Source organism: Felis catus, chromosome A3 (assembly GCF_018350175.1).
Source record: "Felis catus isolate Fca126 chromosome A3, F.catus_Fca126_mat1.0, whole genome shotgun sequence".
Taxonomy (NCBI): Eukaryota; Metazoa; Chordata; class Mammalia; order Carnivora; family Felidae; genus Felis; species Felis catus.
In genome coordinates, this window is record NC_058370.1 from 53965114 (window position 1) to 54253471 (window position 288358).

Consider the following 288358-nt stretch of genomic DNA (forward strand, 5'->3'; position numbering starts at 1 on the left):
TGTTCTCTCTTTTTGGGGAGAGAATCCCACCCTGGGATTGTTTCAATACCCTGACCTTGGAGTCAGCCTAGGGTGGGGAGAGCGGGGGAAATGGCTCCTAGTTCTGGGCCACCAGTGTCTCCTTCTCTTGGTTCCACTCTAGATTTTTCTCCCACCTACAGTTTGGAGAACCTTTAGCCAGCCTGGATATAGATGAAACTAGCTCTTCATAATGGCACAGTCTTCCAAATTTTCTGTCTTAAAACCCACTGTAGCTAAAGAAAATCAGAAGCTAAATATCTGACTCTTTATTTCTCTTTATTTTACAGATACATCCCTTATTTGAGGATTGATGGCAACATGCCTTCACCCCCTGAGCTGGAGAAAGAGCCAGGAGTACTAGGGATTACCAGGAAAGAACCTTAAATTACTGTTTCATGCTATTATCGCCATATACCAAAGTTGCAAAATGGCAAAATTCTGAATGAAACACAAATCAGAAACAGTCATGGTTCAGGGATGTGGTCCCTATTCATGGCGTGCTTTAACTGAATGATTCTACAACACCTGAAGATGTTCGTGAAACTTTCAAATATCAATATGCTGCATTCGTCTTATACACTAGAAATAGTATATATTGATATACTAGAAATAGCTTTCTTTCTGCGAAATATCTGTCTCTCCTATGTGGTCAATACAAAATTATAACCGTGGACATACCTGAAGAACAATAAAACAAATTGCTGAGCTACAAATTAAAATGTATTCCTTAAGTTTACAATGTATCTTCCTTTGCTACTTGTTTGTTTGCTTATCTGCTGGCGTCATTAGCTGATAAGCAATGCTCCGTGCCAAAGATTCAAGAGAAGAATGTGGATGACGCAATTTTGTACAGGAAAGTACCAACAATGATAGTTTCCCCTTGTAAATTAGGGATGACTGCTGTATTTGGTGCTGAAATCAATCCCAATATCAGATGTGAATTTTGCTTAGGTGGCAGTTCAATAGGGTGTTTGGCTGACACCCTTCCTTGTGGTGAAAGGGACACAGGCTCCTCTGACCTGAGGCTCTTCCAATCCCCTGACGGCTTTGGAGCCCTCCACACATTCTCTCCATGTCCCCACAGGGTGAGAGAAGAGAGGGTTGGCAGGATGCCATGGGACATTTTAGGGGCCTTGATGCAGTATGTACTACTTCTGCCCACAGTCCCCATGTCTGAATCAGTCACGTACCCCTTGCCTGACTGTCATTGGGATGTAGTCTAGCCATGGGCCAGCAGGAAGAGAGCAACCTTGTAATATTGCTGGCTCAACAGCTGTTAATTTAAATTGGTATCAGTATTTGGGGGAATGTTACTCGAGAAACTATGTATACCAAAAATGCTAACCAGACCAGACAGAAAAGAAACTATGAAGACTCATTGGACCTATGGGAGCCAGCTAAATGGACACCAAATAGGAACTTCTGAATCAAAGGAAGATTCTGGAAACACCTTAAGTGGAGATACTGTATACTGGCATTGAAAATGCAGCAACATGAGCTAGCCAAACACAGGTCAATGAATGGTTGTCATGGTGACCAACACCATGGCTGTGGGGGCCTAAGGGCAGTATTTCTTACATTTTTCACACAGAGAAGGTACAAAGCACTCATAAGAAAAAAATTTCTCCTGGTCCCCCACAGTCGACTCAATTTATCTTTAGTATAATAATGCTGTGATGTGTTTCAATATAAAACTAGGTAAAAGTTCTGTATGTTTGTAGTTTTCACACAACTATACATCAAAAACATTTTCAAATTAAACAGGAATTAGCAACCAAATAAATTAAATCTCTATTAGCAACACGGATGTGACCCAATATTGCTTTGTTAAAGCTGAATCGCACAAATTGGGTATGGACTGCAATAGGGCAACTCCCTTTAAATTCCTTTATCTATCCTATCATAGACCAAGTCTCCTGACACTTTCTCTTATGTAAAATGTATTTACAGAGTGTGTTTTTACATCATTCAGCATTAAATTTGCATTCCTGTCTCAATAACCCACATTTAAAGTAGTACTACATGAAGCCAACTTGAATATTAAAAGGAAAAAAAAAAGCAAATACCAAAATATGACAGTGCTTGGCCAGCAAACCATCTTCTGCAGCTAAATCCAGCTTGCTGTCCATTTTTGTAAATAAAGTTTTATTGATAATAGCCAGGCTCATTCATTACACATTGTCTATGGCTGCTTTAATGATACAACAGCAGAATTGAATAATTGTGTCAGATGCTGTCTCTATGTCTCTCAAAGTCTAAAATATTTACTATCTTGTTGCTTACCAAAAACGTTTGTAGATCCAGATTGAGATGTTTTGGAATAGATGTACATTATTGGACTAGTTGTCTATCGCCGCCTAAGAATTAACTTTCAGAGAGCTAAATAGCAGCCATTTTATTAAATCTTGTAATTGCATCATTCACATATTCATGCAGCACTTGGCTGATGATTCTTCTGCCCTGTGTACTCAGCTTGTGGATGGGCTGCTCCAAGGGCTCCAAGGTGGCTTCATTCACACATCGGGCATTTTGCAGGGATGGTTAGAAGGCTTAGCACAGCAGGGACCATTGGCCGGAGGTGTCTCCAGTATAGCAGTCTCAGGATTGTCAGACTTCATCAGAGGCCGCCTATAGTCCCCAGCGAGAATACACCAAGATGGCAGGGTTAGAAGGTGGAGACCTCTTATGCTCTATCTTCAGAAGACTTTTAATGTCATTTCTACTACATTCTACTGGTCAAGCAAGTCACCGAAGTCAGCCCAGGTTCAAGGGGAGGAGAAATAGACACCACCTCTTAAAGGCAGGAACAGTAAAGGATTTGCAACCACTTTCTATCTACCCCACCTGTTTCTTGACTATACAACTTAAAATACACATACAGCAAACACAAAACCCTGAAAATACATCTGAGGAGGCTGATGGATCTGTGATCCCAGTGTGAGAAAAACTGCACAAGAAAGTTACAGGCAAGAGACAAGAACATAAGCAATTGCTTTAATTTTCAATCCAGGGGGTCTGTACATGCATTATGTGTATATCTGTATATACGTATGTATAGGTATACATATGTATGCATATATATATATATATATATATATATATATATTACATTACACTGTGTGTGTGTTTGTGTGTGTGTGTATGTTCTAGCAGAAAGAGCATAGGTTTTGATGCTATGGGTAGTCAGAGAGGAAAATCTACATCCTGCTTTTTGCTTATTCATTTATATGATCCAACTGTGATGGAAATCAGAGCCCCCAAATATCCTCAGCCATACAGGCTAGGATAGTACCCAGCTCTGCAGCAATGTAACCAGCAACAACAACCATGCCTTATGGCAAGCACCTGGAATCACATGATTGATTAGAAAGGCAAGGTTCAGTCCCTGCCTCTTACACTAGGTAGATGACCTTGTGTAAATTACTTACTCTCTTTCAAGTTCAGTTCCCTCACATGTAAAATAAAGTTAATAACAGTACCTACTCATTGAATTATTGCTGTTATTAATTTAGACAGTGCATGTAAATTATTTAGCACAGAGCCTAACACCTAGTGAATATGAATTGTTGGTGGTGGTATTATTATTATCATATTTTGATCTCTTCAGTCTAATACATCTAAATAATTAATAGAAGAGAACACTGATGGATGCTAGACTTTGAAGATGGATGCTTTTTCAGAGAGGTTTCATCTGTTTACATTTGAAAAGTAAAATAAAACTAGGTCTTTGTGATGATGATTTGTTTTCAAGGTGATCTAAACAAAACTCTGCAGGAATACTCTTTCACAAAATGAGAAAACACAGAGAAATATGTTTTTGAACTGTTTTCATTGTTTCTGTCTTCTTGGTGGCCAACTAGCCACCTGGTTGGATGCATTGGACCCCACCTTCATCATGTAGAAGAAAGGGATGTAGAATTCTTCATTGAGATCCTCACTTACACTGAATATGGATTTGGATTCCCTATTGCCATAGTTCTGCCACAGCCTCTGTCAGTGAACTTTTAAAGACCTCATCTGCTGTCATACTGATATAGGCTTACTGGGTGTGAGAACCCAGAAGGGTATCCCAAAGGACGAGCCAAGAGTGTTCTTGGCTTCTTGCAGGATAGAAATCAAACACTAGTGGGGAAGAAGTGAAAGCAGAATTTATAAAAGATACAGAGAAGAGTGTAGGTATGGACTGAGCATCACAAGAAGACTCGGAAAGGAAAGGAGAGTGAGTCTCCTCTTTGGGGCCTGGGTTTTTACTGAGGATGATGGTTTGGTGCACATGTCTTCTAAGTAATCTGCGAACAAAGATGAGTTTTTAGGTGTTCTCTGTAAGTCCCTTCTGCCGCGGAACCAGGGGTCTTGATGAGTCAGCAGTCTTGAAAAATATTCATGATGACCCCACCCGATCACTCCTGAGATGTTATCTATTGTGCTGGAAGACTCCAAAGAAATCATTAAATCCACCTTTACAAGGAGGACATACATTATCCATTCTATAAGGTGTGTGTAAGGCAGGGATGCGGATTCTAGCAAGAACAGAAGCAAGGAAAGGAGCAAAAAAGTTTTTCATGGGTCCTTTTAGTTTCCCTGTCTCAATACCACTTCACAGGGCAAGGCTTCTGACCAGGTAACAAATTTTATGTGCAGAAAGTGTGGTGACAGCTTATGCTCAGAATCTACTGGTTTCGCTGGATTCCCTGTGGCTACAGAAGGCAGCATCAGCAAGGTAACAACAACATGGCATATCTGACCCATAACTACCACACATGGGTCGAGGAACCTTTCGTAAACTACTACAAAATACTGGTTCCCCTTTCCATCTCATTAACTGTGGGCTTTGGTCATGCAACTCAGATCAATGGAACATGAATGAATGTATACGCACCTGCCCAAGATATGCATTTTCCCAACCTCATTTCTTTGGTGATGAAAGCAATTCTGCTTTTAAAGGACAGGCCAGAATTTAAATTCTTATTACTGAAAAGTAACTCTTCTATCTAAAAGAAGCCTACATGTTTTACCAGCATGCATTTGGATTTGATGTTCTCTCCTTAGATTAGGCTCTTGGCAGTGGTCCTAGCACATCACTGAGGAATGTCTGCAAATCCTTCAAGGCTGGTGACCACAACCTTTGCCTTGTCCATGTTCCTTCCCTTCCCAGATGTCTTCCAGGAGTCCCCGAGTGCATAGTCTGCCCTGATTCAGTGCTAAAACATTTATTGTACTCCATTAAATGCTTATCAAGAATGATGGAGATGTTAATGAGATATGCATGCAGGATAAAACCTTGACATTTTGATTTATCTCTTGCTGGCTTGGGGCAGTGGAGGAGAACTCTAGAGAAGTTTAAGAGTTCACTGTGCTACCACAGCACCCAGTGAGGTCAATGGGACAGTGACATTCCAACTGATCAAGAAGTTTCTAAAAGGCAGCACTTGGGATTTAAGGAGTTTTGAACCCAAATGTCAAGTGTATCATTCCTTTCCCAATGGAGAGGGTCGATAGTTTATGAAGTCCCCCCAGGTGGGGTGCAGGTAGGGCAGAGGCATGTGAGGAACTTTTGGCAGGGAAAAAAAAACAACTCCTCTTCCTAGCCCTCATCCTACAAGACCAAAACCAATAACAACACCAAAACTCTAGGGAGATGAATCATGTCGATCTGATGACTTGAAGCCTGTCTAAAGGTGGTGAGAACAAGCTTCTTTTTCAGAGTTGTAGCAGACTTCGTTAGATGTTTTCCAAAAGCCACATTCTTCTCTTCTTCAGGCATTTAGGAAATGTACTCTGAGATGAAAACATGAGTTTCAGTCTTCATTTGTCAGGTGCTGCATCCTAGAGACAGGAGCTACTCTCGTCTCTGCAGTGCAGAGGGGAATACACAGAACCCAGGCACTCAGGGCTGGGGAAGGCAGAGCCAGCAGGCAGTTTCCCACGTCTGTGGCCACCACTCCATCATACACCCATTAGGGAGAGGCAACGTTGGCCGGACTTCTGCACCAGAACATAGATGTGCTCCTGAGGCTAAAAGGTGGCCAGAGTCAGACTTTAGTGGAGTGAGTGGGAAGTCACTGGCCATGAGTCATTTTCCAGGGGACTTGATACAGAGTGCTCGGCTACCCTTCATCATCCAGCCTCCCTGGCAGTTGTGTGTGGCCACAGGAATGAGTGTAACCAACAGCCAATGGGGTGTGAGTGGTGGCAGTGCTCACCACATCACAGCCTCCTCCCCTCTTTACAACTAGATGGAGAAGGCCTGTGATCTTGGGAAGCTACATGTTGAAAACAGCTCCACAATGATACAGATCCTGTTAGGTCAAAACAAAACATGTGGTAAAATTATTGCCTAGCATGACTTGGTAAGCTGGCTGAGGACTTCTAGAGCCTGTGACCTTATAGAAAGTGGCGGAAGAGAGCTAGAAACACTTGTATATGCTGCTTGCCCTTCACTGCATTTAGCAATGTGTTGTAAGAAAGAGAATAATTTAGAAAAGTTTGACCAGTTTGCAAGCAAAAATAAAAGAGAGCAGAAAATGTGACTAAATATAGGGTCTCACAGGGTTAAAAACAGCAGATAACATCTAGACTCCAAACTTTTAGAAGAAGGACTGAGGAAAGGTTTGAGCAGTAAGAATTCATCAGGCCTTAGTTAAATAAAGTGGCCCATCCCTGTGGCAAATATCAGATCAAGGATGTGGCCTTGCCCCAAGCAATTGCTTCAATGGCCTTGCCATTACATGAAGGAAGCATGCCATTACATGAAGGAGTCCAGGAAGAAAACAGAAACAATGCAGTCTTGAGAGTTAATCTAGAAAATGTCCTTGGGTTCCTGACATGTGGCATAGAGAGTGGGCTCACACAGATCATAAGAATTGGAGGAATTACCCTGCCAGCGAGAATAGACAGAATAACAAAACTCCCTAGCCAAAAGCCTTTGAATCTTAAAGAAACCTTAGCCTTCCAACCTGTAGAAAGTGGCCATGGAAGCTCACAGCCCTACTGAAAGGGACCAGAACATGTCACCCCAAGATATGCCATTGTGACATAAGAAACATTCGAGCTGAAGGCAATTAAGAAGCAGTCAAAGCAGGGGCATCTGGGTGACCCTCAGACCCGTTGAGTGTCTGACTTTTGAGTTTGGCTCAGGTCATGATTCCAGGGTGGTGGCAGCAAGCCCTGTGTCGTGCTCTGCGCTGAATGTGGAGCCTGCTTCAGATTCTCTTTCTTAAATAAATAAATAAATAAATAAATAAATATTAAAAAAAAAAAAAACCCAGCTTATACAGAAAAAAAGCCTCTGTCTTCTGTCTGCTTAAAAGCAGGGCATAAGTTTTCATTCCTGAAGGGGTTTCCCCTCCCCTCTCCCATGCCAGGAGGCAAATAACCACCATTCCAGAAAAATGGGCACCAAGTTGGATCTGCATAGCAAACTTTCCTAAAATAATCTTCATCTTCCATTAGTTTTACCCATGTATCCACCTTCCCACAGTTTTAAGCCCAAACCTCTTCCTTTTGTCTTGTCACTTTTCCAGAATTTGTTAGAATGGCATATAAACCCCTGGGTCTAACCGCTTCTTTGAGTCTACACTCTTTTTCTACGAAGGCCTCCATATGCGTGCATAATATACCCTTTCTCCTGTTAATCTGGCTCTTGTCGGTTTAATTTGTGGGCCCCAGTCACTGGTAGATAAGAGAGGAGAGGAGAAATGGTTGTTTTCCTCCCCTTCACTGTCAAATGTCCTGCAGTTCCCTTCCATAGTGAACACAGAAAGAACCTTCCAGAGGCAGACTCACAGGACTCAGTGGGCAGGGCACTTCCTTCTATATTGGAGAGGAGAAATGGCGTTGAATCAAGGAACTTGGCCCCATGCGAGGGCAGAGGGACGTTGCAAATTCTGTCTGACAGGATTTATGTCCTCATTGCAGCAATTGCTGTGTGTGTCACATTCTTCCCTTTTCCACATGGGACGTTTTTATTGTGGTTATCTTCTCCCTCCTTCAGAGTTAGGAATGAGTGTGGTGGCAGTGAGGAGGGGTAGAAAAACAACTTTTAACTTGTCTTTAAGTTTGTTAAAGCGCATGGAACTACATTCAGATCAGCCAGAGGGGCTGCATACACCCTGAGAACTTGGACTTTAAGCTTGACACACTGGCAGGATAAGACATAGATTGTCTCCATCAGAGAAGGGAGCTGGTGCATTCTATAGAAGGATGAGCCATGTATGAATGCTCTCTGGAGGGTAGGAAGAGGCACCAAGCCAGGGACGGCTGGCTTCACACCAACCGGTTCTGTCCTGCCTTTTGGATATTTGGTCAGACAACCTTGGCCAGTTTCCTTTACAATTAGGTAGGGCAACTTGCTGAGTTCCAGCCAATGAAAGGGGACCACAGGTGGTGGACCCACTTCCTGGCCAGGCCCAACACTTCTCTTGTGTGATGCTCCAGATTATCTCCTCTTCCCACAACTGGATAGAGGCGACCAGAGCAATTGTGAAAGTTGAGGGCAGCAGAACCTCGCTCAGCCTGGGCCTCTGAGAGGCTGCTTAGAGCCAAACTCTCCGGTGACCAGAACTACTTAGAACTGGAGCATGAGCAAGAAATAAACACAAGTTGTTATGTATCTGGGGGGTTGACTTTTTATCCCAGCTAATGCTACCTGAAATAATACACTGATTGTCTCCTTACATTTTCCTGATGTCCTGGGCCACTTGATCAAGGTTGTACTTACGGTTATGAGTGAGCTGTCAGTGACAGTTTTGTAGACACTTGGAAAGTTTCCTCTGCCTCTGGATAGTGCCCTTGTGTTCCAGCGCCTAAAACTGCTCTGCTGGAGATACTTTCTTCAGTTGGCTCCCTCCTTGACGTTGGACAAAGCAACAAAAATCTCTGAGCCCCAGAGCCCTCAACTGTAATGTGGGGCCTACTTCACGTGGCCGTGTGAAGAAGGAACAAGGTGACGTCACAGTGCCTAACACATAGTGCATCTTCAGTAAATGCTCACACTAATGTTGTTATATATTTGTGGTATTAGATGGTGATGATGATGATTATCTTAAAGAGACCCATGTTCATGTGAAAATCTTTTTGATCTGAATTCTTCAAATACCTTCCAAAGGAGAAACGAGAGTGTCATCCCCCTGGCCTGAATGGAGTGGCTTAGTACTACCTGAGACGCTGGGTGGGTTGGGAGCTTTGGGTGAGGGAATAGGCCAGGAGCCGAAACTGTGACCCCCAAGGGGGCCAGGGGACACATTAAATGAGGGCATCTGTGTCAGGAATCCGGGCCAGCTGTGAGGCTGTGGTCACTCCCGACAGCTTGGTTTCACATAATGCCAACTGCTGGCAGCTGAGGGAATGAGGAAACTAGGTTTTGAAATAAAAGGAGTCTTACAGGAGTAGGGAAGAAGCACCAGTTTGAGAAGTAGAAATCGAAAGCTGAGGGCACCTCAAGAATCAGGAGCCAGTCTCTTGGGACAAAGCCAGAGTCAGTTCAGTTAATGGCTGTAGAGGGACAAAGTGTTTTTCATAATGTTTTAAGGGCACTCAATCTCAGCCCAGCTTTCTGGGCCTCCTGAGTCACAATCTCTGGTGGCAGAGCCCAAGAATATGCATTGTTTAAAAGTCTGTGTGTGATCCTTATCACTAACATTTGTGAGCTAGTAGTTCCTCAATAAATGTTGGTTTTCTTTCTCTATGCTGATAAAGGGTGTTGAAAAGATCCTTGCATCTGAAAAATTATCTCCAATCCAACAAAGCTGCACATCAGAAAGAAATTAAAATTGATTCTTTTATTTGCATAGAAATACTTCTGCACTGGTTGTGTTTCAAAAGATCAAACAGTTCAAACAATACGTTCAAACAGTTACTTCTTTTCTTTTATGTAACCCTGATTATAGATAATTTTGGAAAGTGTCAGGTCTAGGCATCTTGAGGGTTTTAGTCATGTATGTGTATTATTGACCAGATCTTCAGTGCCCAGCATACAAAAGGTCTATAATGAGTACTTATTATGGTGTATTGAGTTTTAAAATAAGACTCAAACCAGAATCTCAGCTTCGTTTATTGGTAAAATTCTATACACATCATTTATCAGAAATTCCATAGAGAAAGTTAAGCAGATTTATTCTCTATTATGAAATGGTATTGTTCTTGGTGTTCTTTCCATGAATTTCATTAATCATGATGACTCAGTAATATGTAATTATAAGGCCAAGCTTTGCATTCATAAAAGCACTAACTACATATATGCATACCTATTAAGAAATGCTACAATTTATAACAATAAGTGATAAAATATTAAAATCATTGGGGAGACATTACTGTTGTTTATGAAATGTGTCCCAATTAAAACCACTGGTCTTGAGTTCATTTTTGATCTTTTTACTCTTATTACATTCTTTAAAAAATTTCTTGAATAGAATACTGGCTTTCATGACTCCCCATGGAGAGGGAACATACCAGAAAAGAAAAAGAAAAGAATCATCAGCATTGAACAGACCAAAACATTTCAAGTGCATTTTTGTGTGATGTATTCGTACAAAAAAAAAAGTATTAAGCAGGTACTGGGGACTAGGTATTATTCTAGCTGATGGGGCATTCAAAGAAGAAAAACATAAAGTCTTGTTTGGAGATCTTACAGGAGAGGTATACATGTGTGTACACAAAAAGTTATTCAGCAGACGCCATCTCTCATTTTCTCACCCTCTCCAGTGAACCCTGCATTAGTCAATAAGTGAATCCAGGATGGGTAAGAGGACGTTGTACATACAGCACTCTGCAGAGTGACTTACTCTGTTAGCTACCCTGGGCAGTTAGGAGAAGAGGCATGCTGGTAGATAGAAAGCTATATAGATCCTGTTCTCGGGGAACATACTCTCTAGAAGGGCAGGGATAGCAGCACCATAAAAGTTTCCATAGGAAAGTAGAGTCCATGCATGTTGCAATGCCAAGAGGCCACAGGGCAGGATGCCTGGCCAATGCCTGCTCAACATCCTGCTGTCTGGCTCAGCTTTCACAGAGGTGGCTTCCCCCAACCCCAGGAACGAGTGCTGTGAAGGGGTCCCTGACCTCTAGAAGCTTACCGTCCAATTGAACAACAAAACAAATAAAATATCCAATTAGAGAGCATGAGGGCACCAACCTGCTGTGATTCTGAGTTTATGTCTGGATCCTGCAGCCCTGTCTTCTCCCGCACTAGCACTAGCAGCCCATCAGCTGGCAAATTGCTTAAGCCCTCTCCCTCTCTTTTTCTGCAGTCAGGCTATACCATAGTAATGACTTTTCGGCTTGCTGTGTTCAATGATCGCCTCTGGGTAGGGTGCTCAGAAGGTGCTCAGCACACAGTACATGCTCAACAAGCAAGAGCTGTCCTGGCCAGAGCCCGTGGCGAATCTGCCCTGGCCAACATGAAGCAAAAAGTTTTCTGAACAGTGTTCACTTCACATTGCATAAGAGAGATGATGGTTTTCGGGAGGAAACAGAAGTGAGTGGTGACTGTACACAGAAGCATCCTCACCTTTCTCCTGGAAGCAGGGTGGTAAGGTGGGAGGGCTGTCCCCCCACCCCCTGACAGGTGCAGGCTGGCCGACACTATGCCATCCTTGTTGAGATCAGTGACAAAGCTATAACCCCCAAGAAGGTTTATTTTTTCTCAGATGAAAGACTCCCATTTCATTCCCCTGAAGGCTGCACTTTAGGAGCAGCCCAGTTGAATTAAGGGCATTGCAGGGCTTGATTTAAAGAGAAAATAAGGTTTGCCACAGTAATTAACCAAAAAAGAGACAAGACATCTTAGAAGGAGATTCAAATTATTCCACTGCTGAAGTTAATAGGAATGCTTTTTTGCTTTTCTCCCTAGAGGTTATGTTGATCTGGCAATTAGCAGCATGCCTCAGCTCATTGGTATTCCTCGCCGTGAACTGCGGCTGCAAAATAAAAGGTGACTATAGAAATAAGAGCCTACAGTGCTGCTTCCCCAGAGCTGTTCTGGGGGTTCTCTGACTTATTCACCCTTCTCTCTCTCTCTCAGCCTGGTGATTCCTGAGCGTTCATCGATGAGTTCCTATTATGAGAGGAAAGAAGACAGTAGGGTTAATTTTCACACCATGAATTAGACAGGGATTTCACATCCTAAGACTTGGTCGTAAATAGCTAAGAAAAAAGGCAGTAGGGAAGTGTGAGGCACCTGAAACTAATATAACATTGTATGTCAACTATACTTCAATAATAAAATAAAATTAAATTAAATTAAATTAAATTAAATTAAAAAGTGTAAGACCCAGGGACACCCAAGCCCTACAATCATGGTTCCCTGTCTCTGGGAAGCCTGACTGCCTCTCCATCAAGCTTCATTCATTGATCCATCCATTCACTTATCAGATATTGAATGGGTTTCATCTATATTTTAGGTGCTCTGTGACACTTTGGGGAAAGGCATAAATGATACAATCACTGTGTGTCTTTGGGGTTACGTAGTTTTCAGATCCAGTCTTCTACGGATCTGTCCACCTCTCTCAGGAGACCAATTATAAGTTCTATCTTTATGATTCCTTGGATAATGATTTTTTAAGTTAATATGTCCTTTCATTTTAATTGGATCTACTTAACAGCTATTTCAAATACTAAGCTGAGTAACTTTTTAGGGCATCTTATCCAGTCTCACAGCTTGAAATACTATTTAAATAACAACAACCCCCAAAGTGATCCTTCAGCACTTGGGTTCTAGACTTGTATCCCCAAATGCTTTCTTGACATCTCTATTTAGACGTCTAATGGAGTTGTCAAAGTTCACGTGTTCAAAATGAGCTCTCCATTTTTTCCCCAGTACCTCCCACAGACCCTCCATCTTGATAAATACAATCTCCTTTCTTCTATTTGCCCACCATAAGAACAGCAGGTTCCTCCTTGACTCCTCTCCTCCCATACGCCATATCCATTCCATGAGCAAATGCTGAAGTTCTCCCTTTGTGAGACACTGAACGTCATCCTCTCTTCTGAGGAATATTTCGGGAGACTTCTACCTGGTCTTCCTGCTGCTTGCTTTCTTGCCTCCCTTCTGTTTAACAACTTGGACAAAAAAAATCCTAAATCTGGCACAAGATAAGTATGCAATCAATGTTGGTTTATGGAATAAAGAATGTTGGAAATCTCTCATAATTCAGCAGGGAAGATGCACTTCACGTGGCTTGCATACGCTAGTGCTACATCAACTGGGTGGTTTCTTCCCTGGACTTCAATATATGATAGTTCAGCAACAAACATCACACCATGGTTTGTACTTAAATTTTGCAGAGGTCCACTATGACATCTATTAACTCTATCTACAGTGTTCCTTCCTTAAATGAGTGGGACCACTCCCTCAAAAGGAGACTGTACCAAGTAGTGACAGCACCCACTTCCCAGAATGGAGGCTGCTCCATCCTGTCTCATCTGTCACTCACTCACTCTGGCACAGACATCTGCCCAGCTGAGACCCCTACTCTGTGGATGCTCATTCCTGCTGCTGCTACAGACTGTCAAGCAGCCTCCCCTGTTTTCTGGCTCATTGGTTCCATCTAATTTTAAATCCCAATTGAACGTCTTGTATGTCTTTCCTGGGATTCTCTTGCCCCCTGCCTGCATGCGGTATGTTTTTGATTGCTATCATCATCAGCTGATCCAGTGGAGGAACTTCAGAAGAGACTGAAGACAAAACAAACAATTCCTAATGATGCTATAATGTGTATTTTTATTGCTACCATTACCTTCAGATCAAGAGGGAACTGTTTTTAAGGGATTAGCAAGCGATGTTAAGAATTCAGGAAAGTTAGGGGCGCCTGGGTGGCTCAGTAGGTTGCGCGGCCAACGACAGCTCAGGTCACGATCTCGTGGTCTGTGAGTTCAAGCCCCACATCGGACTCTGTCCTGAGTGCTCAGAGCCTGGAGCCTGCTTCCGATTCTGTGTCTCCCTCTCTCTCTGCCCCTTCCCTGCTTGCTTTCTGTCTCTCTCTCTCTCTCTCTCTCTCTCAAAAATAATAAACAGTAAAAAAGCTAAAAAAAAAAAAAAAGAATTCCAGAAAGTTAATAAATACATGTGATTTGCCTTCTGTTAGAATTGATAGCTTATAGGAATAATGCTTGGCTACTTTATGGAAGGACACAAAAGAAAAAGAAAGAAGGAAATTGTTTACAAACTTCCCAGGAGCCAGTCCACAAGATTTTTTTTTTTACAACATTCTTTCTTCAACTAAGGGATTGAAGTTTAGTAAAGGCTTTGGTACCTTTGGTAAAATGTATATCCTTAAAATCTACTGCATTCCATTGTTTTTTTGATGAGGCTTCTAGAGTGAGAAAAAGCATTATAGATCTCTAAGAAGGCATATTTTCAATATATGCATAAGTTACTGCTCATCCATATTTATTCACATTCAGATTAGCGGCTCGTGGATGTGGAAAATAGCATTTTTTTTTATTTTTGCAACTATAAGAGCATTCAAAGTCATTTAATAAATACACTCCCAATATGTTCCAAGAGCAATATTAAGAATTGGGAATCAATGACCACCAAACCAGAGTGGCAAAGAATTTTGGCAGCCAAAAACTCAGTGGACTGATTCATGCCATGTGGTCAACTGTGAGCTAAGTGCTTGCCCCCCAGTTCTGCAACTGTGGGAGCCGACTTCTGGAAGCCTGATGGATGCTTGCATTGACTACCTAACTTTGATCATCCTCAACCCTGCTTGATGCCTCTTCTCAGGAAGACTAAGTTAGGGCCCTTGCTTTACATTTTCATAGCATCCGAACTATTCTTGCATACCTTCTTGCTCACTTAAAATCAATCAATCAAGATTTACTTAGGCAGGGACCATATCTGTCTTATTCACCAGTTCCATAATACGTTAATCATAGGAGGCCCATGATAAGTAACCATTAACTGATTGCCATATTAATTAAAAGCACGACAAAACTTTAGCAAATCTGAAATATGTCCATTCTGAAAGATGGAAGCTGAGACAGGATAATGGACCTACATCACACATATAGCTTGGGAGGGTTTGGGCAAAGTATATTTCCAGTTTGAGAATATTAGATGAAGGGGCAGCTTTTGAAAAAGTTCTACTCAGTGTAGAGGGTATCAAGCTTCTGACATGATATAAAGATATGATAAAAATTGAAATACATAGATTAAAGAAGTATTACAGTATGTTTATGGTTGATGAATTTTTAAGTATGTCCTCAACAGGAATATATGATGTTTGGGTATTCTTATATTTTATGTACCTTTTGAAGTGAGATTATTGAGGACACAGATATTTCTTAGAACTGTACAGCACAAAACCTCTTCTCTCAGGTTCTGTGGCTGGCCTAAGAATCACAGTGACAAAAGACAGGTAAGCAGGAGAAAAGCACACAGTTCATATTTGATGTTAATATTTTTACAGGAACATGGAGGCCTCCATATATAAAAAACAAAAAACCAAAAACCAAAAAGAGCAGGTAGTCTTGAGAGTTCATATACCTTTTCACAAAGAGTGAGAACTTATGCAAACGTGCCAGGACAGAGGGAAAAAAGGTCTGAGGTAGGGGTGGCTACTTACGGGAAAGGGACTAGGAAGTATACAGAGAAACAATGGAAGATACTGTTATTTTTAGTAAGTTTGTTTGTATAGATTCCCCTCCATGTCGACTTCTAGTACCCAGTGTTAAGGATGTTCTCCTTTACCTAGTGTGGGGAGGGCACCTTTTTCCGGGTAAAACGTATGCTCTGCTTTTAGATCAAAAGGAGAAGTTCTGAGGGCTATCCCTGTAATCTGCTTTTTCTTAATTTCCTTCAGCTTAAATTAGTATTATGCCAAAGTAGTGTATTTTGGGGTTTAGCTACTATTATCAACATCAGGAGCATAATATTGGATGTGAAGGACTATGGTGATGTCCATGTCTTTATGTTAAATTCCAGAGTGTATGCTTAGTCTGGTAGAAATAAAATTGTTTGGGCTCATCTTAGAGTGACAGAAGATGCTTTAGAATGTTGTGTTTAATAACAATATGGAAGAATGTCAAAAAAAAATTGCTGGGTAAAAGAAGTCTTACCCAAATAGTATGCACTGTATGATTCCATTTACAAGAAGTCCCAGAAAGGACAAAACTAATCTATGGTCAGGAAAAATCTGAAAGGTAGTTGCTTCTAGCGGATGGAGGTGAGGATTGAGGGAAAGGGCATAAGGGACATTCTGGGGGGATGAAATTTGCCATATATTGACAGGGCTTTGTGTTACACAGGTATATACTTTCATCAAAACTACACACCCATTGTACGTAAGTTTTACCTTATATATTGAACTCCAATTAATGATATTTGTGAAGGAGGAAAAACTTTTCTTCTACCTTCTTATGTTTGAAGACTGGAGCCAGAAAATTAAACTGACAAAAGACACATTAACAGGGGGAAAAAATACACATTTTATTAACACGTTACACATAAGAGCTCACAAAAAATAAGTGAAACTCGAAGAAGCACTTAGACTCCGGGACATCTATACCTTTTTAAAAAAGAAAGAGAGTTTAGGTTTGAGAGATCATAGATTGTAAGAAAGTGATTAGGAAATGCTTGGAGGAAACTAATGAAAATTAAGGAATTTTTTTAGTAAGGTCTGTTTACACAGATTCATCTCCGTGCTGACTCTTCATCTCCAATGATAAACATTATTCTTTTCTTCTTGGTATAGAAGAGAGGGTCACCTTGCAAAAAGGAAATTTATGCCCTGCTTTTAGGCAGAAAAATTCTTCACACATTTCTTGATTCTCAATTGCCTTCCGCTCAAAATAATCCTTATTCCAAAGTGGCTGGGGTGCCTGGGTGGCTCAGTGGGTTGACTGATCATGACTTCGGCTCAGGTCATGATCTCACGGTTTGTGAGTTCGAGCCCCATGTCAGGCTCTGTGCTGACAGCTCAGAGCCTGGAGCCTGCTTCAGATTCTGTGTCTCCCTCTCTCTCTGCCCCTCACCCCACTCATGCTCTGTCTCTCACTGTCCCAGAAATAACCATTAAAGAAAGTTAAAACAAACAAACAAAAAACCAAAGTGGCATATTTGGGGATGGCATATCCTGATGCTAAAGTTTATAAAGGGAAGTATACCGATAAGTGAAATTTACTTTGAAATGCATCAAAAATGAGATGGATTGATAAATATATGGAGCATTAGATAGTCAGATGGATATGTAATTTTTTTAAAGTATAATAAAATGTTAATGGTAGCATCTAAGCAGGGGGATATATATAGGTGTTCATTTGTACAATTATTTCAACTTTGCCAAATATCTGCAGACTTCCATAATAAAGTGTCAGAAACCATGCTGTGTCCACTAGTAGAGCCTGCACTATTCAGAAAGTGGCATCTGACTGGGCCCCCTTTGTAAGGATGCACTGCTGGTGAGACCCACAAGCCCATCCCATGACTTCTCCGAGTCCAGTCGTCTCTCCAGGCATTATGCATTTTTCTGGACACTCACATGGTCCTTGGTGCTCTCCGACTTGGATTTGCTGCTTCTCGGTTCCCATCTCTATTTTATAACCTGTGGCTTTGTACCTTCACGTCACACCCACGGATTGCCCTTGATTTTCCTTGAAAACACTCTGAGCGGAAACTTTACCGAAAGTCAGGAGGGTCAGAGAAAGTTTGCATCGCTAACTTGCAAACAGCATCACTGAATATTCGGAATTCCTGCTCTTAAAATTTTCCTCTGCTCTTTCTGCCCTGTCAGTCCCCTGTGCCCAGCCCTGCTGTTTGCTCACCCTGTCCCTCTTCAGACCTGTCATCTCACTGCCATGGGTCATCAAAATAATTTGATTAATAAAAAACCTGTTCATTCCCCAGAGTAGCTCTGTCCAGTGGAAAGAGTATGTGAGCCACATCTGTAATTCTAAATTTTCTGTTGGCCACATGCCAAAACGTAAAGGGAAACTCTGCCATTTGTGACAACATGGATGAAGTTGGAGGACATTGTGCTGAGTGAGATACGCAGACACAGAAGAACCAGTACTACCTGATCCCACCTGCTTGAGGAAAGGAACGTGAGTAGAAGCAGAGTACGAAGGCAGTTATCAGAGGCTGGGGAAGGGGGAAATGGGGCAGTGCTGTCAAAGGGTACCAAGTTCCGGTTATGGAAGACGAACAAGTCCTGGAATCCACTGTTGAGTGCTGTGCCTGGATTTATAGTAACCCCCCTTAGCAGTCATCTTGCTTCCCACGTTACCTGCAGTCAGCTGCCGTCTGGAAGCAAACGATCCTCTTTCTGGGGTGTTGACAGGTCAGTAGTAGCCTAATACTACATCACAATGCCTACATCATTCACCTCACTTCATCTCATCACGTGGGCATCTTATCACTCATCATCACAATAAGAAAGATGAAAACAGCACAATAAAGTATTTTGTGAGAGAGAGACCATATTCGCATAACGTCGACTACAGGGTAATGTTAAAATTGCTCTACTTTATTCTTAGTTATTGTTGTGAATCTCTTACTGTGGATAATTTGAAAATTAAACCTTATTACATGTATGTATGTCTTAGAAAAAAACAAAGTATGTATAAGGTTTGGTATTATCCATGGTTTCTGTCACCCACTGGGGGGCTTGGAACGTATCCCAGAAAAGGGGTGGCTGATGCATACTTAAAAATTTGCTAGAAGGTAGTTCTTATGTTAAGTGTTATCATCATTACATAAATAAATAAATAAAATAGGAAGAAACTTTTGGAGCTGAAGGGTATGTTTATGACATTGATTATGGTAATGGTTTCACGGGTGTATACTTGTCTACAAATTCATCAAATTGTGCATATAATATATGTACAGCTTTTTTCATGTTGATCAAATGTCACCTCAATAAAGTAGTTTTATTTTTTAAACTTAAAAAAAAGTTTTAATGTTTATTTGTTTTTGAGAGAGAGTTGTGAGTAGGGGAGGGGCAGAGAGCGAGGGAGACACAGAATCCAAAGCAGGCTCCAGACTCCCAGCTGTCAGCACAGAGCCCAATGCAGGGCTCAAACTCGTGAACTGCAAGATCATGACCTAAGCTGAAGTCAGATGCTTAACCAACTGAGCCACCCAGGTGCCCCTATTTTTTTAATATTTATTCATTTTGAAAGAGAGAGAGAGAAAGGGAGAGAAAGTGCGTGAGTGGAAGGAGGGGCAGAGAGAGAGAGAGAGAGAGAGAGAGAGAATCCCGGGCAGGCTTCATGCTGTCAGCAGAGAGCCCCACGAGGGGCTCAGTCCCATGAACTGTGAGATCATGACCTGAGCCGAGATAAAGAGGCAAACACTTAACTGACAGAGCCACCCAGGTACCTCAATAAAGTGGTTTTAAATTTAAAAATAGAGAAATAGGGGAAATAATATTTCATAATATTTTATTTAACCTGAAGTATCAGAAATTTCCACATGTAAACAATAAATAATATAAACATTATTAATAAGGTATTCCACAATGTTTTAAAAATTCTTTTTACTGTCTTAATAAGTCTTTAAACCGGCATGGATTTTACAGTTACAGTTCATCTCAATTCCAAGTGGCCACATTTCAAGTGCTTGTTAGCACGTGACAGCGGCTACCGAATTATACAACACAAATCTAGGGGAATTCTGCCTCTGGCTCTTAGAGAGAGAGACAGAAAGAAAGCATCTGCTTCCTGTGACATTACTTATAGAATAAGTTGACACCTATTGTCTGGGGGAAAAAGTAATCAGGCTTCCTTTCAGTTTTAGGAAGGATTCCGTTCTTCATGCTTCAGTTCACAGCCTCCTGGGAGGGGCAGACAAATCCACACAGAAGCCTCCTTGAGGGGGACCAATATTTAAGGTTCAAGATTATCATCAGGCATCTGATGAATTGAGATGAATTGGTGTAAGAAATCTGGCCTACAAGGGCACCAGGAACCCTCAAAGTCTCCTATAGCACAGGAGAAAGAAAAATCTAGAATGAAGGACGGACAGAATAGAGAGTGAAGAGTGGAAGGAGGTAAAGCATGGAGGTGAAGAGAGGAAAGACCGAAGGCCCTGGGTTACAGAGAGGACCTTCAGCTGACTGCAGCCACCTGCCCCGAGGACTCTGTGTCTGTCCCTATGGACACCCTGGAACCTGTACCTGCTGAAGGATGAGCTGTCGGGGGCAAAGGAAGCATCAGGCATTGGTTCACACAAAAGGGAAATAGAAATGCCTCCACTCAGTTCTCCATTCAAAACACGTGTTTTCAGGACCTACTGTGAGCAGAGAGCAGGGAGGGGCGTTGGCTGGGCGAGCAGGAGCTGGTAAGTGCTAGACCCCATCTGTCCTGTGTGAGCTTGCAACCAAGTGCTGAGGTCAAACTACAGGAAAAGCAACACTGAAACAAGTGTGAAAGGGCCCGCATCCGTGATGGAGGTACTGCCCCGGTACTCCGAAATGTTTCTGGAGAGATCCACAAGGCACATCATTAGAATCGAGACCCACCTTCTATATCCAAGAGAAAAAGAAATGTAATCGTCTTTATTCATATATTCAGTGTTTCTTCCTCAGGCATGCCATTACCCATGCTAGCAGATGCGTGATTATCATTGCTATCAACACCGAGCACATATTAAATGTCAAGTGCAGATTGATTAAGAAAAAGGATCACAAGGCTGTCAAACTGTGTCTCTCTCAAAAGACAGAAATGAAAGCAATCTCTCCCTTTTGGTTCTCTTTCCTTGAGAAGCCTGTCACCAGCAGTGCGGCTTGGCAGTTTGACCCAGAGGGGACTCTAAAACTGGCATGGTCATCCTAAGCCCGGGTTCCAGGTCAAGCCCACATACCATGTTTAGGAAGAAAGGTTTATCAGTAGCACACTACCAAGTGGTGTCATTTTGTCTAATATCCTGTCAAAGTTTCCACCTTAAGTGATTTCAGTGACCAGTAGTTTAGATACCAAAACCCTCAGAAGGGAGCTGGTGACCAGAGATGATTCTCAGGTCAGAGTTCTCTCTTTTAGCTTAACATGTCTCTGGACATGGGACAAGTCTGCACTCTCCATAGGCAAGGGGACATTTTCATTGTCGCCCACCCAAGCTTGGGAGCCCCTATCCTCCCAGGAAGGGAGACTAAGCCCCTCAGTCACAGGACCAGTGCAGCTCTGCCCAAGTTACTTTGTGCTGTTCTGTGCGTGTGTGGAAGCATCATATCTACCCATACTTCCTCTCACCTCCCCGCCAGCCACATCCCAAGGAAGTTCTTGTGCTTCCTTCCGCCCACAGAAATCACATGAGCTCAGGATGCAGACAGGGGTCGCCACTACCCAAATGTGCTGCTATTTTTTTAATATAATTTATTGTCAAGTTAGCTAACACACAGTGTATACAGTGTGCTCTTGGTTTCGGGGGTAGATTCCCATGATTCATGACTTACATACAACACCCAGTGCTCATCCCAACAACTGCCGTCCTCAATGCCCATCAGCCATTTTCCCCTCCCTCCCCCCATCAACCTTCAGTTTGTTCTTTGTATTTAAGAGTCTCTTATAGGTTTACCTCCCTCTCTGTTTGAAACTATTTTTTCCCCTTCCCTTCCCCCATGGTCTACAAGATTTGCTTTATACCCAAGAAGCAAATCTATGTGAAATGTTATGTTTTTATAAATACAACTATAAAAACCCATGTATGCTTTTGATCATGCCACCATAGACACCCCCCAATTGTCTAAAGGTTTAATGCTCCTTAAGTGAGGACCATTCCTTTGTATTCTTTTGGGCCATGGGATTACAAACAAATCAGAGATAACATTTAAATCAGGCCAGAATGATGATGGCAGAGGGATGGATATTTAAGAAGGGGCAGAATAAAGTTAAAAGAGAAACATGGCAGTACCTAGGTGATGGCCATATGGTTTGTCTGAATTTCCTAGGGCTGCCATCACTAAGTACCACAAACTGGGTGGCTTTAAAAGAACAGAAATTTGTTCTCTCACAGTTCTGGAGACTAAAAGTCCAAGATGAAGGTGTCAGGAGGGTTTACTGCCTCTAAGGGCTGGGAAAAGAAGAATCCATTCCAGACCTCTTTCCTTGGCTTATAAATAGCTGTCTTCTCCTGAATCTTCCCTCTGTCCCCACCTATGTCCAGACTTCCTCTTCTTATAAGGACCTCAGTCAGACTGGATTAGGGCCCACGCTCATGACCTCATTTTAATGTTGTTAACATTTCACTCTTTAAAGACCCTCTTTCCAAATATAGCCACATTCTGTGGTTACTGAGGGTTATATGTTCATCATACGAATTTCGTGGAGACACATTCAGTCCATAACATGGGTGTTCACTCTAAAATTCTTCCAACTTCACTATGTATTTCCACTTTTTCATAATAAAATGTTGAAAAACATTTACATCGGGCAAATATATTTCTTGTTTACAACTCTTCTGAGCATTCTGGCTGAGGAGGAGACCATAATCCTTAAGTCAAGAGAAGTTTGCCATTCATAGATTAACACACTGCATGTCAACCCTTCTTTCTCCTGCCAGGCTCCATGGGCAGAGCTAAGAAGATAGGCTGCAACATTTCATTTACAATGGCTGCTAAAGATTTCATAACGCTTGTCTAAGTGTCTTAATATCTCTAGATGGTAGACACAGGCAATAGCAATTGTCATCATAGTTTAGGACCTCAGTGCCTTAATCCATAGTGAAAATTCTTCAGTATGAGCTCCCTCTCTAACCTCCAGCAATATCTTCCAAGAGTCCATGGACAGGAAGAAGGTTGCAAATGGGAAAAACTGCAGGGAGGAGTGCTCTGCTAAGGGATAACAATTCATCTGCAGCACCCACTGAGGCATATGAGGGGTGGGGAGAGCATACATCTCCTGAGGATCAGCTGGTGGGACTTCTGTCCTGCATCGCCTCTGCAGAAACAGAAGCAAGCCTCAAGTCATCCCAAGGACTAGAGATAAACAGGTTTTAGCAAAATTACATAGGTACAGGTTAGGATCCAATTAGTATGCAGAACAATTTACAAGTAATGAAATTGGCACTTATGAATTTTAAGTGGAAATTTTACATTTACAGAAATTCTACAATTATGGTGGGGATAGAGAAGGTGGGGCAGGGGAGAGAAGAGCTGCCTGAAATGTCTCAGCAGGCTGTTCAGTGCTCCCACCGACTTTCAACATTTGCATGTACAGTAAGCACGGAGTTAGGTCTCCTTTGATCTGTTTCCACTCCTCAATAAAGAGTGATGGAAATGGAATTGTAATTGTTTTCCTTTTCCATATAGCTCATCCCAAAGACTAATCACACTGGGCACAGAATGGACACACCCCATAGTTACTGCAGAAATCTCAGAAAGTGATGGGGAATGCAGAGAATCAGAGCTTGACTGTCACCCTGGTCATCAACTGGTAGTGACCTTGAGAAAGTAGCTCTTTCTGCTGTAGCTGGCTTCTCTGCTAATTGAAGATGACAGTTTTAATCTACATTCCAGGAGAGCTGAGAGGGAGGAAGAGCTCCAAACATTCTGCATGTCACTGTTTATGACCTCCCGGGCAACGAGGGCCATGTGCTATACAGGGCATGGGCAACCTTTTTAAACAAACATAGGGGGAGAGCTTTTAACACATGGCAGTTTAGCATACCATCTGGAGGACTTTGAGACAATATGGCATTGCTTTAGTCCCACACTCAGCCATTTGATTTGATTTGGATAAAGTTCATTGAAAACATACACAGGGGCACCCGGGTGGTTCAGTTGGTTAAGCAGCCTATTCTTGATTTAGGCTCAGGTCATGACCTTACAGCTCGTGAGACTGAACCCCGTGTCAGGATCTGTGCTGATAGCACAGAGCCTGCTTGGGATTCTCTCTTTCCCTCTCTCTCTGGCCTCCCCCACTTGTTCTTTCTCTCTCTCCAAAAAAAAAAAAAATAATAATAATAATTAATTAAATGCACGCACATACACACACACACACACACACACACACACACACACAAGCACCTCTGGATGATGGGTGTGCAGACTTTTTCCCATCGGGTCCTAGCAGGAAACAGATGTCACACTCAAATTGTGTCATTGAGGAAGTTTAATAAAATGATTACTTGTAAAGATGTGTCACAGTGTTGAGAATCATAAGGGATAGAACGGCACTTGGGGGCATCTCTGGGACTGAAGGAACAAGAAAAGAGAGGGTGGCTCATAGCAGGGGCCACCAGAGAGAAATTGTGGCATGGTCCCAGGTCACAGTCCAGCCAGAGGTGACACCAGATGGAGGGAGCAGGAAGAACAAATGTCCCAACCTCCTCTGTCTCTTATCCTATCTCCTACTGCTGATCCACAGTGGCCCAAATCTATAGAAGGTCAGGAAACCCAAGGACATCATCTGTGCAGGCCAGCCTCATGGGCAAGGAGGGAGGGCTCCACGATCATCACCAACTGTGAAGTCCACTGTGTGGTTAAACACACAAGCTCTGCAGTCAGACTGTGTATGACTGACTAATCCTGGCTCCTCCACTTATATGAGTTTTGTAAGTTATAAGAGTTACTCAAGCATTCTGTAAACTGCCGATCATAACATTACAGAGGGAGCCAAAAATAATTGAACATTTCCAAAAATTGTTCTCGGCAAGTAGGAGAGAGGAAGAAGTTGAAGGTCCTGGACTGGGATCCATTCACTCATTTTACTGAGAGATTCCCTGGCCAAGCTTCTTGTCAGCTAAACAAATGGGTGAAAAGACTAATGGTATCTGCTAGAAGGGAGGGACTTTATTTAGTGAATGCCATTAGCAGGCTGTCCTGACTAATGAATAACTCTTAGTCAATAAACCCAGAATCTATGAAGCAAGGCTTCCTGGAGAGAATGTCACATAAGCTCAACTCTCGGGGGCACAGCACAGGATGTTTCTACATTGAGACCCTCCCTGCTGTGTGGATCTCCACAGAACTTCACTTTGAGCCCATCTATTATTCTCCACCAGACAGTGTGGGTCTGACAAGAGAAGAAAGCCCCTGGGAGTTACGTGGGATGTCCCAGATTTCTCTCTGCTTCATCTGAAATGCTGGATTGTCTGTAGCCAAGAAATTACTGGTAAACTTGGCACTAGGGTAAGATATCTCATTCAGGTATGTGGCTGATCTGATAAGAAAATCAGAGCCAGGGATGAGAGGGAAAGAGGTTAAGCAAGGTGACAGGGGAGGGCTGAAGGAGGCACTCACCCATAACATCATGCAAAATGTAGGTCAGCACCTGGAGCAAGGACCTTTTTCAGTTTTGAATCCTGGCACCAGTCCTGTCTCTACCTCATGCTGCCCTAGTCCAGCTTCAAGGTAGTCCATCAGTCCTGCAATCCTGCAAATGCTCATAGATGTCTCTCGTGAGCAGGGCTCACATCAAGCCTGTTGTCTGGTTCCATGATGGTAAATGTGTGCTTGAAGGAAGAGCAGGTCCAGCCCTACTTGCAAATTCCCAGGCTCCACCTCAGACCCACTGACTCATTATCTGCATTTTAACAACATCACCAGGTGAGTTGGATGGATATTAAAGTCTGAGACTCTCTGCTCTGATACCCTGATACTTTCATGACATATAACACTTTGTGGTTGAAATGGCAGCCACATCTTGGTTCCTTGTCTGAATGCTGGGCGGGAGGTGACATACAGTGCAAGGTACATATTCAGTGACTTTTGACAATTTTCATATATGAGATGGTTTCCAGGAACCATGGTTTTTAAAGTACTCAATTTCTTTTGTATTTTTGTGCACCTAACTCATTGGACTGTTAAGGGTATCTGAGAGAACAGATGTAGAACACCTGGAATGGTACCTGGTGCTTGGAAAACAGTCAATAAGTGTCAGCCCTTAATATCCAATGTTAGTTCTGCACAGAAAGAAAGAAAGAAGAGAAAAGAGAAGAAAAGAAAAGAAAAAAGAAAAGAAAAGAAAGAAAAGAAAAGAAAAGAAAAGAAAAGAAAAGAAAAGAAAAGAAAAGAAAAGAAAAGAAAAGAAACCCCTGGGTTACATGTTCCATTTATTTCAGGGAATGAATGGAGTAAATTTAACTACTGAGTGTTCCTGACCTTAGACTCCAAACTCCAAAGCTTCTGGTCCTATTTCCAAATTGACGTGCAGATCAGTATACTTCAAGAACCATGAGGGAGGCAAATAAACCAAACACAGTTAAGGAAGATGGACCACAAATGGGCACGCCTCATATTTGTTTACACTGGATTTGAGGATTATTGATCCACAAAGGGGATCATTTGCCCATCAGTATGTACCAGAATGAAAATTGACAAGGGGTGATTTCATGCCGGTTCTTGGTTTATGAAAGTTCTTCTAGGCAGTAAAAGAGAGAATTTTCTGGCTCTTTCTAGAGAAAAGACATCTACGACCCATGAAAAGACAGAATTCTCCAAGTCTGGCCAAAGCCAAGCAAAATAAAGTAGACTTTTAAAATTAAAGTCTACATGTGTGTATTTTACTGTGAATGTGTTGCATCTGGTCTTTTATGACTGTGGAGTTAACAGAAGGTTATAGCTGTCATGTCTAATTCATTTATAATTGTGTTCAACAAGTTGAGTCAGGGTAGAGAGAATGTTGGTGAGCACAATATCTTACAGTTCTTCACAAACTTTTAACCCAAGTCCCTGGCAACTCAGATGAATTCTGCTGCTGATGTTTTAGAAGGTCCTCCTCAAAGAATTCTGAGGTTCAGTTGAGATGATGTGTGTGTTTAGTGCCTTGTGATTAGAAGACCCACTGGGTCCTCAAACCATGTCAGCAGCTTCATAATGTCAATGTTGAAGCTGATAAATACTCTTCAAACTGTGAATTGCTGGGAGAATGAGGAATACCTCAAATACCAGTTGGTGACCTTTAACCTTGATGTTAATTGCATGTGAAAACAAGAAAACCCTTGATTTTCAAGGAAACTGGCTTGAAAAATCACACAGTAGATTTCCATTTAATTCTTTTCCCTTCTTCAAGGGGCCACAGGGCTGCTGGCAACCAAGGACTCCCTCTCTGCATAAGAAAAGGGGTAACTGACGTGACTAAGGGGCATTTTAGACAGGAAGGCCTTTGCAAGGAAGGGGACTCTGATATCAACTGAGATCTGTTAGTCTAGCATGTTAATGTGATATTATGAAGAAGATTTTCTGAGAAAGGCATGGGAGAGTCTCAATAACTGAAAAAGAGGAGCCCAGAGAGACATTGGGGAAAGGTGCAAGACCAGAGCCAGTTTCTGGGAAAATTTCACTAGTTTACACAAACTTAAAAAAAAAAAAAGATTGGGAATTAATCTCCCTGTTGTTCAGGTCTGGCATTCCATAAGAGGAGAGGAGAGGAGAGGAGAGGAGAGGAGAGGAGAGGAGAGGAGAGGAGAGGATGTGGAAGCTCTGAGGGCTAAGATGGAATGAAGAAATCATCTCAAGCTTCAATCCTCTACCTAAGGCTGTGGGTGCCTTCAGAGCACTACAGGAATCTTCGCCTAAGCTCTACCTGCCCCAACCAAAGGGACAAGTGATGCTAGCCCTTGCCTTTCTTGGTTGCCTCTTTTCTATAAATTTTTTTAATTATTTATTTATTTAGAGAGAGAGTGAGCATGACAAGGGAGGGGAATAGAGAAAGGGAGGGAGAATCAGAAGTAGGCTCTGTGCACTGACAGCACAGAGCCCAATGCGGGGCTTGATTTCACAAACCGCAAGATCATGACTTGGCTGAAATCAAGAGTCTACCACTCAACTGACTGAGCCACTCAGGCACCCTCTTAGTTCTCTTTTATCTGCGTATGCTCATTTGACTTTCACATCAGTGCCAAGGGTCAGCTGTTACATCTTCAGTTTCCAGAGAAGAAAACAAGCCCAGAGCTGTTCAATACCCTAGACAAAGTTGTGTGACTGACCAGTAGCCAGTATGAGGAGCTACTGCATTCCTTTGACCCCGGAGACCACACTTCTCCCATGATGCCATCTTGGTTGGGGGCCAGGGGATAAACTGCAGAGTTCAGTAACCATGGCAAATTAAATACATCACCTGGAGTCAAAAAAGGATTCCATTATTCACAAATTAAAACCAGTTTAGTGGAAAACTTCTCCCTTCGTGCAGAGATTGATGTGACCACTGTAGTATCAATATTTTTCCTATTTGTAAGTTAGATGGAAGTCAAGAATTACATCTAAGACAGTTCACAGGAGGCCATGTAACACACTCTTGGACTTTTCCAGAAGAATGTGCCAATGAGGTGGCTGTTTGGCCATCTATGGTCCTTGCCCATTATTTAATAGTGATGCATACATACACACATAGGCATTGACCTTCCTCTCTACTGCTCACTCATTCAGCCATTTCTTCTCATTGCGGTGACTGCCGCCATGTCAACTTCATATACAAACAAAGCAAAGCAGCATGAGGAAGCCCAGCTTTACATAACATACCAAACGTACCAAAGTGTTCCGACGGAGTCCTGGGCAAGGATACTCTAGAGGAGCATGAACTTCAAGTTGTTTCACTTCTAACCCAACAATGGGCTCAATTTGGAACTGAGTTGCAAAGTTGCTAACTCTTGTACCAGTGATTTTCCCACTTCCCAAGGTTTTACTTCCAAAGAAGTGAGCGCTCAGAATCTTTCATAAATAAAATCTGTCTCTCCTGTACTACATTGAGATTTTATACCACCTGGAAAACGAGCTTGGGTCTGGTATTACTGGTGCCAGAGCTAAGGGCTTTCAGGATTTAATGCAAAATAAGATTTCATTTTCTTCAATTAAGATGTCAGTCCACCAGCATTTTTTCTCATCAGTGAGCAGTGAGTGTTATGTTCAGCACTTACTTATTTCCCTGGTTCATCTAAAGGATACACATGTCATTTCAACACTAAAGATTTAATAAAAATGCATCTTTTGAGGGGGATATTACTCTTTTGAACATCACCAGTAAAAGTAGACATAGTTTCAAGAATATGATTTTCATTTCCAAAAGCAATATGTATTACTTTGCACAGATAAAAAAAAGTAATCATTCCAAAATAAATGGACACTTTATTTCTATTTTTAAAATTCTTTCAGTTATTTAAAAATTTTCCTATTACTTATCTCATCTGTCCCCCCCCCCCTTTTTTTTTTGTGAGTGAGAACTATTTTTCCCTCAAATGTCAGACTTGGTCTTTGAATTATATTAAGCATTCTATAAGATCTTGTCTCCATAATATCAATTCAATCATTATTGTCCTTTCCTTGAGGGCCAATTCATTTATTCTCACTTTTCTCAATAACAAATGTGGAGAAAAAAAATCAGGGAATAAATTGGCTTGTCCTCAATTTTTTCCCGTTCTCTTAGGTTGTTGGCATTATGTGATTTTCTCCAAATCTTCGTTCATAATTTGTCCTATTAACCACACAGTTCTATGGTGGTTGTTGTAGACAGAGGCAACATATACACAAGCGATTCCTCCTCCAGCAACCACCCTGTGGTGCTCTCATACCTTCTCCCTCCCAGAAGTCTGTGCTTCCTGATCCAATCTCTTCTGGATTCTTTGGTGACAACCCCCTCAACCTTAGGGCTTTGACGTCCTCAATTCCACACACCCAACAGGGCTCTGCCTATTCTCTCCCCATGCAGGTATTATGTTCAAGTGTTCATGGGATTTTTGTTTTGTTTTGTTTTGTTTTGTTTTGTTTTGTTTTTTAAGTAGGCTCCATACCCACCATGGAGCCCAACACGGGGCCAGAACTCACGACCCTGAGATCAAGATCTGAGCTGAGATCAAGAGTTGGACACTTAATCGACTGAGCCATACAGGTGCTCCAAGAGCTAGTCATTTTATATTTAATGTCCACACATGTGATCTTTTCCATTAGTGTAAAATAATAAAGACTTGTCAAAATGGGTAAAAAAACTTTGACCAGCTCTCTTTCTCCAAAATGTCACTGAAAATTCTCTCATTGTTGCAACCAGTCAGAGAACACTTATTCACGTCAGGAATGGTCTTCCAGCTCAGTGCTTTGTTACAAAATCCTCCATTAGGCCCTGGATTCTTATTCTGAATGACACCAGCTACATTCTATGAGGGGAAGAAACTCTAACTTTCTTTGCTTCTTGTTCATCTCAGATAAACTCTCTCTAAATTCTAACGCTTCTTCTTGCTGTTTTCATTAATTTATTTCTTTTTTAACTAGGGCCTCCATTTTTTGCTACATTTCTGGATCCTTTGGCACTTTTTCTGCCCATAGACAAAGAGAAGGGCTCCAAACTTCAGAAGGGGAGACTGTCCAGGAGAGCCTGTAAGACCATTTCCAACTGCTGGAGACCATGAACCTCAAGTCTGTTTGGCGTCTATGGTAGGTAGACTGGTGATCCCCCAATGATTCAATGATGTCCACATCCTAAACCCTAGAACCAGTGAATATGTCACTTTACATGGCAAAGGGGATTTTGCAGATGGATTAAGTTACAGACCATGAGATGGAGAGACTATTCTGGATTATCTGGGTGAGCCCAATGTAATCATAAGGTTCTTATAAGAGGGAGGCAGGGGAGTCAGAGTCAGAGGAGATGTGAAGACAGAAGGAGAGGTGGAAGTGATACAGAGCCACAGCCAAGAATGGCTGCTTCTAGAAGATGAAAAGGAAGGGAAAAGATCCTCCTCCAGAGCCTCCGAAGGAATATAAGCCTGCTGACACCTTGATTTCAGCCCAATGAGACCCTTTTGGACTTCTGACTCCAGAAATGTAAGATTGTATATTTGTGTTATGTTAAGCCACCAAGTTACAGCAGCCATAGGAAATGAATGCAGGGTCTTTAATTTCTTCACATACCCCCTAAATTCTTTTCATACTATTATCATTTGCCCTTTAATGTCTGGTATTTGTTAACATTCTTTCTCCCCTCTGTTTTCTGCCTACAATTCAACAAAAATCTCTAAGTTCTGTGCCATGACATCATCCCCTAAGTGGCTTAGCCTGGCCTCCTCTCTTAACAGACCTTCCCTGTGTCTTTGTCCCCACACCCTCTTCTGCCTGCAATATACACTCTGGAGGCAGCCGCCTGCTGTTATACAGGGGCTCAACATCACCTTTGCCTCCTTGTCCTCTCTAGGACTCCCTCTCAAGACATGTTCTGTCCTGTTGAAGTTAATCAATCCTTTTTTTTCCAAGGGCATCTAACAAAAGTGTATCCCTACCTTACATCCCACTTTTCATATTAGTGCCACTAATAGATCTTGTCTCTCCTTAGCTTTCTTAAAATCGATCTCTTTGGTATATGTTTCCTTAGTTCTAAAGGGTGTGTGTGTGTGTATAATATAAACCTGTTATCTTTTATTCTAAGAATAAATCTTTATCTGATTAACTTCAAATAAGAAACACTCCATCTTGGGGTGCCTGAGTAGCTCAGTTGGTTAAGTGTCTGACTCTTGGTTTTGGCTCAGGTCATGATCTCATGGTTTGTGAGTTTGAGCCCCATATCAGGCTCAGCACTAACAATGTGGAGGCTGCTCGGGATTCTCTCTCCTTCGCTCTCTTCCCCTCCCCCACTCATGTACATGCATGCTCTCTCTCTCTCTGTCTCTCAAAATAAATAAACTTTAAAAAAAAAGAAAAGAAAAAGGAACACTCTGTCTTCTATGTCTGAACACCTCTGCCTCCCAAATTTATTTCTCCTGAATTAGCTCTAACTCAGTTGATCCACTTTTTACTCTCAGAAAAATATTAACTGATTCTGTCTTCTCTGTTCCCCCAATCAGTCATGCTTTCATTTAAAATGTTAAGGCATGCACATTTTCTCAGACAATACTTCTAAAAGCCCATTTTTTTTTCTCCAAGATTCCAATTCCCCTGAGACTGAGTATCTATCTTCTGTTTAGAAAGTTTGATCTCCCATAAGTGGGCAGGGAGTTTCCCCTCAAACTGTCTGTAGTGTGAACATAAGTTGATAACTTTTTCAGGAAAGCAATGTGGCAACAAATTTCAAGGCTCTTAAAATCACAGATCTTCCTTTGACACAGAAATCCATGGAATAAGTTTCATAAAATTAAAATTTTATAGAAATTCATGACAAATTTGTTTGTGAAATAACTGGAGACACAAAAATATTTATACAAATATATTTATGATGGAATAATTTATAGAAAAATATAGAAAACCAAATAACTACTCAATAATTTATCATGTTATTTATTTTTTAATCTTGGTATATATGTTAAAAACTACATGAGTTCAGCCTGATGCCCCTTGGTATCATAGGGTTTATTTTAGTTTTTAATTTCCTTATTCGTGTTGATCCTTTATTAACAACAAGTAAGTATAACCTTGTAAAATCAAACATTCTATAGGTTCTGGAAAAAAGTTTATTTAGTGACATAGGAAAGTTCTCATAATACAAATATAAACAAAACAAACCCCCCCCAAAACAAGTTATAAGGTGAATATATAAAATGGACTCAACTGTGGAAAACACACACAAAAATAGAAAATACTGAAAAGGAAATACTCAAATACATTAACAGTATTTATCTCTGTATAACAATGCTACAGGTGTTTTATTGTATTCTTTGTGTTTTCTATATTTTCCAATTTCTTCAGAATAAACATCTATAACTTTATAATCAGAAAAAAAATAGTTCTTTAACAGATGGACAACATAGCTAGTGATTAGCGTGCAAACTGGAATGACAATGTGTGGGGTCATCATCATGACTCTAAATGACACAGACAAGTACAGTGCTTATAACAGTGCCTGCCCTATAGTCAGTCCTGTATGAGAGAAGGTCCTCAATACATGCTATGGTACATGGATTGTCAAGCCAGCTCTTCCACATACATAGGTAACAGTTACAGGAGCTGCAGTGACCGTGTGGCCAAAGTTGACCAGTCCAGGCAGCAGCAAACATCTGAGCCAAGCTGACCAATCACCACTTTTTCCTAGGAATCATGGAAGAGACCTAAGAAAAGAATCAGTCTCTCTGTAATGCCTGGTCTGTAATATGTAAAAGTAGGAAATATTAGATTTTTTCCCTATTAGCTCTTAACTCACCCACTGCCTCAATCATATGACCTAGGTAAGTCATTTTACCCAGTCTTCTTATGTAGGGTGGTCATAGTGTCTGGAAACATAGATGTCATTATTTTGGTGCACATTGTAATGTAATATTAATAAATCATTTATTTTCTATTATAAAAGATACATACCATAAAAGCGTATATATTACATAAATATGCATGAGTTCATATTTCTAGACTTGGTAGCCAATCTGTAGAATAAACTAGAGAAAAGCAGAGACAGGAACTCACAATAGCATTTGAGTTCCTGGATCCACATGGTACAGATGGTCAACTATCCTTCTTGCCTTTGTGTTACCCTGTCCTTCTTGTAAACTGATTTAGGATTTTGCAGTCATAAGAATCCTAACCAGTGTAAACCTTTTTAAAACCACTGCTTTTAGCATCCATCAGTGGTTCTTGCCCACAGCAGTTATTGCAATGTTCTAATGGTAATTATTGATTTCCCTCATTCCTGTGACATGTATTAACTGGAATTGTTCTGTAATGAAGAGTTTGTCTCTTCTCCTTTTATTCAATAATTTCTATAATGTGGCCTCATGGATATTTATTGTATTCATTGGATGATAATTCAGTGATATCATTTTTTATTTTGTTGTTAAATTGTTCCAGTTTTACCTACTAGGAGATCAAATCATGTGTCTTCTTGACATTTTCTCTGTTTCTTTCTTTCTTTCTTTCTTTCTTTCTTTCTTTCTTTCTTTCCTTCTTTCTTTCTCTTTCTCTCCCTCTCTCTCTCTCTCTCTCCCCTTCCTTCCTTCCTTCCTTCCTTCCTTCCTTCCTTCCTTCCTTCCTTCCTTTATTTTTAATAATTCCTTACTTTCTGGCATTGAGCTCCAGGCTCATTTTGTATCATACCTGCCCCAGCCCTAGAATCAACCTCTTCTCCAAGGAGTCCTGGCTTATTTGATTAGAGAATGGCATTTAGAAACCATGATCTGGGCATTAGGTGTGCTTATTGTGTTCAGGGTGTCATTGGTCTATGCTCTATCAGCAGTCAGAGCTAGGAAATATATGCATGCATACTAATCCATGTGTATACACATCTTTCTTTTTAATAATAATTTAAAATGATTTAGCATGTTATTTTTTTAAATCTTGGTATATATACTAAAAACTGCATGAGTTCAGACTGATGCCCCCTGATATCATAGGGTTTATTCTAGCCTTTAATTTGTTTATTTGTGTTGATCCTTTATTAAAAAGCAATAGGAAGCCAGTGGACCCTTAGGCCCAGAACCTCAGTGAAGTCCAAGGAGGTCAGTCTACAGAACACGGTGATGTCAGGTGTGGTGCTGGGGACTGAATTCCCCAGACCTTCAGAAGTAGCCTGGGTAAAACCACATCAGACCTGTTTTGACCCAGAAAATCCATGAAAGTCCTTTAAAGTCCTAGAAAAGCAAATACTGTTGTTTCCCCTCTTCTATCAGAAGAGAGTAAACCAAGGCCCTTATACAATAGTGAAAACTGAATGGAATCATTCAACACTGCGAATTTGTTGCCATGAGTGCAAAACCATTTACTGTCTTGTTCTGAATTTGCTAGAATATAGAAAAGCATGGGAAAAGTGCCTATTGAAATAATAAATGTCATTTAAAATTTCTTTTGCTATGGATTTGTTTCTTTCACCTTGAAGATTTATCAAAGCTATCCACTTGAGGGTGGTGGTGGGAAACTGTTGTGAACTGAGGGTCTGAAATTCAGCCTTGGTGTTTCCTTGACTCACAGTGAGAAGCTGAAGTGTGTTTTCCCAGCTTTACTAATGTGAGGGCCCTGATGAGTGATGAATGTCATCACAGAGTGCCTCTGCTGGCCCAGGTATGTCCAGGTTGCTCTCAAAGCAGCTCTGGTTAGAGTCCCTCCAGGCTTGTCTTCTAAAAATAGAATACTAGACACACAAAAAAAGTAAAGAAAGAAATCAAAGCTGCCCATTCTGGCCCAGACTTTAGATCCTTTATGCGGCTTTTTGCTTTAACATTTTAGGAACATTCAGGTGTTAAATTTTTAACAGGCAGTTTCTAAGGAATTGAGTTCCTGGCAGCAGAGGAACTGGCGCAGAGGGAAGCTCCCCAAACTGCCTGGCATATGCTTTAGGGCCTATGGGGATAGACTGCCCCTTCTTCATCACAGTAGGTGTTGGCTATCTTCAAAAATAATTGTTCTCCTGTCATTTTTTGCCAACCACAGAGTTGGAAAAAGCCCTTCCATGGTGTTTATCCTTCATTCAGACTGTTATAGTTTTTGTAATTTTTGGATGCTCATTGCTTAAAAACATCAATGCCCACGAATCCCACTTTTAGAAATCCATCCTAGGTGTATATTAAGAAATGTACACACATATTTGCAGATTGTGATGTTCATTATATCGTTGTGTATGTCATCACAAAATGTTAAGAATCTAAATGTTAAGCATGGTTTAATAAGTGATGGTCATTCATCAACAAGATAGAATATATTGCAATTGTTTTAAAACATTTTCAAAGTCTATTTGATGATGTTTTCATCACTCCGGTAAGATCTCTCTTCCCTGTGTGCCAGAGAGACGTTACAGGGGTGATGAAAATGTTCTAAAGCTGATTTATGGTGATGGTTGTACAACTTGGCAAATTTACTAAAAGTCACTGAATAGTACTCTTGAAATGTGTGAATTATATGATGCATAAAATATGTCTCAATAAAGTGAAAAAACTGCCAGTTCCCCAGGAACCTAGAACATCACTGTCATCTGTTGGTCAGAGCGAGGCATCATGGAGGATATAAGTAAATGGAGGGTAGATCTGAGTTCCTTTTGCAGCTGTCATAATGGGTCCCCAGCCCTCCTATGATTATTCTCCTAGTTCCTCAGGAGAATATGTGTCCTTGGAGAGTTATCCTCAGTACCTGAAATGATTCCCATACTCGCATATTGGCTCCTGGACCAATTGAACAAGTTATGGTAATAAAATCACATTCTGGACCTGCCAATGGGAAGCAGCAGATACTCTAAAAGACCTGGGGAAACAGCTATGCCAGAGGGTGGGAGACAATTGCCACAAACATACACAGTGTTGCCCCAGTAAAGCACTAGAGTCTAGTGTTCTGGGGCATGCTGAGATACACCTCCCTGGTGAAAGGCAAGCGGCCAGACCTAGCTTCCCCGCCCCCTCTGCCACCACCACAAAGTAGGCACATTTGAACTTTGGAGGCAACATATTCCATAATTTTGAGCAGCCCACTCTGACTCATTTACTGTTCTCCCTAATTGCTTCCAATTTTGAGAGGTGCCCAGAGGAAAAGACAAGTTTTCAAGTGATCAGCTGCAGTGCAAGCAGCTGGGTCAATCAACATCTACAAACTGGCAGAGCCCATATGAGGGCAAAGTATCTGCAGCAGATTGGGCAGCTTTCTGAAGCCCGAGGCGAGTCCCAGTGGAAAAAGAGAGGCTCTGAGTCCTCGTCACTAGTAATTACTTTCCTTCTGAGAAATAGCTCTTGGTTTGTTATGAGGCCCTGTGGAAACGGAATGCCTGATTGTCATCACCAAGTGCACTAAACACTTGGCTGCCAAACCAATCCCCATGCTCACAACTCATACTCCCATCTCTGTGCCATTACCAAGACTGAAAAAGCTACATTTTCAAATTCCCAGTCACTTTTACTACTAAGAATGGGGGTATGTGTGGTCTCTGTCACAGTTCTAGCCGGTGAGGCCAAAGCAGAAGTCTTTGGAGGCATCTGGTGGAGATTTTCCTCTCCTGACACAATAGAACTAGGGACAAAAAGTTTGGAAAGAAGAATGTGGATTGTCTTTACAGAATAGTTCAAGAGCGTCAGAATACCTGTACTGTATGTGGTTGCTCACCAGCTGGATGAGATGTCTTAATGTCTATTGGTCAGCGCCCTTCTCCAGCCACTCCATTGCTTACTCAATGTGACCCTAGTGAGTGACCAAAGTGCCAGGAAGGGAGGTTATGCACTGATTCAAAGACAGTTCACCATGCAAAGTGCCAAGTTGTTGACATTATTAACCAAATTGAGGTTCTAATAGTTATGATGCCTTGGGGAACAGCCAGCTTCCCAGCGACAAACTGACTACTTGAAACACCTTCCATCATGGAACACGGCCATTTTTCTGCACTGGAATTATTACTTATTTTGTGTTTTAGTTTTCTTTCATGATTCTTTTAGCATCTCCATCCCTGGGCTTTAGAAATACCTTTTACGTTGTCATACTGATTCATCTTGTATTGCTTCTGACAAATAAACTAATTTTATAAACAAAAGATAGTAAGGTAATACATTGATGTTCATGTGATTCCCTTGTTTTTACCAGGTGTCTTATTGTCCAGATATAGACATTATATATACATTAGTAAAATACATATTAAAGACTAGTTTTGACCCCAGCTGGGAGAAAACATTTTGCAAGTTTGGGATGCTGTCCTGTGGGTATAATATATGCACTGAACCAGAATTCAATATGTGGTGCTTTGTTAACTTTGGCCAAAAAACATAGATTTCAGGGTGAGAATATGGGTGGCCCATCTCATGATGATTTAAAGTCTGAAGGGTGGGGAATAGGCCACTCAAAATATGCCACTTTGGCATAAGGATTATTTTGAGCTAAACGCATTTGAAAACAGCAGGTGCAAGAAGAATGCTCTGATCTGTTTTCTTCCTGAAAGCAGGAGATGTACTCCCATGTGATAGACGTTCTCCCTGTGCCAGGAGGAAAGCAACATTCCCATCACCAGATGGGGAGCTGAGGCCATGGGAAATCTATTCAAACAGACTTTGTTAAAATACCTCTTATCTTCCTTTAGGGTCCCCATATATCTTTACTTTTCCACAGTTGCTTCTCTTTGTTCAGTATAGTACAGAAATACTTAGGCCCAGCACCCCTCTGGGTCTTCATTTTCCTATGGAGGCTCCCACAAATGTGCAAGAAATCTGCATGCTTTTCTCCTGTTAATCTACCTTATGTCAATTTAATCCTCAGCTGGAGACCCTGAGAAGGTAGAGGTAAAATTTTTTTCCTCCCCTATAGTCCCAATGAAATATTTGTATTTCTGGTTGCTGCGATATAGTGCTCCTCTTGCTTGGAGGCTTACTAACTTACTAACTTACAACCTTGGGTGAACTGACCTACGTGCAGGTCGAGCATGCAGGAATGCTTCTGGCAGGGGACACAGCAATGTCCCCAAGTTCTTGGCCATTTCTGCATCTCATGCCATTCGGCAGAAACAGGAAAGACAGCAGAGGAGGAAACGTTGTAGTGTTGGCTGGGAGAAATATTGGGATGCTGTTACACAATGGGAATAAGGAGGGGGCTGAACTGAACCCAGATGATCCCCCAGGGCCTCATACAACCATGCCCTATGCTCTGCCTGCATGTAGTCCAGCCCACCAAGGGTCGAGGTTCCTTGATGATGAAAAGTTGATTTATCCCAATGAGTGAACAGTAAATAGCTGAGGTACCGGTTGAAGACAGACAAAGCATGGAATAGGTTGCGGAGAATGTAGTTACTTCTATTTCCTTCCCCGCATGGTCATGCTTATGTTTATACTTTTTAAAATGATCTCCTTTACTGCCATATTGTAAGTAAAGTGTTCTGGTGATAGTAATGTTGAAACTGAGACCACAGTTGTAGAATATTGAGAGTGCATTACAGTGGACATAGAAGACTATCACACAAGAAACTTGGTGTTGTAAAGGAAATGATAATTTAGATTATATCCCAACAGAAACTGCTATTTTAGTTATATAAGGAATGGCTGTATTATTTTAGGTGGGACAACTTACTTCAAAAGAGCAAGGATAGAAGAAAGCTATATATGGTTGAGTACTCAAAGGCATGGGTTGTAGTAAATATTTCTTTTCTGTGTGAGGGGAGTGCTACCCTGATTCAAAGACTCTTCCATTCTTGAAACAATGCTTCATTATGAGTCTTTAAGGAAGACAGAGCCCTCTCTTCTGTCTCTCTCCAGACAGAAGCTGGAAATACCAGAATCTTCTTCTCATCACTGGTTCCCTGCAACTTGGAGCATGAATGCATGGCCTATGTTTGCCCAATTGTACATTCTCCCCAGACTCTGACCCTGCATGTGTGGCACAAGGTCTCTGAGATCTTTAAGATACGGGTCCCGATGGCATCCTAGCCAGACTTGCCTTGGAAGTGAGCTTGGCTTTGTTTGGTTTCCCAGATTCTGCTTCTCTTAAGACAGGTTCTTCAGTCTTCTTGCTGTTGCTTTATTATTTTTTTAATATGAAATGTATTGACAAATTAGTTTCCATACAACACCCAATGCTCATCCCAACATGTGCCCTCCTCAATGCCCATCACCCACCCTCCCCTCCCTCCCACCCCCCATCAACCCTCAGTTTATTCTCAGTTTTTAAGAGTCTCTTATGGTTTGTCTCTCTCCCTCTCCAACTTTTGTTTTTCCTTCCCCTCCCCCATGGTCTTCTGTTAAGTTTCTCAGGATCCACATAAGAGTGAAAACATATGGTATCTGTCTTTCCCTGTATGACTTATTTCACTTAGCATAACACTCTCCAGTTCCATCCACGTTGCTACAAAAGGCCATATCTCATTCTTGTTGCTTTAAATCACTCAACATCCTTCCTCTTCTCCTTACCTTATCTAACTCAGTTTCTCTCTCTTGCACCTAAGAATCCCTGGCAATACACCATGAAATTTGTCTTTATACAGAGTACTTTCCAAAAACAACACATTTTTTCTAGTAACAATTTGGTTTTGTTTAACCACAACTATTTGAGGTAGCTTGATAACATCATTGGGGCTTATGATTGAATGAATAGTTGATACTTTTTCTCAAATGCAATCAAATGAGTCCTGACTTAAGGATTTTAGAAAAATTGGCAAAAAAACAAAATGTAAGTTTTTTTTCACAATCTATGTACTATGCATGTAATACTACAAACATTTATTAATCATTGCATAGATTTCAAGAACAGAAGTGTTGAATAGAACACACTAGTTGTTTTTTAAGAGTCCATGCTTCAAAATTATTAAAGCACTATGTGTACATGCAAGGTTTAAGGATAGTTCAGAAGAAAAAGTTATCAACACCACACTGGGGCCACAGGGAACCCCCACAGAATGGTGAATGCAGCCTGAATTGCATCTAGAAAAACAAATAAAAGTATTTCTTCAAGCTGAGGGGACAGCATATACAAAGGCTTAGGGGTACTTCACATACTGCATCAGGAACTAGAAGGTGTTTGAAGCAGCTGGAGTACAGGTTAAGAGAAAGGCAATAAAGGAAAATAAAACCAGAGCATTGAGCAAAATCTAACTCATGGATAACCCTATATATTTTGTGAATAGCTAACATTTTTTCCTAAAGGTAAGAGGACTGTATGAGTTCACTGGGACCACCATAACAAAGTACTACTTTGTTCCTGGTTGGCTTAAACAACAGAAGTTTATTTTCTCACAGTCCTGGAGGCTGAAAGCCATCGAGAATGTCAGCATGTTGGGTTCCTCTTGAGGCCTCTCTCCTTGGCTTGTAAATGGCTGCCATCTTGCTGTGTCCTCATGTGGTCTTCCTTCCATGCATGTCTGTGCCCTACCCTTTTATAAGAACACCAGTCATATTGGATTAGATAGAGCCCACCCCAATGACCTCATTTTACCTTGTTATTTCTTTAAAGTTTCTACAACAAATACGGTCACATTCTGAGGTACTGGAGGTGAGGACTTCAACATATGGATTTAGGGGGGAAGGGTGAACAATGGTTCAGATCACATCATTGACAGAAGGGAGAAGTTAAGGGAGAAAATACACCAAGAGCTAATTTTAAAAATCTTTAGTCAGTCTCAGGGAGGCTGTGCTTTATGATCAGTAAATTCTTGCTGAATTTCTCTTTATTTTCACTCTCATATATATAAAATCTAGAATTATCAAATAGTTTCTTGAGGTCTATAAGTTCTTTTTTGTTAATTTTTTTAATGTTTATTTATTTTTGAGAGAGAGTGAGAGACAGAGCAAAGTGGGGGAGGGGAAAGAGGGAGGAGACACAGAATTTGAAGCAGGTTCCAGGCTCCAAGCTGTCAGCACAGAGCCCGACGTGAGACTCAAACTTACGAACTGTGAGATCATGATCTGAGGTGCAGATGGACACTTAACTAACTGAGCCACCCAGATGCCCAAGGTCTATAAATTCTAACAATTTATATTCCCCAGAGCCTACCATAGTATTCTGGGTGTGATATTTTGCTCAATTATATTTTGATTATTAAAATAAGGCTTATTGACTTGAATTTTTAGCTAAATAAATAAAATATTATGTGAATATATAGCAACATACACATGGCAAGATTTATTTCAAAGCATTTTGAAAACTATAAATAGTTACATCAACAGAAAACATAGCAACAGAATATTTGACTCAGAGTTGCCCTCTGATAACATCAAACCATAATTATACTCCAGCAACTCAAAAGACGTCTTTTGGAAATTTTCATATGGAAAGAAGGAACTTGAGAAATCACTTACAAAGACATCACAGTTTAACTAAATGTCATAATTTAAACTGAGTAGAGGTGATAAATCTGATTCTGGAGCTCAAGAGAAAGTATAAGGAAATCTGTGTTTGGAAGGAAACAATACACACACACACACACACACAAACACACACACACACACACATATTTGTATACATACACACATGTATGTATAGTCTATCTTATCCCATTTCTCCTTTTACAACATTCCAGAAATTTCAGTTGTCTATCAGTCTATCCTAAAATTTTGGAGCAAATTGTATGTTATGTTTTCAATACTAACTTTAATAACGTTTCTAAATACCCCATTTAAGTTAATTGCTAACTTGTAAAAACTTCTTTAATGAACATTTTTAAAACATATATACTTTATGAGACAATATTTTCTGCATCTATTGGAAAGTTTTGAGAGAGTTGATTTTTCCCTATAACTTATGTTGACAGTAATCTTATGAGGCTTCTTACATGTGCTTGACATATTGACAGTGTTATTGAACAGGCTGGTTGGCAGGTGAAGATTTGTCATCAGTGTGGTGCTGTATTTATAGAAATATGAAATTAAAAACTCAACTCATTCAATAATTCACACCTTGAAAAAACTAGTTCCAGAGGCAAATTCCAAGTCCTCCATAAGGGCATGTGGGCCTTGGGAAGCCCAAGCCCCTCAGAGAAATGAAGGCAACTGCATCCTTGTCCTCATTCTTCATGTCTTAAACCATTTCCGTTTAATGGAGGCTTTCTTGTTTTTTCTTGGTAAGGTGTTATTTAAATTCCAGTTAGTTAAGATACAATGTAATTAGTTTCAGGTGTGCAATATAGTGATTCAGCACTTCCATGCATCACCTGGTGCTCATCACAAGTGCACAACTTAATCCCCATCACCTATTTCATCCATTCCCCCACCCGCTTCCCCTCTGGTAACCATCAGTTTATTCTCTATAATTAAGAGCCTGTTTCTTGGTTTGCCTCTCTGTTTCTTTTTTTTTTTTTATTTGCTCATTTGTTGTTTCTTAAATTCTACTATGAGTGAATTCATATAGTATTTGTCTTTCTCTGACTGACTTATTTCGCTTGGCATTATACTCTCTAGCTCCATCCATGCCATTGCAAATGGTAAGATTTCATTCTTTTTTATGGCTGAGTAATATTCTTCAATGGAAGCTTTCTTGACACATGTGCTCCCATAACCACCAAAGAAGGAAATGGGGAATGTGGCAAATTCTCTGTTAAAGCTTTCATCCAAAAGTGGCACACTTTATATTTTATTGGACAAAGCAAGTTACCTGGTAACACCTAACTTTTAGGAGGAAGAAAAGTTTAATCCTTCTATGTTCCCATAAGCAGGAAAATAGGAAAATTATTAGTGAACATGACCTTAGATTTGCTGCTGAATTCTTAAATATGACACTAAAAGCATGAGCAACAAAAGAAAAAGTGGATAAATGTGACTGCATCAAAATTAAAAACTTTTGTACATCAAAGGACATTATCAAGGAAGTAAAAATGACAACCTACAGAATGAGATCAAATATTTGCAAAAATCTGGTAAGGGTCCAGTATCCAAAATACATAAAGAATACAGACCCCTCAGGAACAAAAGGGCAAACAGCCCTATTAGAAAACAGTGAAAGAATTTAAACAAGCATCTCTCCAAAGATATGCAAATGCCCAACAAGCACATGAAAAGATGCTCAGTATCATTAATCATTAGGGAAATGTAAATCAGAATACCACTTTGCATGTACTGGGATAGCTATAATGAAAGAAAGAAAGAAAGAAAGAAAGAAAGAAAGAAAGAAAGAAAGAAAGAAAGAAAGAAAGAAAGAAAGAAGGGAGGGAGGGAGGGAGGAAGGAATAAGGAAAGAAAGAAATCAGGGAAGGAGAAAGAAAATAACAAATGAGAGTAAAGACATGGAAAAACTGAACTGGGGCCTTCATACATTCTCATACATTGCTGGTGGGAATACAAAATGGTGCACCTGCTGTGAGATAGTCTGGAAGTTCTTCAAAAAGTTGGTCATAGAATTACCCAGCAATTCCACTCCTAGATATATACACCCCCAAAATGAAATTTATATATATATATGTATATATATATATATATATATATATGTAAACACTTGTACATCAGTGTTCACAGCAGCACTATTCACAACAGCTAAAAGGTGAAAACAACCCAAAGTTGATTGACAGGTGAATGGGCAAACAAAATGTGTTATAGAGCGGCTTAATAAGGTTTTCCTTCAGGGTAATGAAAACATTTGGGAACGTGACACAGGTGGTGGTTTCACAATATTGTGAATACACTAAACGCCACAGATTATACACTTCAGTTGTACATTCCAATGGTTCATTTTATGTGAATTTCACCTCAAGTTTTATTTTTTTAATTTTTTAAATGTTTATTTTTTTTAGTTTATTTATTTTGAGAGGGAGAGAGCACAAATGGGGAGGAACAGAGAGAAAGGGAGAGAGAGAGAGAGAGAATCTCAAGCAGGCTCCACACTGTTGCAGAGCCCGATGTGGGGCTCCAACTCCCAAACCATGAGGTCATGACCTGAGCTGAAATTGAGTCTGATGCTTAACTGACTGAGACACTCAGGCACCCATAAATGCTTATTTTTTGAAAAAGAGAGAGCACTCATGTGTGTGCACAAGCGGGGGATGCGTAGAAAGAGAGAGAGAGAGAGAATCCCAAGCAGACTCTGAACTGTCAGCGCAGAGCCTGACATGGGGCTCAAACCCATGAACTGTGAGATCATGACCTGAGTCAAATTCAGATGCTTAACTGACTGAGCCACCCAGGCACCCCACCTCAATTAAAAAAAAAAAAAACTAAGAAAATTGAAAATAAGTTAAATGCAATTTGAGAATATCTCACAATTGTATCCCTCTCAATCACTTGAATTTTGGTAGAAGTTTTTGTTTTGCAGAGTGAATTGACAGCTGGCAGTTTTGAGTTGCCCAAGGGAGGGTGTCACACAGGAGTCTGTCATTTGTCCTCTCTGTGGTTAAGAAGGATGAAACCTTCATCCAAGACTATAGAAACTTGAAAGCCTTCCAGACTCCAATGATGATGGTGGTCTTTTCTCTGGGATGATCTGATTTGCTTACATAATCAAGAAATTCCTCAACCCAAAAGCTTCTAGTAAAGGGGCAATATTATTATAATCTCTATGTTTCCATGTGCACATAAGGAAAAGATTAATGTGTCATTATAGATTCTGAAAAATTCCTTATTTGAGCCTCAAGTTTTAGGGTTTTGCCTCTTAACTACTGTATTTCTTATCAACAATAATTGATACCTCACACACAAAATGGGATGACCATAAATCAATCATCCTATAACACTGTTCCAGCATTTAGACCTGAGTAAAATGATGTCCCTCATTGTTTAGATACACATTAAATTCCCTAGTGAATCCATGGAATGAAAGGATGATAAAACAAGAGTGCCCATGGAAGGAAGCATTTAATCATACTCCACGAGCTGTTATGGGGAGCTGGGGCGGGGGATGGTCTCCAAGCAGACCACATAATGTTGTCTCATCATTTTGGATAAACACTGCAAATATCTAATGTGTAATCTCTTCAGGATGATGGCACTTTACAGGGAAACTGTAATGGGTGTGAAGAATTCATAGGCATCTGCCACGCACAATTTAACTAAACAATTTGCCAGTCCTGTCTTCTAAAGTGGCATTTTTAACACTTGCATAAAGCAACAACATAAAAGACAGAACAATCTTACATCTATTCAAAAGGACAACCAGTTCTTCTAATAAAAGCACAGCAAGGCATATAGATTCCGTGGAGTTAATATGCTACCAAGCTACACCAGAATCCCTGGAGTCATTAAGACAATTAAGTCACTAAATGACATAGAGAAGAGGTTGGATTCCTTGGTCAAGAAAGAAATAAAAATTATGAACTTGGTACAGGTTTCCTTATTTATAACACCATAGAAAACTACTCTTTTGTTCCTTCCTCTGTGTTTTTTTTTTTCCCTCCAATTTGGAGAATGCCACCCTTAGATATAATTTCAAAATACCAGCTGATGCAGGTCCAGCCTTGAGTGCCCAGTCAGCAGTAAAAAGGGTAGAAGAGAGAAAGAGCTATATTAACAAAGTTCCAAAGTCTCCTACCAGCTGCTCCCCAAGGATCCGAATTCCCACCACCAACTGGCTCCAAACCCCAGAGGAATTCAACAAAATGAGTGTAAAAAGGAAGGTTCAGTTAAGTGAGGAGTGTGATTTCTAATATGAAAAAATATATATTTTGGTATGTGTGTGGAGAATAATAGTTTTCAAAGAGAATTTAAGGGGAGGAGTAACCTAGTCTCAGAAGCTGAGGTAAGCAGAACCACTTCCTGTTGCCTGAAATGAAAAGGCAGCTGACATCATTTTTTTCCCTCTGGAAACGAGAGTATTTTTAGAAACCACATTGCTATATATTACACAATAAAATTTTAGGTGCCTCTGAACCCACTAAGAAGTTATGGCCATAAAACTGGAACCTTCTGGAGACCCAGAAAGGAAAACAGTGTTAGAAGAAGGTTCTTAAATCAGGAGACTATAGACGCTGGAGAGGATGTGGAGAAACGGGAACCCTCTTGCACTGTTGGTGGGAATGCAAACTGGTGCAGCCATTCCGGAAAACAGTGTGGAAGTTCCTCAAAAAATTAAAAATGACCCAACAATAGCACTGCTAGGAATTTACCCAAGGGATACAGGAGTGCTGATGCATAGGGGCACTTGTACCCCAATGTTTATAGCAGCACTTTCAACAAGAGCCAAATTATGGAAAGAGCCTAAGTGTCCATCAACTGATGAATGGATAAAGAAATTGTGGTTTATACACACAATGGAATACTACATGGCAATGAGAAAGAATGAAATATGGCCTTTTATAGCAACGTGGATGGAACTGGAGAGTGTTATGCTAAGTGAAATAAGTCATACAGAGAAAGACAGATACCATATGTTTTCATTCTTATGTGGATCCTGAGAAACTTAAAAGAAGACCATGGGGGAGGAGAAGGAAAAAAAAGTTAGAGAGGGAGGGACCCAAACCATAAGAGACTCTTAAAAACTGAGAATAAACTGAGGGTTGATGCGGGGGTGGGTGATGGGCATTGAGGAGGGCACTTGTTGGGATGAGCACTGGGTGTTGTATGGAAACCAATTTGACAATAAATTTCATATTTAAAAAAAGAAAAATAAATAAATCATTATGTTGTATACCTTAAAGTAATACAATGTTATATGTCAATTATATCCTAATAAAGCTAGAAAAAAAAAGAAAAAGGTTCTTGTCCTTTGTGTGGGCTTACCTAGAATGAAGTGTTCTCAGATGGATTTGAGGAACGTCTAGATCATTCTTCTTTGTTGTCTGTTTCTCTGAAATTCCTTAGCTGTGATGATTCGATAATAATTAATGGATAGTGTAGAAGGATTCTCACACACAGTCGTGACACCGAGCCTTGTCTTTCCAGAAAGCAACTTTACTCCTGCTGGCACCTCTCAGTTGGGTTTGTACCCGAAGAACTGAGCCCCGAATGCCATATGGCATAGTTTTTGTTTAAATATATTTTCTACTTTTTTGTTTCCCATATATGGTAACACACATAAACATGTAGTCTGATTAAGTGGTCTCATGTTACCAGGTCATGAGGGATGTTGTCATGTATGCACATAGCCAGGTTACCTTGAGGTTTTTTGTTTTCTGTTTTTTTTTTCCTTAGGGAGGGGACCCTACCACAATAGAGGTGGAGGATGGGAGATAAGCAAGACCATTTTCAATTTGGAGGGGACCATGATCTCCACTACTCTGTCATTTCTCCAAAAAGTGGTGAAATAAGGACCAATTATAAGAATGAGTCCTTTCCTCAGAACATTCTAGATTTAGCTTTGTTAGTTTGGAGCATTCCTGAAAATTCTAGACTACCCGGGCAAGTGGCCAGAGAGTGATGATTACTGTGTCCAGAAGGAAACATGCACTGGGTGGGGGGTACTCCAACACTGTTTTGGGGCACTGTCCAGAGCCACCAGCTGGAATGTCAACAGGGTTGGAAAGGTCCCTTTTCCTGAAGCTCCATCTCCATGATAGCCCTGTCTGTAAACCATCCCTCTTCTGCTCTGCCCAGAATGCCTTAAACTGTATAAACTCAGTACTGAAGACTGCTGAAATGACACCTGCCAGTGAGTGAGAGGGGACAGGGAAGTGACCCTGGCTTGGGTAGAAAGGACACAGGGGAATTATCCAGGGGTAATTCAGAAAAATAGAAGTCACTCTAGATATTTTAAACAGAGGAATTTCATTCTGTGGCTCAGTTACACAAATGATCAAAGAGCTAAAAACATAAAGAGGGGGCAGTAAGGCAAACCAGAGGTTTGTTCCTCCTAGGGCTGGAAGGACAAAGAGATGAAGGGGTACCAGTGGATCCGGGATCTTGGGCCACCTCCCAGAAGCTGGAAGCCAGGTCCACATGTGGATGGGCTTTCCACGGGAGCCCGGGGCCACTGAGCAGTTTCAGTCACTACCAAAACGGCAGCCCCAGCTGAGGCCCCGGCCCCCAAGCCTCCATCATGCCCCCTCTGCTGGCCTGCCTTGGCCACGGTCTTGTAATGGCACTGTCCAGGGGGTTTAGAGATGTAATGGGCATGCATTAGAAAAGTGCTTCTGATCCAGTATTCCCCCATTGGTTAGCCATTTTTGCTGTTTGCGATCACTCATAACACAACTGTTAACTAGACCTCGTTCTGAAAGGTTCTGCACATTGTAGAGTCCTGAACTACTTAAGATCTCCCTGTCTCACATCAAAGTAGCAGGACTATTCTAATTAACTGGCTGGTTCTTTCAGAGAAATGAGCTACTCGTGGTCTTTTTGATGTTCTTCCAAGCATAAATTATCCACTCAACCCATATCTCACATCTGAGTCAAACGTGCTTGGGGAAAATGAAATATAAATAGACAAAACTTCATATCCCAAACCACCCACCAAATACTTGGAAGAGGGAGAGGGGAAAATAATTTGTTTGTAGGGGCCATGGTTTAAAAAATTCATGGAGTTCCCTCTTTTTCTCCTGTTTTCTGAAGCCTTTATTTTCACTGCCTGGTTCAAGAAAGAAGAGCTGAATAAACAGCTGCTTCATCTCTGGCACTTATAAATTGGAAATGGATTTTTAGTAATGCAGCAAAATTCTGTACCACAAAAATCGATAAACCCCATGGACTGTGGTAGAGGGATCTGACCTAGTTAAGGGATGCACTAAAGGATTAATAAAATATAGTGGCAACTCTTAGAATTTAGTGTGCTTCTCTGGCTCACCCTCTTCCTACCTGCCTGCAGGTACATCTCTTCTGCAGCCACATAGCTCAGTGTGCACACATGCTGAGTTCAGTTCCTGGGGGCTCACACTCCACAGTCGCTCCGCTCTGATGCCACCATCACTCTATTCATCTGCACAGCCCTGACCCAGCCTACCCATCCCTCCCTCCTCAAAACCCCTCCTGCCCAGTCCCAGCCCTTTGTCCCCTGGGCTCACTCTCAGTGCACAGAGAGCAAACCTTCTTCATCTCTCTCTGCCCTCCTCCATCACTGGAGCACTCCTCAAGAATATAGACAACATAACTGCCGAGCACAGGGAGCAATTCTGAACTAATTATTTTAGTTTACTGTGATTAGCTGTAACAAGCATAGAGCCCCCTTCCCACCTTCATGTTTTGGTCCATTTTATTTCACATCTATGATGCCCTTCTATTGTTCTCCTCTTTGGCTGCTCAAATGCTCACCACTCACTAAGAACAAGTTCAATTCCCTCCTCCTCTATGAAGCCCTCTAGGACTTCCCTTTATTGATTGATTATTCCCCCCTCTAAAATCCTATATGTGTCTTTATGCTAACCACAGTTGGCTCAGAAAAATTCTCTGTTTTGCCTACTTGGGTGTTCTTGTGTCTTTGTCTTTTCCCTCAAAATGTATTAGAAGGTCCTGGAATAGAAATCAATATTACTGAGTGACTGAGTATGCTTTTCATGGGTAAGAGGTCTTTTTCTGCCCTTTGATTATTCCTGCTTCACTAGGACCAGCCACTGCCTAAGCCCTGGCACACATCCCACTCTCTCTGGTCACTCTATGTGGGTCCCCACGCATTTAGCTGCTGTGCACCAAAGCTTAGCTACCAGCCCTTCTAGCCTCTCCTGCCTTCCTGGCTAACAATGTTTGTGTCCCCTAGTTTGAGGATGGGGAGCAGGGGTTAGTAGGAGGAATTTTCCTCAACATTCCTACTTCTATTGCCAGGTGCCAAACATCCCTGGGCTAGTTTGACAAAGACAGCAAAACTCATATATCAAATAGCAAGAAAGGTCATACACATCATTAAGACCAACCATTATTTTGTAGTGGGAGGAACTGAGATCCTCCTCCAAGGAATAAACTTCTATGAAAGGGCTCTTACCCCAGAGTCTATGAACCTTCAAGGCAGCGGGTACAACGCAGGGGTCTGTGAGCTTGGGTGGCAGAGGAATTTTCTCATTGTTGCCATTACAAGTTCCACAGACTCTGTGGCTTCAAACATCAGTTTGTGATCCTACAGCTCTGGTGATCAGAAGTCTGAAATCAAGATGTCGGTGGAGTTGTCCTTTCTGGAGATTCTACAGCACTCATTTCACTGCCTTTCCCCAGCTGCGAAGGACTGCTGGGCATCCTTGGCTCCTGGCTGTCTTTCCACTTCTGCTTCTGTCATCATATCACCTCCTCTGACTCGGACTTCTGTTCCTCCTACAAGGAACCCTGTGTTACACTGGCTCCAGGATCACCTCCCCACCTTGAGATCTTTAACATTGCGTCAGCCATGTTTGCGATGATTAGGTTGCAGAGATTAGGGCACGGACATCTTTGGAAGGCTGTTATTCTGCCAACACAAAGCTGTTATTCTGGGGAAAAACTACATTTTTATTTTCATGAATCATAACTGAAGTCTGGTATTTCTAATGCAGGCAACAAACCACCATAGTACTAGGAACACGTCGTACAGCTGTTGTATATGTCTCGCAATAGCACTTCTATTCACCACCAGGTCAACCTGGTTGTAGTCGTTATTAGACTTGCCACTGAATCTTGTTATTAGTTGTGATAATCAGGAAGCACTCGTGACTTTTTTTTTTAAGTGTGACAACTGTGTTTCCAGCTTCTTTTGTATTTCAGGTTATGTTTCCAGACAAAAAGCCCTTGAGATGAGATGTATGTGTCAGTGGTTTACAAAGGGTGTGCTCCCAGGAGAGACTGGTGAGGGAGTGGGAAAGTCACAAGGGGAAAGGGAAGAAGACAAGTAAAGTTGTGACTTCAGGCGTGATCTCAGCCTTGGCTGCTCCCAGTGGGAGCTCATCAGAATCAGAGTATGACCCAAGGAGAGGCGAACGGAACTAGGTTTCAAACTGAGACCAGGCAGTCATTAGCTAAGGGAGCTCAGAGGATAGAAACTGTCAGACACTTCAGGTTTCTGTCCATCGTCTAGGAGTCCCCCCTGGCCAAGGGAAGTCCTCTGAAGAATCTCAAAGTTTGTGTCAAGAAGCAGAGCATACAAAGTCTAAGAGATAGACACACAAAAATGGCAAAAAGGATTCCAAGTGGATCTTGGCGGAGCACCAACTCTTATACTTGGTGACTTTACATATTTTATTTTATGTCTTCAAAAAATTCTGAGGATGGTTCTGTCATCTTCACCAGATTGCCAAAACAGTCAGGTACAAAAAACAAAAAAAGTCACAGTACAAAAAAACGTTAAGATCTGTTCTATCGCCTACTGTCATAAGTGGTCTCTGAAATGACTGGGAGTTTCCAGTCCCCAAAAGTAGACAGGGAGAATGTATTCAAGCAGGTGATTAAAAACAATGCCTTGTGGAGCCTGGGTGGCTCAGTCAGTTAAGTGGTGGACTCTTGATTTTGTCTCAGGTTATGATCTCAAGGTTCATGGGATAGAGTGCTGCCTCAGGCTCTGCACTGACAGCATGGGGCTGGCTTGGGATTCTTTCTCTCCCCCTCTTTCTGACCATCTCCCTCCTCCCCGCTCTCAAAATAAACTTAAAAAAATTTTAAATAAAAAAACAATGCCTACGGAACCCTCCAACCATTAGCATCCCTCCCACATAAGCCTGCATGTGTGTTTATTTCAACACAATCACACTGTGTTTGTATGTACCACATCCATTTAAGCAATGACAGGAATTCAACTTTTGTAAATACTACATTGTCTCTCATTTTTAAAAAATGTCATAACAATAGATACTTTTCATTTAAAAAAATTGCCTTTTAAAGGTGGAATCTCTCAAGGTTAATGTGCCACAGAGATTACAAAGGGAAGCTGCTTGGCTTATTGTACTAGGCACGCACTCCCCCTTAGAACATCCTCAATTAGAAGAAGCTATGTGACTTTATTTATTTTTTATGTATTTATTTATGTATTTATTTATTTACTTAGAGAGACAGAGAGTCTCACTGCCAGCTGTGGAGCCTGACATGGGGCTCAAACTCACGAACCATGAGATCATGACCTGAGCCAAAACCAAAAGTGAGACGCTTAACCGACTGAGCCACATAGGTTCCCCTGAAGCTATGTGACTATAAAATAGATTTTAAGGCAGTTCAACAGAAGAATCATCCAAGGAACTAGCAGGAGGAATAACGGTTTTTATTTAAAGATAATGATGGAATTATTTTATATCTATCTATCTATCTCTAGATAGATAGATAAACAATTACCTTAAAGTATATTTTATCTTTGAAAATTATTTCTTTTTGGTTAAAATACTCTTGAGATTTCATTTAAATTGAAGACCAAAATGTAAAAAAAATATTTATTTTTATGAATAAAAATGAACAAAAAAGTTGATATTTCTGAAAATAGTATTTCTTGGTTCAAGTGAAATGATAAATTTTATAAAGGGGAGATGAATTTGCATGATCCGGATTATAAGAGTATTCTGAGGTTTTATAAGGGGGAAAAATGATATGTGCAGACAGCGATCTCACAGAGATGAGAGTAGGAAACATTATTTTCCACTTCAGTTGGCTTTGTGTGTCGTCCTGTTCATTTTCCACACGATGAAGAGTTAAGAGCAAAGTGTGCACTGTATGAAAGAAGGCCTCCTTCACACTAATCCAAGTGGTGGAAATATTAAAAGAAGTATATACACACTGATATAAGACTTTAAGGAAAAATCACTTTTAGGAAATGTCAGTAGGTGGCAACCTTTCCATAACTAGGATTACAAAAAAAACATATTGCAAACATAAGAATCACATGATTATAATAGTATAAATATGACATTTTAGCTTTCTTTGGCCCTGAATTTGAAACTTGTTAAGATGATTACCATCATATTAGCTGAGAATAGAAAAATGTTTTATGGACAGGACAATACGGCAGAGAGCTACAATCTATTTGCTGACGTGTAAGAAGTCTTCCAAATTTTCGAGTTGGTTCTCCAAATCTCAGAAAACCTGGTAATAAGGATCCCTTCTCCCCATTTCTACATATTCCTTACCATCAATACTCACGGTTAGGAACTGTGAAAGTTCTAGGTTGAGCCAGCTTGCAGGCAAATACCTTATCACAATCTTATGGCTGATGGAAGAAGACACAAAACTCATGGATCAGAGGCAAATGGTTTATTATTCACAGCACAGCAAGTAGCATAAGCATCAGTCTATTGACCTCTGTCCCTGAGCCCTGATTCTCACAGGACAATGTGAAGAGGGTAAAGTAATAACTGCATTTGTAATGAGATGCAACTCAGGAACCCTGAGCTGAGGGAACTCTGAGTTTTTACAATAGGCACAAAGCCTGTCTGAGCTTCTTCCCAGAGGGAGACATTATCTTGCTTACTTGACAATGAATAAACCTGTTCTTTGCTCAGAGGAAAACATTGTCTCTATCTTGCAAGAATATTCACCACACAAACAATCTTGAAAAGACAGTTCTGAACACAGGCAGTCAATGCCTCTGTTTGCTAGACACAGAAATGTGAGAGACCCATTTAGAATTGTCTCCTAACACTTAAATCTTTATCATGACTAAAAAAGAAAGCACTTCATTGGCTCCTTTTCTCCTTCAGCTGCTACACCATCACCGTCCTTTCCTCTACAGCTAAGTATCTCAAAGCATTTCTACTTGGTCACGATTCAGTCCCTTGTCATTTGGACTTACGCTGTGACTGCTGACCAAGGGATCCTCTGCCATTCTCACTCAACCTGTCTGGACTCCCAACAATATTCACACTCCTGACACCTTCGTTCTTGGAACCCTCTCTTGCTCTGGTTTTCCAGAAATCACATGGCCACACCTTCCTCTTGCATCTCTTAATGCACCTGCCTTGTCCATTTACCTATTCCTCCTCTCCTCCACATTAAACTTTGGATTTTCTCTAATGCTAGGACTTCTTTTGTGGCTCTACACTCTATCCCTGGGTGTTCTTCCCATGATCACATCATGAGCATTGTCTGCCTGGTGTTTCTTCTTATATCTTCATTTCTAAACAAAATCCCTCTTTTGAGTTGAACATATTTAATTGCCTTCCTGGCCTTGCCACTGTGCAACTTGAACCAGTCAAAAACTGAACCCAAGAGCTTTCTTCTCTAAATGTTTTCTGCCTCCAACGAGGTAAACAGAATCATTCCCCTTCTATGTCCAAAATAGGAAAGAAGTATCTCTCTTGTGAGATGCTTTATTTCCATCTACTAGAAAATTTTCACAATATATTAATTTTGTTAGGACAAGACACTATCTCCACCAGCTGGGAAACTGTTGTCATAAAAATAGGAATCCATGCTGTCAGTGGTGTAAATGGCACCTCTTCGAAGCAACACCATCATTCACTCGCTGCACAACCTCTAAAGCACCCGAAGTCACCCCAATGGACTGAAATACAGATGATTTCTCTGTTAGCAAATACTGCAATATTGTATCCAGGCATTAGTTCTGAATGTTTACTTGAGGGAATGAAATAATTAACTCCACTATCAGATATTCTCAGGTTAAAAAAGAAGAAGAAGAAAACAAGAAAAGCAGTGCATTGTTAAAATTCTGTCCTTGAAAGCTTCTGGAAGGGAAAAGGAGCAGCCACCGCCATTCTTTTCACTGTGAAATTCATAGTGTAGAAAATGAGAGGTCTCTGAGAAGCAGGTTTTCATTTTCTCTCCTTTCCCTGCCTGACTCTTTAAAATGTAAATCTTGACACAGCAAACACAAAGCTGATTCTAAAAAATAAAATAAAAGGAGAGAGGCCCTGTAATTTTCCAGCTTGAAAGAGCAGTAAGCAAATTGCTACGATGAGGCAGCTGTACAAATGCTGATTAAAAAGACAATTTCAGAGAGAGAGCCGCAATATGCAAAATGATTATTAGCACTAGAGGCCTCTAGATCGTTTGATATATCATAGCTCAAATCAAAGTGTTTTCCTGCAACCCCTAGCTGTATGTACTTGAGTCTTTAAGAAATATTAAAGTGTAAATCTTATCGTGTTTTTCTAGCTTCTGCTTCTGAGACTCAAATACGATGAGACTTATTTTAAGAAATATGGACCTTATCAATTAAGCAATGCCATCTTTCATGAGTTCAAGTTTGTTGTCCCAGAACTTATATTCATATCCCATTCCATTGAAATTTTAATGCCTCACTGATTACCGTCTATAGTAACTTTAGGTATCCAATAGTATTTTATGAACACGTACAGTGGCATTCAAATGATGTTAATAGTGTATGTTATGAAATACACTATGAAACAATATGAGTTGTAGCTCATCTGCAGAAATTTGCTGATTTACTCTTGGTTTTGCTCAACTGCCACATTCAAGCTGGCCCCTGGCAGATATAGAAAATTATTTGAGGCACTCTATAATTATTTACCCCAGCCATATGCTGACATGTCCATTCTGACATTGACTTAGCCTGCCTACCTCAAAATGAAGAAATAACAGCTCAGGAAAAATAGGGGAGGTCCCCACAATTAACATTTCAACAATATATCTGCAAAGAATCTAACTATGAAATAAAAGTGGGGAAGGGCGCCTGGGTACCTCAGTCAGTTAAACATCAGACTCTGATTTTGGCTCAGGTCACGATCTCACGGTTCCTGGGATGGAGCCCTGCGTTGGGCTCTGCTCTGAAATTGTGGAGCTTATTTGGGATTCTCTCTCTCCCTCTCTCTTTCTGCCACTACCCCACTCCCTCAAAATGAACAAATAAACTTAAATTTTTTTAATGTTTATTTTCAAGAGAGAGAGAGAGAGAGAGAGAGAGAGACCATGAAGGGGAGAAGGGCAGAGAGAGGGAGATGCAGAATCCGAAGCAGGCTCCAGGCTCTGAGCTGTCAGTGCAGAGCCCGATGCAGGTCTGGAACTCACAAAACATGAGATCATGATCTGAACCAAAGTCAGACGTGTAACTGACTGAGCCGCCCAGGCGCCTCAACAAATAAACTTTAAAAAAAAATAAACTAAAAGAGGGGAAATAAGCTAAGAAGAACCTGTGACCACCATCTTGTGATAAGTTAGCATCTTGTAATAATTCTTTGCTACACAGAGAGAACTAGTGTAAAAACTATCAAGAACTTCTAATGAGGACCCACACTACCCGACTTCAAGACTTATTATAAAGCTCCTTCTAGTGAGGACCCACACTACCCAACTTCAAGACTTATTATAAAGCTGCAGTAAATGAAGACAGTTTGGTATTAGTGAAACAGGCAGATAGATGAACAGAACAGAAAAGAGAGCCTGGAAATAGGTCCACTGACAAGTAATAGTCAACTGATTTTTGATAGAGGAGCACAGGCAATAGAATGGAGAGAGGATTGTCTTTTCAACAAATGCTGCTGGAACACCTGGCCATCCACAGACCAAAAAGGAAAAACAACCTAGACTCACACCTTACACCTTTCATAAGAATTGACTCACAGTGGATCATAGACATAAATAAAAATGCAAAATTATACGACTTACAGAAAATAACATGGGAGACCCTCTAAATGACCTTGGGTTTGGCAATGACTTTTTAGTTGCAACACTAAAAGCATGATCCAAGAAAGAAAAAAAGAGATAAACTGGATTTCATTCAAATTAAAAATACATTCTATTTTCTTTAAGAAATAAGAGCAACTTTATTCTCTAAAAATTTACTTAGCCATTGGCATTTCTTGCAGAATCTACCAAAACCCAGTTCCCCCCAAAAAACTGTGCTCATGCTGACTTCCTCCTGCTTGCTGCTAATCAATGCCACCAGCTATGTATTCAAGGTCCTCATAGTCAACTCAGGATATCCTTTACATGGGTAATCTGTTTTTTCATTCTCTTCTTCTCCTGGTTCTCTTTGAAAAGGCTCTGATTTTCTTGTCTGGCCCTCTGAAGCCAGAGCTTCTGGTGAGATTCCCCCTTCCTCACCAACATGTGCCCATGCATGGGATCTGAGCTGGATGGCCTCCATTTTCCCTGCCCCAACCTTCTCCACTTGGATGTGTGGTCCAGGGAGCTGCCCTGAAGGGAGGGCAGGAGTGGCCTTCCTGGTCTTCTAGCTCCAGCAGTTCTGCCATGTGGAGATGCTGGTAGAAGTCAGAAGAAAGAGTGAGCTTGATGTATTTGTTCTCCATATGTGTCCCTCTATTGCAGGCCATCACATCTGTCAGATGGTCCTTTCCATAGAGTTATTCTCCCAGGTTCTGGAAAACCCTTCCCTTCTCTCTGTAACTACTAATAGCTTTGGGGTACCATACTATTCCTCACTGACTTCGTTTTTTTTTTTAATTGGGTAAAATACACATAAAATTGACCATCTTAACCCATTATGAATGTACAGGACAGTGGCATTATGTACATTCACATTGTTGTGTGACACCACTGCTGTCCATCCCCAGACTCTTTTCATCCCACAAAACTGAAACTCTGTACTTAACTAAACAACTCCACAACCTGCTCTGCCCCCAGGCCCTGGCGACCACCATTCTATCTTCTGCATATCTGAATCTGGTGGTCCAGGTATCTCATTTAGGGACAATATCTGTCCATTTGTGTCTGGTGTATCTCACTTAGCATAACATCCTCAAGGTTCATCCATGTAGCCTCAGTCAGAATTTCTTTCCTTTTTAAATCTGAATAATATTCCATAATATGTATACACCACATTTTGTTTACCCATCATCCATCGATGAACACTTGGGTTGCTTCCATCTTTTGGTTGTTGTGAGAAAGAGCCTCGTTGATTTATAAAATCCAGCCTATATCTTTGAGAGCAATTCCTGTATTATACTCTCCTCATTTACCCAGTGAGTGAGACATCTGTTTTCTGCTGGGACCCTGAGTGACGCAGAAGCCACACTGGCCAAGTCAGTCTGCCTAACTGTCCTGCTAAGGAAGAGAAACAGGAAGAGGGAGTTTATCAGGTACAAGGGAATCGCAATTTGGAAACACTTCAATGGGCTGAATGATATATCCAAATTGACAAGATGAAATGTAATATGAGTAAAAGTAAAGCTCTTGCTTCATGTTGTAGAATTAATTACACACCAACAACTCAATAGCATTTCACTAAAAAAAAGGCAGAAAATCTCTGAAAATTTCTGTAGGGAATTTGGTCTCAATTGGGGTAATTCTGCCTCCCAGGAGATATTTTGCAACATCTGGAGACGTTTTTGTTTGTCATAACCAGGGGGTACTACTAGCATCTAGAGGGTAGACACTAAAGATGCTGTTAAGCATTCTGAAACACACAGGTCAGTCTCCCACAATAAAGAATTATTTGGCCTCAAATATGTATAGTGCCAAGGTTGAGAACCCATACCCTGAAATATGAAATAAATTCAGCACTAAGAAGGCAGAAGTTTTCAAATTGATGGTGAGAACCATCTACTTTTATAGACACTCAGCAAGGGGGCAGAACTCCATCATAAAGCCACACTTGGAAGCAATGGAGAAGAGGCAGGGACCTGCTCCCAGAGATGGGATGGAGAAGGCGCTAGGCTGGGAAGAGACCTGGGGACTGGGGGGAGGGGGGGTTAGGGGCCAGCTGCTAAATCTCTTCCAACTCTGGGATATCCTACTGCTTTCCAGTTGACAAGTCATTATGAAGGCTCCTTGGGTCGAAGATCAGTAATTGTTTGCAAAGCCGTAAGAATAGACAGATTTTTCCAACACCTTATAAATATTTCCAAATGTACAGAAAAGTTGAAGGGAGCCATGGGTGGCTCAGTCGTTAAGCATCTGACTTCAGCTCAGGTTGTGATCTCACAGTTGGTGAGTTCGAGTCCCACTTTGGATGAACTTGAGCCCCACTTCAGGCAAACACAAGTCCCACTTCAGGTGAGCCATGCTTTCTCTCTCTCTCTCTCTCTCTCTCTCTTCCTCTCTCTCTCTGTCCCTTGTGGGATTCTCTCTTTCTCTCTCTCTCTCTGTCCCTAGCTCACTTGCACTTCTCCCCCCTCTCTAAAAAAAATGGAGCACCTGAGTGGTTCAGTTGGTTAAGCATCTGACTCTTGATTTTGGGTCAGGTCATGATCTCACAGTTCTTGAGTTCAACCCCCACATGAGGCTCTGTGCTGACAGTGCAGAACCTGTTTGGGATTCTGTCTCCCTCTCTCTCTCTCTCTGCCCCTTCCCTACTTGCTCTGTATCTCTCTCTCTCTCAAAATAAATAAAAAATAAACTTAAAAAAAACCTACAGAAAAGTTAAAAGAGTTTTACAGTGAACACTTGTATACCTATCACCTAGATTCTACATTCAAATATTTTTCAAGGTTTTTTTTTATATTTTTCACATTTTCCTGATGAAAAAGTGAAGTGTCAATGACTAGGTAGACTTTGAAATTATACAGTTGCTCATATCCCTTCAAGAAAATGGAGTATGACCATTATTCTTGACATGGAAATTTTACTCAGATGATACGTTTGACATACTTGTGCTTACAAAACTCAATTCCAGATTTTTAAAATGGCATATTTCTGAGGGCCTGTTACTGGCTCTTAATTTTTTAAAAATTCCTCAGAGATAGGTGTATAAAATACAGAATTATCCCTATAAATGCATATCTAACACACAGCTCCTTATCAAAAAGGAAACCTAGAGTCAGCAAATTCTGATTCCATGCTTACCACTCACCAACCCCCATCATTTGATCAACCAAGGTTTAATAATAGTAAAGCTACAATCACAATTGGTAGCATTATTCTCTTTGTTCTTTAGTATTTCCATAATATTTTGTGTTTTCAAAGAACAATACAATCAGCATCTCTCCTAATCATTCAAGAGAATAATCTAGCTGCATTGCATCCTTTCTCTGGAATGTATAGCCAAAATGACTGCTAATTCCTGATCTGAACAGATATTCAGAAAACATTTTTAGTCCTTTCTTCCAAAAGAAAGCAATCTTAAGAAAAAATGTACTTTGCAATTCAAGGTTTCTAAAGGGAAGAACAGTGCACCTACTCTAGGTTATTAGGATGTGTTGTAGAGATAAATTTAAATGTAACCCCATCCTGTAGGATGCATTTGGATTGGTTCACACGCATATATTTTAGAACAAAGTTTTTACATTGGGATTTTCCTCTCCTTTTTTAGACCTAAATCCCCATCTTCAGGAATATTCAACATTTATGTCCAAAAATAAATTTGTATTAGCCAAACTCCTCCTCCTCTTTCCCATGTCCTTTGCCCCCAGCCCACAATTATGTCAGGTGGCCACTTACAGCACTGGTTTTAAAAACACTGACAAACAGTGGATAGATTCCATAAACAAGAACTTCAGATTGAAGGAGCAAATGCAATGGGGTTGATGGCTCAAAGTCAGGTTCAATTTACTGAATGATGCAAAGGTCAACACTTCAAAAACCTGGTATCTCAGGGGATTTCCACACAAAAGAATGATTGAAGAGCCCCCTTAAAGAAGCAGAAGCCAGTGTAACAGTAACCAGAGCTGATGGAGGCAGCTCAGCAAAAGGGCAGAACAATTTCCTCACCTCCAGAGCTCCACTTCCACAGATCAAATGAGAACAGTTCCGGAGAAGAGCTTAGACTCAAGTATATCATTTTATGTGCATGAACTACTATAATCTTAAAGCAATTTCATAAAAACATGTGAAGGCTTATTGACAGATTAATCATATCCGACATTAAAAAAATCAATCTTGGAATGCACAACAGTAGTAACTAAAAGCAAATTATCCACCCCATCTATGGTTGGAAAGAGGAGTAAAGGCAGAGTAATGCAGCTTCTGTTGTTGGCATACGTTCACAGAAGGCTGCTGGGAAGGGGGCAGGGGAAAACTTCATCATGTCTGAATGGGAATCCGCTGCTATTCAGGCAGCCTCCCATTGAAACTGATGGATAGTTTGAGTGAAAATAAACAGGAGATACATTGGCCCATCATTAATAACTTCTATTCTCAAAGTAATTTGCATTAGAGAACACTTCACCACTTCTTTGGCATCTGGCATCTTCACTAGATTTTTAAAGATTCATAGACCTTATAGATATTTCAGAAGTTATTTTATGCCCCTTTCCAATGATGCACAGCTTCTCCAATTTAATGTAGCTATACATAGGTAGGCAGAAAGATTGGGGGGATTTTGTGCACACACATTTGTGTGTGCATGACATATAGGGAACTACAAATGTTTTCCACAGTGGGCTGAATTTGAATTATCTGGGCTTCTTTGGAACATGTTGCTTCTAATTCTTACATTAACATTGATTGTCTATCTTAGGTATACCCCTTTTTAACATATTTTTGAGAAAAAGCCAACACAAATGGAGTTTAACTGGGTTGTTTGTCAATTGACATTTACAATTATATATTGGATAAGAGAAAATATTATGGGGAAATTAAATAATGGAATTTTGTAATGCAGTCAATCCAAGAAGTGTGTGTATCAAATTGAACCATCTGATATGAATTACCACATTTTCAATTTCAGCTCCAAACTCAATTTGATCTTATTTCATTGGTTATATGAAAAATAAGTATATGGAGACAATGACTTAAAATCAGCTCATAACATGAAACAACAAGCAGTCATCTCCACACTGAGTCAACCTGGGATTTCATTGTGTTTTGACTTTTTTGGTATCTGTTTTACAGGGAACATGTATGTGTTGGTTTAAATAAAGTACAGATGATAAATGTTTGCCAAGTACTAACATCCCACCTTGCAATATCAAATACAAATTTGACAGTATAAATTTTAGTTCTAAGTGAAAGGCAAACACAAGGTGTTGTCTATGTTTACATCACATCCCCTAGAAGATCCAGTCGCGCAGAGAGTCTTTGATCTCTACTCTGGGCATGCCTCGGACTAGTATGAATCATCATGTGGCCATCAGGCTACTAGCAACCAGAATAAAGTGGCAAAGATGCTGTGTATGGGATGCTGGTGTAAGGCTTAGCTAGTTAGAACAGATCCACACCAACTGATGACAAACAGTGTTGAAATGCCAATCCATGACTCTTCATCAAGTGTAAAGTGTTAAGAAATATGCAATGCATTTATAGGATTTTTGTCTCTGTGACATGGAGCTTCTCTTGCTCTTGTCATTATGGTTTTAATTAATGTTTTAAACATTTCCTGCAGAGTGTGTCACCCATAGATGTTCTTTTTCCTACTACCAGTAGCTTATATTCTTTATAGTTAAGTCTGTTTTCAAATTTCTTTTCCATTATGGTGTTCTTTGACATTTGCAAAAGGTGGCATCAGTTCCCCCTTATAGGGCTAGGGGCCAAGTGCAACCCACTCAGGCTGGACAGTCACAAGTGTAGAAGGTATCAAGACCCATGTGGAAAGGAGGAGTGTTGTCTCAGACAGTAAGAAGCAAAAAAACAAACAAACAAACAAACAAAAACAAAAAACAAAACAAAAAAAAACCACAGAGGAAACCACGCAGTGAGCCTGAAGAACACAGCTGTGAAGTTGCTGCTGCTCATCACGTCATAAGTGATCCAAAGGAAAGTCTAAAAGGGAGAGACTTCCCCCAAAAAGCAAGAGGAATAGGGATGAGAACAGGAGGGTTGGTGGTTCTCAGCCAGAAAATGCTAAGGTTTGTCTCCTACGTGATGTCTGGTGTGGAACGTAGCTGCTGAGCAGCAGCTTACAGAACCATACCTATCATTCCGTCCAGCTCTATGCCACAAGCTGCCCTTGCAAAATGGTCCCAAATTGCCATAGTTGGTGTAACTGAACAGCATACTTGAGATGTTGGCGGCTCTGTGTCTTGTGCTAGCCATCCTCTGCCAAGGCACTGCAGCCTTTCCAGCTGTGCCTCCTTGACCTTCTCAGAAAACATAACATTGACTCAGTCCAAGTGGGTTCCAGAGGGTTACTCTTCATTTCCAATATATACAACATGGCCCTAACAACCTGAAAAATAACTGAGGAGTTGCCCAAAGTTGTTAGCATGCAAGTGGGAGCTAGTGAACAACAGACAAAGAAATACGAGGCTAACTGTCAGCTACCAGGTCCTTGTCCCACCCCTTTCTGTTCTTAGAGACCTGGATTCTGTTGCACTAGGGAGAATACTAGGGCAAAGTGTTACTCAAGTGCAGTGCTGACTTTATCTGGGTCAAGTTCACATGAGGAACTAAGGGGGACACTTTGTTGGGCTGCATGTCACTAACAAAAATATATGCTGACCTCCACACTTACAGAGGGCACAGTCCTCCCTAATTCTAGGTAGAGGTGATTCCATTTGCCAAGGTGAGTCCCACACTCTCTCCTCTTTGCTGTCACTAACTCTCTGAGATGGTCTCCTAATTTGCGTCTGATGGCCTTGTCTATCCCTGGAAAGTTAGAATTCTGGGCCCCACTTGCTGAATTGGTCATATGTGCTAATCATCACAGGCTGAAGAGGCAGCAGGAGGGACAGGCCCCGAGGGAACTGGTCATAAGCAAAGACATCTTCCCAAGGCCCCCAGCATGCTGCCACGGTGCACAGTGAAACTGTAAGCCCACCCAGGCTTCTCGATCTCTGTAACACCAATGCCTACCCCCATGCCCACCTAGGGAAAAATGCTCAGTAAAGGTAGACTGAAGGAAAGAATGAGTTGGCTTTCTTTCCAAGAAGTCGTCTAATCTTATCTCTTGATGCATAATTTTTTCTGTTTATAAAATGGGAGGATATCACCCAGAAATTTCAAAAGGCAGAGAAAATTTTCATGGTGTTTCTAGACCATCCAGTGAGAAGATGATATAACATGAATACAGAGCACATTTGGACTGCAAACCTTGACCTGTTTCCCCCAATAATCTCTTCCTTTCTTCCCTGATGAGTGTTACCTGAATTGCTGCTCAAGTAAGAAAGAGTTGTACATTTCCACATCCAATTTTCCTTGTTGGTGTTTGCAACAACCAGAATCATATCCGTCCCTCAGCAGTGAAAGCCTACAAATAAAAAACTAAGCCCAACTTTTATTTAAAGTTGTCTCAGTGGGTTCTGAATCAACTTGCTGGGTTAGAAGGAGAAAACAAATATTTCTACCTGTTGTGTGCTCTGCCATTTTATGGGTAGCCATTTCCAAAGGGAGCATCCATTTGTATCCATTCAACAACTGAAGCCAGCTGTATTTCAAAACCATTGTTGAGAATATCGGAAAGTAAAAATACAGATGTAATCATTACATCAAAAGTAGCTGGGTAGAGAATCTATAATGAGCTCTGGGGGTGGGGGGGACAAATTACACACAAAAGCAAATACCATATTCCTAGGAGAAGGTATTTATTTATTTTTTTAATTTTTTTAAATATTTTTATTTATTTTTGAGACAGAGAGAGACAGAGCATGAGCAGGGGAGGTGCAGAGAGAGAGGGAGACACAGAATCTGAAGCAGGCTCCAGGCTCTGAATTGTCAGCACAGAGCCCGACGCGGGGCTCGAACTCACAGACTATGAGATCGTGACCTGAGGTGAGGTCGGATGCCCAACTGACTGAGCCATCCAGGCATACCAAAAGGTATTTATTTCTATTCTGCAGGAAAATAGAATTTTGTTGAAGAAACAAGAATAGTGAAAGAGACATTGCAGTGAAATATCTATTCCACAAAAATCAATTTCTCATTAAAATAATAATGGTGTCCCTTGAACATGACTGAATGTCTGACCTAATAAGAATAAACTGATGTGAGATTTGAGTTAACCGTAAATTTGATGTGGATTGTTTTGGAAAGAGCTCATGTCAGAGAAGGAAGAGCCAACTGAGCCTGGGCTTGAAGGACTAATCCCAGCTTCTTTCAGAAAGAGGCTGAGGAGGAAGTTTTACATGCCCTCCACCAGCTTAAATAGGCATCTGTAAACAGGACAAGAAATAAGAAAATGAAGCAGGCTCTCCTTTAAAGATGTCTCAAATATTACTAGAAACAGTTAACAAATTCTTTAAAGTCTGAGAGGCCTGAGTATGTGAAGTAGAATATTCATTACTATTTGTTTAATGCTCAGTTTCATAGATTAATACACTTAATACCATCAGATTTGAAAAACCAATGTTTTGGGGGAATTTAAACATTGATGACAAATTTGATTAATTATGAGTCTAAGAATATTCTGCATGATCATGCTCCATTTAGCAAGGCACATTTGTTCACTCATTCAAACACTAGATGCAACAGGAAAAATAAACATAAATGTAATGTCTACAAAACATATTTCTTCACTTCTACTCAAAATGACTCCAGCCTGTCAACACCATGGATTTATTTCATTTCTTTACTACTTCTGTTACTATTTTTATATGTTATTAGGGTTATTAATATATTTATTTTGATATTTTCCCAAGAGGTAAGCACGAATATTTTGATCCCTCCCTGGTTGTGCAGCCATCTTACCACATCCCAAGAAGAGAGAACTCCTTCTCAGACCAGATGCCATTTAGGAAGCTGAGACTTCCAGGCACCAGACACAATTGCTTCTCTTGAGGGCATTCAACTGAGGCTGGGACAATTAAACTTGCACTTGTGTCTTTTTTCTTTTTTAATAATTTTTGAGCTTATTTATTTATTTATTTACTGAGAGAAAGAGAGAGAGCATGAGCAGGGGAGGGACATAGGGAAAAGGAAAGAGAGAATCTCAAGCAGACTCCATGCTCAGTGCGGGGTCTCCATCTTGCAACCCAGGGATCCTGACCTGAGCCAAAATCAAGAGTCAGACGCTAAGCAACTGAGACATCTAGGCGCCCCTGCACTTCTTTCTTATACTTAAACCTCAGTAACACTTGTTTCTGTTGTAGTGAGAATATTTAACATGAGACCTACTCTCTTAACAAATTTTAAGTATATAATGGTATTGTTATCTGTAAGCACAATACTATACAACTGCGCTCTCACATCGTGTAACTGAAACTCTACCCACTGAGTAGTGGGTAAATGAGGACCTGCTATTCAATAAGACCCTTTCTATTCTAGACCTCCTGCCTAGGTTTTAGGGTTTTTGCCAACACTAGTCACAGTCTCTCCTGTAGTGGTTTGAACAGTGCCTCCAAAAAAGATGTGTCCTCAGCCTAACTTCTAGAACCTGTTAATGTGAGTTTATTTAGAAAAAAGAGTCTGCACAGATGTGATTAAGTTAAAGACCTTGAGATGAACAGATCATCCCAGATTACTTGGGTGAGCCCTAAATGCAGCAACAAGTCGATCCCCTGAATGTTGCCCACACCTCTCTCTCTCTTATTTAAACCTCTGGAGTGGATTTTCATTTTCCTTTTGGAATGGTGAATAAAACTCTAACTTAACACATTATATTCTCATACACCTTAATTTTTTTTTACTTCTTCTCATCAAGTAAAATTTCTACATTGATGGAAACCACGTTTTCATTTCTTGTTCCAAGGTGAAACATAACATTTCTTGGAAGAAATGCTACTTTTGAGTTAGCCATGCAAACACATGAAGAGAACAAATGGGACAAATTAGTGACAAAGTAAATTGATGCCAAGTAAAGCAGTTTCTCTAGTATTAACTGGACCTCAAGTTTGATTGGTTGTTTTTTTGGCTGGATAGTTGGTTTGCACAACCTAAAAGGCAGTTCTCTGTATTTTTATTATGTACAATAATTTATATACTTTATTATATACAGTAAAACTCAGGGGATCTCTTTCAGGCCACATACACAAAGTATCTGGAATTTTTCTGCATGAGAAATTTGGTCTTCTCCCCAGATTACTTATTTATTCAATCAACTGTTTATATCAGCCTAAACTCATAGATATTATACTCTGGTACATAATCTAATACTACTTTATTTTGTTGCTCACATTGTTCCAGCTTTGACCATTAAGCATTCTTTCAGGGAAGAGCTCCTCTCTTCCCTTAGCATATATCCACAATTTGGGGGTTTTGTAATTCTTTTAGTACTTCCTTACTTTCTGGCACTACAAGATGCTCCAGGCTCATCTTACTTAGTTCCTGACCCAGTTCTGGAGTCTGCCATTTCTCCAAGGTAGGAAGCTGGATTTTATAAAATAACATTTAGTATGGATATACATGAATTCCTCTATTTGTGTCCCCAAAATTTATTGCCCAAATATGAGGGTGTGGAAGAAAAACACCGAAGATCTAAGGAAACAGCCATGTAATGGGACCTCAAGCTGCTCCTTGAAAACTAGTAACTGGATCCCTGCATTTTTTAAGACAGTTGTTTCAAAGTTTCTGTCTAGTAATTCCAATGTATGTACTTCCTCAGGGACAACTTCTGTTGTTTTCTTTTCCTGTGAATGAGTCACACTGTCCTGTCTCTTCACATGCCTCATAAATATTTTGTTGTTGTTGAAAACTGAACATCTTGCATATGATGATGGAGTAACTGGATATCAGACTTGCCCTAGGGTTTGTTGTTGTTGTTTCCTGTGGGTTGTAGTGGTGCCCGTTTTGTTAACCTTTCGAAACTATTTTTGTAAAAGCTCTATTCTTTGTCATGTGTCTCTGAAGTCTTTTCTTATTTAATTGAGTAGTCAGTGGTTGACAGAGATTTCCTTAAATGCCTGGAGTTAAAAAAAGAAGGAAGCAGGGAAGGAGGGAAGGAAGGAAGGGAGGAAGGAAGGAAGGAAGGAAGGAAGGAAGGGCAGAGCAGGGAAGGAGATGAGAGGAACTGGGTAGAAGGATGGAAGGGGAGGGGGAGGAGGGGAATAGTAGAGGAGAGGAGAAGAGGAGGAGGGGGGTGGAGGACCTTGAAGACAAGGTCTGCTCTCCAATCCCTAAAACCCTCCAGTTGACAATGGAAATATGGCCTGCCCCAAGGTTTCCAGGGATTGGAGAGCAGACCTTGTCCTCAAGGACAAATGTGGCCTGCCATCTTGAAGGCCAGTGCCAAGCTGGAGAATGGTGTCAGGCAATAAGAAGTTAAAATGCCCCAAAGCTCCCTTGTCCTTTGGTTTCCTTTTTCTTTTTTAAGCATTTGCTTGACTGCTGTAAAGCTTTAGCTATCTTCCAGAGTTCTGACCACTGATAATGAAAGATTTTTCCAGTTTTTCCTGTGTCTCTGGGAAGTAATAAGACTCAGAGTTCCCTACTTCACCATTTCCATTGATGTCAGTCCTCCATTTGAGGCCTGCATTTTGCAGGCAATAATTCATGAGAGCAAAGTTTTTACTTTCTTTTTGACACTTAGAGCAAACTTGAAACAAATCACATAAATAGAAGTAAGGAATCTTCTTCCAGGGCTCCTGGATGGCTCAGTAGGTTAAGTATCCGACTTCGGCTCAGGTCATGATCTCACGGCTAGTGAGTTCAGCCCCGCCTTGGGCTCTGTGCTGACAGCTCAGAGCCTGGAGCCTGCTTCGGATTCTTTGTCTCCCTCTCCATCTTTCTCTGCTCATCCCCCCACTTGCACTCTGTCTCTCTCTCTCTCAAAAATAAAAAATAACACATTTAACAAAAATTTTTTAAAAATCTGTCAAAATTAATGGATGCGCTGCTGTGGTGAGGATGTGGCCAAATCAGAAAATATTACTTAAAAATATTCTATGTTCTGGTTTGAATAGCTTTGGCTCAGTGACTTAAGGATGAGTTTGTGCTAGTCATCAAGATATGAGCACCAGAATGTTCTGTGGTGCCTAGTACTCATCAATAACTAATATTTATTAAGTACTTTATATGTACCTAGATCCTCAATAAATGTTTTATGTTATTTATTCCACTTAATGCTTTTGAGATGGGCACTGATTATTTTACCATGAATAAACTTAGATTTGGTTAAGTCAAAACCTTATGTATATCACACAGTGAGTACATAATAATGTCAAGATTCAACTCAGACATTCTAACTCCATAACCATTCATAGGAATTAAGAAGTCTGTAAGAATTAAATACTCCTTTCTCATATACAAGGCTTGATGAAGACACACCTGTGAAATACAGGGACTGCATCTAATGGATGGTAGAGTGTGAAGAAGGACAGCTCTGATCAGCGGCTGGAGATCCTGCACTCGGCCATCTCCCTTCCTTCTCTTCTGCTAACGGCCTGAGATCCAACCCAACTCCACTAGCTTTCCAAAACTGCATTCAAGCCATCCAACACCACTCCCCTCACCATCTAAATCTCCATTCCAGCATGGAAGAGGCTGGACCACAGAGAAAAGGATCAGAGGAATCAGGACATTATTTCCCCCAATACACAAAGGAGGCCAGAAAAGACACAATTTTCTTAGCCATTCACACCATTAAGAGTTTTTGACAGTTTCTTAGAATATGTTGAAAATTAGTATTTGTATCATTTATGTTTTGTATGTATAATGACAGTTCTGGGGACCTATCCTAAGTGACAGATACAAACAAAGACTTGTGTATGTATTGTTCATCAGAATAATATTCATAATGGCAGGTAATTACCTACAACTTAAATATGCAACACCCCAGGGAATTCTAAATAAAGTCGGTGAGTGTGTTTGTCTGTGTGTGTGTGTGTGGGTGTGTGTGTGTGTGTGTACCATGTAAGCTCCACGGGAGCAGGGGTTGATCTGTTTCATTTCCTGTGTTTCCCCAGTATTGACCACCATGCCTGCCATACAGAACTAGTATGTGTTGAACAGATGAATGAAAATAATAGAATACTTGGCTGTCTATAACAAAAAAAAATTTAAAGCATAGACAATTACTCAGAATATAATTTTAAACACAACAAATAGCAAAATACAAATTGTAAGCTTAATTGCAGTTCTAATTTTAAAAATCAGTTGGATAGAAAAGAGAGCTATTGGAAAATTAACTAAATATTAACACTGGCTATTTCTAAGTGATAAAATTATGAATGACCTTTCCTTTCTCCTTTATTGTTTTGAATTTGCAGATTTTAAAAATAGAATAAATTATTTTTAAAAAGAAAAAAAGGATCTAAAAACACTGGGTTTTGATGACTGGCCATCAGTTTCTACATTTCATTTCCAGATGAGGTGATTCTAGAGCATATTAAAAGATCACTTAGCAAAATTAGCAGAGTGTTTGGTAGAAAAGCCGATTCTTAATTATTGGTGATTTTGGTTTTTTTCAGTAGGCTTCATGCCCAACACGGGGCCCATTGTGGGGCTTAAACTCACGATGGTGAGATCATGACCTGAGCTGAGATCAAGAGTCGATGCTTAACTGTGCCATTCAGGTGCCCCACAGTGTTGACTTTTTAAGACTTACTACCCACCCTTGATTGCCTGTAGAAAGAGAAAATAGAGGTGACAGATATCAAATAGGTTTCTTTAGATTTTTCATTATAGATTTGGCTTTGGAACTATGCAATTGTTTTATATTATTTATTAAACAAATTTAAATACACTTCAAAAGCACTCCCTAAAAAAAAAAAAAGTGAATGAGTCAAATAAACCTGTGTATCTAGCTGGCAGCATAACCACTCAGAGAGGAATTATGCTGAGCTTTAAAATACAAACCTTAGGGGTGCCTGGGTGGCTCAATTGGTTAAACATCCAACTCCAGCTCAGGTCATGATCTTGTTGTTTGTGGGTTTGAGCCCTGCTGACAGCTCAGAGCCTAGAGTCTGCTTGGGATTCTGTGTCCCCTTCTCTCTCTGCTCTTCCTATGCTCATGCTCTGTCTCTCTCTCTCTCTCTCTCTCAAAAATAAATAAACATTTAAAAAATGTTTAGGGGTGCCTAGGTGGCTTCGTCAGTTAAGCATCCAACTCTCGACTTCAGCTCAGGTGGTGATTTCACCTTTCATGTGACTGAGCCCTACACTGGGCTCCACGCTTACACCACAGAGCCTGGTTGGGATTCTCCTTCTCCCTCTTTTTCTGTTCCTCCCCCACTTGTACTCTTTCTGTCTCTCTATCTCAAAATAAGCACACTTAAAAAAAATAAAACACAAAAATTTAACTATCCGTTCATAGTAGGTTATACCTGAAGGACAAAAAGAAAAACCTAAAAGCATTTTCATGACGGTGGTAATGTCAGTGTTGTTGTTATGTTTTGTAGGATATATCTAATACATATTTAGGTTGGCATTGCAAACTGAGATTTTCAACATGGTGGAAAGGAGACTAGATTAATAAGGGTAAGTAAAACCCTGTCATTCAGAGTTCACGTTCGAAATTTCAGTGTAAACTTGACTTCTCTTATCTTTGAAAAAAATGCATATAGTATTTCCTACTTCTGTGCACTGAAAGGCGCTAGAAACAAAGACCAACCTTTGGTATGGATGTAGAATGACATCTCTGATTGCAGCGTGCCAATAACATTTTTTGAAAGTAGAGCTCCTTGAGAAATGGCTGATACCCATGGACAAATCTGAAACATCTGGTCATACCAGAAGGCAAGGAAGCTGTCAAGCCCAGTAGGGTCTTGTCAAAAAGACTTAAAAATCAACTTAAATAGGTTTCCACTGGCCAAAAATGGAATAATTTGAACATCGACAGATAACTGCAATGGATTGAAACACATTCAATATGATTTAATCTAATTTATAACACTTTAAAAAACCTTAACTCATAAGTTAACCTTGGATATGTGGTTAAGAACCAACTGATTATTTTAAAACTGTTTTTTTATGATTAAAAAATCACTTTTATTCTAGTTCCTGAGAGATTTCTCTTAATATCTTGAACTTCTGATATTAAACTCCAAGACTGTTTTACCTCTTTTGGAAGACACAATAAGCACAGCAGTGTAGACAGTGGGCAGAGAACAAAACACAATGGTAAAATAAAATGAATGATCCAATACTAGGAGGCAACAGAGGATGGTCCCAGGGGCAGAATTAGAATACATCAGTCTGTTGACATCAGTATAGAAAGAATGCCATCATGTGCTTATAGGGACAAGGGCAAAATTAATTTTCCTCTTTCAAGTATAAAGTACATGCAATATTATGTAGAGCAAAGAAATAGATTTTGAAAGATGCCTGGTTAAATGGCATACTATGTCATTTACCTGCACTGACAATGTAGCTCTAACAACTGACTTGGTATATTTCACTCTTATCTGCTGATTCCCTCAGGCCTTTTCACAGTTTTGCATCTGTTGTTGCCAGTTTATTGCCAGTTGGTAAATAGCCAAAGTGCTAAACACAACATTGATACTGCTTTTATGTATATGTGTGTGTGTGTGTGTGTGTGTGTGTGTGTGTGTGTGTGTATAATCTATTGTCAAGTTAGCTAACATACAGTGTATACAGTGTGCTTTTGGTTTTGGGAGTAGATTCCCATGATACATCACTTATATACAACACCCAGTGCTCATCCCAACAAGTGCCCTCCTCAATGCCCATCACCCATTTTCCCCACGCCCCTGCTCCTCAACCCCCATGAACCCTCAGCTTGTTCTCTGTATTTAAGAGTCTCTTATGGTTTGCCTCCCTCTATGTTTGTAACTATTTTTTTTTCCTTCCCTTCCCCCATGGCCTTCTGTAAAACTGTTTTTTTAAGAGCAGGGAAAGAGAGTAAAAAATTATTAGGCCTTTTCTATAAATTCTGAACATCAGAATAACCTAATAGTCAACAAGGGAAAGTTTCTCAAATTATCTCAGCTTTATTTTTTTTTAATTTTTTATTTATTTTTGAGAGAGAGACAGAGTATGAGCTGGGCAGGGGGCAGAGAGAGAGGGAGACAGAATCCACAAAGCAGGCTCCAGGCTCTGAGGTGTCAGCACAGAGCCCGACACGGGGCTCAAACGTGTGAACCATGAGATCATGACCTGAGCGAAGTTGACGCTTAATCGACTGAGGCAACCAGACACCCCAAATTATCTCAGCTTTAAATAAACAAAGTATGATAGAATTAGGGGCCCCTGGCTGCCTCAGTTGGAAGTGCATGGGACTCTTGCTCTCAGGGTTGTGAGTTTGAGCCCTACATTGGGTATAAAGATTATTAAAATAAATTATTAAAACTTACATAAAAAGAATGACGGAATTAGAATATCACATGTTTTCAATATCAATGAATTAATAAATCTAAGCAAAGACTATCAGTGGCTGAAAAACATGACCAAAAACAACAACAACAACCACCACAAACAACAACACCAAGACAATCAAACAGTATGTGACTTCCTAATGGAAAACTGCCATTATGAAGTGGCCTAGTCAAAAAACAAAACAAAATCAAGCATGAATCTTTGTGTTTTGTTTATTTATTTTGCAAACGCTAGAACACAAATGCCCTTGCCAAGCAGGCTCCACGCTGTCAGTGCAGAGCCTGACACAGGGCTCGAACACAAGAACCATGAGTTCATGACCTGAGCCAAAATCCAGACTCAGATGCTTAACTGATTGAGGCACCCACACTCCCCAAATCAAGCGTGAATCTAATCAAACATCTAGATCTATTTGCCAATCTACAGAAGCTATAGGAAATTTTACACTTCATGGGGCTGAGATAAATGAAATTCAGACTGTGGGAAACCTCTACAAACCATCCAATTTCTTCAACAAGAAAAATTGGTGTAGAGAAAAACAAAAGAAACTCAAGCAATTACTATGTAGACCTCATGTGGATCTCAATTTAAACAAAATTTAAATATCCAATTAGGGAAATGTGAAAACAGATGGACTATATGATGATATCAAATAATTATTGCTGATTTTTTGTGAGAGAATGGTCGTATGGTTAGGAAGCTGGGGTACTTTTGTATATAGAGTTGAAAAGTCCAAAAGTTTTTAAAATTCTCAACATTGCCCCAAATGTTTCGTCTATGGTCACACAGATAATTGGTGGGGCTTAGGCTGAAACGCTGTGAATTAAGGCACAAATAGACATGAGTCACTCCAAAAAGATGAAAATTACGCTGCATCTGCAAACCTATTTTTTTAAAAGGCAGTTTCTTGATGTTTTCAGTAGTTGAAACTCATAATTTTCAGTCCCCATTGCCATGAAATTATTCCCTAAGTGTTCCTAATTTGCTTTGATATCTGGGAATGAAAGTTGGAATGAATATAAATGTTAATCTTTTATTCAAGTACTTTCATCTTGGGCATCATGCCTGTCAGGTCGCTCCACTGAGCAACTTTGAACTCAGATGTCTGGCAGAATGGCAGAGAATTTTAAATGTTGTTCTTAGCTTTTTCAGTTAGCCTGAATTGACCATAAATCCCTCTGGGTATGTTGGGAATAACTCAATACAACATTTCATTATAAAAGGCTTTTTAGTGGCATCCATTGTACTTAAAATCTAACAACTGGAGAACCAAAATTGGATCAGCACGGAGGTCTTCCAATGCCCTCAGTGTTTTTTTCTCTTCTTTAAATGTTTATTTATTTTTGAGAGAGTGAGCATGAGTGGGGGAGGAGCAAAGAGAGAGGGAGGCAGAAGATCCTCAGCAGGCTCTGTGCTTATAGCAGAGACCCCGACTGTGAGATCATGACGTGAGCCGAAGTCAGATGCTCAACCGACTGAGCCACCCAGGTTCCCCTGTCCTCAGTGGTTTGGATTCAGAAGACACAGGACTTACACTAACCCCAAAAGTCACACACTGCTTTAATGTTAGACAGCTTTCTTCCCCCAACATTCCTTAAATCAATAATTTTCCTTTGGGATTGTGAAGTATCTTACATCATTGATTGGTAGTTTCAAAGTCCATAGAAAATTGTTAATTCGCCAGGAAAAAAATTAGAAATAATTGTAGGAGCTATGTCAATGCCTAAATACATGGCACACATGTAGATTTTCTTAGTTACCTCTTAAAATTACCTGGACGTTACTATCTGCTAGAGGTTTCACTGGGTCTTTACTATGAAAGACTTAGAAATTGACATCAGAATCCCTTTGGATACAATGATAGATTATATGCACACTGTATTTGGGTTTTGCTCTTCAACGGTATCAGCTAATTGCCTCTGCTGTTCCCATAAAAGCATTTCTATCCTTGTTATGGGTGGATATTTAGAACAACTGTGATACTTTTCAAACAGCCTTACAATCTCCTCTGAACATGCAGGGCCATATAAAAAGAAACCCAAGCATCAACATCTCCCCATGGCACCTTGGGGAAACCCCTCAGTTCTTTCCACTTGCCTTCTAGAGCCAGCTCACCTGCTCATTAAGCTCTGTGGTTGGAATTTCACTTGGGGCACAGTTGTGCCTCTCTGTTGAGTTCCATTTTGGCTGGCAGCTCTGGACTGGAGTTTAGTGCTCACCTCTACTGTCAGGTGGTTTTCACCTTTGCTCTCACTGATCACACTGGGTCCCTTGCCTCTGCATCACAGAGCAGAGGAGAAGATTTGCACCACTGTCCTATCCAGCTCCCCAGTAGCCTACCTCCAGCCAGGACAACACCTTATGATACTAAGGGAACGATGCACACAGCATGTATTTAGGAATGTTGACTCAAAAAGAAGCTTATTTCTGATAGGAAGGTTTATAATTCACCTGCTCTCATTTGACTCATACTCATTTAGTTATTAAAACCAAATTGGCCCTTGGATATGGAGAGTTCAGAGTTCAGAGTTCAGAAGCAACAGAGAAAATTATGAAGAATAGCAAAATCTTGAAATAAGTGAAAAGGAAATGACTTCTTTTTTTTTCTTCTTCTTTTTTTTTTTCCTTTTCTTTTCATTTCTTTTTTTCTTTTAGTGTCTGGTGTCCTGACATGAAACCCTGTGCCAAAATGCTTCTTAGGTGACTTTCTTCTTTGCAAAAAGCCTTCATCTTAACATTCAAAAATTCATGATTGATGTATCTAAGCCTCAGGCTTTTTCATTCTATCTGACACATGGTACGTTGTTATTATTTGAGGAGTAGGGCTCTTTCAACTATACAAAAATTTTTGTATTAAGTTTTTGGAAATAATATGTTTGGGGAGCCTGGGTGGCTCAGTTGGTTTAAGTGTCCAGCTCTTGATTTTGGCTCAGGTCATGATCTCATGGTTCATGGGTTCAAGCCCCACGTTGGGCTCCACACTGACAGCACTGAGCCTGCTTAGGATTCCTTCTCTTCCCCTCTATCTCCGCCCTTTCCCCATTCTCTCTCTCTCTCTCTCAAAATAAATAAGCAAACTTTAAAAATAGTTTTAAAAAAATGTTTTCCTCCTTTTTTTTCTGTTCTCTATCTAGAAATCTTATGAGGATGCTTGATCCTCAGTATTGATCCTTTATATCTTATCTGTCTTCTCAAATTTTTTACTGCCTTATCTTTTGGTCTGGGAGATTTCTCTAATTTAACTTCCAGGTTTCAACTAAGTTTGGTTGTTCAGACCATCCTATTTTTAAGTTCTAGAAGCTATTTCCTGTTTGTTCCTTCTATAGCATCCAGTTCTTGAAGAATGGAAAATGTTGGGTTTTTTTTCTTTTTAATTTTCCTCACTTACTAATCATTTCCTTAAAGTCTTATTGGTTCTCTGCTTTTCTTTTTCTGTTTGCTTTTCTCTCATTTTGCAGACCTGCTGCCTATGTCCAGTGATCCATGGTTGCCTGAAGACTATACAATAGGAAGGCTAGTGGGAGGTCCCGGGAGTGAGCAAGGTTATTGACCAGCAGGTTCTGTTCAGATGACCAGGCACGAGGCTGGGACCACAAGCTCCCAGGTGTAAAATATTTAATGTCTTACTTTAGAGTGCCATTCTGCAGAGAAGCTGCCCTTGCTTTACCCAAAGAGTGAGTTTAATTTTTTTTAGAAAAAAAAAAAGGATCATCTGGCTCTTTCATGTTTGCTTTGCTTTGCTTTGCTTTGCTTTGCTTTGCTTTGCTGGGAAGATAGACGCTTAGCTGTTGGATATTCCCCCTGAAGTGGTGGTGTAGGGACTTAGGTTGGGAGACATTCTCTATTAGAAACTTTCTCTTTGTTTCAGGTTCAGCCCTCCATCTGCCTCCAGTAGGGTGGGCTTCTCTGGGCAAATGCAGGGTTGTTGATTTCCCTCATGTTCATGTTGTGGCCTGGTTAGGAAGTATGTGCATGTTGCTACTACACGTGTCAGCTTTAATCACTTTCAAATGTCTTCAAAAAACTTATATTATGATGTGGTTTCAAACAAAAATATTTTGGGTATGCAGGATGGCATGACAACACAGCAAGGGTATACATTTAATATTTAGAGAAGCAAATATCCACTGTAAAGAAGTGTGTACATTTCCAGTTAGTTTGGAAAGCAACCTCCAAATGCTTTATGGACCCTGCAGAAGGACAGTTTCCACATCACTGAAGGTGGGCTACACTTGGTGGCTGTGACGCATACATGAGAATTGCTAAGGACATGTTCAGCAATGCACCTGAAGGCACAAGAAATGGTGAAATCTCACAAAGTGGACAAAAGAGATTTCCAAGAATCAAGAGGCAGGTTGAAGACAAATGGACTAAACAATATTGTTAATTACTGAGTTACGGCTTTGTAGGCAGCATGATTTTCTATTTATAATGTTATGATACTCACTTTAAAATATGGCTTCCTTTTCTGGTTTCCATCCATCTTCCTGAGCTATAATAGGTAAAGTGCTCAAGTCCTACCCTTAGATGCTCCTCTTTTTCCATTCACACCTATGCCTTAGGGGATCTCACCCAGAATCAAGGATTTTTTTTAATGTTTGTTTTTATTTATTTTGAGGGGGGAGGGGCACAGAGAGGGAGAACGAGAACCCCAAGCAGGCAAGCAGGCCCAGCACTGTCAGCACAGAGCCTGATGTGAGGCTTGATCCCATGAATCATAAGATCAGGACATGAGCTGAAATCAAAAGTCAGATGCTCAACTGACTGAGCTACCCAGGCATCCCCAGAATCATGGCTTTTAACATGATTGTTCCTAAATACTATTGTTTCCATCCCCAGGTCACTTCCTGATTGTTACAGGGTTGAGGGACTACAGATGGCCAGACAGCTCCTGAACCCTGAGGTGGGGCACTCTGGTGTCATCCCCTCTCCAGAGCCTCCCACGGTATCAGGCTGAGGCTAGATGTCAGCTGAACTCACATTTTTGCCTGGCTTCTTTCCCCGTCCTGTCTTGCTTCTCTCACTTTCTCACAGATGTCCCCTGAGAGGTTTCCCTGACTAAATCACTGATACCTGAACCTCCACATCAGGCTCTGCTTCTAAGAAACCTGACTTTAAGCACCATCTATACACCCAGACCCTCAAATTTCTGTCTCCTGCCTAGACTTCTCCTCTGATGTCCTTATCAACATGTCCAGTTGGAAGCATCTTATTAAATGTCTGCAGCAGTTCCTGGTTGCTCTTGCTTTACCAAAACTGCTCCTCCTGGGGTTTTTCTCATCTCCCTGCATGGGAGCCCATTGTGTCACTTGCTTGATCTAAAAGCCTTGGAGTCATCTTTGATTCCCACCTCCTTTCACACATCATGCTCAACCCATCAGCCAATTCTGCTGGCTCCTCCTCAGTGGACACTCATCCACTCAACAGACAGTGCCCCTCTCACTGTGGTGGCCACCAACATCTGATCCAGGCCATCATCATCTTTTGCCGGGATCACTGTAGCAGCCTCCCAACTTTCCCTCCTGCTTCTACCCTTAACCCTCTTCATTTTATTCTCAATAGAGCAGTCAGAGAAAGCCTGTTAAAATATGTCTGATCATGGAACCCTTCTGCTCAGAACCCTCAAAGGCATCCAGCTTTGAGAGAAGCTGTATGTCATGGGCCCTGAGTATCCCTGCATGTCCTTGCTTGCTGTGCCAAACTGCTTGCTCTGCCAAACTTCTCGCTCCTCTGACAGAAAGCATGGTCTGTAGCTGGCTATGTAGACATAGGTCAAGGAGACCATGCCTGAGTATCAAGAAAGGCCCCCTTCCCATGAGGATAGAGATTGACATGCCTGCTGTTTCCTATAATGCTTGCTACTTGTTCAGAAAATGCTGGACTCTTGGCTCTGGTTCCACTGCAGGGACAGATACCCATGATGGGGCCTTGTGTCTTCTCTGTGGGACTCCAGGGGTAGACGAACTAGACACAAACCAATATGAAGACCTGGCAACTGTTTTGCCATGTTTGTCTGTGGTCCAAGAGTCTCATGTCTTCTGCCTTCATCCATGAACCAACAGGCACACTTGTTAGCTTGCAAAAGGGCAAAGTTGCAGGCCCTACACAGTTCCTGACACCCATCGCATTCAGTGTAAAACCAATGACCTCTCAGTGCCCCACCTACCCTCTCTGATCCCATCTGCCAGTCCTGAGTCTCCCCAGTCTCCTCCCCCCAGCGTGGGCAGTGTGTGTTGGGGGGTGGGGCAAGGGGAAGCTCCTCCTGGCCCTTGGCACATGTGCAGCACTCTCCTGCCTCAGGACCTCCACAATTTCTCTTCTCATTGTAGCCTCTTCTCCCAATTGAATGCACCAGGGTCTGCCTATCGCCTTCCCGGTTTTCCTGAAGTACCACCACCCTTGAGGCCTGCCCACCCACCCATTGCAGGTTTGTGAGACCCCTCAAGCTTCTGCTTCTCTTTCCCCCAATCCTCTTCATCAGACCTCCATTTTCTCCAGCTATTTTCTCTCTATCCCCCTGAGGACAGCATGCCAGTATTGGAATGGAAGTGTTTATCTATTAAACTTGCAGAGAGTCTACGATGTGTGGGGTGCTGAGCTGGGCAAATGAAGACCATGAGGAAATATCTTACATACCCGTTAGGACTGCTAAAATTAAAAGTGGTGAAAATGCCAAATGCTTGCGATGGTGTGAAGAGACTGAATATCTCATACCTTGCTGGTGAGAATGTGAAGTGGTATAGCAACAGTGGGAAATAATTTGACAGCTTCTTTAAAAACCAAAAAACATCTACCATACAGCTCAGCAAATGCACTCCTTGACACTTACGCCGAAGAACTGAAAATGGTATGCCTCCCACAAAACCTTCACAAGAATGTTCATAGCAGCTTTATTGTTAATAGCCAAAAAATGGAAACAACTAAAATGCCCTGTGATGAGTGAAGGCTTCAGCATTATAGTATATTGATATCATGCACCACAGTGAGAAAAAAACTTTTGATACATACAACAACTTGAATGGATCTGAAGGAAAATATGCTGAGTGAAAAAACCAATACCAAAGGTTGCAGACTCTGGTTCCATTTTATTACATTCTTGAAATCAAAATTATAGAGATGGAGAGGAGATTAGTGGTTGACAGTTTTAAGAATGATGAGGCTGGGGGTGACCATGGATGGGTTACACAATAGAGTCATGTGATGGAATAGTTCTGTGTCTTAATTATGATAATTGCATGAAACTATACATGCAATAAATAATGTCCAATTGCCCATACACCTTGTGCCAATGTCAGCTTCCTGCCTTTAATACTGTGCTCTCAGTATTTGATATTTTGTTGTATAACATGTAACCTTCGGGAGAATTGGGGTGAAGGGTACTTAGGACATCTTGTGCTATGTTTGAAACTTCCTGTGAATCTATGATTATTTAAAACTAAAGTTTTCAAAAAGTAAAACAATCAAATAAAGCATGAGAATAAAAAGTATGCATATTGAATACTCCCTGATGTAGAGGGCAGGGAAGAATAGCATGATGCCTTCAGAGCACTGCATTGCCTGTATGTTAGCTTTGCTGGAGTCTAAAAATGTGTGTGGAACCATTGAGTGTGTTATTACACAATAATTGAGTTTTACTTTCTTTTTTTATTCATACTTATACACTAATAGGGATAACTGCTGGCAAAATAATGAATGGCTTGAAGTTACTCACATTAATGGAACCCATTAAATGTTCTGACTAATCAACTGTCATATATATGAATGTATAAATACATATTTTACAGTAATTCTGCTTGCAGTGCAAGCCACCGCTCTTTGTTTGACAATTTAATTTTGCACTTCAACCTCTCAAGAGCCTGACCACTTAATTTTTTTCAATTAAATTACAAAGTAGAAAAACAGATGTAAAATGTGTCATGTGATCAGTTTTATGATTATTTATTAAATAGAATTTACTAGAACAAAGTTTTCTCTAACCACGTAGAGCAAAGAGCAGTGGACCTCCATGTGTTAAATTTATTTTATGAAACTTTTCTAATTTCTTACAAGTTAGCAAATAGTTGTTGAGGACTATAATATACAAGACATTCCCCTAGGCCCTGCCTGAATTAGTTCTTAGAAAGCTTTTTTAAGTAGAATCTAAACCTGTGCATTTAATACAACTTTCTGTGACGATATAAATGTTTTTATTTGTATTATCCAATGAAGTAGCTACATGTGTCTAGTGACTCCTTTGACTAAGATACTTGATTTTAAATTTTATTTAATTTTAATAATCTAAATTTAAATTAAAAAGCTATTTTGGCTAATGGCTACCATACTGGACAGCATAACTCAAGGTATTATCAGAGGTTTCGGATACTGAATTTTGGGATACATTTTCTCCATGAGTCCATACAGAAGAAATTGACAGGACCATTATTATTCATAAGTATAAACAGAAAGATCCTGAATCTTTCCAGCTGCCATTTTCCTGACCTTCCACCTTGCTGACAGAGGCAGCCCCCTTCACCAGTAGTTGGACGTGTTAGATCCAAACTGCCTCAGCCATCCTTGCAATTGGGACAGTTCTGACCAGTGGTACATGAAAGGGACTCTCACAGTTCATTTCTGAGACAATATCTTCCTCCCTGATTAAAAAAACAAAAACAATAGTGAAGAGCATACTTTTATCCTCTCTGATATTGGAAGCCACAGCAGCTTTTTTGTTGCTGATAGCCATCTTGTGACCATGAGATAATAGTGAAAAGAAAAAGGCTTACCCTGACATCACTGAGAAGCTTAATTCAATGTTGGGTCCACCAGCCTATGGATTCCTTATTTTGTGAAAAAAAAATTCTGTTGTTTTAGCCATGTTTCATCAGTATTCCATTGCTTGAAATCCTCAGCTTCCAAACTAAGATCCCTAAAACTCCCAATGGAAGGCAAGTTTGTGTAATTTCATAGGACTGGGAGAAAATGTGTAAGCATGGGACCAAAGAGGATCAGAGGAGGATACAGACAATATTGGAGATGCTTTAAAGAAAGACCAACATTCTTCCAACTATGCCAGAGGGGAGCTTTGGGACATGGCCTGGCACCACTCTAAGCTAGGATGGGACAGTATGATGCCAATGAGGATCTCAAAATGGGACCAGCAGAAAGAGGGTGAAGGAGATAAAAGACTGGAGATATCAGCAAAGGTCAGATCATTGAAGATCTGGAGGGGCACACTAAGGATTTTAGACTTGTTTCTAAAGGCCACAGGAAGCCACTGTAAGTTTAAACAAAGACACGATCATGTTGACATTTTTAAGAGAACACTCAGGCTGCAGGTAGAGTGGTTTGGAATGGGGCAATACTAGAAGTTAACAGATCAGAGAGCACATCCTATCAGAAGGCCATGATGTCAATATGACTTAGTGCTCTCCATGCTGACTTTGATCACTCCAGGTTGGAGTAGTCTGGTCAGGTGTATAAAGTCTAAATATATGACACACGGGGAACTTGCCAAGTTAATTCTAGCAGTTACTCTCAAGCAGCAAAATATGCCATATTTTCCCTCAAACTAAGAGAGTCTGAAGAGCAAGGTGAGAGAACTTGGCAAGTATTCAGATTTATTAAGGCAATGATGAAAATGGTGTGGTGTCAGCTTAGAGATGGAAAAACAGATCAGCAGCACACGACAGGTGTCAGAAACAAGCTTTCCATAACTGGACACTTGATAGGCAACGGGTGGCATTGTAGATGACCGGGGAAAGAAAGCAGCTTCAGTAAAGAGCACTGAGCACTGGTGTCCCTGGTAGGACATGTGGAAGGAATGAAGTCGGATCCAAATCTCACAGCGAGTGCAAAACCCAGTTCCATGTGAACCAAGGATTCAATGTGTAAAGCACTAGTGTGAAGCTTTTAGAAGAGGTTAGAGCATAATGCTATTAGAATAATGTAAGAATTATTTAAACAAGAGGTGCCTGGGTGGCTCAGTCATTTAGGCACCCAACTCTTGATTTCTGCTCAGGTCATGGTCTCGCGGTTCATGAGTTCGAGCCCCATGTCAGGTTCTGCGCTGACAGTGCAGAGCCTGCTAGGGATTCTGTCTTTCCCTATCTTTCTGACCCTCCCCTGCTTGTGCTCTCTTTCAAAATAAATAAGTAAAGTTAAAAAAATTAAGAATTGTTTAAACAAAACTCAAAAGGATTGATAAATCTGTCTTCAAACTGAGAATAAACTGAGGGTTGATGGGGGTAGGAGGGAGGGGAAAGTGGGTGATGGGCACTGAGGAGGGCACCTGTTGGGATGAGCACTGGATGTTGTATGGAAACCAATTTGATGATAAATTTCATATTTAAAAAAAGTTCTCATGTTGAAAGGACATTATAGAAATGTGAAAGGTAAGCTCTTTCTGACACACATAACTGGAGAATGATCAGTACCCAGCATTTATAAAAGAGCTCCTAAAAATCAATAAGGAAAAAAGAAGAAATCCAATAGAAAAATGGACAAAATACATCAAGAGGCCCCTCACTAAAAAAGATCCATCAATGGTGAAAAACATGAAAAGATGCTTCGCCTTACTAATAATCAGGAAGTAGAAATTAAAGCCAAATGACACATGATTTTACTTCTAGCACGATTGGCAAGGACATTAAGCATCAAAGCTCTCGTACAGTGCTGATGCCAAAAGTAAAGTATTATATTGTAAAGCTGTTTTTCTCCAACTTCTATCCGAGAGACCCCCTGCATGGCTGCCAAAGGCTTCACATACAGGAAAGTTCATGGAAAAATTAATTGTAATAGCAAAAAAACAAATACTGTAAATGTCCTGGATGGGAGAATAAAATTGTGATGTAGTCATAAAATGGAATTCTGAACAGAATTTATTTCAGTGAAAGTAAATCCAGTACAGCCATAAGCATTGTTAGATGCACCTCAAAACATAAAGTTGAGTACAAAATAGAAGATAAGATACAGAGGTAAATACACAGAATCACATCACTTATGTAGAGCTGGAATACACTCTAAGTTTAATGATATATTGTTTAGCGATTCATACATCTCAAGTATAACTAAGGCAAATCAAAGATACACTAAATACACCATTCAGAATGGTGGTTGCCATTGTGGATAAGAAGGAGCACAGTGGTCAAAGAGGGGCATCTAAGGCTGTAGAAACATAATCTACTTCTCACACTGGGTAGTGGGCAAGTATATGGGTGTTAGTTTTCAGTTTTTAAACTTTATATAATTTCATACGGATATGCAAGGAATATTTCATGGAAAAAACAAAATTAAAAATAAAAAAGTATGAAGGTTTCTCAAAAAAATTAAAAACAGAACTACCATATGATGCACCAATTGCTCTACTAGGCATTTATCCAAAGCATACAGGAGTGGTGATTCAAAGGGGCACAGGTACCCCAATGTTTATGGAAGCACTATTGACAATAACCAAAGTATGGAAAGAGCCCAAATGTCCATCAATTGATGAATGGATAAAGAAGATATAGTATTTATATATACACACACACACACACACACACACACACACACACACAATGGAATATTACTCAGCAATCAAAAAAGATGAAATCATGCCATTTGCATACCGAGCAAAATAATTCAGTCAGAGAAAGACAAATATCAGATGATATAACTCATACGTGGAATTTAAGAAAAAAAACAGATGAACATAGGGGAAGGGAAGGAAAAATAAGATAAAAACAAAGAGGGAAACAAATTATAAGAGACTCTTAAATACAGAGAACAAATTGAGGGCTGCTGGAGGGGTGTTGGGTGGGAGGGATGGGCTAAATGGGGGATAGGCATTAAGGAGGGCACTTGTTGGGATGAGCACTGTGTATTATATGTAAGTGATGAATCACCAAATTCTATTCTTGAAATCTTTATTACGCTGTTAACTAACTTGGGTTTTAATATACATACATACATAGATATATAATACATAAAAGAAAATGATATTCCCAGGTTTCTGTTCTGAGGGACCAATTGGTGTGACATTGACAATAGCATCCTGACCACCAGGTCCTATGGATCCACCAGTGATAGACAACATGTGTGTTTCCTTAAGGATAAGTCTTTCAGTCATAAGAACAGCCGCTGACAGACTGGCTACAAACCAAAAGCCTTGTTTTATGTGGGTCAGATATATTCTCTATTTCCACACTTATTACCATTTCTGGATTTTCTAGGAAAATAATGGTTTAGTGGCACATGCTCTGGGGAGCATTCTTACTCTTTTCAATTTTCAGATGAACTACATGTTCCTTGTGCACAAGGTTTTGTAGGTTTGAACGAAACATTATGGATATGAAAACAGTTGACAGAGGAATGTCCACAGATGGGAAATAGACAGGAGACGCTCGGCTGTCAGGTGCAAACTTCAGAAAGAAAGGTAACATAATGTGAAAACATTTGTATTAAAAACATAATATTGTTTTTAGTAATTACATGAATGAGGAAATCTGCTTTACCCGATACCGTTTCTGAACACTTGTGTTTGTATCTGTAACTGACTTATGAAATGAACTTAACTTTGGAAGGGGCAGGCAGAAAGTAGATTTCTTTTTGAAGCAGCATTATATTTCCTCCGTCCTGTGTCAAATCTTGCATCTCTGAACGTGATGTTGTCTTCATAGATCCCATAGCTTTTCTGGTCATTCCCAATTATTACAAGTAGTCTGTTTTTCAGGTGCTAAAAAATCCAGACCAATTCAATATTAAAACCTTATCTCTTGTCCAATTGAGAGCTTACTCCTAGCACAGTCCTGCTTCAGACAGGGAAGCCTTCAGTGGAGAGGAGGATTTTGTCACTATTCCCTGTCACTGCTCTTCCCACAGTGGGAAGCTCCTCCAAGGTTGAAGAATTGGAAGGGAGGGACAAGAATGGCCCCAATGGAGTGGGACAACTGTCACAAGCCATTGGTGGCTTCTGGATGTGGCAGATGTCCAAATACTGATTTTTTTCTTTTGTGTGGTACTTCAGTGGGTCCTTGAGAGATCCCACTCTCCACTCCACCTCCTGGCATCATTACTGGGAATCATTCCTGCATCCCCACTTTGGAAGAAATACCTCTCTGGTTCATTCCTCATCCCTTGGCCCAGCAGTGCACAGCCCTTCTGGACCATAGCATTTAGACAACCCAAGGCTGACACCCTCTCTTGGTGCCACCTAGCTCCAGAAACATGCCCTTTTTCTCTGCCATCCCTGGATGAGAAGCTTCCTCTCATGGCACTTATCTTTCTGCCATGGCAGCCACTCTGGAAAGCCTTAACCTCAGTAGACTTCTAGGTTTGAGGGGGATGGGGAATATGAGTCAGGAATGAGTCACATCATCCCTCAAATTCTAACAGATATATATTAAGCCCTCTTAATGATTTTTTAAAGGAGCCCTCATTTGGCTTAAGGGCAGAGGAAAGTACCTCATGGCATATTAATGATTCTCTCACAGAATTATTCATTCTATAATCAAAGTTAATGAGCCCCCCTGTGTACACATAGGAGAGGAACGCTTGGAGCATGTTGGAGGTTAGTCCTTAGCAGCATTTCTATCTATATATTTATGTGATCTAGTATTTCTCTGTAGAATGTGTAAGCGGTTAACACTTTTTGATCTCAGTCTCTGGGGCCTTGATCTCAACTGGGCCAATAGGAAAAGTTTATTATTACTGTCCTGTTACACATATGGTAACTAGATAATAATAATTAATGGTAACTAATATTTCTCAGGTTTTAGCCATAGGCAGTAAGTGAATTATGTGGCCATGGGTTTTCTTTGGCCAATAATGTGTCAGCAGATATGATGCAAGCAGAGAATTATAAAGGCATTTTTCAATTTCCATTTGCTTTTGGGGGCTCGAGCCACTGCCATGAGAAGCACATCCCTTGACCAGCCCTACAAGCACAAGAGATCCACACATAGAGTCCAATTACACTATCACAGCCAAGTCCACCTTACAGCAAAGCCACCAGCTGACCTGTAGACACACGAACAACCCAGGTGAGATTAACATCAATAAAATTTGTACAATTCTAGGGAAGTTGAAAGGAAATTTACTTTACAGCCTTCTGCAAATGTCAGCTTTGGATACAAATGCCTTATGATCCATCAATCTCACTCCTGGGTATATGATCTAAGGAAATTGTAGCAATGTTGCTTGGAGACATGTACAAGAATGTTCCAAGGGTACAGCGTATAACAGCCAAAAGCTGGAAATGAGACCAGTGTCTATCCACAAAATAACCAGTAAGTTGTAGTAAATACATACAATGAAACAGTATGTAGTAATGAAATGTAATGAGTCATACTTATATGCAATACATGGGTAAAACTTGCAAATAAAATGTTTAGAAGGAGCAAGATACAAAAGACGCAATCATGAGTCTGCTTAAGTAAAGTTCTCAAAGAAGACAAAAATTATTTGGTTGAGATGTATACATAGCTGATCCAGTTATAAATAAAAGCAAGGGAAGATTGCCACAAAATTCAAGACAGTGGTTACCTCTAGAAGGGCAGGTAGGTGTGTTGACTGCTTGGAAAAAAAAACATGGCAGATGGAGGGTAGATTTTGGGGGGTGGGACTGAACATACTCTATTTTGTGGTCAGAGGCACTTTTCCTCTGTTCCCCCTACACAAAAGAGTCAGTAAACCCCAAGGCTTTCCTAACTCACACCACAATGTAATAGTGTTAACCCCCAAAAATGTATTAAACATTTAATATGATGCAAAGAAATGTGGCAATTAAACAGATAAAAACAAATTTTTCACCACTGGCATAACCTGATGGGTGTGATACAATAGCTGTTTACCCTCTTTGCAGCCACATAGACAACCCCAACACAGATAGCCACTCATTCATCTTGTACTGGAAGAAAGTTCTTGCACTAAAGCTTTTGCACAATTAGAGCCACTTTAAACAGGAAGGAAAAACAAATATATAAACCAAATTAGGAAAATTCTTATGTTAACAGAAAGAAGATTCTGTTTAGAGACAAATAAATTATTGTTTTCTTTCAAGTGTCTATTTACAAATGTCAAAATAAGAATGCTTGGGGGAAAATGTAAAAATAAGCTAGCAGTAGTATTGGATAAATAACACTTTTTAAAGAACAATATGTAAGAGGATTTCCTTATCCACTAGCTAAAGGTTTATACCCTTAAATACACTTGCAACTAGTGGATGAATAAGTCCTGGAGATCTAATGCACACAGCATAGTAATTATAGGCAACAATATTGTATTATAGACTTCAAAGTTGCTAAGAGACAGGATCTTAATTGTTCCACCACAACTAAGAAATAATAATTATGTGAGGTGATAGAGGGGTTAGCTAATGCTACAATGCTAATCATATTGCAATATATAAAGGTATCAAATCAACATATTGTACACCTTAAGCCTATATAATGTTATATGTCAATTATATCTCAACTAGAAAACAAAAGCTAAATTGAAAAGGAACTAGCTATAACACAAGGGACTCCATCTTATTTCAAAATTTTGGAGGCTACTAAATTCTAATGAACTCCTCATCCACCTATGAGATTAAATATATATATATTTATATATATATGTATATATATATATATATATATATATATATATATATAATGGCAATGAATAGTCACATAACTAACACATCAGAAGCACTAAAGTATGTAACAATAGGGCTTGTCAAACATCAACAAATTTTTTACAATTCTGGCAAAGTTGAGGGAAAATGTACCTCACAGCTTTCCCAAATGTCAACTGAAAATAGAAAATTATGTTGTTATTTGATTCGGTTGTTTATTTTCACTTTTACCAAATCCTTGGACTCCTGTGGATAATTACAGTACTGTGCAGCATTGTTGTTTATTTCTGTTTTGGAAGAATGAGATGTAAGATAAGTAGTCCCAACACTTATTACCTAAGCTGATTAGCAGAGTTATTCAAAGCACAGTCTCTTATATGCAGTAGAATGAAGATAATATAAATTCAACATTCCAGTCTCATAACAAAGCATTTGCTTTCTCCCATCTTTTAAATCCATTTCCATGCAGAATCACATATACATATGACTTGGCTTCATTATTAAGCCAATATAGTCACCATAAAAGGTTGCTAATCATCCAGGAATTAATTTATTTCATTACTTTGCTGGAGGGTCAAATCAACCATATGTTTGGTCCTGTAAGACCTAACATAAAAGAAGTGAAATCTCCAAGCACCTTGGTATTGGTAATTATCTGTGTGGGCTCTGGAAGGAAGCATCTCAAATACAATTATAAAAGCCTATGGATTCATAAGACTTTACACAGCGCATAAAAACTGACAATTACAAGTCCCAATGGTCTTAGACTGATTTAATAAGATTTAATGGCTCCACAACTTGTGCATTCTAAAATAGAAATGGTAATGTGACTCCCATGATCTACTGAATAGACTAATAGGCTCTGGATTCAAATACCTTATTCTGTAGGAGTTACTACAGCCTTGCTTCTGGCAATGTCTACTACCTCATAAGTAAACGAACAGTTGCTTCCAGAAATCCCTTCCATGTCTTCTACTTCTCATACTTTATATTTTAAGCCAATTCGTTGCTTTTCAATTCTTTTGGTGCATCTAATTTCACAATTCTCACAAAAGCTTTCTTCCACAGTCACTCATCCAACAAGAAATGACCACACTGACCTAAAGATGAGCTTCTTTCGTAGTCCAGCAGCCAGAGTTTCAGCCCTCTCCCACACTGAAAATGTCCTGTTAGTTACTTCCTTTCAAAGCAAGAAAATCCCCACCAAAAGGATTTCCCATTAGTTTCACCGGGAACACAATGAGGAGAGAGAAGATGTGTCAGCAGAGATAAATTTCTGGCATGCCCAGGAATTTGCAACACTGCTTTGAAGGGCTATTGGATTCATTGGTGCTTTTCATCTGTAGTCCATTGTAGTCTGTGGTTTAATGAATCTTTAGTCCCCAAAACTTAACCACTTAGCTTCTTTCTGCTTGCTCAGGAACCCAGCACCCTTTTATAACATTGTTGTTTTGGAAACATATATTCTCATATTTGAACAAGAGACTTAAAAACCAAATTTGGAATGTACCAGCTTGTATATACATTAGGGGCTGCTCATTTCATTATTATTTTATTAATTTTTATCATTGTTTTTTATTGTAGTAAAATATACATAACAAAAAATTTACTATTTTAACTGTCTTTAAGTTTATAATTTAAGGGTATTAAGTACATTCACAGTGATGTATAACCATTACCTCTGTCGATTTCTAGAACTTTTTTTTCATAAAGGTAAAAACATTTTTTTATAAATAAAATTTGGTGACTCATCACTTACATATATCACCCAGTGCTCATCCCAACAAGTGCCCTCCTTAATGCCTATCACCCATTAAACCCATCCCCCCACCCAACACCCCTCCAGCAACCCTCAATTTGTCTCTTATGGTTTGTCTCCCCCTTTGTTTTTATCTTATTTTTCCTTGTTTTCCTATGTTCATCTGTTTTGTTTCTTAAATTCCACATGTGAGTGAAATCATGTAATATTTGTCTTTCTCTGACTCATTTCACTTAGCATAATACACTCTAGTCCCATACATGTTGTTGCAAATGGTAAGATTTCATTCATTTTGATCACCAAGTAACATTCCATTATATATATATTTGTATGTGTGTGTATACATATACATATACATATACATATACAATACACACACATACATACACATACATACGTATATACACCACATTTTCTTTATCCACTCATCAGTTGATGAACATTTGGGCCTTTTCCATACTTTGGCTATTGTCGATAGTGCTGCTATACACTATATACACTATATACACTATATAGCATGTGGGGTGCATGTGCATGTGCCCCTTCAAATCAGCATTTTTGTATCCTTTGGATAAAGACCTAGTAGTGTAATTGCTGGGTTGTAGGGTAATTCTATTTTTAATTTTTTGAGGAACCTCCACACTGTTTTCCAGAGTGGCTGGACCAGTTTGTGTTCCCACCAACAGCACAAAAGTGTTCCTCTTTCTCCACATCCTCGCCAACATCTGTTGTTGCCTGAGTTGTTAATGTTAGCCATTCTGACAGGTATGAGGTGATATCTCATTGTGGTTTTGATTTGTATTTCCCTAATGATGAGTGATGTTCAGAATCTTTTCATGTGTCTGTTAGCCATCTGGATGTATTTTTTGGAAAAGTGTCTATTCATGTCTTTTGTCCATTTATTCACTGGGTTATTTGTTTTTTGGGTGTTGAATTTGATAAGTTCTTTATCAATTTTGGATTCTAACCCTTTATCTGATGTCATTTGCAAATATCTTCACCCATACCATCAGTGTCCTTTTAGTTTTGCTTATTGTTTCCTTCACTGTGCAGAAGTTTTTATCTTGATGAGGTCCCAATAGTTCATTTTTGTTTTTGTTTCCCTTGCCTCTGGAGAGATGTCAAGTATGAAGTGCTGCAGCTGAGGTCAAAGAGATTGTTGCCTGTTTTCTTCTCTGGGATTTTGATAGCTTCCTGTCTTACATTTAGATCTTTCATCCATTTTGAGTTTATTTTCGTGTATGGTGTAAGAAAGTGGTCCAGGTTTATTCTTCTGCATGTTGTTGCCCAGTTTTCCCTACACCATTTGCTGAACAGACTGTCTTTTTCCATTGGATATTCTTTCCTGCTTTGTCAAAGATTAGTTGGCCATACATTTGTGGGTCTATTTCTGGGTTTCCTATTCTGTTCCATTGATCTGAGTGTCTTTTGTGTGCCAATAACATACTGTCTTGATCGTTACAGCTTTGTTATATACCTTGAAGTCTAGACCTGTGTTGCCTCCAGCTTTGGTTTTCTTGTTCAACATTACTTTAGCTATACAGAGTCTTTTTGGGTTCTATACAAATTTTAGAATTGTTGTTCTAGCTTTGTGAAGAATGCTGGTGGTATTTTGACAGGGATTACATTGAATATGTAGATTTCCTTGGATAGTATTGACATTTTAACATTATTTGTTCTTCCAATCCATGACCATGGAATGTTTTTCCATTTTTTTGTGTATTCTTCATTTGCCTTCATAAGCTTTCTATAGTTTTCAGAGTACAGATATTTCCCCTCTTTGGTTAGGTTTATTCCTAGGTATTATGGTTTTTGGTGCAATTGTAGGGATTGATTCCTTGATTTCTCTTTCTGCTGCTTCATTATTGGTATATAGAAATGCAACTGATTTCTGTACATTTATTTCATATCCTGTGACTTTGCTGAATCTATGAATCAGTTCTAATAGTTTTTTGGTGGAACTTTTGGATTTTCCACATAGAGTATCACATTATCTGCAGAGTGAAATTTTGACTTCTCTCTTGCCAATTTGGATGCTTTGTATTGTCTGATTTCTGAGAGTAGGACTTCCAAAACTATGTTGAATAACAATGGTGAGAGTAGACATCCCTGGTCTGTTCCTCACCTTAGGGGGAAAGCTCTCAGTTTTTCCCCATTCAAGATGATATTAGCTGTGGGTCTTTCATATGGCCTTTATAATGTTGAAGTATGTTCCTCCTATCCTTACATTCTTGAGAGTTTTTATCAAGAAAGAATGCTAAATTTTATTAAATGCTTTTTCTGAATCTATTGAGAAGATCATGTGGTTCTTATCCTTTATTTTTTTGATGTGATGTATCGCATTGATCAATTTGTAGATATGGAACCAGCCCTGCATTCCAGGAATAAATCCTACTTGGTTGTGGTGAATAATTCTTTTAGTGTATTGTTGGTTCCAGTTTGCTAGTATCTTGTTGAGAATTTCTGCATCCATGTTTATTAGTGAAATTGGTCTACAGTTCTCCTTTTTAGCTGCATCTTTGGAATGAAGGTAGTGTTAGCCTCATAGAATGAATTTGGAAGTTTTCCTTCCATTTCTATTTTTTGAAACAGCTTCAAAAGGATAGCTGTTAACTCTTATTTAAATGTTTGGTAGAATTCCCTGGGACAGCCATCCAGCCCTGGACTTGTTTGTTGAGAGATCTTTGATTACTGATTCAATTTATTTACTGGTCTGGGTCTGTTCAAATTTTCTATTTCTTCATGTTTATATTTTATATGTTAGTAGTTTATACGTTTCTAGGAATTTTTCCATTTATTCCAGATTGCCCAATTTGTTGGCATATAATTGTTCCTAATATTCTCTTATTATTGTTTGTATTTCTGTGATGTTGAGTATGAGCTCTCCTTTTTCATTCAAGATTTTATGTACTTGGGTCCTTTCCTTTTTCTTTTTTATCAATCTTGTTAATTCTTTCAAAGAACCACCTTGTGGTTCTCTGTTGATTTGTTTGTTTGCTTGCTTGTTACTATATCATTGATTTCTACTCTAATCTTTATTATTTCCCTTCTGCTGCTGGTTTTGGCCTTTATTTGCTGTTCTTTTTCCAACTTTTTTGGGTATAAGGTTAGGGTGTGTATTTGAAACCTGTCTTTCTCCTTTATGAAGTCCTGGATTACTATATACTTTCTTATGACCACTTTTGCTGCATCCCAGAGGTTTTGGGCTGTCAGTGTTTTCATTTTCATTACCTTCCATGTACTTTTTAATTTCCTCTTTAATTTTTAGGTTAGCCCATTAATTCTTCAGTAGGATGTTCTTTAATCTCCAAGTATTCATGCTCTTTCCAGATTTTTTCTTGTGGTTGGTTTCGACTTTCATAGCATTGTGGTCTGAAAATATGCAAAATATGATCTCAAACTTTTTGTACTTGTTGAGAGCTGATTTCTGACCCAGTATGCAATCTACTCTGGAGAAAGTAGAAAATATGCATTCTGGTACTTTAGGATGCAATGTTCTGAATATGTCTGTTCATTCCATCCGGTACAGTGCATCATTCAAAGCCATTGTTTCCTTGTTGATTTTGTGCTTACATGATCTGTCCATTGTTGTAAGTGGAGTGTTGAAGTTCCCTAGTGTTATGGTATCATTATCAATGAGTTTCTTTATGTTTGTGTTCAATTGGTGTATATATTTGGATGTACCACACTGGGGGCATAAATTTTTACAACTGTTAGCTCTTCTTGGTGGATAGACCCCTTAATTATGATATAATGCCCTTCTTCATATCTTGTTACAGTCTTTATTTTTAAATCTAGTTTGTCTGATATAAGTATGGCTACTCCAGCTTTATTTTACTGACCATTAGCATGATAGATGGCTCTCCATCCCCTTACTTTCAATCTGCAGGTGTCTTTAGGTCTAAAATGTGTCTCTTGTAAGCAGCATGTATATGGGTCTTGTTTTCTTATCATTCTGATACCCTTTATCTTTTGATTGGAGCATTTAGTCCATTTACATTTACAGTAAGTACAAAAAGATATGAATTTAGTGCCATTTTGTTACTGATAGAGTTAGTGTTTCTGGTGGTGTTCTCTGGTCCTTTCTAGTCTTTGTTGCTTTTGGTCTTTTTTGTTTTGTTTTGTCTTTTGTCCACTCAAAGAATCAGGGCTGGTGTAGTGGTCATGAACTCCTTTAGTTTTTGTTTGTCTTGGAAACATTGTCTCTTCTATTTTGAATGACAACCTTGGTGGATAAAGAATGCTTGGCTACACATTTTTCCAATTCAACACATTGAATATATCTTGCCACTCCTTTCTGACCTGCCAAGTTTCTGTGGATAGGTCTGCTGCAAATCTGATCTGTCTTCCCTTAAAGGTTAAGGACTTTTTTCCCTTGTTGCTTTCATAAATCTTTCCTTGTCTGTGTATTTTATGAATTTGATTACGATATGCCTTGTTGATGGTTGGTTTTTGTTGACTCTAATGGGAGTTCTCGGTGCTTCTTGGATTCTGATGTTTTGATGTCCCCAGATTAGGAAAGTCTCCCACTATAATTTGCTCACATAAACCTTCTGCCCCTTTTTCTCTCTTTATCTTCTGAGACTCCTTTGATTCAGATATTCCTTTTTAATAAGTCACTGAGTTCTCTAAGTCTTGTATCATGACCTTTGGCCTTTGTTTCCCTCTTTTTCTTTCTGTGTCATTTTTCTCCATAATTTTATTTTCTATATCACTAATTTGCTTCTCTGCTTCATCCATTCTTGCCTTTGTCGCATCTATTCAAGATAGCATTTTTAATTTTGACCTGACTAGATTTTATTTCCTTTACCTCTGCAGAACGGGATTCTCTGGTGTCTTCTGTGCTTTTTTCAACCCCCAATAGTATTTTTATTATTGTGGTTCTAAATTTAGGTCAGACATCTTATTTATATTTGTGTTGATTAAGTCCCTGGTTGTCATTTTTTCCTGTTCATCTTTTGGGATGAATTCCTTCATTTTTTCATTTTGGACAAAGAAAACTAATAATAAAATTAAAAATTAAAATTAAAGAACTGAAACTATGAAGCACTCTGTAGTCCACATACTAACAGGTGGAGTGCCTTGTGTGGTCTTCTGGGGGATGTGCTTGGAGGGCATAGTTGGACAGGGCTTGGTGTAATGGCTCCATTCTCCACTAGGTGGCATTGCTTAGCTTATTGGGGTGGATCAGTGTGCAAGTGTGCTTGCACATGTGCAGGAGAGATGGAAATGGCTTCACCCAGCTCCCTAGTCTTTGGCTCAGGAAATTCACTCTCACCAACCTACAACCAAGCACCCCTTCTTTGTCTCAGTCCTCTGACTACTCCCTGACCATACCCTGTCTGTGTCCAAGCTGTCTGCCTGCCAGGAAGTACCTCCCTTCAGAGTTTCATCTTAGGTGGGGTTGTGTTTTAAAGCCCTATACTTCAGAGACCCTGTGGCCAAGACCCCTGCCAAATCTCCAAGGGAGGGTCTTGCTGAATAATGGACAGACGCTGTTTGCCCCAGAAAACATTTGTGTGATCACACAGTATCAGAAATTCAAAGATTATGGCAAATCACAACACACAGCTGGCACCAGTTTTCACCACACTCTGTCATCTCTGTCCCAATACCAGCAAATGTGGCTGCTCTCCAGTATCCACTAAGATCTTTGCCTGTGGGGAGGCCATATGGCCTCTACCAAATGCACTCCAAGCAGGGAAACTGTTTCTCCCCATGTGGCACATGCACCCCTCAGACCATGCTGCCTTCTCCCATGGGTTTGTCCTACCGCCTCACCAGAACACCACCAGGCACTGAGGCCAAAACTTCAGACTGTTCACTCCACTGTTTATAGAATCCTGGTGGTATTGAAACCCTCTCCTTTCTTCCCATCAGTGGTTTGGGGAACAGATTTCTTGTTCAGTCCCCTGCAAGTGTTTTCACTATTTCTCTCTCTCTCTCAAGCTACTTTTGGAGGAGTGCTTTTCTTGCACAACCCTAATGCACTGCACTCTCCCCCTTTCTCTTTCTCTGTTCTCTCTCCACAAAAACAGCTCCCTACCTTCCACAGCTTTTCTCTTCCCCAGTTCCCCTCTCTGCACTGCATACCCGCTGAGTTCTGTGGCTCAAGTTTATACAGATTGTTGTGTTAATCTTCAGATCAATGTCCTAAGTGTTCAAAATGGTTTGGTATTGATCTAGCTGTGTTTCACGGATGAGACAAGCTCAGGTCTCCAGGCTGCTCTGCTAGCTTAGCTGCTCCTCCCTCTTATTATTTCATTATTATTGTAGCTCTAAATTCTTTATGTACCAGTAGAGATATATTCCTCCCAACTCATAGAATATGCTATCAAAACATTGGATATACTAGAAAGGCACACAGTTATTGTTATTAATAATAATGTATTAATAATAAATCATTGATTATAATAAATTATTAACAGTAATATATTATTTGCAATACCACCAAGAATGTATTAGCAATAAGTCAGAAGGAATGAAGGTAGAGCATTAGATTAAGAGCTGAATTAGAGAGTGATAAAGTATATCAATTTCCTTTGAAGAGCAACATGGATAAAACCAAAAGATTAACCTGACAGACAGAATGTATAAAAGGAGAGTAGCAATAACATGCAACCCAGGGTCACAGTTCACTTTATGGCCATTGAAACAGCTTCCCAAAATATCCAGCTCATATATTTCTTTTTACTCCACTTGCAATGCCATCTATCTTTCCCTCAGAATCTGTGTTCTGTTATCTAGGGATAATTAGGAATTTGGTCTGAGAGAAGCCAGGTTGGACTTCCACTTTGTCTTTGCCTCTCTCTTCTCCCTACATTTGTTTTGAGATTCTCTATAACAAAAGGGCCTGAGAGTTTCTTTATTGCAGCTCAAAAGCTAGGAAGTAGTTTTGTTTTGTTTTGTTTTGTACCGGTAAGAGTAAGGGGGAAATGATTTAAAAAAAAAAACTAATATAAAATGAATGAGAAACACTGAAAGTTGTAATCGTCAAGTAAATACTAACAAGCCACCAATTGAAGATCTAAAATCTACACACTAAACATTCATTCATTCATTCATTCATGTAATAAGCATATTTAAGTGCTTAATGTTTGTTTACTACATTTATTCATAAGCTCATCAAAATTTAAAAAAAAATACAAGGCATGCAATTCATCTAAAAGAATAAAATTCTAACAAATTCAAAACAATATTGTTTTTAAACCATACAACCATTGAGGGAGTAGAGGAGCTATAGACAGAGCTGACTGCTGAGGAGGTGAATGTTAGTGAGTTAGTGTTTTCAACAACCACCAAAAAATATCTTTTGGACATGTCTCTGTGTCACACACTATTCTAGGATCCTGACAAAAGAGGCACATTACAGTGTACAAGAAAAGCAATAAGAAAGAAAATTAGCAGCTAAGCAAAACTGTTTCATATAGGAATAAGTGTTCTGAAGAATATGAAACAGTGAAAAACACCACGGGGATGGTGGACACAAGGGTGGGGCTGGAGATTTATAGTGGGTGGTCAGGGTGCCATTGAACATGTGACACTGGAAATGACAGATAAATGATAAGAAGCAAACCAAAGAAAGTGTCTCCAAGCAGAATATATAAGTTCCTACAGGATATGGTAGGAATAAGCTTCACGTATCAAGTAAGCAGAAATAAATGCCAGTGCATCCAGTGGGCTCACAGAGGAGGGCTTTGGAGCCATGGACTCCATTGCCAGTGCTATGGAATGTCATCTAAACGTGTGCAGGTCATGATACAATTCCCTTTTTTTTTTTCATTTGAGAGAGAGAGAGAATCTTAATAGGCTCCACACTCAGCACAGAGCCTGATACAGAGCTCAACGCCCCTGGAATCATGACCTGAGCCAAATCAAGAGTCAGACACTCAACAGACTAAGCCACCCAGGTTCCCTCATACAATTCCCATTTTAAATCATTATTCTGTCTGTGTCGTGCTCAACAAAAGAGGAACCAAATTCAGCCATGCCTGCATTAGAAATGATGGTGGCTCAGAACTAGAGTGGCAGTAGTGGATTTTGAGAGTAGAGGAAAATCATTGGATTCTGATGCTTCTGGGGTTATGTTTAGGGGACCTAATAACAGTATGCATGGGAGGGACATGGTGATGTAAATAGGATTAGCAATGACACCTGGTTTTCTTTGAACATTTAGAAGGTTTATGGGGATAGGAGTGGATGCCAATGGAAAATGCCAGTAGGTAGAGAGTGTATGTGTGTCTGTGTGTAGGTGAGGGGAACTTTGAATGAAGGATCTTGTTTTGGACATGTTAGATTTGAAATGTTGACATAAAATAGATGTCAAATAGGCACTTTGACATAGGCCCTTGCTATCCAGGGGGGGAAATAAATGACTAGGGGAATTTGGGACAAGAATACTCAAGAAAACTCTAATACCTGAAACAATTGCAGAATTAAGGATATAGAATAAGAAGAAATATAGGATTTCATAAAAAAACACTGATATGTATTTTTGGAAAATGTGAGAATCCAGAAAGTTAAACTTAGCTCTTGAAACCATTTATTTCTCTAATACTATTTGTGAACCCTCTGCCTAATTACTAAAAAACTGAAACACTGAGTCAAAGCACAGACATTCCCAATGGAGATTCAAAATAACAGCCAGAGACCACTAACATGAACTCTTAAAATATGAAAATTAATGAGGCAGCTCTTGAAACCACAGTTCTTACCATCTGGGTGATCCAGATGACACCAAACTCAAAACCTGGAATCAGGTCATCCACAGACTAATAGTGTCACCAGTGCCTGACAGAAAAATGTGAATCCTCCTTGGAAGAATGTGTTTTCATCTTTTACATCACATTATTCTTACAAATAATATTTAAAGTGCAATAATCAATGACTACACACCTATTAAAATGCCTAGATGCCAGAACACTGACAACACCAGATGCTGGCAAGAATGTGGAGCAACAGGAACTCTCATTAATTGTTGGTGAAAATAGAAAATGGCACACCCACTTTAGAAGATGGTTGGACAGTTTCTTATAAGACTAAATATACTCTTAACCATACCATCCATGCTTGATATTTACCCCAAGGAGTTAAAATTTTATGTCCACACAAAAAAATCTGCACACACATTGAAGCTTTATTCATAATTACCAAAACATGGAGGCAACCAACATGTCCTTCAGTAGGTGAATGGATAAACTGGTATATCCAGAAAATGGAATATCATTGAGCCCCCCCCCAAAAAAAAGAAAAGAAAAAGAAAAGAAAAAAGAACTATCAAGATGAACTATCAAGCCATGAATAGGTTTGGAGGAACTTTAAATGCATATTGAAAATTGAAAGGCAATCTGAGAAGACTATATACTATGTGATTCCAACCATATGACATTTTGGAAAAGGCTTCACTATAGAGACAGTCAAGGATAAGGTTGTGTTGGGAGAAATAAACAGACAGAGCACAGACAATTGTTAGGTCAGTGGAAATACTCTGTATAATATAATGATGGAGACATGTCACTAAACAGTTGTGCATACCCATAGAATGTACAACATCAAGAGTGAACCCTAAAGTAAACTATGGACTTAGGGTGATTATGATTATGAAGTGATTATGATTATGATGTGTGGATGCAGGTCATCCTTAGGGAAATAAGTACCATTTTAGTGAGTGATATTGGTAATGGAGAGGCCTGAATAAGGTAAGCGTATATGTGGGAAATCTGTGTAACTTTCCTCTCAACTTTATTGTCAACCTAAAACTTCTCTTAAGTTTTTAAAAAGAAATACAAAGGAGAGAATCCAAAATGGCAGAGAAGTAGGGGGACCCAAAATACTCTTGTCTCTCAAACAGAGCAGTGTTGAAGCCAGAGGATTTGGAATTCCAAGAGTCCAGGCTGCGGAGTGACAGAGATGTCTTTGGGGGCCCACAGGGACAACCTGGCAGGCCATAGTTGCATGATTGCAAACTGGGAGAGATAAAATGGATGGTGTAGGCACGGAGAGGAGGGATCCCTTTCTGCAGAGAGACAAAAGGAAAAGAAAGAGAGACTGAGAAAGTGTAGGATTGTACTTGAACAAGAGAAAAACCACGGACTGGGGACTGAGAAAAAACAGAAAGATCCAATCTCTACCTACAAGGCATTCTCCAGACTGGGGCCGGCTGTCCTGTTCATGCATCTGAGGAGGAGGTGAGCCAGCCCGGGCTCAGTAACTAGCTCAGAGGTGCAGTCCACAGTGGGAGAAAGCAATCCCCTCACTTGAGTGCTGTGGGAAGAAAGTATATAGTTCCAAGGACAAAAATCCCTGTCTGCACCCACCAGCCACAGGCCCTTTGTCAGCTGGGTGGAGTGGCACTTCCCTGGAACTGGAGTGCACAGAGCAAGATCCTTTATGACATCGGGGCTTGAATCCCAGCTGAGTACCAGGAAGGCACAGGAGTCAGCAGAGCAGGACAAACCATCCCATTCACACCAGCATGGCACAGTGAGGAAGCCCTTCATCGATGGGGTGGAGTGACACTTCCCCAGAACCGGGGCGCATAGAGTGGGATCCTTTAAGACATAAGGATTTGAATCCCAGATGAGCCCCAAGAGGCCTGGTAGACTGTGGAGCAGGAAAAAGAAAATAAAACAAACAAACAACAATAACAACAACAACAAACAGCCCACTTGTGCCCACACAGTATTGTGAGGATGGCCTGAACAGAGTGGTTTGGGACACCTGGTCCGGGGAGAAGAAACTGGGATGTCACCATTTTTCTACCCATCACAAACAAGGTGAGACTTCATGGAAGGGACACTGGGCCCACAGTGGAGGCAGGACCCGCCTACCCCAAACCACACCCCTCCATACTTGGTAACTCTATATCTACCCACACGAGATTGATGCTGACTAACCAGACAGCCCCTCCTCCAGACCAGCACTGCCACTAGTTCCAAGGCACCCAGCAGTTTTGCATTTTCTGATGAATTCTGAGAAAATTTTTACTATATATATATGTGTGTATATATATATATATACACACACATACATATATACATATATATATGTAAAGATATATAAAGATATATATATATGCATATATATGTGTGTATATATATATATATATATATACACTCTGGTTGTTCTGGTTGTTGGTTTGTTTAAGCAGATATATTTAATCAATTCTCTTGACACCTGCTATATACCTCCTTCTTTATTTTACTCTCTCTATCTCTGGATTATGCTGTATAGTTTCTCTGGTAAGTTTTATTATTTTTTTTTATTTTTCCCTGCCCCTCTCATTTCTCTTTTTGTATGGGATAAGGTCTCTTCCATCACCACCACCCCCCTTTTTAAAAATTTTTTTCCCAGGGTTCCTTCAATGAACAAATCAAAGCACACCTGGTGGAGGGTCCAGAACATCACTATGAGTAAGGAGATAAAGCAATCAAAGTCACAACAACAGAGAGCAAATAACACTCTCCAAAAAATACCTCTTGAAGGGCCAGGCCCTGTACAGTGTATGACCCCTCTTTAATATAGTAGTTCTCACAGGTGCAGAACACATAACAAGCTTTTAAAACACATAAGAGACAGAAAACTAGTCAAAATAAAAAAAAAAAACAGAAGAATTCTCCTCAAAAGAAATTCCAAGAAGAAATGACAGCTAAAGAATTGCTCAAATAAGAAATACAATATATATCTTATCAAGAATTTAGAATAATAGTCATAAGATTAATCACTGGGCTTGAAAAAAGTATAGAAGACAGCAGATAATCTATTGCTGCAGAGATCAAAGAACTAAAAAATAGTCATGATGGATTAAGAAGTGCTATAAATGAGGTGCAAAATATACTAGATGTAGTGATAGCGAGGATTGAAGAGGCAGAGGGCAGGATAAGTAAAATAGACTATAAAATTATGGGGAAAAAATGAAGCTGAGAAAAAGAGATATAAAAAAAAATTCTAGACCATGAGGGGAGAATTAGAGAATTAAGTGACTCAATGAAATGTAATAATATCCACACCATAGGAGTTTCAGAAGAAAAAGAAGAGAGAGAAAGGGGTGGAAGGTTTACTTGAACAAATCATAGCTAAGAGTTTCCCCAATTTGGGGAAGGAAACACACATTGAAATTCAGGAGGCATAGAGAACTCCTTTCAGACATAACAGGAATCAATCTTCTGTACAACTTATCATAGTGAAACTGGCAAAATACAAAGATAAAGAGAGAATTCTGAAAGCAGCTAGGGAAAAATGGGCCTTAACCCTACAAGGGTAGACACATAAGGACAGTAAGAGACCTATCCACTGAACTTGGCAGGCCAAAAGGGAGTGGCAGGAAATACACAATGTGCTGAATTTCATATTCCAAAATTCCTATTTTTCCAAATATGCAGTGAAAAATCCTTTATCCAACAAGGTTGTCATTCAGAATAGAAGGAGAAATAAAGGTTTTCCCACACAAAAAACCTGAAGGAGTTCATTACCACTAAACCAGCCCTACAAGAGATCCTAAGGGGGACTGTACATGGAATATTGCAAAGACCACAAAGGACCAGAGACATCACTACAAGCATGAAACCTACAAATAACACAATGACACTAAATCCATATCTTTCAATAATAATGCTGAATTTAAATGGACTAAATGCTCCAATCAAAAGACATAGGGTATCAGAATGGGTTAAAAAAAAAAGTCCATCTATATGCTGTCTACAAGAGACCCATTTTAGACCTGATGACACCTTCAGATTGAAAGTGAGAAGATGGAGAACTATCTATTATGCTACTGGAAGTCAAAAGAAAGCTGGAGTAGCCATACTTTTATCAGACAAACTAGATTTTAAATTAAAGGTTGTAACAAGAGATGAAGAAAGGCATTATATCATAATTACAGGGTCTACCCATCAAGAAGAGCTAACAATTATAAATGTTTATGTACCCAATTGGAAGCACCCAAATATACAAAACAATTAATCACAAACATAAGCAATCTTATTGATAATAATACGGCAATTGCAGGTGACTTTAATACTCCACTTACAACAATAGACAGATCATCTGGGCAGAAAATCAATAAAGAAACAATGGCCTTGAATGACACTAGACCAGATGGACTTGACAGATATATTCAGAACTTTTCATCCAAAAGCAGCAGAATACACATTCTTCTTGAGTTCACATGGAACCTTCTCCAAGACAGATCACATACTGGGTCACAAAAAAGCCCTCAATAAATATAAAAGAATTGAGGTGATACCATGCACATTTTCAGATCACAATGCTATGAAACTTGAAATCAACCACTGGAAAAAGTTTGGAAAACCTCAAATTCATGGAGGTTAAAGAACATCCTATTAAAGAATGAATGGGTCAACCAGGGAATTAAAGCAGAAATTTAAAAAATATATGGAAACAAATGAAAATGAAAACACAACAATCCAAACCCTTTGGGATGCAGCAAAGTCTGTACTAAGAGGAAAATACATTGCAATCCAGGCTTATCTCAAGAAACAAGAAAATTCCCAAATACAAAATCTAACAGCACACCTGCAGGAACTAAAAGCAGAAGAACAAAGAAACCTCAAGACCAGCAGAAGAAGAGAAATAATAAAGATTAGAGCAGAAATAAACCATATAGAATCCAAAAACAGCAGAACAGATTAATGAAACTAAGAATTGGCTTTTTGAAGAAAAAAAAAGAAAAAGAAAAAAACAAAATTGATAAGCTCCTAGCCAGAATTCTCAAAAAGAGGATCCAAATAGATAAAATCATGAAAAATTGGACTTATCACAACCATCCCCTCAGAAATACAAACAATTATCATAGAATACTATGAAAAAGTATATGCCAACAAACTAGACAACCTGGAAGAAATGGACAAATTCCTAGATGCCCACACACTACCAAAATTCAAATGGGAAGAAATAGAAAATTTGAACAGACCTATAACCAGTGAAGAAATTGAGTCAGTTATCAAAAATATCCCAAGAAATAAGAGTCCTGTGCCAGATGGCTTCCCAGGGGAATTCTACCAGACATTTAAAGCAGAGTTAAAACCTATCCTTCTCAAGCTGTTCCAAAAAACAGAAACAGAAGGAAAGCTTCCACACTCATTCTATGAAGCCAGCGTTACCTTGATTCCCAAACCAGAAAGAGTCTCCACAAAAAAAAAGACAATTACAGGCCAATATCCCTGATGAACATGGATGCAAAAATTCTCAACAAGATACTAGCAAATCGAATTCAACAGCATATAAAAAGAATTATTCACCTTGATCAAGTGGGATTCATTCCTGGACTGCAGGGCTGGTTCAGTATTTGTATATAAATCAATGTGATACATCACATTAATAAAAGAAATGATAAGAACCATATAATCCTGTCAATAGATGCAGAAAAAGCATTTGACAATATACAGTATCCTTTCTTAATAAAAACCCTCAAGAAAGTCAAGATAGAAGGAATATACCTAAACATCATAAAAGCCATATATGAAAACCAACACATCTAATTTCATCTTTAAGGGGGAGAAACTGAGAGCTTTCCCCCTGAGATCAGGAACATGACAGAGATGTCCACTCTTACCACTGTTGTTTAACATAGTGTTGGAAGTCCTTCTCAATAATCAGACAACAAAATGAAATAAAATGCATCCAAGTTGGCAAAGAAGAAGTCAAACTTTCACTTTTCACAGACCACATGATACTCTACATGGGAAACCCAAAAGACTCTACCAAAAGGCTGCTAGAACTGATACATGAGTTCAGCAAAGTTTCAGGGTACAAAATCAATGTATAGAAATCAGTTGCACTTCTATACACCAATAATGAAGCAACAGAAAGAGAAATCAAGGAATCGATTCCATTTATAATTTCACCAAGAACCATAAAATACCTAGGAATAAACCTAACCAAAGATGTAAAAGATCTGTACGCTGGAAACTATAGAAAACTTATGAAGGAAATTGAAGAAGATGCAAAGAAATTGAAAAACATTCCATGCACATGGATTGTAAGAATAAATATTGTTAAAAGGGCAATACTACTGAAAGCAATCTACACATTCAATGCAATCCTAATCAAAATTGCACTGGCATTCTTCTCAAAGGTAAAACAAACAATCCTAAAATTTGAATGGAATCACAAAAGACCCTGAATATCCAAAGTAATGTTGAAAAACAAAACCGAAGTGGGAGGCATCACAATCCCAGACTTTTGCCTCTACTTCAAAGCTGTAATTATCAAGACAGTGTGGTATTGGGGCAAAAAAACAGACACATAGACCAATGAAATAGGATAGAAAACCCAGAATTAGACCCACAAATATATAGCCAATGAATCTTTGACAAAGCAGGAAAGAGTATCCAATTGAAAAAAAGACAGTCTCTTTAGCAAATGGTGCTGGGAGAACTGGGCAGCATGCAGAAGAATGAAACTAGACCACCATACACAAAAATAAACTCAAAATGGATGAAAGGCCTAAATATGAGACAGGAAACCATCAAAACCTGACGGGATAAAACAGGCAACAACCTTTTTGACCTCAACCACAGCAATTTCTCACTCTACACATTTCTGAAGGCAAGGGAATTAAAAGCAAAAATGAACTATTGGTACCTCATCAAGATAAAAAGCCCTTGCACTGCAAAGGAAACAACCAATAAAGCTAAAAGGCAACTTGGAAAGGGAAAAGATATTTGCAAATGACATATCAGATAAAGGATTAGTATCCAGAATCTATAAAGAACTTACCAAACTCTACACCTGAAAGACAAATAACCCAGTGAAGAAATGGGCCAGAGACATGAATCGACACTTTTCCAAAGAAGACATCCAGATGGCAAATAGACATGTGAAAAGATGCTGAACATCATCATCTTCATCAGGGAAATACAAATCAAAATCACACCGAGATACCACCTCACACCAGTCAGAGTGGCTAAAATTAACAACTCAGGAAATAACAGATGCTGGCAAGTATGTGGAGAAATGGGAACCCTCTTGCACTGTTGGTGGGAATGAAAACTGGTGCAGCCACTCTGGAAAACACTGTGGAGGTTCCTCAAAAAATTAAAAATATAACTACCCTAGGACCCTGCAATAGCACTACTAGGAATTTATCCAAAGGATACAAGAGTGTTGATGCATAGGGGCACATGTACCCCAATGTTTATAGCAGCACTTTCAACAATAACCAAATTATGGAAAGAGCCCAAATGCCTATCAACTGATGAATGGATAAAGAAGATGTGGTTTATATACACAATGGAATACTACTTGGCAATGAGAAAGCGTGAAATCCTGCCATTTGTAGCAATGTGGCTGGAATGGAGGGTATTATGCCAAGTGAAAGAAGTCAGTCAGAGAAATGCAGATATCATATGTTTTCACTCATATGTGGAACTTGAGAAATTTAACAGAAGACCATGGGGAAGGGAAGGGGAAAAAAGAGTTACAGAGAGGGAGGGAGGCAAACCATTAAAGACTCTTAAATACAGAGAACAAAAGGAGAGTTGATGGGTGGGATGCGGGAGAAAGCGGAAAATGGGTGATGGGCATTGAGGAGGGCCGTTGTTGGGATGAGCACTGGGTGTTGTATGTAAGTGATGAATCACAGGAATCTACCCAAAAACCAAGAGCACACTGTATGCATTGTATGTTAGCCAACTAGACAATAAATTATATTTAACAAAAACATGTATTTGTTAAGACAATTGAATAAACAGCTGGTTTTATAGTATAAAAAATTTTAAAAAGAAATAAAAAGAAATACAGTAACCAGCACACAATGATAACCTGGTATACATGCATACACACACACACACACACACACACGCACACATGCACCCAACACAATAAAGGAGAAAGAGCAGGGAAGAAAAGCAAACCTTTATATTGGAATTATTTGATACAACTTTTTAAAAACTTATAATTACTATGTAAAAAAATTAAATCAAGCTGAAAGATATCTACAGAGAACAGAAAACTATAGCAAATGATATAAGAAATCTGAAAAAAAAACAAAATACCTATAACTAAAAAATACAAAAACCATAAATATGGTCACAAAGTGTGACTGTGATGGCAGATTAGATAAGGATGAAGAAAGAATTAATGGATTGGAAAATAGGTCATAAAAATATCAAATATGCAATACACAGAGACAAAAGAGATAAAATCAAGGGAGCAGAAAAGGGCAGAGAACAATCAGCATCAAAAAAAATAATAATAAGACACTGGAGCAATGGCAATATTTAAAGAAATGATACCTGAATGTTTTCAGAATTGAAAAAGGAACCAACTATTTTGCTTTTTTGTTTTTTTTCTCACTTCTTGAATTGGCTGCTTAGCTAATTGGTATTGAATATCTTTTTTCTAATACCTTTTTGAAAGCTATCACATTTATTCTGAGAATTAGTTTAACTGATATCCACAGTTTTTAAAATTATGGCACTTTTCTCATTTTCTTAATTTACATCATGATTTTTTAATAATTCATAGATTATGTTGAAATGTGTTTTATCAAATATTTTTATAAACATTTGAAGGTTTTTTGAGTTCATTCTAATTCTTTATTTTTTTAATTGTGTTGCATTGTAGTCAGAGAAGATGATTGTATAATATAAATTCTTAGGAATTTGTGGAGACTTTCTTCAATGAAATATATGATATATCTTTTGAAAAGTTCTGTATATGTTTGAAATAAATTGCATTTTTTGTCAAGAGCAAAACTTTATATGAACTCATTAAGTTAAGGTTTGCCAAATGTGTTTTTCATTTTTTTCTATAATTATTTTGTAAATTTGAGGTATCATTCTCTGGAAGGTATATGTTAAAACTCCCATTATCGTTGTGGCTTTGTCAATTTCTTTTATTTTTCTGTAAATTATTTCCTTAAATGTTTGGAAATTATATTTCATCTGCATTATTTCTATGACTCTTGGAGAATTTTTCTTCTATATTTCACATGAAATGTTCCCTTTTTTTTCTTTTTCTAACATTTTCTTTTTGCTATTACTAATATTTCTATACCATCTTATTTTAGTGTTTACCTGGTATATATTTTACAGTCCATTGTTTTTCAACATTTTTGTGTCCTTATATAGTAAATATTCTTATAAGCATCAAATAGCTAGATATTAATCCAATCTGTTTATGCCTGCCATTTAATTTGTGTTTAGCCCATTCATTTTATGATTTTGATATATTTGAACTTGTTTCTGCTATCTTATTTTGTGGATTTTTAATATATATTTATATTTACTTATCTTTTCTTCTTTTCTATTTCAAGAGGTTGATCAAACTGTATATATTTCCTATCTTTCCCTCTACTGGTTCAGAGATATGCATTATATATTGTGCATTTATGCTTATGTTTCACATACATACTTAGAATTATATTTTCTAAAAAGTATAAAATGAATCAATGTCTCTCTCTTCTTCCCAAGCAAGATTAAAGGGCTAGCAATAACTGAAGTTCCCTCCAAATTTCCCACACTCTGAATCCCTAACTCACATAATTAGTATTCTATTATTTATTTATATGTGGCTTGTAAACTCATACATACCCAGGTTATTTCACATTGTTCTCATTACAATTTTACTCTACAGGGAATATGTATTTAAATGTATCACCATGTTTGGGGCGCCTGGGTGGCGCAGTCAGTTAAGCGTCCGACTTCAGCCAGGTCACGATCTCGCGGTCCGTGAGTTCAAGCCCCGCGTCGGGCTCTGGGCTGATGGCTCAGAGCCTGGAGCCTGTTTCCGATTCTGTGTCTCCCTCTCTCTCTGCCCCTCCCCCGTTCATGCTCTGTCTCTCTCTGTCCCAAAAATAAATAAACGTTGAAAAAAAAATTTTTTTAAATAAATGTATCACCATGTTCCACACATTTGTTTTTGCTTACTATTACTTCCTGCATCCCACCCCTTCTTTATAAATTCATTATTCTCATTTAAGTATATTATTTTTATATGTCATATATCTGGCCATAATAATCTTTAAATAATAACATTTATAAAAGTATATCCAATGTTTCCCCCTCATCCTTAAATATTCATTCATCTAGGCAGCCTTCTACATTCACAATATTGTTCCTCAGGATCTTAAAGATGTTGCTCCATTGTTTTCTGTCTTCTTTTATTTCTGATGAAAAGACTGCCATCTTTAGACCAATGTTTATTTATCAAAACTCTGATTTCTCTCTGGTAGGTTTAGAAATTTTCTCTTCATGTTTTTCAGTTTCTTTACATTTTTTGTGGGTGTATAAAAATTACTTATTCTATTCTAAGTTTTCAATCTGATGGTTTTTTTTTTCCAGTTCTGGAAAATTCTCAGCCTTATTTTTTTGGACATTGCCTCTACCACTGTCTCCATAACCTGCTAGAACTCCATTACAGCTATATTGGGCCTTTTCATTTTGTCTTAACATTTGTATTTTTCATGTCATTATTTCTCTATGCTTATTTCTGAAGATTTACCTGATATATCTGCTCTGTTACTGATTCTTCCTACAGTTTTGTCTAATGTATCATTAAACCCATTTAGTGATTTTTTTAAATTACCATATTTTTGGTTATTGTGTGTATCTGTTCCACTTCATAACTTCTTGTTTTTACATCATAGTTTCCTTTATCCTTTTTGGCTTTCAAACATATTTAAGTTGTATTCATATTCTTCTCTTATCACTTCTCCTTAGACATGCACATGCCAATTTGGAGTCAGAGTGGGGGTGGTATTGTAGATCAGTGTTCATGGAACCAGCTTTATCAAATATTGTATCATTCTTCTGTACGATTTCATTTCACATCATAGTTCTCCATGAGTATTCTTTCCCTGGGTCTTGGAGACTTCTCTGCATGGTTGTTTATTTGCCCAAATCCTATTGTGGATCCTGATGTAACTCTGTGAGTTCAACAATTAAGTGTTCCACAGGCCTGAAGTTCTGGTTATGAATAATTCTGCTTACAGCCATGATCAGGAGTGGTCAGTTTGCTCTCTACTCTGACCTTGACCTAGTAGGTAGATAGTCCAGTCCCCATTCAAGAAGAGGTAACAATTCCCCAAGCTCCTGGCTTCAACCTAAGAGCTCAGTTTTCTCCCTGCTTAGTGTGAACCTACATATTTGTTTCCCAATCCCATATAATTGTCAAAAGCTCTGCATGAGGGGCCACTAATCCAGGGGCTGGCTCAGTTCAGCTTTCCTCCATTTTTTGTTTTGTGAACCTTGACAATATTTTAAAATATTTCATCCAGAACTTCTCTGTGTCTGGAGTAGAACAAGATCTGTTATGCTCAATCCATCAATTTGACTGGAAGTCAAGAGCTCTTTTAAAAGAAATATTCCATTTTGTTTTAAATCTTGAAGCATCTCTGCATGTCCCAACTTCATACTTAATACACACATATCTAGGAGTGTGTATCTATGAGTGTGAGACACTGTACTCAGGTGTCTGTTTCCACCAATTTACATGGGAAACAAGGAGCCTTCTAGAAAAAGAGTTCAAACTTCGTTCAACAGTGGTATTCAGAGCCTTAAAAAGAAATCTGGAGCAAACAGTGATAGGTACATCAAAAACTAAATTGTAGTGTGGATTTCAGGGACTCCCAACTGGCCAGTCAACTTTGTGGCAGATATAGCACCAGGAAGCAAAATGATGTACAAATCAAAAACCCTTGGGTCAAGAAACCATACAGCAAGGCCCATCTACAAGGGTGAACTTCAGAGGAGGAGATGATATTTCCCTATAAGCAAAAACAAAGTGAGCCCTAGCAATGGCTTTCCAGGCAGTAGAAATAACAGGGCATAGTGATAGGCAAGTTACTGTGTCACAGACAATTCCTACAAAGCAGAAGATATGTCGCCTGGCACTTGGCATATATTAGGTTCTAAGTAGACAGTTTCTGGCCAAGTGAAAAGGTAAAGGGTGTTGGGCTGAGTGGCAATGGACAGGCAATTTGTAACAGAGACAGAGAAGTGGCCAAAATGGCCCTTAGGGGGATTAAGAGCTGGTAGAACGTAACTGACAGAGGAGATAGAGGTCACACTGTGGATAGTCTGGAAGCCCATGGAGATGCTCCCTCACCATGTGCACATTTTCTAGGGAGCCTCATAAAAGAGCTGAAGTCCCATCACTATGTAAACGGGAATGTGTTAACAATACAAATTTAATTCCAGATACGAAGATGCTTCAGTTGTACCAGAGAAAAAGGAAGACTTTTATCGCTTGTACTGATGGGGAATTTCAGTAAAATAAAAGAAACATTGCTAGATACATAGGGGAAATAGTGCCCAACAGAAGTTGAAACAATAAAACACCAAGAGAGCCAGCCAGAAAATTAGATCCTTTCACATTATTCTATTTCAATGTCTCAGAAAGTGAGGAAGGCACTGTTGTCCTTTGTATAAACAAGGGAATTGAAACTTGAAGTTGGGTTACCAACCTAATAGGAGCCAGAATCTAAATTTGCCTCCGCCTCATTTCAGAGCCAATACCCCTTCTATATTGTCTTGCGTTCATTCCACTGAACAGCTCATATATTATACTCACATATACATTTTACAGTGATTGGTTTTACCGTCTGAAAAACCAGTGAGTGGGGAGCATATATGAGCATTTTGTGATCACTTCCATCTTACATTTTTACAACATGGATGGACACGTTCCACAAGATCAGTATTTCCTAGGCAGCAAGTTGTCCTTTAAGGGATGTACTTATGTTGTAGCTCTCATTATACTGTGTGGTAATTAGCTTCTGTACCATGTACTTCCCACCCTTTCTCCAGGACCAACCTCCTATGACTCCTTCAAGGAAGAGAAGTGCATCTTATTTCATTTGTATTCCTAGCACCTTGCAACCACCACCCACAGAGTGTGAACTCAAAATATTTTATGAATGAAGGAATGATCAGGGCAATGGTTTGTGTAATGTAATAATTGCTAAAGGGGATTTTTAGGGCGTCTAACTTCTACCCTAGTTATAACTTAAGTTCTGGAAGTTACTGGATTTCTTTGCTTATTACATGCTTTTTCGAATGCTCTATTTAGTGCTTTTGTACATATGCATCTGAAGACAGTGGCAGTCAGTCTATCATTTCACGTTTCGCTGATAATTTTCAATCTGGAAGATTTTTAAATGTTTGCTTGTTTGTTTGTTTGTTTGTTTTGAAAGAGAAAGGGAGAGAGAGAGAAAGAACCAGAGCACAAGTGGGGGAGGGGCAGAGAGAGAGAGGAGAGAGAATCCCAATCAGGTTCCATGCTGTCAGTGCAAAGCCCAGTGCAGGGCTCAAACTCATGAACGATGAGATCATGACCTGAGTGAAAATCAAGAGTCGGACGCTCAACCAACTGAGCCACTGGTATGCCCCTAGAAGGAGTTTTTTAAGTCACACAGCCAATTTAGTCCTTTTATAATTGACAAAATTTTTGCCTAAAAAATTCCCACGGGCTTAAATGAACTGCTTAGATTTCCTCAGATGGGCAACAAGACTTCAGGTGAGAATGCAGACCTTCCTGGAAACTCCAGTTTTTAGGGTGGAGTTCATTTGCTTCCACAGGCTGTTTTCCAATTCCGAACCACCTGTATTATTCTCCATTCCCCACAGGAAACTCATCTGTCCCTTCCACAGAGCATACATGTTGGTTAGATTCAATTACATTTCCTAGGCACCCACACAGCAGGGAAACCAAGTTATGTTAACCTGCATTTAAATTTCCAAAATGAGGTCAGAACATTTGCACACATGAAAACGCACACACACACACACACACACACACACACTACACCAGTATTGAACTGTTGAAGGTTTGACACTGTAGAAACATTCCATGAGCTGAAGCCTCATTCTTGAGCAACAAAGGATAGTTTTTTGTCCACATATTCCTAGAAGTAGAGACAACAGGGCCAACCATGGGGAACATCAGTCTACTTGATGGTCCCCAGAAAGCTCTGAATTCTGGGACAGAGTTCTCAGCACAGATATCCAACAGAACTGGCGTTCGGACCTATTCACCACTCAGTGCATCCGGGAAGTTTGGCAGCTACCAGTCTCCTTCCCAGTCCCACAGCCACCCCCTGTCCTGTGGGCTCAGAGTTACATGCACAAGAGAACAAGGAGCTTGGCCTGCAGAATGTGCCACCCTCTGGATTCAGCCCTCATTTCCTCTTGGGTGTAGTGTCAGACCTGGTGAGAACAAGTCTGTGCTAACAATGGTCATGAAGAATTGGCCTTTGGAAATAGTGAACATGGCCTTAAATCCACTCACGGACAGGTGACAGCTGGAGAAAGTACTGACAGCTGGAGAAGTACTTACTTCTTGATCATTCTAGAACCTCTCCCTTTGCATAATTTCATTATAACTTCACCTTTCACACAAAATTTTAAATACAATCTCAGTAAGTTTCCAATAAACTCTAATAATGCCATAATATATTTCCATTAACTTTTATTTTATCTGTATTCAGGGTTGCAACTCATTTAGTGTGTGTGTCATTAAGAATGTACAACTAGTAATATCTGCTTTGCCCTTTAGGGTTAACATTTCATAACATTAAAACCAGAAATCATATTGCTTCCCTGGGGTCAAGACCCATGCTAAGAATATTCCCCACGGTGAAAAGCATGCTAATCAGAAGCATAGAACAATTTTGCTTTCTGCCACCCAAGCATCCCTGAAGAGAATGACATTTCATTGAAAGACTGGAACATAATTTCAATTGAAACAACTTTGATTGCCAGGCAAGTTCAGTCAAGCAGTGGTCATTCTCTGCACTGAGATCAGTGAAGCTGTGTGGAAGAGGTGAGCAGATGGTTGGGAAGTTGCCTGGGTGGGCTCTGTAGGAAGGAAAGCCATAGAAACTGGATTCTTGCCTTGTGTGGGAATCCAAGTCTCTTCAATAAGGAAAGAACAATTCTTTACCTTTGTAAAAAGCAGTGGCAAAGACCAAAAGGTCAGAGAAGCACTTTGTGGATTTCTAAACCAAGGTCAGGGTCAATTCAAACAGTGAACCAGAGTGCAGAATAACTAATAATAATAATGTGTAGAAACACCCTCTGACTCACTGACATTTAGACAGAATTAACACAGAGAGGGAATGTGCTGGGAGAAAAATCTGCAGGGTGTATGCTAATTGAGCATCTAATCGCATCATCTGTCCACCAGCAAGTGCCCCATCATCTCCTCCACCTAGAATAGGTGGGAGAAGGACAAACTGGGAAAGAAGGAAATCAAACAAGGATGTGCTGTTCACAGGGATGAAATACAGTGTCTCAACAGGCACAGAAATTGTATTCAAGGAACAAAGCAAGCACACCATTAGCGTTTATGAGGCAGAACCCTTGAAAAGAAGAGAGGTGAATGAGAAAGTGAGGTGAGGAAAAAAGTGTGTTTGCATAGCCGGACACATTCACTTGAGATCGTACTTTGGAAAAACTGACTTTAAAATCGAAGCTGTTGTTTGAGTGTAGATACAGGCATATATTGGTAAGTGAACATGGGTCCTTGGAGAAAAGAGAGCATACAAACCAGGTTGCCAGCAGAGTTCCCAGGGAGTGGAGGAGGAATATGCGTCCACACACAGTCACACCACACACACACACACACACACACACACACATACACTACTCTGAATAAAGTATTAGCTTGCATGGTATGAATTATAGATGCACATATATATGCATAAAGCAAAGCATGAAGAAACTACTGTGAACCCCTGTTAATGCTGGTGATCTCGGAGGGTAGAATTTCAGATGATTTCCTTTTCTTCCTTACATATCCCCTGCATCGCATTCTCTGAGTGTCTAATGATGCACCAATGATATGTGAATAATCACCCATGATTTATGTTACCAGGAAAAAACAATAAAGTATTTTCATTGTGAGAAGGTCTTCCCCTGGAGTTTCCATGATTTCAAAGCACTAAGAAACTAGCGGTCAATCTGACATTTGAGCTGGGCCATTCTTTTTACTAACTACTCCCGCCTCAGAATGCAAATCATTTCTACCCATCTCCCTCCCCAAAGAGCTAACCAATTTTCTCAGTATCAAAGGTCATCTATGATCATGAAATTTCTTACATTCTGAAGCAAAATTTTATATCTGAGTAAATATAATTGCACTTGACAACTTCTCTCACTGAGCAAAACATAAGAATCATTTCCAAAAGTTTCTTTTCTCCTGCTCCTTCTTCGGCCCCTCTCCGCCCCCTGCTCAGAATGTGAGTGTGTTTGGAGATGGAGCCTTTAAAGAGGTGATGGAGTTAAAATAAGAAGTTAGGGTCGGCTCTAATTCAGTCTGACCGGGGTCTCCGTAGGAAGAGGGAATTTGGACACAGATGAATAGGGGAGACACCAGGGATGCATGAACACAGAGCACAGAGCTCCTGAGGACACAACACAGCAAGATGGCAGCCATGTGCAAGCCAAGGAGAGAGGCCTCAGGAGAAACCAAACCTGCGGACCCATGAACTTGGATTTCCAACTTCCGGGACTGTCCAAAAATGAATGCCTGTTGCATAAGCCCCCCAGCCTAGAGTACTTTGTTAGGACAGCAGGAGCTAACCAACAGAGGTAGTGCTGTGCCCCATCCACAAGCTGGGAGTGATCTTGATTCTCTTCCCCTCTGCACCCCACAGAAGGCTACAGCCAATCTCACAGTCTCCACCTCCCAAGTCTACCCCACAGCTTAATCCAAGTACCATACCTCACTGCCCACCCTACCACTGCCAGCCCTAATGCCTAGAGCTAATCATCGCACTAAAATTTTAGGTCACACCCTGTGAGACAAAGTACCAGAGACATCACTACAAGCATAAAACATACAGACATCACAATGACTCTAAACCCGTATCTTTCTATAATAACACTGAATGTAAATGGATTAAATGTGCCAACCAAAAGACATAGGGTATCAGAATGGATAAAAAAACAAGACCCATCTATTTGCTGTCTACAAGAGACTCATTTTAGACCTGAGGACACCTTTAGATTGAGAGTGAGGGGATGGAGAACTATTTATCATGCGACTGGAAGCCAAAAGAAAGCTAGAATAGCCATACTTATATCAGACAAACTAGACTTTAAATTAAAGACTGTAACAAGAGATGAAGAAGGACATTATATAATAGTTACAGGGTCTATCCATCAGGAAGAGCTAACAATTATAAATGTCTATGCGCTGAATACCGGAGCCCCCAAATATATAAAACAATTACTCATAAACATAAGCAACCTTATTGATAAGAATGTGGTAATTGCAGGGGACTTTAACACCCCACTTACAGAAATGGATAGATCATCTAGACACACGGACAATAAAGAAACAAGGGCCCTGAATGAGACATTGGATCAGATGGACTTGACAGATATATTTAGAACTCTGCATCCCAAAGCAACAGAGTATACTTTCTTTTTTTTTTTTTTTTTGAACGTTTATTTATTTTTGGGACAGAGAGAGACAGAGCATGAACGGGGGAGGGGCAGAGAGAGAGGGAGACACAGAAACGGAAACAGGCTCCAGGCTCTGAGCCATCAGCCCAGAGCCTGATGTGGGGCTCGAACTCACAGACCGCGAGATCATGACCTGGCTGAAGTCGGACGCTTAACCAACTGCGCCACCCAGGCGCCCCTATACTTTCTTCTCAAGTGCACATGGAACATTCTCCAAGATAGATCATATACTGGGTCACAAAACAACCCTTCATAAGTTTACCAGAATTGAAATTATACCATGCATACTTTCAGACCACAATGCTATGAAGCTTGAAATCAACCACAGAAAAAAGTCTGGAAAACCTCCAAAAGCATGGAGGTTAAAGAACACCCTACTAACGAATGAGTGGGTCAACCAGGCAATTAGAGAAGAAATTAAAAATACATATGGAAACAAATGAAAATGAAAATACAACAATCCAAATGCTTTGGGACACAGCGAAGGCAGTCCTGAGAGGAAAATACATTGCAATCCAGGCCTATCTCAAGAAGCAAGAAAAATCCCAAATACAAAATCTAACAGCACACCTAAAGGAACTAGAAGCAGAACATCAAAGGCAGCCTAAACCCAGCAGAAGAAGAGAAATAATAAAGATCAGAGCAGAAATAAACAATATAGAATCTAAAAAAACTGTAGAGCAGATCAACGAAACCAAGAGTTGGTTTTTTTGAAAAAATAAACAAAATTGACAAACCTCTAGCCAGGCTTCTCAAAAAGAAAAGGGAGATACCCAAATAGATAAAATCATGAATGAAAATGGAATTATTACAACCAATCCCTCAGAGATACAAGCAATTTTCAGGGAATACTATGAAAAATTATATGCCAACAAATTGGACAACCTGGAAGAAATGGACAAATTCCTGAACACCCACACTCTTCCAAAACTCAATCAGGAGGAAAGAGAAAGCTTGAACAGACCCATAACCAGCGAAGAAATTGAATTGGTTATCAAAAATCTCCCAACAAATAAGAGTCCAGGACCAGATGGCTTCCCAGGGGAGTTCTACCAGACGTTTAAAGCAGAGATACTACCTATCCTTCTCAAGCTATTCCAAGAAATAGAAAGGGAAGGAAAACTTCCAGACTCATTCTATGAAGCCAGTATGACTTTGATTCCTAAACCAGACAGAGACCCAGTAAAAAAAGAGAACTACAGGCCAATATCCCTGATGAATATGGATGCAAAAATTCTCAATAAGATACTAGCAAATCGAATTCAACGGCATATAAAAAGAATTATTCACCATGATCAAGTGGGATTCATTCCTGGGATGCAGGGCTGGTTCAACATTCGCAAATCAATCAACGTGATACATCACATTAACAAAAAAAAAGAGAAGAACCATATGATCCTGTCAATCGATGCAGAAAAGGCCTTTGACAAAATCCAGCACCCTTTCTTAATAAAAACCCTTGAGAAAGTCGGGATAGAAGGAACATACTTAAAGATCATAAAAGCCATTTATGAAAAGCCCTCAGCTAACATCGTCCTCAACGGGGAAAAACTGAGAGCTTTCTCCCTGAGATCAGGAACACGACAGGGATGCCCACTCTCACCGCTGCTGTTTAACATAGTGCTGGAAGTTCTAGCATCAGCAATCAGACAACAAAAGGAAATCAAAGGCATCAAAATTGGCAAAGATGAAGTCAAGCTTTCACTTTTTGCAGATGACATGATATTATACATGGAAAATCCAATAGACTCCACCAAAAGTCTGATAGAACTGATACAGGAATTCAGCAAAGTTGCAGGATACAAAATCAATGTACAGAAATCAGTTGCATTCTTATACACTAACAATGAAGCAACAGAAAGACAAATAAAGAAACTGATCCCATACACAATTGCACCAAGAAGCATAAAATACCTAGGAATAAATCTAACCAAAGATGTAAAGGATCTGTATGCTGAAAACTATAGAAAGCTTATGAAGGTAATTGAAGAAGATTTAAAGAAATGAAAAGACATTCCCTGCTCATGGATTGGAAGAATAAATATTGTCAAAATGTCAATACTACCCAAAGCTATCTACACATTCAATGCAATCCCAATCAAAATTGCACCAGCATTCTTCTCGAAACTAGAACAAGCAATCCTAAAATTCATATGGAACCACAAAAGGCCCCGAATAGCCAAAGGAATTTTGAAGAAGAAGACCAAAGCAGGAGGCATCACAATCCCAGACTTTAGCCTCTACTACAAAGCTGTCATCATCAAGACAGCATGGTATTGGCACAGAAACAGACACATAGACCAATGGAATAGAAGAGAAACCCCAGAACTAGACCCACAAATGTATGGCCAACTCATCTTTGACAAAGCAGGAAAGAACATCCAATGGAAAAGAGACAGCCTCTTTAACAAATGGTGCTGGGAGAACTGGGCAGCAACATGCAGAAGGTTGAAACTAGACCACTTTCTCACACCATTCACAAAAATAAACTCAAAATGGATAAAGGACCTGAATGTGAGACAGGAAACCATCAGAACCTTAGAGGAGAAAGCAGGAAAAGACCTCTCTGACCTCAGCTGTAGCAATCTCTTACTCGACACATCCCCAAAGGCAAGGGAGTTAAAAGCAAAAGTGAATTACTGGGACCTTATGAAGATAAAAAGCTTCTGCACAGCAAAGGAAACAACCAACAAAACTAAAAGGCAACCAATGGAATGGGAAAAGATATTTGCAAATGACATATCGGACAAAGGGCTAGTATCCAAAATCTATAAAGAGCTCACCAAACTCCACACCCGAAAAACAAACAACCCAGTGAAGAAATGGGCAGAAAACATGAATAGACACTTCTCTAAAGAAGACATCCGGATGGCCAACAGGCACATGAAAAGATGTTCAGCGTCGCTCCTTATCAGGGAAATACAAATCAAAACCACACTCAGGTATCACCTCGCGCCAGTCAGAGTGGCCAAAATGAACAAATCAGGAGACTATAGATGCTGGAGAGGATGTGGAGAAACGGGAACCCTCTTGCACTGTTGGTGGGAATGCAAATTGGTGCAGCCGCTCTGGAAAGCAGTGTGGAGGTTCCTCAGAAAATTAAAAATAGACCTACCCTATGACCCAGCAATAGCCGTGCTAGGAATTTATCCAAGGGATACAGGAGTACTGATGCATAGGGGCACTTGTACCCCAATGTTCATAGCAGCACTCTCAACAATAGCCAAATTATGGAAAGAGCCTAAATGTCCATCAACTGATGAATGGATAAAGAAATTGTGGTTTATATACACAATGGAATACTACGTGGCAATGAGAAAAAATGAAATATGGCCTTTTGTAGCATCGTGGATGGAACTGGAGAGTGTGATGCTAAGTGAAATAAGCCATACAGAGAAAGACAGATACCATATGGTTTCACTCTTATGTGGATCCTGAGAAACTTAACAAGAACCCATGGGGGAGGGGAAGGAAAAAAAAAAAAGAGGTTAGAGTGGGAGAGAGCCAAAGCATAAGAGACTGTTAAAAACTGAGAACAAACTGAGGGTTGATGGGGGGTGGGAGGGAGGAGAGGGTGGGTGATGGGTATTGAAGAGGGCACCTTTTGGGATGAGCACTGGGTGTTGTATGGAAACCAATTTGACAATAAATTTCATATATAAAATAAAAAAAAAATTTAGGTCACAAATCAGACGTAGCATTCCAGTGGCTGCTAATTTCATTTAAGATTAAGTCAGACCTCCTTCACATGGCCTGAAGGACCTCTGTGATCTAGTCCCTTGTGATCGTGCACCCCAGTCCCCTTACTACTCTCAGCCACACCAGGATTTTCTCCTGGTCAGAGGTCTACGTTGTTCAGTTTCAGAGCTTTGCACTGACTGTCCCTTCTGCCTGGGGTCCCCACCCCTGCCCCCCGCCTCCTGGTTGCTTCCCTCCTCTCCCTCGCATCTCAGGAAGGACACCTGACTACCCAATGTAAAAGGGCTCCCTGTTCCACCAGTCACCTGGTTACTCTTACTCTGAGCCTTGTTTTATTTTCTTCAAGTGATGATTTCTGTTTACAAGGTGTTCTTTATCTACCTGTACATTTATTTTCTGCCGCCTGCCTCTAAAATGCAAGCTTCATGAGGGCTCAGCCCTTGTTGATCGAAGGCAGTGCCGCAGCCCCAGCACGCCGATGCACCTCACCGTCCGTCTTGAATGAATACATTCACACGTAATCACAGCACCTGGACCCTAGTAGGTGCTCGGTGTTGTCCACAGAGTACATGGATGAAAAAAACCATGTCTTGACTGTGTGAAAAAAATACACCATTAGTGGAGATGAATAGGAGTATACTAACTGAACGTTTTCTTAAAGGGATCATTTATCTTTGAATTCCACTCTTGCTTAATCTAAATTCTGAATTACTGATCAGATACAATCAGTTTAGATTATTTTCATGAGCACCACTGCAAGGTTTTTTTTTTTTTCCTTAAGACATTGTCAGAAATATTGCCAGCCTCCTCTTTTAATAAAGCAACTTTAGATATGCTCTCAAAAGTTTCTCAAAAATGCCATGCTGGGAAGGATGTTTATAAACTTCTTTTTGTTAGTAAATAACATAAAGAAACTATTTTTATGTACATTGAAAAAGTAGGGTATTCAATGTAGATACAACATGTGCACTATACAAAACCCTTTACCAAGGGTTTTAGTGTAGCAGACACCAAGAGAATCCAGGTTACTCTACTCATAGATTAAAATAAATTTGATTTCTTCCCCCTTGCTGCAAAGGATGCCATGTAATACAGTTTGTTACAGAGATATTAGCGAAGCTTCTGAACATGCTACTTTATTTCTAACAGTGAAAAGATACAGGATCATCTTGTTTTGCCCCTTGAACTTCCTCTTCATCCCACCTGGGGGTGTGTGGTACGATCATCTTGCAACTGTGAGTTCAAAAGCCTCAAGCAAAGGGGGTGCCTGGGTGGCTCAGTCGGTTAAGCGTCCAACTTTGGCTCAGGTCATGATCTCACTGTTTGTGAGTTGGATCCCCGCTTCAGGCTCTGTGCTGACAGCTCGGAGCTTGGACCCTGCTTCCGATTCTGTGTCTCCCTCTCTTTCTGCTCCTCCCCTGCTCATGCTCTGTCTCTCTCTCTCTCAAAAATGAATAAACATTTTTAAAAATTAAAAAAAAAAGGCTCATGCAAAGAATGGAGCAGGAAAACAGAACAGCTTCTTTGATGACCACCTTGAGTGGCTCCATCCCAGGTTACCAGCCTCCAGACTGCACATGAGAAAAAGTAGCTGCCGGCTTAAGCCTTTGCAGTAACAGTCCTGGGACAACAGCTGAAAATAACCTTAGTCGATATAAAACAATGTCCACAAAAATTAAAACATCTGCTTATTTATCTCCCAAGCATTTACCCAGTACGTGTTGGACACTGTGCCAGGAGGTAGGTAAGCCATAGTGAACAAGGTAGGCATAGCTGCCACCCTCCAGAAAGTATGGTGAGAGTTAGAGAATCGAGCAATTAACCAGAGAATTCAGAAAGATAATTTCCTGGGGTATTAATTTTTGAATTTTTCTTTCTTTCCCCTAGCTCCTGACGGTTGAGCTCCATCCATCAGAAGCATTGCATTATAGAAGGAATGCAAAGTGCAAGACACAGTTAATGTTCTGTTTTTAAATTTCCAAATATGAATCTCAATCATAGGATAGAGGATGTGATGACTGAATTGATCAAAAAAATCAAAGGGTAAATCCCTGAGTAGAACAGAGACTATGTGCCATAAAAAGTACTGTAAACAGAGCAGAGAACTCGGAGCAACAGCTCCCCTTCCCAGGAAGATTCGATGAGGGCTGCATGGGGAAGATGGTGAGAGAGGAGGTGGTGGGAGCAATGTGGGTAGATGTTCGGGGCTGAAATGAGGGGACAGATCCTGGGGAAGCAGACAGAGACCCACACTGCGCAGTGAGCAGAAGGAAACCAAGCCAAGGCCTGCCCATCACCCCTCCATTTGCCTGAATTCATCACTCAAAGGTAGACTTATGTGTTCTTCCCATCGCTGCAGGGGAGGAGGGGGCTCCTAGCAACAGATGTCAGCACATCCCCTGTGGATCACCCACCAAGTCCCCAGACATGCTTCCTGATTTTCCTGAGTTCCACCAGAAGGCCCCAGGAGCAGAGTCACAATGTGTGGCTGCATGGTTTGACACAGAACAACGAGATGAGGTCAAATTGCAATGGTGGGGAAATCCATTCTTGTGTTATTCTTTTATTTTTCAATGTTTATTTATTTTTGAGAGAGAGAGAAAGAGAGAGCGTGTAGCGTGTGCAAGCACATGGGGAGGGGCAGAGAGAGAGGGAGGGAGACAGAGGATGCAAAAGAGGCTCTGTGCTGACAGCAGAGAGCCCAATGCCAGCTTGAACTCAAGAACCTCCAGATCATGACCTGAGCCGATATCCGGACACAAACTGAGCCACCCAGGCACCCCGTTGCGGTGTTCTTTTAAATAAAACCCCTGAGGGGCGCCTGGGTGGCTCAGTCAGTTAAGCTTCCGACTTCAGCTCAGGTCGTGATCTCACAGTTCGTGGATTTGAGCCCCGTGTCGGGCTCTGTGCAAACAGTTTGGAGCCTGGAGCCTGCTTCAGATTCGGTGTCTCCCGCTCTCTCTGCCCCTCCCCCACTCATGCTCTGTTTCTGTCTGAAAAATAAATAAACATAAAAAAATTTGTTTAAACCTCTGAGATGACAAAGTCATCAGTCCTATGGCCTCTCTACTGAATTTTCCCTTCCATGGGCGTTCACCCTGTCTTTGGCAACTGCCCACCTCTCCCAATCTGCTGACACCCCATATCCCACCATGCAGTCCAACAACATGCCTACCAGGGGTATCTAAAGAATCTTAAAGAGTATTGGACTCCTGGTGATACCATGAAGGTCCTGCATTGGTGCATTGTGGGGAAGATGCCATCTGGAATGGTGATTTGGGAAATTCATATTCGGCACCAGAAATTTGCAACAGTTACAAAAACAGACACTTAGATCAATGGAACACAATAGAGAACCCAGAAATGGACCTAAAAATGTATGGCCAACTAATCTTTGACAAAGCAGGAAAGAATATCCAATGGAATAAAGACAGTCTCTTCAGCAAGTGGTGCTGGGAAAACTGGACAGTGACATTCAGAAGAATGAACCTGGACCACTTTCTTACACCATACACAAAAATAAACTCAAAATGAATGAAAGACATAAACGTAAAACAGGAAGCCATCAAAATCCTAGGGAAGAAAGCAGGCAAAAACCTCTTTGACCTCAGCTGCAGTAACTTCTTACTCAACATGTCTCCAGAAGCAAGGGAAACAAAAGCAAAAATGAACTATTGGGACCTCATTAAGATAAAAACCTGCTGCACAGTGAAGGAAACAATAAGCAAAACTAAAAGGCAACCAACGGAATGGGAGAAGACATTTGCAAATGACATATCAGATAAAGGATTAGTATCCAAAATCAATAAAGAACTTAGCAAACTCAAGACCCAAAAAACAAATAACCCAGTGAATAAATGGGCAAAAGACATGAATAGACACAACTCCAGAGAAGACATCCAGATAACCAACTGACGCATGAAAAAATGCTCAACATCACTCATCATCAGGGAAATACAAATCAAAACCACACTGAGATACCACCTCACACCAGTCAGAATGGCTATAATTAACAACTCAGGCAACAACAGATGTTGGCGAAGATGTAGAGAAAGAGGAACCCTCTTGCACTGCTGATGGGAATGGAAACCGGTGCAGCCACTCTGAAAAACAGTATGGAAGTTCCTCAAAAAGTTAAAAATAGAACTATCCTATGACCCAGCAATTGCACCACCAGGTATCTATGCAAGGGATATAGGTATGCTATTTCAAAGGGGCACATGCACCCCAATGTTTATTGCAACACTATTGAAAATAGCCAAAGTGTGGAAAGAGCCCAAATGTCTATCAACAGATGAATGGATAAAGAAGATGTTGAATATATATATACAATGGAATATTACTCAGCAATCAAAAAGAATGAAATCTTGCCATTTACAACAATGTGGATGGAATTAGAGGGTATTAGGCTTAGCGAAATTAGTCAGAGAAGGACAAATATCACGTGACTTCACTCATATGAGGACTTTAAGACACAGAACAGATGAACACAAGGGAAGGGAAACAAAATAATATAAAAACAGAGAGGGGGAGAAAACATAAGAGTCTCTTAAACATAGAGAACAAACTGAGGGTTGCTGGAGGGGGGGTGGGGGGATGGGCTAAATGGGTAAGGGACATTAAGGAGGACACTTGGGATGAGCACTGGGTGTTATATGCAGGCGATGAATCACTAGATTCTACTCCTGAAATCATTATTGCAGTATATGTTAACTAAGTTGGATGTAAATAATAACAATAACAATAATAATAAATAAACTTTAAAATACATACATACATACATACATAAAAATATTGGAAGGTTCATATATTGAAGAAAAAAAATATTGCAAGGCAGAAGAATGACGTTTGCAATTCCTTGTCACCATAATAACATTGCTGCAGTAATACTGGCTAGGAGAGGGAATAGTATGTGAAGACTATGGAGTTAAACACTTCCTTTCTGTGAGGGCAAATCTCACTGGAAAAGTAAAAATAATGTCAGAACACAATCACAAACTACAAACTGAGGAAGTGTTGTGGCAGAAGAATACAAAATTGGTATAAATGGCTTTAAATAAGAACCCATTAAAAAAAAAAAGAAAGAAAAGAAATCTTCAAGAGTTACATAAGACAATTTGTTGATCTAACACAAGAACACCCTGGCTCCCACCCTTCGTAAGCGAGAGGCCATCTGGGAGAAGGGTGCCTGCTATGCTGTGTCCATGAAAAGTCACAGGAATATGCCTGCCATGGTTTGGAAGTCCTTCCAGGCTTTCCTTTTCCAAGACCTGTGTAGTTCTCCAACAGTGAATTTCTTGCTTTAGTGCCCATCTTGTTTTATTCTTTTTATCTAAACTCATAGATTTTTGGTTTTGGACCGACTGCCCCAACTCAGGCCTTGCCTCACCTTCAGGGCATCACTTTTTGAATTTTCACATTGGTTCCATACATCAGCTTACTTAAGAAGCCCATCTCACACCCCAGGCTATTACAGGCAAGGGCTCTCCCTCATGTGACCAAAACCTGACTGGGGAGAAATATTGGATATCATTTACCCAGTGGGAATAAGAACAACACAATTATGTTCACCCCATTCATTTTCCATTCTCCAACCAGAGTGTTTTTTTTTTAAAAAAAGAAAAACTGATTATCACATGTTCCTGATTAATTTGATGCTTCTTACTGTTCTTAAGATATAGATCTAAATTCCTAACGCCGCTTGCCCCTTCTGCCTTCCCTGCTTGACCTTCCAGCAACTCCCTCATCACTCCCCCAGCAGTCCTGGCCTTCTTGACCTCCTTGACCTTCTCTACCACCCTCTTCTCCCTGACACCTCTCTCCCTTCTGCTCCTGGAGACTAGGTTCCTCTCCTTCACAACACCCAGTCCACTGCGATTTTACACCAATTCAGGTTATGATTTGATTCACAGTTGTCCTTACCTTATGACTATCAGTTCTCTGAAGTCAGTGAATGCATCTTGTAACCCACTAGCCTATCCCCAGAGCCTGCTATGTAGTACCTCCTCAACTGAACATTGTTTAAAAACACACTTCTCTCTTGCTTCATATGCTAGTAAAACACTAATTATTTCAAACAGACTCACTCAGAATGAGAACTTGCATTATATTAGAGCAATCATATAGCACTGGTAATACACAAGGTTTAGTTTGTTCTCTTAAAAAGATGATTGAAGTCTTGGGGCGCTTGGGTGGCTTGGTCAGTTAAGCGTCCGACTTGGCTCAGGTCGTGATCTCGACATTCATGAGTTTGAGCCCCGCATTGGGCTCTGTGCTGACAGCTCACACCCTGGAGCCAGCCTCAGCTTCTGTGTCTCCCTCTCTCTCTGCCCTCCCCTGCTCCTGCCCGGTCTCTCACTCTCTCAAAATAAATAAACATTAAACAAAAATTTAAAAGATCATTGAAGACTTCATGATAGACTTCCAAGGCCCTAAAAAGCTATGAGCTTTCATTTCTTGTGGACACATTGATAAAGAGCAAAGAGCACAAACATTCTGTATCCTTTCATTACAGAGTATCCCAAATGCTTACCTGAGACCCAGATACCCCATTATTACCTCACAATATTAACCCATAACATAGGGGTCCAAACTCCACAATAGGGAAGCTCCCTCTAAGCCAGGGTTTCTCCAACCACAGCACCACTGACATTTGGGGCTGGATAATTCTTTGTTGTAGGGCCTGTCCTGTGCACTGTACATTTTCTACTGTAATATCAGTGAAAGAACTCACCTTCTTCACAAATACTTGTTCTAGGGACAGCTGATTTAGAGGAATATATATAAATTCATTTGTATGTATGAAATAATAATCTCCATAAAATCTAGCAAAGCTAACGAAAATCTAAATTCACAGATATATGAAACAAAGCTTCATTTTTTTCAAATATTTTTGTGAATAATGTCTAGCACAGTCAATTGTGGCATCACTTCAGTCCTTACTTGTCCAATAAGACAAGTTAAGCGGAATTATTTTTGCTTACTTAGACTTCACATCTAAAAATTAAATAAATCTGGAAAATCAAACCAAAACCAAATTTCAATATTCACACTCATATTTCTATCTTTGGGGAATTTCTGACACTTAAGCCAGAGCAGTTTTAAAAGCACTTATTACATGATTAAGTCACTTGTGGAGTTTGTTGCTTCTCATACTAGGGGTTTTTATTTGTCTGTTTTTGCTTTTTATTTGTGGAAGAGAGGTACATGTGGTTTCAAAAGGGACAGTGACTTACTTCGAACGTGAAACAACTTGTGGATTTGCTATAAACAGCAAATACGATAGCAAATATGACTATTGTTAAGGTCTGAGTTGGCTTTTTTTTTTTTTCAACGTTTATTTATTTTTGGGACAGAGAGAGACAGAGCATGAACGGGGGAGGGGCAGAGAGAGAGGGAGACACAGAATCGGAAACAGGCTCCAGGCCCTGAGCCACCAGCCCAGAGCCTGACGGGGGGCTCGAACTCACGGACCGCGAGATCGTGACCTGGCTGAAGTCGGACGCTTAACCGACTGCGCCACCCAAGCGCCCCGGTCTGAGTTGGCTTTTGACATCTAAACTTCACTAACACTTTGGCCATTATTTCAGGTCAGGTGACTTTAGTGTTGTTTTGGGCCAACCTTTAGAAGAAAAGGAAAAGAGTAATAATAGCTACTATGTTGTATGCACCGTATTTTATCACTGTTTTTCAGTCATCACTCACTGAATCGTCACAATTCTGAGAGATGGGAGCCCCCATTTAACAGAGGAGAAAGTCCAAACCCTGAAAGACTGGTGCCCTACCTATGAAGCTAAGATGGATAGGGCAGAGCCCACCGCCCCTGCACGGTTTTAAACGGCGTCCCAGAGGCACTCTGCAACTGCGGCTGGGTGTGTATTTGTCAGTGAGGGCTGGTGACATAAATCACTGACTAAATAAGACTAGTACCCCATCATCCATCTTCCCTCCCCATTCCCCGACTTACCTGATGTCAATATAACAGTACTTGTAGAAAGCCAGTCTCAGATCATCGAACATACAAACAACTTTTCTTCTAAATTGATAGTTTCTACGACCAGTATCTGGGAAGGAGATGAGCCCATGCTCTTCCCTATCATGTAGGAGAAAAATTCTGGGTCTTATGTATCCTTTCTTTCTCGTTTCACTCTCATCGTGGAAAGCAATGCCTTGGCTGATTTTCCTTGTTTGCAAAGAATTACCTCTCAGATAGATTAATGTCTTTCCTTTCTAAAAATTGTATTATGATGATGACCTAAAATGGTCTTTGCTTTTTAAAAGAGTTGTTTTTTTTTTTTCCTCTGTCTCTCTGAAAATAGATACACCGAAAAAAGGTTAAGATTGGGTTTGGCACTCTTCTCCATAGAGAATAAGAATCCTTCTGTCAATCCTCTAAATATTTTCAGAATGAGTTCTAAATTCTCTTTGCAGGGAAAGTTCAAATTCCTTTTATACCATAAGGTAGATTTTATTTGATTTTATTTTACTTAGCTGCTGGGATTGTTTTCTTGAAGAACAACAGCAACAAAAAATGTTAATGCCTCTGAGCTTAAGAATTAAGGGTTCTTATCACATTGTAAACAATGAGGAAGTATGATTTCAAGGTGAGCTAAAATGGAAAATGTAGTTATATTTAAGTAGTATCTCATCAATAGCATGGAAAAAGAAAAGTCGTTTTAAAAACACAACATCGCCACCTAGTGTTCTGCATAAAAATAAAAAAACAGTTAAAAAAATGGAAGAATTTCCCCTTCAATCCTATGTTAAGAGGGTGGTCTAATAAATACATGTATGCATAAATAAGTAGGATGAAATTTACCACACAGCAAGGCCCACTATAGCATAAAGTTGGAGGTAGGATTCAAGAAACCAATAAGTCATTCCATACTGTGAATGGCATTTTTACAGATATTTGTCTGCAAGTGTTTTAAAAATGTACTTGTCTCCCCACTAGGATTCCTGCCCACATTCTCTCCACAAATAGTCCGTGCTGCCTGTGTCCACAGAGTAGAATATAAAAAAGTAATATGTTGGAGTTAAAAGGTCCTTACGGAACATCTCGTCCAGTCTCTGCGTTTTATAGATGAGGACACTCAGCTCCAGGGAGATGAAGTGGCAGCCAAGTCCCCACACATCCAGTCATGGTGGAATTGGGACATGAATCCCATCTCAGGAGCGTACATCTATTTAGCTCTCCAGTGCTCCCCTATGTTTCAATTTAAGCATGGCTTGTCAATGTCAGTTACTGAATAAGCTCTAAATTCCCTTACCTGGTTTTCAGTATCCACATCCTCATGCTTCATACCCAGGCTCACAGACTCACACGGTATGACATTCACCACATGGTGGAGCACAGTAGAAAGTGGCGGGGACTGCGTTTAGCTGGCATGGCCTATCAAAACATTTGTCATGGGGTTTACTTCCCTTTCAAACGCTTTAGAAGAGGTAGTACGGTGTTATGTGTATTAGCCCAAGCTAACTAACTGTCCAAATATCAGAACCATAGTCCTCGGGTGACCCACAGTCCTGGGGTGACCCTCAGTTTGGGGGGTGACAGTCCTGGCCAGCCTGCATGCTAGAGGCAGCTGCTCTAAGTGCTCCTGTTACTCAATATCTCAACCAACGCTCTTATCTTTTCTAGTGATTATATACTGAATGTCAGGAAGAAGTTTGCACTGGAGAAAATAGGGGACTGTTGAAGCAGGACAGAAGTCAGAAATGGGCTCTCATTGGTAAAGATAAAGGTATTCAAGATATGTGAAATAGCTCAACTATTCTAGACACCGTCCATCTTTGTGTCAATAGGATACAAGTACCCAGAGAGGCCTGTATCCTTCGTCCTTGCAATAACATCCAAGGCTTTACCCCCAAGGAGCTCTGTGACCATCCGTCACCCAATGCCAGCCAGAAGCCTAGAGAATCCTGCCCTGCAATGTTCTCTTGCCAATCTTGTATTAACCCTTGATGGAAAGTGACGGCCTGAGCCCCAAAAAGGGTAAGTCAAGTGGTTTCATCAAACTCATAGGAAAAGTTTTTCAGTGGTTTTGTGTCTGCCAGTTAAAGAATGGTTGTTCAGTTAATGTCGGTATATGTGGCTGAATTTTTTCTGAGGCTTGCTCTTGGTAATGAAGGAAGTAGGAAGGTTTGGAAGAAGTTATCCCTCCTCACACATGTCAACTTCTTCAGTGACTACTTCAATCCACCAAGAAGAGATTAAAAGCTAGTCGGCAGCCAGATTGGCTTAGGTCTTTTCTCAGCAGAATTAAAAATTATATTTATCAAAACCACTGTGTCATTCAAGCAAGTCCCATTCATGAGATTACTTGGCCTCCAGGTTGGCCTTCATTCTCTCTAGACCCACCTTGCTCTTTCAGCCTTGGCTCCCATTGTTCCTCCATGTATATCCACACAAATGCTCACAATAGCCTCCTCATGCCTTATAAGTGTGGATGCTATTTAAGCACATGCAAGACCAGCTACATAATTTGTGGGGCCCAGTGAAAAATGAAAATTGGGGTCCTCTTGCTGAAAAGTCATGAAGAATTTCAAGATAACATGGAAGCACATTAGCCAAGCATGGGGCCCTTCAAATCACGGGTCCTGTGCAGTTGAACGGGTCACACACCCATGAAGCCAGTCCGGCCCCACGGAATACTCCTTCATCTCCACTCTAAACCTAGCAATTCCAGAAGCCAACCTCACACTCATTTATTTATTCAACAAACTCTTTGTGAGGTCCAGGCTCTCTGGTAGCCTGAGGATACATAGGTGAAACGACACTGCTTCAGAGAGACCTCATTTCACCTTCTCCATGAATCCCATTGGCCACACCCACATCTCTCCTTTGGACCCCCACAGCAGTACCAACAGTGAGACACATTTGTGCATTTTATTATGTTATGACCACAGGCTTCCACTCAAGTCTTCCTTAACTGGATCATAAGCTTCTTGAGGCCAACAAGTATGTAATATTTTTTGTACCCTCTGCAATTAGATGTTTCCTGAATGCTTACATGAATAATCCCCCAAAGGCCAGGTAGGAAACAACAAGACACATTTCCAGACCAAAAGTTAGCGTTTCACATTTTTCTCACTTGAATAATGGCATCTGCTTTCAACACCTGGTTCTGTTTTGCCAAATGACTAAACTCATTTTCCTAGATAACCAGGCCCTCAGATACTACATATTGCCCACCAACTGTGTGCCAGGTGTGGACTTAGTACAGAGACTACAATAATAATCAGACAAACAAGGTCACTGCCTTCACAGACCTCCCATTGTAGCTTTAAGCTAAAGTCAGAACGTTGACCAATAACTCTTTGAAGATATGAACCTTTTCATAGATTTAAATGTCAATATACCTTCTTTTAGCTCTAATTAATATGATTTATAATACATGCTAAAGGAAAAAAAGAGTTCATTTTCAGAATTTTTGCCTTTACTTCCTCCAATTGCCTTCTATAACCCCAACACTATTCTTTTTCAAACTTTACTGACTCTTTGGTGTCAACATACAAGTTGTTTCTGGAATAAGAAAGGGATGAAATGCTTACATACATGAAGAACACATAAAAATGTAGAGGGTTCAGAGAGACTGGGTGGCACGGTCAGTCAAGCCTCTGACTTTGGCTCAGGTCATGATGTCATGGTTTGTGAGTTTGAGCCTTCATCAGACTCTCTGCTGTCCGCACAAAGCCTGCTTCAGATCCTCTCTCTCCCTCCCTCTCTCTGTACCTCCCCTGCTTGTGTTCTCTCTCTCTCAAAATAAATAAATAAACATTTAAAATTTTTTAATAAAAAAATGTAGAGGATTCTTTGCAAGGGCCACCCTAACACAGTGCCACAAGCTGTGTGGTTTACAACGGAAATGTATTGTTTCACAATAAATTCTAGTTCTGGAGACTGGAAGTCTGAGATTTCAGTGTCAGCAGGACTGGTTCTTTCTAAGGACTGTGGGGAGAATCTGTCCTTGCCTCTCCCCCACCATCTGGTGCTCTGCTGAAAATCTTGGGTGTCACTTGACTTATAGATTCAACACTTCAATCTCTGTCTTCATGCTCACAGGAAGTTCTCGTGTGTGTGTGTGTGTGTGTGTGTGTGTGTGTGTGTGTGTCTAAATTTCCCCTTTTTACAGTGACTCTGGTAATATTGGATTAGGGGCCCACCCTACTCCGGTATGACATCATCTTAACCTAACTAATTATATCTGCAATTACCTTATTTCCAAATAAGGTCATATTCTGAGTGATAAGGGAACTCATCATGGATGAGGGAACTCAACCATACATGTAATGAGATGGAAATGCAAGGAACAGCCACAAAGAGTGGAAGGAGATATACGATTGTTGGATAGGAGAAGAATTCTTTGTAGTTAAGACATTATCTCTGATATGATATAGTAAGAACTAACCGCCTTTGTGAGGTATTGATTCCACCTGAGAATCATAGAAAGAAAAGGATAGGGAAGAATAGGAAGGAGAAGAGAGAGAAGAATTAGATTAGAAATAGTACAGAAGAGACACTTCCGTCCAGCAACCAGAGGGGTTGAAGTTCAAATCAGGAAGGCACTGCAGTGAGATTCCAGTTGGGTAACAAGTATACATATATTCATGCACATAGACAATTTATGGTTGTTTAGTAAATGATATATAATTAGCTCCATGGAAACCCTCAGTCAATTTAAAGGAGAAGAACCCAAGCCATGTGAAACCAAATGACTCATGTAGTCAAGATCCTGTCACATGGGTAGACCAGATGAGGGCCTCTCCATGGCAAAGTAGGCATGCATAGGCCTGCCCTGTTCTGCTTGGACACATCCACACAATTTTTAGTTTTACTATTTTTATTCTGTCACCAAGAAAATAATACTGCAGCTGCCATGCCTTACCAAATACCACATTTGTTCCTAAAAGCCCACACATACCATTCCAGAGATATGTTACCACATCCTTGTAGGTGCAAGGGTAAAATATAACTTCAGTTCTTTCCCCGCTAAACAGAAAATCTGACTCCCTCAGTACATTCAAAGCATTACCTTCAAGAATCAAGGTTTTGCCCACCTTTTAACCAGCTGTTAACAAGTCTTCAGGAGGGCTTCCTATCATCCCTGGTTGAGGGGTACTAGGCAAGGGGAAGGAAAGTCTTATTTTCTCAAGAAGGGTAGAGTAATGCTGGCAAGAGGCAGCATTATAGTATATTTCCACTGTATCTTCCATGAGGCTTTCTCAGAACCCCATCTTAAATATAAGTTAATGATATTCTGTTTGACCAAAACCAGGGTCGAGATCAGGAGTTGCACCAACCTCTGATCTCACTTCTTTTTCCATACCTCATATCTCATTTCCTTTCTTTATCTCATTGTCCTCTCTGGGGCTCACCTTGTCTGTCTCATTCACCTGAAACTTATTTATCTTCTTGTGTCACCGTGTTTTCATGTGTGCATGGTTTGGATCCACAACTGGCTACTCAGACAATCATCCCATATCAGCCCACTCTACACACTGTAGAATCAACTTTCTTGAAACATGGCTTCCTTATTTCAAAAACATCAATTCTTCATGCTTGAACACAGAGGCAAGTAGTAACGTTTCCCTGCAGAATTAAGGATATTACTGACAGCACTAGCAGGTATTAGGGCTGCTCAGAGCCAGGCACCCCACCACGCTGCTCACACAGCAGGCCACCTTCACAGCAACTCTGTGGGGCAGGTATTGTCACCATGCCCACTTTACAAATCAAAACCGGCTAGGACTCTGAGAGGTGAAGTCACCTGCCTAAGGTCACACATGAGGAAGGGTTGGAAGCATGATCCAACTTCTAACAGATTCACCCCAAACTTCACAACTTTACAGACTTGACTGCTACCACAAATAGATTGATGATAGATGATAGCTAGATAATAAGGTAGACAGACAAGATAGATAGATGATAGGTAGATAAACAGACAGAAGATAAAAAGACAAACAAGTGTACACACACACACACATACACACACACACACACACACACACACACACACACACACCTGAACCTCAGAATTTTTTTAACTATCTCAAGTGTATGAACATACCTTGTCACAGTAAAAAGGTCCACCAAATATAAGCTTGCATGAGACCAAACTCATCTTCTATTTGACTACGAAGTCTAATTTCTAACTATTACAACTTCTAATCTTTCCAGATTTGGTCTTAATCACCTTTATCAACCTCACTCCTCATAATTCCCTGCTCCCACTCAATTACTTTAGCCACAATGCCACAAATATCCATACCATTGTCGCCATGACTCTCTGGCCTGGACCGAATGTGTCCTCCTTACCCTATCTGCTCATCTCCCTTCTCCCACCTCTGTGACCCAGATGAAGCTCCTTTCCCCCAACACAGCCATCCAGGTCCACCCCCTACTCTGGTAATCCTTTCCTTAGGATACTTATGTCTTAAAACTCACCTTTTTAATTCATTTCTTCATGGACTCTGCATTCAATTGGCATGCTTTCTAAGGATACGAATAATGAAAACAATCTTTTAGCAACTTCAAATCTAAAAGGGGAGAGCAAAAAGTCTACCAAAAACCACAATAGACTTAGGTGGTGTCACGTAAAAGAATCCACAACCTTGCTTTCATTTTAAAAAAGTTTTTTTAATGTTTATTATTTTTGAGAGAGAGAGAGAACCAGAGAACAAGAAGGGAAGGGGCAGAGAGAGAAGGAGACACAGAATCGGAAGCAGGCTCCAGGCTCTGAGCTGTCAGCACAGAGCCCGATGCAGGGCTCAAACCATGAGATCATGCACAGACCATGAGATCATGACCTGAGCTGAAGTCAGCCGAGCCACCTTAACTGACTGAGCCACCCAGGCACTCCCCCCACCATGCATTCATTTTAGAGACCGGTTGTCCCTGCCCACATAATGCTTCCCCTTAATCTCCCCCAGAACTCAGCTTCTCCTCCCAGGGTCCCTCTCCAAGGGATTTGTCCTCAGTCTTCCTTCCCTGGTCCTGCTGACCCATAGACAGAAGATGCCCTTGGCCCTGACTCTGAAGGAAACCTGAAGGCCTAGACCAGAAGCAGCAGCAGGAGGCATTTTCCCTCCTCCTTTCCTATAAACAGGGTTATTGGAGATAGCTTCCTAGCCTGCTGTTTGAGGATTCTTATTTAAAAAAAAAAATTGTTCAAGCCAGTGAAACCTACACTGTACATCCAGTTACAAAGTGCATAGACCCTGGAGCAATCTGAAGGACACCAGGGAGGCAGAAAGGTCCCTGATGCCCAGGTACAAACCCAGCCCATGCTGTTGCCTGAGATGTCTGGGGCCTGCCCCAGCCCATATGGAGGCACCCTCAGAGGCCAGCCTGGGTCAGGGTTTCAGTTGGTCACAAGCAGATGCAGGAGGGTTCCAACACTCCTACACATGCCAAAGACCCTGCATTCTGAGGTGTCCAGGAGTCCTGGGCAGGCCTATGAGCCCAGATCACATGCAGTTCTGCAGACAAGGACAGTAGCGTGTGACAAAGACCCAGGCTTGGGAAAGAGACTTGTGGTGGTACCTGGGAAGGCCACGATAGTGGATGTGATTGGAAAGAAGAAGCCAGTTTATACAGAAGCTGTCACAAGCACGCTCACCTTGGCATGTGAACTTGAGCATAGGTTTTGTTTTAAAAACTATATTCCAAATGAATACCATAAGCACACTGAAGGGAAGGGGAGGGAAGGCTGACCTAAGTGACCCTGCAAAACAGCACCTTGTCTAGATACCCTAAGAATTAAGAGAAAAAGAACCATTAGTAAATGCTATAATCTAATCAGTAAGAGCATTTCTCACAATATAATGGATAGCAAATCTGAAATTAATTCATGCACATACTAAAATTGAGCAAACAGGGAATATTTTGAAGCTAATGAGAACCAGGTACTTCACTGTACAGAAAAGAGTTACAAACAAGGAAAGGGAGAAAGCTCAAGGGGCCCCATGTTGGTGGATCAGAATCCAAACTATCAGTATAAAGTCATGGTTTTCATATATATATGTATATGTATATATATATGTATATATATGTATATATATATACATATATACAGGTAAGTGATAGATGCAGAAATAGAAATGTATGTGTATGCATGGGTTAGTATGTGCACAAATTTTTCCCACTCTCTCCCGGGAGGTCTAGAAGCAGTGAAACCCAGAACTGATAAACACACTTAGTGCTCAGATTTTATTTCTAACCATATTTTACCAATTAAAAACAAGCAAACCAAACCAAACAAACAAACCAACAAACAAAAAAACAGGTGCCAAAACTCAGGAAATGCTCAAAAATAAAAGGAGGCTTGAAGAAAGATCACAGGAGCGCCAACCTGAAGAAGATCCTAATGATAAGGCTGGAATCATTTGAAGAAAAAAATAGAAAGTGAAGGTATTCGCAGGCACCTGGGTGGCTCAGTCAGTCGACTATCCTACTCTCGATCTCCACTGAGTCATGATCCCAGGGCCGTGGGATCAAGCCCTGAATCAGGCTCTGCTCTGAGTGTAGAGCCTGCTTAAGATTCTCTGTCTCTCTCTCTCTCTCTCTCTCTCTCTCTCTCTCTCTCTCTCTCCTCTGCTCTTCTCCCCCATTCGTGCTCACTCTCTCTCTCTAAAATAATTAATTAATTAATCAATCATTTTTTGTAAGTGAAGGCATTGGATCATAAACATTCATGAGTTCTCACTGATATGAATTTTTTAATTGATATAATCAATAAAGAAATGGAGGAAACAGGCGAGCTCTCCCTTATAGGAAAACTCCAAACATTAAATATAGAAGGAAAAAGGAAATAGATAATCCCCATTTGGCAAACACCACAGTAATAATTGTTCCAGGAAAGATCCAGTGATAGATGCTAAAATTACGGAGCAAAAGTTTCAGAAGAAACAGGATTTGCACAATCTCTGTGAATCTTCCCCAAAGTATTTACTAACTACAAAAGGAATGGTAGTAACCTTATGGAGAAACCTCAACTGAAACCCCCCTCATCAAGTAATCAAGGTGAACATTACCAGTAATTAGACCATATTGGCATCTGGAACCTGCTGCTATGATACACTAAGAAAGACCACAGTTTCAGAAGAAACAGGATTTGCACAATCTCTGTGAATCTTCCCCAAAGTATTTACTAACTACAAAAGGAATGGTAGTAACCTTATGGAGAAACCTCAACTGAAACCCCCCTCATCAAGTAATCAAGGTGAACATTACCAGTAATTAGACCATATTGGCATCTGGAACCTGCTGCTATGATACACTAAGAAAGACCACAGTTTCATTCTCTGGTATTCTTAACAGAAGTGTATAGCCTCAGGCTGTTCAGGAAAAAAAATCAGACAAACCCAAATTGAGGGACATCCAACAAAATAACTGAGTGAAATTCTTCAAACACATCAAGGTCCTAAAAAACAAGGGACAACCTAGAAGTTACAGACTATAGTAGAATAAGGAGAAATAAGAAACAAATGGTCTTTATTGTGTTACCAGTATTCTACTAACGTTAATTTCCCAGTGTTAGTAATTGTTCTATAGTTATGTAAAATGTTAACATCAGGGGAGGTTGGATGAGGGATATATGGAAACCCTTTGTATTATTTAGACTTTTCTGCAAGTTTAAAGTTTGTTCAAAATAACAAGTTTTTCTTAAAGTAAGTCCAAGTGCTGTTGAGTGGATAGCTGGAAAGAATTAACCTGTGTCCATTCAAGGGTCATTCTTGCCTTGTTCATTTTAAGATCTAGCTCAAATACTTGTCACTGAACCATGTAGTCCCAAAGAAAACAAGTTTCCAGGGCACAGTCAGGGTCCTGAATTAAGTTTGCTGAAATATCTACACTTAAATTTCCTCCTTAACTCTCACACCACTACTATCCACCATTTACTCAATTTACCATATGCTCTGTTATCTTTTACTTCTGAGAAGCGTGTTCTGTCCTCCCTGTTTTATTGGGTCTTTTAATTTTACAATAGGTTGAAGGGATAAATCCCATTTTATGGCTTGCCTAGCAGGGTACTGACGTTTTCTTTTCTGCTGCCTAATTCCAAACAAATAACCACAAAAGAGCAATTTCCTTTCTATAAGCTGAAACAGGGTAAAGGTAATTCTTTGCTAGAATTTTGGAGATGAGAGCAGTTAAGGGGTATGAGCTGTCACGAATCAGACACTCACTGTACAGAACCGAGAACATTCATACCTGCAGTGTTTACTGCAGGGACCTGACTTCTCTAAGCTGCTCTCTGGATAGAAATCACCTTAGCCTGACATTTCTGACAGAATTCCATGATGCACCTGTGGGGAGGAGGGATCATGAGAAGTCATAGGACAGAGGGAAGAGAAATGTAAGAATTAAGAACATAGCTGCCTACACAGCCAGTTCACATATAGCTTTAATTGGGCAAAGTTCTTCTCCACTTATCTGATTTGATTTGGCAACACCTTGCAATGTGTCCAAATTCTTATCCCTATTGTGCAAATAAAAAAAAAAAAACAAGACACCTTGGCAAAACCTAAAGAGAGCTTAAGGGGTCTGCTCAAAGCAAAAAGCAAATTAATATGGATCCAGGACCAACATTAATTCTGACAAAAAGTCCTAAATTATTCTAACATTGTTAGAATTGTTTTCTTTCTTAAGGAAGCAGTCTCCACCTATCATACGATAAGAAAGAGGTGCCCAAGATACTGGCATTCTTTCTAGAGGAAGCCAACCCAACTGCCTGGCCTCCCTGCAGCTCAATAGTTATATCCTCTCGAGCTGAGGTGAATGGGGGTCACGTATATGCCCATAGATGTCACACAGCCCAGAGCAGAGTTGAACAAAACCAGCTCTGAAGCTTGGCAAGGGAGATACAGACTGGCTTTCCAAGTGACAGTGACTAACGTTGCTCTCACATACAAAGGTCAATTTCCAAACCACATGGTTTTTGTCAGTCAAATGTATGCAGTCCCCATGACATGAAAAGTCCTGTTTCTCCATCACCCCTCCTTGTACTTGGATTTTGTCTTTGGGTGAGCACAAAGGAGTCCTTTAGATGAAGGCCATAAACCCATAAAATGTAATGGAACCCATCAAAGTTACAGCAGAACCACCAGCTACCAGGGAAAGATCAGGAAGTAAAGTGTTGGCTGCGGACCTTATTTGATTAATGAGGGACAAACATCCTGGTATCAAAAGAACAAGAGCTTTGGATTTAACAACTTAACTTGCAACCACATGTCAGAGGTCTGTCCTGGGCTCAGCTCTATCTCCTCCAAGTCTCCTTCTTCCCCAGAGATTGGTGCTAGGGCTTAAAGGAGATGATTTACAAACAAACAAACAAAAATTCATTGATCTTAAGCCATTAGCACATGCTTATTCTTCCTTGAGCTTGTTTCCCTAAATTATATATCTGGTAAAACGTTTAAGTAGATACCAATGCCAAAGCACAGCTGTGTGGGTAAACTCCTAAATACACACAAAAAGAAAAGTTGTTCCTATTTCTTCCTATTGCAGAGTATAAAATGGTGCTTCTCAACCACAAGTCTTATAGGCAAGCCACAGGCTAGAACAATGATTGTCTTACACATATGGCCCTTACTGTTGTCAGAGCTCATTGTAAACTTCTTTCAATTTGAAAGCACAAATGAAAACAGGTGTGCAGGAAGCAGAAACGTATGGTCTTTATGGATCCTTAAAAGCCCTGTGCTGTTAGCTTCTCTAGCAATTGTCTCTGTTTCAGCTCTTCCCTGCAGGTTGGGCAATTTTGCTGGTTCACAATCAAAACGCTGGTTGCTTCCAATATGAATACTAATGACATTTGACTGAATGTTTGTTTATCCTGAGATAATCAGCTAATGATTTCTATTTGAAAATGTGTGTACAAATAATTACATACATCACAGAAAAAGAAACACAAGGGTGTTCGAAAGTTTTTCATTTTAATAACTACTAAACACGGCAAGATGAAAAACATTCCTTCTCCTTGCTGTGATGAAATGCAAGCTTATATATTTGAGGACAAATAGGATGCCATAGAGTTTCAAAACTTTAAATCAGAATATATCAGAAACTGCCCATTAAATTAGCAATATTTTTAGGTAATATTCAATGATAGGAAGTGAAATGAAACAAGCAGGCTTACTTCTTGTTATCAGAACTGTTAATTTTGCAGAACCATTCAGGAGAGTAATTTGGCAGTATATCTCAGGACCCTTAAAACTGCTCTTACTTTGCAGCCAGTAATTTCTATTTTTAGGAAATATTCTAGAGAAATACTCCTAAATATACAGAAAGACTCCACACACAATGGGCCTTACCACAACATTCTTTATAATAGGGGAATATTAGAAATGATTAAGAGGATATAAGACAGTGAGATCACTAAAATGGCAAAATAAAATTTCCCTACTGTCTTCCCCAAAAAGAAAACCAACTTTAACACACATAGTAGAGGACATTTGTGGAAGTCCAGAAGTACAGAAGAGAAGTTCCAGAACATTGTTGGAGAAAAAAAATGGACAAAACTAAAATTGGACAAAAAAAGAATTGGAGCAAAAAAAAATTGGACAAATATCCAAGATTGGACACATCAGAAAGGGTTAGAGGAACAGTGTCATTTCATCCATGTTTCTCTTCCCCAAGGTGGCACAGCTTAGTACCAAGAGAGATTTTCTCAATCCACAATCTCTCACAAGGGGGAAAGTGAAGGCAATGAGTGAGCACCTGGCTTCCACGGCTTTGCAGAACACTGCCAAAGAAGCCTATTTCTTCCTTGCCCTATGCAGAATATGATGTGTGCTGCATGACTTGGGGTGGGAATGGGCTGGGAGAAGAGCAGCCAGGGCTCTCAGAGGACATCTAACACATGTGGGTCCTACTAAGTACTTGCGGAGTCCATCAGGAAGCCTGCTCTTGAGTCACTGGGAACACCTTGCCTGTGGATCACCCCAGCTTGCCCACAAACACCCCAACATTACACATGCCTCACCCACACAAATTCCCACCCTGTGGTTGGCTCCCTGTGTTTGCCCTTAAGGGAGGCAAGTGCAAGTTTTTGCAGATAGCTAGTAAGCAGGCACAGAAAGTCAGCCAGATTCTGCAGAAATGGGAGAAAAATACACAAATCTGAGCATTTAGCAATGCCCTAGAGAAAGCCCCCAATCTGGTTTTGCAAGATCTAGAAAGGACATACAATTTTAAGAAATATCCCCCAAGAGGGAACAAGAAATGCAGAGCAATCATATCCAAAGAAACTATTGGAGAAAGCTTCAGAATCCCTAGCAGGGCTGGGAGAAGGTATTTCTTTCCTGAAAGTAGTCAGCAAAGAATGAAGGAGGTAACTGCTTCTACAAATGCAAACACATGAATGCAAGACTTCAAGGAGCATGAAAAAACAAAGAAACATACCACCAAAGAACACAATAATTTTCCAGCAACCAACCCCAAAGACACAAAGATCTGCAAGTTACCTTGATGAAGAATTCAAAATAGTGGTTTTAAGAAGGTTCGGTGAGCTATGAGAAAACACAGAAAGACAATTCAGTGAAATCAGAGAAACAACATATGGAGAAAATGGGAAGTTTAACAGAGAGCTAGAGGTCATGAAAAAGAAGCAAACAGAAATTCTGGAACTAGAAAACCCAGGGAATGAAATGAAAAATGCAATAGTGAGCATCAATATCAAGTTTGACCAAGCATTAGAAAGAATCTGTGAAGTCAAAGACAGGTTATTTGAAATTATCCAGAGAGAAGCAAACACAGAAAAAAGAATGAACAAGACTGAAAAAAGCCTACATTAATATGAATACCACACTCTATGGGATACCATTAAGAGAAACAATCTACATATTATTGGAGTCCCAAAAAGAGAAGAGAGGTATAAAAGAAAGAAAGGCGATTTAAAGGAATAACGGCTGAGAACTCCCCAAATCTGAGGAGACATGTGAACATTCAACTTTGTGAAACTCATAGATTTCCAAAAAGTTTCAATCCAAAGAGTTCTACTCCAAGGCACATAATAAAACTATCTAAAATCAAACAGAAAGGTAGAGTTTTAAAAGCCGCAAAAGAAAAAAAAAAACTTACCTACAGGGAAACCCTTATAATGCTATAAACAGATTTCTAAGCAGACACCTTATAGGTCAGAAGAGAATTGGATACTATACTCAAAGTGCTGAAAAGGAAAAGGGACAACCAAGAATATTTTACTTACCAAAGTTGTACTTCAGAAATAAAGGAGAAAGAAAAACTCTCCTTTTAGAAAAAAAAAAAAAGTTGAAGGATTTAATCACCACTAGACCTAAAAAGAGTTCTTCAAGCTGAAATAAGACATTAATTGCTAACATAAAAACATATGAAAATATAAAACACAATGTTAAAGGTAAGTATATAGTTAAATCAAGAAGACTACATTACTGTAATATTGTGATGTATTAATCATTTAACCCTAGTATAAAGGTTAAAGAACAAAAGTATTAAAAAGAACTGTAGCTAAAATAATTTGTTAATACATACACAATATAAAAAGATATAAATTGTGGCATCAAAAACACAAATGGGGAGGGATAAAGAGTACAGTTTTTGCATGCAATCAAAGTTAAGCTTTTATCAGCTTAATGTAAGTCTAATATTTCTAAGATGTTTTATGTAAGCCTCATGGGAGCCACAGAGCAAAAACCCACAGTAAACAAACAAAAGATAACAAGAAACTTAACACTAAAGAGAATCATACATCCACAAAGAAAGGCAGCAAAAGAGAGGCAAAGAAAACAAGGGAAATACAAAACAGCCAGAAAGCAATTAATAACATAGCATTAGTAAATCTTTACCTATCAATAATCACCTTAAATATAAATGGACTAAATTCTTCAGTTGAAAGGCATAGACTGGCTGAATGGATGGAAGAGAATTTTTTTTTTTAACAGATGCAACTATATACTAACAAGAGACTCACTTTAACTTTAAGGACATAGGCTCAAAGTGAAGACATGGAAGAAGATATCCCATCCAAATGGAAAACACTAGAGAGCAGAGGCAGCTTTACATACATCATTTAAAAAAATAGACTTTAAGTCAAAAGTTGTAACATGTGACAAAAAAGTCATTATATAATGATAAAGGAGTCAATTCATCAAAAGGATATAAAAATTATAAATATATGCACCCCAACTTCATAGCCCCTAAATATATTAAGCAAATACTAACAGATCTGGAGGGAAAAATAGACAACAATACAAATATGGTAGGATACTTCAGTGCTCCACTTTCAACAATAAATAGATTATCCAGACAGAAAATTGATAACTTAAATAAAACTATAGACCAAATGGACTTAGCAAACATATATACAATATTCCATACCAAAGCAACAGAATAGATATTCTTCTAAAGTACACACAGAACACTCTCCAGGTAAATCATATATTAGGTCACAAAACAAGTCTTAGCAAATTCAAGAAAAGAGAAATCATATCAAGTATATTTCTTGATGTCAACAGTAGGAAAGTAGGAATTAATAACAATTGGTATATAATAGTATATTAGTTTCAGGTGTACAACATAATAATTTGATATATGTATACACTACAAAGTGATCACTACAGTAATCTAGTTACCATCTGTCACCATACAACTGATCCTCTTCATCCTTTTCCCCCACTCCCTAACCTCCTTTTTCTCTGATAACCACTAATCTGTTCTCTGCATCTATGAGTTTTGTTTTGGTTTGTTTGTTCATTTGTTTTGTTTTTTTAGATTTTACACATAAGCAAAATCAAATGGTATTTGTCTTTGTCTGAATTTCTTCACTTAGCATAATACCTTTAAGGACCATCTTGTAATTGCAAATGGCAAGATTTCCTTCTTTTTACGACAGTAGAATTTCATTGTGTATATATACCACATCTTCTTTATCCATTCATCCATTCATGCACACTTAGGTTTCTATATCTTGGATATTGTAAATAATGTTGCAATTAACATGGGCATGCATACATCTTTGTGAATTAGTGTCTTTGTTTTCTTTAGATAAATACTCAGAAGTGGAATACGTGGATCGTATGATAGTTCTAGTTTTAATCTTTTTAATAACTGACATATTGTCTTCCATAGTGGCTCACCAATATACATTCCCACCAACAGTGTACAACTATTTTCTTTTCTCCACAACCTCTTCAATGCTTGTTATTCCTTGTCTTTTTAATACTTGCCATTCTGGCAAGTATGAGACGGCTTTTTGTGGTTTTGATTTGCACTTTTCTGATGATTAGTGATATTGAACATCTTTTCATGTGCCTGTTTCCCATCTGTACATCTTCTTTGGCAAAATGGATATTCAGGAACTCTGCTCATTTTGTAATCAGATTATTTGGTTTTTTGTTATTGAGTTATATAAGTTCTTTACATATTTTGGATAATAAGCCCCTTACTAGATATACGATTTGCAAATATCTCCTTCCACTCAGAAGGTGGTCTTTTTATTTTGTTGATAGTTACTTTCACTGTATAGAAACTTTTTAGCTTAATGTAGTTTCATTTGTTTATTTTTGCTTTTGTTGCCACTGCCTTTGTAGAAAATTAAAAAAATATATTGATGAGAGAGATGTCAAGCTTGCCATCTATGTTTTCTTCGAAGAAAAGAAAGAACCCTTCAAACTCAACAACAAGAAAACAAACAATTCAATTTAAAAAGACACCTCATCAAAGAAGAAATACAGATAGCAAATAAGCATATGAAAAGAAATTTCACAACAAAGGAAATTATAATAATAATGAGATGCCACTATTCACCTATGAAAATGGCTAAAATCCAAAACACTGGTAACATCAAATGCTGGCAAGGATGTGGAGCAACAGGAAGTCTCCTATTTATGCTGGTGGGAATGCCAAACGGTACAACTTAGAAGATAATCTGGCAATTTCTTACAATGTTAAATGCAGTCTAATCATCTAATCCAACAATCACACTCCTTAGTATTTACCCAACTGAGTTGAAAACTTAAGTCCCCACAAAAACCTCCACTTGAATATATATAGTAACTTTATTCATAATTCATCTTGGAAGAAACAAGATGGCCTTCAAAAGTGAATGTGAATTTTGGAAAAAATATAGTTTAAATAATTAGTGAGTGGACAAACAAATCATGATCCATACAATGTAATTTTATTCAGTAATAGAAAGAAATGAGCTATTAAGTTATGAAAAGTTATGGGGGAAATTTAAATGCATGTTGCAAATTGAAAGAAGCCAATCTGAAAAAGTTACATACTGTATGTTTCCAGTCTGGACATTCTGGAAAAGACAAAACTATAGAAACAGTTGAAAGATTAGTGTTTACCAGGGATCAGGGTGAGGGAGGAGGTTGATACAAAACATAATGCGTTTGTCAAAACAGATAGAACGCGCCACAAAGAGTGAAAGAATCCTAATGTGAACAATGGATCTTAATAATGTATCAGTATTGGTTCATCCATTTCATGAAATTTACCACACCAATACAAGATGTTAATAATAGGGGAAACTGTCGGGATGGGTAAGGAGTATTTGGGGAGTCTCTGAGCTTTCTGCTCAATTATCTGTAAACCTAAAACTGCTCTAAAACCTAAAGTCTTTTAATTAAATATTTATTTTTTTTAACATTTATTCATTTTTGAGAATAAGAGAGACAAAGCATGAGTGGGGGAGGGACAGAGACAGTGGGAGACACAGAATCAGAAGCAGGCTCCAGGCTCTGAGCTGTCAGCACAGAGCCTGACATAGGGCTCCAACTCACAGGCCAGGAGATCATGACCTGAGCCAAAGTCGGACACTTAATCAACTGAGACACCCAGGCACCCCTGAAGTCTATTAATTAAAAAAAAACTGATAAGGTGACAGAGTCACATCTAAAAAGTAATCAAATTGACAAATATAAGTATTTATTTATTTATTTATTTATTTATTCCATTGGTTGGAGCCCAAGGAGATGATGCCATTACTCCATGTGATCACCAGGTAACTACTGCCCCAGGCAGCCTCCATCCTTCAGGTGACAACCCAAATCTACTACTGAACCCTAAGTGAGCTGCATCTCCATGCCTCACTCTCCTCCACCATAAGGCCCAGAAGCAGTGTGGAATTTTCATGTTCTGGTTTCTTATGAAGTAGAGACTGCAGAGTCAGCCAGTGCAAAGACAATAGCCAGTGCATGCAAGGTGTAGGATCCTGAGAATAGATCTTTAAATGGGCCTTCTGGTAACCCTGCTAGATTCAATCAACTCATTCTACTATATCCTTTAGTGTTACATGGTTGCCTCACTTTCTTCAAAGGAGAATAACCCATCTTTTCTCAATCCAATGCCTCTCACTTTGTACAGATGATGAATCTTCATTTTACAGACAGAATAGAAACCATTAAGCAGATGAACCCCATTTTCCTAATTCCACACATACAAATCCAGCTTTATCTCACACATCCCAGCTTATTCTCTTGTATTAACAGCAGACATGCTGTCTTTCCTCCTACCTAGGACCAGTAACTACCTCCCCCCCCATTCATTCATTCCATCACCTCCCAGCTTTTCAGGATCCTTATGCAACTATCTAATGAGTATGTGTGATTATAGATAGTAAGTCTCCCTTCTGCACACAGAGGCTCTTCACCTCAATCAGATGCATCCTACTGGCTTTAAAGTAATCATCTCCCACTCTGTAAGATCCTTCCCATTCCTTTTTACTAAGTGTCTGCTACTTTAAAAAAAAAAAAAAAAACTCCAATGTGACCCTCACTCTACCACTATCATGCTCCTTTGGCCTTTGTAAACATATTCAAGAGTTATTTAGAGGGTCTAGAGAGAACAACAAATTCATGTTTAAAATTTTTTTTTCAACGTTTATTTATTTTTGGGACTGAGAGAGACAGAGCATGAACGGGGGAGGGGCAGAGAGAGAGGGAGACACAGAATCGGAAACAGGCTCCAGGCTCTGAGCCATCAGCCCAGAGCCTGACGCGGGCCTCGAACTCCCAGACCGCGAGATCGTGACCTGGCTGAAGTCGGACGCTTAACCGACTGCGCCACCCAGGCGCCCCAACAAATTCATGTTTAATCCACTCCCTCTGCTAACAGCAATGATCAATGAAATATAAAAAGAAAATGAAATAGCTTATCTCAAGTAGCAAAAACAAAAATAACAAACCATTAAGGAAGACATTTGTATGAGTACATTAAAATTAAAAATATCCGTTCAAAGAAATAAACAAAAAAAAACCTGAAGTATAAAGCACAGGTTGAGAAAGTATATTTGTAATGCACATTCCTGACAAAATTAGGGTCCACAACACATGAGGAATTCCTACAAGTTAATAAGTAAAGTAACAAAGATCTCCAGATAGTAATGGGCAAAAGGATGAAATAATTCAGAAGAGGAAGGCAAATTGTCAATAAATAGTATAAAGATGTTGAACCCCAAGAACAGGATAAATAAATTAAACTATAATGAATCACATTTTACAACCCTCTGAAAGGCAAATTTAGAAAGTTTGATGATGATTACGGGAAAGAAATGGAAATTCGTATGGTATCAGTAATACTCTGGAAAGCCACTGACACCATCTAGCAAAACTTCAGGCATATGACCTTATACCCCAGCATCTTCATATCTAAGAATATCGTGACACATGCATACAAGAAGATTTACTCCAGAAAGTTCAGTGGAACTCTGTTTGTAATTATAAGTACTCATACACTGCTTAAACGTTCATCAATAGAAGTTGCTAAATTAGGACATATAAAAAAATAAATAAACTTGAGCTGTATCTCTTATGAATAAATGGATGAATCTTTAAAGCATAATACTGGGATTTTAAGTAAGTTGCTGAAAAGTATGTAACATATGTCATTTGTATACAAATTAAAGACTTAAAAAACAATATCTTGTGTCATGTATATACACATGTAAATGCAGTTATAGGATTATATATGTACAGAAATGAAAGACACCAAACTAATGATAATGGTTACCTCTGGAGAAGAGGGAGAGGGGTGGGGAAAGAGTATACCAGGGGGCTCAACTACATCTTTCATTTATTTTAATCAAAAGAAAATATGATGACATGTTAAGATTTAATAAAACTGGTGGCAAGTACATGTGTGCCTATTAATTTCCAAACTCTTCTACAAATTTTATATTTTAAAAATGTAATGATCATTTATGCTCTTTATATCCACCTGTTTGCTTGGCTCCCATCCTCACTACCCTCCAAATTGGCTTCCAGAATCATCATCACCCTACCAAAACTAACAATCCCATTGACTTCCTTATGTGCATTTCAGTGCATATTTTTCAGTCTTACTTGACCTACTAGCCATGATCTCTTAACTTAGATGACACTGGTTTTCTCTCTACTTCTTTGGTCATTCCTTCTTTCCCTCATTGGATTCCTCATCCTCTTCTGCTGCTGCTGAAAGTTAGCTTTCAGACAGGGGCTTCCAGTGTGACACCATGATAAACTCTGCAGACATACTTCCCAGTGAAAACAGTGAAAATTATTTTTAGAGTTTTTTTATAGGTTTATAGGATACTAGCCCTTTATCCAATGTGTCATTTGCAAGTATCTTCTCCCATTCCACCAATTGCCTTTTAGTTTTGCTGATTGTTTCCTTCATTGTGCAGGTTTTTTATCTTAATGAGGTCCCAATAGTTCAGTTTTGTTTTTGTCTCCCTTGCCTCTGGAGACATGTCTAGTAAGAAGTTGCTGCAGCCAAGGCCAAAGAGATTGTTGCCTATTTTCTCCTCTAGGATTTTGATGGTTTCCTGCCTTAGGTTTAGGTCGTTCATCCATTTTGAGTTTATTTCTGTGTATGGTGTAGAAAGTGGTCCGGGTTCATTCTTCTCCATGTTGCTGTCCAGTTTTCCCAACATCATTTGCTGAAGAGACTATCTGTTTTTCCATTAGATATTCTTTCCTACTTTGCTGAAGATTAGTTAACCGTACATTTTTGGGTCCATTTTGGGGTGTTCTATTCTGTTCCATTAATCTATTTGTCTGTTTTTGTGCCAACACCACACTGTCTTGATGACTACAGCTTTGTAATATACCTTGAAGTCCAGAATGGTGATGTTTCCAGCTTTGGTTTTCTTTTTAAACATGGCTTTGGCTATTCAAGGTCTTTTCTGGTTTCATACAAATTTTAGAATTGTTTGTTCTAGCTCTGTGAAGAATACTGGTGTTATTTTAATAAGGATTGCATTAAATGTGTAGATTGCTTTGGGTACTATGGACATTTTAACAATGTTTGTTATTCCAATACATGAGCATGGAAAGTTTTTTCTTTTTTTTGTGTGTGTTTTATTCAATTTCTCTCATAAACTTTCCATAGTTTTCAGAGTATAGATATTTTCCCTCTTTGGTTAGGTTTAATCTTATGTATTTTATGGGTTTTGGGTGAAATCGTAAATAGGATCGATTCCTTGATTTCTCTTTTTGCTGCTTCATTATTGGTGTATAGAAATGCAACTGATTTCTGTACATCGATTTCATATACTACAACATTGCTGAATTCATGTATCAGTTACAATAGCTTTTTGGCGGAGTCTGTCGGGTTTTCCACATAGAGTATCATGTCGTCTACAAAGAATGAGTTTGACTTCTTCATTGCTGATTTGGATGCCTTTTATTTCTTTGTGTTGTCTGATTGCTGAGATTAGGACTTCTAGTGCTCTGTTGAAAAAATGTGATGAGAGGGGACAGCCCTGTCGTGTTCCTGACCTTAGGGAGAAACTTCTCAGTTTTTTCCCCATTGAGGATAAAATTAGCTGTGGGTCTTTCATATATGGTCTTTATGATGTTGAGATCTGTTTCTTCTATCCTTACTTTCTTGAAGAGTTTTATCAAGAAAGGATACTGTATTTTGTCAAATGCTTTTTCTGCATCTATTGAGAGGATCATGTGGTTCTTAATCTTTCTTTTATTAATGTTATGTATTACATTGATTGATTTGCAGATTATTGAATGAGCCCTGCAGTTCATGAATAAATCCCACTTGATTATGGTGAATAATTCTTATAACATATTATTGGATCAATTTGCTAGTATCTTATTGAGAAATTTTGCATCCATGTTTATTAAGGAAATTGGTCTGTAATTCTCCTTTTTAGTGGGGTCTTTCATTTTGGAATCAAGGTAATGTTGGCCTCATAGAATGAATTTGGAAGTTTTCCTTACATTTTTATTTTTTTGGAATCGCTTCAAAAGAATAGGTATTAACTCTTCTTTAAATGTTTGGTAGAATTTCCTTGGGAAGCCATCCAGCCCTGGACTCTTGTTTGTTGGGAGATTTTTGATTACTGATTCAATTTCCTTACTAGTTATGGGTGAAGATTATTTTTTTAAAAGAATCTTTTAGGGGCGCCTGGGTGGCGCAGTCGGTTAGGCGTCCGACTTCAGCCAGGTCACGATCTTGCGGTCCGGGAGTTCGAGCCCTGCGTCGGGCTCTGGGCTGATGGCTCAGAGCCTGGAGCCTGTTTCCGATTCTGTGTCTCCCTCTCTCTCTGCCCCTCCCCCGTTCATGCTCTGTCTCTCTCTGTCCCAAAAATAAATAAAACGTTGAAAAAAAAATTAAAAAAAAGAATCATTTAATGTCTATGGAAATGGTCCAAAGGGCATATAGCAAGGGAAGAAACAAGTTTTTTAAAAAACTATGAAAATTTGATAAGAACAGCAAGAGTCTGTGGTATTTGAACTGAGACCCTTCCTCTTGGCTCCCAGCTCAGTAAAATAAAAACCCTACTGGTGCAACCAAGAGCACAGAACTCCTTCTCTCTCCAACAGCTAGCCAGAGGGCTTTCTCCACAGGAGGAGCAGGTGTCAGCATTTTTTATCCTTTCCCCAGATCCCTGCTAATGAAATAAATTCTAGGCAAGTGGTGGCAAGAAATGAGAACTCCATACTTCTTCTCAACCTCCACTCATAAGACAGAGGCTGTACCTTGAATGGCATCATAGAGAATATTGGGGTCTCAGTGGTTCTTTGCTGGCTCATAAAGTGTTAGTTGCATGCCAGGAGACACAACCCAAAAAGATCTGAGTCTACTGCTCCCTACCTCCACCAAGAACTCAACCCCTAAAGTAGGAATGCCATTCAAAGAGAACTACACTATTGCCCCGATCCCAGCTCCAAAGTTGTGGCTCACACATTTTACTTGGGATGAGAAGTGGGCCATAAACAAAGAGCTCCTAATCTCTTGCCCAAAAATTGATTCCATTTGCAACAAAGTGTGGACAGGTTCAAGCCTAAGGGCATTCTCAAAAATAGTTAAAGTCTCCAGTGAAAAAAATGGGCAGAAAACATGAATAGACACTTCTCTAAAGAAGACATCCAGATGGCCAACAGGCACATGAAACAATGCTCAACATCACTCCTCATCAGGGAAATACAAATCAAAACCACACTGAGATACCACCTCATGCCAATCAGAGTGGCTAAAATGAGCAAATCAGGAGACTATAGATGCTGGTGAGGATGTGGAGAAACGGGAACCCTCTTGCACTGTTGGTGGGAATGCAAACTGGTTCAGCCATTCTGGAAAACAGTGTGGAAGTTCCTCAAAAAATTAAAAATAGATCTACCCTATGACCCAGCAATAGCAGTGGCTAGGTATTTACCCAAGGGATACAGTAGTGCTGATGCATAGGGGCACTTGTACCCCAATGTTTATAGCAGCACTTTCAACCAGAGCCAAATTATGGAAAGAGCCTAAATGTCCATCAATTGATGAATGGATAAAGAAATTGTGGTTTATATACACAATGGAATACTACTTGTCAATGAGAAAGAATGAAATATGGCTTTTTGTAGCCATGTGGATGGAACTGGAGAGTGTTATGCTAAGTGAAATAAGTCATACAGAGAAAGACAGATACCATATATTTTCACTCTTACGTGGATCCTGAGAAACTTAACAGAAGACCATGAAGGAGGGGAAGGAAGAAAAAAAGAGCGGGAGGGAGCCAAAATTTAAGAGACTCTTAAAAACTGAGAATAAACTGAGGGTTGATGGGAGGTGGGAGGGAGGGGGGTGGGTGATGGGCATTGAGGAGGCACCTGTTGGGATGAGCACTGGGTGTTGCATGGAAACCAATTTGACAATAAATTTCATATTTTAAAAAAATTTTAAAAAATGGTGAAAGTCATGGTGAAGGCAATTGAGGTAGTCTTGTCCAAGAGAATTAGGAAAAGAGATACATAAGAGGACTCCACCTTTGGGTCAGAGAAAATATCAATCACTGACCTCAGAAATTATTCCTTTAAAGGAGCCTAATTTTTATGGTTAATTTCTGGAGCAATAAATGCCCAGGGGAATTGCTGAAAACAATGCAACAATCAGCCAGCAGTTAGTGGAGTTTACCATCTAAGTGTGGTCCTGGAAGGAGATAATCAAAACCAGTGCCATCCCAGGGTGAGTGCACACTCAAGACTGAGGAGCAACATCAGAGACTTAACACAGTGAAGGAGGGGGAATAGACTTCACTAAAATAATCTAGCCAGTTACTAAACAAATAAACAACAACAAGCCCAGGGATGAGGAATGGGGAGCCAGTACCCAGAGTTACTAGAATACATTATCTAAAATGTCCAGTTTCAAAAAAAACAAATAAACAAACCAAAAAACCAGGAAAATGTGACATCAGGGGAAAAGTAAGCAACAGAAATTGCCTGTGAGAGTAACCAGATATTTGAATTTAACTGGCAAATCCTTAAAGTAGTCATAATTATGTTCAAAAATGCAAGAAACTATGATTAAAGCAGTAAAGGGAGGTATGATGACCATATCGCCTTGGACACAGTATTCAATAAAGTGATAGAAATTATAAAAATGAACCAAGTGGAAATTTCGGTGTTGCGAAGTACAATAACTGAAACAGCAAGCTCACTAGAGGAGCTCAATAGCTGAAATGGGCTTCCAGAAGAAAGAACTGGTGAATCTGAACATTGACAGAGATGATGCAATCTAAAAGAAAAAGAGAAAAAAGAATGAACAAAACCAGCTTCTGAGATGTGGGACACTGCAAAGAACATCAACATTAACACATAACGGGAGTAACAGGCGAAGAGAGAGACAAAGGAGCAGAAAAACTATTTGAAGAAATAATGGCTGACAAGTCCCCAAAGTTATTAAAAATTAGCCTTCCTCAGAGCTCAAGTCTGACCTCTCTCCACTGCTCACTCTGTATTCTCCCTAGGCAACCTGATATATATCTGTGATGGTAATGACTTACCTATTTTGTCTGCAGTTCAGACCTCTTTAAGCTCCAGACCTCTATATCCAACTCTCTATTTCACATCTTCTCTTATGGGCCTGAAAGGCGCATCTCTAAGGTGACCTCAAAGTTGCTGTTTCCTCTCCATTTCCCCCTGTGCCATGCTAACCATAAACTGTACACTCATGAGCCACACTGGCCTTGCCTCGGGCCTAAGGATCCAGTGTGCTTCCTCCGCCACGAGGGCTCTGCATGCACTACTCCTTCTTCTGGAACACTCCTTCACCTCTCTCTGTGAGATCCAAGGAATTTAACAAAAATCCCCTACCCCTGGACAAGCAGAGCAAGACTAACTCCATTTTGTGCTACACCCACCATCTCATGTATAACCCCCATATGACCTACTTATTGCTTAAGACACTCCCCCACCCTAGTCAAGCCGCTGAGCACACCCTTACTGGAAACCGGCTCATATAGGAATACGGAACCCCTAACCGCCAAAGAATGTAAACCCCGCCTTTTGTCCGCCAAACTTGCGCGCCGATTCTGACCAGAGCGATAGGCTAGTTCAAACAGTTACTATAGGGTAAATTGTAATTCAATTGGCCACCTGCGTGTGGACTGACATGACTATGCAACTTTCTGTGTGTGTTACAATCTCATTGGCCACTGGCCCCTATAAAACTGCTACGCCTTTTAACCTAGGGGTCCAAGTCCCTGCTCTGCTGTGTCGGGTATACTTGGGCCCAAGCTCGAGCTTGCAAATAAACCCTCGTGCGTTTGCATCGTATCGGCTCCTTGGTGGTCTCTCGGATTTGAAATCGGAGGCATTACATCTCCACCTAGTAACCCCTGCTCTTCCTGGAGCAGACCTAGTGTTGCTTCTTCAGAACAGCCTTCGCTAGTACTCAAACTAGGTAAATCGTCCTAAAACACGACTCAAAGCATAACGTGTTTCTTATTCACAATGCTAAACAAAGTTGCAAGTTTAATTTTATTTGTGTGATGAATTGATTCACGTCCATCTCCAATGGTATTCCAGACTTGTATGATGGCAGGGTCCATGCCTGTTCTGATCATCCCTGTGTGTCCTGTGTCCAGCACACGGTTTGATGAGGATGTTTCAGATGGAATCAATTTACTGAAGGTCTGCTCTGAGTCATTTACAAAAGAAATCAAACCACCATCTTAATTTTTCATTGGTTGGAACAAAATGGAAACTGTATAACTAGGTTTAAAATGGCATCTTTAGGGGCACCTGTGGCTCAATCAGTAAAGCATCTGACTCCTGATTTCAGCTCAGGTCACGATCTCATAGTTTTATAGGTTTGAGCCTCGTGTCAGGCTCCACACTGAGCATGGAGCCTGTTTGGGATTTTCTCTCTCTTCTCTGTCTTCCCCTCCCCTGTTTAAGTACTTTCTCTCAAAATAAAAAAATAAACATTTTTTTTAAATAAAATTGCGTCTTTATACCAGTAATTATGATTGTGCATGTTCTTCCACATACTTGAAATACACCGGAATGCTATAACTAGAGCTTATTTGAGAAAGGCCTACATTATCAAAATAATTCCAACTACCTCTGTCCCCCACAGAAGCCAACAAAAGGCATTAAGTTTACTAATATTAAGTTTAATAAGACTGCTTAGGAATCTACATGAGCCTGTTCAATAGGTGCAAAATAAGGGTCTCTACCATAGCATTAGATAGTTTTATAATGAGATTATTTACTGGAAGCGTTAGTCTAACCTAAACAACAAGTGGACGATTTAAAATTTTTATTCAGCTTGCTTCCTATACCACAAGAGTTCTATCACTTTAAAATACTGCTGTCCTAGCAACTCACTTAGAAGTTGAAGACAGTGTGACATTATAGACCTTTGAGGCAATGAACACTTTCTGAAAATGCCTTTGGGTTTCCCCCTCCAGTCCTCCTCCAGCCTAAATGAGTTAAGACTGACACCGAGTTGGAGCGCTTGGATGGCTCAGTTGGTTGAGCATCTGACTCTTGATTTCAGCTCAGGTCATGATCTCAAGGTCACGGGATCGAGCCCCACGTTTGGCTCCTCACTGAGTGTGGAGCCTGCTTAAGATTCTCTCTCTCCCTCTTCCCCTCCCCTGCTCATACTCTGTCTCTGTCTGTCTCTGTCTCTCTCTGTTAAATAAACATTAAAAAAAAAAAAGATTGACACTGAGTTAAAATGAAATGTATCAGTCAGCTTTCACTAGGTTTTACTGCAGAAACGAGCAACCCCACATGTGTAGTGTCTTACAACAAAGCTTTGTCCATCAAGTACAAATCAGCAGTACTCTGCTTCTGCTCTTCTTTACCCCCACGCATACAATGAAGGATCAGTGAGGTCTGTAATGTATCTCACTGCAGAGGAAAGAGATCCACTGCACTCTTCAATTGTCTCCACGGATGTGGGGGAGGTCCTGTCTGCTCATAAGACTCAGCTAAGGCCAATGCAAGGAAAGCGCACTTGCCACTGAGGAGGAGGTCACATAGCAACAGGTAAGGATGCAAACTCTTTTCACACAGAAAGCAGGAGCCAGTACAGTTTCACCAGAACACAGCCACCTCCATCCCTTTACTCAACGTCTGTAGCTGATCTACAGATGCAATGCAGAGTTGTAGCAACAGAGAAGCAGAAACCACAAAGCCACATATTTGCCCTCTAGCCTTTACAGGAAAAGTTTGTCAATCCTGGTCTGAAACTTAAATGAAGCCAGAGCGTGGTAATAACAGAAGACAGGTAGGTTATTGTTAGATTTTCTTTTTTAAAAAATCTCTATATACTACGAGCCTCCCCCTTCCTCCTCTGCACCCTCCTTTTACTGACTAAATCTGGGATGGACATTCCTGCCATCCCACTTTTGGTTTGCCACTGTTAATCATCATTAAATTTGGGGGGAAGCATTCGACTTTTTGGGGGTTCTTTTAAGTTTTTATTTAAAAAAAATTTGTTTTTACATTTATTCATTTTTGAGAGACAGAGAGGGACAGAGCACAAGAGGAGGAGGGACAGAGAGAGGGAGACATAGAATCTGAAGCAGGCTCCAGGCTCCAAGCTAGAGCCCGACGCGGGGCTCAAACTCACAAACCGCAAGATCAAGACCTGAGCCGACTGAGCCACCAGGCGCCCTTTAAGTTTTTATTTTAATTCCAATTAGTTAACAGACAGTGTTATATTAGTTTCAGGTGTACAATATAGTAGCCCAACAATTCCATACATCACTCGGTGCTCATCACAAGTGCACTCCTTAATCACCATGACCTATAACCATCCCCTCCCCTCACCTTCCTTCTGATAATCATCAGTTTCTTCTCTATAGGAGTCTGTTTCTTGATTTGTTTAAACTTGGGGGTTTTAGAAAATACAAATACTCTTATATGTTATATATTATTTAAAGAAAATTCTCCTTTGTGTCAAAAGTACGTAATTATATAATCTGGACAAAGCCGTTTTATTGCATTTTTAGATTTTCTTTCTGAACTGCAAAATAGATATGTGATTTGGCTTTCTGTCAAGCACCCTAACTTTGATATATATGTTTCTAAGTAAGAATTTGAGGAAAATGCGCATTCCCCTTACTGCTACAGAATGACAAAAATTAGCAAGCCATTCGCTTTAGCACTAAACACTTTCCTGATGGATGTCAGGCTACAGTAAATCAAACTATGAAATGGTGAGCAACTGCCGTTGTATCCATAAATAATTTTTTTCTTAGTTTTTCCCATTCATGTCTCCACTGACAATTATGTCACAATGAATGTGACTCTACACATCTGTTCACTCACTTCAGCTTCTTCTGGTTCCCCTGGACCTTCCCCCCAACACCCACACATAATCTTGCCCTTGCTATGGAAACAAGACTGTCGTGGCTTTCCAGGGAGATAGAGGGCAATAAACAATGGAGAACTTTTTATATCATCCATCATAGGCACAGAAATGAAGCCATCAACACCCGATTCTTTAAAAATGAACCCAATGTTTATTTTTTCAAACAAATCTCAATTATAATGAGATCCTCTACACACACATTTGCTTCTGAAAATTGAAATGGCACATCAAAAAAATTATATTACAATTCCAATTTTTTAAGAGTCATTGTTTATTTTTTAAGGTGATTTTTCCCTTTTGTAAATTTAAATTTTAGTTAGTTAACATACGTGCAATATTGGTTTCAGGAGTAGAATTCAGTGATTCATCACTAACATAACAACACCCAGTGCTCATCACGACAAGTGCCCTCCTTAGTACCCATCACCCATCTAGCCCATCTCACACCTCCCTCCCTCCCTCAACCCATAGTTTGTTCTCTATCATTAAAAGTCTCTTGTGGTTTGTTTCCCCCTCTTCTTTTTCACCCCACATCCCATATGTTCATCTGTTTGTGTCTTAAATTCCACATATGAGTGAAATCATATGGTATATTTTTTTCTCTGATTTACTTACTTCACTTAGCATAATACTTTCTAGCTCCATCTGCATCATTGCAAATGGCAAGATTTCATTCTTTTTCATAGTTGAGTAATATTCCTATATATACATACACCACATCTTCTTTATCCAATCATCATCATTTGATGGACATCTCAGCTTTCTCCACAGTTTGGCTACTGTTAATATTGGTGCTATAAACATTGGAGTGCATGCACCCCTTCAAATCTGTGTTTTTTGTACCTTTTCAGGAAATACCTAATAGTGCAACTGCTGGGTCATAGGGTAGTTCTATTTTTAGTTTCTTGAGGAACCTCCATACTGTCCTCCAGAGTGGCTCCACCAGTTTGCAGTCACCAACAGTGCAAGAGGGCTTTCCATTTCTCTGCATCTTTGCCAATACCTGTTGTTTCTTGTGTTGTTAATTTTAGCCATTCTGACAGATAGGAAGTGGCATCTCATTGTGGTTTGGGTTTGTATTTCCCAGATGATGAGTGATGCTGAGCATCTTTTCACGTGTCTGTTAGCCATCTGGATGTCTTCTTTGGAAAAGTGGCTATTCATGCCTTCTGCCTACTTCTTAACTGGGTTATTTATTTTTTGGGTGTTGGGCTTGATAAGTTCTTTATAGATTTTGGACACTAACCCTTTATCAGATATGTCGTTTGCAAATATCTTCTCCCATTCTGTAGGCTGCATTTTAGTTTCATTGATTATGTCCTTCACTGTACAGAAGCTTTTATCTTGATGAGGTCCCAATAGTTCATGTTTGCTTTTGTTTCCTTTGCCTTTGGCAACCTGACTAGTAAGAAGTTGCTCCAGCTGAGGTCAAAGAGGTTTCTGCTTGTTTTCTCCTCTAGGGTTTTGATGGTTTCCTGTCTCACATTTAGGTCTTTCATCCATTTTTAATTTATTTTGCGGTAGGTGTAAGAAAGTGGTCAGTTTCTTTCTTCTGCATGTCACTGTCTAGTTTTCCCAACACAATTTGCTGAAGAGACTGTCTTCATTCCATTGGATATTCTTTCTTTCTTTGTTGAAGATTAGTTGACCATATAGCTGTGGGTTCATTTCCAGGTTTTCTATTCTGTTCCATTTATCTACGTGTCTGTTCTTGTGCCAGTACTATACTGTCTTGATGATTACAGCTTTGTAATAGAGCTCGAAATCCAGAATCGTGTGCCTTCAGTTTAGTTTTTTCTTTTTCAGGATTGCTTTGGCTATTTGAGGTCTTCGGGGTTCCATATAAATTTTAAAATTGTTTGTTCCAACCCTGCAAAAAATTCTGGTTGCATTTTGATAGGGACTGATAAGATTTTGATATGATTAAATGTGTAGGTTGCTTTGGGTAATATGGACATTTTAACAATGTTTGTTTTTCCAATACATAAGCATGTAATGTTTTTCTATTTATTTATGTCCTCTTCAATTTATTCCATAGGTATTAATAAACCCAGTGTTTAAATATTCACCACTTTCTTACAGTATAACCTTATAAACCAAAATTATCATGCTAAACCATTTTGTTAAAGTTTTTGGTACGTACCCTTGTATAACACAAATTAAAATGAGATTATCTTATTCAAAGCAGTCAGTTGTTTTTAGGCATTTGTGGATGAATTCTGAAAAACTCTGGTAACAATATTGCAAATAATATGAGACACAGAATAATCTTCCATACATAAACTTTCTCTTATACTAGCTAAAAATAGTCATAAATTTAGAGTTCATCTCCTTAAATTATGTGTTTCATCATTCATTGAGCACCTTTGGTCAAACACCTTGAAATCAGTAAGTGATAATCTAAGGAATAGCTTAGCCACAGATGGAGAATATTAATAATTTATGTTAATGTTCTTGTTCTAAGCTTTATGAAAACTCATATATCTATTACAGCATACATTCATATTCTAATATATAATGTGCTTTATTTCAAATTTCAATTTATTATTAGCAAGGATCCAAGGGATTTTATAAATGCAACTGGTTCAATTTGGTGATAATCTACACTTAAAATTTTTTATTATAAAAAATTTCAAACATAAAACAAAAGAGAGAGTGGTAAATTAGCCTCCCTATTTTTCAACATTCTTAATGCTTAAATTATTCCAGTTGAGTCATATGTACCCAAAAAGGCACCCATTCCAGTTTTTTCCTACATTTCTGCAAGTATGATTGCCTGCCTATTCCAGACTCCTTTGGATTTCCCAATTCAAAGACTATCTTCCGAAACTGGCAATGAAAGATTGTACAGTGAACTGAATTGAGACCCTAAAGTCATAGCCAACTGGCATTAAAGGGAACCAGCATTTTTTTAGAGAATGCATGGGAGCTTATGAAGATCAAGCCACCTTAACTATCACTATCGTAACATGTTGCCTTCCTTTAAAAGAGGAATCTTTCAATTGATTTTTATTAAAACATACCCATTTCATGCTCAAAATACCATGCAAATCTTATCACATCAAATAATTTTTTTCATTCAATCAACACATATGCATTTTGAGTTGACTATGTGCTGGGCACTGTTCAAGCCACTGGGTATATAGAGGAAAAGTGAATGGTCTATGTTGTTATGGATCTTACATTCTAGGGGAAGGAGAAGAATGTTAAAGATGTCCAACAAATATATATATTTCAGGTGCTAAGTTATTAAACTGAAACAGGGATGGGAGAAATATTTGAGTTAAGTGCTACACAATATTTTAAAAGCAGCAATATTCAAATGCTGACATATGGCATATCTACTCTTCAAATATACCCATTCAAATAATTGCATTAGTCGTAGGTCTGTTAAATTATTATTGGCCAATGAGCCCACATTCTTCAATACTACTGAATTTACTGTCTTATAATTAAATTTAATACTTCTTTTGACATTTTGTTGACTTTTGATATTCCAAAAATCAAGTCCAACCATCAAGGAATGTGCATGGAGTATGTGTATATAACTTTATTTTTAAAACTTTCTCAAAATAACTTTAATCTAAATATATCATTATATAAAATAGACATTATTGAATCATTTCATCAAACATGTTATATCAAAAACAACTGTCACTATCTTAGTAGAATATGCTATACACTTTAGGGGAGATAATAACCATATAATTTAGTATTTAAATGAGGACATTTTTAAGATACAAACAGGGTGCCATTAGGAAATTAAATCAAGAAAATTGGATTAAGTCAGGATTTACCTGGGCACATGATTTCTATGAGTCACTTTAAATCGTCTTATTTCTAAATAGCTCTTTCCCAAGCTTAAACTTCTACCCAAAAACTCTCTTCTAAGCTCCAGGATTTTTTTTCCAGTTTATTTTTTTATTGAAAGAGAGAAAGAGCAGGGGAGAGACAGAGAGAGAGGGAGAGAGAAAATTCCAAGCAGGCTCCATGCCCAACACAGAGCCCAGGACAGGGCTCTATCTTATGAACTATGAGATTGTGACCTGAGCAAAAATCAAGAATCAGACACTCAACTGACTGAGCCACAAAAGCCAGGCACCCTTAAGCTCTAGGATGTTGTATCTCATTGTCCACCTATATCTAACTTGGATGCTTAATAGGCATCTCAAACTTAGCACTTCCAAAATCAAACTCTTGATATTGCACCCAAACACGCTTCCACTGAAGGCTTTCCCTTCAGCAAATAGCAACGCCAACCTTCCAGTTGCCCAGAACAAAAGCACTGGTGTCAGGTTGGTTCTCAGACCTACAATCCCCAGGGAGGGTGTGATGAGCCTTAGCCTCTTACCGGTATATGGTCTGAGATTTCTTTTCTTTTTTTTCTTTTTTATTTATTTAATTTATTTATTTATTTATTTATTTATTTATTTATGTATTTAAAAGAGAGAGAGAGCAGGAGAGGAGCAGAGGCAGAGAGAGAATCTCAAGCAAGCTTAGCATGGAGCCCAACACTGAGCTTCACCCCATAACTTTGGGATCATAACCTGAGCTGAAATCAAGAGTCCGTTGCTCAACCAACTGAGCCACCCAGGCATGCCTGAGATTTCTTTTAAAGTGATGATTGAGCAAGTCCCACCTGGGGGTTGGCGGCAGGAGCAACTCCATGAACCCACTACCTACCTAGTGGTAAAACCATAACTGATAAAAAGGATTTAAAAAATTTAAAAACCTCTGGAAGTTGTCTTACACATACCCAAGGAAGAAACATTTATTCAAGAAAAATGTACTGGGGTGCCTGGGTGACCATTAAGTGCCCAACTTGAGCTCCGGTCATGATCTTGTGGTGAGTTCTAGCCCCATGTCAGGCTCTATGCTGACAGCTCAGAGCCTGGAGCCTGCTTCGGATTCTGTGTCTCCTTCTGCCTCTGCCCCTCCCCTGCTCATGCTCTGTCTCTCTCGCTCTCTCTCAAAAATAAATAAACATTAAAAAAAATTTTTTAAAGAGAAGAAAAATGTACTAAAACTCAGTTAATGCAGTGAGAGTCTATGGCACTTGAGCCACAAACTGCTATGCCTCCTGCTACACTTCCTGTGAGTATGACTACAGCAGGGACCTTCTCTCTTCTGTCCTCAGTCAAATGCTACTGTATCTACCCAGGAAGCACAGGCTGCCAAAATTTCTCATCCTCACCAACACAAGTTGCAGAGGCTAAATTCCTAGTGAGTGTGGCCAACAGGTTAAAACTTATAGTCTAAAAAACTACCAAACATTGTTGAGAGAAACTACAGAAGATGTAAATAAGTAGAAAATCATCCCATGTTCATGGGTCAGAAGACTCAACGTGGTTAAAACAGTAATTAGTCCTCAAATGGATATACGGATTCAGCATAATCTGTACCGGAATCCCAGGTGACTTCTTTGTAGAAATTAACAAGCTGATATTAAAATTCATGTGCAGAGGAATCTGGGTCAGTTAAGGGCCCAACTCTCAATTTCAGCTCAGGTCATAATCTCACAGATCATGAGTCCAAGCCCCACATCAGGCTCTGCACTCACAGTGAGGAGCCTGCTTGGGATTCTCTCTCTGTCTCTCCCTCTGCCTCTCTCTTTCTCTCTCAAAATAAAGAAATAAAACTACAAAAAAATAAAATTCATGTAGAATGTCAAGGCACCCGGAATAGTCTAAACAATCTTGAAAAACAGGAGCAAAAGGAAAGACTCACACTTCATAACTTCAGAATTTACAACAAAGCAACAGTAATCAAATGCAATTCTGGCACAGTAGACACATAAATCAATGGACTATAATTAAGACTATAAGAAGCAACTCACATATATATGGTCAACTGATTTTTAATAATGGTGCCAATCCATGGGGAAAGAATAGGCTTTTCAACAAATGGTACCAGGTCAACTGGAGAGACACATACAAAACAGTGAATTTGGAAATTTGCTTCACACCATAAATAAAAAATTAACTCAAAATGGATCAAGGACCTAAATGTAAAGGCTAAACCTTTAAACAGTCTTAGAAGAAGACATAGGGAAGAGCCTCATGACATTAGATATGGTAATGATTTCTTGGCTAAGACACCAAAAGCACAGGCGACAATAACAGCAACAATAAAAAATAGATAAATTGGAATTCATCAAAATTTAAAACTTCTCACTTGAAGGGATACCATCAAGAAAGTAAAAATACAACCCATGGGTTCCTGGGTGGCTTAATCAATCGAGCATCCAGTTCTTGATTTTGGCTCAGGTCACAATCTCACAGTGAATTTCAGCCCTACATCAGGCTCTGCAGAGCCTGCTTGGGATTCTGTTTCCCTCTCTCTCTGTCCCTCCCCCACTTGCTCTCTATCTTTCTCTCAAAATAAATAAAAATAAACTTAAAAAAATAGAACCCACAAAATGGGAGAAAATATTTACAAATCATATATCTGATAAGAGACTTGTACCTGGAGTATATAAAGAGCTCTTACAATTTAATGGTAAACAGACAGAACCCAATTTAAAAGTGGGCACAGGACCCGAATAGGCATTTCTCCAAGGAAGATGTACAAATAACCCATAAACAACATAATTAAACATCAGACAAACATAAACCCAATTACAAGATGCCACCTCACACTCACTAGGAATGCTAAAATAAAAAAGTCAGTTGGTAACAGGTGTTGGCAAGAGTATGAAGAAATTGAAACTTCATACACTGCTGGTAGAAATGTAAAATGGTAAAGTGCTTTGGAAAACAGCCTGGCATTCCCCCAAATGATTACACTCAGAGTTACCATAGGACCCAGCAATTCCACCCCTGGGTATAAACATGTTTCCACACAAAAGCACATATATGATTGTTGATAGCAGCATCATTCATAATAGCCAAAAGGTGGAAACACACTTTGTCCATCAACTCATGAGTGGATGGTAAATGTGGTAAATCATGTAATGGAATACTATTTAGTCATAAAAAGAAAGGAAATAATGACATATGCTACAGCATAAAGGAACACTGAAAATATTGTGCTAAATTAAAGAATCCAGCCACAAAAGACCACATACTATGGTTTCATTCATATAAAAGTCCCCATTAGGGAAATGTATAGAGACAAATCTATAAGATTAGTGGTGATTGAGGGCTGGGTTGGGCTAAGAAAATAGGGTAAGAATAGCTGAAGAGGATGGAGTGTTTTTTTGAAGAAGTGAAATGTTCTAAAATTGAATGCAGTGACAGGTGCATATCTGTGAATATACAAATATCGTTGAACCCTATCATTTACAGGATTGAATCATATAGTATATATTCTATCTTAATTAAGCTCCTAAAGAAGAAATGAAATAGAATATATGGGAACCTTACATCAATAAATTTGGCAAAGTCCTGAAGGTTAAAAACTACCAGATCTCATTCAAAACCTGAATGACCCTGCATCTTTTAAAGAAATTGAATGTGTAGTTCAAATTCATTTGAACTTTGCACAGAGAAACTCCCTGGTCCCGATGGCTTCATTAACTATGTACCAAATTTTTAAGGAGGAAATAAGACCAATTTTACATAAACTTTTTAGCAACTATTAAAAGATGGGATACTTCCCATCATCAGAATAATCCAGCCAGGATTATTCTGATACCAAAATACACATTAATAGGTGGGTGAAAAGAAGAAGAAACTATAGAGTAATCTCCCTCATGAACATAAACAAAAATCCTAGGCCTAATTTCAGCAAGTCAAATATAGCCACAGATGCACTATCATTTTATCACCAAGTGGGTTTTTTCAATGAAATGTAAGTTTATTCCTCAAAAGTTAATTTACCATATTAACCAACAAAAAAAAAGAAAAATTATATGTTAATCTTATACATGCAGAAAAAGCATTTGACAACATTCAACATCTGTTCATGATAAAAAGTCTTAGAAAACTACTAATAAGAAAGGAGCTCCCTCAGCCTTTATAAAAGGTAACTTCAGGGGTGCCTGGGTGGCTCAGTCAATTGAGTGTCTGACTCTTGATTTTGGCTCAGGTCATGGTCTCACAGTTGTGAGATTGAGCTCCACACCCCCCACCCCCCACAACCCCCGCCACCCCACCCCCCACACACACTGGCCAGCTCAGTACTGAGAATGGAGCCTGCTTAGGATTTTCTCTCTCTCTCTTTCTCTCTCTCTGCCACTCTCCCCTGCTCATGTGCTCTCTCTCTCTGTCTCTCTCTCTCTCTAAAATAAAGTGAAAAAAAAAAGGCAACTTCAAAAACCTACAACATCAGACTTATTGTTCATTAATTAATGCTTTTCCTCTAAGATTGGGAACAAAGTAAGGATGTTTATTTTCCCCCTTTTATGAATGTTGTACTAGAAATCCTAATTAGTGCAATAAGCAGAGAGGGGAAGGGAAGGGAAGGGAAGGGAAGGGAAGGGAAGGGAAGGGAAGGGGAGGGGAAAGAAAAAAGAAAGAAAGAAAGCACATAGATTGGAAAGGAAGAACTAAAACTATTTGCAGATGACATAATTGTTTATGTAGGACATTCTAAAGAATCTACAAAAAATCTAGCAGCTCTAATAATTAAGTTTAACTAGATCATAGAGTACAAGGCCGATACGCAAAACAGCAACTACATTTCTGTGTACTAGCAATAAACAGTTGGAAACTGAAGTTGAAAAATGAAAAATATACAATAGCATAAAAATACTTAGGAATAAACTTAACAAAATATATATGACATTTACACTAAAAAGCACAAAAACATCACTGAAGAAAATGTAAGACCTAAACAAATGGAGAAAGACATTATATTCATGGACTGGGAGACTCAATACTAAGATGTCAGTTTTCTCCAGGGTGACCTACAGCTTTAGTGCGAGTCCAATATATACCAACAAGCTGTTATCTAGAAATTGACAAATTATTTGCAAAATATGTGTAGAAATACAAAAACATTAGAATATCCAAAGCACTCTTTAAAAAACTTAATTTGAGGATTACCTGGGTGGCTCAGTCAGTTGAACATCTGACTTTGACTCAGGTCATGATCTCATGGTTCATAGGTTCAAGCCCCACCTTGGGCTTGCCGCTGTTAGGATGGAACCCGCTTCGAATCCTTTGTCCAACCCCTCCTCACCCCTCCCCCATTCACACCGTCTCTCAAAAATAAACCTTTAAAGAATAATAAAAATAATAAATAATACATAAAAACAAATAAGTTAAATAAATTTGAGACATTTGATGTTAAAAACTAAATATGTCTCACTCTGCGGAAACAGATCTTCAATGGGATCCAGGAATACATGTAACTATGTACGCATGCTCTTACAAACATGCATTATACATACCTACATATGTGTGCAGATACATAAAGATTTACATGTATACACACTTTTATCACACGCATATATAACATCAATACGCATGTGCATATATGCATGCACACTCACACACGTGAGCATTTGAGCACAAATATGTGTGCTTACGTTACACACATGCACACATTTGAGCATTTGAGCACAAATATGTGTGCTTACGTTACACACATGCACACATGCACTTACATCACACACATTCATGCATGCATGCGCATTTACATTATGTGATACATGATTACACTACATGCTCATATATGTGCACACTTATATTGTGCATGCCTATATATGCGCATCACATTACATACATATTCACATACCTACCCATCGCATACAAGCTTCCACACATGCATGCATGCACATATACACACATACATCACACGTATGCATGAATACATGCAAAACACATACACCCGGCAGCCTGCCCCTTGTCTCATTCCCACAGTGCCCTCCTCTGTCTGGCTACCAATAACTCCCTTGAAGGCAGTGGCTCGTGTGCTATATGAAATTACATTCCCCAATGTATTTAATTTTAACCCAACAGGCACACTGAAGTCCAGGGCAATAAATATGTCATGGTATAATGACAAGCGCTCTTATTTTAGGTTAGAGCATCATATTCTTCCCTTTTCATCCTCAATTTAAACCTGAACTGCTCATAAGCCCAGCCAAAATTGAAAAACCAGTAAGCAAATTAAGTATGTTAGATCTGAAAAAACCTCCAGTGGACAAACTGTCAGCTTATTAACTCTCATTTTCCTTCCCGACGTTTAATTTACTACATTTAAATACCATCAGTCATAGAAAAGGGGAAGCTTCGTAGGTACTTGCAGCTTTAAAGTGTGTGTGAGCTGTTTCTAGACGTCATTGAAGAAGAAATCAGGTCATAAAATAGAAGCATTTAAACCAATTAGGCCACCAGTTCCCTTTCCTCAGCTCAAAGCTACGCTTGAGACAATCGAGCAGAAGGGCTAAGACCAGGAGAAGCCACTTCACAAAAAAATAAATCACTCTTCTACTGAGAGATTAATGGTTTTGCTTGGTAGCAACAGTTGGAGGCGGTGCGCAGGAAAATTTGGAATCAGCATGTTCATGACAATTATTGCATGCGTCTAATCATTTACCTCCGGGTAAATGTTTTCTAGAAGACTCTTTAGTTCGTACCTTGTATCAGCCTCTGTGATTGTATAAGATCCATCATTATTTCCAGGCATTAACAAATGTAATCATAATTATTTTAATAGATCATTTACTTCCCAAACTTTACAATAAATGTATTGTATGATTTGGCCAAGATCACAATCATGTCTCTTTTTTAGTAGCCAAGAATTTATACCTGTCACCAGTCATGAAGAATCATTTTATCCTTGAGCAAAGATAAAGAGTCCCTATTCTTTTTTTTTTTTTTTTAGTTTATTCATTTGGAGAGGAGGGAAAGGGGGAGGGGCAGAGAGAGGAGAGAGAGAGAATCCCAAGCAGGCTCTGCACTGCCAGCGTGGAGCCCACTGGGGGGCTCAAACTCACAAACTGTGAAATCATGACCTGAGCCAAAATCAAGAGTCAGATGTTTAACAGACTGGGCCATCCAGGCACCCCAAAGAGTCCTTATTCTTAAAAGTCACCTCTAACTCTTTGTATGCTAATTAGTATAGTATCTTGTCCCAAGTAAACATTCAGTACATGTCTATTCATGTTCAGCATTGTAGAAATCATTAAGATGATCACAGATATTTAGTTCTCTCTTTTCAGGACATATGGTAGCTAGCCCTGATGAACAAATGGTCATATTACTTGTTTTGGTCAAAATGTGAGCAGGATTGACATCTGTTACTTCCAGGAGGAAGTAAGGGCCAGCGTTCTCTTTTTCTTCCACACTGGTGTCTAACAGTGTTCTAGCAGCGTTCCTCCAACAACCTAGGACACACAGTGTGGATGATAATAGTGCAGAGCAAAGCCCACCTGACCTATGATGGACAGGTATTGCAAGCGGGAAATAGACACCTGTTATTATAAACCTCTAAGATTCAGAAGTTGCTAACAGTTGCAGCATAAACTGGCTTACCTGAATGATATAATTATTAGCAGATGCAACCAGGTGAACAGCATGCATTGATTTGTATTAAATCAACCCATTTTACTATACAAATATTTATCAAGCATGTGATTTGCACTAAGTATTATCTATACAATGGTCATAATGGCTGTGCACCAGGCATTTTATATGCAGTAACTGACTTGATTTTTAATGTCCCCCCACACAGTAAATACTACTGGCATCATCCCAACTTTTCAAACTATCCAGAGAGATTAGGTACCTTACCGAGACCATACACTCTATCCCAAATTCACAACCATAAGGATAAATTATAGGAAGAGTTAATCAAAAGAATACAGTTGCATGGAAAACTAAGGAAACAACTCATGGACTAAATGAGAAAAGAAATGCAAAGTAGCAAGAGAAGCAGAACGTATGGGTCTCCTGGCTTCCAGGGTCAGGAGAAGGCTTGACTTTTGCAGGGGAATGAGCACAAAATGTCATCTTGGGCAGAGGGCAGTCAGGAGCTAGTGCATGAACAGAGACTGAAAAATAGAGCTGACCACCTACTGACTGGGGCTGGCAAGACGCAAATTCTCAAAGAAGGGAAATTAAGCCAAGCTGCCCTAATTTTTCTATACTATTCCAAGTATCATCATGAGACAGGAGTCCAGGGAATCTAGAAGATTTGCTTCTGGACTGAGGGTTCAAGGGATTGAATGGAGGCAACAGAAAAACTAGAAAATTGTCATGTAAGAAGAACTGAGGGAAAAGATAAAGAACAGAACACAAAAATATGAAAGTCTCCAACTCAGAAGGAGCCATCCTCCAAAAACCCTAAGATGCTTGAAGAAATCTAATGCTAGGAGAGAAGGTCAGCCTTCTTTTAATTGGATTGTGGATTCACTCTGTGAAACTAATGGTATTGAGCATTGGGTTCAGTAATGTTCAATGATGTTCAATGATGCTTAGAATGGTAAAGAAGTGGCCGCCATTAATAAAAGAAATTATCAAAGACATGAAAAACAAAACAGATAAATATAAAAAAGAAACAACTATAAACCTGTAAAATAAAAACCTAATCAATATAATAAATTCAATAGGTGGGATAAACTTTATACAAAACACTGGGGGGAAAGTCAGTTAACTGGAAGCGGGTACCAAGGTATTCATCCAGAATGCGTCACGCAGAGACAAAGAGAGAGACAATATGCAGCCGCAGTCAGGAACATAGAGGATGGAGAGAGAGATTCCAATACTTATCTGGTAGACATCTCCGAACTCATACTTGAAGAGATAATAGTGAGGGTGTGGTTTGGCCAACCTCCTGCTGTCACTCTGGCCACCAAGCCTGCCTCACAAATAACGCATTGACTAAAGAGGATAGACTTCCCTGAGGGCAGTTTGTGGGCTTCCCCCGTAGAAGGAATGGAAGAAAAACAGAAGCAATGAGTGATATCTCCATTATAACCTAGGAAAGTACTGACTTCCTGGTCAATTTCACAAGCTCCCAAAGGCAATCCCAGTAGGTCCATCAACTGCTTTCAGAGACAACCTTACTCCTATAAAATGTAAAATAAATGGTGAGAAGACATCAGAGAGATCAGGCAAGCAGAAGTCTGGAGCAGAGTAAATAAGAACAACCTGAGAAGCAGTTCTGAAAGCCCAGCTCTGCAGACAGGTACTTACTTTAAAGAATAATCGGCACAGCTAAGGTAGCATCAAGATAAATGGTATTGAAGGTGAAATAAAAACAACCAAATTGGAAAAGGAACACATTTTAGATTCTCAATGAGCAGAGCAATGTTTAAATCAAGAATTAATAACTGAACGAGCAACAGACAACCCTCTATGCCATTAAAGATTCACAAGTTTAATTGAGGGGCACCCGGGTGGCTCAGTCGGTTAAGCGTCGACTTCAGCTCAGGTCATGATCTCATGATTCGTGAGTTCAAGCCCCATGTCGGGCTCTGTGCTGACAGCTCAGAGCCTGGAGCCTGCTTTGAATTCTGTGTCTCCCTCTCTCTCTGCCCCTCCCCTGCTTGCATTCTGTCTCTGCCTGTCTCTCTCTCTCAAAAATAAATAAACAAAAAAAAATTTTTTTTAAGAAGTTTAGTTGAGAGCCCAGCATGCCAATTGAAGATGTTATGTGAAATCTGTTTAAAGAAATAGTAAAGATTATTTGAATGTTAAAAACATTTTTCTTCAAGAATGCTTCTCTCTGGAAGCCTGTACTATTAAGAAAAGGCTTGTGTTCTTGAAATCAATTCTAACATGAAAAATGCTTTAGGGTGGATTCAAATGTATCTCTTTTAGGGACTGAGGGGGTGCAGATGGGGGAGGTAAATCATTACAAGCCACACTTCCATATTAGATTTCAGAAAACTGAATACCAATTTCAGCCAGGTGACATTTGTGAGCTTGTGGCTGTTTGCCTGCAGGCACACCGTAGTCTGGGCACGGCTTTCGATGTTAGAAATTACAGTCAGAAGCATATAGAAAATATAGCTCTAGCAAGAAATGTCAGAAAAAAGAGTTAGGGCCAGGTAGCACAGCTAGAAAAGCATAAGGAAAATCCTAGAAAGAAGAGAACGAGTCCCCACATTTGGATGTAGTTGTCTGCCAAACTTTTGGCTGATAGCTAGGCTTCACATGTATGGGGAGACCCCAATGGGCTGGGACAAAAAGCAGCAGCTGGAAACTGCAAGAATTGAGGGGAAAGTCTCACTGCCCACCACACAGACACAATGGCTATAACTTCCAGAGAGGAGACAATACAATGTTGAAATTGATTAGTAAGTGATGAGGTTACATACTTGACTAGCTTTGTTTTTAACCCCATTTATTTTAGTTGTAGGTTTATGTAACTTAATGTTAGTAATGGCCACGCTTAACAACTGGCTTCCAAAACTCCTGAACATGTGACAGCTGGCTCCTGTGAGCTGCTTCAAGCTGACATGTCACTGACCACCCCATTCTTGGATAGGACTGGTTTGTATTCATTTAGCTTACCTATCTCCCAGAATTACCTTCCACGTGCCAGACTGGGTTGGCTGCTGGAGAAATCTGCCCAAGAATGGGAAACCAGAGGCGCCTGGGTGGCTCAGTTGGTTAAGCGTCCGACTTCAGCCCAGGTCATGATCTCACGGTTCATGGGTTCGCGCCCCACATTGGGCTCTGTGTTGACAGCTCAGAGCCTGAAGCCTGCTTCAGATTCTGTCTTTGTGTCTCTGCCCCTCTCCTGCTCACTCTCTGTCTCTGTCTCTCTCTCTCTCTCTCAAATATAAAATAAAAAACAAACAAACAAAAAGAATAGGAAACCAAAGTAAAACAGCAGCCACCACAGCCAGGTTGCTGCGGAGCCCCAGGCACCACGGCAGTTCATGCCCACTGTCACCTCCGCTGGCCTCATCAGAATGGGATTGGCAGCCAGTCTACAGCTCCCCCAGCCACTGCCAGACACTATCCTGATCCCTGGGCCAGGCATGTGTACGCTTCCCAGATGAAGGGCACCAGCTTTTCTGCTGGTCACCAGCATCTTCAAAGTTAGATTCCATGAATGACAGCCCAGGTTCCAGTCTGTCCTTGTGGATTCCCATTTGTTTCCACTGGCAAAGCTTGGATGATAAGAGGTTCTGGGAGCAAGCAGAGATGGGACAGGCAAGACATAGAGCTGGGGAGGTGGCAATACTCCCAGTTGCAAGTAAGACCTAGAACTCTGAGAGTGGATGGCCCCTAAGAATGCTCTTTTTACTATTAAAAATTCCCTAAATCCTTCTAAGTAACTTCTTCGGCCTTTCCCATCTTCGGTCTCTGGGTATGTTTAGCCAGATGATGCCACTCCTCTCCTAAGGCACCATGACTGCCATCTTTCTCATTATGAAAGGCAAAGTCTTCACCCAACCATCTCCAAGACCCTGCCAGGCACAGCTTCCAGCTGCCTCTCTGACCTCACTGCCTACAACATCCCTCCCCGCACATGCTCTGTGCCAGCCCCACAGACCTCCTGCTGCTTTCAGAACTCAACAGAAACATGCCTGGCTCAGGGCCTTTGCACTTGTTCTTCCCTCTGCCTGGCATGCTCTCCCTCCTGAATCCTGTATGGCTCACTCCTTCACCTCCTTCAGGTTTTTACCCAAATAACACCTTCATGACCTCTTACTTAAAGTCACGGCCCCACATTCACAATCCTCTTTCTCCTTCCCCATGTCAACTTTGCCCAGAGCCCCTATCACTACCTCATGTTTGGTATATCGTACTTATGCATTTAGTTAATTATCTGCATCCCCTTGCTAGAACATAAGTGCCACTGAAGGCAGGGATTTCCATCTGCTTTGTTCGTAGCTATATTCCCAATGCCTGCAGGAAAATCCATGCTCAAAAAATGGTTGTTGAATGAATTCTATTTTCTAGCTGGGTTTTGCTAACATAGAAGAAAGATATTGTTTACATGCATACCTATACATACACGTACATATTTGGTACCCAAGCCGCTTAATGAACCCTATGAACCTTAAGTCTTAATCACAAATCGACCAAGTTAATTCTCTTAGGTTTTTTGAATATCAAATCATTTCTTCCCCGTGGCAATGAGCCCCAGACCAACCTAGCTGCTTTGTAAACGGTGGGAATGTTCAAGACCAACAGGAGGGAGAAAGAGAAATCAGATTTTCAAGCAATATTTTTAAAATATGATTCAGCCACAATAGAAGAGGTATCGGACCAGAGCAACTGTATCGGTGCTGACTAGTTTTAAGCAAAATCACTTAACAAAATGGAAAGATGGCTCCCAGAGATTCCTGCATATTCATCATAGATTGAGCACGGTACTAACAATGCAGCGCCCTGGTGAACCTCAACGGAAGGCAAAACCAACACTCTGCCCCTGATAGCAGTTGTTCATCAACCACCTTACAAGGTAGAAGCAGTGCCAGTATGGTCCTGCTTCCACTATTGGTGGCAAATGGCTTCCCGTGTGACTTGAGACATGAACTGACAATATTAGGAACCCATCATTGTTGGAAAGATATCCAAACTCTTTAGTTCATCTTCACTTCCTTATTTAGTACTTGCATATAATTTATAAGTAAATAAATAAGAATATATTGTTGGGTCCACCGTCCAAAAAGTTTAGAGATGACTGTTCCAGAACAATGTATATGCTAACAATCACATGAGGCTCATCCATACACCTTTCAAGGGAACCCTCGCTCTTGATAGAAATGGTTTGTCTTCGACTGGAATTGAAGCACAGTGAATTCTCGCTGCCCATTTTACTGAAATGAGCAGAACAAAGAAAATGTCAACTTTGTCTCCGTGGACAAGAAAGAAGTAAGACCCAAAGAAAGGTTTTTAAGACTACAACTCACACTCGCTGCACATACCCTGACCGGGCAGCAGGGGGCAGCGGAGCACAAGAAAAGCAGGACCCCAGCGCCCAACAGGCCAGTCTAAGGCTGCAAATTTGCTCCTTAAGAAGAGGTGATCAGCTCTTGTTTTTGCCAAACCCGGTACACCTGGTCGGGCTAGATTCGTGTGGTCATAAGAAAAATGGGACGCAAAGTCCTGAGCTGTTTATTGAAGGTCACCTGAAAAAACAGCAAGCGCATACCATCTAAATCCAAGCAATGAAAATAAAAATGCTAATCCCGTATAGCAGTTTTAAAGCATTCTGAACAAAGTAGAATATTTTCAAACCATAACCCTAAACCACCCCCCACTGCACTTCCACTCAATACCTATCCTGGCTCCTTCCCCTTACTCTGTACTTACCTGAACCCAACTACCCACTCACTAGCTACACCCTGCCCTATACAACTCATTAACTCCATGCTCCCTACCTACCCACACCCACATTCACTCCCTACCCACATCTGCCTCCAAATGATGTAAAGTATAAAGTCATCATCAAAATAGTTGGCATAGTTGTAATAATATGCTTTTCCCTGCAAAGGCACTGAATATCTTTCTGTTTATTCAAATCTTTTCTAACTCTCACTTGGACCTTCATGGCTTGTTAGTTCATCTTTTGTTTTTTACTTGTGTTCTTATTGTGAAGGAAATTTTCCATTACATATTCAAAATTAGTGTTACAGTATATAGAAACACACACACAGGGCACCTGGGTGGCTCAGTCGGTTGAGCGTCCAACTTCGGCTCACGTCAGGATATCACAGTTTGTGAGTTCGAGCCCCACGTCGGGCTCTGTGCTGACAGTTCAGAGTCTGGAGCCTGTTTCAGATTCTGTGCCTCCTTCTCTCGGCCTCTTCCCCGCTCATGCTCTGTCTCTCTCTGTCTCTCAAAAATGAATAAATGTTTTAAAAAAATTTAGAAACACACACACACATACACACACACATATTCTTACTCAGTACCTACCCACACCCCAACCTATATATACCTATATATACCTACACCCTATATACATATATATACACACACATATATACATATATATGTATATATGTATATATGTATATATACACACACATATACACCATTATTCTGAACTCTCTCCTTCAAGTTTGTCAAGTGATTCTCCCAAGTCCTCTTTCAAATGTTCTCAGAGATACAGAATTGCTTCATTGTAACTATGGCAAGAAGAGTGGTGTTTAACAGTGTTGAATTGAGCCAGGAACAAAATGCACCCTTTGTGGGTCCACCTCCCTGCCCACACCTTTTGGCCATCCCATTCCTTCCTGCTCCCTTCCAAGCCCTTTAGTCTCTCCTGGCCAATCTTTGTCAAACACATCCAGTGTCTTTTTCTGCCAGTTAGGACCTGGAGTCCCCTTATTCACTGACCCTTCTCATTTAAAATTTATCCACGGGCTAGTGTTAAAACTACTCTCTAATAGATTTCAGGTATTGTTGCTTTTTTGAAGGGCATCCTATGCCATCAAGGGCTCTTCTGGCTGGTGTTTGGCCAGGGCCCAGGCTCAGAACACAATGAAGATAGTGAAGAGTGAAGGACATGTTCTCTTCTTCCCTCTGGATTGTGCCATGTTTGGAGATGACCCATACAACCAAGGCCACTGTCTGGGGCCCAGGAATGGAGGGAGCCCGAGCTGAAGCCATCAGAGGTGGAAGGCAGGGCCACCCAGAGTCACAGGGAAAGTGGCAGGAGCCCCGAGGTCCCCACCAAAGCCAGCCCAACCACTCCAGTCCTCGCTGTGGGAGAGGACCACGTGTCTTCCAGGTTAAGTAGCTGCTTCTCCTTCCTGACACTGAAAGCGTCCTGTGATTCTCTGGATGATGATGAATCCGGGACTACACAAAAAAGCTTCATTCAGCAAATTATTTTTTATCATTTTGGGGTCCAGGGCAGGCCACCCCCAGAAGTACCAAAATGGCGTATTGATTATGCTGCATTAAAGCTACTTGGGGAACAACCAATGTAAGACCTTTCTCAGAATTTCTGCTCTCGTGAAAGCAGGAAACAAATCTCCCATGTGGAAAATACTCTCCCTGTACTACAAAGTAAAAAGACATCCTTACCTCCAGAGATAGGGACTTTAAAGGACAGAAAGCTATAGAAATAAACCTTGCTATTTTTTTCTAATCTACTACCTCAGCCCAAATTCTGCTTAAAATGCCCTACTAATTAAAGCTCCCAAATGCCTCTTTTCCTTATCCCGTCAGTTCTTTATAAGTTTATTGTCTCTGTCTAAAATGGATAAAAACTGCCCGTCTTGATCATTCCTTCAGGTCTCAATTTCATTATTGGCCTCCATGCACATGTAATAAAACTGGTTTTTTCCTCCCATTAATCTATTTCATGTCAATTTAATCCCTACACCATCCAGGAGAACCTTGAGGGGAAAGAAGGAAATTTCTCCCTCTACCACATCATTAACTCGGTGCCAGGTTCTCTCCTTACCCCTTCATCAAGATTGACGAGACTACCAAGGCCAAAAGCCATACAGGAAAAGACTGATAAATGTATCCACATAATTTAGTCGAGTAGTAACTGGATAAAATGTATTTACAAAAACCTAGTGAAAGCCTAATTGCCTTACCGCATTAAAAAAAAAAAAACTTTATTAAATCAATAGCAAAAAGCAAACAACCTTCTAGAAATAAAATGAGGAAAGGACATGATAGGATATAACCCTGAGTAGATAAGCAAATCAATAATTAAGTTCAGCTTCTTAGCAATTTCAACCCCAAGTCTAAAATTCACCACCTATTCTAAGAGATCATTTTCATCTCCCCAAGTCAAAATAAAAAAGCTTGGATGATACATAGTGTCTTCAGGGATAAGTGGGAATAGACACCCATACACGGTGAGAGGCACGCAGGCACAATCTTTTTGGAATTCAGTTCTCCAAAACACACAAGTATTTTAAATGCACACAACCAACGACATAGCAATTATACTTAAAAAAAAATTATCTCACAGATGAACTCATCCCTTTTTAATAATTAATTTGAGTGTCCTTAGGTCACAGTTTATTTGATGTAAGAATATTTATAGCCTATTTGCATTTGGAAGAACTTCTGGCATAGTAAATGGCACACAGGGGACACGTGGATAATAAGTATGTGAGTAATAAATATCCAACCAGAGAGATGAGAACAGAGGTATTCTCTTCTATTTAATTGTTTCCTCCAATTAAAACCCAGTACAAGATTATAAGACCAATAATGAATGAGAAGGAAAAGCCCTTCTGAAATAAAAGAAATAAAAAATCCACCCCACAGTGTTCAATCGCTTTACCCTAACTCGCCTCTAGAGGGCAGTGTCTCACCCATTTTCACTGGCGGGGACAAAAGCCCAAGATAACTCCATTCAGATTAAAATTAAAGCCGGTAGGGCAACTGGAAGGGTCTCCTGTGCAGTAATTTGTTCAGATCCAGTGATGGGTTAGAGAATTCACCTCATTTGAAGAAATGCCCAGAGGGAAGATCTGACCTACATCTGGTCCATTTACCCAATGTGTATAAACCAAGGTAACAATGCCTATTTTTAAGGTAGGAGGGAGAGCTGTGGTCTATATGGTTATGGGGCTGGTACTGACCAAATGGGCCAGAAATATGCCCATTATTTACAGCGTGCTACCAACGCTTAACCGCATATCAGCACTGCCTGATATGAGAGGGCCTAACAGAGATAAACACCAGGCATGAGTGAAAACATCAGCCTAGGGTGATATCTAGAGAGGGGCACCATGGGACACACCCTGGACAGAAGCATGAGCCTGAAGGTGGTCTCCTTCCTCTGTGCTCCCATGCAGGCATTGAGGGTCACCAGGACCCTACAGGGGAGGCAGGCAACCTGCCCAAACTCCACGATGGAGGCCGACCCTCCCTGAGCCTACTGTGCCCAGCCCTCTAGCTTTCCTGAGCCCCTCTCTGGACAGCATTTAAAAGACACATACTAGGGACACCTGGATGGCTCAGTCAGTTGAGCTTCTGACTCTTGATTTCAGCTCAGATCATGATCCCGCGGTTTGTGGGATCAAGCCCTGTGACAGGCTCCCCACTGAGCAGAGCCTGCTTAAGATTCTATCTCTCCCTCTGCCGCCTCCTCCACTCTCGCTCTCTCTCTAAAATAAATTTTAAAAAAGAAAAAGACACATACTAAATGGGAAAGAAAGCAATGGTAAGAGATAAAGGATAGAAAGGCCAAAAGTCAGGTGGTGGGAATCGAAAGAGATAAATGAATCCTCACAGAAGCAATTTAGACAGGAGACTTAAAAAGCACAGGGTCATCTGGAAGAAATTGGTTTTTATTGTGAATCATAAAATCTACGGCAAGAAATGAAACAGTTAAAGAAACCCTTTCTCTCTCCTCTCTCTCTCTCTCTCTCTCTCTCCAGCCACCCCCCCCCCCCCCCATCTCTCTCACACAGAAGCTCCAAAGTATGGGGAAGGAGCATTGAATAAAATTACTGCACAAATGCAAGGTGGGGGATGGGTGGGGGAGTTGATAGACAGGAGTAGCTAAAAACTAAATGCCGTGATTCCCCGCTTGCCAGCACATATACACTTGAGTTTCTCATCTCCTTAGGGAATCAGAAACAGAAGGTGCGCTTCCATGCTGGCTGCGGACGGGATGGCAGCCGTGCCCTGGGACCAGACTGAGCTTCTCTGCAGAAGGTAATTGGAGAAATGCTGCTAGGACTCCAGACACCACACGCGTGAAAGAAAGTAACAGATGGAAACGGACTGCTTCTAAGCAGCTTTTCCTGAAGATTGTGAAATGAAGCATCTACAAAGGAAAAGGACATGTTTAACATGTTGGAGGATTTGGGTTTAGGCTTCAATAAAGATGTAAAACCGATAAGAAATTACCCCAGCGGTTCTTTGTCCATAAATCAGCACAGAGATCTGAAGAGCCTGGGTAATGAAAACGACAGCTAAGCTGCTCCCCATGGAAATCAGATGAATATCCAAAACATTTGCTCCCTGCAGAGAAGTTTTGACAGGATGCAAGACATACAAGTTCAGCCACAAACCCAGGACTCGGGGGAACCATCTATTCTGTGTGGTTTCTTCCTTCCCTCCCATCACCTGTGCAATGAGATCCCACAGGAGGGCGGAGGATCCTCACCCAGCTTTCTTCCTGGAGTCCAAGTGCGGGTTACTCAGGAGGCTGCAATCCACAAGAGAAGCAGGGGCGCGGAGCCGGGTGTTGGGGGGTGTAGGAGGGATGCGGGCCATCCCTTAAGGTGATATGGGGCAAAAGGACACAGCACCAGCTGAAAAGACCATATCCCACAGATTTGAGTTAAAGGGCTCCTAGCAAAACTGCAGTTATTTGGGGGGGAATTGGACACTCAGATTAAGAGTACTATTTAGACTTAAATATAACCTGTATGAAAGTAATTGATATTGCAGAAAGCATACTTTTAGGGGAAAATAGACACATGGCTGGACAAAGAATTTTTTTCTGATTTATGAATCTATACGGGAAGAGAGGTAGAGCACACCTCAGAGCTGCCCCCCCTCCCCTGGGGCAAGGAAACAGGCATTTTATTCTCCGGTTCCTATTAGCTGGTGGCTGGTGGCTGTTCCTGGAGTCAACTCCTCAGCACTTCTGGCATATTCTGAGCAAGCAGAGCATGCCAGGGAAAGCCCTTGGAGGGGGACCGCAGGTGCTTACAGCTATGAAGCCTCCAGAATGTACATAAAAGGCCATTCCCAAGGGCTATGCACCATAGCCTCCATCATGAACCTAAACAAGAAATCAGCCTCATGCTAGAATCCTACCGGTTACGGACATACAAGATGATTATGCAGGTGGCCGTTGCCACCCTGAACTGCCCGGTTCACTGCGGTGACATCTCTTTACTGATTTGGTTGCTTTTAGATCTGATCCCTGCTCTGTCCTTTAGAACAGAGCTGTTCCGTTTCAGGGCTAGCTGGTGGGATTTATTGACGTAATTCCCACTCTGCTCTTTTGTCAGAAGGTATCTCCAGCAACAGTTTGCCCCGGGTCACCAAGTTTACCAAGCCACAAGATAAAAAGCAGGAAAGTCTTTCCTGCCTGCCAGCTCTGAGGCCTGCCAGCCATGCCCATCCAGCAAGGGCTGTTACCTCTGCACGTGGGCAAAAAATCACCTCCAGGACGTGCCGACAAGGGGCAGTGTGAGTGGAGCTCTTTTGCTCCTTTCTGATTTTGCATGCCGTCCGGGAGTTTCCAGAAGTTCAAGCTAGCTAGAGCTCCTGGGCGTTATGTTTATGTGCACAATAAAAATATATATTGGCAACTTCGTTTGTGGTTTCTGCAGATACTTTCACATTCCTTACTCAGTCTGCCCCCTCCCTTGTTTCCCTGTCAAGCCAAACACTATTTAAATGTCTACGTTCACAAACGGTGTGTGTGATCTGATGAATTTTTGTCTCCTGGTCAATCTGAGTCAGTTTCAACCGCCTTTGAAAGAGGAAGACACATTGTTCTGACTGTTTGCCATCTGAGGGTCTGATAATAGATGATCGCTAAACAGAGTTTCCAACATAATCAGCTTGAGATGAGAAATATCAATCTCATTTTTTTGTTTCACAACAGCTGCTGCCTCAAAGCATACCCATTTTGCTATATTTATTGTAATGTCATTCATAATATTTGCCATAAATCTTCAGCCAATTATACCGGTTTCTCATGCATCGCCCATAAAAACAGTGCTACACAATTTCAGCTTCTCAACTGATAGATACTTTCATAAGAAAATTAGAGCGCTTCCAACAATGCGTCTGACATATAACTTCTGCCTTGTCCTCATTTCCAAATGACGCAGACATCTTAAGAAAGTGATGGGGCTCCGTGTGCTGTGGGTTTTTATCTGAATAATGCTTCCCAATTTGAGTCTAAAGTTTAAGAATCTTACTTTCAAAGTAGTTGCTAGCTAATTGGTGATGCAAAATGACAAAGACATATCTAAATAGAAAGTGATGTTTTAGGAATATGGATATAAGCTTACTGATGTTTTCAGAAAAATTCAAAAATCTTTAGCAAGCATCACAGGTGCTGGGTGCTAAGGAAACAAAGATGACATCATGGCTTTTGCTGTCAAAGAGGAAAGATGCTCCAGAAAGGAGGGTGGGAGGTGGGAGGTGGGAGGTGGGGGGGTGGCATGTGTAATGGCACCCAGGAATGAAAGCAATGACACTGAGAAGTTCAAACACTTCCATCCTGCTGAGGCATGAAGAGGCACAGGAGTGGGCGAGATGAGGCCAAGCAGGTGGGCAGGCGATGAGGAAGATCAGTTCCCAATGTCAGGGAAAGACTCCTCTAGGAGCTGAGCACCCAGGGGTACAACTGGAGGCCAGTGGCTGGATATAAAAACCATTGAGGAGTTCAAAGGAGAGGTGGGGAGAAGGAGGGAGGTATGGGAAGTCCTGATGAAGCAGAACGGGGAGGACCGAAAAACGAATATGTTGGTTGATTTGGAAAGAATCAAATCCCGGATAACTCAGGCTCTGGGCTGGAGCAGGAGTTAATGTTGAGGTGCTCTGTGCAAATAACGTTGAGGGGCTCTCTGAGGAGAGAGGAGAGGGGACTGTTTTGAGGAAAAGATAAACAGAAGGTATTAATTTGGCCAATTAACACCTCGAACTTCAGGTGCCTATGGGGCTTGTGAGTGAAGAGATACCCTGGAATTCAGGAGCAATGTCAAGGCAGGAAGTGAAGATCTGGTAGCCATGTGCACGTGAGCAGGATGTGAGGTCATAAATGTGCATCAAACTGCTCAGTTTCTGTCAAATGGGGGAAAGAGAGCTAAAAATGGAGCCCATCAGCACAGGTTTCCACAAACAGAAGAGGGAATCGTCAAACTTCACAAGGAACAGTGTTGCTAACACGGCACCCCACCACCTGGCCTCATCAGTCATCGCTAAGTGGCTGATCTGTGGCCTTCACACATTTGAGGGTGCAGCTCCAAAAGAGGAGGCTTTGTGGGGCCCCGCCATGCTTTCTTTGTCTGAAGGGATATTGTTTGGCTCTTACTCTTGATTTTCTTATAGTGATTTTGGAGGAGTTCAGTCATGATTCTTTTTTGTTGCTTTCTTTTCTTTTCTTCTTATTTTTTTTTAATTTTTTTTTTTATTTTTGAGACAGAGAGAGACAGAGCATGAACGGGGGAAGGTCAGAGAGAGGGAGACACAGAATCTGAAACAGGCTCCAGGCTCTGAGCCATCTGCACAGAGCCCGACGCGGGGCTCGAACTCACGGTCCGTGAGATCATGACCTGAGCCGAAGTCGGCCGCCCAACCGACTGAGCCACCCAGGCGCCCCGTCTTTTCTTCTTATTTTGATTTTACTTTGGTTTTGGCAAAAGAGTTTCCCCGCGCATTTCCGCAGGAGGAAGGAGCCAACCTAACTTTTCTAGCTTCTGTTGTTTTTCAAAGGGATGAAAACTGGCCCGTCCCTTCGCAGATTTGCTTCTCTGCTCCCCTCCCCCAGTTCTACCTGGACCTCCTTTTCCCTTTATTCTTCTTTCCCTTGTGCTCCCTCTAGCAGGATTCTAGTCAGAGTTTCTCCCTTCTTCATGAGGATCTCTGTTTTGGAAGAAAGTTTAGTTTGTTGGTTGTAGAGAACTTACAGGCCTCATTTCTCCAGCACCTTTGGACCTACCATGTCAGAGACTCCTTACACAGACCACCGAAATACTGCCGCCACCACCCCTCCGGAGTTTTGCCTGGCCTCTGATCGGTCCCCAACCTCCCCTGGGGAAGGGGTCCTGTGTCAGGGCCCTGGTCCCAACCTTCTCTCTGTTTCCTCTGGAGGAGCACTGGGGCTGCATTGGTTCTAGGCTGCAGATGCTTTGATCCTAATGCTGTTTGGGGAGTGTGGGGGGATCCCTTGTCCCTAGTTCTCTTGGAGACATAGCCTGTGGAACTTTGGCTGTCCTATACTAGAACCTTGTTTGCTTGTATGGCCCATCCGAGAGATTCAAAACCTGCCATCTTCCTGGACTTCTCTCTACAAGGCGAGACTGAAGTAGGAGCCACTGAGGATTAAGATAATTAAGACAATCCCTCTAACAGGTTTATTTTTTTGTATCTAAGATATTGTGGTTGTTAAATGTCTATGACCACTCCCCCACTAGCCTTCTTGAGAGAAAGCTATCACCTATGACCCGTCTTTCTATCCCCAGGGCCCCCATCACGTAGAAGAGACACATTCCATCTTGTTGCATTGAATTAAAGTAATATTTCTTGCCAGGGACTGTGATTCTACCCTTTGTTTCTACTGGGGCTGGATAACTACTAAGAAATGAAATATGTGTGCAGCTCATATATAATTGAAGACCCAAATACATTTTCCTTTCCTTGAAGAAACATAAGAGAATGAGAAGTCAAGGAGACCTGAGTTCAAATAAGTAAAGAATTAGCATTTCAAAGACACTAACTGATAAATTTCACTGATAGCTGCTTTCTCTTTTAGAAAGTTAATGGGTGTAAAATTTTTAAGATTGCATTTTTAAAAAGTCAATGCAAAAACTGTATGTAGCAGTTATTAGAATTCCTTTTCTTTAATTTGTCCTTTGCAGCTGTCTTAGTCCTTTGGGTTGCTATAACAGAATAACAGATGGGGTGGTGAATACACAAGGACATTCGTTGCTCAGTTCCAGAGGCTGGAAGTTCAAGGTCAGAGTACCAAAGTGGTCAGGCGAGGGCCCCCCACCGGGTCATAGACTCCTTGTGTCCTCATATGGTGGAAGGGATAGGGAGCTGTCTGGGGTCTCTTTATTTTGGGGGGTGGGGGTCTCTTTATAAGGGCATTAATCTTATTCTTGAGGTTTCCACCCACCTGACTTAAGCACCTCCCGAAAGTCCCACTTCCAAATGTCATTGCCTTTGGGGGTTAGGATTTCAACATATGATTGGGGGGGGGGTGGCGGGGGAGAGACAAAAACTTTCAGACCACACCAGCAGTCTACAACCTTTGCACAGATCATCTTACTTGGAGTTCATAACATCTGTGTGAAGTGGGCAGGTGGTGTGAACTTCATTAATGCTGAGAGTTAAATAGCTCTCTGGAGAGCAAGCCTAGATTAAATCTCAGGCTTCCAGAAACAGCAGAGCTGGATAAAAAGGGTGAGGTTCTCTGACTTGAGAGCCCCATCTCTGACTTGCAGAGATTGCAAGGTCCTATCCCAGTTCCCATTAGGGACCAAGCAGGCTCGTACCCTCAGTCCAAGGATGCTGGAAAGGAGCTCTACACTATGCTTGCCCACATGGATATTCATTTTCCCATGGAGAAGCTTTTGTTAGCAACTGCAATTTGTAGAGAAATTTTGCTATGAAAATAATCTGTTGTTCTCTTTAAAAGTGCAAGACAGGGGCGCCTGGGTGGCTCAGTCGGTTGAGCGTCCAACTTCAGCTCAGGTCATGATCTCGCAGCTCATGAGTTTAAGCCCCGCATCGGGCTCTGTGCTGATGACTCAGAGCCTGGAGCCTGCTTTGGATTCTGTGTCTCCCTCTCTCTCTGTCCCTAACCCACTCACATTCTGCCTCTGTCTCTCTCAAAAATAAACATTAAAAAAAATAAAATAAATAAAAGCGCCAGACACCCCCATTTTCCATGCCAATTGTGAAATTGGGAACTTATTTGCAGATAAGAAGGACAGGGGTGGCTGTTTGGTAGACAATATTTGCCACCTATGTCCTCTTAGAAAACTGATTCTCAAACAAGAGCTGAGCTTCCTCCTAAAATGCAGATTCGGCTTCCGGAGGTCTGAGGACAGCCCCAGAGTCAGCCAGACTCCCAGGTGATGTCTTTACATCCATATTTTTATAGTCTATACTTTACTAAAATATTTTTACCATCATTGTTCTCTTTTGGAATTAATACGTTTAAGTTCCAGAACTGTTGTGATTTAGTAAATTGCAATATATTAGAACTTGTTATATTCTTTTGCAGACCATTCAGTTTTGCTGTGCCCCACATTTGCAGCCTCTAGGCTCCCACCAGCTGCTCACACACTGACCCTCAGAATCGCCTGGAGGCCTGGCTGAAACTCACATTGGTATGCCCCAGTGACCCAGTGGGTCAGGGCTTTGAGAATTTGCATTTGTAAAAAGCTCCCTGTGAAGCTGTTGGTCTAGGGATACACTTTGCAAACCGATGTTGTTTGTTGATAAAGCTGAAGGGTTGTTTGCATACTCATTTTAAAGTCCTGTAGATAGAAATTTCTTAAATATCTACATGATCGATGTCAAGTTCAAACACCATAAAATTGAAAATAGTTGTGTGTTTATTTTCATACCCATCCCTAGGGTTGTAGATTGAGGCAGTGGGTTTGGGAGAGAAATATTCATTTTCTTAGAGTTGTAAGTTAATAATTACTTACTTTTATCAGCTACAGTAACACACTATTCCTGTTAGTCTTCTAGTCATTTCACCGAGTTGTAGCAAGTTAGAAAGACAGCCTGCCAGCCCCATGCCAAGAAGGAGCACCACAAAGTACTTTTTACTGGGTGCAGTTTTCCTGCACAAGCAGCAGGGGGCAGCAATACTGTCTGTATTTTACACCCGAGGGGCGCAATAATACTAAATAGAAACAAGAAGCAATGGCATTTGGCTTTGTTATTTGAGCAAAACTGAATGGTCTGCAGAAGAACGTAACAGTTATAACGTATTGCAATTTACCAGATTACAACAGTTCCCGAGCTTAAATGTCTTCATTCCCAAAGAGCACAATGATGGTAAAAATATTTTAGTGAAGTGTAGAATATAAAGATATGGATGTAAAGTAAGAAATAGATAAGTCTTGGGGCGCCTGGGGGGCTCAGTCGCTTGAGTGTCCGACTTCGGCTCAGGTCATGATCTCGCTGTCCATGAGTTCAAGCCCTGCATCGGGCTCTGTGCTGACAGCTCAGAGCCTGGAGCCTGTTTCAGATTCTGTGTCTCCCTCTCTCTACCCCTCCCCCACTAATGCGCTTGCGCACTCTGTCTCTCTCTGTCTCTCTCTCTTTCTCTGTCAAAGATAAATAAACATTAAATTTTTTTAGTAAAAAAAGACATAGACGAGTCTTAAATGTTTATTTAGGTACTTCATACAAATCCACTTGAAAATATCAATAAACTGTGTAGCCATCATTTCGTGCAGACCACAAATATCTGCCGTGAACAGTGCCTTCACCTTCTTGCCTGAACTCAGCTGAATCTGGTGCTCCTCTGCAGAGTTCTGCTCTGAGAAGTCACCTGCCCTCTGTCTGCTCACGGGCTTTCGTTCTCCACCCGTCCTACCTCTGGGCTCACTGGGAAGCAACAGTCTGATTTGCTCCTTGCTGTCACATCCTGTGCCTACCACATGCTCCCAGCCCGCCAAGATGAAACTTTGCAGCCATGCTATAGACTCCGGCACGTGACCCCTATGGTTAGAGGGTACCCACTGAGGTTGCCCTGCCTCGTTCCTTAAAGATTTTAGCCCTTGGCTCCTGGTCAGTCCCCAGCACTTCTGCTACATTTCTGACGTCTCCGTGTCTGCCGGACAATCCCTCCAGTACTCTGGCCACTCAGTCACCTCCTCCTCAGCTCCAGGATCCTGTTGCCCACCCCAAATCGATCCCATCACGGGCTTTGTCATGATCAGCCCAATGAACCTGGCATCACCTCAGTTTCCAGCGGTCCATTCCCTGATACTTGCCTCCTATTTCCCAGCCATGCACCTGCATGCCAGTGATGCTCCGATCCCCGTGGGATCTACAACCACTGATGCTAGATCTGCCCTCGGTCCCTCTCCTCTTCACCTTCCTCCTGCTTCCCTTCTCTCCCAGCTTGGATCTCAGAGTCCACACACACCCAACGTGTCTGCCCATCCTCCCAAAATCATTAGCCTGGAGAAATCCCAAATCCAACTAGGTCCAACTCTGCCAGTGTCCCATCTGCACCATACACCTGAACATAGTGCAGAAAAACTGACCTGAACTATCAGGGTTCACTGAGATTGATGATCACGAACCTCAGAAGAGTCTTCGGAGCTGTGTGGCAATCTCACATTTTCCCACTCAAGGCAGCGCCCTCTGTCCTACGAGAATACGCTACTCCTTTTCCTCTCGCCTCAAGCTTTCGACCCTTCTGCCCCTAACCTCAATGCCATCAGATAACATCATTTTCTTTTCCTTTTTTTTTAAGTTTATTTATTTATTTTGAAAGAGAGAGAGAGACAGCAGGGGAGGGGCACAGAGAGAGGGAAACAGAATCCCAAGCAGCCTCCACAGGGTCATCACAGAGCCCCTGACTTGGGGCTCGAACTCAGGAAACTGTGAGATCATGACCTGAGCCGAAACCAAGAGTCAGACGTTTAACCTACTGAGCCACTCAGGTGCCCCTCATTTTCTTTTCTTTTTTATTGAAATATAATTAACATACAATGTTATATTAGCTTCAGATGTACAACATACTGACTTGACAATTCTGTACGTTACTCAGTGCTCATCACAGCAAGTGTAGCTACCATCTGTCACCATAGAACGTTATTAAAATATTGACTATATTCCTTGTGCTGTACCTTTCACCCCTGTGACTTATGTATTTTATAACTGGAAGTTTGTACCTCTTAATCCCCCTTTATCTATTCTGCCCATCCCCCACCTCCTACCCTTTGGCAGCTACCAGTTTGTTCCCTGTGTTTAAGGGTCTGTTTGTTTTTTGTTCACTTGTTTTGAGAATCCATATATAAGTGAAATGGTATATGCCTTTCCCTGTCTTATTTCATTTAGTGTAACACCCTCTGGGTTTATCCATGTTGTTACAAATGACAAGACCTAATTCTTTCTTATGGCTTCATAATATTCATATATATACATATATACATATACATATATGTATATACATATATACATATACATATATACATATATACATATACACATATACATATATACATATATACATATACATATATGTATATACATATATACATATACATATATGTATATACATATCTATACACACATATACATGTATATATACACGTATATATGTATACACACACACACACATATATATATATCTCACATTTCTTTATCCATTCATCTATCCATGGACACTTGAGTTGCTTCCATATCTTCTTGGCTATTGTAAATAATGCTGCAATAAACATAGGGGTGGATGTATCTTTTTGATTTAGTGTTTTCATTTTCTTTGGGTAAATACCCAGTAGTAGGCTTACTGGAAAAAAATCAATCAAAAGAGGGTGTCTACATCCACTTACCTACCTGTGTCTGCCCACCCTGGGCCTTCCCTCCTGTTAGTGTGCATGAGCTGTCATTCTCCTAGCCAAGACCAAATCCCCCACCCAGACACTGAACTCCATCTCCTTCCACTGTCTCAAGGACAGGACTCCAGCAATTCTCTCCCCACTCTCTTCTGCATTGTAGGATTCTCTTCTGCATCACTCCCATCAGGAAACAAACAGGTAGTTTGTTTCATCTCATCCTGGAAGAAAGACAGAGAGACAAGGATAGGGAGGGATAGAAGGAAGGAAGGAAGGAAGGAAGGAAGGAAGGAAGGAAGGAAGGAAGGAAGGAAGGAGGAAAAAAGGAAGGAAAGAGGAGCTAGGGAAGGAAAGAAGGGAGGGAGGAAGGGAAGGTGGGAGGAAGAAACCTTTGTTAACCTCACGTCTCCCTTTAACCTCTGCTCCATTTCTCAGGTCCTATTTAAAAACAAACTTCTCGGGGTCTCTGGGTGGCTCAGTCGGTTGAGTGTCTGCCTTCGGCTCAGGTCATGATCTCACCATTGGTGAGTTCAAGCCCCACATCAGGCTCTGTGCTGATAGCTCAGAGCCTGGAGCCTGCTTCAGATTCTGTGTCTCCCTCTCTCTCTCTCTCTGCTCTTCCCCTACTCGCACTCTGTCTCTCTCAAAAAATAAATAAAACATTAAAAAAAAACCAACTTCTCAAGGTCTCCCTACTGTCACCTCCACCACCTCACCTCCCATTTTCTCTGGAATTCACTACACAACATGCCCCTTCAACAAGGTCACCTTCACCTTCCTGGGTCTCAGTCCTCGTTTTTTATACCTGTAGCCTGTAGCCTGGCTGATCACCTCTTCCTTGGGACACCTTCTCGTGAGAAACCATATCCTTTCTTGAGTCTCCTTGTACCCTGTTGAAAGCTCTTTCTCCATCATTTCACTAATTCATCCTCAGCTCCCTGCATGTGCCCAGGCCCCAGAGTGTGGTCACTGGTCAGCTGTTCCTTCCTATTCACACTTTCTCCCAAGTGACATCTTCAGTCCTGTGGCTTCAGACCCCATCTCTCTATTGATCACGGTAGATGTCTTTAATGGATGTCTTTATCCTGGACCCCTCCCTCCTGCCATGCATCTCCAACCTCCCACACAGTATCTTCTTCTGGAAATCGTCTCAAAAGAACCTCATATTTCACATAGGCAAAACCCTGCTTCTTCTACAATCTTCTCCATCTTGGTGGGTGACAGCAGTACCTTGGACCTTGAGGTCTCTCCACATCATTAGCAAATTCCATCTACTCTGTGTCAAAATATGCCCAGAATTCAGCTGCTTCTCCCATCTCTTAGCATCACCTCTCTCTAGCTGCACTGTCTTAGTTTATCACAACTGCCTCATACCTGGTTCTTCCTGCCACTTCTGTTCCCCCGTAGGCCGTTCCCAAAATAGCCACAAACATGTTTTTTTTAAAACCTAAGTCGTGTCCTGTTCCTTGACTCAGACCTCCAACAGCTGTTCATCCCACTGTAGAGCTAAAATCAGAGTTGTCACTACGATCCCCGTCTTGTGCCATCTCTGCAATCTTATCCCCCTATTTCCCACCGCTGTCCCCTGTATGTGCCTCCTAGTAATGCAGGGCTCTGCTGCTTTTCAGTCGTGCTGAACACATTTCCTTCTCCACCTCCCTATACCTCAAATGCCTTAGTGCAGGCTGCTATAACAAAATGGCACAGACTGGGGACCCTAAAGGACAGACATTCATATCCTACAGTCTGGAGGCTAGAGGTCCAAGCTCAAGAAGCCAGCAGATCCAGTATCTGGTGAGAGCCTGCTGCCTGACTTACAGCCACCGTCTCGCTGTGGCCTCCCATGGCCAAAAAAAGGGCTCTGTTCTCTTCTTCTTCTTCTAAGGATACGAATCCCAGCATGGGGTCTCCGCCTTTGGGACCTCACTAATCCTAATGACCTCCCTCTGCCCCCACCCCCTAGCCCCATCTCCTTAGATGGTAGGGCTTCCCCGTGAATGTTGCGGGGGGACACAAACATGTGATCCATAAAACCCTGTCAGGCCCCTTTGGACTTGCCCACTGCCTTCTGGGCTCTCCCCAACATCTCCTTATTAGGTGCCTTCCGAAAAGGGGAAATTCATAAAGCCCTAAATATTTAATGACGAATACCATGACTGCCTCCTACTTATCAATTTGAACATAAAAATGAGAATTTGAAAGCATACCTCCATCTGAAAGTTTTTGATCACTGGGAAATCCTTGCTGGTCTGTGGGCAGAGGATGGGAGAGTCAGTCATCAGCAAGGCTTGTCTCTCAGCCTCTGTAGAATGTAAAAAGGAGGCGAGGCTCCCACAGCAGTCTTGAAAAGATCCACCGGCGTCCTCCATGTGTTTGTTTATGCTACGATTGTCCTTTTCACATTTCTTGGACCCTGAACAGCTAAGCTGAATCCTCCTCTTAGGACCTGAACCTTGCCCCATGAAATGAGTAAGATGCTTAGCAGATTCAATAGCCTCAGACAGAGTCGGTCTGTGTACGTTTGTTATAACCAAGTCGGTCCTGTCCCTTTTGCACAGATTGGTAGATTGGGCCCTCACCTGCCTCTGGCAGTCGTGGGCAGGTCACACAGTCAAAAGCATCAGAAGCTACAGAAAATGGTCCTTTTCAGGAGAAGACCATGTTTAAAGTTATTTGGGATCAATTATTTCTCTGGATGCTTCTCATATGTAAATTTCCAGATAAATAATCTCCAACTGTAGTAATGATGTCAGTAGCTACCATATATATTAACCACTGTGATAGGTGCTTTGCATGAATTATCTAATTCCTGATTCCACAATATTGCAGAGAGATCAAAATTCAGTAAGGTGAAAAATTCAGGCATTCAACATCCTCTTCCTTCCAATAATTTAGTAATTGATCCTGAAGTTCGAATAATTCTAATTTATGGTTTAAGCCTTTCTGAGTGTATGTTGAAAAGAGAATAAAAAGAAGAATAAAGTGTTTGGTAATTCACAGGAGAAAAGTGAAGAAAATATCATTAAAATAATGGCCAATTGTGGCCCCAGCAGCATCTCTTCTGATTGATCCATGGCCATGTGTGAAGCTACTGATAATTCAAGTATATGTCCCTTTCCTTGACTTTCAACAGCACTGGGAGGGCCTGCCCTATAAAATCCTCACCCACTACCTAGGAAACCTCATCTCCAACCATGGGCATCCCTCTCCCCATGAGTACACATCCCCCAGGTCTGAGTCATTCTGTCTGAAATAATACACCTGAGGGAGAATGAACTTGGTCAGCTGGAGTCTTTTGAAGTGGGTACAGGCACGCCCATTCGGTGCTCTCTGAGATCGCAACAGTACTGAGTTGTGGTTCTGAGACTTTGTGACTTTATTCCCTGGCTATCAGGGAATAACTGCTAATTTCACACACATGCATGCACACACACACATGCACATACACACACGTGCACTTGCCAATGGCAAGTATCCATTTCTCAGAGTGAGCACAGTCTAAAGAGCACAGTTTAATGGCTCCATTTTTATCTGAGGTCACCTGGCTCACAATGGAATTAATAATTTACAAGACTTCACATTATTTTGCAGATTACAGATGGTTGTCTTTCTTTTTCCTTGGTGCATTCTCAAATACACTATCGAGGTATTATAATTAAGAAAAGGAATCATAGCTGAATATAAACTTCTAAAGGGCCAATCCATAGCCAAACAAAGACTCAGCAGAAGCTTCCAAATCCTTCTTTATGAATGCCCAATTAAATTATTAGGCAAGGTATTCCCCATTCCACCCCCAGTCTGTGGTTAGGATGAATGCTGATAAGTTTCTTCTTCCATTGAAATCATATTCACTAAATATAGAGAAGGGAGTGTTCAGTCTACCCTAAGGACACAATACCCCCTCCTCAAGAGATAATGCATCTGAGGGTCCCCCATTTCATAAACTGCCATGGCCAACAGGGCACAGGAGAAAAGGCCAGCCCTGAGATGGATCAGCATCTAGGAAAAACAATGCCAAAGCACACGGTGACAGAAGTAATATGGTCAAGCAGGTAAAACGCACTGTCACATTGGTCCAGTGGTGTCTGTCCATGAGCCAGGCAGCGATCAGCAGTGAGAGTAAGAGAAAAATTGGGGGCACATGCATGGGAAATCCTGAGCTGCTAGTGATCCAGAAGTAAGGCAGAGAACAGCACTGGGTGGTGAGCTCATGGTGATAAGCCTTTGTTGCTGGTTGGAAGTGAGGCCATGATCCCTTGGAAGGAGTTGAGCCATGTTGAGTCCCCAGGCTGCCTTAGTGCTTCTCTAGCAGAAACAACAAATCCAGCACATTCCAGAAAGTAGAAAATAAGACCATCACGGACTCCAGACTCATTGTCCCCCTCTTCCACAGTGGGAAACAGATTTCCAGATTGTTTCAACAGTGTTACTCGAGATAACTTGAGAAGTCCAATGTGAGTTCCTTCCCCTAGTAGACTAATTATTGCACTTAGGGTGATGATAGAATCTTATTAGTTTGCCTAGCTCTCGTGCACATGGGACAGGAAGAGGGGAGCCCCCAAACTGCCTATACAGAGCAGGATTGCTAAGGAACAGAGGAGAGGGGAGTCTCCAAAGAATAAGATGCAGTGATGAGGAAAAAAATAAAACATATCCAGTGTAATATATTTGATAGGTTTTCAACTGGAAGAGTGATTTGATTTGAAATATCCATTTCTAGGAGGCAATACTCATCCAGATTGCACAGATTTTTATTTAATCTAAGGGTACACTTAAAAAAGAATAGAACTGTTTAAAAGAGGAAGGCAAAACTGAAATGCCCTGTTTCATAAAGTAGAGAGCATAGTACTTCATCTGAGATGCTGAGGGGGAATTCTGGCTTGGAAAGGGATGGTGAGTCAGAGGACTGGCAAAGTCAAGTTCACACGGACATAAAAATCCTAGGATTCTAGGACTCAATTGCATTGTTCAAAGAGAAGAAGAAAGCACACAATCAGAAGTATAAACATGGAGGCCATAGTAAGCAAGATTTGGCTGTTAACAAATGTTCTTTTCCTTTCTTCTCCTCTCCCCCCAGAATAAGATTGAATCCTCACCATGTAGAACCTGGCAGCAGTCAGCTGCAGGCTTGCTGCTCTTTGTGGGGGGCCACTGTGGGTCCCAATTTGAGTGCTAGAGAATTGAGATGGCTTACTTGTGAAGGCACCTTTCTTTTAAAATGGAGCCTTTCAGGGCTGCCTGGGTGGCTCAGTCAGTTGGGTGTCTGACTTCAGCTCAGGTCATGATCTCACAGCTCATGAGTTTGAGCCCTGCATCGGGCTCTGTGCTGGCAGTTCGGAGCCTGGAGCCTGCTTCGGATTCTGCGTCTCCCCCTCTCTCTCTCTGCCCCTTTCCCACTCACGCTCTGTCTCTTTCATAAATAAATAAACGTTGAAAAAAATTTTAATGGAGTCTTGCAGGGCACCTGGATGGCTCAGCTGGTTGAGCAGTTGAGCGTGTCTCTTGATTTCAACTCAGGTCAGGTCATGATCCCAGGGTTGTGGGATCAATCCCCACGTCAGGCTCTGCGCTGATTGTGGAGACTGCTTAAGATTCTCTCTCTCTCTCACTCTCTCTCTCTCTCTCTCTCTCTTCAAAATAAAAAAATAAATAAAGTAAAATAAAATAAAATAAAATAAAATAAAATAAAATAAAATAAAATAATAAAATGGAGCCTTTCAATAGTTGATTTTGGTGTCTCTGTTCCTGCAAGTGTAAGGTGCTCCTCACACTTCGCTGTGATGATGCCAGAGCACAGGAATTACACCTGCTCAGCGTTCCCCATGGTATCCTCAGCCCTGGCATGTGCTGTGCCCACTCTGGGTTGTAGGCATCCAATAAATATTGGCTGGATGGACACATGAACAAATCAGTTCTTTTTCAGTTATTTATTTCAGTCTTTAACAAAGGAAGTAACTAACTTGATAAAGATCTGAATGTTGTTGATGGGGCTTTAGAGAATTTTATTTTACTTCATTTTTTTAAGTTGATTTTTATTTGAGAGAGAGATAGAGAGGAAACAAGGGAGTGACAGAGAGAAGGAGACAGAATCCCAAACAGGCTCCACGCTGCCAGCACAGAGAGCCCAATATGGGGTTCCAACTCATGAACCGAGAGATCATGACTGGATCCAAAGTCAAGAGTCAGACACTTAACCGACTGAACCACCCAGGCACCCACTTACAGAATCTTAAACTCCCTCCTTTATATGATGTTTCATGACGAAGTAAATAACAGAAATCTTTGACCCAGTCTTCCATGAAAAATAATTTTGTTCAACGTAGTTATCAGACTAATACCATTTTCCTGATTTCTTTTCCAGAAAAATCTGTTGTAGTGACTTTGCCTATACTTTGTGAACTAGTTAGTATTAAACTTATTCTCACATCGCAACTTTACGGCACCCTTCTGTCGTACTGCATCCTTATGTCCAAGTTAGGAACTGACTTTTCCTCTTTTCTATGTATTTCCCACCTCTTGCTAGTTGAATGCTGTTGCCTCGGTTAAATGTCTTCACCATGGGGATGGCTGACCTTTTACAAAGTATTTATTAAATGAACAAGCTGACTTTTATCCCTCAAGGCTAACTGTAAATAGCTGAACTTTAAATTTTCTTTATTGAGAATTTCAAGGATCCCTTCCTCAAAAGCTACTTACACACGTTTCTTACCTTCCTCTATAGTTTTTACAGCACAGACTTAGGAGTGAAGTGCAATAATTAAAAGAAGTAAAGTCAACTCTATATGGTGTTATCTTTTTAAAATCGTTCACATCAAAAAAAGAGCTTATCTTTTTTAAAGGAAAAATTTATAATGTGTGCACATGAATACCTATGTCCAAATATTCCGGACTTTTAACTTTGCTTGGATTTTGTTTAATATCAGTTTCCAAACATGATTTTCTTTTGTTTTCCATTGGTTGATTCCACCTAATAAAGAAAAAGCCTCTGGAATTTACAAAAGGATAAGAGTGTTTGATCAGTGGCTACACCCTGGTCCTATTCCATATTCCTAAAGCCAGCATAAAATAAAAATATGAAGCAGTCATAGTTTGCTCCCTGGAACTTCCATGTGGAGTCCCCATCTGCCCTTCTGGGCTGCCTCACCTCTGGTGGAGAGCCCTCTGCCTTCCCTCACCACCTGTTGGCAGCATGTGGCCTTTTTGGAAATCACCTGATTGAATTGTATAGTAGAAATTAGTAATAGCTTTCAGAGTTATTTTCCATTACTCCTTATATCTAACTAAAGACAATTCAGAGCTCCTGGGTACCTCAGTAGATTAAATGTCCAAGTGTCCAACTCTTTTTTATTTTTAATTTTCTGTAATGTTTATGTATATTTTTTTAGAGAGAGTGAGAGAAACAGAGCAGGAGTGGAGGAGGGGCAGACAGAGGGAGACACAGAATTGGAAGCAGGCTCCAGGCTCTGAGCTGCCAGCACAGAGTCCGACGCAGGGCTCGAACTCAAAGAACCATGAGATCATGACCTGAGCCCAAGTCTGGCGCTTAACCAGCTGAGCCACCGAGGCACCCCAAGCATTCAACTCTTGGTTTAAGTTCAAGTCATGATATCCCGGTTTGTGAGATGGAGCCCCACATTGGGCTCTGTGCTGACCCTGCAGAGCCTGCTTGGGATTCTCTCTCTCTCTCTCTCTGCCCTTCTCCCTATCATTCTCTCTCTGTCTCTCTGTCTCTGTCTCTTTCTCTCTTAAAAATAAATAAATAAACTTAAAAAAATTCATTCATAATAGTCACAGAAGGTGGTAACTGGGAGAGCAGGCATGGCACCCTCCACGATCTTGGCTTGGAGGCAGTGGAGCACTTCCCGGAGAGCCACATTCCTGCTGGAGCCCCTTGCAGCTGTGTCTCCACCACCCACACCACACTCATGTCTTGTGCAATATGTCTGACTGTGGAAATTAGACCCCAAACTACACTTTCGCTCCAAGGGAGATTGGAGAAGGTGGGATGGTTTTATGAGGGTTATACACACACACACACACACACACACACACACACACACACATTGGAAAGTCAGGGCTTACAAAGTGGGAAATCCCAAAATGTAGAAACAGTTCCCAAAAAGCACTGGGCAGCCACAAAAGACTGATTCCACTACAGATAAGAAGCCAGAAGGCTTACTCATACAAATGTTAATGTACTTGCCCCAGGACACACAACCAGGAATGGACAATCTGGGAAGATAGGCTCTCCTAACCATTGTGCGGGACAGCTCCCTAGGACATGGGGATATTTGGTGTGGGAGGTTCACTGACACCACCTCTTTTGGGTTCTTGGACCTCATTCCAGTATGGTGGGGGGGGAATCTCCCCTCAACACAACACCAAACAACTCTTAGACACCTTGCTGGTGAGGCTTCAATTCAGTTCTGACATGAACCACCCAGAGATGGCACCAGGTTCCATAGGTGAGGACATGGTTTCATGAGACTGCCCCCCAGCCCTCACTTCAGACACCAGTCACAAGCCTCAGGCTATCACCAGCTCCAAATTGGAGGCTCCTATGACCTCCTCCTTCCGTTCCTTTAACTTGTTGGAGCAGCTCACAGAACTCACAGAAACACTCACATTTACCAGTGTATTAAAGGATACGATAAAGGATATGAATCAGCAACCAGATGAAGAGATACATAAGTTGAGTTATGGGAAAAGGGTGAGGAACTTCTCTGCCATCCACAGGCCACACTTTCTTCAATTTCCATGCACTCACCAACCAAGAAGCTCTCTCAACCCAGTCATTTTTAGTTCTTGTGGAGGTTTCACTACCCAGGCATGATCAACAAAGTCATGGTCCATTGGCTGATTTGACCACAAGCCCCTCTCCCCTCCCTTGAGATCAGGATATGGGGCTGGAAGAGTAGGGGGTGAATCTGAAAGTTGGAAGCCCCTAATCACGCCATTGGTCCTCCCGGCAACCAGCCAACACCCTTGGGTGTTGTCAAAAGCCACCTTCGTTAGTCACTTTTATGGCTCTGGGATTCTCGGAAACTGTAGAGGAAGACCAAATATATATGAGAAATATACTTTGGTCATCTGAATAATTAAATATATATTTCTTATATCATTATATTGCAGGAAGGGAGATGACAGATAGATAGATAGATAGGTCATCATGCAAGACAAACTGGTAAATAGAATAGAAAGCCCAGAAATATTGCCACACACTCATACAGTTGTGGGCCTTCTCTATAAGAGACAGGGCCCTGAAGATGAATGGGGAAAGAATGCTCTTTACATTAACTGGGGCAGAGACAACTAAGTATCCTTATATGGATCCTTACATGACACCATTCTCAGATCAATTCCAAATAAATTTAGGGCCCAAATCTTTAAGACTACAAAGCTATTAGAAAACAATACCAAGAAGAAGAAGAAGAAGAAGAAGAAGAAGAAGAAGAAGAGAAAAGAAAAGAAAAGAAAAGAAAAGAAAAGAAAAGAAAAGAAAAGAAAAGAAAAAAGAATTCAGGAAAATATTACAGAAAAAAATAATGTCTTCAAGGAATCTTAAAAATTTTTCTTAGACAAGATACAAGAGCATTACTGGTAAAGGAAAATGTTGATAAATTGGACAATATTAACATTTAAAACTTCTTTTCACCAAAAGCTACCATAGAGAGGCTTTTGCATGTTTACTAACAAAGAAATTTGTTCTGGAAAACATAAATAATTTATACCAATCAGTAAAAAGGCCCAGACCACAGAAAAAAATGTACAAAGGCTTGATCCAGCACAAAGGAAGAAACGTACATTCCATTAATATATAAATGTTGCTCAACCTCATTAGTAGTCAGAGAAATGCAAATCAAAATAGATCGGGACACCGTTATTCTCCCACCACATGGGCCAAAGTTAAAATGTCTTAAAGGGGAGCATGAAGAGGAAAGGAATCCTCATATGCTGCTGGCAGGGGTATAAATTGGTACAACCTCCATGGAAACAGATTGGCATTATATACTTGGATAAAACACACCCACAACTTATGACCCAACAATTTCACTATTGTACCTTGCAGAGTTTGCACACATGCCTGTTAGAATGGGTGTTCAAGGATGTCTGTATCAGGATTGTCCTCAAAAACACAAAGCCAGAAACAGTCCACCAGCAGAATGGAAAAAGAAATCGGGTCTGTTCCTGCTCTGAAACAGTACAGAGCACTGAAAATGAATAAACCAATGCTACACTGAACAACATGGACCAATTTCACACACAACGTGGAGTCACAAAAAGAGACACAAAAGAGCTACAGAGAAGTACATGTCATTTTATTCCATTACATCAAAATCAAAGCGAGGCAGAGTCAAGTGTGATGATGAGGGATGCATCAATACGTGGATGCCTAGAAAAGAAAGCAAGGAAACGATTGTCACCACTATTGGGGTGGTGGTTACCATTGATCAGGGAGGGCCACTTGGGGACTTTGTGATGTTTTGTGACCAAGTGGTCTGTTTTTTGACCAAGGGGTTGAACTGGACATGTCCTTTCATGATTAGTCATTATAATATACATACAACTTTTGTAATTTTTTGCGTGACTTTTCACACACACACACACACACACACACACACACAATGTAAAAAGCCAAAGACAAGGAACGTGTTCTTTGGAAGAGGAATGACCGCCATGAAGGAAAAACTGTGTGAAGGACCAAAGTTGGAAGTGCGACATTAGCCCAGGCAAGTATCTCTGCAAACAGCTAATTTGTTGCACCTCTGTGATGTTTGTGATGCAGTTGCCAATTTGGAGAGCCATGGATCCATAAAGAAAGATATACTACATCTCCTCTTTTTATTTTTCATTTACGAGCATTTCTTTCATTCGACAAAATATTTAGTGACGCAACTATGCCAGGTACTAAAGATATTATACTAAACAGGACAAATAGGGGGAACCTGGGTGGCTCAGTTGGTTAAGCATCCGACTTCGGTTCAGGTCATGATCTCATGATCATGGGTTCGAGCCCTACATTGGGCTCTGTGCTGACAGCTCAGAACCTGGAGCCTGCTTCCAATTCTGTGTCTCCTTCTCTCTCTGCCCCTCCTCTGCTCATGCTCTGTCTCTCTCAAAAATGAATAAGTGTTAAAAAAAATTAAAAATAAAAAAATAAACAGGACAAATATAGCCAAGATTCCCAAGATTTTCATAGTCTGGTGGGAAGACATAATCGAAGATGTAATTTCAATGGTTAAAAGGTACAATGCCTGTAAAGTGCTTTCCCTCAATGGTAGCTCCTGTCTACCATTATTATTTTGTAAAGTTGTCATCACAGGCTGATTGCAAGATCACTAAGGAAGTTTGTGATAATTTGAAGTGGTATATAACTTGCCTGTTGAAGGGATGTACTGTTGAAGTCAATGCCATTATTGAGATCACTTGGCAGTCATATTTTTAATCTGTTGACAACTAACATTCTGGATGTTAGACGTGTTCTCTATGAGCTTGGTCAACGGGAGCTGGTAGCACTAGATCTGATGAACCCCAAGAACTGAGGATCAAGTTTCTGAAGCTGCAGGTCTAAAGACCAGTGTAAATTCAATATGGTAGGTTGATGCCTCTTAGCCTTCCCACTGCTGTTCCCTCCCTTCTCATTTAGGGCTCCTCTACAGCCCTTCTTTGAAGACCCAGTTCAAGCTTGGCGAGCTCCCCCAGCCCTTCTCATCCTCTGGCAACTTCAGCACCTCTTTCCTTTAACCATCACGCCCCCTCGTGGTTACCAATTGAACCATCATGTTGCAAATACTCATTACTTCCCTCTTTCACTAGTCCCTGAGCTGTTTTTCCCTTTGTCTCTCTGATCCTTATGTACCATGCATGGCACATGTTAGCTGCTAAGTATTTTTTAAATTAATTCACGAGTGAATGAATTAATGCTTCATACTGTGTTGACGTTAAAGGCCTTGGGAAATTGGGTCTACGTGTTGCTTCTGATCACATTGTGTAACCGAAGCTGTCCCTACCAAGATACACACAACAGTTTTCTGAATTGATGTTTGCCCCACAATAGATCCACATCTGCATAGCCTCCAATTAATTCCAGGCCCTAAGATGTCTGGAAGCTCAACAGGCATGGCCAGGGTTTGTGGAGCTGACATTCTTATATTCTCACATCCAGAACCAGCTTTGGGGGCCGATGAGTCGGAGCCAACAACTGTGAGCTAATGAGCACTGAGGATTTATATCCAGTTCACCTCGATGATTAATGCTTTTGTCTGCTGCCTCCTTCTTTTTCGGTTGAGTACAATGCTGAGCTCTGGAGAGCTGATAAGAGAGATGTCTTGAGTTACATTAGTCTCCCTGAGGTAACAAAGAATAAACACTCAGACATTCTTTTCCAAATAACCAGTCAAAAGGAGGTCAGAGACTACAGGATAATTTCAAAGAATCTAAAAAGATCTTCCCGAAGCCTGAGGACTTGCACTAAGAGCCATAATAAAAGTTTATTCCTTACGTGGTGTTTTGACCAGCTGAGAGCAATTTAGTGTATAGCTTTACCCATGGGTCAGCGAAGTTTTTTCTACAAAGATTCAGATAGCAAATATCTTAGGTTTCACAAGCCATATGCTTTCTGTTGCAACTATTTGACTCTGAGATTATAGCATAAAAGCAGTTGTAAGTAATTCGTAGATCAGTGTGCATGGTTATATTCCAATAAAACTTTATTTACAAAAGCAGGTGGCAGGCCAGATTGGCCTACAGGCCGTCATTTGCCAACTCCCACAGTTTATTGACTAGGATATAGTTATACTTAGAAAGTTATAATTTAGGGGCACCTGGGGAGCTCAGTCGGTTAAGCATCTGACTTCAGCTCAGGTCATGATCTCACAGCTCATGAGTTTGAGCCCCACTTTGGCTCTGTGCTAACAACTTAGAGCCTGGAGACTGCTTCGGATTCCGTGTCTCCCTCTCTCTCTGCCCCTCCCCCACTCATGCTCGCTCTCGCTCTCTGTCTCTCAAAAATAAATAAACATTTAAAAAGTTACAATTTTTAAAAAGTAATAATTTAAAAATGAAACAAAACTGCACTGACAATCCATCAGAAATCAAAGTTAGGATTCTCTACTACTAAAATAACACATGCAAAATTCTTTCCGGTTAGGACAGAGTTTCTCAGTCTATATTAGCCTTTGGATTAAACAATTCTTTGCTGCAGGGTATTGTAGGATGCTTCGCAACTTCTCGGTCTCTACCCGCTAGGTATCACTAGCATCCCCACCCCGAGTTGGGACAGCCAAACTAACTGCCAAGTGTCCCTTGGGAAGCAAATTTGCTCCGGTTGAGAACCACTGGCTCAGAAAGATAGAAAGCGCTATCCAGTCCAAATGGCAGGCTTGATGTGTCAAAATCAACAACATCACACAGCAAACTGCACTAATATTTCTAACGTTAATTGTCAACGGAAAAACTTCCCATCCTTCAAGAAGATCTGCCGCTGTCTTTCTTCCACAGAACAAATACTGCAGGAAACCTCAATCCTAACAGAGCCCTTCTGAAAACAGCCTTAGCCAAAATGGGCACCTCTATCACGGCCAGGGGAAGGTTCAAGGATTCTTTTCAGCACGGTGACACGTCTGCTCACAAGGCCTCTTGAAAGGGAATGCTGTGAGCAATCTGGGAGAGAAAATAAGGAGAACATAGTCTAACCAGAACTGGCTATTTATAGACCTCTCCTGGGCTGGGATGAGGACCGGGCGGTCAGCCTTCACGGCTCATGGTGCCTTGGGTGACTAGCTGCGAGAGTGTGCCAAAAGCTGTGAGGCAGGGTGTCCCCTCGGGTCTTCCACCAGAAGACAGGCTGCAAAGACACACACGCCACAGGTGCCCACATTTTGCACACGGGCGCTGACGAATGTGCCTTTTAACCAGCAAGTATGTGTTAATGCAAAATACTGACGTGAGGCTGCCTGACAAAACCACCGAAGCCCTCTGTGCCCTCACTCCATCCTAGATGCTGGGACTTCAGATGCTTATCTTGCTGAAACCCTCTATGGCCATATTTCCAAGAGCAGAGCACCTGCCTTATTTCCTCAGACCTTCGATCCTATCTCACCTGCAAAGCAAGCTGCCCACCGCATTCCTGTGTGACTAGACCCTGAATCCACCCAAGTCCTTCCCAGTGTGAGCTCCTTATGCCTAGACATCCATGCAAAGCGCACCTGCTAGAAAGTTGACCATCCTTGCAGCTACTACCGTCCCTGTCTGCCACGGGGACTTCCCCTGGCATCCCTTGGTATTGCCTTTCTCTCAGCGGCCATAAGCAAAACTAGACCCTGCTGACCGTGGGAAACATTGTCTCTGTTGGGAGAAAGCACACTTGGCTTGAGCTAGTTCTCTGCATAGGAAGAGCTAAAGTTGATCTGTGGGATACATTTTCCTGAAGGGGAGTCAGGCAGAAGGAACCGCGCTGGGTTTTTCATCGAAGTACTTGAGATCTGGGGAAGCTCCACCTGAGCTATGTGTAGAGAACTTCCTGCCTTCTGGACTGAAATGTAACAATTTAGAGGTCGGTGACCCAGCGAGGCACATGGCAGGAGGACATCGGTGTCCAAAGCACCAGCAGGTTAAACTGCTAAGAGACGTCATGGTACTGTATCACCCTGTCTCATTTTCTCACAGAAAATTCATCTTCTGTCCCAGAGGTTCTCAAAGTGGGGTTTGCAACCAGCACTTGGCATCACCAGGGAAACTATCAGAAGCACAGATTCTTGGGCCCCTCTCCAGACCTCTTGAATCAGGAACTCTTGTAGAGGGGCCCAGCAAACTGTGTTTAATAAGCCCACCAGGTGATTCTGGTGCACGGTCAAGTTTGAGAACCATCAGCCTGAGCTGGTCCCAAGCCTAGTCACACACTATAATCCCCTGGGAACTGAGAAATTTCTTTTGATATTTCAAGGTGATTTCTTGTCACCTCCTAATATAGAGTCCAGGGTAGGCCAAACACCCTGGGGTGCCACAAGCCACCGCCATACTACTTGAAACCAAAGTAAATATGGAGTCTGGTTTAATGACCTAAAGCCACTCTCTTTTCACACACCCTGAGTCCTTCCTCCTCTCTATCCCGACTTCAGCTACTTCAAGGAGAAAATGATTAGAAGTGGGGCCACGGCCTTGTCCCCAGGGGACACTACCCAGACCCATAGAAAAAAGAGGCACAGGGTTCAGCTAATAGAGTTTGGGGAGTGTTCCTAGAGGGGAGAAATAAGTAACAGGACACTGTGGGTGGGGCCTTTTGGGCCAACTCAAGGTACTGTTGTTGATGATTCTACCTCTGGAGATACAGTGGGGATCTGATACGTCACATGCTTCTATCTCACAGACCCCTGAGTGTCAAAGGGGAGTCTGCCTATGGGGCAGGAAGTGCCCCTGGGGTGTGAGTGATTTTTCCCCAGGCTGTCTGGTCCACTTGGCCATGAGGCCCAGCCCCTTCGAAAAGCATCTATAAGCTGGCTAGAGGCAGCTTCTGTGCAATCATTAAAACATCTGCTGTACAGGAGAAAGCTACCTGGATTCCTAAGGCACACCTGGTGGCTTATGGGACTTGCTCATGACTTGAATTCATCTGGAACTCTGGAGTTGGTGGCAGAAGTCTCTACTCCAGGACAGCTTCACCCTGCTGCTTGGAGTCCCGCTGGCCAGTGCCCTAATCAAAGACTGCATAGGCCAATGAAATGGTTTTGGTTTCACCCTCTGCCGATCAGATCTGTCAGAGAGGCCGATGGAGTGGTCTGCTCATAGAACTATTTTCACAGCCAATATGGCATAGTAATGAGGAATGGATATTGTTGGGACACTAATCTCCACTGGTGTCACATGATCCTCCCCAGCCAGTGATCCAGGCACTGACTGGTAAGCTGAGCATTCCTCTTCTGAAACGCAACCAAGTTTTCAGGCGTGGCCTTCTTTCAACTCTGTTGGAATCGGGGACCAGGGATCAGGACACAAATGCTGGTGTTCTGGCCACTCTCATTGCCATGGGTGATAAAGTGTCCTTAATTTCTGAGCTAGGAAATTGTATTTTCTGCTAACATGGGTGAAACTGTAGCTTTTTAGCTTGCAGACAGGATAAAATCCCTATTTTATCTGCAAAGGACTCTTCATAGTTCTTGGCGCTAAGTTATGGGTTTCACCCTCCAGCTCTAAAATCCTGCAGTCCCATGCTTACAGTTTTGCTCAGCGAATGTGAGGACAAGCTCCCTACTTAAAGTGAATTTGCAGCCTTTGTGACTTTTCCTTGAGAGCTCTGGGGAATGTGATGGATCCTGCAGGAGAGTTCTGTAGAAGAACCAAGAATTCTTGCCATGGATGTTTCCAACTCTGCCTCTCAAATGATTAGTCACTGGAGCAAATAAAAAGTGCAAGGGGTGCCTAGATGGCTCAGTTGGTCGAGTGTCCAAATTTGCCTCAGTTCACGATCTCATGGTTTGTGGGTTCAACCCCCACATTGGACTTTGTGCTGACAGCTCAGAGCCTGCTTTGAATCTTCTCTCCCTCTCTCTCTGCCCCTCCCCGCTCACGGTCTTTCTCTCTCTCAAAAATAAATAAACATTTTAAAAAACATTTTAAAAAAAGGAACTGGTGCAGGACTGTGGTCTATCTCAAATACCTGCATCAGGCTATGCATCATGGTATGAAATAACTAGACAGGGCAGAGACAGCTATTAATACAAACACAAGAGGGATGGGCTTCTGGCTGCAATAGGGATTCTTATTTTCCATGTAAATGACTTTCCCTCATCAAAAGCTGAATAAAAGAATAGCTAGTGAACCCTTTCTTAATGGCCAACTGGCCTCAGAACACCAAGTTTTCATAGAGTCCTGGGAAAAGGGACAGTATTAAATGCTCTCTCGTTACACTAGTCAGTAGGAAGTGAAAAGAATATGGTTCATTTTGAACCAATAATAAAATTCTCACGATGCACAATAACCCAAGCAAAATAAACAAAGCTATTCGTTTAATTGTAGACAAGGAGTAATCAATAGGCATCATCAGAAGTCACAGATTTCACCTTCATTGTCCCAAACCCCAAATCCATCACCTTAGCCCTTTTTCAAAGGCCTTGGATATAACATCACCTCCTCATCAATCTGAAAGTTGCAGTTTCCCTGTTGCCCCCTTTGAATATAGAACTTGCCAAATGTACTTATTTTTCCTATTGATTTGCTAGCCAGGGATCCTTGTAAGAATTTGTCATGGGTAAGAGCATAGGGCCTGGGGCCAGGCTGTTGGACACAAATGTCTCCACTACTTGCTAACGGTGTGACCGTTGCAAACAACTTGGGTTCCACGAGCATCAGTTACCAGCAAAGTGTGGAAAATAATGTCACCTACTTCACAGTAGATTTTACTGGGATTAAGGAGTTAAAACAAGTAATTAGAGTAGTGCCTAGCCCATATTCAAGAGTCAATAAATGTTATTTGTACATCTGAAGTTGGTAAAAGTTTTCTAGGAAAAATATTCATCTTCTTAGATTCATTGATTCTCTCCATGCTTAAGAAATAAAAATAGATGAGCCTGAAGATGTATATACCAGGAAGTACCCCACTGAATTTTTAATAATAGAGAAAAAAGTTCTAAGTGCCAAGCCCTGTCCTAAGCATTTTTAATACATTATCTCATTTATTCCTCACAAAAATGTGAGTAGATATGATTACCTCGCTTTAACAGTAAGAAAGAAGTTGCCATACAAAGAAGTTAAATAAACTTATTTAATATACACCAGGGTTTATCTAATGCCTAGCCAATATGGTAACCGCTATGCTACATAACAACATTTATAAACATTATAATAGTACATATTTTGTAAACTAGGATCCCAATTTTGTTAATCTCATACACATAAATGTGTGTGTATTTGTAGATAGAAATGATAGAGACAGAGGTACACACACGTGTGTAAGCGCAACAGTAAAAAGATATACACCAATACGTTTATAAGGGTTACTTCTTAGGGATGGTGAACCTCATATTTTTCTGTACCTTTCAAATGTTTCATATCACATTCAATTTAATTCGGCAAATATTTCTTGAGTTTCTACTATATGCCTGTCACAATTGCACAGGTATTACTTCTTAAATTAGAGAAAATACATTAAACTGATGTGCGCTGTCTCTTATGCAATTGGTAGCATTCATTTAAAAGCTCATTTTAATATGGTATTCACATGTTGTAATGTTATAAAAATGGCTACTAATGATAAATAAGTGAAATTCTGCTTCTGTCCCAACAACTGGAATAGATCACTCTTCAGTTTCTTGAAAAAAATCGCCCCAAATCTGTGTTTCCAAGTTCAATGTTAGAAAGTGTATTTAATTTTCAGAGAGGGCAAGAAGTAATTCATCAAGAAATAGTTTTGAACTTCCAGAATGTGAATGAAGGAATAAGGAGCAAAATACTGAGTTATAAATGTGGGGAGCTGGGCACGGTGGGATGCAGGGGCCATGCCAGCAGTGCGTGTCCATCATATGTCACCTGCCCCACAGGGCACTTTTGTGTCTATCTGCTAAATGAGTCTCTTCATGCCCACAGGCCAAAGTGTCATTCTCATCATCAAAAACACATTCACTGCCCATTATCTACGGCTGATTACCATAGGGATCCAGCTTTTTAAAACTTAGGTTGTTGTGTGTTGCTCTAAGACATTCTGACTAATGACCTGTCATCCCAGCAGAACTGGAGGAGTAAGGAGGACTGCAAGCTGAGGAGGGGAGGCACGGGCTCAGGGACCGAGCTAGGCAAAGAGGCAAGGAGGCATCTTGAGGGAGGTGGCGCTGGCCACAGCATTTAGGCCTGGTCAGGAGCACAACTGCAAAGCCACAACTACCTGTTCCCAGAGCCGAGGAGGGAACACCTGTCCGCCACATCTGGAAACCTGTATGGCCTGCAATGGTTGGGATTCTCCTGGCCCATGATAAAGCTCCAACTCCTCCCTGCTAGGAGAACTGGGTCCTCCTGCCATCGTCCTGCACACAGCACTGGTCAGAACAACGAGGCCCTCGCTGAGCTGGGCCACTGGTTCCCAGCAGCCTCTGCCTCTTGCCAGTGTAAACCTCTTGGCCTCAGTTTCTTCATCTGGAAAATGAGGACTTCAAACGAGAACACTTTCAAGATGGCTTCCAACATTAGAGGTCTGTGATTCTACAGAGCCCCGTGAAACACATGGCTGCTTCAAAGGCTTTCCTCTCCAAATTAGTAAAGTTTCCAAGTTTGACCGCAACATTTTCTAGCCACGTGACCATTGCTAAGTATCTCTGAACCTCAGCTGCCTCATGTGTGAAATGGGAATCCTGAGATGCAGACTTGTAGAGTTTTGTGGCCATAAAGTTAGATTGACATGTCTGGCACAGTGTCTGCTCCATAACAGGTGCTCACCCTTCTCCCTGTACCACATCATTTCAATAATGATCCTTTACTTTAGAACTGGCGGGGGGGGGGGGGGGGCTTGGCACGGTTAACATTGGGGGCTGGATAATTCTCTGTTGTGAGATGTCCTGGATCGCAGGATGTTAAACAACTTCCTTGATCTCAACTACTAGAGTCCATAGCACCCTCCCCCGCCCCCATACAGGTGTGACAACAAAAAAATATCTTTAGATGTTGCCAACTGGCTCCTGGGAGCCAAATCCACTCCCCACCCCACCCTGCTGGTTGGGAACCACTCGTTCAGGTGGGTCTCAATTATACAAGAGGAAGGGCACCTGGGTGGCTCAGTCGGTTAAGCGTCCGACTTCAGCTCAGGTCATGATCTGACGGTCGGTGGGTTCGAGCCCCGCATCGGGCTCTGGGCTAATGGCTCAGAGCCTGGAGCCTGCTTCTGATTCTGTGTCACCCTCTCTCTCTGCCCCTCCCCCGTTTATGCTCTGTCTCAAAAAATAAATAAACGTTAAAAAATTAAAAAAAAATTATACAAGAGGAAAACGGGTGCCTTGCTCAATATCCATTTTCCAGTAAAAGTCAGAGTCCTGTCCAGACCATATCTTCAGGGTTCTGGTCCACATATGACCTGCATGCAATATCCCGGATTTCTGGCTGCCACAGGACAAGAAGGTAAGGAAAGAAGAGTAGAACTAAGATGTGAATGCCTCTAGTAAGGAAACCTTTTGAAAGGCAATTGGATAGGGGCACCTGTGTGGTTCAGTCTGTTGAGCATCAACTCTTAATTTCAGCTCAGGTATGATCCCAGGGTCATGGGATTGAGCCCCATGTCAGGCTCCATACTGAATGTAGAGACTACTTGGGATTCTCTCTTTCTCCTTCTGCCCCTCTCCCTGCTCATGCTTTCTCTCTCTCTAAAATAAAAAAAATAATAATAACATATAAAAAAAGAAAAGAGATTGGATAGTTGTACTAAGCAGATGCAAGCAAATTCTCCCCTTATAAATATACTGAATTGGTTATAGGAACAGTATTTTTTGAAGCCCAGGAAAGAATAAAAAATGTGCCAGAGACTTGCACTCTTCTGAATTGGCCATACATAGAAAAATAACTATAATTTAGTAGTTCATCTCATCAGAATATAGTTAGATGTGCTCTTTCTTTTCTTTTGGTCTGGCCCAATGGCACAATTTCGATGATTTATGCATCTGGACAACATGTATCCGTTCCCCGGCCTCTCTGATGTTATTTCTGCATCAGAATGGATGTATTTGATTAGATTGTACTATAACTCCACTTTTTCATCTGTTTCCCTTCAAAGCTACGTTCACAGATAAATGGCTCTAGCATTAATCTTCCCAGAGAAAAGTCACAGCATACACCGGCCCATCCTGATGATGGTGAAGAAGTCCCGCTGTTCATTTTATCCTGAGGTTCTGCCTATGACGTCATGTTTCCCCTAGACAGTTCAGGCTCCCTTGTTGTAGATGAGAAACACTTCATGAATTTAGGATGCTCTTGGCCAATCCCTGGTGCTAGCAAGCATCACCTCATCACAAGGAGAAAAGTGTGTGGAAGGTTGGCAAGAAAGTTGTGCTGACAGGTGAGAGGATTGAGAAGGATGCAGGGGAGAGGCAGGAAGGACTTTTCCAGGGATGGCTTCTTGTGGGAGAGAGAGAAAAGAACAAGATATAACAGAGCTGATAACAGAGACACGGTAGAAGGAGCGGAGTACACATTGGTAAGATACAGCCAATGTCAACTTCCAAAGTGAAGATGCCAGGGGGCTTCCGTCAAGGCCATCGGCTATCATGGCAATGAGCTTCACGTATGAACGTGTGTTCCAGCATCACGCATGCATACACAGTTATCAGTAGTTGATAGAAACTATCACAAACAACCACAGGTGTGCGGCTGATTCTCAGTAAGAGCATCACCCCTTCTGATGTGTGTTCAGCTGGATTCGAATGGCAAAGATGAGCTGGAAAAAGCAAAGCAGTTCAGTGAGGGGTTGCTGTGTCACATCTTTGGGGCGTGAAAGAGGGTGACTCACAAGTAACTGTGGTGGACACTAGGAGCTCCTCACAGATGTCCTGTGATACCACCTCTGAAGCCACTGGGGACATGACTGCCCTTGGCATCTCGGGGGAACCAGCCAAGGGACGATCTGCCTCCATCCCATAAGGAATTGTATTCCTTGCCCTGAATGCATTTCCCGGGGCCTCTTGCTGGTGGAGTTCCCTGCAGACACTCAGGATGTGACTTTCCAAGGGGTAAAGCCCCTCTTGGCCGGGGACTAATTGTGAGTTCTTATTACTGGACAGACCAGGAGGTTGACGAGTCCTGAGGACACTGGGCAAGATATGAAGACAGATGGAGAGAAGGGATGCATTCACTGCTGGATGTCCTCAGAGCAAGGAGAGTGTGCCAAACCTATGGTGGTGGCAGGGACAAAATTTGACTTAAGCAAACAAAACAAAACAAACACACACACACACACACACACACACACACACACACACACACAAAGTGTCCAGAAACAACACGATTTCTCTTTACCTATGGCTGTTTGAGCCTGTGCACCAACTGATGTCCTAGAGATGTCATCTCAGTCTCCCTCCCCCCAGCTGGGGGAGTTTGCCGGGTTGCCATGACACAATGCCATAGACTGGGGGGCTTACACAGCAGTGGGAAGGCTGGACATTCAAGATCAGAGTCAGCAGGGTTTGGTTTCTCCTGAGGCCTTACCCTTTGCTGGGCAGGGGGGCTGCTTTCTCTGTGTCTTCACATGGTCTCTCCTCTGTACATGTCTGTCTTCTAATCTCCTCTCCTTATAAGGACACCCTTCAGATAGGATTAGGGCCTATCCATATGACCTCATTTTAACTTAACGTTCTCTTTAGAGACCCTATCTCCAAATACAGTCACAGTCCGAGGTACTGGGGTTAGGACTTCAACACATGAATTTCCCAAATAACCCAAATGGGTTCTTCATACATGTATTTATGAAATGTTCTTTTGAATAGGTATTCTGTGGATCATGAACAATAGAAAATCTATCATGACCACTGGAAAAAACGGCCTTAAATGTTGATCGGCTAATGAGTCTGTACGGATTAATTTTGCAAGACTAAAAACTACCTTATGCTTAGGAAGCTGAGTGAAGCGAATGCAAGAAGAAATTTCATCAGTAGTAATACAGCTAGAATACTAAAAAACCTTTATTTTCATTTCCAATTTACAGATTATATATATAGATGTGAAAGAATGATAACATTTAGAGACTATTCAGGAGTTGTGACAGCATATTATATTGTAGTACAATAATAATAATTGTATCATATTATGTACTATATAGTTGTGATACTATATATATTATGTTACATCCCATTATAATATTTATATTGTTTATATCATATTGGTCTTTTTTAAAAGAATCTCATAGAGTACTTTAGAAATAAAAGTAGGATCAGTCACCACAGTGTTGTCTGGAAACTCTAAAGAACTTAAGTTCTTTTTTTTTTTAAATGTTTATATATTTTTGAGAGAGATGTCCTAGAGATGTCTTCTCAGTCTCAGTGTGTGCGTGAGTGGGGGAGGGGCAGAGAGAGGGGGGACTGAGGATCTGAAGTGGGCTCTGCACTGACAGCAGTGAGCCCGACGTGAGTCTCGAACCAACGATCAATGAGATCATGACCTGAGCTGAAGTCGGACACTCAACCGAGTCACCCAGGTGCCCCTAAAGAACCTAAGTTCTATTGTGCACTGATGATGGAGCATATTTGATCAAATCTAAAGTTATCTAATGATTCAGACAGATGGATGATTCAGATACTTCTTTCTATCATTCTTATGTAGTGCATTTTTTTTAGAGCTCAGAGGTATGCTTCAGGTTTGTTTCTGGAAAATATATGCTTTTCTCTCTCTCTTTAAAAATAGCTTTATTATAGCATAACTGACAGTAAATTGCACATAGTTAAACCACACAAGTTGATAAGTGTTGACATACGTATACACCTATGAAAAGATTGTCACGATGGCAGGCTGAATGATGGCCCCAGAGGTGCCCCTATCTTGCCCAGAACCTTCAGACGTTTTGCGTTACATGGTAAAAGAGATTTTGTAGATGTGAGGACCTTCAGGGTATTGGAACAGGGAGATGGTCCTGGATTATCCAGGGGCCCAATGATCACAAGGGTCTTTGGAAGAGGGAAGTGGAGATTGGATTGATGTTTGAGAGGGGCCAAGAGCCGGGAAATGTTGGCAGCCTCTGGACACTGGAAGAGGCAAGAACAGATTCTCCTAGGAGTTTCCAGAAGGAACCAGCCTTGTTAACAACTTAAGGTTTAGCTCCGTAAGACTTATTTTGGAAATCTAACCTTCAGAACTGTAAAAGAATAAATGAGTGGTATTTTAAGCTACCATTTACAACATTTGATACAGCAGCAAGAAGGAACTGAGACGATCACAATGAAGCAAGCCGCCTGGCCCCTGAACTCCCCACTCCCACCCTTCCTCGCCCCTACTCTATTCCCAAAAAGCCACTACCTTCTTTTCTGTCACCGAAGATTTGTTTGCATTTTCTAGCATTTTCTATAAATGAAATTATTTAGTATGTGCCTTTTTTCCTCTGACTTCTTTCAGTCTGCATATTTACTTTGAGATTTACCCACGTTGTTTTGTTCCATGAAACTCCATTGCTTTCATTGCCTGGCAGTGTTCCACCACATGGATATAGATGACAGTCTGCTTAACTCTGCACCTGCTAATGGCCACTTGGGTTTTTGTCTGATTTTGACTATTACAAATAGAATTTGTGTACGAGGCTTGGTATAGACAAGTATTCTCACTTTTGTGTTTCAATACACAGGAGCAGAATGGCTGGGTCCAGTGGGAAATATGTGTTTCACGTGTTAAAAACACCGCCAAACTGTCGGCCACCATGGCTTTACCATGTTACATTCCCACCAGAATGTAAGAAAGTGCCAGTTGCCTCACATCTTCACCAACACTTGGTGTGGTCAGTCTTTTCAATTTTACCTACTCCAACAGGTATGTAGTGGTTTTAATTTGCATTTCCTTAATGACTAATGATGTTTAGAATCTTTTCATAAGTTTATCTCCACCCCTTTTTCTTCTTTGGTGAAGTGTCTCTCCAAATCTCCTCCCAGTTTATTACTGGATTGTTGCTTTCTTATTATTGAATGTTCAGAGTCTTCATTCACTCAACAAACATGGACCCTCTATGTGCAAACATAGGACCTACCAGGTGCCACGTGCTGTGTGCATCAAAGGAAAGGGAGACCAAATCTCTTTTCTCAAAGAGATGACACTCCTCCATCATAAGGTCTACTGTCCTTCCGTTGGTCCCGGGCAGGCCTTTGTCACCGCCGTAACGAATAGGATGTGGCAGACGTGGTGCCATAGGATCTAAGAGATCAGGTCATAAAAAGTGATGAGGCACCTACTGAGCTAACCACCCCTAACCCCTCAGAAGCCATCCCCCAAGTCGTGAGAGCATCAGGCCCCACGGAGAGGCTACAGTCCTAGCCAGCAGCCCCAGCTAAGGCCTCAGCCAACAGCCTTCACACCGCTCGGCTGCTAAGTGGAGTTCACGGTCCCTTCTCAAATTGCAGATGTGTGAGCAAAATCGATGTCATTGTGGCTGTTTGAGACCACGAAGCACCGGGGCAGTGTGTTATGTGGCAGTAGAGGACCGAAACAGAAATCACAGCGGAGAATAGCATTGTTATATTGAAAATAAAATGTTTGTATTCTGGATAAAATGCACTCTGAATAGTTTTTTTTTTTTTTGTCCCACAACAGATGGGTATGTTTATTTAAACAAGCACATTTGTATTTAAATTTTAAAACATTTAAGTTAAAACTAAAAGCTGCTTTTCTCATTCCACAGGCCTTAGAAACGTAAAATAATCACTTTGCAGCAAACAGTCAGAATTTCAGAGCTGCAAATGGCATTGATGGGCTCCAGTCCTCCTTGTACAGCACAAAAATCAGAAGCCAGCATTCTTTCGTGTATCTTGCATAGCCTGGAAAGTAAAGGCTACGTTTTCCTGCTTTGTCACTGTCTTAATGACTTCTCCATTCAGGACGAATTACACTAAATTTGTTAAGAAAATATTCTTTCCTTCCTTAATAGAAGGAAACACTCGCATTTAAGGAGCTAAATGCATCTCCAAAGTTGTTAAAATTCCAGTTTGCTCCATGCTCAGTGACAATCCCATGTGCGTCACAGAATCGAGGGTGGTGGTGCAGGCCACGGGCTCTGGGTGATCACTCGGTCTGGACTCAAATCCCTGCTCTGCCCTCTTCCACCTGTATGACTTTGCTTGATTCACTTGACCTTGCCTGGGTTTCCATTTTCTTATCTGCAAAACGGAGATAGAAGATAGTATGAGATAAGCCGCATAGAATTTTTGCTAGAAATAGGGGCACCAGGCTAGCACAGTAGGTTACACATCTGATTCTTGATTTTTGTTCAGATCATGAATTCATGGTCTGTGGGACTGACTTCCGCATTGAGCTCCACGCTGACAGTGCAGAGCCTGCTTGGGATTCTCTTTGCCCCTCACCTGGTTGCGTACTCTCTCTCTCTCTCAAAAATAAATAAATAAACTTTAAAGAAAAAAAGACTTTTGGGAGGAAGTAAATGAAATATCATATATTAAAGTTCTTAAAATGTAGCTGATAACCACCACCCCCCCAAAAAAAGGCAGCAACTCTTAGGACTCCGCCAAAAACTTCCACAGGTGCCACTTCAATCCCATCCACATGTCTTTCTTTCTGCAAAGATAAAATAACTCATGTTTTACAACTCCCTTTTCAAATGTCCATGAAACTCCGGGCATCAAAAGGGGTTCAGATTTATTCTGATGGCAATTAGGAGGCACAAAAGTGGTTAGGCAGAAAATAGACATCCTCTGAAATTGGCTTTAATGGTGATCACTTTGAAGGCGGTGTGAAGGAGGGACCCAGGTGGGCACTACCTGAGCTGAGGACGGATGAGAAATCCAACTGTGCCCATAATTACAGTAAAGCCTGTCAGCAGCCTGCACCTGACAGCAGTAGGACATGAATAACAGCCATCATTATTATAGCTAGTGTTTGTTGACCATCCATATGTAAGGAACGGGCCAGGAAAAGGATTCAGCCAAGAGGGGTAAGAGAAAATTGTACTGACCTGGAAGTAAAGAGGAGAGCACTTGTAGGAGGAAGTGGACACCACAGCAGACCTCTATTGAACCAATCAGCAGACGCCAGAGTAGTAACCACTGGCACCGGGGACCCCTGGGAAGCCCTCCCACCACTCACGGCCGGTTCAGGACTCTCAATCCTCCACCCACCGTATGGCGAGGTCAAGAGTATGGGGTATGTGAATGACCCACAGAGTGAGGGCTCCTTATAATCCTTATTTGAAAGGTGACTTTTCCTTATTTCAGTGGTCGGTGTTATTCTGCACAAGACCTCCAGGGTCTGCTTGCCTTGTGGTGCGATCAGACAGCAGCATGAGCAGATGAAAGACAGTTGCAGACTCCAAATAAAGATATGACGCTTCTTTGGTAGGACTTAGTGATGGCCAGTCTCTCCCTGGCAGGGAGCAGATTTGTTTGTACAGAGGTGGTTATGTCATTTGGGAGAAGACACCACAAACTCTCTGACAATGGATGTGGCCGTATGGAGAGAAGATGGCACCAGGGGTGAGGCACTCTTGGCTCCCCCCCGGGGGCCACACACTCTGGCTCCTCCTCTGAGTGTCATGGGGGTGCTGGCTTGTGTTTGCCTGCACTCAGTGCCTGTTTCCTGGGGAGCCAGCCTCCCAGGAACACCCCTGCACCCAAGGCTCCAGAACTATGGAGAACACCTTGAGAACGCCTGCAACAGTCAACATCCAGAAACCTCCCAGAAAACACCTGGAAGCCTAAAGGTCCCCTGCTCCATTTTCCTGCCCTTCAGAGAGCCAGCAGAAATGCTCCACTCTTACCTGTGACATTTCTCTCCGTTCACATCTGACCCCCTCACTTCTGCGTCATCTCCGGTTGAGGATCCAGAATCGCTGAGTCGTGTGAGGCTCCCGAAGACCACCCAGCCTAACCCCTCATGCTGAGACAAGGTTGTGGAGGCTCAGAACACTTCAGTGGCTCAGTTGGGCTCACAGGTAAGAAAGGAAACTCAACTGGACACAATGTCCTGAAAAGACAGTCTTGAAGGGCTGTCTGTCCTCCAGGAAAGCAGAGTCAAGGTGGGCTTCGTGAACACCACTGCGAGTTGGTCCCTTTACAACCTGAAGCTAAGGCTCTGGGTATTCAATGGTCCTCCCCTAACAGGAAAGCCTACAAACAACCCACTAATGATGTCAGCACTTCAGCCCACCTGTGCTAAAATCCAAGTTACATTTAATCAGTAGACATTTCTCTCTGCAACTCCTCCCCACATTCTAAATCGAAAACTCATTAAAAATAACTTTAAAAGATTGGGGAAGGTTTACAACAACCCTACAGTTTCAGGATGGCATCTGGAAGCACACATTCGGTCTAGCTGAGCGCCATTTCACGTTTCTCTGCAGAGTCCTGGAAAAGGCCACGCTGTGCCTCAGGAGCCATGGGGACCCGCACACCCCTGACCGTGGCTCACGAGGGGAGCACACAGCAGCAGGAGGGATGTAACACATGAGGAAACGCTCACAGACAAGCAAAGAAACGCTTCTCAGGGAGGCTTGGTCTTGAAGAAAAATAGGTCCCTGCTGGGTGGAGAAGAATATTCCAGTCAGATGAAAGAGATTCACAAACAATGTGGATCTCAAACCTTTAGCGTGTTAGTGGACAACTCCATCTAAATTCCGGAAGACTGTGAAATTCATAGATGAAGCTGAAACATTAGCAAACCTAAAACACACAGAGCTCCTGCCAACGGCAGTGATTCCGCACTCTTCCTCACAATCCAGGGCAAATGCAATCCAGAATACACTGATACACACACCGATGGAAGGACCTTGGACAGGTTGTTTCAGAATACCAAAGCAGCTCTTACAAGCTTATTCTTTGGGACTGCAGGGGGGCAATTCCCTCCCAGCCCGATGCCTGCACACAAAGAGGCAGAAAAAAAACCTTTTTTCTAGTTCTTAGAGGCAGCCTACAACTTTGACCCACTGAAGCTATTTCTTCTAAGGAGAGAACCTCCAACTCTCTTTAGATTAACAGAGTTCACAAGCAGGTGACAATCAGTATCTAATACTTGTCCTAGGGGCTCCAAAACAAGCGACAGAAACAAGGCATGCCTCCTGGACCAGCCCCTTGACGGAGCTTCCCACATTCTGCAGTTCTGCGATGGGACACACGGGGGCAGCAGAGCCCAGCCCGGTCGTGAGCAGGGTTGGCTTACAGCTGGGATTTGAGGGGCGCTGTTTAGCTCCAGGGATAAACAGGCCAGGGCGACACTTTCCTGGCACCAAAAACCCACGGGAGATGCAAGCGAGGCGCTCAGTGGCTGCGACAGTAATGCCTTCACACTATGCGCGCTCAGCTGATGGCTCTGTGATTAAATCCATATTAACTCTAACCAAATCCATAACATGAAGGAAACCTTGTGATTTTAGACTCATCCTGCCAGTGGGAGACCGGATTTTTGTTACCTGTGTCTATATCCGTATCTGTATATGTATATCTATATCTATATCTATGCCTATATATCTATAGCTATATGTGTATATCTACAGCTATAATGACAGTGCTGTATATCTATAGCCATATCTATATCTACTGATATATACATATAATATAGCTCATATAATTAGAATATTAGTACATACATTGTGTGTGTGTGTGTGTGTGTGTGTGTGTGTGATGGCTTCTTACATCTTTTCAATCCAAAGTATCTTCAATAAGCACGCATTTGTTAAATAATCAGAAAAACATACAGACTCAACAAGATACACAGGAGGAAATCTACATTACATGAAGATATATTTATATTTTGAAGTTTTTCCTTCACAAAAAGATATTTCAGTTTATGAGATAATTAGAAATGTGAGGACTTCAAGTAACACTCTCCAGTTATGAATGTATTTGACAAGTGTCTTTTGATCACGTCACATAAGTGCAAGGCACTCTCTCAGGTTCCAAGACAGCAAGGTAAGTAAGACACAGTTACTGCCTGCCATGAACTTTAAAAGATTGGGGAAGGTTTACAACAACCCTACAGTTTCAGGATGGCATCTGGAAGCACACATTCAGTCTAGCTGAGCGCCATTTCACGTTTCTCTGCAGAGTCCTGGAAAAAGGCCACTCTGTGCCTCAGGAGCCATGGGGACCCGCACACCCCTGACCGTGGCACATGAGGGGAGCACACAGTAGCAGGAGGGATGTGCCAGGTGAGGAAATGCTCACAGACAAGCAAAGAAACTCTTCTCAGGGAGGCTTGGTCTTGAAGAAAAATAGGTCCCTGCTGGGTGGAAAAGAACATTCTAGTCAGATGGAAGAGATTCACAAACAATGTCGATCTCAAACCTTTAGCGTGTTAGTAGTGGACAACTCCATCCAAATTCTGGAAGACTGTGAAACTCATAGATGAAGCTGAAACATTAGCAATCCACCTAAAACACACAGAGCTCCTGCCAATGGGAATGATTTTGCACTCTTCCTCACAATCCAGGCCAAATTAGTATATACTAATATTTCTAATTACATAACCTCTATTATATGTATATATCAATAGATTTAGATATGGCTATAGATGTATAGAACTGTCATTATAGCTGTAGATATACACATACAGCTATAGATATATAGGCATAGGTATACAGACACAGATACGGATATGGACAAAAATCCCACCATCCACAGCTGGGCAGCCGTGAACAACAGACGATTGTTACAGCGGAGGAATGGACACAATCCTGTGAAGACAACGGACTTGGACACTATGAATTCTACGGGGGACAGAAAATGACGAGTCTCCACAGAGGAGGTGGGACTTGAGGGCTGTCTTCAAAGATTGTATAGGAATCGACCGGTTAAGGTGGGGAGTGGTGCATCAGGTGCCTACATATAGGTATACATTCCTATAATGCCGAGTTACCACATGTGACACACTCATGTCTGTGTATTCTCTGTGTTGTCAGTGCAGAGAGATTTCATAGCCCACTAATAGCCTGCAACTGGAAGTTTGGAAAACACTGCTGTACAACAGGGTTCCTCAGCCCCTCACTGCTGACATTGTGGGTAGAAGATCTGGGGCATGGAGACTGTCCTGCCCACTGGAGGATTTCAGCAGCATCCCTGGCCTGTATGCATTAATGTCATGAGCACTTTCGCCCTGAGTTCTGACAACTAAAAACCTCTCCAGCCACTGTCTAATGTCCCCTGGGCTGCAAAATTGCCCCATGTCGAGCGCTGCTACTCTCAACAAACTTAAAAATGGAAATGACCTGGTTTGAGGGAGGGATGACCGACCTCACCTTCAGGAGCGAGGTGCTAACTAACCATGCATAAGAGAGAAGAAGCTTGGATGAATCTGGAAAGTCAGTGGGAGGTCCTGGCATTAACAGATACAAATAGGTGTGTTATGTGATCTGTCGCTGTTGACCTTGTCACACACACAGCGTGCCACCTCCCCCTGGTCCACCATCAGGCCACGTGCCTGCCTATTTCCTCAAATAACCTAACTATTGGCCTCAGGGTCTTTGAACATCCATCACCCTCTGCCTGAAATACCCTTCTTCACTCTCTTCCTGCTCAACCCCTATTGACCATCCAGGTTTATCTTAAACCCCCAAAAGGCCATCCCTACTCCCCCAATCCAGTAAAATTCTCTGATGTGCTACTAAGATATCCTCCAATTGTCACTTTTAATACTTACCGTGAAAGGTAGTTATACATATATTTGTGTGACGATTCACTTATCATGTTTTCTTTTCTCCTCAAGACCGTGAACTCCAGGAGAGCAGGGGCCTTGCCTGTTTTGCTCACGCACAGCAGTGCCAAAACCAATAAAGAATTCCTAAAGGAGGGAGCAAGTAGTGCCAGTTAACCTGATTACAGCTCCTGTTTTTATCAGTTTAGAGGCTGATTGGTGAGCTGGTCTCCTAGGGCTAATTATCATTTCTTTTAAGTAAGAAATGCTTAAAAGCTTTTTAAATAATAACAAAAATATGAATTTCTAATGATATGAGTTTCTAATAAAAGCACTATTCCAACACTTATCTTGAGACTGCATAATTAAGAAACAGTAATCCTTGGGGGGTTGTTGTTTTGTTTTGTTTTGTTTTTTTTACTTAAGAAGTCTACATAGACCTTCTCTGTGTGGTTCTTCCTTTGATAATTAAAGCTCTCGTTTTCTCTTATCATTAGGAAACCATTTCAGATAGCAAAATTGAATTTCCTTTACACCATAAAAGTATTGGAATATTACATTCAGGCTAATTTCATCTACATAACATTAAATGTAGAATTTCTACTCTAAGTTCATTCTCCATATCAACAAGCAAAATAATAGACCAAGAAATGGTCTGAAAATCAAGAAATCCCATGAGAGAAAAGGAGATTATCAGGGACCAGAAGAGTGTGGGGTGTTTGACAGTATGAGAATATATTGTACATTCTATTATTTTTAATGTGGCAAAACCTAAATAATGTTTTAAAATGTCAGACCCCCATCTCATTTTATCAGCTTTCTTCCCAACCTTTGTATCCATCAAGATATTGGAATTCAAGTCAACATATTTTCAAGTATAATGCATTGGGCCAACCATGGGGGAATAAAATGGTCTACTCTCAAAAAGGTTGTGGTCTCTGGGGGGTTGCATCTTGTAGATTGGTATAAAGCAGTGAAGGGCGACTGTCCCCCAGAGGCCATAGCCCATGAGCCAACTATACGACGTGAGCCATCATTTGTCCTTAGAATAAAGGATCAGAGAGCTGCATGCATGGTGTTTGTCACAAGGGTGACAGGCTATTGACATTGTACTGGCACAAAAGCAGGGCACATTGATTCTTCAGTTCCCTAAAGAAGGCAGTCTAAATTGTAGTAATGTGTGTTTGCCCCTTGGGACCAATCTTCCCTTTGCCCACCCCCCAACATATTCATTCATCTATTTATTCAGTAGATGTTGATGAAGAGCATGCCATGTACAGGTGCTGTTGTGGGCTCTGGGGACCCAGTGGGGAACAGGAGCAGAGGTCCCTGCAACCATGAAGCCCAACTCCAGCAGGGACCCAATGTGACCCTCACATAATGACAGTAACCAACACCCTGGGCGCTGAGTGTCCCAGGCGCTCTTCCAAGTGCCGAAAGTGGCCCACCCATTGTATCATGACAGCAATTCCATGTGGCAGGAGTCGAATCTTTCTGCAGAAAGTGAGGCCAGAGAGCTGACACCCACGCCTGCTCGATTTGGGGTTCCTGGACGGAGCCGAAAGTTCTGTCTGCACACATCTGCTTGCATAACCCAGCTCGGACCCTCACCCTCAACCAGGCCATGTGCTCATCACCACACACACACAGTCCCATGGAAAAACAGGCACACACTGCACAAGCTTTAGCAGGGAACATGCTGGGCGTGAGATGGGTTAAGAGAGGAGGGCCCCTCTGATGGGAGAGGAGCAGAAAGGAGCCCCCCTGGAAGCCTGGAATTGGGAAGGTTGGGTGGAGTGTACAAAATGAAGAGGGCCAGAGGGCCATGCTGAGCTTGGAGGCAGAGAACCACGCCCTTGCAAATATGACTCAGGAAGACTCAGGAAGGCCTGGGGGCGCCTGGGTGGTTCGGCCAGTTGAGTGACCAACTCTTGTTTTCACCTCAGGCCACGATCTCATGGTTTGTGTGTTAGAGCTCCGTGCACTGACAGCGCAGAGCCCGCTTAGGAGTCTCTGTCTCCCTCTCTCTCTGCCCCCTACCCTGCTCGCTCTCTCTCTTTCTCAAGTAAAGAAACATTTTTAAAAAATAAAAAATAACAGTAATAAAAAAGAAAAAAAAAAGAGTCGGGAGTGCCTGGAAGCCAGTCAGCTACTATCAGAGAGAATATGCAGGTGAGAATTGAGGGATGTGGGGTGTCATAGACAAGAATTCCTACTGGGCTGTCATGTTGCAAAGGTGAATTCCTAAATATCAGAGTGCTTTGGGAATGAGCAACACCACATAAATTCACACATCGCTATGATGATGATGATGATGATTACTAACATCATTTATGTAGTGTTTAGCCACCATAAAAACTAGATGCTCAGGTCCGAAGTATCTTGTGGGACAAGCCAAGAAACCTACTTCTGATCCGTGCAAGGAAAAGAGAACAGTGGGACATGTGTGTACTGTTTGAAGCAAAGGCAGCAAGATGAATGCCCTTCAACTGTACGTATTCTGCACGGGTTGAAGGCTCCATCTCAAATTCCACTTGATAGCCCAACCTCCCTCAGGTCTGAGCCCCCTGTGCTGGCCACCCTGCCCACACCACATTTTCCTGTTTTTAAATGGCTCTGGCAATTGTGTTATATCGGCCGGCTTTGTGCCACCGTGAAGAAGCTCGGGAGTCCTTGGGTGGTAGAGGTCATGGTTCATGCTTCCCCAGACCCAGGAGTTCTGGCTGGCACACCCAGACAGGTAACAAAGGCTTTGGGGCTGGAGATCTGGGAACCTCTGACCTCACCGACCACGTGGGACTTCCCTGGGGCCATCCACCTGCCAGCATTCAGTGAAGACTGTAGAAGGAGGCAGAGAGGTCTCATTTATTTTACGTTCATTTACTCTGCTAATTTCCAAAGTGAGATGCCTGAAGCTTGCAGAGCAACAAGGAGGCATGACGGCCGTCCTACCACCGCCTTCAAATGTGATTCCTCAACGTGTGTGTTCTCCCTCCGTGCTGACTTTATCTTCAGAGCCCTCTTAATAAGTTCGATCCCCCGCAGTACTAATTAGAGGCGGCACAACAGAAACTCTCTGCAAGGAAATCCAGCGTCACTTCAGCAAGGACAGCCATCTAGTCTCATGTCATATGTCATTACCTGGGCCTTCTGTAAAGAGCTGAAATCCAGTATTTTACAGAACCAAAGGGCATCTCTAGAAACAAGTGCTAAATGTAAAATCAAAATCTTAAGCATCTATGGATTCAAACGAAAAAACATCTGTGAGTGTGCCAAGCACACCATTTACTCTTAAATTCATTTGGGGATTTTTCAGCACCCACTTAAAAATAGAAGTAAATAAAATATGCTGTGTTGTAAATGCTGTGCGTTTGTGGCATTGCATAGTGATTTGTTACATCTTTAGTTGAAGTTCTAATCTGTGGCCATACAGGGAATGTAAACTCAAATGTCTGAGCTCTCCTGGGAAAACTGGGAAAGTTTACGACAATGACAGTTGTCTCTGGGGTGGGACGCTTTCTGGTGACCTATCTCATGGGAAATGATTGCTTTGGTGCCATGTGCTCTCATGTGCACCACCAGGCATGCCTTTCCAGCTTCAGAAATAAGAAGGTCCACAGACCAAATTAAAATGCTAGAAGCATACGGTTTATTAAATGCATTTAACCCACGGCACCAGTAGCAAGGGCAAGAGGTATGACAGGGTAACCAGCAGGGCAGTGTGCAGGGTGGGGCGGACACCTCCCAGTCCCATCCCTCTCTCCCATACCAGCTCTCCCCACCGAAGATGTGGTGACAGAGACCAGAGCTAGGGTGGGAACAGGGGTCCGGCAGACAGAAGCTGCCTGGAGCCAATAACACAGGCTCGTTTTTCTGGAGAAATGCAGTGACTCGATCTCCAGAGAGGCCACCAGCTGGTGTAGCTGTAGCTTGCCATTTAGCCTTGCCAAGCAGTCACAGTTCTGTCATCTAGGGTGACAGAGCTGCCAGCCCAGGGGGCCGTGACCATTCTCATGCCCCTCCTCATGTCCCTGTCTCATGTCACTCCTGCTGGTGCCACCAAGCCCCCACTCACACGCTCTTCAACGTGCCCTGCCGGCTGCTGACTTCCCAGCCACATTCAATCACATTTCTGAATTCCGCACATGGTGGGCACGTGGCTTGCTCGATCATTGTCTGAACATGACACTCCTTTTGAGATTCACCTAGATTTCATGAGCTACGAGCCCGCTTACTGTCTGTGTTTAATATTCCTTAGGAGTTCCATCCTTCTTTCTATTTGTCTTCTGCTCTTTATAGCCAAGCTGACTAACTCAACACAGCAAAGTCATGATCCATTATGAATCTGAGGTTCATTTGGAATACATTTTAGGAACTCTCTACCATCAAACTATACTCAAGATATTACCTGGAATCTGGCAAATTAGTCTTTCATGTACTTTAGATTTAAAATAATAATAATCATCAGGGCACCTGGGTGGCTCAGTGAGTTACATGTCTGGCTTCGGCTCAGGTCATAATCTCAGTTTGTGAGTTCGAGCCCCATGTCAGGCTATGTGCTGACAGCCCAGAGCCTGGAGCCTGCTTCCATTTCTGTGTCTCCTTCTCTCGCTTCCCCTCCCCTGCTTGTGTTCTCTATCTCAAAAACAAATAAATAAACATTCAAATAAAATAAAATATCCATCAAATAAGAACATGAAAGAACATTCACATCTCCTGTTGGGTGGAGAAAAACAGAAGAGCCTTCTGCAACTACATAACAAGAGTATACCTGTCCATGGGAGCAAAGGAACACATGAGGAATTTTTTTTAAGTACTACAATAATGAAATTAAGGCTGCTTTTGTTTTTCTAAATTATAAAAGTGCCTTAATATTCTAATAAAAGAATATGTCAAATCTGGTGGGAAACTCAGCCACCACCTGGTCAAAGCCCTCCAATTTCCTACACCAGGACTTTCTTTGAAAGGCAAGATATTTCTGTTAGCCTTAACTCTGTGTCTTAATACCCATCTCTTCTCCAAGGCGGTGACATCCCGGGCCCTCAGCAAACAAACACAGCCTACGTGTCCTGGCCTCTTTGATGGAATGTGTGTCAGCAGCCTGAACATTTAAATTTTAAATGTGTTTGAGTTTCGGTGCCTGACTGGTCCGCTAAGTGAGTGTCCCTGGAGGAATGTCTGGACACTGTGAGTAATGCAACTGGAAAGGAAGGGAGAAAATCATGCATATTTCAAAAAGCTACTATTGACACATTATGTGAAAGGCATTATGCCTCAGAAAGTCTCTGGACTTTAAAACTATACATTCAAGTGTTTTGCACCCCAGCTCCTCTGTCCCCTGGGTGCTTCTGTAATGGCGAAGCATTGGACCCCTTCTGCCATCAGCAGGAATTCAATGGCACCTCCAGGCAGTCTCCCCAGCTGCTCTTTCCTGACGTATCCAATGCCGGGAGCTGGAGCTCCCTGTGCTGGCCACACAGGGACCCCCGCTCTGCTGTCAGATTCACCCGTCAGCAACGCAGGAAGTCTTTCTCCTGGGGTTGGAACAATTGACCACCATGAATACTATCCCCCGGTTTGCTTTTTCTGTGACAACGAACAGAATTCTATCAAGCCACCTTCAATCAGAAATGATTTCATTTGGGTTTTTGTTGATATTTCTTTTTCTTTCTGTTGTCCAATTTATTTTAAGGCTATGAGTAGACTTGAACTTGATTCTAGGACCCAGAATTAAGTGCTCTAGGGACCAGCTTCCCTGTGTGCATCTGTCTCTGCTGATCTCTGCATGTCCATTTTGTTCCCGTTTCACCATTGATTTTTATATCCTTCAGAGATGTTCCAATGAAGGTTCTAGACTGGAGACCATGAGTCTCATCACCTTAGCTAATGTAGCACCTCTCCACATACGCAGTTGGGGCACCATAGAGTCAAATGTGCAAGCCCTGCTCCACCAAAAAAGGCTCTTGTTCTGTAAATTGGTATTCTCATGGTACTTGCATTCCAGAATTGTTACGAGGATTGAACATGATGGTTTATATAAAGCACCCTGCAGAAAGCTTCACACACAGTAAGTCCTCAATGCATATTTGCCCTAATTCCTTAGTCTTCATTACAGGCCCCAAGCAAGTCTAGGAATTGGCCACCTCAGAGCCAGATGCCCTATGGCCACTGTGATAAACACCCCCGTGCTGGTTCCCTGAGCAGATTGTTGTCTATGTTCTCTGCCCCAACGCTCTACCTTTGGGGGATTTCACTTCTTTCTGCGACTCTGGTGTGCGGTCAAACACAGAACCCATTCCCTCACCAACGAGGCAGGACTGTGACCCAAGCTAAGCCAAACAGGTTTGGGATGAGTGAAGAGAAAATCCTACATTTCCTTTTCAGCTGTTAAGCCTATTTATTTATTTAGTTAGTTAGTTAGAGAGAGGGAGAGACAGCAAGTAGGGAGAGGGGCAGAGGGAGAGAGAGAGAGAATCTTAAGCAGGCTCCACACACCTAGTGCAGAGCCCAATGAGGGGCTTGATCGCACAAACCTGGGATCATGACCTGAGCCGAAATCAAGGGTTGGACATTCAACTGACTGAGCTATCTGGGAGCCCCAAGCTTTTGTTTCATGAACTATTTTAGCATCTCAATTGGCTCACCCCGCCACCCTCACCCCGGCAAAGTTCAGATCCGTGTCATCAGGGGTGCAACAGTGAAGGGTAGGCATGATAAACAGCGACAGACAATGGGAAATTGTTTAACACGGTCACAGAAAGGCTCTGGGTGTCATCCTGCTCCTTGAGGAAAGACTTTGGGGATTTGAGTGTCTCCCGATGCAGAGCAAGCACTGCTAAGGTGAACCTCAGTCCTGTTCATTTGATCTTTGCTACAAGTTGCTGGTTCCCCAGGGATTCACCCTCAGTGGGCTCCTCAGCCTATCGCACCATGGGTGATGATTTGATTAGCTGTTTGCCATTACACAGCACATGGGCTGACTTCCCATCTTAAAGAATGTGCTGTCCTGCTGGGGTGCCTGGGTGGCTCCATAGGTTGAGCGTCCAAGTCTTGATTTCAGCTAAGGTCATCATCCCAGGGTCATGGGATTGAGCCCTACATCGGGCTCCATGCTGGGCATGAAGCCTGCTTTAGATTCTCTCTTTCTCCCTCTGCCCCTCCCCCTTCAAGTGCACACATGTGCAAGTGTGTGTGCTCTCTCTCTCTCTCAAATAAAATAAATAAATAAATAGGAAGGAAGGAAGGAAGGAAGGAAGGAAGGAAGGAAGGAAGGCAGGCTCTCACTATCCTTCTTCCCATCTTGGCCCAATATAAATTCCAAGTATTTCACATTTCTCTAAGAGCCTATGGTTAGCAGCCTATGGCTGCTATGGTTACTTGAAATATGAGCCTATTGTCCAGTGCCAGTCTCTGCATCCACTAGGATTCTAGCTTCCATAGATAGGAATGTATACAGATGATACTGTGTAACTTACAGGATCAGGAATCATGGATTATCAGGTCCAGCAACCTTCTAGAAGGACTACCTATCCTTCAAGATTCAAATCGCAGAGACAGAGTATCCAAAAAGAGATGTAGAAATGTGCTTTTTACACATCCAGAATCTGAAAGATACTTGGGGAAGTGGATTTTGAGAGTGCTCAACTGAATAGTATGGAATATAATTGTAGATTCAGCTGAATATATGCCATGACCACATTTACCAAAGAGGCTGTGTTCCATCTACCCACACACACTCACACTCTGCTCTCAAAGGTCCCCTTCTTTGGGGCCTTGATGAAGACATTGGTGCAGGAAAGCACCAAGATATTACAAAGGATCTTTGCTGGCTGTTCTCACTGGACTGCAGTGCTTGTGGGGGGGGGGGGGTATCATTTGAAAGGGTGTCACAATTGCCCTGAAGAAAAGAGGAACCAGGAGTGGCAAAGTAATGATCAGAGGATAAGTAGGTGGGGAAATCTAACAGTGACTTATGTACAACTCCTGTTCCATGCTTTAACCAGATCTCAGGATCCTGCACCACCCCAGTAGGGGCCCAGCCTACCCAACATCACGCTTATCCCCTGCATGAACAATTTCATGATTAGGACCCTAAAGTCAAGAAACCTTGGTTAGACACCTGCATGATAGAGAAGTAAAGATAAATACAATAAAAATAGAGCACAGGCCAGCTTAGATTCTGATGTCCAGAATTTGGGAGCCTATTGAAATGTCTCTTCCAAAGTAAAAGCAAGTGGTTTCATTTTGTTCTCCCATCATTAGGAAGACATTCAACACTTAGACTATCTCTTTGGAATCTCGGGACAATATCTACCCTATTTGACTCTTATGAACTAAACTACTTTCTTAGATGACCCAAAAAGCTCTCCTGGTCTGAGCTATAGAACAAATTCTGCTGCTCAAATATCTCTTTGATATTAGGTGGAAATTCCCTGTTACTTGAAATATGAGTTACATTGCCCTCATTTTCAAGGCCGATGGAATTTCAAAACCCTCCTTCGGATTTCTGTGCTGTGTCTACACAGTGTCTTCCAGTTCTGGGATCCTTCTTCCACAATGATGTCACTTAGCTATAATACCACAGTGCACATATAATGCGGTAGGAGGGACAGACCTATAGATAATGACTGCGGTTCTCATGTGGGCAGAAAGACCTCTGCTGTATTCATTATCTTCCTTCCCCCATCCATCTGAGTTTCATTTGTTCCAAAGCATGGCCGCTGCCAAGACTTCTCCATCTGCTGCATGACCCAGAGTTTCAATCTCAAAAAGTATATGTGCTTTGTGGTGTTGCTACAGTTTTTTCTATTAACTTTGATCAATGGACTTGCTCTACTAAGAGGCATTCTGACAATCCTTGGGTTCCAAAAGCACTTGCTCCTTCCTGCATTGTGCAACAGCCAAAATATATCCCCCCTGACGATCAGGATCCCCCACCCCTGCTGGAATGGTTACCCTTGTTTTGGCGGGCCCACCCAGTAAGTCATGAGCTGGGTGGCAATCTCAACTTCCAGTTTAATGGGACCATCACTGTGTTCCTGATGTGGAAAACAACAGCTTCCACTGGAAGTTGGGGGAATGCAAAGCAAAATACGTACAAGAGTGTGGGTAGGTATGACAGTGACAGACTCCACTCCCATGTCTATCTGTTGGTTCTGGATGCTCATTTTTTTGGTGTAGAGAAACACCACCATCTACTAATCACTGATTAAGAGCATACGTTGCATCCTGTAGGACACCGTTCCAACTGCTCAAAGTGCTGGCTTCCCACCAATACTAATCACTGGGTCCCCATTAGGTTATTTCATCATTCTGAAAGGTCCCCATTATATGGGTGATGAAGTGGCTTTTGAATATCATTGAATCCACTGAGCTTGGTAGGGGGAATGAGGCTGTAGAATAATTTCCTTGGTCAGAAGAAAGATTTTGTGGGACACCACTACCATGAATGAGGCATTTAGTAAGTTTCCTTTTGGTGTCACAGAAGCATCATACCCAATGTTAATGTCTATTCCAGTAAGCATGAATCACCGACCCCTCCACAATGGAAAAGTTCAAATGTAATCTAACTGCCTCCCAGTAGCTGTCTGGCTTTCCTCCACTCCAGGATCCAGTGCTGCATCAGGGCTTACAGTTGGTCCCTGATGCTGGCACATTGGTCACTCAGCTTTGGTGGTAGATGTTAGCCTCACTTAAGGGATGAGCCCCATCTTTTTCATCTTTGGTTCACTTTATCCACCATTGCTCCACCAAAAAACCACTGAGATGGCAGAGGATAAAGGCCGTTTGATAGTAACAGGGCACATTGTCTACTTAATTATAAGGAGGCTCTCTCAAAGTGAGCACCCGTTAGTGAAAAATCACACGGGCCATAAATATTCTCACATTTTGAGGGGCTTACCCACATTCTTTTCCTAGATCTTTCTGTCACTTTTTCTCTAGTCTCATTCTTTCCAAATCTCTGTCCATCTGGCCAAAATTAAAGCACAGCCCATGAAATAGTATACATTCTGATTTCAGGCCGTCTTTATCTTCAGGAAAACAGAAAACAGGTACCATTTGCCATTCTTTCTCATGAAAGAAATTCTCTTCTCTGCGGTCCTCCAAGGCCATACCTGAATATGAATACAAAGCCACAGCAGTCCAGTTCACACTGGTGCAAGCATATCTATGGCACCATTTGTAAACCATGTTCAAATTTTTCCCCACCTTGATCAGACTGCCCATGGAAGAACTCCCCATGGAAGCTTAACAATGGGTTAAGATTAAGATGGTTCTTCGGGAGTGAGTTTACTGATGTTGTGAGCCGCACGTTCCTCAATTTATTTACTCCTATCAGACCCACTTGAACCTCATTCCACACTCATACCACCTCCAAATGACGAGGGAACACTAATCATGTACTCAAAGTTACGGCTTTATAGTTCAGTCAATACCCAGCCCATGATGGAAAGTTCAGATTAAATGGTCAATTGCTATGCAGTGGTCAGTCTCTACCAGGGCCCCAAAGCAAGCAAGAGCTATTTCTTAGCAGAGAATGGTCACATTGCAGAGGAGGGTATGGCTTTGCTCAAAACCCAACCACTGGTACCGTAGAGCCTATACACCCTCATGATGCTGTCTGTATAGTAGACAAGCATGATATTCTGTGAGATAGTGAGAGAACCAAGTCTCTATGCCAATCAGAATATAAAAAAATTATTTCTAGTGTTTCCTGCTTATTAGAACAGGAAGGAAACAAAGGATAATTTTCAGGATAATAACTTCATACCAGACCAAGAACCATGCTGATTTATTCTGGTAAAATGATCACATCGGGCTTTCCCTTGAGTAGGATTAGGTGTCTGGTAATTTACTATCACTTTCCAAAAACTGTGTATCTTCTACACAGACAAAACTCTTATGTTAAATAAGGTTGTGAGAGAAATCACTATTTCTGAATCTTTCGAGTTGATGTCTGCCTCCCTCCTGCCAATGAATGTGGCTTTTTCCTTTGGTCTACAATTTTGGTAAGGAGCGGACATGTCAATGAAATGTCCATCACCCTTCTTACCATTCTTGCCTTCAGTCCACAAGAGCTAATGTGGAGGTCCCACTAACAGCTGGGTGCACCTGTTTCCATTTCTAGATTCAGGAAATAAACAAATGCCAGGCTAAAGACACATTGTGACATGGTGAGATTTGGGTTAAATCTGTCTTTACCTCATGACCCTCATAAGAAGCCCATTCCTACCAGTGGACCACAGTAATATACTAAGTCCTGTGACTCAGAGCCAGAATCCAACCATTCCAGAAACTTCTGGGTAGTTTCTTTCTCCTAGTAAATGGCTGTGGACCCTTCTTAAAAAGGACAGGAGAGAAATTACAATATGCACTTGTCTTCTTACCAGAGAGTTATTCTTCAAGGGTACCCTAATCCCTCCCATTTATTCAGGGAACTATGGTCAGTGAACTGAGTCAAGTCAGAGAAGTTCACGCCTTTCCCCCCATGCTGACCCAAGTCAAATCTGGTTTGACGAGCTTAGCATTTTTAGTTATACCTATCAAGCATAACCTTAGTGGACTGCCCAAAGATTTCACCACCAAAGATCTCTGTGGTTCAAAGCGTGCTAATTACTACCCTACCACCCTCATCCCTGCCACCTGTTAAAGCAATGGGACCTGCTTGCTGTTAGGGATGTATGTTGCTGTTTGATTTCAGCTGCCCTGGAACCTCATCATCCCTGTTGGGGAGGGAGCCTATTTCAATGGCAGCAACTCTCATCTCTGCCTCTGGCCTATGGAGGATGGGCATTACAGCTTTTTGTGAAGATGCTGGTGTTCCTCTGAACAATATATTCCTCCATGCACCAAGGTTTCCAACTTTCAGTCAAGAGTCAAGGAAACAAGCCCATCCCCAGTCCTTGTGACAGCTCATTAGGTGCAGAATCTTTGACAAGCTGATCCATATAGATAAATTCAGCAGGATCAGAAATCATGTTTGGCACCCTTGGAACCTATCCCACGCATATTCTTGTGGGCTGTGCTACTTTAAATTTTTAAATCTTATAAATCTTTTAGTACCTAAGACTTCTGCTCCCAGATGTGATTATGCAATTAGCCCCTGAGGCATGTTGGGATCTGACTCTCATTATAGGTCAATTATGGTGAGCAAGTTAACATCCGCAAAGAGACTACCTCAGGCCACTGCTGCCTGGTCTTCCAGCAAGACCTCATTAGACTGCAGTGGGTTTACTGCTGGAAATGACAGTTCAGTGAGGTCGGGACAATCAAGACAATATGACTCACTTGAGTCTTATCAAATGTCTTCATTCTCTGGATCTCAGCCTTTAATAATCAGTGCCCTAACTTTTCACCTAAGTAATTGGGCAAGGCAATGAATTCTACTACATTGCCAATCAGGAATCCATGGAATCAGTCTCTGTGTCCAATTTTATGCTGTTTCTAGGCCTGACTTGCAACTTTATTATACGTTTATTTAAATGTACCAGATTCTACGTGCTCCACAGAGACCCCCCTCATCACTTGCCACTCTGTGCATGCCAACCCAGTTTCCACAAGCCATCATCAATGGTTCTATGCCTCAGGCCTCCTGAGACTGATGCATCTCACACAGGAAAGCATCCCACCGATGCTGGAAGGGAAGACTGGAAGAGCCAAGGAATGACTGCATCACCCTGGAAGCAGCCTGTTTCCATCCATGTTTGACAAGAGTCTCCTCACCCCAAGGGTGAGATACCTGGAGCACATTCCAGACTGCCATCCAGAGTTCTCCAGTAAGAAAGCTCTCCAGCTGCTGGTATAGATAGCTTGCTTGATAATGCACCTTTTACTGGCTACTGTCCCTTTCCTGACTCAGTTTTTTACTGCTATACTTGGCATTTCCTTCCAAGTAAACTATTTACGTTTGATTTTGCTTCTGGGGAAATCCAAATGAACACAGGCAGTAATAGAAACTGCATGTCTTAAATTAAGATGTTGAATCACTGAGTTAGTTTAATTATTAAAGTTCCTGGCCCATTTAGTAGAAGACAGCCCATCTAAAACTCGTTTTATTTCTTATTCCTTCCATGGTGGATTATCATAGCAGACAGTGGATCTGCCCAAACCTTGTTTTCAATGGGTTCTCCGCTCCAGGTGACCACAGGTGACCATTTAAGTCTTACAAAGGGATGGCCAAGACAGCAACACTCCATCTACTAATGTTAACTGGCACCTCTGTATTTTCAAACCTGCTGAGCCAGAGGGCTAATCTCAGATTTCCATTTCCTTGAGAGTTGTTTCTCACCACAACTGCTGCTACCGATTACTCTTATTTTTTTTTTAATTTTTTAACGTTTTATTTATTTTTGAGAGAGCGAGAAAGAGCATGAGCAGGGGAGGGGCAGAGAGAGAGTGAGACACAGAATCCAAAGCAGGCTCCAGGCTCTGAGCTGTCAGCACAGAGCCCGACACGGGGCTCTCACTCATGAACTGCGAGATCATGACTGAGCCAAAGTCGGTGGCTTAACAGACTGAGCCACTCAGGTGCCCCCCAATTACCCTATTAATCGGTTTTCAAGGCAGGCAATGAAATCTTCTCTAGCTAGTTTAAGCAAAAAGAAATTTACAAGTTACTTATAGGCTTATTGAAGGCCTGAGGAAACTGTAAACTGAATTCGAGGACACTTAGAAACACACCACAAAAGTATATTACCAAGGTCACTTCCGCCTCTGTCACCATCAAGAAGCCGCAGAACCCAGAAGCTGCCTCGACCATCGCCAGCCCCCAGAGCAGGGTCAGAAAAAGACCAGAATAGGAAGCTATTTTCATTTTTTTATTATTTTTTTAAGTTTACTTATTTATTTTGAGAGAGACAGGGACAGTGTGAATGGGGGATGGGGCAAAGAGAAAGGGAAAGAGAGAGAATCCTAAGCAAGCTCCACACTGTCAGTACAGAGCCTGACACGGGGCTTAAACTCATGAAATCGTATCCTGACCTCAGCTGAAACCAAGCGTCGGATGTTTAACCAATTAATTAATTAATTAAAAAAAAAATAAAAGACAGGAAATGACACTTTCAGCTGGGGGTTCCAGAATGATGCCATTTCTACCACAACCTACGCTGAAGCTCCTCCCCCTTGGTTCATTTCGGAACCAAAGACTCATGCAAATGCATCTGATTGGTAGATCCTAAATGACTTGGAAGCACTATCTCCCTGGGCCTTCCAAGATGCTGAGCGGTAGAAGGGAGTTGGAATGAGTTGTAACTAACAAATCCATATTACCAACTGCATCGTTCATTGATACAAAGAAAACATTCATTAGTAGTTCAAGAAAATAAAATCTAAAGAAACTAATTATTCATTAACTATATTTCTTCATTATATCATCCTCAGTATCCTTAAGTCTTGGCCCAGATTTCCATTGAACAGACTGCCAGCCAGCTTCTCTTTTGAGCTCATCAAATGTATATGATCTCTCCTGCTCCCTGCAAAAGGAAATACACATTTCTTTTCGACAAATGCTGCTGGGACAACTAGACAGCCACATGTAAAAGGATTAAGTTGCTATACTTCCTTACACCATACACAAAAATTAACTTCAAATGGACATAAACCTAAATATAATAGCTAAAACTTTTCTTAAAAACAATCTTAGAAGAAAACACAGTAGATCTTCATAACCTTCATGTAGGCAAACACTTCTTAGATATGATAGTAACAGCACAAACACAGAAGGAGAAAGAGAGAAACAGAGAGAGAGAGAGAGAGAGAGAGAGAGAGAGAGAGAGAAAGGAAGGAAGAAAAGGGGAAAGAAAGAAAAGAAAAAAAGGAAGGAAGATAGAAAAGAAAAAAGTGGATTTCCATAATTAAAATATTTTGTGCCTCAAAGGATACCATCAAGAAAGAGAAAAGGAATAAGAAAGAATAGGAAAAACTATTGGCAATCATATATATGCTAAGGGACTTGTATCCAGAATATATATTTTTAAAAAATCTCTTGAAAGTCAACAACAATAAAAAGACAAACAAACCCATTTTTTTGGAAGGGTCAAAAGATCTGGATAGACATTTCTCCACAGAGAACATACAAATAAGCACATGAAAATATGTTCAGAATCTTTAGCCATTAGGAAATGCAAACCAAACCACAGTGAGACACGGCTTCATACGCACTTGGGTGGCTACAATCAAACACACAGATAAGAACATGCGTTGAGCAAGATGTGTGCAAACTGAATGCCTTGTGCATTGCTAACAAGCATGTAAAATGGTGCAGCCACTTGGGAAAACAGGTTGGCAGTCCCTCAGAATGTTAAACATAGAGATTCATCTCACCCAGCAGTCCCACTTCTAGATGTATGTCCAGGAGCAGTGAAAATTTCTGTACACAAATGTATCTAGTAGCATTATTCATAATAGTGCAAAAGTAGAAACAATTCAAATGTCCATCAATTGATGAACAGATAAATAAAATATGGCATATCCATACAATGGAATATTTTTGGTGATAAAATGGAATTAAATACTGATAGATGCTACAATGTGGATGAACATTGAAAAGTGCAAGAAGCCAACTACAAAAGGCCACATATTCATAAGGTTCAATGTATATGAAATGTCTAGAATATGCAGAGACAAAAAGATTAGTGGTTTCTGGGAATGGGGGGAGAAGGGACAGGGATGTGAGAGTAGTGATAAATGCTAATGGGTGCAGGGCTTCATTTTGGGGTGGTTAAAATGTTCTAAAATTGAAAAGTTAATTATTGTGCTGGCTGTACAATTCTGTGACTATAGTAAAAGCCATTGAAATGTATACTTTAATGTTTTTTTAAGTGTATTTATTTATTTTAGAGAGAGACAGACAGACAGAGTGCAAGCAGGGGAGGGGCAGAGAGAGAGAGGGAGACACAGAATCTGAAGCAGGCTCCAGGCTTCAAGCTGTCAGCTCAGAGACTGATGCAGGGCTTGAACCCACAAATGATCATGATCTGAGTTGAAGTCGAACACTTAACCGACTGAGACACCCAGGTGCCTCAAAATATATACTTTAAATAGGTGAGTTGTACAGTATGTAAATTATATCTAAACAGAGTTGTTTTTTAATGGAAATGTAGTTTAATGTATTTTGAATTATACCAACAAATCACATGACAAATTCTCTGCCCTGAAAAATCTACCAGAACAAAGAAGTTTAATTTCAAACAAAATAGAAACATTTCAAAAGCTAATTTTTTTCTAGTGATAACTTTTATATTTATGCTTTATGTATGTCCATAGTCCCTTGTTTTCTTACATAATCTTTTATCTTCCAGGTTGTTCTGTGTTTGTTTTTAATTTTAAGTAGGCTCCATGCCGAATGTGGGGCTTAAACTCAGAACCCTGAGATTAAGAGTCACATGCTCTACTGACTGAACCAGCCAGGTGGCCCCTGGTTTTTTTTTTTTAATGTTTATTTTTTGAGAAAGAGAGAGAGAAAGAGCATGAGCAGGGGAGGGGCAGAGAGAGAGAGAGAGAGAGAGTCAGAACCCGAAGCGGGCTCCAGGCTCTGAGCTGTCAGCACAGAGCCCAACGCAGGGCTTGAACTCAGAACCCATGAGATCATGACCTGAGCCGAAGTAGGCTATTTAACCAACTGAGCCACCCAGGTGCCCCACTGGGCTGTTTATTTTTAATGATATCCTTCAACTCCTTTCTATTACTTCAGTAATCATCAATGAGTTTCTTCTACTTTCTTCTTTCTTCTTTCTATAAATTTTCAGTTGAATTAGGTCTACTTTATCATAATATGTATATTTACATTGTATTCCACACTAGTCCTTACTTCATTTTGGCTTCAGATATACAATTAAACATATTTAATATTTATCATCTGTCCTTTGGTCCAACCATCTCTTGGTTATCGAAGCTCATCTTCTACTATATTCTTCACAAAAGTTCATGAGCACAGTATTCTTGCATGTTTAAACCTTCATTTCTAATTTCTGTAGTCTTGAAGATCTAAAAAATTTTGACCTCTTGTTTTGACAGCTTGCAGAATGTAATGGACAAAAGTTATAGTCTACACCCATATAAAAGGAAATTTTCTAAAATAAACTAATATTCTCAAAGAGCCATACCCCAGGATTACATAGAACCAGAACTAGAACATTTTCAGTCAGAATTTCAGCCTGGATTTGAATCATCCAGGAAACCTCAAAGCTTGAACTTGGTTTAAGGTGGCTCTGGACAAGTAATGTCCTAGCGCCTATCAGAAACACACAAACTCCCAATGCAGAAATGTTTCTTCAACCTGGGTCTCAAATTATTTCTGTAGATACATTTTCTTTTTTTCTAATATTTATTTATTTATTTTGAGAGAGAGGGAGACAGGGAGTGGCAGAGAGAGAGGGAAAGAGAGAATCCCAGGCAGGCTCCTCTGTGCTGTCAGCACAAAGCCTGACATGAGGCTCCACCTTATGAACCATGAGATCATGACCTGAGTCTAAATCAAGAGTTGGATGTTTAATTGACTGAGCCACCCAGGTGTTCCTGTAAATACATTTTCAAATGCAATCACTAGTATACAAAAGTACCCACATGTACAAGGAAGTGGACACAATAAGCAAAAACCAGGGGAGAAAAGAAACAGAATTGCATATACAGATGGTCCCTAACCTACAAAGATTCAACTTATGATTTTGTTGTGGTGGTTGTTATTGTTGCTGTTGTTGTTGTTGTTGTTGTTGTTGTTTTAAGAGAGAGAATGCGTGCATGCGTGCCTGAGCTGGGGAAGGGGGGAGAGGTAGAGGGTGAGAGAGAATCTTAAGCAGGCTCCACACTCAGCATGGAACCCCATGCAGGGCTCAATCTCAGGACCCTGAGATCATGACCTAAGCCTAAATCAACAGACACTTACCTGACTGAGCCATCCAGGCACCCCTCAACTTAAAATTTTCTGACTTTATGATGATGTTAAAGCAATACACATTCAGTAGAAACCATACTTCAACTTCTGAATTTGAATCTTTTCCCAGGCTAACGATAAGTAGTATGATACTATGATGCTGGACAGCTCCCAGTCAGCCACGTGACCCAAGGATAAACTACCCATGGGTACAGGCTTACAACCATTCTGTACCCATACAGCCATTCTGTTTTTCACTCCCAGTGCAGTATTCTATTAATTACATGAGATATTCTATGCTTTATTATAAAATAGTCTTCATGTTAGATGATTTTGCTGCACTGTAGGCTAGTAATGTGTTCTGAACATGCTTAAGTTAGGCTAGGCTCAGCTACAACGTTTGGTAGATAAGGTGTGTTAGACGCATTTCAGCTTCCAATATCTTCAACTTCCAATGGGTTTATTGAGACATAACTCCTATTGTAAGTCAAGGCAGATCTGTATTTCAAAATAATTGGACTTATTAGACCCAGGTTATTAAATAACTATACTCACTATGCTTGAATAAATAAAAGGATGAGTTTGAAATTAATTTCAATTAGAAAGTTAAATAGTAAGTTAGACATAACTGAATAGACATCATGAAATAGAATATTGGCCAAAAAATTTTTCCAAAAATTACTGCCTAAATAAAAATAAAATAGAAAATACTGATGGGACAGTAAAAGACATAGAGAGAAGAGTGATAAGATCTAATCTACATTTAATTTCACCCAGGAAGGAGATATGAGAGGGAATGGTACAGAGACATTGTTTAAGGAGGAAATCATAAGAATTTTTCAGAACAAATGAAAGATACCAGTCCATAAATTCAAAAATCCTAACACATCCCAAATGGATAAATAAAATGAAATTTATCTATCGAAGCATCATAGCGAAAGTTTATATAAGCAAAGATAAAGAGCAAATATTATAGCAGCCAGAGAAAAAAGAAACTTTCTGACTATACAACAGCACCAATGGAAACCAGAGGCAGGAGTATGGTATTTTCAGTGTGCTAGAAGAACAGAATTGTCAGTCTAACATTCTCTAATGAAAAGACCTTGCAGGAAGGAACATGAAATACATCCATTTTCAGATAAAACCCAGGAAAGGATACAAGAAATAGGCATGCACTAAATATAATATAATATAATATAATATAATATAATATAATAATATAATATAATAGACATGCATGCTCATAGGCAGAAGGAAAATGCTCCCAGATGAAAGCAATGAAGAGCAAAGAAAATATGAAATGTGTTGGGAAACTCAAAAGAAATTGACTATAAATTATAACAATCATATCTTGTGGGGTTTACAAATATGCAAAGCATTAAATGCCATAGTAACAAAGAAATCAGGAGGCCAGTGAATGGAATGCATGTGTTCTAAAGTAACCATATTGATTAACTTCACATTTGGTAAGTTAAGGACATATGCTAATCTTTGAAGGAATAGAAATAGATTATATAAATTTCAACTATGTAATTGCAGGGTGGAGAATGAAAGTCATATATATATTCAAAAGGAGGCAGCAAAAGAGAAAAGAAAGAGCAGCAAACAGAACTCACAAAATAAGGAGATATGTTTAAACTTAATCGTTAGCAATTGCATTAAATGTGAGGCAATTTTAAAATTCACTTAGAATACAAAAGATCATGGTTGTTTTTTTCAAAAATCTGGCTATATGCTCACATTTCAAACATAATTTCAAGTAGAAGTTTGAAAGTACAAGGATGAAAAATATAGATGTGGTAATTCCAGCCCTTCCCAGCCACAGGGAACCTTGTAGGGGGGGACCCAGCAGACAGCAGAAAAACAGTGTCAACAGCAGTGCTTAGCTGGAATGATACAAGGATTGAGCTGCCATCAGCCATCTTACCTCCTGCATAGAAACTGCTGGTGGAATTAAGCCTAACAGAGGTGAGTGGGTATGAACCACTGAGACCCAGAGCCCTCTGATGTGGTTTGAGCCCCTCCACCCACCCATGATGGAAGTTGCATGGACCCAATGTTACCTTTCTTGTGTAAATTACTTTGGGTTGGGTTTTTGTCATCTATGATGAAAGTCTTATCATAATAGAGGTAAATCATCTCTACTACTAAAATCAGGCATTGAGGACTGCCAGCCTTCAAGAGCTCCCCCAGCCAAGGCGTCACCTAATAAATGCTCTCCCGAGAAGCCTCTTGTCTTAGAAAGCTGTTCTTCTTGCTCATGACCAAGTATCTTCTTCTATTCAGAACCTGGGGAGTGTCATTTCCAGGGAGACAAGACTTGAAACTAGGGATACTGAGGACATTCTAAGCAGGAATGGAAGGAGTCTGTTAAAAGGACATGATCCTGGACAGCTCAGTCGGTTGAGCATCTACTCTTGGTTTTGGCTCAGGTTATCATCCCAGGGTTGTGATATTGAACCCTGAATTAGCTCTGCCCTGACAGCTCAGAGCCTGCTTGGGATTGTCTCTCTCCTTCTCTCTCTGCCTCTCCCCAGCTCATGCATGTGCACGTTCACGCTCTCTCTCTCTCAAAATAAATGAGTAAATAAACTTAAAACAAACAAACAAAAAACAAAAAAAGATGAGGCAAAGGAGACAAACCTTCCCAGTTCTTCCCAGTTTGGAGTTTTGGCTCGGGCCAGTCCTATTCACACATTGTGACATGGACAGGGGAACATTTGCAGCGAGCACAGTGGAAACCAGAAGGATGAGGTTTAACTGAAATATGTTCTTTTACATTTTATCCATTTGGCAAATAATGTCATATTGGAAGTAAATAAGTTTTACAAGAACCAAAATTTAAGAATAGTAAAGAATAGTATAATAAAAAGGCATGTCAGGGGGCTGCCTGGGTGGCTAAGTTGGTTAAACTTCAGTTCGGGTCATGATCTCAGGGTTCATGAGTTTGAGCCCTGCATCAAGCTCTGGGCTGACAGTGCAGAGCCTGCTTGGGATACTCTCTGTCTCCCTCTCTTTCTGCCTCTCTCTCTCTCTCTCTCTCTCTGTTAAAATAAATACACTAAAAAAAAAAGCTATGTCAGCTGCAACTGATAATAATCATCATATTGTAGCAAAAAACTGCTCCCCATTTTGAATGTTGCCAAGACTAACCTTGGCAGGTGTGATGGGTAACACGTGGGAGGGTTGTTGTCTTTGTAATCTCAAATCCTATTCTCAGTTCTTAACTCCTGTGCCTTAAGGGACAATTGGTTCATCTGTTTGGATCAACATCTCCAAGCATTGCTGCAGGCAGCATGACTCCATTTACCTGACAATAGAGCACGAGTTGTAATGAATGTTCTTCCTCCTGTGGTCTCTCCTCTTCACCAAACATCAGTCACAGGACGGACCTCTGGCACCACCTCTTTGCACTCAGAGATGCCTAGTCCTGCCCAAGGTAGACCCCCACCTCCCCATGGAACACAAGAAGTCCAGTGGAGAGGAGGGTATGTCCCCCACCCCCACATTTCCATGTCCTGCCTGGCTTCCTGAGAAGATAAGATACTTGGCTTACTTTTTGAACCACTTCCCCACCACCCTCCCCAAATGCAGCAAATGTTCTATTGAAGTCTTAATAAACATGATTTTTAACACATCAGCCTGAGTGCCTTTCCCTTTATTCACCATATGTTCACTCTCGTTCATCCTTCAGATCCAGAGCCTTTCCCAATCCCACATCCAAATTTTTATATGACTTATATATACAGTAATTATAGACTTGCTGTTTTGATTAAAAATTTTTAATGCATTTCTCCCTCTGAGCAGGGGAGCAGCCAGTCAACAACCATACCCCTCTAAGCCTTCTAAACAAATCCCAATTTGTTGGAGGATCTGCTTTTTTCTAAAGGCACTGGGGACACCAGTCCTTCCTCCGAAACCAAATACGGACACTGATTAGACAAACTAACATAGAGCAAAGATTCAATGAAAAAAGATAGATCATCTCTCTGCATTCCCAAGAGGGTTGCAAACTTATTGGCTACCATTTTACTGTGTTTTCAATCAGGTTTACAGTCCAGACCTTTTCTACAGCAGCCAAGTCGTGTGTTTGCTACGGAATGCTAAGGCAAGGATGCCAGCTTGGCGTTGTAAATGCCAGGTCCAGAGGAGCAGTGTAGATGGGCTGCCCAGACTTCCTTTCTTTCTGTGTTGCTCTGAATTTTATTCAGATCCAAGGAAGGTTCTGGAGGGCTCAGACTCTGGGGTCCATGGTGTTTATTCATGGCCCATAAGGGCTGTCCTCTGATGTGGTCTCAAGTTGGCTCTGAATTTGTAGATGGGGTGCAGTGGTGCATGAGCACCTGGCGTGAGGGGCCCCAAACAGACCAGGTTCAGCCACTTGCTGCTGACAAAATTCAAAGGCAGAGCAGTGGTGGTGACACAAGAAAGGAATTTAGGGGCCCCTGGGTGGCTCAGTTAAGCGTCCGACTTTGGCTCAGGTCATGATCTCTTAGTCTGTGAGTTCAAGCCCCACACCGGGCTCTGTGCTGACAGCTCAGAGCCTGGAGCCTGCTCCAGATTCTGTGTCTCCCTCCGTCTCTCTCTGCCCCTCCCCCGTTCACACTCTGTGTGTGTCTCAAAAATAAAATAAAAACATAAAAAATTTGGAGAATTGGTTGAGGGTAAGTCTCCAGACCAACACAATTCAACCAAAGAAGGAGGGAGGCAGGCTCCAGCATCCACCTGGATCAGATAACACGGTTTAAAAACTACATCAGTATATGAAGCACAGCCTCAGCCCAGCCCTCAAACATCAGAAATGAGAGACAAGGGTGCCTGGGTGGCTCATTTGGCTGAGCATCTGACTCTTGGTTTTGACTCAAGTCATGGTCTCACAGTTCATGGGATCGAGCCCCACATCAGTTTCTGCACTGACAGCACAGAGCCTGCTTGGAATTCTCTCTCTCTCCCTCTGTCTCTGCCCCTCCCCTGCTGGTTCTCTCTGTCTCTATCAAAATAAAAATAAATAAACATTAAAAAAAAAAAGAGGGGCATCTGAGTGACTCAGTCAGGTAAGCGTCTGACTTCGGCTCAGGTCATGATCTTGCTGTTCATGAGTTCGAACCCCATGTCAGGCTCTGTGCAGACAGCTGGCTCTGTGCTGATGGCTCAGAGCACAGAGCCTTCTTCAGATTCTGTGTCTCCCTCTCTATCAGCCCCTCGCACACTCGTGTTCTTGTCTCTCTCTCTCAAAAATAAATAGAAACATTAAAAAATTTTAAAAAGAAATGAAAGACAACATACACAAGTCAACAATGGCCAGACTATATATAAAAATAGAACTCTGTCCCACAATCTGCAGCAAGTTAGTTGTCCAGAACACCAACCCTTTACCTGTAATAAACAACCCAGAAAGCCAGCCTGTTATAAGCCAGGTAAGCAGGAAGCCAGGGAACTGTCTGTAGTGACAGTCCAGGAAACCAAATAATAACTCCTCTAACAAAGCCCCAAATGCCCAGGACTTGATCAATAACTGGCAGTATTACTCATTTTTGTGGCTGCTTCCAACTTAGAATCAACCAAAGAAAGTCAAAATGCACCGCTAACCAATCACACTGGACACCCCGCTTCTAGTTAGGCACCTCCGGCTTCCCCACGCCACCAGCTTCCAATCAGGGCACACCTGGACCCTATTCTTTTTTTTTTAACTATAAAGTTTTCCCACTCTTCTGCCTGCCTTTGAGTCTGTACCAAAACCAAGTGATAGTGGCTGACTCTTATTGTAGCGAGCTCCAAATCAACAGCCTCCTCCTTTCTCGTTTGGTTGATCTTTGTTTATTTCCGCAGAAACTTGGACCTTAAAAGAGAAATAAATATGAGAGTAAGGAAACTCATCTCGAATAAAACCAGATGATTGAGGCTGACTCTACTGCAAATTTCTGCAAGACAGGAGCAGTGTCTCAATGTCCCTCTCTCTATCTCTCGGAGAACACAGGATTTTTTATCCAGCAGGACTTTTCTCCCTTACCAGGTCAGCAGAGCACCATACTTAGGCTTACTGTGGGAGACCTCTCCCAGTTGAGTCTGACTTCAAAGATGGTGGCAGGACAGACTACGTAATTTGTGTGGCCAGTGAAAAATAAAATTCAGGTCCTTTGTTTAAAAATCATTAAGGGGGAGCCTGGGTGGCTCAATCAGTTAAGTATCTGACTTTGGCTCAGGTCATGATCTCATGTTTGTGAGTTTGAGCCCGGCATTGGGTTCTGCACTGACATTGTGGAGCCTGCTTGAGATTCTCTCTCTGTCTCTCTCTCTCTCTGTCTTTCTCTCCACCTCTCTTTCTCCCTCTCTTTCTCCTTGTCTCTCTGACCCTCCCGCACTCACTTTCTCTCTCTCTCTCTCTCAAAATAAATAAATAAACTTAAAAAAATAAAAAATAAAAATAAAAATCATTAAGAATTTGGAGCTCCAGGGTGGCTTAGTCCGTTAAGCGTCTGACTCTCTTGATTTCTGCGCATGTCATGATCTCACAGTCATGGGATTGAGCCCTGCATCCAGCTCTGCACTGGGATTCGCGCTCTCTCTCTCCCTCTTCCCCACTCACATGCTCTCTCTCTTTCTCTCTAAAATAATTTTTAAAAATCATTAAGAATCTAAAGGAGCAGTAACAGAGCTTGAAGCCAAGTATGTGTCTCTAAATTGCTGACAAGCTGGCATTTGCATGCCCTGCACAATGGACTCAGAGCACCTGGTGTAGACTGCCTGGGATCCAGTGGAGCTGGAGTGAGGTACCCCTCTCACGCATGCCACTGGATTGCACCTCTGGTCTTTGCAAACCTAAGTACACAATTTTACCTGAATTAACTGCGTAGGGAATGTTATGCACTGAGCGTTTGTGGTCTCCCCAGATTCTTTTGTTGAAATCCTAATCTTCAGTGTGATGGTATTTGGAGGTGGGGTGGGTCATGGGAGAGCAGCCTTCATCAAAGGGATGGGTACCCTTGTAAAAGAGACCCCCCAGAGCTCCCTTCCCTGTCCACCATGTGAGGACACAGCGAGAAGTCAATCTGCAACCAGAGAGAGGGTTCTCGCCAAAACCTGGCCATGCTGGCACTCTCACTTTAGATTTCCAGCTTCCAGAATTGTGAGAGATAAACGTCTGTTGTGTATAAGCCACTCGGTCTTGATGGTTTGATACGGCAGGCTGCACGGGCTAAGACAGGATGGGCACTGGTTCATTTTATAAGAGGAGGTTTTCATCAAGGCCAGTGCAATGGTACGCGAGTCCCAGTGGCTCCTGGACCGCTTCAAAAATGAAGACATCAGAGCCTTGAGATTGAACCAACTCAACTTTAAGGCCCCGAAAGAAGCCTCGAGAAACAGGCCAAGCAGCAGCTGCCAGCAGGAGTCTGGACCTGGCTCTGCCACCATCAAGAACCCCTTGGCTAATACGGAACAGAATAAGAAATTAAGAACAGTGTCTTTTCACTGTGATGACTTTGGACTTTGAACTCACAAAGGAAGAATTTGATTTTGAACTTTGTAACTTCAATTTGCAAGGTGACTTAACTGGTGATTCTTTCTCCCTGGGAATTTGTTAACTTATGGTGGACTTCCAGACATCTCTGCTTCTGGCATTTTATCATTGGAATATCTTTGAACGTAAGTTATTGGAAAATCACCATTGTTACATAATCACATTTCTAGAAATTCCTTCGTAACCTGGGACAGTAAATTCAATCAAGAGAGAACTACTAGCTCTAAATGTAGAATAACTATCAATTTAATTACTTAACTGCTAAGGCTTTTCAAGCTTTCTAGGGGGTAAAATCACAGGCCCAAAAGGAGGAACAATGAGCAACAGTTGGGTGTCAGCTTCACTGAAGACAGGAGCGCTGCCCTAAAGAGCGGCTGCTGGTCTCCTGAATGGGGAAGAGGTTGGCTCAGGCAGTGGACCATGTAACTCTTGATCTCAGGGGTTGTGAATTCAAGCCCCACGTTGGGCATAAAGCTTATTTAAAATAATGATGATGATAATGATAACGATTGATAATGATAATGATGATGGAGGAGGGATTATGGTTCCCTTTCGATGTGTTAGAGCAGCGTCCTCAGCAAGTGCTCCAGGCCAGCGCCACCAGTACCCCATCACACCCCACCCCCAACCCATTCAATCAGATGCTGGGGGGCAGGGGTGCTCTCAAAAGGCAGTGTTTTCACCAGCGTCCCCGAAGACCCTGATGCAGGTGAAGTCTGAGAACCACTGTTTTAGAGAATTAAAACATAGGGAGCATTAAGACAGGAACACTCTCATTTCTGATGTTTCTCTCCACAACCAGGGTCACAGACTTCTCCTGAGTTGCCCGGGACCATCCCGGTCTTAGAACTCAACATTCTGTCCCCTGAGGAGCCCATCCTTGGCAGGCACCCTATCCACATGGACAAAACCCCAGCCTTCCTCCAGGCTCTCAATTGCTTCCTTCTTGTGATTTATCTCATGGTTTGCTTGAAAAGAGGGACAGGTCATGTGCAGCCTAATGGCCCTCTCCTGCTTTCCTGGAGGGGTCACCTGCCCCAACACCCCCCTCTGGGTCTAGTACTGGAGATTCAGGGAAGGCCCAACACAAATAGGCCAGTGATGTTCACAGGACGGGCAGCAGATGGGCATTTAGGAATCTCTTTGTTCATGTACATTCTCCAACATAGGCTTCATCTGTAAGAATGCCATGTTCTGGACTCCATCTGCTATTAGATGTTATTTATTGGGTCCCACCTAATTCAGTCAAACCTCAGAAAAATCTCAAGCATTAAATGCATATAATTTTCTTAATGTATAAGTGTAAAATCAAGAACTACAGTTTAAAATCTTTTTTATAGTTTATTTATCTATTTAGAAAGAGAGAGAGAGAGTGAGCATGAGTAGGGGAGGGGGAGAGAGAGAAGGAGAGAGAGAGAGAATCCCAAGCAGGCTCCATGGTGTCAGCATTGAGCCCGATGTAGAGCTCAAACTCGTGAACCATGAGATCATGAACTGAGCCGAAGTCAGATGCTTAATTGATTGAGCTACCCAGGTGACTCGAGAACTACAGCTTAGATGAAAATGACATATAACATGAGAGAGGGTGTTTGGAGTAAAATGTTTTAAGCCCATGCCGAAGTTGGTCGACATTGTCCTGATATGATTTAATATTTCTGCTGGGGCCACACTGGATGGAAGTGAGGTTTCCCTGAGGAAGTGAATATCCCCACTGTCAAACATCCTAATATATTGCACAGCCATAAAAACAGATGAGATCATGGGGCGCCTGGGTGGCTCAGTCGGTTGAGTGTGCGACTTCGGCTCAGGTCACGATCTCACAGTTCATGGGTTCAAGCCCCACATCAGGCTCTGTGCTGACTGCTTTCTCAGAGCCTGGAGCCTGCTTCGGATTCTGTGTCTCCTTCTCTCTCTGCCCCTCCCCCTCTCACGCTTTGTCTCACTCTGTTTCTCAAAAATAAATAAATGTAAAAAAAAATTTTTTTAAAACAGATGAGATCGTGCATTTACAACAGCATGGATGGACCCACAGTGTCGTATGCTTAGTGAAATAAGTCAGACTGAGAGAGACAAATACCGTATGATTTCATTCATATGTGGAATATAAAAAAACAAGTGAATAAACAACAAAATGCAGAATCAGACCTATAAATCCAGAGAATGAACTGATAGTTGGCAGAGAGGAGGAGAGTGGGGGATGGGCACAATTGGTGAAGGGGAGTGGGAGATACAGGTTTCCAGTTATGGAATGAACAAGTCATGAGGATGAAGGGTACAACATAGGGAATATAGTCAACGCTACTGTCATAGCATTATGTGGTGACAGATGGCAGCTACATGTGCGGTGAGCACAGCATAACGTATAGACTTGTTGAATCTCTACGTTGTACACCTGAAACTAATGTAACACCATGTGTCAACTAGACTCAAAATTTTTTTGAAATCCTAGTAAGTCAACTGTGAGTCAGAAAACAATGATGTTAAAAATATGCTTTAGCCTAAGGCAGGAGGAATTGGGGAAAGGAGGAGAAAGGGAAGGAGGGAGGGAGGGAGGGCGCTATAGATTGAATGTTTCAGTCCCCTCAAAGTTCGTATGTTGAAATCGAACCTCCAATATGACGGTGTTTGGAGGTGGGGCCTTGGAAGGTGACCAAGTCATGAAGACAGAACCCTCACGAATGGGATTAGTGCCCTTACTTTAGAGACCCTGGAGAGCTCCCTGCCCCTTCCACCATGGGAGGACACGGCAGGAAGATGGCTGTCTGTGAACAGGGAACAGGTTCCTCCTCGCTGGCACTCTGGTCTGGACTTCCAGCCTCAGAGCTATGAGAAATACATGTCTGCTGTTTATATGCCATGTTGTTACTACAGCAACATGAACAAAATAAGGTGGACAGACAGATGAATAGCGGGAGAAAGAGAACTAATTAATAAGTTTTATCTTCTCAACTCTTTTAAAGCATAATGTTGATTCTGATATTATCATTTATACTTCGTGGCATTCTGAAAAAATCAACACACTGGCATACATGCTGTAGCCTCTCAATAAATGTGTGAGTTGATTAATTAAAGAAAGAGAACTCTTTCTCCTTGCTCAGAAACCATTACTTTCTCATGTAATCAGAAACTTTGTTCCTTTTTTAAAAATTTTTTTAAGTTTTATTTTTATTTATTTTTGAGATGGGGAAGGGGCAGAGAGAGAAGATGAGTAAGAGAGAGAGAGAAATTGAGAATCCCAAGCAGGCTCTACACTGTCAGCACAGAGCCCGATGTGGGGCTTGAACTCATAAACCATGAGATCATGACCTGAGCTGAAATCAAGAGTCAGACGCTTAACTGACTGAACCAACCAGGTGCGCCCAGAAACTTAGCTCCTAAATGAGTATTACTGTTGTGGTTATTGTTTTTTTCCCTTTTGACATTTTCAGCCCTTTCTTCCTCTTGTATTTTACCTGCAGTGCAATTCTCAACTGTCTGATTGTCTTTTTACTCCAAAGCTCCAGCCAAGGCTACCATAAATAAGCATGTTTGCTTTCTACTGAGAAGACACAAAAGATGATTTTCACTTCCTGAAAGAAAATCAAGTCAGGGCGCCTGGGTGGCTCAGTCGGTTAAACGTCCAACTTTGGCTCAGGTCACGATCTCATGGTCCGTGGGTTCGAGCCCTGCGTCGGGCTCTGTGCTGACAGCTCAGAGCCTGGAGCCTGCTTCGGATTCTGTGTCTCCCTCTCTCTCTGACCCTCCCCCATTCATGCTTTGCCTCAAAAATAAATAAACATTAAAACAAATTTTTTTTTAAATAAAGAAAATCAAGTCAAGGAATCCTTATACTATCTAAAAATTCAAATGTTTACTACAGACCTACCACATAGAAGATGTGTGAAATACCAGGTTGAATAAAATGCCATCCCACCACTCTAGAAATTTTTACAAACTCAGTGCATGATACAATGTTGGAAACTCCTTGAAAAAGATAAGCAAAGCACGCTGTTACTGAAGAAGATAGCAATGGGCATTTGAGGGTGCCTAGCTATGTGGGAGCCTCCCCTGGGGGTCCCCTCAAGTACTTGGGACAGAGAACTGCACACAGGGCTGACAGTGGGGTTCTCAGCTTGGCTCAGGGCTATCAAGATTTAATGTTGGAATTATTCCCCATCTGTAGTCACAAGCGAGCGAAGCCCAGGACAGTGAGACACCACGGGCACCGGAAAGTCAACCCGGCAATGACATGATCTGTTTGCTTTTTAATAAACATAACTCCGTCAGCTGAGCCTAAGCACAAAGAGGAAAGAAATCAAGGCCAGTCAAGGGACTAAGGAAACTCTGAAACCTTTAGTTTGTAATTTGAAACAGGATTCACAAGTGGAGAGAGTGTCAGTGGTTTGTAGGCTGGAGAAATCAGCATACGCAAAGAAAGGGATGGGAGGTGGGAAAATAGGAATATTCTCTAGAAACAGCAGTAGCTTGGAATGACAGGAGCAAGCTGTGTGGGTGCGTGGGGAGCAAAAGAGATGAGCCAAAAAAAAAGAAATTGATGGAAACTTGGAGATGAAATAGTCTGAATAATGAATCTTGAAAAGGCCTGGCAAAGGGGCACCTGGGTGGCGCAGTCGGTTAAGCGTCCGACTTCAGCCAGGTCACGGTCTCGCGGTCCGTGGGTTCGAGCCCCGCGTCGGGCTCTGGGCTGATGGCTCAGAGCCTGGAGCCTGTTTCCGATTCTGTGTCTCCCTCTCTCTCGGCCCCTCCCCCGTTCATGCTCTGTCTCTCTCTGTCCCAAAAATAAATTAAAAAAAAAAAAAAAAAAAAAGAAAAGGCCTGGCAAAGAAGCATCATTCAGAATTGAAATTTTTTTAAGGTTCAAGTGAACCATTTTTTAAAATTTCATATTATGTTAAATATGTATGCATGTTATATGCTTAGGCTCACAGCTGTGGCATATAAATACTCCCAAATATAAGCGTCCAAAGGCCTAAACAAAGACTCACAGAAAAGCTCTGAATATCATTAATACATCCCAAGGGGCAGGAAAATAATGGTGTGAGAGAACAGCATTGCCATCAGCCCATCCAGAAAGCAATATTCATATTTTTTATCTTTTTATTTATTTATTTAACAGCTTCACTCACAGCAAGGGCCTTGAGGTAAAAACACAACGCCAGAAATCTTCACCAAGACGCAAACAGCTCTAAAACCTGCCAGTGATATTATCAAATCGTGACATAGTATTTCCAGAAATTATAGGTGCCTCGGGAAAGAAAATATCAAGCCAGATTGTGCAGAGCTTAGCATCACCTCTGAAACACGCAGGAGACACTTTTCCTTCTTAATCATCCTCCAAAATGACTAAAAGTTCTTCCTTTGCTTTGGGATTTATGGGCATCTTTCGTTGATGAATTCAACGAAGCAACTGGTTACACCCCTCGTGGCTGCTGCCCAGCGTGCAAAAACACAAAGAAGAAGCTGTGGGGATCGGGGGGCGGGGGGGGGGGGCGTTGGTCACACACAATCAGACTGTGACAGTTTGTGAAGATCTCTGAGCTTCTGGGAAGGGAGGTGAAACGGACCTCCACCCTGCCAACCTCCTCTCCAGATTGGGTGGTTGAGAAAGGTTCCTGACAGAGTGTCTGAGTCACTGTGGGCTGGTGGCTTAAATACAGGCAGTCATTTGTCAGGGCTCTTCAGGCTGGAAGTCTGAGATTAAGGTGCCAGCAGATCCAGTGTCCGGTGAGACCCCACTTCCTGGCTAGCAGATGGCAGCCGTGTGCAGTCCTCCCATAGCTGGGAGGAGAGGGAGGGCTGGAGTCTCCTCCACCTGTAAGGGCACCAATCCCATCATGGGGCTCCACCTTCGTGGTGCCATCTAAACCTCACCTCTTCCCACACACCATCACATCTGGGATTAGGACGTCAACATGTAAATGTTGGGGCCATAACCATATAGTCTGTAACGCAGAGGGACAAGCTTCTCAGAAGGGGGCACCAGGAAATGGTCTCTACTTCTCTTAGCCTAGTGTCAGTATGGCAGTTACAGACCTGACTACATAAGGACAGCCCCACCTCAGAACAATCCTGGGGCTTTTTGGTTTTTGTTTAAGTTTTTGATTTTAATTCCAATATAGTTATCCGTGTTATGTGAGCTTCAGGTGTACAACAGAGGGCTTCAACAATTCTGTACGTTACTTAGTGCTCATCAAGATAAGTGTATTCTTTAATCTCCATCCCGTTTAACCCATCCTCCCACCCCCACTTCACCCTCTTTCTGGTAACCATCAATTTGTTCTCTGTAGTTGAGAGTCGGTTTCTTGGTTTCTCTCTCTCTCTCTCTCTAGAACAATCCTGTTTTATATGTCACATTTGGGGTTATGGCAGGGAGAAAGCAGAGGTGCCCACAAAGGACAACATTTGGGTGCACTCACCCAAACGTTGTAGGAAAGCAATACAACAGGAATCTGTCCACCAGGAAACAGCTTTTAAAACCCATGAACATGAAACTAGAACTCACCAGAGTGTTTGCTTCTTGAATAATTTATCAAATTGCTAATAATGCTGTTTCTGTACTCTTTGCATGTGTTGAAGTATTACATTTCAAGTGGATCAAAGCTTTCTGGGGGCATTCAGACTCACAGAGTAAATTATCATTCATATTTGGCCATTGAGGGAAGCTATGTCTTACACTTACGGTAATTAATGGCTCAAATCCATTTAACATATACATCCCAGGATAAAATAATCTGATTCTTCAAAAAGGTCTCATGGGTGTCTGGAGCCATGGGAGTCCTTTACAAGTGTCAGCCTGGAGGGGTGATTCGGAAGTGCTTCTGTCTGGCACAAGAGGTGGGAAGGTACAGATCCCAGTGTCCATCAACCTACACAGCCTGCCCTTACCTTCTGTAACATCAGCCCTGTCCCAGTGCCTGTCCTGAGAACTTAGCACAACTTAATAGCATAGTGATTTGGGTTTCTCATGGTCTCAGCAGCCTGAGGGATAAATCCAAGCTATTAGATTACATCACCACCAATAGTCCATCCCCAAGCAGGGAAACTGCCTGCCTCGGGCGCATCCCGGGAGTATTTCCTCATCTTCCTGCAGTTCCTCTCTGCTGGCTGGTGGAACCCACCCTTCTGCCCCATCAAGTGGCAGCATGGACTCCTGACCAGCACTTTCAGCCTGGACACCGGAGGACCAAGGGCGTGGGCCCTGACCATGGGCCTCCCAGGAGCACTCACTGCCGCCTCCAGCTCAAACCAGAATCTCTTCCTGAGCTCTCTCCTCCCCAGACTATAGGGGTTCTAAGAAGGAGGCCAGCCCATCTGTCTAAAGAAATGGGGGCAGTGACCAAGCTCCTTCCTTCTCCCTCCCTGGTTCCTTCCTCAGTATGCCTCTGGAACCAGTAGGTCCTAGTAGATCCCTGACCTCCTGCCTCCTCCCACTGATGGCCTGCCCGGGTTCCACGGTAGCCACAGTGGGTAATAGCGGACAAGAACTGCCAGCCTCCACGTGTAAGCACCCCACTTCACACCCTCGTGGAATGCTCAGAAATCTCCATTTGCAGCCAAGAAAACAGAGGCACAGTCACACAGGCTAAGTCACACAGCTGGAAGGGGCTAAGTGGGGATCAGAACTTGGGGATTCAGCCTCACCCTATGTGGCCTCCCCAGTCACAGTCCTGCCAGCCAGTGGGGAACCTGGGACACTCCATGCCTGGAGGTGTGCAAATAAACCTCCAGGGACCCAAACCCACAGTATATAAGTAGTTAGGCCCACTCTTTGTGCTCCTGGCCACAGGAGATAGCTAAGGAGTTCCTCAGTGTATGCCTATGAGTTTCTGTCCACCTCTGGCAATGCTGCCTTGCTCTGCATTCTGTGGGCATCCCCGTGGTAATTTATGGCTTACCCTACTCATCCTCCTCTCCCCCCTGCCAACATGCAGTCCTTAAAGGAGGCAGGAGAAATGCTCGCTCATCACTTGACCTTTGTAGCATTGCTAAGTCATTCAGGCCTTCAAACATTTGTTCCTCTACCTTTTGGTCCCTACAATGGCTACTATGGTCACTAGGAACAGCAAAAACCAGTAGGGGGTAGGGTCTTCAATGGAGGAGCTCATCAACCCCCCTCTCTCCCACCCACCCTGTCCCTGGGGAAGGGGTCCTGCTTGGTGCACTTGCCCATAAGGCTGCTCAGTTGGAGCTTGGCATCCAGGACCCAGGTTCTGTCCTTCTGCTTTGGCCCCCTTGAAGAACTACTAACCCAGAGCCAACCCCACTTCCTGCTGTGCACCTGCTGGCAGGAGGGCCCTGGGAGGAGCCACAATGAGAATGGTGACCGCATCTCCCTCTGGCGGCGTCTGCTCCCAATGGTCTCCACGGTCCTGTCTGTGCCCCAGGTGTCCAAGGAAAGTGTGCCCAGTTTTACTTGGAGCCCCTCTTCCTTCACTCCCTTCCACCTGCACCATCCAGGCCAGGTAGAAACCCACAAGGACAGCAAGTGCCACACTGTGCTCAGATAGCAACTCCCCTCCTCCCTTTGTGCAAACTCACACCTCAGCAGAGCGCCTGGACCAGATTCTCCCTTCTGTTAGCAGGCTTGTTCCCTAAGACACACCTGTCCTCATGCAGGCCGATTTCTGGTGGACCTGCCCTTCCAGAAGGAAGGAGTGGATCACATTTTGGTTCAAGCTACAGTTGGTTGCTACTCCCGCCAAAATCTTCCACTACCATCCATAGATAAAGAGCATAATCCATTGCATGCAAAGGGCTTTCAGAACCAGTTAGGAATGTTCTGGAGTCAGTAGCGATGGTTGCACAACATGTGACTGTACTGAGGTCACTAAATTGCACACTCTTCAGTGTTTAAAAGGGTGAATTTCATATTATGTGAGTTTTATCTCATTTAAAAAAAAAAGATTGAGCTAAGTCATCATAAAGGCACATTGCTTGACCTGAATTCCTCCCAAATCTGCCCAATAATGAGTCATGGTCAAAAGGAAATCTACTATAAACTCAATATCACATAAGTCAGAATACGTGCAAATTCTTCAGAACTGGACACTGATTTTGAAAAAGTCGAGGCCATCATCTGTGATGATCGTGGCCATGTGGTGTTTGTTTGTGAGAAAAGCAGTTGGTTTACACCCAGAGATGTAAGGTCGAGAGAAGCAATAAACCCTTCTGTTTGGGCTGCGTTGTGTCATAGAATTCTCAACGGCCTTGAAAACACATTATGCCACCCCAGCAGGGCCATCTGTTGGCTGTGCGTGTACCAGACTGGAAATAGAAATGCCAGCCTTGGAGCGAAGTAAAAGTACTGTGTTTGGGGTGGAAAAGACAGCCCGGTGATCTAACTGCCTCGGGGCAGGGGGCGGGGGACAGTTACTGAGAGGTTAAGAGGGAAGCCTTGTAAGCTTGGCCAAGGAAAGATATCTGTAGGATACAAAGGATGACTTTCTCTGGACCCAAAACTTGACCCAAAATATAAGCAAGTGGCCCACAGTGATGGGATTGCCCACCCTAAGGTCAACCCAAAAGAGCAGGCTGAAAAGGGCTGAATCCAGACAGCAGCGCATTTCTTGGTCCAAAAAAGCTCGAGCTTTGCAAAAAGTGCCAGTGATTTGGATGGCAGTCACACATCGTTATTTGAGCTCAGCTCTAGGAAAATGCCATGAGGGAGTGCCAGTGCCACACCATCTGCACTTTCTGGTTTTATGACCACACTGAAAGAGAAAGTAGGCCTGGAAGGGCCTCACGGAGAGCTGACCCAGTGCAAGCAGCTGGAAACAACTGGCACAGGCCTGGGCAGATGCAAATCGCTCCCGCCTTTCTCCGGCCCCATTCTCCCAATTGTGAACGTGGGCTTTCACTCATCTTTTCTCGTTTGTTTTTCTCACCAGGGCTCCCATGCTGCCTAAATATACATCCAGGTGTGGGTTTAATGAAACGTATGAATCACTTTATCACGCTGTTGTCAACGGTGCCTCACACTGGGGCACAAGTCAGATAAGGTTCATGGTGGAAACAGTGGGGATCACAGACATTCCAGGGGAGGGAAGACAGGTGCACTCTTTCTGGTATTCCTGGTCTTCAGCAAGTGACCCTGAGGACTTCACCTTGTCCCTGCCAGAACTCTGGCCAACCCTCAAGGAGCCTAGGATTTAGAGGACAGAAATTTAAATTTGTGCTCCAGGAAAACTTACCTTTTCCCAGCTCATTTCCATCGGTGGTCTAATTGCTTTCTTTGTGTAAATGTGTCAACATTTTCCATTTACGACTTTCATTCACCCAAAGATCGGATACGCTTTTGCCCTTCACATGTATTTAATTAATCTCTACTATCAAACGCATCTCTTCTTTTCAGAGTTATATAAATATATATATTCACTGTACATATATTGCTTTGATTCTAGCAGCAATTCCTGTGCTTTGATTTGTTTCCCTTCCTTCATTTCTTGAAATAGAGTTTAGTGTCGTTGCTTACCCCCTTGTATTTCACAAATACGGATATTGAGTGTGGATGCAGGATGCAATATTTTGAAAGGACAAACGAACTTGAAGCTAAATGCCCTTGTACAGTTAGTCTATAACAGCATTGCATTAAGCCATTTTCTTTCTGCATTTTTTTAAGGTAAAGATTAAATGTCACTTGAGGATACACAAACTTGAGACTGCAAATAGTATTATCCACTTTAAAATATCTTTTGTAATTCTTTTCAAAACTCTTATTAATACATTATCATTTAATTACCCAAGGAAATGGAGGGGACAGTTGATATGTCATTGCTTTGTATATAAGACAACCAAAGTCCAGGAAATCGCCCACCCCAATGTCATATGATTATATAATGGCACTGTTGTACTTTCCACAAACATCTGGCTTTTGTCTCCCAGGCTAAGGCTTATTTCACCTGACCCCCCCCCCCCGGAACAAGAATTGCAAAGGGTCCTCAATTCACCAATAATTATTTAGCACTGATTACTACTACTCGTGGATTTGCCACTGGTTTTCAAATATATGTGAAGGTTACAGTTAGCGAAATTAAAATGTATTTTAAAATGTTTTTGAATTCACAGTAGCTTCTAGACAACATGTATATTCTTAGTCAGTGGATATTGAAATAAAAAGAGGTTTCTCATTCTCGAAAAGGCCCTCCATGAGCCATTGTCATTAACTATGGAATCAGTCAGGGTGGGCTGGACCAAACTGCAGTAACAAACAATCACAAAAATCTTGGTGACAAAAAACAATGAGGTTTAATCGTCACTCATGCTAATTATCTGTGCTACAGTATTCATTATGGGTTGTCTGCAGACTCTACTCCACACGTTCTTCCCACACTAGGGAAGGCTAATACATCAGCCACTATCTGGGGCATTTTCATTTGTGTCATTACAGAGAGAATGGTGACTCATGCACTTGTTCTTAGAGGCTCCACAAGGAATCGGCATATGTCACTTCCACTCACATTTTAGCATTGGCCAAAGAAAGTCACATGGCCACCGCTAACACTGAGGGGACAGGAAAGCCCAATCGCACTTGTGCCTGAAAGGCAGGAATATTTTGGTGAACACATTAGTGACAAAGCACAGTTGTATTAACTTTGCTCTATGGTGATGGGACAAGGGACACTGGGACTTGCCAGAGACAGACTGCAAGACCCGAGGAAGAGTTTCATAATTAAGACTTCAGTGTAATCCAGTAGTTCTTAAACATTTTCATCTTAATGACTTTTCCTCCACCACATTTACACTACATATTATTTTCTACAAAAAAAAAAAAAAGAAGAAGAAGAAGAAGGGAAAGCATAAAGTTCTCTTTAGTCTGCAGTTCATGTCAGATCGCAGAGACTAGAATTTAAAAACTTGGAAGCAGGAGGGGTGCCTGGGAGTCTCATTCAGTTGAATATCCGACTCCTGATTTCAGCTCAATTCATGATCTCAGGGTCATGGGATCGAGCCCCGTATCGGGCTCCATGCTGAGTGTGGAGTCTGCTTGAGGTTCTCATTCTCTCTCTCTCTCTGCCTCCCTCTCTCTCTCTCTCTCTCCTCCCCTGCTCATGCTCTCTCTCTCTCTCTCTCTCTCTCTCTCTCTCTCAAAAAAAAAAATGGAATCAAATGAAATGATAAGACCTTCCCTTTTTCACTCAGTTTGCTGATAGAATTCTGGAGCTCTGTCCCTTCATCCTGTCTTGATATTTGCCCAACCTTTGGTTTGAGGAACCCTGATGTGACCTATAAATCCACTCTATATTCTGATTTCAACTTCACCCTGATAAATGTTTTCACTCTATTCCTTAACCACACTGCTTCATGCCTTTTTCAAATCACGTTTTAGAAAATCTCCAGCCATTTATGAGAAATCTTTTTTCCCTCAAATAACATCCGCATGGGCTGCCCATGCAGATATAATGAGCATATCCCAAATAGCCACAATGTGAGATTTTTCATTGCTCAGGACTACTATCTCATGTCCTCCACGATTCAATGCCCTGCACCCCCATCATCTATAGTAAACAAAGTCATCCTGGGATGGTCGTTCTCAAAGTGTGAGTCCAGACCCCTTACCTGCCAGTTTCTTGGAGTGCTGGGAAAATGCCGATTCCTGGCCCACCCCAGCTCCCACATGTGTATGGAGTAGAGCCCAGGGACCTGCAGTTTTCCTTTACCCTCCAAGTAACTTTTCTGAAACAGTGAACTTTGAGAAGCGCTACCACAGAGTGATTTCATCAATCAGGTCCCACCTTCTATTGTGAGAAATAGGGTTGAGAGCTTACAAAGAACAAGAGATTGAGATCGAAATGAATAAACTTTTTGAGCCTCTATATTCATTTAAGGGATGATCATCACCTTGGCTATGAGTCAGCGCACGGAGGACAGCAGGCTCTCAGAGAAATTGTGGGTAATTTTTATGAGGTAAGTAAGTGCCCGTTTACTTTGGAAAATTAAGCAGAAATTCGAAGGTTGCAAAGGTCACCCAAGATTATTTATATTACAAAAGCTATTAAGCTTATTCCTGGGGTTTAAAAAATGTATATTCTACATACTATCAATTAACAAATACAATTAAGCTGAAGGATGCTTTCTCAGCTTATTTTCTTTTTTCTTCTTTTTTCCCCCGTTCTCTTTATTTATCTGTTTTTTTATAATTTACATATAAGTTAGTTAGCATATAGTGCAACAATGATGTCAGGAGTAGATTCCTTAATGCCCCTTACCCATTTAGTCCATCTCCCCCTCACACAACCCCTCCAGTAACCCTCTATTCTCCATATTTAAGAGTCTCTTATGTTTTGTCCCCCTCCATGTTTTTATATTATTTTTACTTCCCTTCCTTTATTTTCATCTGTTTTTTATCTTAAATTCCACATATGAGTGAAGTCATGATATTTGTCTTTCTCTGACTAGTTTCACTTAGCATAATACCCTCCAGTTCCATCCACATAGTTGCAAATGACAAGATTTCATTCTTTTTGATTGCCGAGTAGTATTCCATTGTATATATATATACCACATCTTCTTTATCCATTCATCTATCGATGGACATTTGGGCTCTTTCCATACTTTGGCTATTGTTGATAGTGCCGCTATAAACATGCGGGTGCATGTGTCCCTTCGAAACAGCACACCTGTATCCCTTGGATAAATGCCTAGTAGTGCAGTTGCTGGGTCCTAAGGTAGTTCTATTTTTAATTTTTTGAGGAACCTTCATACTGTTTACCAGAGTGCTTGCACCAGTTTGAAGTCCCACCAGTAGTGCGAAAGAGATCCCCTTTCTCCGCATCCTCACCAACATCTGTTGTTGCCTGAGTTGTTCGTGTTAGCCATTCTGACAGGTGTGAGGTGGCATCTTATTGTGGTTTTGATTTCTATTTCCCTGGTGATGAGTGATGTTGAGCATTTTTTCATGTGTCAGTTGGCCATCTTGATTCTTCTTTGGAGAAGTGTCTATTCATGTTTTTTGCCCATTTCTTCATTGGATTATTTGTTTTTTGGTTGTTGAGTTCGGTAAGTTCTTTATAGATTTTGGATACTAACCCTTTATCTGATATGTCATTTGCAGATATCTTCTCCTATTCCATCGGTTGCCTCTTAGTTTTGCTGGTTGTTTCCTTCTCTGTGCAGAAGCTTTTTATTTTGATGAGGTCCCAATAGTTCATTTCTGCTTTTGTTTCCCTTGCCTCCAGCAATGTGTTGAGTAAGAAGTTGTTGCTGCCAAGGTCAATGAGGTTTTGCCTGCTTTCTCTTCTAGGAATTTTTTTTAATATGAAATTTATTGTCAAATTGGCTTCCATACAACACCCAATGCTCATCCCAAAAGGTGCCCTCCTCAATGCCCATCACCCACCTTCCCCTCCCTCCCACCCTCACCAACCCTGAGTTTATTCTCAGGTTTTAAGAGTCTCTTATGGTTTGCCTCCTTCCCTCTCTGTAACTTCTTTTCCCCTTCCCCTCCCCCATGGTCTTCTGTTAAGTTTCTCAGGATCCACATAGGAGTGGTTCCTCAAAAAATTAAAAGTAGATCTACCATATGACCCAGCAATAGCACTGCTAGAAATTTACCCAAGGGATACAGGAGTGCTGATGCATAGGGGCACTTGTACCCCAATGTTTATAGCAGCACTTTCAACTATAGCCAAATTATGGGAAGAGCCTAAATGTCCGTCAACTGATGAATGGATAAAGCAGTTGTGGTTTATATGCACAATGGAATACTACGTGGCAATGAGAAATAATGAAATATGGCCTTTTGTACCAACATGGATGGAACTGGAGAGTGTGATGCTAAGTGAAATAAGTCATACAGAAAAAGACAGATGCCATATGTTTGCAGCTTATTTTCTAACTCAACTCGACTGTTTTGTTTGAAATGGACACTCTTGCTCAATGTTGAAATAATACCAGTTTGAAAAAGTTTAGAAGTGTGATCTGTTATGATAAAAGTGGTTGTTAAAATTAAGTTCTTAACCAGAATCCCTTGGACAAAAGGTCAAATGCAGGCCGGCAGCACAGGGAGTACAAGACGATCCTGGAATATCCTGTGCCAGAAAGCAAGATAGTGTTCAGAAATGATGGGAACATGGCCTAAGACACAGCAACCAAGCTGAGGACATTCCCTCTGGTAAGACCAGAGACAAGGTGAATATTGACATGACTGGTAACTGTAACAGATTATGCTCCACTGAACAAAATAAGAATCTATGAGTACACATTGATATATGTGTGTGTGTGAGTGTGTGTGTGTGTGAGTGTGTGTGTGCGTGCATGGAGAGAGAGATGAGGGACAGAGAGAGAAAGCGAGAGAGAGAGAAAATGGGAATGGAAAATCTTGTCCTTACAACAGAAAACTAAATAAAGGAAAAATAGTACATAAATATTAGTAAATAAAGAAGAAATAATGAGGTTAGAAAATCATCAATAGATCCTAAAACTAGCAGATGAAAGTTAAATGAAGAGCCAAACATTGCCATAGTCTCAAAGTATCTCCCCAGAAATCACTTACGAATTCCAAAGTGAAAAATAGGAACTTGACAGTGGAAAAAACTGGCATATGCCATGTCCACCAAGTGATCAAATCTAGCATCACTAGTCGTAAGACAAGCTGGCATCAGATGCCTTCTGGTAAGACGCTCTGAGAAAGTCACAGCATCACTTCTGGAAAATTCTTGCCAAAAAATGCATAACCTAAATCAAATTATGTGACTATATCACACAAACCCAAATTGTGGGCATTCCATGAAATAGCCGTCCTGTACACTAAAGCAAGGTCGGGGTCAAGAAACGCAAAGAAAGTCTATTCCAGATTAAAGAGGACTAAAGGTTTAATCTTCTGGATGCATAATTCTGGATTCAACTCTGGACTGGGAAAAGTTATATCTGTAAATGATATTATTGGGCAATTGACAGAATTTGAAAGCGGGCTGTGGGTTCAGTTATAGTATTGCATGATGCTAAATTTTGTGCTTTTCATTTTGATAACTATATTGTGGTTATTTAAGATAAAGCCCTTATTCTTTGGAAGTATCCTCAGGTATTTAGGGGTGAAAAAACAATTTACTTTCAAATCGTTCAAAAAAATAGAACCTAGATAAAAGGGATGCAGGTACTCTTAGTACTATTCTTATAACTTTTCTCTATCAGAAATTATTTCAAAATGTTGCAAAAAAGAGAGACACTTTAACAGAAGTGTCAACCAAACGCCATGTGTAGACCTTTTTATCCTAAATGAAACAAACCTACTCTAAGAAGATACTTTTGAGACAATTAGGAGAGGTTAAACATAAAACTAGGTATTATATAATATCAAGGAATTACGGTTTAATTGGTTGGGCGTATTGTAATTATTGGAAGAAAAAAGCCCATATTCATTACAGATACATTCTGAAACACTGACAGGTGAAATGCTATAATATCCGGGACTTGCTTTAAAATGTTCCAGGTTAGGGGCTACCGGGTGGCTCAGTCGGTTGAGCATCCAACTCTTGATTTTTGGCTCAGGTCTTGATCCCAGGGTCATGGGACTGAGCCCCACATGGAGCTCCATGTTGAGCGTGGAGCCTGCTTGGGATTCTCTCTCTCCCCCTCTGCCCCTCCCCAGCTCATGTGCTCTCTTTCTCTCTCTCTCAAATAAAAAATAAAAGCTAAATCTTTGAAAAAAAATAAAATAAAATGTTCCAGGTTAAAAAAAAAAATCAGCGAACTACCAGCTATTGTTGAAGCAAGGTGATGGGTATACAGGGTTCTTTACGCTTTTCTCTCCTCTTTTGTGTACCCTCACACATTTCCATATCTTTTTTAAATTTGAAGACGAAAAGGAAACTCTTTCCAAGGAAATATCTCTTTGTTAGATGACTTCACGAGAAATGATTAGCAATTAGTAAGTTGGTTTCTGTCATTCTCTCTTTAACTTTGTTTTGACATTTGGATGCAGGTTGAACTGACACATTGTCAAGAAAGCAATGTTTCTCTGTTTTTATAGATATATATGCTATTCATCTGCTCTCATTTCTAGAGAGATTTAACGAGGACGACAAGTACTGCAAACACTCTTGTGCATGATCTCTGTTCTTTTAGTGATAAATCCCCTAATGTGTGGTTCAGAAGGCTCTGCTTCACTGAGCAGCCCGCACGTGATGAATGCTGTCATAGTTCCCAGATCCTGCTGCAAATGGAACACACAGGGGTCATCAGGTACAGCAAAGGACTGTATACAGAAAGCAGGGAGGCAGCATAATGAGAGGGGGCCCGGGATGCAGGGACAGTGGTCTTCCGCTGAGCTGAGCCGACATGCAGAGTTGACGGTTGGGGGCGTGTGGGTGAAGCTTGGAATGAGTATTAAAGATCAGGAGAAAGAAACTTGGCAGGCCCTATAATGAAGGAAAATCATTCTTTGCCAAAAAAAAAAAAAAAGTGCAAGCATGAGCAAGGCCCCCAAAGCAGGAAACAACCTGCTTAGCTGCCACATGTGCTCACAGCTAGAAGAGCAGAAGTGGGAGGCATGCAACAGAGAGGACATGCCTAATCGTAGAGGGCTGGATGGGCACACCGACGATGCAAGGGCCCCACAGATCATAAAAGGGAGCTCTGTGGAGCTGGTGGCAAAGAGGTAGGTGCAGGGGCCCAGGGAAGAGGTGAGAGAAGAGTTGGGGACACCCCAGAATCTGACCCAAGTGACTGTTGGCCTGGGGATGCACTTTACCGAACTAAGGCACACGTGAGGAAGGGAAATGTGGTAGGAACTAGACCCCACTGAGTTTGGAATGAGTGAGGCATGAAAGGCCAGTCACACAGGTCAGCAGGGGTATCCAGAGATATCGGGAGAGGACTGACCATGGGACCAGATGAGAGCTCCTTAAATAGGATGTGAAGACAGAAAATAATATAATGTAGGGGGGAAGAAAGGCAGGACACAGAGGGAAAGGGGGGAGAGGACTAGAAGGAAGAAAAGACATCCCTCAGCCTGCAGATGCCCCTGGTTTACAGTTGAGTTTGTCCCCAGGATCTGGGAGGAAGTCTGTGGCCCTAGAGCTATCTCATACCACGTGACCTACACAGACATTTGGCTGCTTGTGGTTCCACTAATGCAGCACTAACACATGAGAGCCCCTTGTTATTCTCTCTGTGTCTCATGAATTTAAAAGAATGTGGCATGAAGTCTGCATAATGATGCCTGCAAGGGTCTCCAGAAAATTTTGGATCAATTCTTCTAGAATATTTTGCCACGTGATCTTCATTTCTGAGGTCATAGTCATGAATGCATAAATCACTTAATATCAAAATTCATGTCTCGGGCACCTGGGTGTCTCAGTCGGTAAGCATCTGATTCTTGATTTCAGTTCAGGTCATGATCTCAAGGTTCATGGGTTCGAGCCCTGCATGGGGCTCTGCATTGGCAGCCGGGAGCCTGCTTAGCATTCTCTCTCTATCTCTCTCTCTTCCTCTCTCTTTGCCCCTCCTCTGTTTGCACGTGCTTTCTCTCTCAAAATAAATAAATAAACTTTAAAAAAATAAAATAAAGTTCATCTCTCTGTCATGCTTTACTTTCCTCTGACCTACTGACTAAGAGAAAGATAGCTAAGTGCCTTATTACAACAATACTTTTAATGGAAATGAGAAAATCTTAAGTTTCAAAAGCTATTTACTGTTACAACAATTGATTGCTTCTACTCTCAGGGAGCTTCCCTCACTGTATGAAGGAATGAAGTGGCTTTCCATCACACTCCTTTGGGGGCATTGGAAAGTGGTTGCTGCTCTTGGAATCGGTGAGTGATGGCAGAGCCACAGGGCTCAGCTGGAGAACCTGTGATCTGGTTATATTTCCTTCACTTCACAGAGCTCAGTTTCCTCCCCATGCTTTTATTAGTGTCCTGTTGCCCTGTGACAAATTACCGCCTGCTTAGTGGCTTAAAACAACATACATTTATTATCTTACAGTCCTAGAAGTCAGAGATCCAGAATAGGGCTCAGTGGGCTATAATGTGAGTAGAAAATATAATGTGAGCCACATGTGGGATTTAAAATTGTCTAGTAGCCACCTTAGAAAGGACAAAGGACTAGGAAGAATTATCACTAATTATATTTTGTATTTATCCCAATGTACACACAATATCACTGCAATGTGTAATTAATATTGAAAAGTATAATGACGGACGCCTGGCTGGCTCAGTCTGAGCAGCGAGCAGCTCTTAATCTCGGAGTCATAAATTCAAGCCCCACATTGGGTGTAGAGATTACTTAAATAAATAAACTTTTTAAAAAATGCATAACAGGGGCGCCTGGGTGGCGCAGTCGGTAAAGTGTCCGACTTCAGCCAGGTCACGATCTCGCGGTCCGTGAGTTCGAGCCCCGCGTCAGGCTCTGGGCTGATGGCTCAGAGCCTGGAGCCTGTTTCCGATTCTGTGTCTCCCTCTCTCTGTGCCCCTCCCCCGTTCATGCTTTGTCTCTCTGTCCCAAAAATAAATAAAAAACGTGGAAAAAATTTAAAAAAAAAATAAAAAATGCATAACACAATATTTTATATTCTTTTTTTTTTTTTAACCCAGCCTTTGAAATCCAGTGTGAGGCTTACACCTCCAGCCCATCTCAACCCCAAGTTGCTCCCTTGTACCTGCCCAATAGCCACTCATGTGTGACAATTAGCATGGACAGCACAGTTCTAAAGGGTACCTCTCTATTATTTGTTTGTTTGTTTGTTTGTTTGTTTGTTTGTTGAGAGAGAGAAAGAAAGTGTGAACAGAGAAGGGGCAGAAGGAGAGGGAGAGAGAGAATCTTAAGCAGGTTCCAATCCCACTGCAGAACCCCAGGAGGGGATGGATCTCACCAACCATAAGATCGTGACCTGAGCAGAAACCAATAGTCAGACACTTAACCAACAGGATCCCCCCAGGCCTGAGATATATAAATAATAGAGAATAACATTATTCTCTATTATTATATAGAGAATATATATATATTCTCTCTCTCTCTCTCTCTCTCTCTATATATATATATTCTCTATATAATAATAGAGAATAATAGTACTTCTCTGTTATTAAGCAAGTACTTTGGGAAATTCAAAAGGGCCTGAAATTTAAATACTGTTAAGAATTTTTACATTTAATTGAATTTAATTTTGGAATCACCACTGATCATCAATTTGCTTACAAGTCAAAGAGCTACAAGTGACATGATTTGTCTCCCTCTAAACCAGCAATGGGCTTTACATCAGTTGAAGGTCAAAATATTTGACTCACTAAAGTATAAATTAAGCCTGGGCACCTGGGTGGTTCAGTCAGTTAAGCATCAGACTCTTGATTTCAGCTTAGGTCATGATCTTGAGGTTTGTGGGATCAAGCCCCATGTTGAGCCCTATATCAGGCCCCTCACAGACATCACGGGGCCTGCATGGTATTCTGTCTCTCCCTCTGTTTAAAAAAGAAATAAAGGGGCGCCTGGGTGGCGCAGTCGGTTAAGCGTCCGATTTCAGCCAGGTCACAATCTCGCGGTCCGTGAGTTCGAGCCCCGCGTCAGGCTCTGGGCTGATGGCTCAGAGCCTGGAGCCTGTTTCCGATTCTGTGTCTCCCTCTCCCTGACCCTCCCCCATTCATGCTGTGTCTCTCTCTGTCCCAAAAATAAATAAACGTTGAAAAAAATAAATTAAAAAAAAAAATAAAAAAAATAAAGAAATAAAATCTTTTTAAAAAGCATAAATTAGGGGCACCTGGGTGGCTCAGTTGGTTAAGCATCCGATTTCAGCTCAGGTCATGATCTCACAGTTCATGAATTCGAGCCCTACATTGGACTCTGTGATGACAGCTCAGAGCCTGGAACCTACTTCAGATTCTAGGTCTCCCTCTCTCTCTGCTCCTCCCCTGCTCATGCTCTGTCTCTCAAAAATGAATAAACATTAAATAAATTAAAAAATTAAAAGTATAAATTAAGCCCATTTTTCCTCTTTTACTGAAGTTCATTCTGTTAAGGAAACTGTAAGTGCCCAAAAAATTAATTCAGGCTCCTTGAATCAGATACCTTGATTCAAGGTAGTTGGTCCTTTATAAACAAACAACTTTGAATTACATTTTTGCATCATCCATCATAAATGATTTATCCTAATAACATTTCAATCTTTACTAATGACATGAAAGCATCTGGTTTTACGTGAACTGAGTCCGTAAGCTCAGTGGGGAAAGAGTTATGTCCAGGAAACCAAGATTGCTGGTTGAGGCCATAGACTCCATGCGTAAGTAAGACCATCCCATAAATGCAAGGTTTAGACAGGACTCTCTGAGGCAGGATAGGCGAGAGCACATGAGCAAATGTAAACCCTAAAGTAATACTAAAAACAACCAGAAGCTCATGCTTTAAAGCTGCTGTTTTGTGACATTATTCTTATATTGAAAAAGGCACATAGTTTTTTAGAAAGTAAAGCCACAATACACATCACCAGGTTCCTGTCAACAAAAACATAGCAACCAGCTGGTATATGATTCATTTTTCACATGGGTATTTTTAGATTTGTTTTGACTTGTACTCCAACCGTTCCAAGGTACATTTTGAGAAATAAAAAAGCAAAAAGTAAATAATGAGTACAGTACTTAATATCACCTTGTTGTTGCCCATTTAATGTTTCAAAAATCACTAATTACCATGCTTGAAAGTGACAAATAATCTCCACTCTTTGACAATATTCTACTATTGGACAGTATTTTTCTCATTGCTTAGAATAAGCAATCCCCTGGTGAAAATTGAAGTTATAAGACTCAAATCTATCTTTTCTTAAGACTATCAACCTTACAGTCTTAAAAAGTAACATGAGGGGGCGCCTGGGTGGCGCAGTCGGTTAAGCGTCCGACTTCAGCCAGGTCACGATCTCGCGGTCTGTGAGTTCGAGCCCCGCGTCAGGCTCTGGGCTGATGGCTCAGAGCCTGGAGCCTGTTTCCGATTCTGTGTCTCCCTCTCTCTCTGTCCCTCCCCCATTCATGCTCTGTCTCTCTCTGTCCCCAAAATACATAAATGTTGAAAAAAAATTTTTTAAAAAAAAGTAACATGAGGACTTAAAGGAAAGTCACCTTTTATTCATGCTTCTATTCAAGAGATTTTTTGATACTTACTCCTGGTGTTAGTGGAATAACTTATTTTCTTAACATTTTATTTTATTTTTTGAGAGAGGGACAGAGTGTGAGCAGGGGAGGGGCAGAGAGAGAGGGAGATACAGAATCCCAAGCAGGCTCCAGGCAGTGAGCTGTCAGCACAGAGCCCAAAATGAGGTTCAAACTCACAAATGGTGAGATCGTGACCAGAGCCAAAGTCGGACGCTTAACCACTGAGCCACCCAGATGACCCTGGAATAACTTATTTTAGACAAAGTCCTTCATGTATTCACATAAGAAAATGGAACAAAATATAATAAACATCTGTGTGAAGATCCCAGAGATGCAAGAACCTCAGGAAAGCAAGCATGACTTTTGATCTGACTTTCTCTTCTTCATTTGCCGACTAAAAGCAGAGCAAGAAGCAACAGAGCTTACAGAGCAGCAACTGAAAAGCCAGCCAGGGTTGGAACCAAGGCAAGGGGATAGTTGGGACAACAGATGTCCAGAGTCCAACAAAATCAAGAGGTCCAAGTAAATACCTAAGCATCCCAGTTTGGACATCCGAAGAGTCATCTTTAGAGACAAGGGTGCCAGAAATAGGTGACCCTCGCAAAGAACAAGGCCCAGCTTCAAATCAGCCCAATCTCTGATTATATTAAGGGACTCATTCTTCTATGAGAAGCAAAAGTAAATTCTCTCTTGAGGATGATACCATCGCATAGAGCCTCGATTAAACTATAATCATACATAGAGAAATACATCTGGCATATATGTAAAAATAAGCAGGGACGCTAAAAGATAGATACTTACTGAAAACTAAGAGGGAAAAGCAGATACCAAAAGACTCTTAAGAGACTCAGATACTGCAATTTATCAGGCCCAGACTTTAAAACAACTATGAGAAGCTTAGTATCTTTGAGAAATTAAATAAAAAGATAGGGAATTGCAGCAAAAAAATCCAGAAATAATAAAATAGTATACAAAATTCTAGAACTAAAAAAGTATTACCTGAACCCATGGATGGGTTTAACATCGGATTAGACACAGATTAAGAACAGCGCTAGTCAACTCAAAGGTAACTCAGAAGAAACATGTCTGAGATGAGCCACAGAAGGATAAAGAGTAGAAAAATCACAAAATACTGTGAACAAACAATTGAACAAACCTTAAACAAAATATTAGAAAATATAGCCCAGCAATATATGTAAAAGATCACAACCAAATCAGATTTTTTTCATGGAAAGTCAGGTTGCTTTAGTACCTCAAAATAAATTACTGTAACTCACCATATTAATAGAATAAAAGAGGAAAAACTATGATCATATCAGCATCAGTCACTAAGAGAATGAAAATTTTAAATTTATAAAATTTACTATAATATCAAAAACATAAAGTATCTAGGAATAAACCTAATAAAAAATGTGCAGAACATCTATACAATGTCAACGTGTCTGAGAGTTTACCCAACCCAAGCTAAGATAGTCTGCTCTGTGTACATGGATGTTAGCAGAAGACATAAGATTTCTGGATCAGAGACAAAGGACAGTGTAATACTCACAGTAATGCAGTAGCCAGAGCAACAGCATCTAGCCAGTTTCCCAAGTCACAGTTCTAACAAAGCAATATAAAGAGTTCCAGGTGATATCTGCACATGAAGGAGGTTGCACTACAAGACAGAAACCCTGAGTTTATAGAGCTCAAATCTTTTATAGTGGGAAGTAAGTATTCCTGACCTTTACCTCAGAGAGAAATATTACCTTTATCTTACTGAATGGTAAATAAATTTACCTTTTCCTCTTGGATGACATTATCCAAATCCTTGAAGGCTGTTTACTCTATAAACACCCTTTAAAGAGAGTCCACAACAAAGTGTTTCCACTTATAAGACTTGCAGACATGTGAAAGACCCATGGATGACTATCTTTCAGCACCCAGAAAATAATGAAATATTATTGATGAAAATTAAAGAATAACTCAGTCGATGGAAGGATATGTCATGTTCACAGATGGGAGATTTTAATTTGCCCCAAACTGATCTATAGATTCCATGAAATCCCATTCAAAATCTCTGGAGTTTGTTTGTGTTTTAGAATATTAATAAATTGATTCTAAAAATACATGTACTTCAAAGAGGCAAGAATAGCTAACACACCATTGGAAAAGAAGAGCAAAACTGGAGGACTTACATTACCTGATATCAAGACTTACTATACTTTCTATAACTAAGTAGCATGGTGTTGGCACAAGGATAGGCTAGTATCTATCAATAGAATAGATGAATGTAATGGAATAGAGGGTCCACAAGTATATATTCTACTTTATGACCAAGGTGTTTCTCCAGAGCACTGCAGAAGTCATGATATTTTTTACATAATGCTAGATCAATTAGGTATCCGAATGGAAAATAATGAAATTGAACTCTTAACTCACATCATACACAAAACTCCATTTCAGATAAGTTGTAGATCTGAATGCAAAAGCAAAGACACTGAAGACTCCAGAGGATAACTTCCAACATCTTCATGACCTGGGGTAGGCCAAATTTCTTACATGGGAAACAGAGTTAAATATTGATTCATTGGTTACATCAAAATAAGAAATCTCTGTTTATCAAGAGATTATATTAATAGAATAAAAATCAACAGTATGCACTAAAAGACATACAACAGTGTTGACAGTAGTGAAGAGACAGAGAGAGAGAGCAAACCCCAAATGTGGTCTCCCTATAACCTAATCTCAGAAGTCACATACCATCCCTTCTGCCATATTTTATTCAAAGACATAATTTACACACAATCACACAGATCATCTAGGGCACAGTGTAGGAAGGCCCAAAAAAGCATGTAAATACCAGAGGTTGGGGTTGATGGGATTATTTTGGCAGCTGGACACTATAGACCCTGTGTGAAAGAGTGGGAAAGGACAGGATGAAGGACCTAGGTGACTATGTATGTACTCTTAATAGGGCCTAACAATGGCTGTCAGGGAGTCCCTGAGCCAAAACAGGCCATCAGAAAAGCATCGTGCCTCCCAAGAAGGGAACTGGCTCAATACGTCTGCCACGCTCAGTCATTGCTCCTGGGAAGCATGGTGTCTGGGCAAAAGTGACACAGTATCCGGAGTACTACAGCTGGGCCCTTCGTCAGTCACTCCTGAGGATGGAGGTCTGGGAGGCACCGACTCTTCAGTTGAAGAGTCTTCCCCTCCATGTTGTAGTTTGAATTTGCTTCTACCTGTCCTTACTGTAACTGTAACCCATCATGCAGAACTGATTTCTGTCATAGGCTTGGGACTTGGTCTAGGGGTGCCAGGTCTGGGTCACATAACAGTTTTGTAATTAATCCCTGTGCCCAACTTACACAAGGGAAAAAATAATGTCAATCAAATCTCACAACATTGCTGTGAGGCATACAGTGTGCCCAAGAAATCTGTGTTGAGTAAATATAAAAATCCCATTGATTGAGGGCAAGGCAAGGGGTTCATCACTGAGTTTCTCAGTCCCTCTAAGTGTCACATGAAAGATTTAAGCTCGAAGTTAGGAAAATGTTTTGAATAGATGATTATGGTGGACTATTAGGAGCAGCGATATAAGTAGAGCATAGTGGTTAAGCGTGATCAAGTGATTAAGAATTCAGAAAATAGGGGCCTGAGTGGCTCACTCAGGTGTGGGTGTCCAACTTCGGCTCAGGTCACGATCTCATGGTTCAGTTCATGAGTTCGAGCCCCGCGTGGGCTCTGTGCTGACAGCTTAGAACCTGGAACCTGTTTCGGATTCTGGGTCTCCCTCTCTCTCTCTCTGCCCCTCTCCTGCTGTCTCTCAAAAATAAATAAACATTAAAAAAATTAAAAAAAAAAAAAGAATTCAGACTCCCTGGTCTCCAATCCTAGCACAGTTTACTAGGTAAAGTGAACTTGGGCATGTTACTTATCCCGCCCCCGGCTCTCAGTTTCCTCATCTAAAAATGAGAGAATAGTAACTATTATAAGAGATTAAATGGGTTCATACCTACTGTTTGAATATCACTGAGAAATTTTCCTTGGCTCCTCAGGCAGAATTAGATTCTCTCCCCTGAACTCAGACAACAAACACACCATTCATACAACTGAACTCAGACAACAAACACACCACAGCCGTTAGAGTGCCTGCTACTGTAATATGGGAATGAGCTGCAAGATGCCCAGTTCAACTTGAATTTTAGGTTAACTAGGAATAATTGTTTAGTAGAGGTATGTCCCTCTTGTTGCATGACACATATTACACTACAAATATTGTAGAAATTATTCCTAGTTTATCTGAAATTCAAATTGCACTGGACATTCTTTTTTTTCCCCCCTAAATCTTCAAACCCAGTTTGTCACCCTCACTTTGGTGGGAAAGATCCATGTCTTAACTTAACTCTGCATCCTCGGAAGCCTGCAGGGCTCCTGGCACACCATAGGTGCTCAATAAATCTTTGACAAATGAAGAGGAAAGACTTCCATAAAAGGCAGTACCTTCACACTGGGCAGGTGCAGTTATTTTGTGGTTGTTCTAATGGAGCTACATGACTCGAATGTCAGGCTAGCTAAATTCTGCAGACTCAAATGATCTGTGCAAGTAGCACTTGCGCTTTAGTTAGTGGATGGAAATTATCAGCGTGGGTGGGGGGGAGTTTAAATATGCCTAAATTCCACACTGTAAAAACGAGCATTTTCTTTTAGCATGGCAAGAGCCACCATATTGGAAAGCAGAGGCCAAGACATCTACTCAGCATTCTGTATGAGCTTTCTACATCCCATGTATGGGGCTAAGAACAGGGGATACAAAGAAAGATAAGACATAGTCCGTGTCCTTCAATAGAATATTTTATAATCTCAATGAAGAGTTAGAAAAGAAAACAAACACAGGAAAAAATTTTGGTGTTAAACTAAGGGATTGGGGCCTCGAGAGGATCACACATTAATTTAAAAGGGGTTATTTTTCTCTTTTCCAAGCAAAGAAAGTTTCCATGGACATGCACCAGCCTCAGGGGTCTGCATCCTGCCTTCGAAATATAAAGTGATGTATTTCAGGTCTAAGAAGCTCCCCTCTGTCCTGAGACCTTGAAATCTCAGCTACTTTGGCTAACAGACTTGAGACTAGGAACCAACTTTCCTTGTATTAAGCGTCTCTTCTTTTTAAGGTAGTGACAAACTCATCCTTCAAAACTAGATTCTTTCCTGGCATCTATCAAACCAAGAGCCTTTTGCTATGTTATTACAAAAAGATTTTAATCTTGGATTTTATCAGCCATGGGAAGAAGAGTAGAATGTGGCAAACGTAGAAGAGGAAGAGGAAAGAAAGGGCCCATAAGAACACAGAGAGCTCTCCTTTGCTTTGCCATCAGAACTAATGAGCAGCCCCATCCATGGTATCCCAGCTGCTCATATAATAATAGTAGGACTTGTAAAAAATAATTGGATTTATAACAAGCCTTTAGCCGTCAAGTCACTGCATGAGGCTGAGCCAGAGAATTACAAGCATGAAAAATTAATCAGTCCCTCAAATGAAGCCATATGTAAAGAAAGGGATGAGTTTCCAAGATAAGCAGAGGGGATTTGATGTGTTCCTACCTAGAGGTGGTTTAATGCTAAGTGAGAGGGAATCATGCACAGACATAGGTCTTCAGACTTCCCAAGACATTTGCTCCTCTTCACCCTATTATTGAAGTATCTCATTATCTTCTGAGGAAGAAGGAAGTTTCGCAGGGCTTAATTCCGGTCAAATCTCAAAATATTTTAAATTTCATTACCCAAGATTTTAATAGATACATAAAAGAGAAGCAGAGAAATGTTTGCGTGGCCGATCAAAATCACAGATGTTTCAACCTGAAACACCTTTTCTAACTTTGCCTTTTAGAAACAAGGAGACTGAGGCCCCAGAAAGTGCAAGCACCTTGCAGAAAATGATCATGCTGTGAGCACTCCAGCCTCTACAGCAGTCCTGGCACATGCGCACATAGGGATCAATAAAAAGCTATTGACTGAATGCATAAATATCATTGGTTGAAGGCAAGGTGAGATGCATTACAGAGTTTCTCAGCCCCTTGCTGTATCTTGTTTTGCTTTTTAACGATTTTTATTTATTGCTTAGAGAATACAGGCCCAACTAGATATTTTAAATTCATTATGACTCTCAATTCTGAAATAAAAGCCCCCCTGATGGCAAATTTATAACCGTGCTGCTTTAGCACTTTAGATAAGTGAGCGGTCAAAAATCCTTGTCCGTGTGACTGTTTCTGTATCCAGAGAACACACGTTCAGCTAATTTTCTATCTTTACCTAGTGAAAGGGGAAGCATCAATGCACATTAGGGCCAGAGCCCAGACAAGGTGCCCAGTTTCCTAACTCTCAGACTAGGGCTTGATCAGCAATTTCCAGCTACTTCGTGGCCTGTGGGAGACCAGTTCTGTGTTTCCCAAAGCCGCTGCCCCTGTGTGAGAGGAAATGACATGCAGAATAACGTATTGAGTAACAAACCCACCTAACATTTTCATCTTTATCCTAAATAGCATTACAGCTCTGCGTTCATTCAGTCAGTCAGCAAACATATTCTAAAGACCTGCAGTGTGCCAAACTGAGTGCTGAGGGTGGCATTGCCTGGATCCAGTTGGACAGGCCCTGCAGAAGCCAGCCCTAAAGTAGGGAGAGAAAACTACAGGGGCACAAAAAAAACTCCAGATGCTTCCAATAAGTGAAATATTGAGTAAAATACAGTGTATGAGAAGCACAAAGAAGCAATTGCATTTAATAACCAGGGGAGGGAGAAGAAAATCCCACAGACAATCAGAGGAACATTCTTTGCTTCCTACAGTTAGAATCTTATGGATGGGCACCTATCCTGTGGCGGTAGCCTGAAATGCTCAAAGAAAAGGTGCTCCTCTAGCTGTAACAACCCTATCTCGACTCAGAACACTAGTCTTTCTTGGACCAATCCGAAAATGCAGAAAATGTACAACTCTTTTAGGGGCTTGACCCTCGTCCGTAGTGTCCGCCATTCAAATTAGCATGTCTTCTGTAATCACCATCCCCAGGAGAGAGGGAGGCACTGCCCATTTCCTGCTTTCACTCTCATTGCCTCTATCATAGCAGTGTTCAAACCCTTGGTCTCAAAAAGCCCTTCCATTCTCAAAAATTCTTGAAGACTCCAAAGAGCTTGCATTTATATAGAGTACATCTGTCGATGTCTGCCATATTAGAAATTAAAACTGAGAACAGTTTGAAGCATATATTATTCATTTTTGGAAAGAATAAACCTACCACAAGTTCACATAAAAATACACTTTTTGTGAAGATAACATTTCTTAAAATAAAAATGTTAAGGAGAAGAATAGCACTGTGTTATGTTTTGGCAGATCTCTTTAATAGCTGTTTTCCAATCTCTGCTCCTGCATTCAAATTGGTTCAATACATTGTTTTGGTTGAAGTAGACTAACACAATCTAGACCTACAAAATCATGTTGTTGGGAAGAAGAGGAGCATTTTAATAGTCTCTTAAAATACTTGTGGACAATCTCCTTTGGTACTACACCAAAACTCAACAAGTAATACTTCTTAAAATGTTACACTGTGGAATCTGAACCTAAATCAATGAGCTGTACACATGCTGTGACATTAAAATCATAGGTCGGTCTTGCATTTTGAACAGTCCTTAGTCTTACCTGGTTTTGTAGCATCATGCACCGCTCATTTGGAAAATACTGGTTCCCTGAGCTCTGCAGACAGATCTTCTAAACTTTGATTTGTTTAATTTTACAGTACCAAAAGTCTCTTTTTCTTTTTTTTTAATTTTTTAATGTTTATTTTTATTTTTTAGAGAAAGAGAGAGCAAGAAAGAGCAAGAGAGAGCATGAGAGGCAGAGGGGCAGAGAGAGAAGGAGACTCAGAATCCAAAGCAGGCTCCAGGCTCTGAGCTGTCAGCACAGAGCCCAATGTGGGGCTCGAACTCACAGAGTGCAAGATCATGACCTGAGCCAAAGTCAGAGGCTTAACTGACTGAGCCACCCAGGCGCCCCAAAAGTCTCATTTTTTTTTTTAATATCACCACGGATCTCATCAGAAAAGCCTGGAAGTACTTGAAAGCTCTCCACTTTTTCCAAACTTCTTTCACTTAAGAACTTAAATGTCATTATTGACAGCAAATATTGCCCCTTGTTTTTCTTGAAATGATGGGTTCACTTTGTTGTTGAGACAATGTCTGCCAGATACCCAACTTTGACTGACCCATTTGTCCATTGTTCTTTTGAACAAAGTGGTGTTCTCTGAAGGAAGGGTTGCTACTTGAGCTTGTCAATTCATCACACAAATATTTTTCCTGATGACCTCTAGTGTGGCTAGGAGCCACTGCTGTGATTCGTACTAAGACAACAGCAGTTTTGACCCACAATCGCTTTTGCTTGTAAATATCAATACAGTGAAAAGGCAAATACAACCTAATATTATTATGAAAATTGCTTTGATCTCTTAGACCCGCTGAAGCGGGTCTGTGGATCCCACTTTGAGAATGACCAGTCTGAGTGCCCAGGGTGGAGCAGAGCCCCAGCATGCTGGAATTTGACTTCATAATTTTCTCTTCTTTACCTCTTGGCAGAGAGATAAAGTTAATGTTATAAGAATAGGCTTCAATTTACCAGTTGGGGCTAGATATGTGGTCCTTGAGACCCGAATTTGGTTTAAGTCTACTCAAACTTCTTTTTAAAATGCTGACATCAAAAGGAAAACTAAAGTTGCTACTGCATCAACACACACACATTTAATGCTTACTGGGTGAAGAACATTGTGCTAGGTAAGAGCATGCAAAGAGCATGAAGCACAGGCCTCTACCTGAGCTCTTGGTCATTTAGTTGGCGGAATAAAGCACAGAGGCAAAAGGGTATGCAATAATACGAGGCAGCACTGCCTGCCGAGTGAACGTAGATTAAAAACATAGCAGCTCTTTAGGAAAAAGGGAGACCACCAAAGCCTGGACACCCACAGATCCTTCAGCAATTTTATTGAGGACCTACTATGTGCCAGACACTGTCTTAGGCATAAGGAATACAGGGATGAACAAGACAAAATCCCTGGTTTCATGGAATGTATGTTCCGGGGCAGGAGACAGGCAATGAACAAACAAATAGGTTATCATATCTGATATATAGCACATATATGATTATATAACAGTAACTGGGCAGTGAAGAAAACTAAAGCAGGGTAAGGGGACAAACTTACATGGGGGCTCGGGGAGGGTGCTATTTTGGACAGGGTAGTTAGGGAAGCCCCACTGAAGGTGACCCAGGATGTAGGACCTCAATAAAGTGCATATCTGTAGGAAGGAAGCTCTCCACAGAGGAAACTAGAGATGTAAATGCCCTGAGACCAGATCAAGCCTGGTTTGTCTGAGGAACTGCAGGGAAGCATGTGCGATGAGAAGAGAGGGTGAGAGTCTGATTAAATTCTGGATAGACTGAGAATTCATTGCAGGTTTTGAGGGGCTTCATCACCTGACTTAGATTGTTCAGAAACCACTCCAGAGGCTGTGGGGGAAGGCCACCAGGAGCGGGAGAACAGGGAGGAAGTGTGTAGAAATCTTGGTAAGCATAGGTGGGGGCTCAGAGCAGAGTAGCCAAATGTGCTTTCTTTGGAAAGCAAGGCAGACATGATTGCAGAATTAAGGATGAGTCTTAGGCTTTAAGGTTGAAAAACTGGAAAGTTTTTAACTTGGCTGGCATTTTAACTCCGTAGAGTTCTGGGGGAGTAGAAAGGAAATATAGAAGAATTAGAAAGATTTCCAAAGGGAATCACATTCGAGAGAGAGAAGTCCTTCCAGAAGCTTGTGGCAAACTCTAGGGCATCTGAGGCTGGGCAACAGTTCTGCACTGCAGCCTTTATCCTGAGGCACCCGTAGCTCAGGGACCATCGTTATCATGAAGGATGAGCAGAAGAAGAATCATCACAGATTTTTGAGTCAGCCCTCCTCCCAGACATGTTCATCCTGTGCTGGCTCCTCAGGCTTCCACCACCTAAGCAATTACAGTTGGAAAGAACCTCAGAGCCCATGTCATCCAACAGCCCAGACAATGCAGGGAGGCCCTTCCATACCTCTCTTCTGGAGCTTACCCAGCCCACAGGACCATGCACTTGGCCACCATGTTTGGGCAAGAAGATACAGAGACCTAAAAAGGAAGCCTTAACTCCCACGCAATCACTTTTAGCGGCACGTGTTATTTAGGTGGGGGTGTCCCAGAGACTGCCTTTCCCTGAGGCAGGAGTCTTGTGCCCTCCTCCCCCAAAAGATGAGCCACCTTCCCTTTGTTTTTGTTTGTTTGTTTGTTCTCTTTTTTACAGGAGGCTCCATGCCCAACCTGGGGCTTGAACTCATGACCCTGAGATCAAGACCTGAGATCAAGAGTCAGAGCATTGCTCCATTGACCGAGCCCCCCAGGCTCCCCGTCTTTGTTTTTTGTTTTTTGTTTGTTTGTTTGTTTTGTATGACAGTCTGCATGCTCTTAAGTTTGCTTGAGCTGCTGGGGCCCGGAAGGCTGACTTCAGCCAAGGAGGGGTACACACAGGTCAAGAACATTAAATAATTGCAGCAGCAGACTCTCTCTCATCAGTGCCCACCACGTGCCAGGCACTGGCCGGGGTCCTGCCCTTGAGTTCACTCTCCTAACAACCTGATGAGTTGGAGACTACTACTACGCCTATTTTACAGATGAGAAGTCTGAGGCACTGTTAAGTATCCCACCCGAGGATACACAACTAGCAAGGATCCCTAAAAAGAGAAGGGGTTTGGGGGCGTTTTGTTTTGTTTTGTTTTGTTTTGTAATTCTTCCTTCTTTTTTATTCACTTTCTATGTGTATTAACTTTAGATTTACGGAAAGGTTGTGAAAAATAGTACATTCCTCTTCCAGTCTCTACTAATGTTAATATCTTATGTGAGCACAGCACGATGATCAAAATGAGGAACGCCATTAACTAACTAAACAACAGGCCTTACCAGAGTTTCACTTCTTCCACGTATGTCTTTTTTCTGTTTCTGGGGCCAGCATTGCATTTAGTGTTTATTCCTTCCTCTTCTCCAAAATGCGACAGTTTCAAGCTTGCCTTGTCATTCATGACTTAAACGCTTTTGAAAAGTACCGATGGGTTATTTTGTAAAATGTTTTTTATCATTTGAATTTGTCTGATGTTTTCTCATGGTTGAGAGGAAGGTATACACTTGGGGCCAGTTAACCCCAGAGGTGCTTGCTCTCAATGCATCTTATCACAGTGTTGTTACTGGTGATGCTAACCTTGATCACTTGGTTAAGGAGATGTTTTTTTTCATTGCAAAGTTACTACTTTTCACCTTGTCATTGGCAAATATTTTGGGAAAAATACTTTAAGAGTATGAAAATGTACTGTATCTCCTCAAACTTTAACATCCATCGGTAGGTCCTGTCTTCAGCAATTAGTACTGAGAAGTTTGCCTAATGGTGATTTTCTATTTCTGTCTTTCTATCTACACTTATTAATAGGAATTTTATAATAAAGAGCTGTCCCTTCTCCTCTATTTAGCCATTCAATTATTTTTTTATGTCAGCGTGGGCTTATGGACAGTTATTTTGCTATGGGTTATAATCTAATACTAACATTATTTATTCTGTTGCTCCAAATGTTCTAGCTTTAATTTAAAGAGCTCCTTTAGGTTGGTTCTTGAGTTCTTGTGACAAGCTAAGACAGCTTACAGGCAATGACACTCCAGTGACAATGAAAGCACTAAGTACCCAGACTTTGGCTTCTAAACATCATTCTCCAACAAAATGAATCAGAGCTCCTTGAAGAAGTGATTGATTCCAGGGGTGGGGGAGAATAATTCAAGGTGAACTTGGGACATCTTGTGGTGCCAGAAGGCAATGAAACGGTCAAATAAGGACCAGGGCTCTTTGTTCATTGCTGTGCCTGGCACACAGTGTGTGCTCAATACATGTTTGTCATATGAATTAAGATCTCAAGATTAAGTGTTCAAATGACTTAAGTATGTATCCAGGATCACCAGGTGTTCCTAGGGACACCTCAGACAGTCCACAGTGACACATCCAGGGAAGTTGCCCAGCCCACCAGCCTGTGTTATATCCCTGGTACACACCCAGGAAGTGGCCCCAGAAAATTGTCATTAACACGGTCTAGGCATCAGGCATCCTGGGCTGCTGCCTCATATCTGCTGTGGGCAGAGATATAAGCAGCCCCCTATGGGTCTCCTTTGCACATCCTGCCTGTGCTGCTCAGACTAATAAAGAGAACCTGCCTGTGCTCACAGCATCTTCCACCCTTGAGAGGCTGGGCCTCTACAGGAAGGGTGCCTTCCAGCACTCCAGATGACAGAAAGATAAAATGATTTCATAGACACATGGAACTGAGGACAGTGCCTAGTAGGAGCTATATGTTCAAAAACTGCTAGGTTTTACCCTTAATATCAGTATTTCTAAAAGGAGGAGTTTAGAAACTGTTTCTTCTCCAAGAGCTCTCCTGGGGGTTATGCTCTGACCCCTCAGAAGATAAACTAAATATAATGAACACTGGAAGCTTCCCTTCACAGTCCTGGGTCTGGGGTCCCCGGGAAGGCAAAGTCCACACTTCAAGGTGGACAAGGGGAAAGAGGTAACCAGAGGTTGAAAGCATTAGTACTTGATTCTTCCCCAAACCCTCCTTGGCTGCTTGGCTGGTTTGGGTGGAGGCACAGGGAGCCAGGGGGCTAATGTAGCCTGGAAAAAGTGCCACGAGACCTTGGGACCACCTTCATTAGAGTGATCCCACCAGAAATGTCTACTTACATGGCTCGGGTCCTTCGTGAAGTTACAGAAGGGCCTCAGATGGTTTCATCCAGGTGTGCTTTTCAAGGGTCTTTGAGAAAGACTAATCTTAATTTCCTGAAAGAAGTATCCTGGCTCATGTGCTGAATGGATCTGAATGCATGTTCCTGACTCTTCCACCAGCCAAAATGTTTCCAATAATCTTGACAAAGCTTTTAGAGAGCTGAATTTAAAAGCCTTTCCCTTCAAAATACATACATGCATACATACATACATAGCTTTATCCCTTTCTTCTTCCCTTTTTTCATCAGTACAACCTGCTGACAGTTAGTCCTTGAGTGTAAAGTGTGCTAAGTCTTAGGAGTCTCACTTCTGGTTGGAAAATAAATTGTGTGTGGCTATGAGGCTGATTCTATTTGAGTCCCCCCAGAAAAGTGAGGTATGTAAGATGTGAACATCACAGTGCTGAGGGATATGACCGACCTGGAACAAGCCAGCCCAGACCACAACTACTGAGGAAGGAACCCAAAGCATCTCTATACCGCACCCCCTGCTCGGCCTGGCAGGGACCCCATAGAATTAAAATTCATGAAGAAAGATCAGGGGACATTACTGAATCTGAAAGCAAAGGAAGAATTTCTTTTTTTTCCTTTTGGGATTCAGTTTTAAGAACTAATGTATCATGAATTGTTTTACATTGTTAGCCTGCTCTCTGAACTATGTTTTTTGTTAAAATTGTTTAGGTCACATACTTAAGCAGAGTCTGGAATGAAAAGGGGGTGTGATTTCTTGCCTAATGTATCAGGATTACACTTTAATGTCCCATCGTGGGTGATGTCAGAAGCTTTACTGACCAATTTAAGTGAGGCTGTCACAAAGACCAAAAGAGGATTAATGGGGACATCACAGGGAAGCAGCAGTAAATATCTGAGAACCAAGGCCATGAGGGCAAAGCGGGATTTTCTGATACTCCTTAGAGATAGGAAGCACTTCCTGATTTGGAGTGAGGCTCACAGTGGCTGCAGCTGGACCCCATTACTGAAACTTGGGACAGACTTCCCTAACAGGCAGGTCTGAGACTCTAGCCCCCGCCTGCAAATATGGTGTGGAAAGGCCCCAGCTAGACAGTCCACACAGGCACTAACCTCAGGGTCAGAAAAGTTCTTGGAAGCCTTGCTTCCTGCCTTTCTATGATCAGGTACAACCCAACCCCACCATCATTATGGTGACTTACAAGATCTAGATCTGGGCATGGGGTCACAGACTTCCTTCAAGTTTCCACTTGGCTCATATGAGTGCTACACAGAGGTCAGAGCCAATATCTTAGCCAATGGCTTGGTTTCCCTCATTGATATGTCCCCATTAGCATCCCAATGGTTAGAGTATTCATGGCTAGAGCAGGACTTGTGCCGTTCCTGGTCTTTGGAAAATAGCATCACAATAAACATTAATCACAACCCATTTTTTCCCAGGATATAACAGTCCTTCTGGAAAGCAATTTGGTTATATGTACCAATGACACTCTTGAAATTCTTATTTGACACACTAATCCCAACACTGGTCACACAAAATGAGGAAACAATGTTAAAAACAAAACTCTGGGAATTTCTATGCTCATGAACTTTATTTCAAAGGAAAAAATCAGAATGTTCAAGTGTCTAACAATAGGAAATAGCTCCCAGAAACTGGATTAACTTCCTGTACCAGTGTATATAGTCATTGAAATTATTATGGGACCTCTGGTTAAAGACAGCAAAATAAAGTTTTGTTGTTTTTTTTTTATTCTGGGGTGCCTGAGTTAGTTATCTGACTCTTGATTTCGGCTCAGATCATGACCCCAGGTTCATGGGATCAAGCCCTGCCTCAGGCTCTGCACTGAGCATGGATCCTGCTTAGGATTTTCTCTCTCTCTCTCTCTCTCTCTCTCTCTCCCTCTGCCCCCCTCCCCAATTTGCATGCTCTTTCTTTCTCTAAAATAAATTTTTTTTAATTTTAAAAAGTTTTTTATTCTAATGCTTAAGTAAATGTATACCTCTATAGATCTCATACTAGAGAAGAGATTCTCTAAAATTGGAAGACGGTGTTCTGGAAACCTAACCAATTTGTCCTTCTGGAAAGGGTGGGGTCAGAGGGCAAAAGTTGGCTATAGAAGCAAGGAGAACATTCCTCTCAGACTGGAGTTCTACATGAGGCACAAGGAGTATAAGCAAGGCTGAAAGAGGTCCTGTGTAGCCATACCATCTTTCTTTTCTTAAGTCATTTAACACAGAGAAGAAACTACATGGTCGTGGGGTAAAAGAAAAAGGGCAAATCTGGTCATGGATTTTGGCAAAACTTACTCCTCCCTTTGACTGTTTCTCAGCTGTGTGGTTTTTAGGATGGTCCCTCGCATTGCCTCCCTCACCTCTGGCTGCAGGGACGGGCCCCCTGGAGGGGGCAGGATGGAAGATGCAACTAGAGAGGCCAGTCATCAGGAAGCAATAATGATGGTCTTGGAGCAATCCCAGCACAGCTGGGCCAAGAGAATGGACCACAAGTCCTGGCAGCAACACAAGTTCATCAGTGGACCAAAACAGGCAGAAACACACACCCAAAGACTACAAAATAAACGTTGCCTCGGCCAGCTGTCACCAGAAGCCAGCAGACAATAAACGTGGAGACCAGATGGCCCCCACCTCTCTGATGATGTAACTGAGGTCTCCTGATGCCTAGACACCACCCAAAGAGAAGGGGGGGAAGCCTCCCGAAAAATTCAACATTTACTTTCCCTTACCCCAAGATGGGATTGCCAAATGAAATACAGGAGTCCCAGTTAAATTTAAATTTCAGGTAAACAGGGGCTCCTGGGTGGCTCAGTCGGTTGGGCTGCCGACTTCGGCTCAGGTCATGATCTCGCGGTCCGTGAGTTCGAACCCCGCGTCGGGCTCTGCTGACAGCTCGGAGCCTGGAGCCTGTTTCAGATTCTGTGTCTCCCTCTCTTGGACCTTCCCCCATTCATGCTCTGTCTCTCCATGTCTCAAAAATAAATAAAACGTTAAAAAAAATTAAAAAAAAAATTTCAGGTAAACAATATATTTTTTTTAAGGGTAAGTACGTCCCATTCAAAAAGTATGTCTTGTATTTGATTTGCTAAATCCAGTAACCATATGGCACAGGACCGTTTTAATCAGATTAGCCAAAAGCACCTAGAATGGACACGTTTAAGATTCCTTGGGAGGGGCACATGGGTGGCTCAGGCACCTCTCACCCAATCATTTGAGAGGTTTGTGGGACTGACTCTAGATCTTGGCTGAGCTCATGATCTCACGGTTAATGAAATTGAGCCCCGGGTCGGGCTTTGCGCTGACCCCACAGCACCTGCTTAGGATTCTCTCTCTCCCTTTTTCACTGCCCCTCTCCCACTTGCACACTCATGCTCTCTCTCTCTCTCGGTCTTTGTGTGTGTGTGTCTCTCTCTCAAAATAAATAAACTTAAAAAAAAGATTCTTTGGGAAAAAACAGGGATGGAATATTGGAAGTTTTATTTATTTACATTGTTTGCTGTTGCTTCGTTTAGCAATTCCTTTACTACTGAATGGGAATTAATGCTCCAGAATAAAATGAGCCCGGTTACTTAAAATGAAGTTACATTTCCTGTATATTTGAGTAGTACATTTTTACCTCACTGTGCGACAAACTTGGAGAGGTGCAACACAATGCGTGACAAAGTATAGAGGCAAAAGTCTCCACATTTTTCATCAGAAAGAGTCATAAAGATACTGTCAAAATCTGGTAAGCCCAGAAACAGAGATCTTTATATATTTAAATTTTTTAAATGTTTATTCATTTTTGAATGACAGAGCACCAGCAGGGGTGGGGCAGAGACAGAGGGAGACACTGAATCCAAAGCAGACTCCAGGCTCTGAGCTGTAAGCACAGAGTCCGACATGGGGCTCAAACTCACAACCTGTGAGATCATGACCTGAGCCAAAGTCATATTTTTAAGTGACTGAGCCACCCAGGTGTCCCAATCTCAATATATTTAAACTCACAAGCATAATCATAGAACTAAAAGCCCATTACCTACCTTTAACTCACATGCACACAAACAAAACACAATACACAAACCCTATAGTAAAATTAACTTACTTAAGAGTGACCTTTAGAGAATTTAACTTATAATATTTTCTGTTTTAGTGTAAGAGCTGCCCTCACTACACATTGTGGTTTGTGAAAGGTGTCACTCACCCCCTAAAGTTGATTAGTTCCTGCTCATCCACTCCCTCATTCATGTAATGGGGTCCTTTTCTCCTCCACCCCCACCCCATGTGATCAGTTTCTTCTCTTCTCTCCTCCCCCCATATGATTGGGTCCTTCCTTTTATGCCCCCTCCACTCTAATATGAGGGGGGAATGGAGGAGAAGGGAAGAGAGTAACCAGCTTTGAGGGGGTTAAAAGGTAAAACACTGCCAGGTCTAAGATAACATATAAACATGCCATTGTGTGTTTGAAGGCTTGAACACAAAGTCGAGCTGTATTGTCCAAGGAAAGAACTGAAGGGAACCTTTTCTGTTTGTAGAGTTGACAAGGAAAACCTTTGGATGAAGGTCCTAGACCTACAAAAAGCATCATGTCTGTGGGACAATTGGATCAGCCTGAGCAGAGCATCTCAGAGACATGAACTCTAGTCAAAGAACTGGGTCTTAGGGCTGTGTTGGGGAAGCCAGTGAAGTCCACTTTGGTCAAGCAGAGCCCAGAGGGAACGGACATGCTCACAGAGATGTCCTTTTGGGGATCCTAGGAACCCTGGGCAGGAGCAGGCCCTTAAGACCTCCTGGCAGCAATAGACTGGATGAGGAGAAGCACGAGGCTGTGGCTCCCTATTCAGCTACCAGTGGAAGTGGGACTGACTCCTCTTGGAAAGGATTAGTTCCCTCAGACTTCTCAGCTAATGCAGAGCAAAAGCGTGAGGCTCTCCAAGGGTGAGATGGGAGATTTTCTGCCAGTCTGGCTGGGGAACACATGAGAGTTGTGATATCAATATCAGATAAAGAGGAATTCAAGGCAAGAAGCGTTAGATAAGTCAGAATAGTACTTTACATAAAGAACTCCACAGTGAGGGACTGTCAAGGATCTCTGATAACCTTTCTGCTGCATTGTTTGGCATGGGCAATTTAGAAGTCTTAAATGTAATTCACCATATCAGATGTCAAAGAAGATACGATTATCTCCTGAGATGCTGAAAGCATTTGACCAATTTCAACATCTTTTATGGTTTAAAATGTCAAAATAGTGATACATGAAGGCTCCACATGATTAATTAAATATATAACAAAGCCAAATCTAGCATTATTCTTTCTGATAAAATATTACAAGTGTTAAATGCAAGACACAGGTGTCCAATATACCTATTATTACTCAACATTAATCGGGAGTCAGTGTAATGTCCTGTAATGTTATTGTGAGTCAGTGCACTTTGGAAGGCAAGAAGTCAAGGATACATACGGGAAAGAAAGAGGCAAAAGTAATATTATTTGAGAATATGATTATATGACTGGAAAACATAAGAAATTTCATTACAAATGATTAGAAACAATCTGAATTAAGTTAGGTAGTTACTTACAAATTTAATATAGAAAAGAACTAATAGCTTTCTCATATATAATCAACAATCACTTAGAAGATATGAGGGAATAAAAGATCCCTTTTATAATAAAATGAAACATGCCTATCAGACAGGATCGCAGACAACAGATTCCACTCTGGCTACCTGGAATAAAAACAAGTTTATCATAGGAAATTAAGGCGCGTATGGCATTTGGGGAATATAGTTCAGGGAGCCAAGCTTGGGCGCTACAAAATGAGAAGCAACTCTACAAGCAGCAACACCTAATCACACCGCAGTAATGTTCTAGAGAAAACCCCTATGCCACTCAATACCTTTGCCATGAGATCTAGTCTTCCAAATGGGTCGCCTCTTGGTTCTCATTGTCGTCTTCCTAAATTTCATTCTGGTGTGTCAGCTCCATAGAACTCACATAACATGCCAAATCCTAGCTACCACAGAGTCTAGAAAATCTGATTTTTAGCCTTTCAGTCTTTACAGGAAGCGTGCTGGAAGGGAGTCGGAGCTGGTGTTGAAGGATACAATTTATAGTGTCTGTCATAGCCCTTGACCAAACTTGACAAGAAACATGTAGGATGTACAGTGTAGGCAGTTGTAAAATTCAGTTGAAGGACTGAAGTTCTCAACAGAACTTAAAAAAATGGAAATATGTACGTAGTTCTTCAGTAGGAATAATTAATAATACAATGATGTCAGCTGTCCCTAAACCGCAGCCAACCAAAATCCAAAACAGGATTCTTTGAGGTGAAACCTTATAAACATTTTAATCTGAAAGACAAACCTATGGAATTGTCAAGAAAATTCTGGAAGAAAAGAAAAGTGAGGTGGGATCTAGCCTTAACACATACAAGTGGATTTATAAAGTTTTTGTAATGTTTAAAGTTTGGCTCTGGTGCAGGAACATAGAGAGTCCAAAAACAGACCCAAGTAGATATAAAAATTTAGTACACAATAAATGTGCTATTTTAAACCAGTGATGAGATAGATAAACTAATCAACAAGTGGTTATTTTTAAAAACTAGCTCAATATTTAAAAGTAAAGAAAGGGGGTCCTGGGTGGCTTGGTCGGTTAAGCATCCGACTTCGGCTCAGGTCATGATCTCACGGTCCGTGAGTTCGAGCCCCGCGTCGGGCTCTGTGCTGACAGCTCGGAGCCTGGAGTGTGTTTCAGATTCTGTGTCTCCCTCTCTCTCTCTGCCCCTCCCCTGTTCATGCTCTGTCTGCTCTGTCTCAAAAATAAACGTTAAAAATTTTTTTAAAAAAATAATAATAATAAAAGTAAAGAAAACTTTATGCAATTGCCTTTGCCTTCTCCCCAGTAAAATGCAGGTGGGGTAGAAATTTTTACAAGTACAAAATATATTTTCTTTAATAAAAGATTCAAGCATCTAAAGAAACAAATATCTACAGAAAAGAGAGAAGCATTTAAAGCAGAACTGACGAACCACAGCCCTGGAGCCAAATCCAGCCATTGTCTGTTCTGATAAGTAAAGTTTTATTGGAACACAGCTAACCCCAATCGTTTACATATTTACCTACAATATGTAAATGGCTGCCTTCCTGCTACAACCGCAGAGTTGAGTATTTGTGATGGAATCCATTTGGCCCACAAAACCTAAAATATTTACTATGAGCTCCTTTACACATTAAGTTTGCCAATCCAAACAGGATAAAAGAACATCTAAAGAAAAAAGTAAAAAATGCTCCAGTACTGCATTGCTACCACCGCCATCGATCACGCTCCTTTCCGAGTTAACAGGGCTAATACTCTGAGTATACTTGAGTATATAGGCTGCTCCCAATATGTTAATATGCACATGTATGTACACATACACATAAGCGAGATTCCATAGTATGTATTGTTCTGCAACTTGCTCTTTTCAAGTAATATAGATTGGACCTCTTTCCATGCCACAGAGAGCTACCTCATCCTTTTCAGTGACTGCACAGTAGTATACAATCAGGATTCAACCAAAATTTAATTAATATAACCATCCTTCCATAGGGAATGAGAGTTTCAAATGTCTCATAATTATAAGCAATATTACAAAGAACACTAAATGCATATCTGTGCACAGCCGAAAAAAACTTTAGTAGCATACACGCTTAGGAATAGAATTACTAAATCAAAGGGCACACCTTTAAAATTTTCATTTTGATAGTGTCCAAATGCTCTCCAGGAAAAGGATATCAACATTTAAACTCCTACCAATTGGGTATACCACTGACCATTTTATTAAACCTTGTATCAAACACACAATCTATTCTTGTTAATTTCAGCCACTGTGATGGGTGAAAAATGTATCTCGTTATTTCATTTTGCCTTTCTTTGACTAAAGGAACTTAGCCATATTTTTTAATTTCTTTTGGCCATTTGTGCTCCTGTGAATGGCCTATTTTCAGCCTTTGCTTCTTTTTGGTTTTTTTTTTTAAATTTTTAAAGTGTATTTATTTATTTTGAGAGAGAGAGAGAGAGCAGGGGAGGGACAGAGAGACAGAGTGAGAGAGAGAGAATCCCAACCAGGATCCACACTGCCAGTGCAGAGCCCAAAGTGCAACTCGAACCCACAAACTGTGAGATCATGACCTGAGCCAAAGTCAAGAGTCAGACGCTTAACCGACTGAGCCACCCAGCCACCCCTGTTTATTTTTCTATAACAAAATTTGAAGACACGTATTTTGGTCATTCTACACAGCATTT

At 41.1% G+C, this 288358-nt stretch overlaps 1 long non-coding RNA gene across 2 annotated transcripts; it reads left to right on the top strand.

Moving 5' to 3' along the window:
• The first annotated feature begins 100545 nt into the window (after positions 1–100545).
• LOC109498590 lies at positions 100546–212993 on the top strand. 2 transcript variants are annotated; one of them, XR_006595451.1, is made up of 4 exons: positions 100546–101024; positions 122268–122543; positions 130021–130374; positions 212817–212993. It is a non-coding gene; the product is annotated as an uncharacterized LOC109498590 (long non-coding RNA). The 2 variants fall into 2 exon arrangements; XR_006595450.1 differs by lacking the exon at positions 212817–212993 and having other exon boundaries at positions 130021–130635.
• Positions 212994–288358: the final 75365 nt, after the last annotated feature.